Source organism: Lampetra planeri, chromosome 5 (assembly GCF_965212315.1).
Source record: "Lampetra planeri chromosome 5, kcLamPlan1.2.h2, whole genome shotgun sequence".
Taxonomy (NCBI): Eukaryota; Metazoa; Chordata; class Hyperoartia; order Petromyzontiformes; family Petromyzontidae; genus Lampetra; species Lampetra planeri.
Window position 1 is genome coordinate 21,045,710 of NC_136111.1, and position 260,822 is coordinate 21,306,531.

Sequence of the window (260,822 nt, forward strand, 5' to 3'; positions counted from 1 at the left end):
TCGCGCATAAATCGCGGAGGGCGCGCCGGCTGAAATTTCTGAATGAAAAACACAAAAAAAACAATCTCTCCACCCATTTCCTGGAGGAAATTACAAAAGAAAAACACGGAAAGGAAAAAAACCCACGGAAAGTGACTGTGGTTTGCGCCCCCCCACCCCCAACCAACCAAAAGCCAAGCACGCTTCGTTCACGCCGCCCTTCGCGATGTTGTTCAACAATGTTAAGCCGAAGAGCAAATGTCTTCTGCACATGGCGGAAGAATGATGAATGTATATCTATAATAATAATAATTAATCATTGAGCCGAGCCTGCTGATGGGAGGTGGGGGGAGGGGGGTGATGGAAGGGACAACCGAGATACGCGTTGATCAGCTGACACCTCACGCGTACGCCCGTGCGATGCAAACGAACACAACAGCGCAAGGGCAGTGCTGAGAATGTACACTCGAGTACTACCACTGCCACGACTACCGTGCATTGTTTCTGGAATACGCGGGAGTAGAACTATGAAAAGCCAAATGGACTTGGGCGGGATGGGTTTGATTGCCGATGGACGAGCGGGGGAGTGACAGCCAAAACATTCGGGAACGCGTCCTTGAGGACGCCCGCCGTGGATACGGAGCGATGAGATCGTTTCATGGGCACGGAGTGAGATGGACGGTAAGCAGCACTGGACCGCGAGGAAACGGTGACAGCAGCGGTGGCGAGATGTTAACTACCGCGCCTGGTGTACAGGATGTTGTGGTGTTCGATCACGAGCATGACGCCTACTGCTGTGTATTTGGAGTTTGCGGTGTCACTCTCTCCCGGTGGTCGCATGCATTTTTCTTCGGGGTTTTCGGCTTTCCCCTCCACATTTATAAACACGCGTTTAGAGTATTTGGCTACTATACATTTCCACGTGATTAGCCACTTCGTTGAGCTATCATTTGTGGTCAGGTCGTTTCTGGAAATAAAACAAAAAACTAGATAGCTCAGTGGACTTTACCTGGTAAAATACTTTTTTTTACGCAGTCGAGGTCTTCATCCAGCAGTGTATGGGCAAATGCTGGTGATGATGATGCAAATAATAATTATTGGCATGTGAATGATTTAATTCCCCTCTCGGGGGGTGGCGAGGTGGTCACTTTAATATTGTTCATGTGGCCCCTCTCGTGGCCGCTGATGTCACACGGAAATTGTTGCACTGGGGGGGGGGGACTGCGAGGGATGGGCACGGGTACGGGAAGAGGCCCTCATTCACCGCACAGACAATGTCTTTGGTGAAACTGGGTGGACAAACACAACTGACCAAAATAAACGGAACACTTTCGAAAAATGTAAAATAGTCGACTTTTTTTGGCAATGACCCATCTTTAAGGCCACAGTGTTATTGACGAATGTGTCGAGTTTATTTTTACATAGTCAATGGCTGATGATTTTTTTGAAATGCGCGGCTGTGTCATTTGACAGCCGAGCGCATAAGCGGCCCACCTTGCAGCACAAATACAAATACCCCTACATGGCATTGACAGACTGTTGGGACAAGTGCTGTTTGCGAGCACCTATGAAGGTCGGCACGATACACGAGGGGGTGGGTGGCCAGCACCACGCCCGACAGCCTTCATCTCCTTCTTGTCAATGCTTATACACCGCACCAGGTACTCATTTGAGGCCTGAATCGACCTAGGGGAGACCCAGGACCGGCTTAGATATTCACTACTGATGTTGGCAATGAGCGGGAATCGAACTCGGGTTCGTAGCCCAGCGGGCTATAATCGCTGCCCCACCGCCCCCCCCCCATACACAAAGACAAAGATCCCCCCTCTAGCCTTAACAGACTGTAGGGGCAAGTGCTGATAGCGAGCACCTATGAATGCCGGAACGGCACACGAGGGGGTGGGTGGCCAGCACCACGCCCGACCGCCCTTGTCTCCCCAGTGGCGATGTTTACACGCCGGACCAGGTACTCACTCGAGGCTGAGTCGACACACACTCACTCACCACTCACCACACACCACGTACGTACACACGCACGTATGACGCGGGGGAGGGGGGGGGGAGACCTGTGAAGGGACGCGGGGACCTGTGGAGGTCGTGGCCCGCAGGAAATTAGCGGCTTCCTGCGCACGGAGCGGCCCGACAATGAGGCATTTCCTGCGCCGTCCCCGTCGGGGCCACGCGCGCGACCCAAGGAACGCGAATCTCGCACGAGATCATCCCGCGTGATGCTGCTGCTGCTGCTCCAACCCTCTCTAGGAGATGTTAACAAAACCTCGCCTGGTATGCAGGAGGCTGTGGGTTCGATCCCGACTCTGACGCCTGCTGCTCGTATATTTGCAGGAGTTTGCGTGTCTCCCTCCCGTGGTCGCGTGGATTTTTCCTCGTGGACCTCCGGTGTTTTCCCCTCCACGTTTAGAGTATTTAGCTGCCATACATTTCCACCTGATAAGCCAGCTCGTTGAGCTATCATTTGTGACCAGGTCGCGTCTGAAAAAGAGGAACACAGCTCATTGGGCTTTATCTGTTCACATAAAAAGTGTAGCTTCTAGTTTAGCAGCCCCGAACCATCACCAACCAGCTCCCACCAACACCACCACCACCACGTAATCTCAAAACGCCACGAGACAACAAGGAACAGAGACCGGCCCCCACCTCCCCTGGTAGAGAGCCTTATGACAGACTGCGAGGGGAAGTGATGTGAGCGAGGAGCACTTACGAAGGCCGGCACGTGGTCAGCACCACGCCCGCGCTCGCCACCGCTCCCCACAACAAAGGCAATGATCCCCCGTGTAGCCATTACAGACTGTTGGGGCAAGTGCCGTTAACGAGTGCACAGCACACGAGCGGGTGGGTGGCCAGGACCACGCCCGACCCTCTGTATCTCCCGAGTGGCGACGTTGAACACATCGCAACAGGTACTCTGTTAAGGCTGAGTCCACCTAGAGGACGTCCAGGACCAGTTTGAGAAAATCGTCGCTGGTGTTGCCCGTGAGTGTGAATTGAACTCGGGCCGCCGAGTTCTTAACGCAGCGCGGTCACCACTGCGCTACCGCTGCACACACACACGCGCGCACGTGTGTGTGTGTGTGCGTCATCAAGCGATGTGCCATGGCGTGACAGTGCCATCCCCCCCCAACTCCACCACGCGCACCCACGGATTATAAAGCCCCCACCACCACCATCACCACATGAACTGGGGTGGGTGGGTGGGGGGTGCAGTAATTTCACGACGCACCAACAGCATTAAACAACACGTTTAGCGCCATCACGACAAATGTGGCATCGATTTTCCTAATTCCACCCCTCCCCCCCCCGTGGTATTCTCACTGCAGCGGGCCAGTGCGTGTGAAAAAAGGAAGACGAAAAAAAAACGCAACAAAAAGAAGGTCCACTTACAACTGAACACATTCGTCGATAACACAGGGCAATGACGATTCTCTTCCATAGCAGACAGACGCTAATCGTGTGCGTGTGCGTTTTAAGACAGTTTGCAGTGTTGCGGCGGTGTTGTTGTTTTTATATCCACATGTAATCAAGGATGCCAGCGTGGTGAAGTATGCTTACAACAACAGCAAAAACCCAAGACTGATGTCTTGTGGGGGAGGCCTTCATCGGCTGGTGGATGGAGCAAGACGAATTGTAATTCAGCACAGGGTGCACTCCAAATAGTGCTACAATTTGAATATCAAGAGAGAGAGAAAATTAGCCACGTGCACCTGGCCCATTGAGAGGAATCAAGAAGCGGAGGAGTGATGAATGTTGCTCTGATTGTACAGACTGTGCCTCTCGAGTGGAGCCAAGAGATAAATACACCGCTACAAGATTTTCCAAAGATCCTCCGTATAGCCTGTTGGGGCAAGTGCTGTTAGCGAGCACCTCTGAAGGCTGATGAAGGCACACGAAGGGGTGGGTGGCCAGCACCATGCCGGGCCGCCTTTGTCTCCCCAGTGACGATGTTTACTACACACCACACCATGTCCTCATTTGAGGCTGAGTCTACCTAGGGGAATCCCAGGACCGAGAATCGAACTCGGGGCGCCGGGTTTCTAGCGCGGCACACAACCGCTCCCCGTATAAACCATCTAATTCACACACACCTTATCCTGCAGATGACAATAAAAGATGATCCTCAAACTTTTGTTTTTAAAAACGGGGTGTGAATTGGGTGGGGGGGGTCTTATAGTTTGCAGAACGCGGTATATAGTGTACACAGACGTGCACAAAGAAGACAAAGACTCAGCACCTGCCATATAATAGCCCTACAGACTGTTGGGGGCACTTGCTTTCAGTAGCCAACTCATAAGTCCAGCACGGCGCACGAGGGCGAAGATGGGTGTTGCGAGCACCACGTCCCCCCCCCGCCGCCTTTGTCTCCTCGGCGCTGACGTTCAAACGCCGTGCCGGGTGCTCATTTAAGAATGCGTCAATTACGTGATTCCTGACATCGTTACGCGTAGCCCCGAAAATCGAACTCGGTTGGCCAGGTCCGTGGCACTGTGCGCTAACCACACGTGCGCAGACGTGCACGCGTTACCCTACGTAGCACGTGCAGGTCCCCCTCCCCACCCCCACCCCCTTTATTTCTTTCCCTTCTTTTAGTTACTATTTTAAGGCTTTCAAAATTGGTTGCCAATTAAGGCAGCAGCATGTTTTCACTCATTAGCCAATTTGATGTGGCCTGAAATTGGAAGATTGTTTTCTGTTGCACTCGTCGCGTGGAAGCAGAAGGATTGAGCCCAGCTCTTGCCATCGAACTGCAGCAAGCAGTCGACGTCGCGTCTCCGAGACCCCTCTCCCCTTGTCCGCCCGCGCGCCGATGTGTGGCTGGAATTCATCTCGCCGACGGGTGGAGCTGGGCACAACGCCAAGGCTACGCAGGGACACACTCCGAGCGCTCCAACTCGCCGCGCTCCGCTATCAACTCAGTCGCCTTTCGCACAGCGCACGATGCCAGCCAGACGGGAGAGCACACACGTTGCACAGCTGCTGCAATCGCAAAGAAAAAAAAAATGTTGAACTTCTTTCGCACCGTACCTAGCCAACCGTGCTAATCGGAGGTAACAATGCTCAACACAAAAAGCAGTGCTAAAGAAATGAGTTTTCAATCTAGATTTCAAAGTTTATCGCTGCGGTTGCTTCCTAATATCGGGAGGAAGAGCCATTCCAGACGGCCGCAGAAGCGCATCCGAAAGCGCGCGATGCGGTGACCGTCTTTGTTCGATGGCCAGCCAAAAGCCGCTGCCGATGCGAGGGTGAGCGAAGTTCGCGTGATGGTGGTTTATGTTCCTTGACGAGATCAGCGAGGTGATTGTGGTTCAAATTGCGGGGGTTGGAGCAGCGGTGAGCGCACTGCGTTATGAACCCCGGCGACCTCTGAGATCGATTCCCTGTTCACGGCTAACATCGTTGGCGAGTGATCTCTGAACTGGCCGTGGGAGCCCCACCTTCACCAAGCCACACTGACCAGCGTGGTGCGTGTCATTGGTCAAACAACCCACGTGACCGCCTTTCATCCAGCAGTGGATTTATATTCCGATTGTTCAATGTCAATGTGCCATTTTATTGAAGGACAACTGCGTGTTATCTTGGTGTGGTCTGGGACTGATTTATTGTTGTTTTGCTCCCTTGCCCAAGCTTGATGAATCGGACTTGTGTAAGTAATATATTTCTTAGTTATTTACATTTAGTGACTTGCTTACCCCTTTCTCGAGTATGCACTCCTATCGTTTTGTTTGTATCGCTTGCCGTTGTGACTTGCTGACCACTCGGCCACACCGGACATCTGTAAAAAGAGGGATTCATGGCTCATTGGATTCCGCCTCTAGTCGAACTCAAGATTCTGATGCTGGTATCGTGCCATGAGATGAAGACATATCCAATGGGAAAGTAATCAGTGCACCACGATGTGCCAGTGAACGATCCTGGGATAAACTAAAACTAAACAAAATTTTATTTTACCCGGTAAGGCCCACTAAGCTATATAGCTCTTTATTAATAGCCACCTGGCTATCACATATGATAGTCCAGTGAAGTGGCTTGTCACGTGGAAATGTATTGCAGCAAAATACTCGAAGCGCACGTTGATTCTAAATGACGAGGGGGAAAAAAAAAACTGGAGCACCCGGAGAAAAATCCACGCGACCACGGGGAGAAAGACACGCAAACTCAAAATATACAGGCATCAGGGTCGGGAACGAGTTTACAACCTCCTGTATACCAGGCGAGGTAGTCAACATCTCGCCCTGCAGAGAGTGTCCCTCATGGGCCAATCAAATAAACCTCCCAATTCTTAGATCCTGCACGAGTGGCATTCCGCGAAAATGCGTTTTTCAACATCGTGGGGGTTTCTGTTGCGAAATCGTTGGTGATATTGGGCCGAGAGAATCAAACCGCTAAACTTGAGAGCACAGTTTGATCACATGCTGCTGACCACAGTTGTATCAAGGATCTCAGTGGTACAAGCTTGGTGGTCTCACTGGGCGTCCGCTTCTCAGACCACTAATGATTCAATGCACCTTTAATTTACGAATGACCATTCCCCCCCCATAAGTAATTATCTCGTCATTGTGCTATCGGAGTCGAGCTGCGGTGCAGACATTAGCGCACTGCACTCGGAATCCGGCGACTTCAGTTCGATTCCCAACCTCCTGGATAACATCGGTGAATCAATGACGAGCGATTCGTCAACCGGTTCTTGTCACCCCAAACGCCCTCCATGTTCCCGACCAGCATGGCCAAAGTACCGTCAAAGAATCCCCGAGACGAAGGGAATGTAGATCATGTCAACAATTATGTTGCACCAATCGAGGTGCAGGCCGCGCGATGAACCCGGGTTTTGGCCGTGGGGTTTGCCAACATCTGGACTCCAACCTTGGTGGCATCTCAAACGCTCGGGGGTTTCGTCTTTTCGGTCATCATTCCTCCGAGCCATTTGGCTGCCTCTGGCTACCAAAACAAGAATATCTCACAAACACCGCATGGGGCAATAACGACGAGCTCTCGAGCGTGCCATTCATTATTATGTCACTGACCAAAAAAAAGAACCGGGACTCTTTTTGTTTGTATGTCCCGGGGAAGACGATCCAAGGAAGACCTCCCTCTCACCTGCCCCCCAGTCGACACCACTGGTCCCCCCCGCCTCCTCCAGCCCCCATGCACCGCGAGAGAGATAGAATGTCACATTTCCACACCTCTGATCGATGCGGTGTTAAGCCAGGCATTTGTTTCAATATTGTCCACAAGTGTGTATTGTGATATTAAGGAATTGGAATCACGTTGTGTATTAGTGTTTGTGTTAGTAAGACATTGCAATCACGTTGTGTATTAGTGTTTTGTGTTAATAAGGCATTGGAATTACGTTGTGTATTAGTGTGTTTTGTGTTAGTAAGACATTGGAATCACTTTGTGTATTAGTGTGTTTTGTGTTAGTAAGACATTGCAATCACGTTGTGTATTAGTGTGTTTTGTGGTAGTAAAGGCATTTGTTTTTGTCCCGTGCATTGCAACGCTGACGTCCCCCCCCAAATCACCCCTTGCGCACATCCAAAATTTCTCCTGCACGGTATCCACGCCACAGCGCGCCTCCCGTTCCCCTCTCACCCCCCCCCCCACCACCGCTGAAAGATCTGAGAACCCCTTCCTGTGCGTGGGTAGAGGATCATCATCGTCACCGGCGAGCATCTGGAGCTCGAGCCAAGAAGTTGCTCTCCGCCTGCCCGCACCTCGTCTGTTCGACATTAGGTACCGAACGACGGTGGGCCACAGATGTGCTCCTTGGTGCAGACACGCGGCTCGGAGCGCACCGCAAACCTCATGCGAGCGATAGCGTCGCACGCGCGAGAGGAAATCGCCGATCGGCTCACTCGAGGCGCGATCGGCCACAGATGGACAACAGGGAGGCGTGGCCCCCGTGATGGGGCGCGTCTTTTTGCTACCATGAATGGTCTTTGTGGAACGTGAATGGAGGTATCGCATGATGGTATCGGCTCTGGTCGTAGACTGTGGTCGAGTACATGTGTGTACGTATGTTGAACTTCATTCGCACCGCACGTAGCCAGCCGTGCCAATCGTGGGAAAGGCAACTAACTGAACACAAGGTTGTTCTAAAGAAATTCGTTTTTAAATCTAAGATTATTCTAAAGTGCAAAGCTCCAGTGGCTTCCTAATATCGGAAGGAAGAGCGTTCCAGACGGACGCAGAAGGATATCTGAAAGCGCGCCATGCGGTAATCGTCTTTGCGATTGTCTGCTCTATTACGTGTATGTTTGTTGAACTTCTCGGACACCGTACGTAGCCAACTGTGCTCATCGGAGGCGCGGGGAAGGACAACAAACGAAACACAAAAAAGTAGCGCGAGCAGGAACCACAAGGAGCGGGAATGCAGTCTCCACTCGGTGAGCCCAGCGCCAACAATTTCCCAAGCTCTGAGGTCCTCGATATATAAGGACGTCTTCAGGCAATGAACGAGTGTTGCTTCGCCGCCTAGCCTGTAACACCTTGTTCACACCGTGGTCGCTCATACAAGCACTATCCAGGCTGAAACACCTGCTTAGCTTCACAGCTTCGATGAGATCGGGCGCATTCGGTGGAGGGGGGGTGAATTTTATCCCGAGATTTTTTTTTTAAATCGAACATATATATTTTCAAAAACCTACACATTATTTACCGAGTTGCGTAGCCAATAAGACCAATTTGAGCACGCATCCACATCAGACTTAACGGCATTTCGTTAGAGAGAGAGGAAAAATAGGTTAATCAGAGAGAGCGAGCGAGACTCTGGCGTCTTTTGTTGCTGTTGCTGCCGCCACGGCGCGACGAGGCGACGATGGCAACATCAGACCTCTCCCGACGGGCCCACTCCAGGCCACTACGATCTTGGCATCAGCATCTTCAAAAGTCGTGCTGATGACATCCATCATTCACCGCTCAATAGCGTTCGGACCATCTCGTCGCTTGTCATCTCGCCGAGACAACGCGAGGAAGATTGAAGGAGGGGGGGAGCGGCCGAGAAAGGCGGAAGGCCTTTTTTGGGTCGCGAGCCGAAGATGAATAGCCGCTCAGGTCTCTCCCTCCTGCTGGAAGGTGACACTGACGGCTGCTCTGCGCTTCCAGTGTTCAGGGGCCTGCTCAAGGCGCGGCTCCGGCTGGAGCACGCCATGTACCACACACATGTCGGTGATGTGCGCGTCTTCTTCGAACGCTGGTGAGCCGGAAAAGCCCCTCTCTGTCCCAGCGTGGACGGCACCCTCGTGTTCACCTGCTGAAGCGCTCGCTCGTCACCGTGGCGTGCGCGATGACCACCACCACCACCACGTGACTTTTCTTTCGTGTTGTGCGCGCTGCATTTAGCGCCACAGCGCGTGGATTTGTAGCGATTATTTGTTCGCCGGTGACTTTGTGTATTTCATATCGGAATCGCCTCCAGTGCTGTTGCTGCTGGCGGCAATAAAAGTTGTTTAAAAGTCAACGTCTCTGTGTCTATCCGCAGTTGTTCCCGAGGCGTGTCCTCGTTTCGTCTCCGCGCGGACGGCCCCGATCCTCTTCTCCCCGTCGACGCTGTGGGTGAGGAGAGGGAGGGTGGAGGGGAGGGAGATTGGTGGAGTGGAGTGGCAGGGGGGGGGGGAGACGGTGCTTTGCGGGGAGCATCTGCGCGCAATTACTGGGCGGTGGGTGCAGGGAGAAAGGGGGAGGGAGGGGGGTGCAGGATTGGCTCGGGGTGGGTGGGAGGGTGGTGGAGGGGGGATGCCAGAGAGGGAGAGAGAACCTCATTACTCATTAGTGCTCGTTTAAGGGGCCGCGCGGGTCTAGACGACCGAGGTTGCGGGGGCAGCGAAGGAGCACGGGGTGGAAGGGGGGTGCAGGAGGAGCGAGGAGAGCCCCCCCCCTCCTCGAGCGAGCGGCGGGGTTGGAGGCGTGGATGCGTCCCCACCGAATTTGAGATGTGCGCGCGGACACTCGTGGCGACCCACGTGCTGGATGGAGGAGATTTCGGGGGTGGATTCGGCGCTGAGGGGGGATGTGGGGGGCGGCGGCGACTGTGACGCGGAGGGTGACGAGGCTGTGTCCGGCCACCAATGCGGGAACGCACATGCTCGACGGAGCGACACTTTTTGAAATAAAGCGCCGTTGCCGTGACGCAAACCTCTGGTGCTCGTCTGTTTGTGGAGTCGCTCACTTCTCGGGACGACAGAACACATCCTACTCATCGTCTCCGAACTTTATCATTTTTTTGTGGGTCGATTTAGCCGACCTGTTCTCCCGGGTTAGGAATCACGGGAAGGAGGAGAGGTACGTGGCGGGCAGACCTCGTCACCGCGCGTGGGTCTTGGTGGGTGGAGTTGGGGGCTGTTGTTTGTGGGGAGCGGTGGTGTAGCGGTTAGCGCGCTACGCTACGAACCCAGCGACCCGAGTTCGATTTCCGCCGCTCATGGCCAACACCGGTGACGATTATCAGAACTGGTCCTGGGCCTCCCCTAGGTCGACTCAGCCTCAAATGAGTACCTGGTGCGGTGTGTAAACATCGCCACTGGGGAGACAAAGGCGGCCGGGCGTGGTGCTGTTGCCCACCGACCCACTCGTACGCCGTGCCGGCCTTCATATGTGCTCGCTAACAGCACTTGCCCCAGCAGTCTGTTAAGGCTACACGGGAGATCTTTGTCTTTGTAGTTTGACCCTACTTCACCACGCTGGTCAGTGCCGGTTACTGTGGTACTGTGGTACGGTCGCACTCCCCTCTGCTACCTGCCACACAGCCTCATCACCGCCGGTTCCCATGGCAAATCTGTCGTGCATGGCAACGACCCATCCCCAACCACCATCTACACTTAAGCCTGCTCAGCTTTGGACAGCTGATGAGATCGGGTGCATTACGGACGATTTGTTCGAAGGCTGTACAGAAATATGCCTATATAAATGTAAAAAGCCATCTAACGAAGTTCACTAATTTTCTCTGTTAAGATTTGGGTTAAATAACTGCCTTTCAAGGTGAGCGAGTGAGCTAATACCGTGTCAGAGCAATGAGACAGAACCACTGAGATCCGAGGTTCGATCCTGGATTTCAAGCCCCCTGCGATTAAACTTGGGTTCCAAGCATATAGAGTTGATAGATTCAGCCTGGTCACCAATGACTTCATAGGAAAACATTTTACAGAATAATGAAACGTTGGCAAAATTTTAGCTCTGATAATTGAAGCCTTTGGTTTGGCCACCTCAACATCTCTCTGGCAAAGTGCAACACCCATCGTGGGGATTAAGAGGCCAATCGCTCTGCGCATAGACATATTTTCGTCTTGGGAAAAGACGCCAATAGCGCAATTGCAATACAATTCGGAAAAAGTAAAGATATATACCACCTTTGGCACAGTCCATTGAAGGTTAGAGGCCATAAAGGTGGTGATTTTAAATAGATTTGGGTGCTTTGGATTTCTCCCGTCATTTCGTGTGGCTCAATGTTGTCACATCAGAGAATGTACGAATCAACATATTTTGTCCGCTGGCTGATTTATTTTGGTGTCAAACAGAATGCATGTGAAAGGTTTTTTTTGTTCATGGTTACATTCGGGATGATATTTATGGATGGTGAATATTGTGTGGAAGTGCACAACTTAAAAGCAATTACGTTTCATATGTCATGGACAGACAAGTGACATAAATGTTATTCTGGATAGTGCGGTACACAACAAGAATACTTACAAGAACAATGATTGAAAGGCAAGTGATATTTCTTGGACGCATAATGAGAAACAAGAGGCTGAGTGTATTTTCACTGGCACAATTATGGGTACAGTACAAGAAGCCGGGAAAGACAGCGAATAAAGTACATACGTCCCGGGGTAATATCCTTGACAGAGGCTAAATGGAAGGCCATGATCATTGACGTCTTTGAGAAAGGGCATGGCTCACATGGCGAGAGACAAGCATCGCCTCCCATTATAATGGCGTGCCAGTGTGTCTCATCATGAAAAATAAAGTAAATTGTTTGTAAATAAAAAAAAGACTTTTCACTTTCACGGCTAACATCAGTGACACGTGATATCTGAATCAGTCGTGGAGGCGGGAGATGGGGTGGCATTTACCAATCTCCACTCATCAATAAACTCAACAATTGTTTTTATTTTACCAGGTAAGGCCCCACCGTACTATATTATGGCTATTTTTCATAAGCGACCTGTCTATCGCAAATTATAACTCAACAAAATGGCTTATCACGTGGAAATGTACAGCAACCAAATGCTCTAAACGCGTGATTATAATTCTAAATTTGGAGGAGACAACTGGAGGACCCGGAGAAAAATCCACGCGACCACGGGGAGAGAGAAAGAGAGACGCGCAAACTCCAAATATACAGCAGGCAACAGAGTCGGGTTCGAACCCACGACCCTCCTCCAGACCAGGCGAGGGAGTTAAAATCTCGCTTAACCTGAAGAAGCCAAGCCAAACAACCGCCACCACCCTCCACGCCACGTTAACGCTTTCGCCCAGCAACGGATTCATTACAATGAATATCATCGTCATCATCATGAATACCACGAGTTGCGTGTGAGCAGCAAACACATCTGAACGCGGGCGCGCCTCGGCTACGTCGCAAGGAAAGTAAGCCAGCGACAGCGAGAGAGAAAGAGAGAGAGAGGGTGGTGAAGGAGCGCACACCTACGGAGCAGACATAAACACGCGGGCAAGTAGCGCGCACGGGCACCCAGAGGACCGCAGGAATGCGAAGTCTCGGGGCAGACGGGAGGAGGAGGAGGGAAGGACGGCTGCCGAGTGGCCGCGCGGAGTGGGGAGCAAGCGGAGGGGGGTGGTGTGGGGGGGGGTAACAGCTCCGGAGAAAGTGAAAGAGCCGGGGGTCCGTCGAGTTTGGGCCAAACTCACGCTCCATTGCTCGCGCCCCGAATGAAATAGCAGGGACCCCTGGAGATGGCGGGGGGAGGGGACTGGTGATGGTGATGGTGTGCAGTCACGAAGGCCCCCCCCCACCCGTGGCCCCTCCTGGTCCTGTCGTGTACAACGTTCTGAGGATCGTGAGCCGCGGCTGGGTCGCGACGTTCGAGTTCCGTGGCCATCCGCACTGGACATCTGTGACACACAAAAAAATAAGAGCTTCACAGCTCATCGGATTCCTCCAGTCTGAATAAAGATTATGATTCTGATTGAGAGACCGCGCCGGTTAGGCGAAGGCCGCACGCGAAAATGAATTAAAAAAAAACCCACGGAGGAAGCCGCGATTTTTTTTATTTTTTTGATCGCCAACTCCAGATCTGATCTGAATAAAATGCAGACCGAGCGCGAGGGGGACCAGAAGATTCGTTTTACACAGCTTTCGCCCAACCTCAAGTGAACCTTTGTGTTGGCAGCCGAGCGGTTCCTCCCGCGCTCAGCGCAAGGCGTTAACAACTTATGGAAAAACATACATAACATAGCAACTGCTATCGATCTCTCCAGAGATTAGTGTTTGGCTGCGGTGGTCGAATTCCGCAGAGCTCGTCTCTTTTTAGTAGTTCCCGGCGTGGGCTGCAGGGGTCACCACCAGCAAAGCAGACCCCTTTCAACCCCCCCCCACCCAAGATCTTTGTCAGAATCTGAATATGTATTTATATACTCGAGGAATCCGATGAGCTATAAAGCTATTTTTTCACAGATGTCCATTCTGCAACATTGGACTTATGCCGGCGTCCATTTGTTTTGATTAAATTCCCAATCAGCATCGCGATAATTAACGTCAGCCATTCTCTACCTACTGCTGGATTAAGGCTTCTCCAAAACCATGTCCATCCCTCGTGGCCCTGCGATGCCAAATGTTCACCGATGGCGAGTGCTCGCATGCACGCGCACGCACGCGCGATTTATTGGGATTGTAGAAGGCGCCCTTCAACATCGATCTCAGGAGCACGGCGCATGTAAACGGAGCACGGCGCATGTAAACGGAGGGAGAAATAAGCGATGAGTAACCGGGGAGAGAAAGGCTACACAGACGAGATTGAGGAAGTCGGTCAGATGAATCTGAGAGAGGGCGCTTTTCTTGACAGGCGGGTCTTCAACCCGGACTGAAACGTCTGAATCGACTGTAAAGACCGAGCCTCGTCGGGCAGGGAATTCCACATGCACGGCGTGCATACATTTTGAAATGTGCAGTAAGCTTAGTGCTTATTTTAATTACATTACCAACCACCTGTCGTTGAAATGCATTGAGCATAACACTAATTATCAACAGCCTGGATAATTGCGCTGCTGGATGGCCATACTCATATCTCAGGCCGGTGATGTCACAATCACGCAAACGAACCGAACGTTATTGCTCCATCTCTGCGATTTGGTGATCCTTTCACAGCCATTCATCCATCTCCTTCGGCTGCCATTCTGCCTCCAGTCTTGTCCATCGACCATCGTCCCTCGTGAGTGCTGTGTGTCCGCTCGAGACTGCTCACCTTCATCAAAGTTCAGTGCAACTACTCCTGTGAACGTGTTTGTTTTCAACACATAGCCGTGTCTGTATGTCAGCGAGCTACTGCATCTCTCACCTGTCGAAAGCTTAGCGAATAATGCGATTTTTACGTTCAGGCTGCAGGCAAACAAGCGAAATGTGCCGCCGAGGTTTTGTAGGGGAAAAAAAATAAGTGAGAGTAAAGGCGCAGCCCTGCAATCGCTTGCCAACGCCCCTGCTGGCAGAAGGGCTTCGTCGAGAGGGCGCTCTAGAGAACCCGATCTGGAGGCCGTTATCTCGGCTACTCTTCCACGGTGGCCAGAGGTGGGAGTAACACCCCCCCCCCCCACCCACCACCACTCTCTACCCCACCACGCGTAAACCTGCCGCTCGAACAACTGTGGTGCAACCATTCATACTGCTGGGAAAACAGAGGCGGTGGCGCGTGAGACAGTGGAGGCAGAGATGGGGGGGGGGGGGTTAAGACATTTTCCACGCCGGGAGATGGAATCGAACCTGCGACTTTCCGGATTCTAAGTGGAGCGCCGTCAACCTCCTGCACACCAGGCGAGGGAGTTAACACATCACCACCGCGGCATCGTTCCCTTTTGTTTGTACCCGAGATTTTTGCACAGCGTTGGTGTACGATGCTTTTTTTCTGGAAGACTTTGCAGTTTTTTCCTGGATTTTTCTGTTTGCGCATAGTCCCTTTAAGATGTTTTCTTGTTCATTTTTTTTGTTTGTTGCGGTTGCACCCGATTCAAGAGCCGAATGGCTCACAGGGCTACACCAAATAAATGAAAAGTGAAACTGAGTTATTTTTTGTATTGAAACGTCAGTAGCACATTGCAGGATGCAGTAGCAGCAGAGAGAGAGAGAAAGAGAGGGAGCCAATTGTGGCAACTGTTGGGCCAGGTGCACACTTCACATTTACAAGCTGCGCACAGGTCTGCACGAGTGAGGCTATAAGCGTGTCCTTGAAGCTGGAATAATTTGTGAATCTAAAATTAAATCAGCTCGGCTGAAAAAACAAACTCGACAATGTCTGCTTTTGGAAAAAAAACAATAAAAACCAAGACTTTACTGAACGTATGTGTATTAAATAAAATAAAATTTACAAAATACGTAGATGATGTTGAGAGCGCAGGTGTTGCCTACAAAGCAGCAACTTCCGTATGTGAAGGTCGCGCATGATGCACGGAGATTACATTGTAACTAGCCCATAGCCCACGACTTAAAGCTTTCGTGACTGCAGGAATACATATTCTATGGGTTTTTCGCTAAAGTCACCTGAAGACGATTGCTTGTGTTGCGCTCGAAACGTCGTGATGTTTTTATTATTTTTTGTATCTACGTGGCTTTACCGAAAGACCCAATAGAATAGCCTAGAGCCCGTCCGAGGACGGGTATATTGCAATTAATCTGAAACATTCAATCGAAAATAATGACCCGCTCATGATTATTAATGAGGGGGTGTGGGCGGGGTCCACACGAGTGACGTAATTAGCTCATGATTAATGATTAGGGGGGAACTCCATGTGGAGTGACGTCACTCGCTCATGATTATTAGTGAGGGGGGGGGGCTCATGTGGAGTGACGTCACGCGCGGGACACACAGACACATTCTTGGCTTATCATATTAGTGAATAATGCAGCGCAGTCTTAAACTATTACGTCGTCTGGAAATATGAGCAATGCATTAAGAAATAGACACAAAGCATGAGATTTATGTTTTTATAAAAAAAACCTTGTGGTTGTTATTCTTGACGTTTTTACGGGGGAACATTCAATTGATTTTTTTGAATTTAACTTACGCAAACAAAGCAATCTAAAGCGCACAGCGATGTATCAAAATGCTTCTCTCAGATAATTTGCACTTTTCAACGTTAAATTTCATCAACCTTTTTTTACATTCAATCAACTTTTGAGCGCTATGTATCCAGGTTGGCATAAACTGCGCACATCTTCAGTGGAAGCTTAGCGATCGACCCATCAACAGTATTATTTAGACGTGACAAATTAATGGTGCAATGAAATAAAACTATTAAGAGATCGCACGAGCAGAACGGAATTGGCATACACGGAGCCGCGATGCTCACGTTGCAAATAATTGAGGGTCCTCTCAATTGCTTGACAAAGGATCCACGTGGGGGTGCGGTGAGACACGGAGAGATGGAGGGGGGTGGTCTGAGAGGGGGGGGGGGGGTAGCCGGGGGTCGACTGGGAGATCGGGTGGCCTTTAGGGGCGAATTTAAACAGATAAATGCCCGCCGACGCCGCAGTTACCACCACCACGAGCACTCTGCCGACGATTCTGCGACGAGGCGATCTGAGCCAGGGGGACACGGTCACTGCTTGTGCCTGGCGCAAGACAGACATAATCGGGGACGCACGTTCCTAATTCCACTGGCTTTCTCGACGAGGTGGGTAGGGTAATACGCTACGTTCAATAACCAGTGTTAGCAAACAAAAAAAAACAATTATCCAATATTGAATTGAATCGTAACACGTGGATTTTGGCAAGTAGTTGAGTTGCGAGGGGGCGAAAGTGGACCCCGTTTACTCATGGTCACAGAATGGGGGTTCTGAGAGAAATTGGAACGTAAAGATGTCAGAGGATGATCAAACTTAAATCTGACCAAGAGAGGACTACTGCACACGATTATATGTTTCTGTTGTAAGGCTGTGTTTGTGATGTTTATTTAAGCTGTGGCGTTGCGCTACCATCATGACAACCAACATTTTGCGTTCAGTTTAACCATTTTTTTGGTCTACAATTTTCCTTTCCTATAAACTTTATAAGATTGCTTGAGATGGCTGGTGGGATAACAAGGCAAGCAAGAGAGAGAGAGAGAATGAGAGCGAGAGGAGAGAGAGAGAGCAAGCGAGTGAGCGACAGTGAAAGCAAGAGAATGAGAAAAATGTAAAAGTGGAGTGAAAGAACAGAAAACTGACTTGTAACAAAAAAAATGCTGGGAGGTAGGAGCATTTTGAAGAAATGGCTTCCACGTGTGGCTTTCAGCAGAGCCCGGGGCCCTGTAATTTAGCAGACAAGGAGGGCACTCGGGGTCACGCAGCGAGCAGCACAATTATTAATGCGCCAAACGGGCCTCGCCACAATTTTGCCAAACGAGCAGAATGGGAGGCATAATGTTTTCTGACCGCAGGGTGAAAACAAAAAAAAAAGTGGTTAATCTTTACATTGAGGACACAGTCTTAAGCAGACTATGGAGCAGGAGGGTGGGTTTTGAGGGGGGGCGGGGGGGGGTAAAGTCAAATTGCCTCCCCCCCCCTATCTCTGTTGGTCATGATCTCTCTTGTTCTTGGGTTCCGTTTCATTCCAAAGTTGATTTTTTTCCTCTCATTAACCTCCACCTTACCCCTCCCCACCCCCCTCAAGCTGACCCGTCCCTTCGGCCGCCACCAGCCGAGCAACCCCGCTGGTCTCTCCAGTTCAGGGTGTGCGGGAGCCGAGCCGGGCTCGGCTCACGTTGAACGGAGCTCACGCAGAGTCGGATCGGGACCAGAGAGGGCCCCCCCCACCCACCACCCACCCTGTCACCCCCACCTCCCCATCCCTCCACTCCCCTCCCCCATCCTCACCAATCCTGACACATTTACTCAGCTAGTTTGAAGCGAGCAATCATTCACGGCACAAAAGCGCGTATTGATAGCTCATGTCGCGTTGGAGGAGTCCTTTTCTGTTTAAGTCAACACCAAGTGTTATTTGTTCATATATTAAAAAAACACACACACACATATATATGTGTCAGCATTTTATTTTGACCAGTTAAGTTCCGGGCGTGCGGTATTTCTTATTTTAAGTTGAACATGTGGCCATTCTCCCGTAACTTAACTGGTTTTTTTCTTTGCGAGAGAAAGATTATCCGACGCGATGTAAATCAAGCGAACGGCGAGAGCGGCTCTGCATTCATTCATTTTATTTAACGTTTTATAACGGAGTGCAGGTGGTACCTGCCGAATCTTTAACATGTGTTTTGGTTTTAATGTGGAATTGATTTATTTGTAAAACAGGCCGGGAAAAACGCGAGCTTTTCCACTGAAAATCAACAACGGCTGGCGTGAGGACGCACAGGACATCAGGCGACGTGAGGCTGACGTACCAAAAATCACGGCGCCACGTTATATGCACACCATCCTCGGGGTGCCCCTCAGTGCCCGATGAAGCTAGTGCGGGGCCTGTAGCATATGATGTAATAAAGGGGCCAGAAATAATAATAATAATAATAATAAAGAAACACGTAAATATTCAAACGCAAATGTTTTACTCGCGTAGTAAAGTAATTGTATCTTTTTCGTTTGCTATACAGCCAGATAATACCACAAATCGCTAGCCTTAAACACCCAGTCGGTCGTAAAAGTTGAGGGCAGTATAGTACTATAGTAATAGAGCAAGTGCAGAATCACTGAACCGGAATTGATAGCTTGAAGGCGTTTAGCGTGGGGCCCATGAAAGTGCGGGGCCCCTCGCATATGTAGCTATTTGTGCTTCTAGGAATAAACCGGCCAGGTGCCCCTCGATTATGGAAAAGCGATGTTCAGGTTACTGGGATCACACCCTCCTCTCAAATTGTTATTTTTTGTGAAAATGCAATTTGCTGAGACTCGCATTCTACTCCGTCAATATCTACCGGTTACTCACGAGCCCCTGCTGCCACGTGCGTCGATGTCTCTACTATTGCTCCATGCGCATTGTTCAACTCCGTCCAGCCACGGGTCAAATTTTGAGGGAGTCTCTCAAATGTCGCAGCAGCTTCGGTTTTAACAGGCAAAATTAATACAATCAGGAGGCGTGACCTTGAAAAATAACAATCTTGAATTCTGAGTAGCGTCCTCGCTTAACACTCCGCCATTCGGAGGCATCTGGATAGCGCAATGATTTGAGTTCCGCTGGATCGGTTCACGTGGGCTTGAGGTTTCGATTACCACTCGTACACCCAGAGTCATCTCTGATTGGTTATGCCAAGGCATTTACATCTGCCTTAACGGCGCAAGAGAAGGTGAACGTACACACACGTGACATTGTGACGTCATGTAAATGTGGCGTCAATGTCGCATTACAAGCCGTATTTTACCTGTGTTATCTCAATTATATTATATGATGTTTCTAAACCACGGTGCCATTGTGGCAATCAAGATCTTCCTTTTTTTGTAAGTTGATGGTCATCATCGGTCATACTTTGACCACGTGCGCCTTTTGGCGTCATCTGGTCCAACACCATGTGAGACTAGGCTCTAAGGAAAGCTGTCTCGGGTGTGGACCAATCAACTTCAAGGACAGTGCATACATTATCAGAGTTGTGTTTTTTTTGTTTGCATTCCGACCGCAGGTATTGTGGTCAATCCAAACATGACTCCTTGTAAATAAGGTGTCAGTTTTGTTGCCATATAAAAGGGTAAAAAACCAATTATCATATTTTTCTACTGGCAAAGGAGGTTCCAATGGTGACCATTTTATGTATTTATCTCAAAGCGCATTCAAAATGGTTCAAGGTACGAGACAAATTGCCCCAGGTCTCTAAACATAGCAACAACTACAATAACCAAAGAGGAACGTACAATTACGTGCAATTTAATTAAAAAAAATCTACATTTGGTATCTGTCTGTATCCCTTATACACAATGCACACGATAAGAAATCTCGATGGGATTTTTGCTCGGTTTGATAAAGGACCTTGGATTGTAAACGTACATTGCCGAGTTTCACATTGATTAAGAGTGACATCGCAAGTACTAAATCAAGCACTGGGAACAAAGCAATTGTGTTAGAGTTTATGTAATTTCAACTTTATTGCTACTCTAGAAAAACTTCTGAAATACAATACCGTCGATTTTTTCTCTCTCACATTATCGTTCATTTCTTATTTTATTTACACAACACACGACCCTAATAAACTTTGATAGAGGTGTCAACGGGGCCCTATAGGCCACGGTCAAACTGTCAGAGGGCGATTAGCTAAGGTTGAAAAGTCATCAGATGCGTGCACACTTGCACATAGGCACATGCACACACAAAGACAAAGGTCCACCGTATAGCATTAGCGGACTGCTGGGGAAAGTGCAAATGTGCACGCGCGCACGCACAAACACCCTCTGTAAAGTTAGCAGATCTCCGTAACACCACAATGTGGCAATGCATGCATTTTAAATATAAATAAATATACACATTGTTCTTAGAACATTTCTACATGTCTTTTTTTCAAAATGCCAACAAAAAAACTATTGCTTGAGATCATTAATCCTACCCACGTGTGCGTAGCGGTTAGCGCGCCGCAGTACGAACCCGGCGACCCGAGTTCGATTCCCGCTCACGGCCAGTGACGATTATCTGAACCGGTCCTCTGCCTCCCCAAGGTCTGCTCAGCCTCAAACGAGTACCCAGTGCGGTGTGGTGTAAACATCACCAATGGAGAGACAAACGCAACCGTGCGTGGTGTTGGCCACTTAACCTCCTGTGTGCCGTTTTCTGCCTCTATAGGTGCTACTCGCGAACAGCGATTGCCCCAACAGTCTGTTCAGGCTACACACACACACGTGAGGATTTGCTGCCGGCAGTGGCCAGCCGTCGGCGTCCGAGGCCCTGCAGCGGAACCAGAGGCCGTCCCCGTCCCGAGCAATCATCGCTATCGCCTTCATTTGTTTGTACGCGAACCCAGCAGGGTGAAGAGCAAGGGGGGAGACACTTCTCTGCGACGAGACCTGGGATCAAAGTTTTTGACCGCGCAGTGGGACAGGTTTGGGGGTGGTGGTGGTGGTGGTGTGTGCGGGGGTATAGGGGCAGAGTTTATTGTTTAACCAAAGGGACCCCCACCCACATTTTACGTGCCCCCCCCACCCACCCCACCCCCTCCCCCCCCTAACGTCCCGCGTATGAATGAAGGCCGTGTTCGGGCCGAGTGGCACGAGGCTGGACACCGTGGCTCCAGTAAAATGTTTAGCAGCTGTCCAAACAGCGCCCACGCTTGGGTGTGGTGGGGTGGGGTCAGCCGGTGTGAGTGAGGGTACCTTTTTTTTGTCCCTACCCCCCACCACCCCCTCTCTCTTTCTCTCAATGATCTTTAATCATCGAGCCCTCAACCGGTAGGGATCAGCGCTGCGAAGGGGCCGGGCTGAGGGCGGGCAGCAGCTAACGTGGAGTGGCGTACGTGAGAGACCCCCCCCACAGATTACACCTCCCCCCCCCCCCCAACACCACGGCTCATCCGTGTGGCCCAACGCGTCGGCGATTTTGAGATTCGTCGCTTACCAACCGCCGTTTTCACCCCCCAAGTCGCTTAATCCGGCGGAGGGCCTAGACCAGAAGATAAATTGGTGCTCTCAATGTAACCACGTAAGAAACACGGTAATGGCTTTATGTGGCAGCCAGATGCTTTACATCGGCTCAGAGATGCAGATAATTAACACAAAAATTGTGCCCCATTTCGTTTTTTGTACTTACTACCCCCACACACATTGTTTCCAACCCCAAATTATGCGACTGGCTGAACGCATTAAAGAGAAATGCAATTGTGCTTTGCCAAAACCTCCACTTGAAACGTGTTCCAATATTGAAAAAAGCACAGTGGCGTTTGCTGCAGGTTAATACTAATACTGTAATCATAATCCGACAGCTAATTAAAGGGGCAGCCACGAGTTCATCAAGGCAACCAGTTCCTTGCGAATTCCGTCTCGCTCAGAAAGCTGCGTGAATGAGCAGGGTTGACGGTACCGTTCGATATACGGGCGGTGAGAAATCTAGGGGTCAAAGTAGAGCAATCTGGAATGGAAGAGCAAGGCGATGATGAAAAGATATCCGTATATTTTTTTTATTATGAACTAAAAAAAAATGTATTTTACCAGGTAAAGCCCATTGAGCTATGTAGCTAATTTGCAGAAGCGACCTGGCCACAAATGATAGCTCAACGAAATGGTTTATTATCATCACGTGGAAATGTGTCGTAGCCAAACACTCTAAACGCGTGTTGATTCTCATTGTGGAAGGAAAACCCGGAGGATCCGGAGAAAAATTCACGTGACCACGGGCAGAGAGAAACGCAAACTTCAAATATACAGCCGTCAGAGTCGGAATCGATCCCACGACCTCCTGTATATCAGGCGAGGTAGTTAACATCTCGCCACCGTGGCGCCCCCGTGTCCTTCCCGATACGTTGACAGATGCCCTTTTCTCGAGACAGTTTCAATTAATCATCAGTCAAAATGCTGAACGTGAAACGCGATCCGCTCTCTGTGTGGCTGAACTCTGACCACTGCCAAGTGCCTCGGTTTGTAGGGTCTGGTCTATGGGCATGAGATGCACGCCTGGTGACGAGGGAGAAGAGAAAGAGTACAAACTTGTAACCAAGGCCCCAAGCTAAGGGGATCCCCCAAAATCACAACAACGAAACACGTGTTTTTGTTTTGCTTACACGACATTCTCTCTTTCTCCCAAATACAAATTTCCAAAAGCATGCGCTTTGTACATGTTAGAACACTGGGTAGAACATGGGGCCAGTGAAAGTTGCTTTTGATAATGGTGACAGAGAATGAAGAGCAGAGATGGGGAGCCCTCCCAACACCCCCCCCCGGCCTGCCAACGTTATAATGTAACGGGGAGGCCCCCCCCCCCACATGTATTTCAAGAGGCCTCCCGATGAGACGGCTTCGCCGTGCATCCAGACCGCGGGTCTGCAGGCACAGCGGACGCTCCTCTCGCTGACGGAGCGCCTGAAATGTGGCACCTGCCGAGGCAGACAAGCCACGTGACCCCCGTTGCCCGTTCGTGTTCATTTAGCCGGGCCCGAGGGCGACCGTGCGCTCACGACTCGAGGCATCGTGTGATCCTACATGCCGCAGTGCCGAGAGAAGAAGGGGTACGATCGTTGACGTTCCGGTAAATAACGAATCATTTTGGCTTGCACCATAGCAGCCACTGATGTGCATCCACATTCGACCACAAATTCAATACATGATGTACTGCACGTAATAACAATAAATCACTCGATAAATGTGTTAATAGTTGTTATTGCTGCTTGTGCACCACTGCCATCGCAGAGAAACCAATTTATTAATTTATGGTGGATGAAGGCCTCTCCAAGCCGTGTCCGGCAAAGGAGATCGCGTTAACATCCATCACCGCGTGCCCGATCATTGCAAATATCACTCGCTGCATCGATAATAGGTCGAGGCTGAGGATCGAATTCATTTCGCAGGGTTTGCAGTACTGTGCGCAAAGCGTTGAACCTCTCCTCCCCTCCCCCCTAAATATAGCACACACACATATATAAATATATATACCGTATAGATTAACACACATATGTATATGTAAATGCAGCGGTGGTTAGTAATGGATATCGAGGGAGCGAGAGCGCGCGCGTTTTAAGAATGGAAACAGAAAGTGCCATCGTTTCTCGCGTTTCACTCAAACATTCCTCGGTGTTGCTGACCATGTCCAGGACTGGGGGTGGAGGTTGCAGTAGGGGTCACGTAGGTTGCTAAATGGCGGCTAGTGGGGAGGGGGGGGGGTCATGCGTCGTGTGGCGGTGGTGGTGAGGATGCCATGTGAAACTCGTTAGCAAGACGCCCGCCTGCGATGCCTGATGGCCACCAGCCACCCTCGGCTGAATGGCGAGGGAAGAATGAGGCCTTTGCTTTGATATTCAGCTTGCACCAAATCCACAGCCTGCGCTTAATAATACTCACCGCCAGGCCTCTACGATCAGATCAAGGGCGTCACGGTGGCGAGATGTTAACTCACCTAGTACACAGGAGGGCGTAGGTTCGATACCGTCTCTGAAGCCTGTATATTTGGAGTTTGCATGTGTCCCTCTCCCCGTGGTCGCGTGGATTTTTTCTCCGGCTCCTCCGGGTTTTTCCCTCCACATTTAGAATCGATATGCGTTCAGAGTATATGGCTGCCATACATTTCCAGACTATAAGTCACTTCGTTGAGCTATCATTCGGGGTCAGGTCGCTTCTGAAAAAGAGCTATACAACTGAGTGGGCCTAAGTTGGTAAAATAAAAATGTAGTTAGTTAGATCACTCCCGAATGCACCCGGGGCTCGTCGTGATCCTGCGAGCTGAGCAGGCGAGCTGAGCAGGGGTTCAGCCTGGTCAGCACTTGGATTGGGGACGGGCCTGCGGGGAATAGCGGCTGTTGTTGTGTGTAGGTTTGGGGCTGCGAGGTGACCAGCGGATAGCAGTACAGCAGATGGATTATGTAATCCGTCTGCGTTGAGAGTCATCCCCATTGTATTCGTGTTGTTGTTTTTCTTCTTCTTCTTCTTCTGAATGCTATGGTTTCCTTCCTCCGCTACGAGGCCAGACACCCACACATGGCGCTCGCCAAATATCTCGTAACCTCGACGAGGCTTTTCTGAGTAAATAGCTGCCATTATTACGATGCTGATTATCATCATAAGGTACAATTAAAACAGTTTTGGTAAAGCATGCATTCCTTAGATTTCCCCTTTAACCCGTAAACAAGACGTTTTATTTAATTCCACGGTAGTTCTGTGACGAGACTTGTCCCCTTCATAGGAATGAGGAATTTCCAACCGATGGCTCGCGCCCACCAGGAGACGCCAGCAGGTTAGGCACTTTGGCTTGGCCTTCTTTGACTTCGCATAGTCCGAGCGGAGCGAGCATGATTCCGCTGAACGAAATAAAAAATAAATAAAGAACATTCATTCACGTTACTGTGATCAAAACGATCAAACTTTGCTTGATTGCAGTTACCGAATACCATATTCAAAGCTCAGACAACTTGGCTCACACATCTCGCGAACGAGTAGTTAAAAAAGCGACGTGTTTTTTTTCTCTTGCTACGAATTACACTTGCAATTAACAATTGTATTTATGTTATTTTCTAAACAACGTCGTAAACATACTTTTTTTTTGTTTGTTTACCGAATCGCCATCTCCAGTTTAACGATGCCACCGATAGCGCGTCGTTTCATCGGCACATCTCCAAATCCCGCGTGTTTACGAATTGCGGCCAAGATGAACGGCGGACAGACCGCTCCCTTGCTGCTTCCAATACCCCCGGACAAATCTAGATTTGAAGTTTTCGTGACTGCAGGGATCCATACTCTTTGGTTCTTTCGGTAAAGTCACGTAGGAATAAAAATAAATAAATTAAATCACGACGTTTCGGGCACAACACAAGCGTCCGAAACGTCGTGATTTATTTCATTTTATTTTATACCTACGTGACTTTATCGAAAGAACCAAAGAGTATGGATCCCCGGACGAGTTGCGCAATACGCACGACACGCTTAATGCCACGTGGCCTGCGAGCTTCATACCCATTCCGTGGCGCTAATAGACAACGATAGACAGGATGGAGGGGGCGGTTGTTGGGCGTTGGTGGGGGCGGGCGAGGGGGGGGGGCAGACGGGGTGGTGCGGGGAGATGTGTATACACTACGCACACGGGGAGGAAGCTGCACAGATGGAGATAAAATGGAAAAGACAAAGCCAGGAAGCAAGATGAGAGGTACTGCTGGCAGTAAGTCCTCTGGAGCTGTGGGCCACTTGTCTCAGTCATGCTTATTAATCCCAAGCCCCCTAAACCATTGCAATGTGCCGCAGACAACTCCTGCAGCACAGCCATAGCTGTGTCAGCTCCCCACTTGCCCCCCGGTCTGGACAGCTTCCCGATCTGTGCTTCATGTGTTCACTGAGGACCACGCTTACATATACTACATGCATAAAAGGCGATGTGTTTGTGTGTGCGCGCGCTACGTACCCGGTGACCCGAGTTCGATTCCCGCTCACGGCCAACATCGGTGACGAATATCTGAACCCGTCCTGGGCCTCCCCTAGGTTGACTCAGCCTCAATTGAGTACCTCGTGCGATGTGTAGACCTCGCCACGTGATGCTGGCCATGAGTGTAGCTCTTAGTAACCAAGATGGATGAATCAAATGAATGATAAATAAATAAAATGTAACCGTAAACTTTTTGTTGGCTTCTACTTCTTAAGAGAAAAAAAAATCATGCAACTAAATTTCCTGTACGCATTAATTGCACATTACGGTACATTTCCTGACGACGAATTCACATCTCTTGACTTACCCGGACATTGCTGTGAATGTCCAGGGAACTCAGTGAATCACTTGACACCACGGCTGTTTGAAGGTCACGTTAGTCACAAGCACATTTGATGAAAATATATAGACATTTATACATACATATTATAGACATTTAAATATACGTAGACATTTACGCATACAAGACGTTATTCGTTTTTTTTTGTCTAACGGACATTACCGGAGAGACTGACGATGTATCTTGGTTTTATCATTTGCAACCAAAAATTATGGACCGTATCGTAAACCCACCGTGGCCTGCGTTCCTTCAACGGAGTAACATCAACACCACGTGAACTCTCTCTCCGCTGGAGTCCTCTCCCAGTGACCAGCAAACCTCCTCCACCACTGGGCATTGAGCTCCATAGAATGGATTTGCAAAACTACTCAACCGCCTTGACAGTCCTTCACAAAAGTCAAGCTCAAGATGAGTTAATTAGTTTAACCAGCTGAGCATGCAAGCGATCAAGATTTTTGAATAATGCAATAAACCTTATCGTCCACTATTTCGACAACTGAGCTACATCTTCTCGAGTAATTTCTTTTTTTTACAAATCCCACAACTCAGGATGTCAGACCTCACATAGGTAAAATGATTTCAAACAACAACAAACATATATTTTTTTTTTAATGGAAAGCGGAGGAAGAGCTGAGTGAGACAGGGAGGAGCGCTGGGTGTATCCTGATGATAATCGTTGATTAATTCACTTCCAGCTGTCGCAAGATCTGCTCGGAAAAAAAACCAGGAGCCAATGCGAACGAAAACAAAACCGAAGAAAACCCCATTGAGAGCTGGGCAAGCGAAACACGATTCGCGCCCCACAGTCACGACGCAGCTAGCAACACGTCGCAGCATCGCACAGCAAGCAACAATAACAATAACAACAACAACTCGCTCACGAAAGTGCAGCGGCCGCTGTTGTGTGAGCTTCCCCATTCGGCTCTGCTAAATTGAAATCGTTCTGGATTTAATGCGCTTTGGGCGGCGCGCGCACACACACACACACGCGCGCACCCACGCGCACACACGCGCGCACACACGCGCACACACGCACGCGCACACACGTGCTCTGCCGCACTCGGACAGCCTGACCAGATGGTCCGCACAGCACGCGGTCAAATGTGCAACACTTGTTGGAGGTATTTGGAAAACCACAGACGATCGAAGCATCCGTCGACGCCGTCCCCACTCATTGCGGCCTCGTTGAGTTTTCTGTGAATCGTTTCCCTCGCGTTCATGGCTGGCTGAACTCAGGAGGTCAGAGACTCGATGGAGAGTAACTGTTCACGAATTGCTTTAATTGTTACGATTCCATTGACAATGCTTCAGCAACATGTGTGTGTGAGAGATGTATGCATATAAGTAGTGTAGCGGTTAGTGATACGAACCCGGCGACCCGAGTTCGATTTCCACTCACGGCCAACACCAAGTGACGATTATCTGAACCGTTCAATGGGCATCCCCTAGGTCGACTCAGCCTCAAATGAGTACCTGGTGCGGTGTGTAAAAACTTCGCCACTCGGGAAACAGACGTGGCCGAGCGTGGTTGCTGGCCACCCATCCTCATCGTGTGCCGTGCCGGCCTTCATTGGTGCTACTGGCTAACAGCACTTAAGGTAAATCTTGATTTAAGGCTGGTAGATAGGCAGGTCGTGACTGAGAACAATCGATCAATCGATCAACCAACCCCACGACCCACCGGCACGTGCCTGGAGAACGCCGCCACACACCCGCGCAGCGGATTGACGAGCGAGCGAGTGGCTCTCGCACTATGAACGCCACCCTCCGAAACTCATTTCTTTGAAACCGTTTTTGTTGTTGTTGTGTGTTCACTGTCGTCGTCCTTTCACCGCACCTCCGATTTCGCGCGGTTGGCGACGTACGGTGCGAAAGAAGTTCAACGAGCGCACGTGCACATAGCCCCCGTGACGACGGACCCAATTCAGGCCAGGGGTGCCGAGAGAATTGCAGGGGCAATCCGGAGACACCGCAGTGTTCCCGAAGCGAACGAAGCGGTGGTGCCTCGACCCCATGGAGGGCGCAACACGCTCGCCCGGACGAGATGTGAGCCAGGGGAGAGGCCGAGAGGGTGCCCCCGCTGAGACGCGTGGCCAGACGACGATCGGACCCCAGCCCTGGCGTGTGCGTGCGCAGACGCCGTGCCATGCACGGTGGCATGTGGTTCCCAGATGGATACAAATACCCAGGCTGCTGTCACTGATGTTGCTGTTACTGCAGTTACTGCTGCTGCTGCCGCTTTGACTGCTACTGCTTTTGTTGCTGTTGCTGCTGATGTTACTGCTGCTGATGTTGCTGCTGCTGTTACTGTTGCTACTGCTGATACTGCTGCTGCTGCTACTGCTGATGTTACTGCTACTGGTGCTACCGCTGCTGTTACTGCTGCTGATGTTACTGCTACTGGTGCTACTGCTGCCGTTACTGCTGCTACTGCTGATGTTACTGCTACTGCTGCTACTGCTGCTGCTGTTACTGCTGCTGCTACTGCTGTTACTGCTGTTGCTGTTACTGCTGCTACTGTTACTGCTGCTGCTACAATTGCCCAATCGGATCGCGGTTGAGAGGCACGGAAGGCATTGCGTGAGAGCACTTCATTCATTAATTCACTCACTCACTCATTCATTCCTGCATGTTGTTCCTGACCGAGTGAGAGCCCATTGGGATGTTTGATGGATTGCTGCATCTCCTGATCGAGGGAGGGCAACACCGTGGCACGATTGGCGGATTTTCGACCGCTTACACTCCGGGTTCCTTCCACGCAAAGCCGACAGATCTCGATGGAGGTGGGCCCTCCCAATAAAATAAAAACAAAAAGCGTCTTGAGACGCAGTGTGAGCAGGACCTCCTTGAATGTCAGATGACGGCCATGATCACTCCCATCATCATCATCTTCAGCATGACGATGATGATTATCACCATCAGCAATGTCCATCTCCGCGTCGCGCTCACCATCACCGTGTGCTCGTGAGGCTCGCGCGGGCTCCTCATCGCCGGGATTCACCGCCTGCGGCAGACGATGCCATCATCACGCGCATCCTCTAGGGAGGGAGGGAGGGGGACCGATTTGCCACACTAGGGGCAAGGTACACACACGCGCCCAGTTCGCTTTGTTGATTTTTTGTTTATTTCACGAATATAATTTTCACGTCGCTCGCTTGCCGCCGTGGCGTCGTCACCACCCACCTCAGCACCTCTCGCCTCTTCAGCTCTCCCACCTCTCACGTCCACCCCCTCCCTCCCTCCTCCCTCCCTACCACCCTTCCCCCTCCCTCCCTCACTCCCCCCTCCCTCCCTCACTCCCCCCACCCTCCCTCCCTCCCTTATTCTATTGTGTCCGTGCAGAGTTTGTCATCGGCGCGGTTTCCTGGCGTGCACGACCTCGGCTGCGGGAATCTAACTTTAACTCGCTCGTATCTCCCTTCCTGCGTCTCACCGGCCAAGAGGGCAGCTCGGGGCTTGGCGCAGCCTTTCCTGTTTGTGTGATGTGCGCTGCGCACAGTCCCATCGCTCGCTCTCTCTCTGGCCGATCTCACGCACCCCACGGTCACATTGAGAGAAGCCCAGCTTGGATCATTCATTGAGGTCCCCTTGCCTCCTCCCCACCACCACCACCACCGCAGCCACTACCACCGACACCGTCACTTGTTCGAGTAAGGGTTTGAGGACATGCACATACAGCGCGCTTCAAACTCATCAACAACTCAAAACACCGTACATAGCATCGCATCTCAACATTGTGCAGTCTCGCCAAGGGCAGCTGTCCCTACGCGGCACAATGCGTACACAGCACCAACTTGCGCGCGGGGCAATTTCTCTCTCGAACGAAAACATGGGCTCAAGAAAATGTTCAAGCGAACGGATCAGCGCGTCTGTTTGGGGCTCGCGTGACCTGTGCATGTCGAGGTTGGTGGATCACGCAGGGATTGGAGCCGTCACTCTCGTATGAGACACGCACACAGCCAAATCATCGCAAACGCGCCCGATCTCTTGGGATCTGGGAAGCTGGGCAGGCTAGGGCCTAGTTAAGTTCTTGGTTATGAGACTGCTGGGGGATACCAGGTCCTCTAGCTATGGGTGGAGTGGTGGCCAGGATATTCCAGTACAGCAAAGGATTCAAATACTCTATCTGTGCAAAACTGCGGATGTAATCCCATATTAAGTATGGTTGATTTTCTCCGGGCACTCCAAGTTCCTATCGCATGCTAAACACTCACGAATGGAAATGCCCGAACATGCTAGTGCAGTACCCTTCCATCAACACGATAGAAAAATGAATGTTTGTATTGTTATGAATAATGATCATTTGTCAGATTTTCTCAAGAAAATAATTGGACCCTACTTGTTATGTTACAAACTCGATACTGGGATCGTGTTGCATATTTTACGTATTCATGTATTTAAATTCACGCGCATTGCTACTCATGAAACATGTGTTTACATTTTTTTAAAGCATAGAATTTCAAGCTTTGATTTTATGAAAAGCCACAGTACCGCTATTGTGGTCATGTGGCAATGCAAATCAAACTAGGGGCCATATAGCAAAACGACTGTGGTCTGTGCACCTTCATTGGAGGAGGAAGAGCAAAACTACACGAACTCTCTGCTGAAGCCCTCTCGTCGTGGCTATCAAGACCTCGACATTGGCATCGAGCTCTTGAACATATTGCCACCAGATGCAGCAACAGAAAGCGTTTGATATGAATGTCCATTAAAATAATACGATAAAGTATGCGAAACGAAACAAAGTTGCTTGAAAAACCCCTATTATGATTTTGCTGGTGCTGTTTTCTTTGACGATGAAAAAACAAACTCCTCTCAAAGCACGTGTGACAAGTTCAACATCCACAAGACGCATCGATTTACTCCGTAGGTCTCCGCAGGTCGTGCTCGACGGCTCTCCGATGTGCTTGTTCTGCGCGTAATTTTGCCACGATGTCCGACGTATCAGCACTCGTGCTGGGGGCTTCTTCAGCCGGACTGAATCAGCGAGTGGCCCAAGGCCGTGGATGAACTTGGCGCGCTAACACGAGTCTTGACGACTCTTCGCCACTCAGCTCCTTGAATAATGTTCCAGGCACGTGGAGCGAAATGTCGGACACGGTGCCAAACAACACGCGGTAACAACCCGAAACAACATCGGATAGCCGACCAACACCTTAAGTATGATTTTTAAAAATCACAACCTACTCATTTACAACTCTCCGTCATTGTGCTGCTGGATGAGAAGGGCTTCTCATGTCCTTCAGTCATGGGGGTAGATTTGACCATACCGCACCATGCTGGTCATTGCAGGTGAAGGAGGGGCTTGGGTGTTGGCGATGGGCAGGAATCAAACTCAGGTCACCGGTTTCAAAAACGCCACCACGATCAACTCGACATGAAAAATACGCGCGTCGCATGTTCTCCCCTCTTTGTCGCCGCGAACGAGATTGGCCTGGCGACTTCACATTCTGTGCAGGTCGACACCAGCCCGATACGATGTCTGACGTGGGCGCATTACGAGCACATTTCCCACCACCGTGTTGATCAAACGCGCCGGGTTTTTCCCCCATTCAACCCCTCCCCTACCCACCCGCCCGCCCGCCCGCCCGCCACCACCACTCCCTGGTGCATTCTCACATCTGTGCCATCAGGAAAAACATTATTACAACGCCGCCGTCGTCTCCTCCTCCTCAGTCTGTGTGTCGCTTGGCGGCACCGAGCAAGTGACTCAAACGTCGCGCAAAACATCATCGGTGTCACAGGACACTGCGGGCCAAGGCCACGGGACACGCGGTGCATTGCACGAACGTCCACCCCCCCTCCACCATGCGATTATCTGCGTTTTGGGCCGCGTGGCCCACGGTTCGTGGACGTTGTTGGCTCGGCTAGCCCGAGACCACTCGGTGAACTTCTTCATTGCCAGCGTCAGATCGTTCACGTACACATCCTTCGCTTGATTTAAACGCCCTTCAGCGATTATAAGTATAATATACGATGGGGGGGTGCGGGGTGGGGCAGTGTTTTTTTTATATAATAAAAGTTTCTAAACCACGGTGGTGAAATGTCGATTGCAAAAAAAAAATAGCAGCGTAAAATAATAAGCTGGGAATTTTCACGACAAATCACCTCGCTCACGAAGGGCCTCCGTAGAGGGGGCACCCCGACCCCACGCTGAATTTTTTTTGTCAATGAATTTTGCCGCAGCTCGCTCTCCGTCGTTTTAATACTCGCAGTTGTTTTCCTTTAAGCTTGAGAAACTGCTGACATTTCCCCTGCCCTCCTCCCCCCGTCCACACCACAACCTCCCCCCCCCACCACCCCTTCATAGCCTCCAAATATAAAAAAACGGGAGTCCGCTAAGCGCAACGCTTTGAGAACAAAAAAAAACAACAGCCAAGGAGAGCCTCCTATTTCCTGGATACCGGGTTGGTTGATGGCGGTGTTGATTTTTTGTTGTGTGCGCGCGCGCGCGCGCGTGTGCGTGTGTGTGCGTTAACCTTTTTTGTTTCTTGTTGGAAGCTGCTGATCGTGTAGAGAAGGTGGTGGGTCACTGGGGGGGGGGAGCGGGGGTTGGGAGGGGAGGGGACTTCGTTTATGCTCAGAGATTGAAGGGAAACAGGAAACAGGTGCCGCGGCCAGGATAGGAGACGGTGCGACGATAACAACGCCTCGCTTTTGTTGTGCTGGGGCGCTAAAGAGCTCGGCAGCACACCTGTGATGACGGTCCCCTGGGGGGGAGGGGAGGTGGTGGGAGAAACAACACCAATAAAAAATACCGCTCACTCGCTGGCTTTTCATTCAGAAGTAGGATACATCAAATGTCTACGTGTGTATGTTGAACTTCTTTCGCACCGTACGCAGCCAACTGTGCTAAATCACAGGTGCAGGGAAGGGGGGACAACAAACTAAATAAAAAAACATTCCTTTACAATCTGGATGAATTAAAAGTGCATACCTCCAGTGGCTTCCTAATATCGGAAGAGCGTTCCAGACGGCCGCAGCAGCGCATCTCAAAGCGAGAGATGCGGTGGTCGTTGCTGTTCGATGGCCACCCAAAAGCCGCTGCGAAGATGATCGGAGTTCGCGTGACAATTTATGCTCCTTAACAATATCGCTAATGTATTGAAGATTTCAGTAGCTTATAGTTTTTAATAAAGCAAATATCTCACCAATACGCCGCTTGGCTACCCATAGTATCGTCATATCTGGGCGTTTTAACGTCGAAACCTGTGGAGATGAGATGACTGCGATTGGAGGAGCAGCACCGTCTTCTTGGTGAGATGTTTTGTAACCCAAAATATTCCGATATTCGGTCTAAATCCCAACCGCCACAATGCACGATTTTAGCTCACGGGTTCCCTTCCATTGTGAAAGTGTTTCATTTTGACAGCCAATGCTGGTGAAGTATTGTGCTCACAGTGTGCAGATTATAACTGCCTGTGATTGGAGGATATCCATCACGCGTAGCTTATTTTGACTCAAAGCTTTCTCAGTTCATCATAAAATGCCTTTTGTCCGACAAAATCTCAATGGTCAATACATACATAAACTAAACTATTTTATCGACCAGGTAAAGCCCACTGAGCTATCAGCTCTTTTTCAGAGGTGATCTGGTCACTCATTATAGTTCATAGAGGTGGCTTTCATCATCATCATCACACGTAGAAATTTATAGCAGCAACCAAATAATCGAAACGCATGTTGATTTTAAATGTGGATGGGAAAAACCGAAGGAGCCCGGAAAAAAACTCCACGCGACTATTATGGGGAGAGAGAGAGAGCACACGAATTCCAATATCTAACAGCATCGGTCAAGGTCCGGGATCGAACCCACGACCTCCTGCGTACCAGGCGAGGGAGATTAATATTTCCGCATATTCATCATATCGATCATCATGAGGCCTCCTTTGCCAGTACCAAAATATAATAGGGTTTTTCCCCATTTTTTCTGGCGACAAAACTGAAACCTTTTGCAAGAAATCATGCTTACATTAACCACAATACTTGCAGTCAGAATGCAAACAAAAAACAACACTGATAATTTAGGCACAGTTGAAAAACAGAAAAAATGGGAATAAACCCTATTATCATATTTTGATACTGGCAAAGGAGGTCTAATGATGTAGATGCTTACCCCGAGCCCTCATTACTCTGATAGTGCATTTTTTGAACTGTGCGCCTTTTAGCGTCATATGGTCGAACACCGTATGAGACTATGCTCTAAGGAAAGCTGTCTCTACATGATCAGAGTGTTGTTTTTTGTTTGCATTCTGACTGCAAGTATTGTGGTTAATGTGAACATGATTCCTTGCAAAAGGTTTCAGTTTTGTCGCCAAAAACAAACAAAAGGGGGAAACCCCTACTCTTTGGTTCTGTCGGTAAAGTCACGTGGGTAGAAAATGAAATAAATTGAATCACGACGTTTCGGGCGCAACACAAGCGTCCGTCATCAGTCTGACAGATGTGTGGAAACCTTCCCCGTAGAGGCGGTTCAATCTAGATTTGAAGTTTTCGTGGCTGCAGGGATCCATACTCGTTGGTTCTGTCGGTAAAGTCACGTAGGTAGAAAATAAAATAAATTAAATCACGACGTTTCGGATGCTTGTGTTGTGCCCGAAACGTCGTGATCTAATTTATTTTATTTTATTCCTACGTGACTTTACCGAAAGAACCAAAGAGTATGGATCCCTGCAGTCACGAAAACTTCAAATCTACAGGGAAAAACACGATTATCATCATATCGATGTTTTTTCAAGCGAACTCGGCTCACTGGTGGTTGTCACTAGTGTCGGCCACCCACACCAACACACGTGCGCCACCTCTGCTGCAGGGGGTTTGCCTATCGTCCACCTCCACCTGTCCCAGATGCTGACCAGAAAAGTCAAGCGCCACGTGTTTTACATGAGCCACGGGGAGTGGGGGGGGGGCTTTCTCTGAAACCAGAAGACGCGTGGTACGCAACGCGCCTCCCGAGCGTTTAATTTATGAAATAACAGTTTCTAGAGTATTATTATCAAACCATTTTTACAATTCAACCACGGGAGGAGGAGGATGAGGAAAAAAATGCAGCCCAACTGAGGTTCGCGCTTTTCTGTATTTATTTGATCCGTACCCTTGCCTTACGCAGAGCAGCGAATGAGCCAATCAGCTGCGTGTGAGTCTACGGAGCTCGGCGGAATGGATCTGATGACGACGGTGGCTAGGAGATGTTGACTACCTCGCCTGGTATGCAAGAGGCCGTGGGTTCGATCCCGACCCTGACGCCTGTCGTATATTTGCAGTGTGCGTGTCTCTCTCCCCGTGGTCGCGTGGATTTGTCTCCGGGTCCTACCGACACATTTAGAATCAACGTGCGTTTAGAGTACAGTGACTCATCTACTTACGAACGAGTTAGGTTCCAGAGGTCTGTTCGTAAGTCGATTTGTTCGTAAGCCGATCTTTACTCCTGTAGATTCTAAACATGTTGTTACGGCGTGTACACTAAACACTGGGAATGGCTTTAAAAGTGGTATAATCTACTGTAAATGTAGATGCTACTGGTCCTTCATGTGGCATCTATATGATAGACGGACAGGTTTTTTCGTATCTCTGAATGTTCGTAAGTCGAATGTTCGTAAGTAGAGGCGTCCCTGTACTGTATTTGGCTGTTGACCATTTCCACGTGATAAGCCACTTCGTTGAGTTGTCATTTGTGGCCCAGTCGCTTCTGAAGAAGGATCGATATCGCTCAGTGGGCCTTACCTGGTAAAATAAAAAGCTGAGTTTAGTTTAGTAGTGTGTGTGTGTTGCCAGTTTCATCTTCTTTAAATCTTTCATTATAACTCTGGCGCACCGAACTTGCAAGTGTTAGAGCTGGAACAATCGCTCACCGGCGGTGCACACCGTTTAATTACTGTATGTACAGTGAAAGTAGCTCGATATGCGTCTAGTCAATATACTAAGTTTCGGTATAACGAGCTTTGGATTTTTTTACCATTAGTTTACACAGAAATGGAAAGCTAAAAATAAAGTAAAAGAATAAAATAAATCCGCTAAAATTAATACATAAAAAATGCATGCACCCATCTACGGTACTTCACGAACAAGAACATTAATATTTATTTTATTCATGTCAGTTTTTTATTTTAAAATTGTACAATATATAACAAACTATTTTCAATATAAATTGCCTTTGTTTACAATCTGAATGATAATTGATTAAGTATTTATCGGCATGGTAAGTCACGAAGGCTTGGGAACGCATCCTCATAGTACCGATGTTATAAGTTACTCACTATAAGACGTTTCAGTGTACGAATGCCGCTCCAGCAACGCATCTACTGCGTGTATCGAGGTATTGCCGCAGTGCTTTGACGGCGTTGTTGAAGTCCGTGGGGCGCTGCCTTGGCTGTCTTCTTCCCTTTCTTGTCTGGAGTGGAAGATGCCAGCAGCAACCGACTTCGACGCGTCCCACTCCGTTCAGTGAGAATTTACTACTCGTGCCATCGTCAATACGGTGATGGGGCATCAACCAATGAACTCCCAGTCTCTGGGGCAACCAAAACTGTGTGAATGTATTTGTCAACCAAACTGGTACGGGTGCATACTTTTATTTTTAATGCGGTCCATTGCGTGTTTCCGCGTGGTGTCCCACTTGCATGCACGTCGGAGTTTTTTCGCCCCGCATGTAGCCAACCGTGCTAATCAGAGGCGCGGGGGGAAGGACATCATTTGACACGCTTGCAAACCGAGGTGACCAATCTCAAGGGGTCCCATCCACAGGTAAACCAGTATTGCAGACATAAACTGTCACCAATGCACAGAGGGCATGTGTTTCCACCACATTCCCGATGCCAACCAAGGCACCACGTGCCTCTTGATTGGCACGGCCACACAATTAACTTCTGACCGATTCCAATTTGCACGCTTTGTTGAGCGGCCCAATGGCAGGAGTCGAAATCACCCTGGAAGGCGAGGCGAGGAGGTGAAAGGCCTGGGCACATCTGCGGGCCACGATGTCAAACCATCAAACCAGCAAAAAACGATATCTAACATCGGTCCACTTCAGTGGTGCATTTATTGGATCGTATGCACGTATTCAGATAATGCATCACAGCTGTAGCACGGAACGGTTACACTTTATAACACTGCTGCATATAATACTGCATAAGAAGCACAATGTAACTCGATGCATGCCATTAGCGAGTATAGAACATTTCAGTATGTCTTAAGGCAAAATGGTTTTGAAAACCGAGTCGCTGGGCTATTTATTTATTTAAATCGTTGAGACCTCTTGTCAGTTAAGCCCGGGGTTGCAGCGTTTGCGGGAGTTATGGCGAAGCAATACCGGCGACTGATTGATTCAACTTTGTCCAGAAGCAGTATTGAATAGCAGGCTGCCGCAGAAATAAAGAGGAATTAAGAATTGCCGACATTTTTTTTGTTTTTCCGTCCGGGTGACTGAGCGGTGGGGCGAGCGGTTCCTTACGATGGGAAAGGTTGCGACTTCAAAGCCTGTTTGGGGCACCGACTCAGCCCATCATCCCTCTCGGTGGGGGGACGTTAATTAAATAGGTACCACTTTTTGTGGTAGTCACGGATCAAATTGCCCCTGCCATAGGCTCGTGGAATTTCCACCACTGGCACCACTGCACGGCTGCAACGCCTCAATGCAGAAAATCTGACTTAAATTGATGAAAATTCATAGATTTTTTTGTTTTTATTTTGTTACGTCCACAAAAGCATTTGAAATTGAGGCGTTTCAGTTGATTCACAATTCGTTTCTTTTGAGCTAGACCACCATATAGGTCAAATGAACCTTCTGACGGTACCCCAGGTGTCTATAGTTCCCCGGCTCTCGCACGATGTCCGCGATGCAGTAATTTTTAGTCTGTTGATTGTCGGCGATGCAGCAATTAACTCATCTCAACGTATAATTTTTCGACAACGGATTTTTTTATGCTAATGTTTGGCGTTTAGACATCGCAGAGTAGCACTGATTTAGGATTGATTGGTACCCCAGTCGCGGAGTTAAGTACACCGCTGGATTAAAAATAGTGTCCCAAAAATAAAATATTTAATTGCCTCGGCCAGTTTGTATTATTTGGTTAACCCGCTTTACCGCCATAAGGATCAAATGTCATTGCCATGTTTTAAACTATAACCCTCCAACGACCTGACAGAGCCAATCAAATAAAATTGTTCCGTGGGCAAAGATGCCAATGGATTTGAGTTTTTGAGCAAAATCAGAGGAGGAGGAATGTTGAAGAGCAATGACAGTGTTGACAATTTGGGTGGGAGGTTTATAGCATTTTTTAAAAATACCTACACAACCGAACCGAAAAGAACGCAATTACGAATTCATAATGTTGGTCGTGAAAGGCTCGTGATTAAGTTATTCACGTGTTTGTCTAATATTAATATGAAATTGTATACATTTGCAAATAAAGTACACATACGTTCACGTGCGTGGATTGACCAGACCCATGCATATATGTCAACGAAGCCCATTCAGGGCTGTAGCAAACACTTACTCCTACAATAACCATCACATCTATTGAACCAGTCATTATTTATTCTCATTATCGACATGCCATAACATTAAATTCTTTGGTCTTTTCCTGCGACCGCTGGGTAAAAACCAGCTGCAATTAAAAAATTCAGCACACAATAAAAAAAAATACTGTACATGCACGGCCATCAATACAATCTGGGCCAGTATAAAACATTGTAAAATATATATATTTTTTTGGTAAATGCTTTCCGCGATCTTATGTACAAATATATTTCGCAACAACAATAAAGGCCATGAGAAAAATTGCGTTGAAAAATCACTTGCGTTCATTTCATGTTCATAAAAGATCATCTGGGTTTGTTCGATTAAGGATTTTATCATTATTATTATTATTATTCGAACCAATGGTCTGTAGGAGTCCTGCTACAAACACACGCACACACCAGCTGCAGACCTGCCGCATGCAATCTACAGTAGTGCATCGCAGTAGTTTTTCTTCTTGGTAATGACGTCAGTACAACTCTGAACATTTCCACGACACTCGTATGTGTGTATGTATGTTGAACTTCTTTCGCACCGTACATAGCCAACCGTGCTAATTGGAGGTGTGGGGGAAGGACAACAAACTAAACACAAAAAGCAGTTCTGAAGAAATTATTTTTCCATTTAGTATAGCAGTGTAGTGTACAATAGTGTATCGTTGTGTATAGTTGTGTAAAGGGTCGTGTAGTGTTTAGCATAGTGTATAGTGTAGTCTGTAGTGTATAGTGTAGTGTATGTTAGCGTTTAGTGTAGTGTATGTATGTTGAACTTCTTTCATGGCATACGTAGCCAACCGTGCTAATTGGAGGCTAATAGGGACAACCCTCAAACTCCAGTCATTGGTAACCCTGCCACCATGTGTCTCTTCATCACTACCATATTCATGTTTTTTTTCCCACTCACTTGTGTTAAAATAATTACGCGTTCCCGATTATCATATTTTTCAGAAAACTCAGAAATAAATTCAGGCATAGACATGAAATTTCCCATCGATCGTAAAGTATGATGTAACAGGAAATGATGTCACCGTTTGTTGTCCTCCCCCTGCTCTAATTAGCACGGTTGGCTACATACGGTGAAAAAGAAGTTCAACATACATCCCTTCCGTAACTGGTGTCAACAGGGCATTGGGCGACATCACAACACGAAGACACAATAACTTATAAACACAAAGCAAAGGATTCGGAAAGCAGAATAAAAATCCAGAATTGTCCTTAAAAACCAAAATAATCCAAAATATATATTTTTTGGGAAATCCGAAACTCGTCCAGAAATGCTGCGCGTTTATCACGCCTGATTGCCGGTAATTGCGGAGGGAAAAAAGTCTGGCTGGAGGTGGTGGGGGAGGTTGTAATGCCTGTAGTTTGAGAAACGCTACTCGATAATGAATATCCATAGAGCAGACATAAGGAACCTACACAGCCCGCGACCTTCACATTACACGGCCCGTGGCCCTGCCACTTTGAAACAGCCCGCACTGCAAGCATCGTAGCCGCACGTCTCCTCATTTCGTACGGCCAACGTAGATGGGGAGCAACGACTAAAATTTCACATTCACGGTGGTCAAGTCGGACAACCGATTCGGAAGCAGCGGAGTCTATCGGCGTGATGGTCTCCTTCATATTTGTTGAAGGAGACATCACAGACGCACTGATCCGGGTACCACAGAAAATATTTTCCCACGTGACAACAACACTGCATTATCTAATAGGTAGCACGCTCAGCGTAAAGGTGAGCACCTCATTACTTTCCACGTCGTTATTTATTGGACGCGTTTGCCAACGTGTCGCCCCACGTTCGGCCGCTGGCAAGAACAATATTCCTTCCACGCCTGACCCAACAGGTGGAATCCTCGGCATCATAAATATGCCACAAGCTGTGTTGTGGAAATGAGCAATACGATGCCCCCCCCATCCCACCCTTAATAACCCACACACGTCCGCTCCATTGATTTCCATTGTAATTGTCACGTCACTGGAGGAGCAACCCCTCTAAATCACCGACTGCAACGTGGCACGGCTCGGCGTAGGTAGGTCCCTGCCACAGCAGAAATCACCGTTGTTGCTCTTACGACTCGAATAACGGCTGCCCTGTTTACATTTTTCACCGCACGATCCATCCAAAGGACATCAATCAAGGTGAAAGCAGGAGCAACAAAAAAAACCGGGGGGAGAGAAAGTTGAGATTTTAACAAAATTGGAAAGTTGGCAGTCGCATTGAGTTCCGATCTTTGGATTGTGTCGTTAAATCTGTTCCAGGTTTCAGCGTTCGTTTTTTAAAAATACTCTTAAACAAGTTGTGTTTGTCCGCCTAACGATTGAAACAAGATTCATTTATGTAGATCCTGGTAGGGGCATTTATCGCAAAGCGTCTATCAAAACGTGTCTAGAATTACACGGTAAACGAAACTGACGCTAACACCTAGCGGGTGACGAAGCGTGGAAATACAATTTTTTGAAAACACTACTCCATGGACCCAGCACTAGAGTCACTTGACGCCAGAGTAAGAACGTTGGGAGTGAGGAGTGTGGAGGGAGGATGGTGGATGGAGGGAGGAGAGCGGTAGAGTTCGGAGGAAGTGTGCGGAGGGAGCGAGGAAGAGTAGTGGGACACAGCGACACATTCGCAGGAGGGCTGAGAGCGGTGCTCGTGGAAAGTCTAAGCAGATCCATTTTATTTGTTTAATTATTTTCATTTCTTTTGTTCCCAAAATCAATGCGACATTTACATTCGCACATTAACTGTAAACGATTCCCTTTAAACTGTGTTACAAAAAGTAAAACGAGGCCACTGTTGAAATATCTTCCTTACCCCGAGCACCAACGTGTAGACACATCCCGAAGCTGCGCCCTCTTAACACTCCACTCCCTCCGTCGGCATTACGGAGTGGGGGGACGTAGAGACATCGTGGGGGGGAGGGGGGGGGTGCGGTGGGGCGCGTAGGGACGCCTCACTCGTCGCTGTCGGGAGTCACGTCCAGCATTGCGTGGAGCTCCTCGGGGCTGTAGCCCAGCAGGCTCTGCAGGTCGCACACGAAGCGGTAGACGTAGCGCTTGCCCGATGTCTTGTGCACGATGTTCTTGTCGTAGTAGTAGCGCAGGCCCCGACTCAGCTTCTCGTAGTTCATCTTGGGCTTGTTCTTCCGCTTGCCCCAGCGCCGCGCCACCTGCGTTTCACAACAACAACAACAACACGACGGACGCGGTGGTTTAAAAAAGAAAAGTTCACGTGCGAGGGGTGAAGAGGTGGAGGGGGGAGGGGGGGAAGGAGGAGGGGGAGGGAGGACGACAATGTATGTAGGTACGTATATTGAACTTCTTTCACACCGTATTTTGATCTTCTTTCACACAGTATGTAGCCAACCTTTGCTTATGGGAGGTGCGGGAGTTTTGTTAAGGGGTGTTCGATTCCGTTTCTTCGCTGGTGGGTCACACAGCTACCGTATGCGAAACGACGATTTGCATGGTAAGCTGCACTGCTCAAAATGAAATCCAGACCAACAGCCTGGACATTGAATGACTATTTAAAGGGAAGGACACGCGGAAAAAAACGCACCTCCGATTCACGTGGTCGGCTACATACGGTGCGAAAGAAGTTCAACATACATGCAAAAACAAGTTGACCATTTTCATCAATTATCATCGTCTCTGTCATCATCGACCTTAATCGATCCACTGCTGGCTGAGTCCTCCCCTAAGCCGTCGCCATCACCAACATCGTGTCCTGGCCAAGTTCACTTCGATTCGACGCCTCTCACTTGCGTACGCTCTCTAACACACACATCCCCCCACCCCCCCATCCTGTCCCCTCGGTGCGACTCCGAGCGTGCACCGGGGACTGTTGAGCACTCGTAACGGAATAAAGCGTCGCGTGCGACGCGTGGACACGTCGAGCACTGGCCCTTCTTGGCGCTCCCACAGGGATCCTGAAGAAGAGCCACCGCCCGGGAACGTCAGCCTGTGACGCGTCGCACCCGTTTGCTCGTCGGCGTTGAAGACGGGCACGTGCGCCACGCTTGTCGTTTGTTCCCCGACGCGTTCGTCCTTCCCCTACGTCCCTTATCTTGAGCTCAAGAGTAAGGCAACGTTTAAACGTCACAACAACTCGCAATATTTTGCGAGTAAGCGCATTTCACGCTGACAAGCCTCGTTTTGCTCGTGCGCTCCGCTCGCCAGAGGCTCTTGGCGAAATCGTTTGTCGTGCACCCACCCACCCACTCACCCCCACGCCCTCCCTCCTTGTTTGTCAAGCGATGCGCGGTCTCGCGTGTCGCAGGCGCACGTTTCGCTGCGATGGCGTTGACGCAGCGGGGAGCGTGAGTGCTATGGATGCCAAGGCACCCCGGGGTCAGCCGCTTCGTTGAGCCGTCGTTTGTGATAGCCAGGTCGCTTCTGACAAAGAGCTACGTAGCTCAAGAAGGCCTTAACTTGTAAAAAATAAATTACCCATAACACCTGGGGTTTGTCTTAAGGCTTCCTGCCAACCGAGGCGTCAATACTTCACATGGATCTCAATGTGCACCAGGCCCTGGCCACGAGCCTGCACCATCGATGAGTGGTTCATGGACGCTGCTGCTGCTGTTGTTGTTAAGGTGGTGGCAGAGAGATGGGTCACCTTGCGTCATTGTCATGCGCCAGTGTGGTTCACTCGACGTTCCCGTGAAGCTCTCTGCGCTCACGGGATTGTTTCGACAGACAGATTTCAAAATGGGTTCCTCAGTGTCAAATGTAGGTGGGGGGGTGAGGGGTGATTTGCCCCGAGCCCCGCACCCCTATCTTTCGAAGGCCCTGCCTGGATGTTTCAGGTAAAGGCCTTGAGCTGCAAGAAAGTGCAACGTCCAGGAGATTTGAAGCTCTGGGAGGGAACCAAGCCTCCACTCGGAGGGTGCACCAGCGACCCGTTGGCAAGCCTGTCAGTCTGTCTGGTTGGAGACCATCGCAGGCAAAGTGAACGGGCTTCACCGGCACGTGACACCTCCACCAGGTGACCGCGCCCATCCATCCAACTGCCAGGCAAGGGCATTCAATGGGCACCAGCGAGCACGAGGGGGAAAACTTCATGTCATCTTTGGAGTGTTTTTTTCATTTTTTGCCTCTTAAAAAATTCCCCCCTCACCTCGTCTGGATCGGAGAGCTTGAATTCCCAACCGTCGCCCGTCCAGCTGATGAAGGGCTGGCACGACTTGTCCGTCAGGAGCTCCAGGAGAAACTGCCACAGTTGGATCGGTCCACTGCCTGTTCGTCAGCGAGGAGACGCCAACGGAGGAGGGATGCAGAGGGAGGGTGGGGGGCAGGGCGGGAGGGAGGGAGGGGGGAGGGAGGGATGCAGAGGGAGGGAGGGGGGAGGGAGGGATGCAGAGGGAGGGAGGGTTGTAAAATTGAGACAACGTTTGGGAGTCATTCCGTGTTTAACACGACACCAACATTGGCACAAAAAAAAACGAACGTTGGAAGCAGATGTAACAATTTACAGCACATACAAACTTACAAGGGGTCCCGTAAACGAATTATGGCTTTCCTTAGCCAATCTTGCATCATGTGAAAGAGCACCATTCGATTTATGATTCCTCAGCAATGTTTAACATCGGTGACAGCAACTGTTAGGATGGAGTTGGCACGTGGCTGGTATCCACAACTACAGTGAGAGGTATAATGGATGTGGTGTGCTGGGTATAAAAACACTTTTTGTTGTTATTATTATTAACTTAAACCCTTTGTCAGTAACGCATCAGCAGCAGCAGCCATGGTCCATCCACTGCTGGATGGAGGCCTGCCAAAGCTGCAGCCTTAATGTTTATGGCTTTCTTTAGCGTTTAAAAAGTAGGCTCTTGCGAACAATATTATCTGTGAGAAAGGTTCTTTTGGGTTACAGCGCGTAAAAATGTGTCGTTAACCCATCACTACCCGACACAGCCAATTAGTAGGGTTTGCCGCGTGAACAAAACGTGCCAATCAGTGACCGCTTCAGCACACTGGAGTGTTGGAGAGTAAACCCACAGCATTTACAATGAGTATATGACATCGAGCTGGCGACACACAGCATTTTACAATTCGATTTAATGACGTTTTCGCTGGCGATTACGACCAGCGCGTGCTTGACTCAGCTGTGGTATCGCAAGGGTTCGCGCAGAGAGAGGGGAGGTCTGTGGTGACACACGACAATGGTATTTATAATCTATTATCCACGCACACAAAAGCCTTTGACGTCATTTCCGTTTTGGAGGACGACAAAAGGGCGGCTTGCGTGATGCTACGTTTCCTCCGCGCGGGAGTTCTCGTCGTTTTTTTTTTAAACGGAATCGCATCACCGATGCGAAAAGAAGAAAAAACGATTTACGATAAAATGGTCCCACTGCGATCGTTTACGACCGAAAATTGTGGTACATTCTGACGAAAAGCTGCTTTATATGTATACCAAGAGCATGACTCATGCAGGACTGAAATATCAGATGGAATTTATGGGTTGTTATGTAAACGAGAGATTTAAATGTAGTGTTTGTGAAATTCGAACATTTTTCGCGAGTTTTTTTATATCAACGATATGAAATTTTATGAATGACTGTCGTTTGTGTGTGTGTGTGAGACAAAGGCGGCCAGGCATGGTCCTGGCCATACCCCCTCCCCCCTCCCCCCTCCCACCCCACCTCGTATGCAGTGCCGACCTCAGGAGCTCGCTACGCACTTGCCCCAGAATCCTCTTAAAGGCTATATGGGGCAACCTTTGCCTTTGCTTTTTGTCTGTGTATGCGTAGGAGTGTACAATTTAATTCCTGAGCACACTCGACATCGATGGCACGTGGTATTTCAACTCACCCTGGGACACTCCTAGGTCGACTCGGCCTTAAATCTGCATCCATCATGCGCGCCGTGCGAACGTCAGCGTCGGGGAGACAACCATCCCCTGCCCCTCGGCCCCCCCTCCCCCCCACGTGGTCTCAAATCTACAGTGGCGAAGTGGCGTGCGTGACCCGACTGGCCAGCAAGAACGGAGCCGTAGCTCGGACGCAGTCGCCCACGCGGGGCAACGGTGCCACCACCCTCGCTGTGGCACTGTCACAGTCGATGCCCCTCGTGACAGCGCTGGTCATATGCAAGTACCCAGATGGCCCGCCTGCCTGCCCACCTGCCCACCCGCCCGCCCGCACAATCGCACACCCGTGCATCCGGCCCGCACGATCGTGCACCCGTGTATCCAGCCCGCCCACACCAACGCGCACCTATGTATCCAGCCCGCCCACACCAACGCGCACCTGAGTATCCAGCCCGCCCACACCAATGCGCACCTGTGGATCCAGCCCGCCCACACCAACGCGCACCCGTGTATCCAGCCCGCCCACACCAACGCGCACCTGTGTATCCAGCCCGCCCACACTAACGCGCACCTGTGTATCCAGCCCGCCCACACCAACGCGCACCTGTGTATCCAGCCCGCCCACACCAACGCGTACCTGTGTATCCAGCCCGCCCACACCAACGCGCACCTGTGTATCCAGCCCGCCCACACCAACGCGCACCTGTGTATCCAGCCCGCCCAAACCAACGCGCACCTGTGTATCCAGCCCGCCCACACCAACGCGCACCTGTGTATCCAGCCCGCCCACACCAACGCGCACCTGTGTATCCAGCCCGCCCACACCAACGCGCACCTGTGTATCCAGCCCGCCCACACCAACGCGCACCTGTGTATCCAGCCCGCCCACACCAACGCGCACCTGTGTATCCAGCCCGCCCACACCAACGCGCACCTGTGTATCCAGCCCGCCCACACCAACGCGCACCTGTGTATCCAGCCCGCCCACACCAACGCGCACCTGTGTATCCAGCCCGCCCACACCAACGCGCACCTGTGTATCCAGCCCGCCCACACCAACGCGCACCTGTGTATCCAGCCCGCCCACACCAACGCGCACCTGTGTATCCAGCCCGCCCACACCAACGCGCACCTGTGTATCCAGCCCGCCCACACCAACGCGCACCTGTGTATCCAGCCCGCCCACACCAACGCGCACCTGTGTATCCAGCCCGCCCACACCAACGCGCACCTGTGTATCCAGCCCGCCCACACCAACGCGCACCTGTGTATCCAGCCCGCCCACACCAACGCGCACCTGTGTATCCAGCCCGCCCACACCAACGTGCACCTGTGTATCCAGCCCGCCCACACCAACGCGCACCTGTGTATCCAGCCCGCCCACACCAACGCGCACCTGTGTATCCAGCCCGCCCACACCAACGCGCACCTGTGTATCCAGCCCGCCCACACCAACGTGCACCTGTGTATCCAGCCCGCCCACACCAACGCGCACCTGTGTATCCAGCTAAGATAGCGGCAGGAATGACCGGCTTGCCCTCGTTCAGCTCGCTCCTCTCGCTCATGTACTCCTTGAAGGTCCCCTTTGGCCGTTGCGCCGGCAGTGCCAGCGGCATCAGGCACTCGTCCTGCTTCCGTGCCAGCGCTACCAGGAAGTCCTCGGGCTCCCTCGCCGCGGCGACGGCGTTCACGTTGCCGGCATTGCTGCCGTAGGCCCCGACGCGTCGCTCGTGTCCCCCGACCGCTGCGAGGGCCGCGCGGGGGCCCTGCTGCCTGTCCCCCCGCCGGGCGGTGTGCGCAGCCGCTGGGAAGACGGGCCCCCCCCGGTAGTCATCCGCCTCGAAGCTGTTGTACGACGGCACTCGCTGCAGGCCGTCGAACGAGGACGGCCGAGCCCAGGGAGAGGGCGGCTGCGGCGGCTGCGGCGGCATCAGCAGCGCTGCACCCTCGTAGCTGTCGGTGCTGTCGAACGAGTCCTGGGCGAACATCGCTGCGGTGCGGTAGGGAACGGGCGAAACGTGCCATGATCAGGGATGCCCAGAGTTGGCACGAGCTAGCGGGTGGGGGGAGGGGTGGGGCGGGCAAAAGGGCAACTTGCCCCAAGCCTCCACGCCACCCCGACCTCCACAGCAGTTCTGCGAGTGGGTGGTGGAATACGAGGGCCCCACGTTGCTTCTGGCTCGAGGCCTTCCAGGAACCTTTGGGTGGCCCTGGCTCTGATCGATCGTCTCCCACCACCTGGCTGGCTCTGGGTCTTCCGACCTCCCCAAATAGTTTATTTCCTATTCGGTGTCCCACTGCACTGCCCGCCCTCTCATCAGCACTGAGCTTCATTTTTATTGAATCACATCTCTTTTACATGACAGCAGTTGATCAACTATACATGTACCGCTGTTGGCCGATCCCAGTTGATCGAAGCATTTCCCAAAATTTGGGAGACACAAACCAAAGGGCGATTTTCGATTACGCAAACTATAAATTGCCCTGTCAGCAACCGTCAGCGGCTTCTGGGGACCAAGAGTCACAGAATACACGCGCGAGCGTCATTTTTTTCCCCCAACTTGTTATTTACAATTCTCAAAGAGACTAATAATTTTAAATAAACAAAGCATCAATGGGTTTAAAATTAAATTAGTAGGTAAGGTCCACTAAGCTGTATAGCTCTTTTCCAGAAGCGACCTGGCCACAAATGATGGCCCAGTGAAGGGGCTTATCATATGGAAATATTTAGCCGCCAAATACTCTAAATGCGCGTCGATTCTAAATGTGGAGAGAAAAACCGGAGGCACCCGGAGAAAAATCAACGCGACCACAAAGAGAGGGAGAGACATGCAAACTCTAGCTATACAGCAGGCGTCATGGTCGGAATCTAACCCACGACCTCCTGTATACCGGGCGAGGTAGTTAACATCTCCACATGGCAGAACTCACCGTGTCCGTTATGAGACAAGCACAAGCTCTCCGGCGCCAGGACTTCTTGCTTGACCCGCTGGTAGCTGGGCATGAGGCCTGCCGCGCCCACGTGAGCCTCGCTCGCAGCCACGGGCGGCGGCTGGAAGACACCGCCCCCCTCGTATTTGACGCCGAGCAGCTCCTCCGACGTGACGTTGTGCAGCGTCTGCAGTGACTCGGAGATGAAGCCCGCGTCCGCGTAGTCGGAGGGCGGCACGCACTGCGCCGGCTCCGGGTGGTGGCAACCTGGGACACAGCGAGCGGTGGGGGACAGCAGCAGCAGCAGCAGCAGGGCTTCATTTCAGCCGGGACAGTCCAGAAACGGGAATTGCTTTGGCACATAACACCCATGTCGTCTAGATTTGTAAAACACGTTCATGGGATTATGGTAATTTTTACTCTAGTGGTAGTGCCTTGTGCCGACAACAGCAGTGGGGGCAGCAGCAGGGTGCATGGTGGCGAGATGTTAACTACCTCGCCTTGTGTATGTGATTTCGTGGGTTCGGTCCCGAACCCTGACGCCTGCCGTATATTTGGAGTTTGCGTGCTTCTCTCCCCGTGGTCACGTGGATTTTTTCTCCGGGGCCTCCGGGTTTTTCCTCTCCATATTTAGAAATGTGCGTTTAAGAGTATGTGGCTGCTATACATTTACACGTGATGATAAGCCACTTCGTGGAGTTATCTTTTGTGGCCAGGTCGATTCTGAAAAAATTCTATATCGCTCAGTGGGCCTTACATGAAAAAATAAAAAAATAGTTTAGTTGTCATAGTTTTAGTGGCAGCAAGGCTTAATTTTTGCAGGAATAGTCCGGAAACTGGAATTGTTTTGGCACGTTTCACAAAACACGATTATGGGATGATGGGAATTAATACTCTCATGATAGTGCCTGAGGCCGATATTCCCTGCTCAAAGTCAGCCTAGTAGCAGCAGTCCATAAAATACCGAGCAAAAAATTAAGCCCCAACTACGATCTACAACAAGCACGCGCTGTTGTCCGGTCATCTGTAAGACATTGCAGACCATGGTGCTGATGATGGTGCTGATGTTGGTGCTTGATAATATCTAATTAATGCATCGATTGGTGATGGTGGCAATTGCGGTGTTTTTTGTGACGATGGTGCGGGGGGGTGATGAATTTCATGAGGATTACAATTGTGGTGGTGGCGTTTGATAACAAATGATCGGTGATGATGGCAGCAGTGGTGTTGGTGATGATGGTGATGACGGTACAAATAATAACGGAGCTGATGATGATTTTATTTTGTGAGTGACAGCACTGACCGACTGAGTAGTCCACATAGTATGCAGTGTTTGCTACTGCAGAGCTGTCCTCCGTACGGAAATGCCTGCTGTCTTCTTGGCACTCTGGCAGAGGTAGAAAGAAACCACCAGACCCCGAAAACTAAATATTTCACATCATATTTTCACACCGACTTTCTCACACAATCGGCAAATTATTATTATTATTTTCACGACGGAAATGCAAAAATATGAACCATAAAAACGGTCGTGCCAGCATCATTATCAGGCTCAAGAGAAATGCCCACCATGGATCAAGAGCAATGAGAGAAATTACAACGGCTCGGGGAGGCCTTCATCCAGCAGTGGATTGATGACGCTGCTGATGATGGTGAAGGGGAAACAACCCTCAAAGGGCCACTCCACAAGTTTGGTGCTTTGAACGTCAAAGTTGACAGAACTCACGGCGAGGGGGACAGTTGCTGTGGGGAGGGAGGGGGTTGGAGGGGAGAGAGAGCTCACCTCTCAGCAGGAGCTCCAGGTGTTCCCACAGGATGTCTCCCACGTAGTCGGGAGCCAGACGCAGGAAGCGCTCTTTGCCCAACGAGCAGAGGGCTCGGCCGCTCAGGGCCAGCCGAGACACGTCGAGGCCCTCCAGGCTGAACTCCGTCGCGGCCCACAAGAGCCACTGGGACACCTGCCCGGCCGTCCAGACGGTGGGGTCTGTTCGAGAGACGAGAGAGAGGGAGTGGCCGTTTCAGTGAGAAAGCTATCAAATGTACGGATGGTACAATTGTGTGTGTGTGTGTTGAACTTCTTTCACGTCGTCCTTAGCCCACCGTGCTATATCGGAGACGCAGGGGGAGGACACCAAACTAAACAATTGCACCGAGGTCCACTCCATGGAGATTGGGGTTGAGAACAGGGGTTCCCCATGACATTTAGATGATTTGGTTGCTATACATGTCCACATGATAGGCCACTTTGTTGAGCTATAATTTATGGCCAAGTCGCTTCTGAAAAATAAGTTAATGCCTCAGTGGGCTATCCCTGGTAACATAAAAATAGTTTAGTTAAAATTTCATATTTTTTACGGCTTTATTTATTTGAAAAAATATATGCTTTGCACTCCGATCATGTTTGTGTATTGATTGCTGCTGTTGTTGTAACGCCCTGACCCACCCCAGTTAGACATCTCTAAAACAGAGCTTTATAGTTAATCGGATTCCTGTGGTATAAATAAATATTCCGATTAATATCCTGACAGCAGAGGCCATGCCGACCTCGCTAAGCCACTGAGGCCGCTACGCTCGGCCCACCGTGGGCTTTGGTCATTGACTTGGAGTTCACCGACTCACGTCCCTCCACCGCCTCCCAGCGAGTTGATAGCCGTCGTCACAATTTGGGATTGCACTCCAATTGATTTGTTAACCGGCTAATTGGCTGCTCAGCACAGGAGGCGAGCAGCTCGCAAATCAGAGTTCGAATCCCGGGTGAGGGTTTGACCAAACGGCATCATCCCTATAAGGGTCAATAAAATTACGTACCACTTTGCGGGGGGATATCAACAGTGGTTGCCCCTACGGACAGACTCGGACCTCGCCATAGGAATAGAGAATTTCCACCACTGGCAAAGGGCTGTTAGCGATAGATGAGCACCATCGCGACGCGCACCCGAGCATGCAATCATTTTGCTCATTCAAGAAATCTAACTGCACCTTACATTCCAGATGACGTGGCCCACATAATCCTGTTTTCAAAACGAAACCAAAACACCCGCACACAATTTCACCGCGTCGCAACATTCAAGTTGGGAAGACAACCGGCACCGGTGTTGCACCGGTGTGGGAAATCGATTCACTCCACTGTGCCCGGGAACGTCATCTAATCCGATGGAGACGGGGGGGGGGGTGTGCGCACCGGCAGGATGTGTGGGCTCTGTATGTGTGCGCGAGGTGACCAGTGGGGAGAGTTGCATGGTGGGGGGAAAAGAAAAATAATCCTTGCTGCTGCTGCGCGTGATATGCATCGCCAATTTTTAATTGCTCAACCTAACGCGGTGACGTGACGGTACACTCGGTACGTATAGATGTCCTGTGTATCTCTGTGACTGTGTATCTCTGTGACTGTCTATCTCTGTGACTGTGTATCTCTGTGACTGTGTGTCTCTGTGACTGTGTATCTCTGTGACTGTGCGCGTGTGTGCGGGGAGCGGTAGCGTAGCAGTTCAGCAAGCTGTGCTACGAACCAGGCGGTTACAAGTTCGATCTCTGCTCACGGCCAACAATGCCAGTGACGATGATTTGAACTGGTCCTGAGCCTCCTGTAGATCGACTCAGCCTTAAATCAGGACCTGGTGTGGTCTATAATCATCGCTGCTGGGGAGACAAAGGCGGCCGGGCGTGGTGCTGGCCACCCACTCCCTCGTGTGCCGTGCCAGCCTTCAGAGGTGCTCGCTAACAGATTTTGCCCCAACAGTCTGTTTAGGCTATACGGGGGATCTTTGTCTTCGTCTTCGTGCAGGGAGCTGTTGCATAGCGGTTAGCACGCTGCACTTCGAACCTGGTGACATAGGTTCGATTCCCGCTCATGGCCGACACCAGTGACGATTATTTAAACCATGCCTGGGCCTGCCCGAGGTCAACTAGGGTAGGGTGTGTAAACATCGCCACTGGGAAGACAAAGGTGGTTGAGTGTGGTGCTAGCCACTCACCCCCTTGTGTACTGTGCCGGCCTTCATAGGCACAGAATACCAAGCGGCCAGCAATAAACATGATGTGTTGGTGACGAAATATTTAATGGATGAATGTTTACATGTTACACAGAAAGTCCCGTGTAGCCAGTCACCCAGCTAGTTTGCAAATGGACATCCGTGCTGCATCAGCACAGAGCGGGAACAACAACATCAAAGCGATGATGATGAGCATGATGATGATGATGATGATCATGATGATGATCATGATGATGATCATGATGATGATCATGATCATCATCATGATGATGATCATGATGATGATCATGATGATGATCACACACCACCCACCAGCAGTGATCGTGGCCTGGAACAGACCATGTATCTCCCTTGCTCACCCACAATACCTCGCCGATCTAGTCAAAGAGTGGGACGTGGTAAGTTTGTTTTACTGATAAATGTTCCGACGGATATGGCATTGAAACCCCCGGTAAAAAAAAACATTATCTGGCACGTGTTGTAACGGGTACTGCACGATCAGACCGTCTCCGTCCAGTGCTCGTTCGGTTGCCGAACGAATACATTGTAAGGTCACACTTATTAGCAGAGGTGGGACAAAGTCATTGTTATGCAAGTCCAAGTCGAGTCGCAAGTCATCAAATTCATGACTCGAGTCTGACTCGAGTCCAAGTCACATGACTCGAGTCCACATCTCATAGGTGGGACAAAGTCATTGTTATGCAAGTCCAAGTCGAGTCGCAAGTCATCAAATTCATGACTCGAGTCTGACTCGAGTCCAAGTCACATGACTCGAGTCCACACCTCTGCTTATTAGACACGACGTGCTTGCCACAAATGAACCACAATGCCTTGCTGATCTCGTCAAAGAGCATACACCATCACGCGAACTCCGGTCACCCTTGCAACGGCTTTTGGCTAACCACTAACAAAGACGGTCACTGCATCGCCAGCTTTCAGATGCGCTTCTGCGGCCGTCTGGAACGCTCTTCCTTCCGATATTAGGAAGCCACCGGAGCTATGCACTTTTAAATCATCTACATTGAAAACTAATTTCTTTCGAACTGCTTGTTCGTGTGTTTAGTTTGTTATCCATCTCCACGCACCTCTACGTATGGTGGGAAAGGAGTTCTCCGTATGCACACACGTACGCACGCACACACACACGTACCCCTCGGGATGAAGAGGCGTAGGCGCTCCTTGGTGAAGCCGCTGAACGTGTCCCTCAGCGCCTGGGACATCACCGCTTTGCTGCCCGGCGTCAGCAGCGGCACCTCCACGCCATCGAGCTCTGCCCCGCAAGAACAACGACGCACGGAGGGATGTGAAGAGCAAAGGAAAACAACGACGCCTTCACTAACTACTTGCTATTTATAATCTTAGCAGGCAAGGCCCACTGAGCTATGTAGCTCTTCTTCAGAAGCGACTTGGCTATCACAAACGATAGCTCAACTAAGTGGCTCATCACGTGGAAATGTATAGCAGCCGCCATATACTCTAAATGCACATTGATTCTGAGTGTGGAGGGAACAACCGGAGGATGCGGGAAAAAACATCCACGTGACTACGGGGAGAGAGATGCATGCAAACTCTAAAACATACAGACGTCAGGGTCGAGATCGAACCCACGACCTCCTGTATACCAGGCTGCTATGAATTTCAACATGATAAGGGGCCGTCCATAAATGACGTCACGCGATTTTGGACGATTTTCACCCCCCCCTCCCCCTCGTGACACGGTGACACAAAAAGTCAGACCCCCCCGTCAAATATGACGTCACAAAGCTCTGCCCCCCCCGCCCCCCCAAAAAATAAAACATGCTTCAAATATATTTAAACTATTGTCATTGGAGTGCGTATTTAATGTGGCGCTGCACTCTTGATGTTGAAGGAGAAAACATGTATTAAAAAGTATATTTCATTAAGTAGAACGTGTAGTCTATATTTATTTAAAGTTGCGCATTTTGATGTGACGTCACATTTCTCACACACCCCCCCTCGTCACACATCGTCACAAATGTCTGACCCCCCCCCCCCCCCCAGGTGCGTGATGTCATTTATGGACGGCCCCTAAGCCATCTCGTTGAGCTATCGTTTGTGACCAGGTCGCTTCTGAAAAAGACCTCTACATAGCTCAGTGGACCTTGCCTACTGAAATAAAAAAAATAGTTTATCGTTTTTTTTATAGTTTATGTAAAGTATTACATCTTGCAAAGGGACACGTGTAGAATAGTCCTTAAGGGCCCCGAGTAATGACCACGGCTTGATTATGACCTAAAATAATCAAGCATCATCAAGGAGTCATCAAGCGTTTAGAAACATGCATTTAGATTATTTAAATCATTTTTCTGCTCTAAATTCCCATGCGATAAGCCACTTTGTTGAGCTATCATTTGTGGCCACGTTGCTTCTGAAAAATAAGGTAATAGCTCAGTGGCCTTTACCTGGTAAGCTAAAACTAGTTTCGTTTTATTGGTAAATGTTTTAAGTGATTTGTTCACCTCTCCTGTACTTTGCACTCATGTTTTTGTAAAATGTTGCGGAACATTTCGACCCGCTTCTACTGGACATGTGACAAAAAGCGCTTTATAGCTCATCGAATTCCTCCAGTATAATAAATACATATTCTGATTCTGATGAAGACCTTGTAGTGGTACCAACCCATTCAATTACGCAGGAAGACCCCACGTTTCGTGTTGTGGAGCAAGTGCTGTAAGCGAGCACCTGCTAAGTCCGGTGTGGCAGACAAAGGGGGGAATGGTGTGGCCAGCACCTCTCATGGCCACCTTTATCTCCCCGGTGCTGATGGTTTCCCACTGTATCAGGAGGGTGGAATAGGTGGTAGTGGTGGTGGTAGTTTGTGCACCACTGCACTGAAAATCCTGGCAATGCGAGTTGAATTCCTGGCCAGGCACCATGCATTTTATTTTTGCTTGTGTTCAGTTTCTTGTCCTTCCCCCGCACCTCCGATTAGCACGGTTGGCTACGTCCGGTGCGAAAGAAGTTCAACACACATTCACACAGTACATAAACATCAATGTGGGACGTGGTATCTCGAATCTGCGTTTGGTGCCTTTGCCAGGTCTACCAAGGACACACACCACACACACACAGAGTATAAGACCAAGCAATTGCAACAACCGAGTCCAATTACCATTCATTGGCTTGAACAGCCTCGTCCAAAGTCCGCGAGCAGGCACAGGTGCGGTAATGAGTTTCCCACATCGGCGCCCGCCAGCTTGGGTCATTTTGAGAGCAATCGCTACCTGGTTCGGGGTTTCACTTCCTATTTCATTTCATTCGTGTAAACTTCGATTTTTTATTAGATTTTTTAAAGATTTTTTAACGACCTTGTTGTGTTCACGTACGGGCGATGCTGGTCCTGCTACCGTTGGCTTCTTTTAAAGTCTCGAATGTGCTGTTGCGGAGCCCCCCCCCCACCTCCCAGGGTCTCCCTCGCAGCGAGAGACTTCAGCACGACCAAGGCCCCTCCACTTCGGGGGGTTGCCTCGACTCTCGACAATCTCTCTTTCTCTACAGAACTGCCACCCCCCCCACCACCACCAACACTGTCACGTTACGACAACAACGCTACACACGGACCGCTGCGAGCACACGCAAGAGAGTTGACGGCTTTGCGCAGCATTCAGAGTGGTTCGGTTAGGAGATCATTGATGGAAGCGCGCACATTGATTCGTGTTCCGCCTCCACACTTCGCCATGCCTATATTAGCCCGGCAGTCGCATACACGCACACACAGAGAGAGACCCCTAGGGCAGCCTCCCCCCTCGCATCCCCAACGCTCTCCACGTTACCCATTACTCTCCGGTAAAACACGCGCCTCCTCCCCCTCCTGCTCCATCTCTCTCTCTCGGTCTCTCAACACGCGTTCGCCATTCATTAATCGAGCACATCACTGACTGAAACGCGTGTACGCATGGCGTCAGAGACACCCCACGTCGTAAGGTGACGAGGATGATGATGATGGAGGCCAAACATTCGGCCTTTAAACCGAAGCGCAGTCGGCGCTACCAGCGGAACGCGACTCCAGGACACAGTTTAACAATCCCCAACAATCCCCTCTCCCCCTCTCTCTCTCTCTCACACAGACACACACGTCCCAGAGAAGCACAACACAAACACGGAGAAGGAACAGGCCGTTCCAAGAATGCGCAAACGCGGCCGCAAATGTACAGAGAATGGCGAGGGGTGAACGAGCAGGGTGGGGGGGGGTGTGTAAAGCGACTGTAAACCATAGCCCGAGTGAAATAACACTGCGTATCCCAACGTTGGATCGTTCATGATGATGATGACGGTGGTGGGTCGTTTGACCATACTTCACCACGTTGCGCGAAGTGTGTGTGTGTGGGGGGGTGTAACCCATGCTAGGTTCAGCTGGCCTGGATTATACACTCGAACCGGGCTACACACACACGCGCACGCGTTCACGTTCGAACAAACTCCACACAGCGAGTGGCCGAGAGGGCTCCAAAGGCAGTGAACATGGGCAGGTGGGGGGGCGACAGCGACGTTGGCTGGAGGCGCCCTCAACAATCGTACGACAAACACCCGGTAGCTGTACAATGTTTATCCAGAACGAGAGCGAGCGACGAGAGAGGGAGATGGAGAGAGGTATGGGGGGAGGGGGCAGACAAGTTAAAGAGCCGCTCTCTCTTCTCGCGTCGCGGGGATGGCGGGCGCTGAGATTGGTTCTCACCTGACGGCCTCTCGCTCTTGATCACCTTGACTCTGATGTCGCACGGAGCTTTGAGCCACGCCATGGATGTTGCGACCGCAACGGAGGACGTCCTCGCAAATGTTATTGGGGGTAGCGGGGTGGGGTGTGTAGGAGGTGGGGGGAGTTAAGGGGAGTACGGAGAAGCGAGGAGGCGGGAGGGATACGGAACGCGTGTGAGAATGCGTAAGGATGGGTGTGTGTGTGTTGGATGGGTGAGTGGGTGGGTGAGTAGGTGTGTTGGGTGGGTGAGTGTGTTGGATGAGTGTGTGGGTGAGTAAGTGTGTGAGTAAGTGTGTAGGTGGGAGAGTGTGTTGGATGAGTGTGTGGGTGAGTAAGTGTGTGGGTGGGTGAGTGTGTGTGTGTTGGGTGGGTGGCTGAATGAGTGTGTGTGTTGAATGGGTGGGTGAATGTGTGTGTGTGTTGGATGGGTGTGTGGGTGCTTGAGTAAGTGTGTTGGGTGGGTGGCTGAATGAGTGTGTGTGTTGAATGGGTGGGTGAATGTGTGTGTGTGTTGGATGGGTGTGTGGGTGGGTCAGTAAGTGTGTTGGGTGGGTGCGTAAGTGTGTTGGGTGGGCGAGTGTGTTGGATGAGTGTGTGGGTGAGTAAGTGTGTAGGTGGGTGAGTGTGTTGGATGAGTGTGTGGGTGAGTAAGTGTGTGGGTGGGTGAGTGTGTGTGTGTTGGGTGGGTGGCTGAATGAGTGTGTGTGTTGAATGGGTGGGTGAATGTGTGTGTGTGTGTTGGATGGGTGTGTGGGTGGGTGAGTAAGTGTGTTGGGTGGGTGAGTGTGTGTTGGGTGGGTGAGTGTGTTGGATGAGTGTGTGGGTGAGTAGGTGTGTAGGTGGGTGAGTGTGTTGGATGAGTGTGTGGGTAAGTAAGTGTGTGGGTGGGTGAGTGTGTTGGGTGGGTGAGTGTGTGTGTTGGATGAGTGTGTGGGTAAGTGTGTGGGTGGGTGAGTGTGTGTTGGGTGAGTGAGTGTGTGTGTTGGGTGGGTGGCTGAATAAGTGTGTGTGTTGAATGGGTGGGTGAATGTGTGTGTGTGTTGGGTGGGTGAGTGTGTGTTGGGTGGGTGTGTGGGTGGGTGAGTGTGTGTGTTGGGTGGGTGGCTGAATAAGTGAGTGTGTTGAATGGGTGTGTAAGTGTGTTTGGTGGGTGTGTGGGTGAGTGTGTGTGTGTTGGGTGGGTGAGTGAGTGAGTGTGTTTTGTGGGTGGGTAAGTGTGTGTTTGGTGTATGGGTGTGTGTGTGTTGTGTGGATGGGTGAGTGAGTGTGGTGGGTGGGTGTGTGGGTGTGTGTGTGGGTGAGTGTGTTGGATGAGTGTGTGGGTGAGTGTGTTGGATGAGTGGTGTGGGTGAGTGAGTGTGTTGAGTGGGTGAGTGTTGAATGCGTGCGTGGGTGAATGAGTGCGTGGGTGAGTAACTGTGTGGGTAGGTGACTGTGTGTTGAGTGGGTGAGTGAGTGTTGGATGAGTGTGTGGGTGAGTGTGTGGGTGGGTGAGTTTGTGTTGAGTGGGTGAGTGAATGAGTGTTGGATGGGTGTGTGGGTGGGTGATTAAGTGTGTTTTGGGGGCGGTAGTGTAGCGGTTAGCGCGCTGCGCTATGAACCTGGCGACGCGGGTTCGATTCCCGCTCACGGCCAACACCAGTGACGATTAACTGAACCGGTCCTGGGCCTCCCCTAGGTTGACTCAGCCTGAAATGGTTCGGTGTGTAGACATCGCCACTGGGTAGACAAAGGCGGCCGGGCGTGTTGCTGGTCACCCAACCCCCTCGTGTGCCGTGCCGTCCCTCATAGGTGCTCGCTAAAAGCACTTGCCCCAACAGTCTGTCAAGGCTATACGTGGGATCTTTGTTTTTGTGGTGTAAGAAGCTGCGGCGAGGAGTGCCGGACGCCTCGGGACGCGATTTTGGAGGGGCCGCTTAGAGCGCGCGAGGTTCCTTGCTGGGTGTGGGGGGTGGTGAGTACCGTCTGTACTCGCTTAACTTCACCGTCACATCTGCTTAAGACGGGGGCTTCACCCTGCACACACACACAGGGAGAGAGAGATGCGATGAATGAAGCTGTAAGCACCGTCGGCTATATATCATGATCAGCCATGGTCAGTCCACTGCTGGTTTAAGAAGCCCCTACCCGTCACCCATACGTCGCGATCCGGCGTCCTTCTTTGTGACAATCCAAGCTGCAGCAGCAGGACACGCTCATTTCGCGCAATCTCTGTGGTGGACGTAGACTATTCATGGCACGGCGCTGCACTGCCCTGTACGCATTTCCACCGCACACACAACAAAGCACCGGAATTTCGCAAGCCGACGTCTTTGCCAATGCAAAGCCCCGGGGAGCTTGTGTGTTTTTTTTTCATTTTCATGAAATCTCAAAGGCGGCCAAACACAGAACCTTGGGATCCGCCATACGGCACCATGAAAAGTAACAAGCCATCGGGAAGCCACCACCAACACTCCATGCCACACGTGGCCCAAACACTCCATGCCACACGTGGCCCAAACACTCCATGCCACACGTGGCCCAAACACTCCATGCCACACGTGGCCCAAACACTCCATGCCACACGTGGCCCAAACACTCCATGCCACACGTGGCCCAAACACTCCATGCCACACGTGGCCCAAACACTCCATGCCACACGTGGCCCAAACACTCCATGCCACACGTGGCCCAAACACTCCATGCCACACGTGGCCCAAACTCGCGCGGTCGCGTCCGTGTTTGGGAGCGGCAGCGTCGGCGATGCGCGCCACGAACCTGGCCCCGACCCCGAGTTCGTTCCCCGCTCACGGCCACCGCCACCACCACCCACCGGAGAAGATGATCTCCACCGGTCATGGCCCTCCTCCCCTAGCTCGACTCGGCCTCAAACGAGTAGCTGGTGCAGCGGTGTAGAAACATCGCCACTGGGGAGACAAAGGCGGCCGGGCGTGGTGTTGGCCACCCCACCACCCGTGTGCCGTGCCTTCAAAGGGGCTGCTCGCTCACAGCACTTGCCCCAACAGTCTGTTGAGGCGACGTCCGTGCCCGCGTTCACTCAGGACTCCCTCGAAACCCCCCCCTGCCCCCCCCCCCCAGGACGCCTTATGTAACATAACCCAACTGCGTCGCTTTGAGTCGGCAGGCAACTTCGGCGTGGAGTTTCCATCGATGCAACGCACTGTACGCGCGTTGTTGGCTCGTTGTCATATGATTCGTTTTCACGGCGACGTCGTCTCCCCTCGGTCTTGTTTGGATGCTGTTCGATTGCGAGTCGTGTGAGTTGCTCGGAGATGTTCGGGGCACAGCGCGGGTTTTCGATGTCACGGCGAGACAGCGACAACAATGGGGCGAATGACTCAACATCGCCCCACGACCGACCTCCGCCCTGGCATCTCTGCACCCGGCAGTCAACAACAACAGCAAAAGGAACAATCACCACCGCTGTTCGTCGATGGGCAATTCGAGTCTGGTGGGGGTAAAAACTGTGGGTGCTCCTACCTCTTCGTGGAAGAGTAGGCCAAATGTCCTCTCTGGACGGGGCTCGCTAGAGCGCCCCCTAGTGGACGTTTTTCCGCCAGCAGCGGCGCGAGCGAGACATTTCAGGGATGCGCCTTTACAGTCACGGAGGTTTGTCCACAGCCTGCAGACAAACGTTACTCGATGTGTTTACGGTACGTGGTTGTTCGTGGTGCGTGTGTTGTGTGTTTTTTACACGCTTTTTATTTATTTAACTCACTCTGTCTGTTGTTGTCGTCGTTGTATTCTCAAACATTGTAACTACATTTTAACCCACTTCCCAATGTGGTATCGACTGCAAACTTGGTATACTTATGTCATACTGATCATTAAAAAAACATATATTTTAAAACATTATTTTTTATATCTTATGTTTCGGCTTGGGTCTAATTCTCCACGCTCAACTAACGTTGGCTGTAATTACCCATGGTCCCTTACATTATGGCAAGCTTCGGGCCACTTCCTGGAGTCGTGGAGTTCTTCCATTTGTACGGTACCTTTCATTAAAGCGTGTTTTTTTAAAAAGTAAAAAAAAATATTACTTATTTTATTTGGTTCGATATAATCAGGGCTTAATTGCTCGCCGAATATTTCCCTGGTGTGTGTCTATAGTCTATATATTCTAATGCAAGGATGATAACTTAAAATATATTCATTGCTTCCAACGTGTATTTATTAAAATGTTTAAATTAAAATAGAATAATCAAACATAGAACAATTGTTAAGTTAAGTAAATAAAGTTATTATAAACAAACAATTCCAATAAGAAAGCAATAGGGACTTTTCAAATCGCATTGTTTCATGTCTGACCCCCCCCCCCCCTAGGTGCGTGAAGTCATTTATGGACGGCCCCTTAAGCACCACTGCTCTGTCATCTCCCTCGACAACAAAATAAGTGCCGCCTTATGGGAAATTAACAAACGGTCATGATACGTAGAAAGTGACTTCTCCGCCATAGAAATTTGGAATTTCCATCCCCTGTGATCGTTCGAGCAGGGAGACGGACACTCGAGAATTTGAAAACATCACGCGGCACAATCGCGTTGTGACAATGCTGTAGATGCATGTGCGTATTGCATGTACTGTATCGACCGGTCTCTCCACTCAGTTACTGATATAAGTTATGGTGAAGTTATTGAAACGATTTACATCTGAAATTTGGTTAAAATCAGTTTTAAGCAAACAGACTCGACTCCGTTTTGAATGTTTTGAGTCTCATCAGCAGTCAGACGTGGAATACAAATACCGGTGGTTTATCGGATGTTATTTGTAAGGCCCCCTTTTAAACATAATCATCAGCAGCAGCAGCAGCTATGGCCTATCCACTGCTAGATGAAAGCCGTAGTCATCCATCATTGTCCGGCGATGTCACGTACACGTATACATTCTTCATTATAATTCATAGCCGAGTCGAGCCGGCTTGCTTGCTCGGTGAACGAAAGAAAGAAAAAAAACCACGCACAGATTTTGACATCAAACGCCAAGGAAAGCAGATGTTTTTCATATGGCTCCCTTATTATTATTATGGAACCGTTAGAGTTTAATGTCAAAACGCCTTTACAAACCCCGCACGCTGACAGACAGGTGGCCCTCATTTACAATGTGTGACGTGACGTGTTGGGCGTCATTTTTTCACAAGATTATCTTGCACTCCCCTCCACTAATATCCACTTCAAGAGTCTCTTCAATCGGGGGCCATGGCTATAAACGCCGGGGTGTGGTTAAGTGTGGTGGGCTTGAGTGTTCCGGGACACGTCCCTGCTACGTACGATGGGGTGCCGGTGGTACTAACCGTCAACGCAATAGAATCGGTTGTAAGTTTCGAGATTTAATGTCATAATACCATTATACTCGCAAAACCACAGCAGCACCTACAACTTCTCAAGCCAACCGTTACGTGCAGCATGCGCGATTCGCGAAGTCCTTTTTTTACGCAATCGTCGCGCTTATCTGCCAATCCTGGGCCAGCATCGGGCAGCAGTTGCGTTTGAGAAGTGTGGATGCGTGCTGTGGTTTGCCAATTAGCAATTAAATCTCGAACGTAGAAGCCATGCTACTGTGGTGGTGCCGGGTGGTGGTGGCAGTGCTGGTCATGATTATTACCGATGGCCAGGAATAGTGACGGAGCTCATACGTGCCATCTGTGCCATCTGTGAATGGTTTTTCAGTTTAACACGTAGGCTTTCGCGACCAATATTATTCATAATAAAATGTTTTTGGGTTAGATCGCGTTATTTATTGTCTTTTGTAAACGTGACACATTTTTTTACTGTTTGGCCGTGTCGGGTGGTGGAGGGTTACGACACATTTATAAATAACGCGATCGCACCCAAAAACTATTTTTAATGTGTAATGTTTTTTGCTCAATAAAAGCATTTTTTTTTGGGGGGGGGGGGGGGACAACAGCGACGGAGTTGCAGTCAAGTGACGGAACGCGCTCGACATTCCGGAAGTCCACGTCGGAGATGGAGCGAATGAAATCAAATTCGCGCGCAGGCAACTGATCGATGGATACCGTGATTCCCCAGGTTATAAGATGCCCCGGAAAGTAAGACGCGCACCCCCAAACACTTGCGTTTCCGGTGTCAATAAAGTCACGCAACTCAAGGCACACACGCAACGCGTCTACCGGAGTATAACATTATCTTGGCCTCTCGGATCTCACGTGGGTAAAACAAAATAAACTTGGATTATAAGAAGTAACCCGAACCTTTCCTTCAAAATACAAGAAGGGGGGGGGGGGGGGGAGTGCGTCTTATAATCCGGTATGTCGCAGGGCCGTGAGAGATGGCGACGGCTTGGGGGACAGGGAGGTCATCGTGCAGTAGTGGAGAGATCATGGCTGATGATGTTGGTGTAAGCGGTCAGCGCTACGCTGCGCTACGAACCCGGCGACCCGAGTTCGATTCCCGCTCACGGCCAACAGCAGTGACGGTTATCTGAATCGGTCCAGGGCCTTCCCTAGGTCGACTCAGCCTCAAATGAGTACCTGATGCGACGTGTAGTAAACATCGCCACTGGGGAGACAAAGGCGGGCCGGCTTGCAGAGGTGCTGCTCCCTAACAGCACTTGCCCCGACAGTCTGTTCAGGCTATACGGGAGATCTTTCTCTTTGTTTGTCGGGCAGGCAGGGTCGGTACACTACACATCATAAAGCGATTAACGCCCGCTCTGATATCATTAGTCAAAGCATGCACGTGCGTTCGATTATACACAGTCACTTTGGAACAATGCGTGCAAACCCGCAGTATATATTTGAAATGTATGCGTGCAGCGTTGTTAATTACATAACGTTGAGAGTTACTCTTCATTCCAAAGCATTAGGCACAAGTAGGACATCTTAAAATAACGTTCTCATCGTCATCAGCCAAGTTCGATCGACTGCTTGACGAAGGCCTCGTCAAGCAGTCGCTGTAACTTACGGTCCCCGCGCTGCAAACAACACTACACTCGACACAAATAAAGCACAACCATACACACGGTTTCGTGTGTTGAATAGGAATTTAACTGAGGCTGAAATTATTCCAAATTAAAACTAAACTACTCAAACACTTTATTTTTATGTTAGCAGGTAAGGGCCACTTAAGCTTTACAGCACTTTTTTGAGAAACGACCTGGTCACACACGATAGCCCGATTAAGTGGCGTAACACACAGCCAACTACTCTGAAAGGATGTTTCTGATGTAGCAGTAGTAGTAATAAAAAAAGAGAAGCGTCTAAAGTTATTTGTCAATCGTCTGCTTGATAAAGGCCTCCCTACATCCGTTGTCGGCCGTGGAGATTGAATCCCGATAATTCATCACAGAGGAGCGGGCGTGGGGGAGTGCAGGACAGCTTGAGGCATCACTCGGCACTGATGTTAGCCGTGAGCGTGATTCAAACTGAGCCCTCACACCGATGCAACTATTACCGCGCTTACCGTCTCACCCCAGAGAGTTGATGCAGTAATAAGTGTCCGACAATATACCACGGGACATATCGGAGTCTCGAAATACTTTCACAAGGGGTTTCTGAAATTGGGAGCCAAATAAATGATTGACGTCTTGTGGGAAGAAAGCCGGAAAGTTCTTCCACGCATTACAGAGGAGGTGGCAATCAACGCTGCCATGTTCCTGGCCACAGCTGCCAGCCCCACTCCTACAACACCTGGCAAGCTCTGGTGGTGGTGGTCAACCCAATCCGAGTACTAACCGCGCTTAAGCCCTGCTGAGCTTCCCAGATCCAACGACATCCGGCGCATTCAAACAATTCGACAGCGAGTGCCCACGTTCGACTGTGCGGCTGATTTTTACGCCGAGAATATCCAAAAGAGTTTAATGAGCGCACATTATTTATGGCTATAGCCTTAAGACAATCATCATAGGTGCGTTGCAGGTCATTGGCCTTCCGTATCAGTAATCCCGGTGGCATTTATTTTGCGCCCGGCAACCTTGGACTGATTTTGACTTCGCCGTTGTCTCCTCGCCTCTGACCAAATTTACTCGGAATGCGCCCGGTCTGGTCGAACCCCAGGGGGCCGATCTCGATTCGAGCCTCTGGATGGGAGCAGCTTGTCACGGGCTTCGCGCCACCTAAACGTGGTGGCCAACAGAGGAGCGGATGCAGCAGCGTCTGTCGTTGTATTGTAATGCTACGCTAACACTCCCACGGTTAAAGTATAGGCCTAACACAAACTAAATTTTTTATAAAACTCTTTATTTTTACCAGGAAAAAAATACTGAGCTATTCCGCTTTTTTTTTTTATCAGAAGCGACATGACCAAAGATGATAGTTCAACAAAAGTGGCTTATCACGTGGAAACGTATGGCAGCCGCGAAACACTCTAAACACGTGTTCCTAAATGTGCAGGGAAAAAACCGGAGGACCCGGAGAAAAATCCAAGCGACCAACGGGGAAAACACGCAAACTCCAACTATACAGGCGTCATCGTTCGAGATCGAACCCACGATCCTCCCGTATACCAGGCAAGACAGTTAACATCTCGCCACTGTGGCGCCCATATCAATAAACCCCACGACCGACGCGGGGTGGGGTGACCCTCATCCAGCAGTGGATTTAGAGTGCAACGCACGTGCAGCACTACGGTGTCTGGGTGCGCATCGAACTCACGTAAAGTCAACGCCTGGCACACCGAATGGGGCCAGCGCTATTAGCGACCACTTATTGGCAGCCGCGCTGCACACGAGGGGGTTGTTGATATGGACAAAGTCTCGCCCGGCCGCCTTTGTCTCTCTCGGCCTTCACGTCGCGCAAGAAAGGAACACCCGTGTCATGTCGAGACGACAAGTCATCTCGAGCGACCTCAACACTCTCCATTACCAATGCTGCCTTATAAGAAAATAAAACACATATATACACTAGGCGACATTTCGGGCAATTATCCTTTTTTACAGCAGGACTGCTATGTATGTATGTTGCATTTATTTCGCACCGTACGTAGCCAACCGTGTTAATCGGAGGTGCGGGGAAGGACAACAAACTAAACACAAAAAGTAAGAAGTGCTACTCATGAACAAGGGACGTTGCCCGAAACGTTGCTCATTACACAATATATATAAATATATTAGTCGTTCCTTTTAGGGGCAATGTTCCTGACGAATCCCGTCGAGTTTGTTTTCTTCTTTTGTGCCAACGCAGCGTCGTCACGGGACAACGTTTTACCGTGGAATGAAGACCGAGCGGAGCGGCATAGCCTTGAAGGACCCCCGTGTGTTTAACTGTCAGCCAGCAGACCACGAGGGGTTAAAGAAGGGGCTCTTCCGAGTTTAATACGAAGCAGGCGCTCGGCGGTAAGGGTCTCTCGCCCACGCGCCGTTTTAAAAGCAAAGGGGGTGAGCGTTCGGCTGTGATAATGCGACCCAGAGCCACGTGCTAAAGGCTTCCTTGCGGGCATTTAACAGAAGACAGTACTGGAAACGAGGCGAGTTTTTTTTATGTCGCCAGGTTTCGGCTACTTTTTTTATTGTTGAGTTGCCCCGGCAACAACGAAAACATGTGTTTGTCCAGGCGACTTCGTGGGACGAGGATACTTTCATTACGCAGGTGGCGCGATGTTGACTACCTCGCCTGATATGCCGGAGGTCTTGGGTTCGATCCAGATCCTGACCCTGACGCCTGCTGCATATTTGGAGTTTGCGCGTCTCTCTCCCCGTGGTCGCGTGGATTTTTCTCCGGGTGCTCCGGTGTCCCCATCCCCACCCTCCACATTTAGAATCTCGCGTTTGGAGTATTTGGTTGCTATATAAATATATCCACGTGATAAGCCACTTCGTTTAGCTTTCATTTGTGGCCAGGTGGTTTCTGAAAAGTATCTCTATAGCTCAGTGGGCCTTACCTGGTAAAATAACAATAGTTTTGAGTTGAAATATAGAGGAGCGAACTCAGAGTTGTGTTAAGGATCCCGTGTTAGTTTACTACCTTTATTGCTCGGCGAGCGGTCCCGTAACATTTCTGGTAACTTCAGAAAGCCTTGTCCAGCAAACTCTAGCGACTTGCTGAGGTTGGTTCTTTTGGCGATTTTCTGCTGCTTTCAGGAGTTGGCAACGCTGTTTAGCAATCAATTCGACACATTCGTGTTCTAAAGCACTCCCTTAAACGGTTGGGGGGGGGGCATTGTAGAAACATATAATAGGAGATGTTTCGAGTAATGGTCATCCCTCATATCGCATATGTGTGCGTGTGCACCACTGCGAAAACAGGAAGCCTGTGTAGCTATGTACTTTTAAATCTATATTGCAAACTAATGTCTTTAGAACTGCTTTTTTATCTTCCGTTTGTTGTCCGTCCCCCCGCACCCTCCGATTAGCCGCGGTTGGCGACGTACGGCGCGTAAGAAGTTCAACACAGCACGTACAGAGTGACGCGCAACTCAACGCGTGTGTCCGACCGCGGTTTTGCGTGTGTGACGATCTCCATTCGTTCTAGCTCGCACACCACAGTAATCCAATCCGCGAATGTTGTTAAAGACTTCTCAACTACTCTAAGACTGCAGCCCGGGCGGACTGGGAGGGAGAGAGCTGAGGAGTGGAGGTGTTGGGTGTGTTGATAATTATAACGAATTGCTTTAATCGTGGACACATGCGTATCGGGAGCTGCAAATGTGTCGCGAAAAGTCAGTATGTATAACTGCAGGAATCCGATGAGCTATGAAGCTCTGTTTCGCAGGGTTAGCACGTTACAACAAACAATATGAAAGCAAGATAGGAGTTTATAGTACAGGAAATGTACACAAATCAGTGAACACAAAATAAAACTAAACTATTTTTTTTATCTCACCAGCTAAAGACCACTGAGCTATTAGCTTCTTTTTAAGAAGCGACCTGGCCACAAATGATATGGCTCAACGAAGCGGCTTATCACGTGGACATTCAAAGCAGCGAAATAATCGAAACGATCCAAAACGCGTGTTTATAAATGTAGAGGGGGAAAAAAAACCCGGTGCAGCTAATCCCATACCATGTCTCCACCCCCTTCCCCTACCCGATGTGGATGAATATGGGATACGGGAGCTAAGATGTTTTGGGAAGGAGGTAGAGGATAGGAGGGAGGAGGAGGCGCAGGGCTTTTATCGTTTCTGTTTTTCAAACATCGTAATTTAACGAGTGTCGTATCCACAACATCAGCAGAAACAAAGGGTCTGCAAGTCATCTTCTAACATAAGAATACAAGCAAGAGCAGCAGTTTGGCATGTGAGAAGTGGCGTATGGTCTACTAAACATGTAATTGACGTGTACATTTTAGGATGTACGCAAGTTAATGGCATCACTCAAACTAAGTGGGTTTGAGCAGCGACACGCCACCATGCATGCACGTGGAACTTCGTTTGCACCGTACGTAGCCAACTGTTCTCATCTGCGGTGCGAGGGGGATGATGATGATGATGTCAATGATGGCTAATGGGCAAGAATAATGATGGAGCAGCAGCCAGGGAATGGAACGCATCCGATAGTTGGTTCACCGATGAGATGGAGTGATGGGGTTAGCTGGTAGTGTTAAGGTGGATCATCAAAATTGGAGGATGGTGAGGCATGGTGGCGACCGAGAGGAGGCTTTCATCCTGCAGTGGACTGAGCATGGCTGATGAGGATAATGATGATGAATAATGCGTAGCTAAACTAAATCAACACTGATAAGCGGTTAGTAGTAGCTAAGCACAGTAACTGATGTAACTCACACACATGCAGAGACAATCGAATTCTCATCGATACAAACACCAGCAGACCTAATATTCCAAACATATGAGCGGGGGGTGGTGAGTGGGTTAAATGACTGACGTCAATTATAACGATGTTTAAGAACTACGAAATCTGGCATGAACGCAGTCTCGTCTACGATTATGACAAGAAAAATCCAAATACCGATATTTTAGATCTTGCGCTGCCCAACCACCCCGAGGTCCGTGAATGTTTAATTTGGAAGTGTGTTGCGTTTTAAACGCCGCTTGATTACAAACGTGACATCTTTTCGACAGCTCAAATTAGTCTGGCGACTTGCGGCGGCGTTGTAGCGGGAAGCACGCCTCACATTCGCGAATCGCTGACGAGCCGTCGATTTGTGGCCACTCACGCGTCCGTTGCCAACTTAGAGAGCCAGCCCCATCATCATCATCACCCCGATCTCCCACCAGACAATAGCGGTGCTGTGTATAAAATCCGGTACCGAGTTGTTGTTTTCGCGAGGGTAAGGGCCTTTGGCCCCAACAAACATGCACCCTTGTGATTTCCCTATGGCTTACAGAGAGACGTAACTTAAAAAAAAAAACTTTTTTACCAGGTAAGGCTGACTGTGCTATATCGCTATTTTTCAGAAGCAACCTGGCCACATATGATAGCTCGACGAAGTGGCTTACCATGTGGAAATGTATAGCAACCACATACTCTAAGCCCACGTGGAAAGGTAAAAACCAGATGACCCGGAGAAATATTCACGCGACCACGGGGAGAGAGACACGTAAACTCGAAATATACAGCAGCAGACGTCAGGGTTGGGATCGAACCCACGACCTCCTATACACCAAGCGAGGTAGCTAACATCTCGCCACCGTGTTCCAGAGACCGCCCCCCTAATCCCACTGACCCCCCCCCCCGACACACTCCTCGTCTCCGCCCGTCAACTCACTCCCCTGCCCTCCCCCCTTATCCTGGGACCCCATTGAGCACCCGACGCTCCATTCATCACGCAAGGGACCCCGGGGAAGCGATGAGCGCAGAGAGCTTTTAAAAAAAAGTAACGGATCACGTGTGACTGACTGCAGGCCAAATATATATACAGTACGTACGTATTCAAATACGCACACATGTGCAGAGATACGCACAGCCATTCCCACATAATACATATATCGTCAGCCATTGTCTATCCACTCCTGGCTGAAGGTCTCCTACACGCCGCCGTCATCCCTCAAGTTACAGCGCTGCTACCATCCAGATCACTGCTGCACGTGAGACGGATTTCGTCGCTCCATCTCCATGGTGGACGGTATTTTGGAGAAATTCACTCCTTTGGGCGACCATTGCGTCCCGAGTCTCGACCCAATCGGCCATAATCTAGTCGAGGGATTCGTCTGAAATGGACACATGGACACACATTTGGACATGTGCAGTGACTGACTTGGAAACGTAATTTCTTGGAGGCAATTATTTAATTAAACACCGAGCACACTTTGTACACTTTATACAATACACACCCTACACTGTTACACACTCGCTGTCTCTCGCTTATACGCAACTCTACACTGGTTGCTAGCCTACAACACAACGCGAGCCGTCTGACTCTGACGGCGCTGAACTAAGACAGCCAACTGCATTTAGCAGCGCAAATATCAAGCGGAGATGACAGCGGCAATGGCGATGATCTTCAACAGCAACGGCGATGACTACAACAGGGATCCCACTCCACACGACAGCCCTGAGTTCCCGCTCGGGGTCCCTTTTATCCTTCCAGCGTGGCCTCGCTTCACCCCGCCCATGCCCCCTTTCTAGAACCAACTAGCGGGTTCCCGACGTGTCCCTTCCGTAACCTTTACCCGAGATCCCTTTCGGGTCTATCACGTGGCCTGCTGTCAGCCAGGGCTGCTCCAAGCTGCAGATCCCCTTCCCTGCCAGCAGCCAGCGCTATGCTACGTAGTGACCAATTCTATGTCACTACACATGAATGCATGCTGAAGTGCAGTGGTACAGTGGTTGGCACACTGCGCTATAAATCCGACCACCTTAGTTTGATTCCTAACCACGACTAACACCGATGGCGAGTGATATCCAAAAAAGGGAAATAAATTATTGCGCTTCCCTCCTTTTCACGAACCCCCATTTGACCAGAGTAGTGAAGTATGGACAATACAACCCCTCTGGCACTCAGACCTTTCTGGATATATTTCACTCTCATTATAACCTCGTCGCAGCCAACATACAGGGGAAGAGGCAAGAGATGGGTATTATATACGCATGTTGGAAAGAGGGGCGGGGGGGAATTTTAGGATTGTCTCTCAAGGTCACTCCAAGACAAACACAGTTTCCCAAACGCGCCTGTTACTCAACAAGACCCTGTACACCACCACGCGTTCGCAGTTTCATTTCGTTCTTTCTCCCCTCTGGCTTCTTGAATAATGGGGCCACAGGGATGCCCTGAGCCCGCCGACTCTAACATTCTGCAGCCATGGCCAGTCCACCGAAAATCGCTCATCCTCCGTCTTCTGCTTCCCGAGAGCTCAATCTACTTATGCATGTACGTACGTATGTATGCATGTAAGTTGACGAACTGTATGTTGAACTTCTTTCGCACCGTACCGAGCCAACCGTGCTGCACGAGACCTCTGCAGAGGCAGATATATCGTTGTGCAGCAACGGAACTCCACAGTACATGCCCACGTAACTCCTAACAAACATTTTTTTTTCCACTAGGTAAAGCCCACTGAGCTATGAGCAGTTTTTTTTAGAAGCGACCTGGCCACGATTGACGAAGTAACTTATCATGTGGACATCTATAGCAGCCACGAAATCCAAAAACACATTTCTTAATGTGGAGGGGAAAGCCACGGGGAGAACATTCAAACTCCAAATCGGGATCGAACCCACGACCTCCTGCATACCAGGCGAGGGAAGTAACATCTCGCCACGGCGGCGCCCCAAACACTTGTGAGCTCGATACGGCCACATTTGCAGATGTGATTTGTAACTTTGAACCTGAGCCGTGTAACATTGATAGTTCAATGTTTATGTGCAATGAATGGAGGAATGTGTGTTGTTCTCTTGGTGTGGTACTGTTGTTATTGTTTTGCTGCCTTGCCGTAAGCTTGCATTTGGTGTTGACAAATCAGCAGAAATGTATGTATTTGTTATATTTGTGTATAGTGACTCATTTACCTTTTCTCGATCTTGCAATCACATCGTGTTTTTGTATCGTTTGTTGATGTTACTCTCTGACTCCACGCCCCTACTGGACAACTGTAAAATAGAGCTTCATAGCTCATCGGATTCCCACCAGGATAAGTAAAGATTCTGATTATGTTTGCGAGAGTTCCGCGGTTCGAACCCAGCTGCCGCGCTGGTTAATGCTGCTGCAGCAAGTGGAGCAATCATAAAAAAAGAATGCGTGACGTACCGCGTCTGATTCACACACAGTGGACGTTACAGATCCCGTGCCGTTATTTGAATACATAAAAGAACAGATCCCTGTGTTCCAGCGTTACGGTAAAAAAATTGGCCGAATAAAGGAGAATAAATACCCGAAAATTATCGAATTGGAAGAACACCCAGCAATCAGCGCCCCCTATCGTGAAGCCACTGCAGACCATAGTCGTCTGTGAAACAGCTCCTTTGTAATCGCCTTGCGCTATGAGAACGATGTGAATGCTAAACGTGGCAATGCTTCGAATCAATGGGTGTTCATCCGAATGTAGGTATTAACAATAAAGAGCATTTTTTGCCAATTTCATTCCAAATTTTCTATCAGCTCATGCTCATGAGATGAAAATGTGTCTGAGTGGGAAGTCTTACAGAGCAGCCCATCGCATCGTGTTGGAGACCCGCCCGTGGATAAAAATGTCACAGAACTACATCTGAAATCTCCTTCACGTCACCTATTTATCCACACGTTAAGTTGGCTCTGCACGTTTCTACTACTGTACACGCCTCGCTACAAATATATCACTTGCCACTTGATGTTAGACGTGGCCGGGAATCGAACTGAGGTTTAACAGCGCACGAACCAATTGCACCAACACTTTTTTCTTTTAACTAACAGACACGATACAGTCTGTGGGTGAATACATAACAACAACGACCAATAATTCCGCTAAATAAATGAAGATGGATTTGCAGTCGCTGGTCCATGTTCTTTTTAATTCAGATTTATCTCCACGGACACTAATAGCCAGACTCTTTTTTTTTACATTGATACTGGGCCTACCCGGCTTTGCTTTGTTCTTGTCCAAAATAACAACGTGCGAACCAGAATTTGTCAGCTGAATATCGATCAGCTGTTACTTTGCCGGCATAGAGCCGAGTGGCTTTGCCAAAGGGCCTGCTTATTTTTTATTTATTTTGGGGGTGGTGGGGGGGGGGAGAATACGGTCTTTGCCGTGGAAACGCAAAAGAATAAACGTGTCAAACACAGCAATGAAACAAAGCTCCCCCGTATAGCCTTAACCCGACATTTTGGGCAAGTGCTGTGAGCAAGTAACACATATAAAGGCCGTACGGTACGGCACATGAGGAGGAAGTGGTGGTAACATCAACACGGCGCTTGTGTCAGGCTAGGTCCACTTTGAGGACACGTGAAGTCTCGAAAGCTCACTGGCAGGTCATGGAACAGACCCATGTGCCATGCGTTAACAAAATGAGATCACTGGCAGATACATCACCCGTGCTCCTTACTGTGGTAAATTGCTACGGTTTAGCCACCCGGCGCTCCGCTCGTTGTTGTGAGCGTCGCTTCTCCACCCTCCGTTGTTGCATGGGGGCGACTGCCTCCAACCTTCCAGTAGTTTCCTTCACTCGCCTCCTCCACAGAGGCCAATCTCCAATCATTGGCAAGTCCACTCAGCTCCACATCCTTTTGTTGTGCCGCGTCAGTCCATCTGTTATCTAGCCCATGTGATGACAACATTCACACTCAACACATTTGCTAGACTTATTTACGAACACCGTGAGTATTGTTCAAATTCGACATTCAATGGTTTCTTTTCGCACACCGATTAACATAAAATCCGCAACTATATAAACAGGGCTCCATTTTGGGACCTCCATTGTCAGTACCAAAATATGAAAATAGGTTTTCCCCTATTTTCTGGCAACAAAACAGGTGTTAAGATGTTAAAACACCAAACTGAAACCTTTTACAAGGAATCATGTCCGCATTAACCACAATACTTGTGGTCAGAATGTAGACAAAAACATAATCTGATAATATATATGCATTGTCTTTGAAACTGATTGGTCCACACCACAGACAGCTTTCTTTGGAGCCTAGCCTCTAAAGGTGTTAGACCAGAGAGAAAAAAGGGGAAAACCTATTCTCAGGGCTTCATTTCTTACTCGACCTCCACAACACGCCTCTGCAACACTGTATAGCTCTTTTTCAGAAGCGACCTGGCCACAAATGACAGCTCAACGAAGAGAAAATCCGGAGAAAAATCCACGCAAATTCCCAATATACAGCAAGAGTCGGGGTCAGGGTCGAGATCGACCCCACAACTTCCTGTATACCAGGCGATGAAGTTAGCATCTAGCCACCGCGGCGCCCCTATGAGTCAAGCCTTGGGAGCAAACCCAACAATGCGAATTCAACCCCTTCAAAGCTTGGAGAGCTGAATGGAGTTCCAACAAACACTTATTGTGAAAGACCCACGAAGCTCATGGTCCACCCGAAACCGCATCCACTCCACAGACCATGGCAGATGCAGATAGCTGATGCACAAATTGACAATTAAAAACTCTTGAGTGTGCGACTGTGGCCAACCAGAACAGACCGTACAACGTATAGCGAACTTAATTTGGAGCTTTCGTGACTGCAGGAATTACTCTTTGGTTCTTTTGGTAAAGTCACGTATAAAGATAATATAATAAATGAAATACTAGCATACGACGTTTCGATTGCAACACAAGCAATCATCATCAAACGTATAGCGACGCAAATGCCCCGATCCACAAATGCGACGTAGACACCGCAGCGATGATTCAACTCCGCTGCTCCTGCTGACGCGATTGTCTGCTGAGCTTGACCGCCTGAATGTGACACTGTAGTCGCTGCTCTGTATCTACATCAGCAGCCGTACGAATGAACGAATGAGACGAATTAGTAGGTAGCAAATTCAGGCTCGCGAGTATCCGTGGGTGGATTGTGTCGTAGCCATTCGCGACAATATTGGCCGCACACGTGCTCACCACATTCATTGAATTTGACCTGCGCTGTAATTCATTCATAGAACGGGCTCCGGCTCGAGGAGCTATTTCTTTTATTGACTCGGGGGGAGGGAGGTGGGTGGATAGGAAGAATTTGCACGTTAAAAATGCCCCGTGTTGTTTTAGCCTCGCATTTAAATCGGCGCAAGCGCCGCTATACGCGCCCAAAATGCGTTCCTTTCTCCCCCTCCCTTAAACCTTCGCTTAAGGACGCCCACATATACACACACACACGCATTTATACACACGCGTTTATACACACATTCTTACACGCATACACACACACCACAAATGTATACACCCATTCATTCACACATTTACACACAAACAAAGATCCACGTATAGCCGTGTGTTTATGTTGAACTTCTTTCGCACCGTACGTGGCCGACCGTTGGGGCAGGTACTGTCAGCGAGCACCTATGAATACCTGGACGGCGCACGAGGGGATGAGAGGCCAGTACCACGCCCGATCGCCTTTGTATCCCTAGTGGCGACGTTTACGCATCGCACCAGATACTCAATTGAGGCTGAGTCGACCTAGGGGAGGCCCAGGACCGATTCAGATGATCGTCACTGGTGTTGGCCGTGAGCGGGAATCGAACTCGGCTAGCCGGGTTACCTAGCGCTAACCCGCTACACGATCGCTCCCCAGCAAGATACAAACGCACGCACGCACACACACCATCAGCTTCTACCAGTGGGGCTCATCCATCCACGTAACCTCAGATACCCCTCCAGAGGTAGTCTCTGTATTTCCCTCCCTCCCTCTCTCTCTCCCTCCCTCGGGTTCATTGATAAACGAGAGATGAAGGCGGAGGAGGGGGCAGTGACCGGGGCAGATCCACGTCACTCCGCCTTGTCGCGTGCAGGGAGAACCGGGGGATTTCGGTTGTCGGGACTGCGTCGAAGTTGACTGCGCCTTCGAAACGCAGCGGCCGTGTTGCTTCAAGCACAAGGCGCCGTCGTCACCTTCGCGACGAACCGTGCTAGACAGTCGGCGAAATCAATATCATCGCCGAGTCGCCGTCCTCGTTTCCATAGCGCCACACTCCCTCCCATCTCTGGGAAGACAGCGGTTGATGCTGATGCCTCGGCGTACGTCCATTCACCAAGGACGTGGACAGAGAGAGAGAGAGAAGGATAGAGAGGGTGGTGTTCGTACTGAGTTGGGGGTACGCAAAGCTGGAATAACAGGGCCCCTGCTAGTCTAACCCTACCCCATCTATAACCCCCCCCCGTCCACCCCAACCCTCAAGTTCTCTACACCCCCTCGAGAGATGGCGATGCTTTCTTTTGCAGCGTTCAAGCCTCGGAGCGCAGTTTTAGTCTGGTCACGTCCGCCAAACAGACACTATGGAGGAGGAATGAGAGAGAGAGAGGGAAAAAAATGTACTTATGATTTGTTGTGTGTGTGACAGAGTGTGAGCCTTGCGCTCGATCTGTTTCGTCAGTTGTTTTGCTTGGCGTGTCGCGGGGGCTCTTGCCAGACAGACGTCTTGGCCTGGCCACCATTCAGGTCCACATGCACGGAGCCCCCCACTCCCCCACCACCCACCACCTCCGGACGGAATTTTGCTCGAAGGGTGTTAGCGCATGGCGTTAGTGCATAGCACGGCCCTCCAGTACACCACTTAAGGGCGTGCGGAGCAAAGTTAGTTTTTGTTGTAACAAAAAAAAGGAGACAGTGCTTGTTGTAGTAGTAGCACTCCACTCTGCCGCTACCCCTCGTGGTGCCCTCGCCGCTTGCAAAAGCCGAGACGAGGGTGGGAGTGGTGAAGACGTCTCGAGACGCCAAGACGCGAGCCCTGGAATTGACCTTCTCCACGCCACCGCTGGTGAAAGAACCTCCGCTCGAGGGAGCTTTGGAGAGAGAGACTTTTTTTTAATAACTTTTATTGCCGCCAGCAGCAACAGCACTGGAGGCGATTCCGATACGATATACACAGTCACCAGCAAACAAACGAATAAACGCTAGAAATCGCTTTAGAGAGAGAGAGAGATTCCCCCTCCGCTCCACCCGAGGGCAAATGTCGGCCTACTCTTCCGCGCCCACGTCGGTCTGCGGTCATCGCGATGTGAACGGAGACGTCAAATATACTTTGGGGCTTTTTTGTTTGTTTTCATTTCACCAACGTGGCTCAGCACGGGTGCTGGTGGGTGGTGCGCAAGTGAGTGGCGAGGCGCGCGAGGTGCGTAAATGAGTGCGGGGTAGGCGTTGCTACTGGAGGAGCACCTCCACCCACCACGCCCGTCCCCCCACCGGTGGCTGCCGAGCACTGGACTGGATTGACCCCCAGAGGCAAGCGTGGGGTTGACAATGTAGCTCGGAGGAAGATGCCCAGAGGACGAGACACAGTTCCACGGCCTTCCGCAAACACTCTCACTCACACTCGCCCGGGCTTCGAACGCACCCGCCTCTGGCAACGTTGCAAGTGGCTAACATGCCAGATAGACATGTGGTCCATGGGCTTCTCCTAGGTCGACTCAACCTCAAATGAGTAATTATCCAACGGCGGCCGGGCATGGTTCAGGCCACCCACCTCCTCGTGTGCCGTGCCAGCCTTCATAGGTGCTCCCTCACAGCACTTGCCCCCAACAGTTTGGTAAGGCTATATAGGGGGATCTTTGTTTTCTTGTTGTTATTGGGGTGTATTTGCATATACACATGTGTGTATTGAGTGCGTGGCTGAGCGTCTCGGCACCACAAGTGACCGCTCTTCGATCGCTACTGCAACTACCACGGCGACTGCTTCCATGAACTTCGCGGCATTGATTCTTGACCCTCCCGGTTCGAGGACTCGGACACCCACGGTTCCGTTCTCGCCCGCACCGTTTCGAACCACTCAACAATTAGTCTCGCCTCTTCTTCTTCTTCCCTCGCAGCGTTCGAATTTTTAATTCACCTCCCATCGTCTCTCTCCACCCCGGCCCCCCCCCCCCCCAAGTTCGTGTAACTGACCGTTGCTCGACTCCAAATAACGCACGAACTCTTATCTGTAACCACTATAATAAGTGCTGATTGTTGCTGGTCTCTTGGCGGGTTTGGCCTTTGGGCCCTGTGCTCAGCAAACGTGATATTACAAAAAAAAACACTTCCTTGACACGTTTCCACAAACAACGTAGCGGCGTTGATAGTGTATGTGTGTGTTTTAAAAATAAAAAAAATTCGTTACGGTTAGGGGCACACGCGTTACACGAACCTGTGCATACGCCTCGCAATGACTCGCTGCTCACATTTAACCCGTTAACTCCTGCTACATTCAATATTGGGCGGATTGTCCGATGTACAATGGGATGGAGCGCGTCCTCGAGCACCTCCAGTGGTGGAGATGGAACGGCGAGGTGAGTCCATTGCAGGCGCTTGGTGGAGGACTTGTTACAAACATCGCTGGACGGTGATCGTGAGAGGTGGCGGAGGCGGCGCGACGGCGGGAGAGGGAGGAGGCCTTCATCCAGCAGTGGATTGACCATGGCTGCTGGTGAATAACACGTCGTGATAGTCAAGCAGGGGTGTACGCGTGCTAACGACTCCTAGTGGAACGACCGTGGCGTCGCTTTATAATACCAAAGAGGAACGACACGTAGATTATATATAACACGGCTTACAAGCGAGAGAGAGAGACATCAAGATTGCGCGCCAGCCTGTCACGTATCACAACTCCGACGCGTGCCCGCTTCGCGAGGATTCATCCGCGACGCGTTTGGGACGATCGCAAAACGAAAGGCGGAGGAGCTCTCTCGCTGCATCGACACTCGCTATGGTGGTGGCAGCGTAGCCGTACGGCGAAGCGTGGCGTTCCAGACGTCTGCAGTGTGCGTGGGGTGCGGCATGTAAAAACAATGACGGCTGATTCTTCGTGGCAGGCGTTCGCACCGAGACTTCTTCATGAGCGCGCCGGCTCAGCTGGAGAGGTACGGGCAATGTGTCGACACGCGTGTCCGTGTTCACCTAGCCTGGCACAAGCGCCGCGGTGACGTCACTGCCACTTGGCGGCGAGCTGAGGTTGTTATTGTTGTGTGTAGGTACGTGCATGCGTAGGTGTACGTGTCGGTAGGTACGTGCGTGCGTAGGTGTACGTGTGTAGGTAAGTGCGTAAGTGTAAGTGTGTGTGTGTAAGTACGCGCGTAAGTGTACGTGTGTGTAGGTAGGTGCGCACGTAAGTGTACGTGTGCGTAGCTACGTGCGTAAGTGTACGTGTGCGTAGCTACGTGCGTACGTGTAGGTGTTTAGGTGCGTGCGTAAGTGTACGTGTGTGTGTGTAAGTGCGTGCGTAAGTGTACGTGTGCGTAGCTACGTGCGTAAGTGTAGTTGCGTAGGTGCGTGCGTAAGTGTACGTGTGTGTGTGTAAGTACGCGCGTAAGTGTACGTGTGTGTAGGTAGGTGCGTGCGTAAGTGTACGCGTGTGTGTAAGTACGCGCGTAAGTGTACTTGTGTGTGTAGGTACATACGTGCATGTGTGCGTGCGTAGTTGTATTGTGTGTGTGTGTTCCTAGCGACTAATGCTACATCGCACGCACGAACATCCACAATGCGGAGTGTCCCGTGCGAGGGCAGCTGCTGCGTCTTCGAACTGCCGCGAATTCTAAGACTCAGCCACTCAGCCACTCAGCCGTGGAAGCGTGGCTGCTCTCGCTCTCGAAGCAGGCGAGGAGGGGGGCCCGCCAGTGAGTGAGTTGTGCGTGAGTTCGTGAGTGCGTGGGTTGGATACGGCGCGGGCCCCCTGTCGCGCCCTTCGCGTTTAATGATGTTTTCTGTTATTCTTAAGTTCTGTTCTTGCGTTGCTCTGATTGAGGCGAAGAAAGAGAACGAGAGAGAGAGCGAGCAGACTAAAAAAAAATGCACCCAGCACCACTGGTGTCTGCACTTTTAAGGGCTGTTTTTTTGATGGCGCTTAAGCCTCCACCGGCTGTTCGCGAGAGATAGCGACGTACGAACAATATCGATGAATTAGCATTGTTTTGGCGCGTCTTATCTCGCCGCACCAAATATCCTGTTACACGAAGGAAAAAAAAATGTGCGCCCGGCTTCGACCAATAGGAAATGGGCTTCCTCCCGGGCGCGTGACTTCACTTCCCAAAATTAGCTAAATTTCATCCGGTTAAAGTTTTCTGTGTGGAACAATTTCACAGCAATTAAGCCATGTCGGCGTCACGCGGACTCTCCTGGTGAGAGCGAGAGAGAGAGAGAGCGGGGGGGGCTTCTTCACTCTCGGCCGCCCAGGAGTAGGAGCTACCGAGGAGGGGGAATTCACTTTTTTTTGTTTGCGCGTGTGCGCGCGCGCGCGGGGGAGTCATGGACGGGACCATAAAGGTAATCGGCTGCGGGGACGTGAGTGAATAGCGCGCACACGGAGCAGAGGCGCGCGTAAATCGAGAGTGAGCGAGAGTGAGCGAGCGCGCGAGAGAGAGAGAGTGCGAGCGAGGAGGGGAGGAAACGAGAGCGAGTTAAGGGGCGCGCTGCGCTTTTTGCAAGGGGCGCGTTTAGTGCGGCGGTTTGAGCGACTGGCGCTGGCCGCGAACTGCAAAAACTCCCGTGGTGGATTGCAAACGGTAACCGATTTCCTTCTCTTCCTTTTCTTGCGCTGGATTTCCTTTTTCCATCCTGTTTTTTTTCTTCTCTTTCACACCCCCCCCCCCTTGCTCTCCACACGCCACCACCCCTCTTTAAACTGGAGGTGGTTATGAGAAACCCGAGGCTTTCGCAAAGGGGGCACAACAGCTCCCAAGCGCGGTCAGTCCGCTCGTTTCGACTCGTGTTAGAGTTAACGGTGACCGGCAAACAAGCGGGGTTTTTGCCTAGACTCCTGCTTCTATTGCCTGTTTTTATTTAGTTTTTTTAGACGGGTGTAAAAGCCTCTCTAAGTCTGTGCCCATGGGGGTGCACTCAATATCGCTCTCGTTGTACACGTGAGCATCTCTCTATCTATCGCCTTTTTTTTCGTTAGTTCTCCGTGCGTGGATGGGATTACAAACCTTGTCGGGGAGATGTAGCTCGTTCACGGTGACAGTATACATTCTAGACTGTAACGCGACGAGCGACGCTGGGCAGTGATGACTGCGGCGACGTTCCGTGGAAACTGTATCGACGTACGAAAATGATGTATACGCGGTAAGTGGAAATATTTGTTTTATATATATAAACATATATATGTTTCGCGCTGTTTTAATTCACGTTGTAGTATGCGCTATAGTGCAGCGAGCGGTGGTGCAGTGGTTGGCGCGTTGTGCTCTACACTCGGCGACCCGAGTTCGATTGCCTATCTCGCGGAAAGCATTAGCAACGAGTACTACCTAAATCCGGCCCGACCAGCGTGGTGAAGTATGGCCCAAACGATTCCCATTGGTCGACAATACGGCTTGGGGAAGGAAGCCTTCATCCAGCATTTCCAAAGGCGCTGTAAATGATAACAAGTCTAACGACTCTGATGTTATTTCCTGGTTAATACGAGCGCTGTGCTCGCATGTTGATTTGATTCGGCGTACGTGACCGTGTCCTGCACTTTCAAAATCTTCGTTTAGACCGGAGGAGGAATCCGATGATGAGCTACAGAGCTCATCTTTTTCACAGACGTCCAAGCATTACAGCAGCCGCGCCCCTCCACCTCGGAGGAGCCGCTACGTGGCCTGAGCCCGAGGCACGGGAGATGCGACGGTTTTGGATGAGTTAGATTCCCGTTCAAGCCGATGTTCTCTGACCGCAACGGGCTCGGCAGAAGAGGTCGCGAATTCAATCGCAATGCCCCTGACCTCGTGTTCCGCTCGCAGTCAGTTGAGTACACGGCGTTGCGTGTGCCCGTTGGTAAATGTCTTGGAATTCAACCGACTTGATTTTATATATATATGTATAAAAAAAAATTACGTAGTTTTATTTGAGAGAGATGACAAAAAAATACTCCACCCCTGCAGGAATGGGCAAACGCATACCGAGTTAGACCAAAGTTGTGACCGATGTCGATCTTACATTTGTGAAATGTGTTTAAAGAGACGATAGTTAGATACGCAGCGGCGGCAAAGTCCTGCGCGGTTGTAACGTGAAAGTCGAAACGCGCTTGTATATAAACGTGGCATTGTCGCGGGCCATTCAGCCAGCAAGATTAAAGCTCAGCGCGACCGTGTAGTTCGTTCATATTTGCGAGTTTGGCAGTTGTCGAGCGCAATAACGCGATCCGCTAAAGCCGCGTTGCTTTCTTTGCTGCAGCAACAACAACAACAAAATCGACAACAACAACACGCGAACTCTTGAAAGTATTACATCTGCCTCGGGAATATGTCAAAGAGAGAGGCGGCTGTTTTGAATGAGCGGACAAGCGCGTGCGCAGGCGCGAGAGAGAGGGGGGGGGTAGAGTTTGATTGATTAGCGTTTGGTGGTTTCCCATCAGGTGGTTTATCAGCAGCATGCAGCTATTTCCTGCGCGAGTAATCTGATTTCCTGCAAGAAAGTTTCCTCTCGGTCCGCACGCCTCGGAGGAGCGAGGGCGCGCATGGCCAAGGGGCAAGTCACAGTCCTTCCGCTCCGCGGGACCAGAGACTCGAGCCCCTTCAATCTCACACCCCCCCCCCGTTCCCCCCCCCCCCCAGTAAGGACCCCACCCCACCACCCCCCAGTTGACCCCCCCCCCCATCTTCATCTCATCTCTCTCCTGACCCCCCCTCGCCCCAGCCAGCCCCTCCCGTCTCTCGACCCCCCACCTTATACTCATGCCCTTCTCCCCCCCCCCCATTCTCAAACCCCCTCCATCTCCCCCCCCCCTTCATACTCATCTCCCTCCTTACCCTCTCCCCCCTCTCGCTCCAGCCAGCCCCCACCTCTCTCCTGGCCCCCACCACTGGTACCCAATTCACCGCACCACCCCTCCCTTGCTAGGACCCCCTCCCCCCCCATGTCCCATCCCTCAACTAACCCCCCCCTCCCCAACCTCCTCTGCTCCCCCACCTTAACCTCATCCCTCAAAAGACGACCCGTTCCCCCTCTAGCCCGCTTGGCGATGTCACCCACAGGGTGGTGGCCTTTGAAGCGATGTGGCCAAGTTCGACTCTCGGTCTGAGTGCTGCACCCCTTAAGGCCGGAGACTGGCCAGGGGTTGGCCGGTTTGGCGCTGTGCATCGTGGGTGGGGCATTTGCATCTCGTTAATGAGTAGTTAAACGAGAAAATATGATATTTGTGAATTTAATCATCCATTACTTCGTGTGTCAAGATTACATCCGTGTTACTGTATATCTAATCCATTGCGTACGTGTCTCCAGGATATGCCTAACCTGAGTTAAATTGCCAGATTTATTTCGTCTCATCCACACGCTGTGGTCAACCACCACACTGCAGGTGACAGCCCTTTCTCCTTCTTCTCGTTCTGCCGTTTTCCCTCGCACCGCTCCCAGTTTGAAATAAAATCCCTCTCATCATCTTGTCCCCCCCCCTCCCCCCCGATACAGGTTCTTTATGAATTCGCTCAATTCGAGAAACGTATTCACAACGCATCACAACTGTTATCCTCTAACACCGTCAATAATGCTGTTCATTGCCGGTCGCTTGGCGTTTTGGGGCACTTGGCTTTGTGTTTAGAAAACTGTGATTTAAACGACGTCAAAACGTCGCAGTATATATTTAGCAAACGATGTCACCGTCAACACGTTTTTGACCGCCTGTGGAGCTTGAATATACAACGGTCTTAAATATATATATACACAAATAAGACAAAGTTTCCGCGTATAGCCAGCCACGCGGACGGGCCAGGCGCGTGTTGTTAGTGAGCAGCTATTAAGGTCAGAACGGCGCAATAAGGGGCGGTAAGGCTAGCATCACGCCGGGTCGCTTTTGACGAACATAACTTATAGTCATAGACAGTAAATATAGACAATGATATCGACACAAAACAGATACAAATATTCCGCGTATAACCTGTAGGGTAAAGAACTGTTAGCCGGCACCTATGCAGAGCCGGCACGGCACACGAGGGGGTGGGTGGGTGGCCAGCACTAAGCCCTGCCGCCTTTGTATCCAAAGCGGCGGTGTTTACGCACCGAACCAGCTACTGATTTTAGGCTGAATCGACCTAGGGGAGGCCCTTGCAGACAGACACGCACACACGGGGTAAATGGTGTGCGAGTATTAGGCGTTGTAACGTCAGCCCGTGTAACACGGACGCCACGGTGGCGAGATGTTAACCACCACGCCTGGTATACAGGAGGTTGTGGGTTCGATCCCAATCCTGATGCCTGTATATTTGGAGTTTGCGTGTCTCTCTCCCCGTGGTCACGTGCTTTTTTTCTCTCCGTGTCGTCCGGGTTTTCCTCTCCACATTTTACAAACGTGTGTTCATTGTATTGGCGACTAAAAAAAATCAACATCATCCACTTTGTTGAGCTATCAATTGTGGCCAGGACGCTTCTGAAAAAAAAGAGCTATACAGCTCAGTGAGCCTTAGCCGGGTAAAATAAAAAAGTAGTTTAGTTTTTGATATATACATTACTGCGCTTCGATGCGGCAAGCGAATTGCGCGCCTCCCCAAACTCCCCGACTATACCCTTACCACTCGCAATGGAGTGATCGTGACCGAGACACATCTGGGGAAAACAGCGGCATTTTCTTGAACGAACTTGATTCTGCTGATGAGACCAATGAGATCGAAACTGGTCCAGGAGTTTGCCTGGCCTAAGCACACGCTGCTGGATAATATTTGGTCTGGAAAGCCAATGTACTATGAAGAAGAGAAATTGCCCGAAACGTCGCCTAGTGTACATATATATTTATTTTCCCGCCCTTTAAAGGCCAGTGTTATTGACGACTGTGTTAAAAAGGAAAGTTAACCAATAGACAGATTGACTAAAGCAATATTTATTTAGTTGTTTCACTTACCCGTCGTGACTGTACTGAGTTCCGCTCATATTCACGTTTACCAACACTTTCTGACTCAACCAGATGTATAGGACACGTGATGTGCCTCCAACCTCCCACCCCCCCACAAATAGAACCCCCGTGGTTGTGCAATAGCTAAAGCGTTGACAAACACGTGGCGCTGTGCAGCACACGAGGGTCTTGTGCCGCGTACAGGGGACGGCACGATAGCCGTCGCGACACGGACTCGACGCTACGGCGACCCACGCGTCTATGCCAGCCCCGCCGTCTCGCTCCCTGTGGTCTCGCCACGTACGTGGCAATAAGAGGCTGTACTGGTTAGCAGCACGCTGGAATTACGACCCACAGAGGTGGCAGGCTCGACCCCATCGCCCCCCCCCACCCCCCCGGCGCGTTAATTGAAACCATGGGTAAGTTTCTTCAATTCTTCCGTCTCCTCTTGTCTGTCCACTCAGTAGTATAGACACGAGTTTAACCACCAGCAGCAGCAGCAGCACAGTTAGTCGACTGGCATAGTCGCGTGTGTACTGTGGCAAAGTGTCGGCTTCTCCCAACGATGCCAACAGTACCCTGCTGGTCAGCGTGGAAGTGTGGGCCACAAATACCCTCCGGGAAAGAGAGAGAGCCTCTTTAATGCTCCTTCTTGTGGAGAGGCATCTTCCGCCAGCAGTGCCGTGAGCGGAGCAATTGCAGCGCTGCGCCTTCGCCGTTTGATGGCTCTGTCTTGAAATGAGAATGAGTGAAACTCGCGATCACGCAATAACAACGGGGACTGGTTGTGCGTAACGAGGTTCGAGATGAGGCTGACGGTTCATAACTTTAAAAAAAAATGTGGATTGTATTTGATTATTATATTTGCTATGAGAGTGTGTTTTCATTTCCAGATGAGGCCACGTTTTCATTGATTCATTATAACGTGCATGTGTTTGTCCAGTGGGCGATTCATGGTCGCCTTCTGTCGTCTTATGGTGTTCTGCAGTACAGCAGACGTATTGTAAGGCAGCAGCGAGGGAGATATTGACACGAAGCACGGCACGCGTGTTAAAAGTGTATTTGTAGGTGAGGTCATCGAGGATGAAAGTCGGACTGGGGTAGAAAACCCCAAGACATTTGCAGTTATTGCATCGCAATAATGCAATTATGATGCTTTAATCCGCGAAATACAAAACATACACAACGATGGGCTTTAAAGGAGTAGGAGGAGAAGGCGTACTTAATGCGTCCGCATCCCACGGCGATTGTTCGCATGAAAAACGATACACGCATTATGGGACCGTGGGGACTCGGGCAGAATTTTATATATTTTGATACAAAATCAGCAAGTTGGAGAGACTTCCTTTGTATTGAACGAGACGCGTGAAAATATGGAAAAGTATTCAGTCAGTCCGGCATAGGAGAGGGGAAGGTCTCAACCCTGGACTTAAACCGAGGCTGCACGTTGTTGCATGTACGGAACCTCTGTCAATCCACTGCTGATGTGAAGGCTTACCTGCACACCGCACGTGGCTAATGGGAGTTATTTTGACCATACTTCACCACGCTGTGCGGTGCGGGTGGTAGAAGATGGAGGAGCACCGGAACGGGTCACATCGCACTCGCCGCTGATGTTTGTTAGCCGTAGACATGACTCAAACTCAGGTCGCCGGAATTAAAGTTGCAATGTGTCAACCACTGCGCCACCATTGTGTGTGTATATACATAGTGTATTGTGGGGAGCAGTGGCGTAATGGTTAGCGCACTCTACGAAGCCGGCGACCTGAGTTCGAATCTAGCTCTCGGTCAACGGCGGTGGCGAATGTTTGATCCGGTCCTGGGCCTCCCCTAGGTCGACTCGGCCTTAAATGTGTACCTGGTGCGGTTTGTAGGAAACATCAGCGCTGGGGCGACAAACTGTACCGTGCGTGATGTTGACCACTCATCCCTCATCCTCGTCGGAGTACCGGCCTTCATAGGTGCTCCCGCACAGCACTTGCCCCAACAGTCTATTAAAGGCTGTACGGAGAAAGTTTAAATGTGTATATATTTGTGTATATATAGTAGTGTACTATGTCTACACGATAATTTACCGTAGCCATGTCGTTGTTGTTTTTTTTTTATAATTGAACAAAACAACACTAACACCCGTTATCCCGAATCCGAAACCCAGCCCTTCGAATTCCCACTGAATGGTGCGGCGTTGTGCAGCAACAGTAGCAAGTGGTGGGTAACAGCAGCAGCAGCAGCATCGTCGGGACAACGGCAGCTTCTGCATTTTAAGGCCACGGCCGTGAAACAGAGAGAGAGAGAGAAAAAAACCCACACAGACCTTCCTCTAATCACCGAGCTGATCGAAACGCCAAAATAGGCTTCCTTATCTTGCTAGCTGCAGCTTTAAGAGTGCTCGCTCGCTCGAGAGAGAGAGCGAGAGAGAGAGAGACCAGCCAGGCAAGACAACAACCCACGCGTGCAGAAGAACCTCGCAGAGCGAACGGACATTCGCCCCAGAGGGCCACCGTTTCAGAGCGGCGCGTCGCAACCGCCGGACGGGGCCGCTTCAACAGCGGCGGTGGCGTCGGAGGAGGAGGAGGTGGTGGCGGGCAGAGACGGGGAAGGATTTGTGCGGAACTTCGCCACGCATACTCGCAGAGAGCAGCAGCAGCAGCGTTTGGCTCAGTTGCTTCCTATCGACTAACGGGTCCACCCCAATGTAAGTAACTATATAGGTGCTGTGATGGACGCAGAACGTTATGTGCTAAGAGGAGCAGAGGCAATGAGATGTGTCTATCGTTGTCGCGTCTGCGCTGCCTTGCCCATGCGTCTTTGTCCATGGATGTGCGTGTATGTATGCAGCATTTACGTGTGTCTGTTTCTTCGAATCGACGAGGTCGAGTCAGCCTTAAATGAGTGCCCCGGTGCGAGGGTGTAAACATTGGCACTGGGGAGGCGTATGCAGCCTGGCGTGGTGCAGGCCACCCCACGCCTTCGTGTGCCGTGTCGGTCTTAATGGGTGCTCGCTCGTAGCACGTACCCCAACAGTCTGTTCAGGCTATCCTGGGGGATCTTTGTGTGTGTGTGTGCCTCATGTATTACTAATGCGGCGAGGCGTGAGTGCTGACCACAGCATCCCCACGCCGCTCGCGCCTTGACAGGTGCTCGCTAACAGCACTTGCCCCCAATAATCTGTACGGCTATAGGGGAGGGAACGCGGGGGGTGGGGATGGAGGAGGGAGACATTGCGGTTGTCTTTGTAATATTTGAGCGGGGAGGGTGCTGTGGTTTATTCAAACGAGAAGAAAAATGTTGTCGGTAAACCTCGGACGCCCAATGGGGTATACACAAAACAACAACATCTTTGGTTGCGCAATTTGGTGGAGTAAGTGAGAGCGAGTTGGGGTTGCGAAGTTAGGAAGCCACTGGAGCCATTAGGAAGCCGCTGGGAGATATGCACTTTTAAATTTAGATTGAAAACTCATTTATTTATAATTGCTTTTTTGTGTTTAGTGTTGTCGTCCTTCCCCCGCATCTCCGATTAGAACAGTTGGCTACGTAGGCTGCAAACTAGGTTCAACATGCACATGTATATGAGTATGGGTCTCTATGGGTCTCTGTGGTACTATTTGAGCCTCTGAATTTCTGTGGGATCGCTATGGGTCTCTTCCTTCCGATATTAGAAAGCCACTGGAGCTATGGTGCACTTTTAAACCTAGATTGAAAACGAATTTTGCCTACGTACGGTGCGAAAGAAGTTCAACATACGGACACACATACACGTTGGAGGGTGAAACGTTGCGTGGAGGCGGTGGGCTTACGTCTTGGGGTGCAGTCTGGTTGCGTTGCGCGCGTGTGGTTCGTGTGACCGTACATAGTCCACTCTTGTTCTTAATTACCGGGGAACCATCGTTTTGTACCCAGTGCCAGATTATCCTGGTAGCACAAGTGCTATGGGCCCCGCACTTTCAAGGGCCCCGCGCTAAACGCTTTCAAGCTATCAATTCCGGTTCAGTGATTCTGCACTTGCTCTATTACTATAGTACTATACTGCCTTCAACTTTTGTGAACGACCAGGTGTTTAAGTATAGCGATTTGTCGTATTATCTGGCTGTATATAAAATGAAAAAATACAATTACTTGACTATGCAAGTTAAAAATTGTTTTTTTATGTGTTTTTTATTAAGGGCCCCTTTATAGCGTATGCTACAGGCTCCACACTAGCTTACTCCAGCACTGTTTGTACCTCTCAGGGGACTAATGCTGACCTCACCTCTTTGCGTCGCTCTTACGCTGCGTTGTTGTTGTTCTAGATGGCCGAGTTGTGTACGAATGTGACATGTTTCTATTATTTATATATGAAATGCGTATTGCTGTACAGTATGCGTATAACACAATAACACGTTTCTGTCAATCCACTGCTGGATTTAAAACCCCAGACGGCGTGTCGATCCCGCGGAATTCGTTTGGTTAAACTTCACCACGCTGGTTAGAGCCGGCTGGTGAAAGGGGAGAGGAAGTTGGGGTCAGCAAACAAGAACTCGTACGGATATCACCCGCCAATAACATATAACCGTGGCCAGGAATCGAACCTCTCGGCTCAGCGGGTTCTTAAGACCACCACTGCGCCACTGCTCCGCTGAAGATTATTCATGAGTCCGCGGTTAGCCTCTGTCGGTCTCCGAAGAGACGCGATCTCACAGCGAGTTGCTGCGTCGTTAGCGGTGGATGGAGTGGGCCACGCTTTAACACGACTCTGAAAAAGAAAACAGCCACTATTTTTACGATGCCATTAACGTGGCGCGTAACCACCCCCCCCTCCCCCCCGTATTACCCGTAAGAGCGCACACACACACGTGGTGAAAATGCGGCCTGGAGGATTTCACGCGGTCCACCGCCATCCGCACCGCGTCCGGAGCCACGCAAAAGCAAAAAAAAAATTAAAGGTTAACGGGTTGGGCCACCGTCAAGTTACCGCGCAGTGCGCACTGCCCGGGCAGGCACGGGCTGGAGCGGTGGCGAGTCAGTGGCGAGTCTAAACGCGCTGCTGCAAAGCCCCCCCTGAGTTCGATTCTCGGTCGGGGCCAACACGAGCAGGGGGGGAGTGAATGTGTCCAGCGGTACAATCTATCACCCCCCCTCTCTCCCACCACCACCTCCCTATTCACCAATTCGTGGTGAAGTATGGGCAGGCAACCTCCGTGATGGACACGGAGTTCAGGTCGCCTCCTCAATCCAGCAGCGGGTTGGCATTTATTGGTCAATAATAATCGTTACTGCGAAGTTGCGTCCCTTATCACCACACAACCTAAGTAGGTGCGCCCTATCGGCATGGGAGCCCGATGGCAAGCCTAACACCACAATGCTGGTGTCATTTCGAATTTCGCGTAGATACACACACGGGCGTAGACTTATAACGGTCCACGACAGTGCCACGCCAGTGTCTTTGTTGTCGTCGATTTGTGTTCACATCTCTGGCCTTCTCTGTACTCTGAAGAGGGGCCGTTTCCCGAAACGTCGCCCCGTTATGAACTGCTCCGACGGACGTTGTGAGTTGTTCAGTGAAGCCACAGCCAATGGAATTGGCGCTATTTGTCGTGACGTTTCACACCAGGCGAAAGTAGTTGATTGCAAAGTAGAATATTTCATGTTTTAGTCCCTTAATATAAATCGTACTGATCAACAATCACTACGCCGTCCTTTAAAAGAACATCACGTGTGTACATCTCACTGTCTCACAATAAACTCTCATCTTCGTGAAGAAGGCTCTTCGACCGAAAGGTCGAGACTGTATTCTTCCTCCCAGCGACTGAAACCAGATCCCATGTTAATTGCGTTTCTCATCTTGTTACTTAATTTAATTGAAACTAAACGTCGGGCAGCAGTAGATTAATATAAATTATAAAAATCATCATCAGAATAAATAAGAGCAATTATATATCCCAGGAAAGCTGCATTGAATCTCAATACTGTTTTTTTGTCGGGAGAGTACTGCAGTTGGAATGTCTGACCAATTGCAATTAATTAAAAGTGCTTTGGCACGTGCCCTGAAGGCATTCATTATAGACGCAACACAAAGACCTGGTGTGAAATGGCGTGCCACTTCATTCAATATGTATGCTGACTGTTATCAATTCCAAACACACGCGCGTGTGTGTGTACACGTATCTACTGTAATGTGTTGGGGGGACGGGGCGGTCTTTTGTGGCTGCGTTGAGCCACAACGAAAACTTTAATTTGAAACGATTTCTCGCGCGCCCACACTTCTCTCTCTGACACTTCTCGGCCTTCGTGCCCGATGCATCACCAGACAATGCGGCTGTCTCCAGCAGCGTTCTTCGCTACATTTTCATTGGGAGAGATGGGTGGTGGGGGGGCACTTTCGACGATAAGACATCATCAATGTGAGGGGCCGCCACACCATTTGAAACCATTGGGGAATTTGACAGCGGCACGATGATGATGATGGGGGGTGTTTTCACCTTTTGTGTATTGTCGGGGGGACCCGCCCGTCAGGGGCCGCACTAAAGGCCACCACGGGCCGCCAGTGGCCACCTCGGGCCTCGCAATGAAGAGCACGGGGCGAACAAGGCGGCACTTGTCAACCCCGTTTACTTGCGCGCGACACGGCCTGCCTCCGGATACCTCCAGGCCAACCGATACACACAAGAATGGGGCTCAAATTGAAAACAACAAGAATGGGGCCTCTCTTTGTGCGAGTTGGTGATGCACACGTTGTGTTTGGCTGGGGTTGGAGCGATGGTGTTAGCCGGTTGAACCCCGGCGACTCGAGTTCGATTCCCGCTCACGACCAACACCAGTGACGATTTTCTGAACAGGTCCTGGGCCTCCCCGAGGAAGACTCGGTGTGTAAACGTCGCCACTGGGGAGACAAAGGCGGTCGGGCGTGGTGCTGGCCATCCCCCCCACCCCCTTGTGTGTCGTGCCTGCCTTCAAAGGTGCACGCTAACAGCACTTGCCCCAACAGTCTGTTAATGCTATTCGGATGAATCGTTGTCTTTGCAGTGGTTAGCGCCACTGGTTAAAGCACTAAGCGATAAATGCACCCAACCTAAGTTCGATTCCAGGCCACTGCTCTCAGCGTTAGGTGGCGAGTGATAACATCTCAAATGAACCGGCCCTGTCACCCAGCCACTTGTACCCACACCGACCAGTGTGTGGTGAAGTATGGTCAAGGAGGCCTTCATCCAGCAGTGGATTGACATTTCCCTTACGACTGTTGTACGTAGCGAATTCTACAACGTTATTCGGTACGTTCACATGCACCCTCAAGCGTAACCCCTCCACCCTTACCCCAAACGATTCCGTTCATAATGAGGCTTAGCTACACGTACATTAATCTGTCAGCTAATTGAAACATCTTTCAATTATTATGGAATAAGCTTACGGCTGTGAACCGTTTTTTTTTCTTTAGCGTATGCATGCCAAGCGTGTATATAATTGTGTGTATATTAACATAATCTACAAGGTTTGTAACGAATACCATTGAGTCTTCAGGCTGACCATCAAACCCCGGTGTTTACAATCGCTCATTTGATAGCTCGGTGTAAATAATCTTCTTGCAAGGGGGATGGATGGATGGTCGTGGTGGATCTGCTACACCGAGGCTGAAAGCAGCAAAAGCAAGCGGCGCTGTCAAAACGAGAGATCCAAATAAGTAATATTTAAAAATACTTTTAAAAAAACACGCTTTAATGAAATGTACCGTTCTAGTAATGGCAGAACTCCACGACTCCAGGAAGTGGCCCCGAAGTTTGCCATAACGTAAGTGACTGTGGTGATTGATAGCCAACGTGAGTTGAGCGTGGACAATTAGACCAAAGCCGAAACATAACATATATAAAAGAATGTGTAAAAATATGTATTGTTTAATAATATAATATAGTATTGTCATCAGTATGACATAAGTATACCAAGTTTGCAGTCGATACCACATTGGGAAGTAGGTAATAATTGAGTTACAATATTTGAGGATACAACAACAACAGTCAGAGTGAGTTAAATAAAAGCGTATGAATAGATAGTTTAAAATTGGTAAAAAATAATTATGATAGAATATAGTATTGTCATTAGTATGACATAAGTATACCAAGTTTGCGGTCGATACCACATTGGGAAGTGGGTAATAATTGAGTTACAAGATTCGAGGATACGACAACAGCAACAGAGCAAGTTAAATAAAAGCGTGCAATAATAAAAGCGTATAAAATAAAAAAGCGTGTAATAATAATAATAAAAAAACGACAGAAACAGTCCAAAGCCACCAGCCGAGAAGATAGATTCTCGAATCGAATCCATCCCTAATATAGACACACATACACCACGTCTACACAGACAAACACTCGCTTCTATAACCTTAACAGACTATTGGGGGCAAGTGTTTGTTTAGCGAGTAAGCACCACGCCCGGGCGCCTTTGTCTCCCCTCGTGGCGATGTTAACCACGCACCGCGCCTGGGGGGGCAAGGGGGGGGGGGGGTACTCATTTGAGGCTGAGTCGACCTTGGGGAGGCCCGGGACCGTTTCAAATAACCAACGTGAACGGGAATCGAATAGAATGTATGGGTTAGGTCTGTATACAGTACGTGTTTGTGTATGCAGACCTCACCATATAACATCATCGATTCGAGAGACGTGTCGACTCATCTAACGAATGATTATTACTCACAATCGCTTCGCCAATCTACTGCCGGATTAAAGGGCCCTCGATGCTCTTCTGGGTCTATATACAAGTATTATTTATGATATGATAGTGAAATATTCGTAAGCGTGCACGGTCATGTACATTAAACGCCAACTCGCTAACGCAAAACAGATGTCACCGTGAGCGTTTCGCGTTTCGTAGTAAAAGCGTCCGCCGTGTAAATCTTAGCGGTAATGTCACTAATAATAACAACACTACGACTAACTAAGCGGTTGCTTTGCTTTCAAACGAATTACAGCGATCGAGCGCGATTATTATTATTAAAACTGCTACAAAAACGCCCCTTCCCTCTGCCTACATATGCACATCATATATATACACACACACGTATACACAATGTACACGTAAAGACTCACATAAATGTAAAGACACACAAATGCATACACATATATAAAAGACAAATATCCCCCGTGTAGCCTTGACAGACTGTAGGGGCAAGTGCTGTTAGCGAGCAGCACCTATGGAGTGTGGCCAGCACCACGCCCGGCCGCCTTTGTCTCCCCTAGTGGCGACGTTTACTACACCGCCCCAGGTACTCATTTGAGGCTGAGTCGACCTAGAGGAGGGTCCGGGGACCGGTTCAGACGATCGTCACTTGGTGTTGGCCGTGAGCAGGAATCGAACTCGGGTGGCCGGTTGCGTAGCGCTAACCACGACACTACCGCTCCCCACACATACGCATTCATACTCATACAATACACATGCTCACACAATATACATACACACACAATATACATACTCATACAATATGCATACTCACACAATATAGATACTAACAATATACATACTCACATAATATACATACTCACACAATATACATACTAACAATATATATACTCACACAATATACATACTCACACAATATTCATACTCACACAATATACATACACGCGAAGACTCGTGCATATAAATACGCATTGATAAGTACACCCGCATTGATAAGTACACCCGCATTGATAAGTACACCCGCATTGATACTCACATTCGCATACGTCCACGTTAAAGACTCGCACACAGATTCATATTCACGCACATGCGTACGTATCCGTACATAAACATGCACATTACGTATTTATGTTCACCGACAAAAACATAAGCATTCATACTCACACATACTTACACATATACGTGTAGACTTAACAGACTGTTGGGGCAAGTTGTTAGCGAGCATGACCTACGAGGGGGTGGTTGGCAAACACCACGCCCGGCCGCCTTTGTCTCCCCAGTGCCGATGTTTACACACCGCACCAGGGTAGCTGTAACATTGTAATTAATGGCCGAACGGACCTAGGGAAGGCCCAGGACCGGTTCAAGTGTTCACCACTTTTTGTTGTTGCGAAGCGGAGCGCGCTAACCATTGCGCCACCGCTCCCACCCCACGCGCTCGTAAATGAACACACAGCGATTGTGCTACCAACAGCTTCAAACAAAATATTACAAACACAACTATACACCATGCATGCAAACGAGTATATATATCGACATGTACTTGTACAATGGTGCCAATAGCTCTCTGTTAGACTCCGCACTTCTGCTATAAGTACGTTTATTTTGTCACACGGGACGATGCAACTTTTGCTCCACGAACGCTTAAAGATTTACACTCAAAATGTGTACTTTGTAAGTACGTAAGTTTAACTTCTTTCGCACCGTACGTAGCCAACCGTGCTAATCGGAGGTGCGGGGAAAGTACAAACTCAACACACACACAAACAGTTGTACGATGTGAACTTCCATTTCCACCACTATCTTACGTACACTTTTATTTTAATTGATTAAGGCGTTTACATATAAATCTGTGAAAGGGATGTCCGGAGCACGGGTTAAGCGGCACTGCCTTCTACACCCAACGTAGCAGTGACTTGCTGAGTTCGATTCCTGCCCCCCCCCACCCACCACGAACCAGCATGGGGAAGTATGGTCAAACAACCCTCACCACTGAAACGGTGTGGTGATGCCTTCATCCAGCAGTGTATAGAACATGACTGTGTACGGGGAGTGGTGGCGCAGCGGTTGTCGCATTGCGTGGACTCGTCACCGTGGGGGTGACAGCCCATTGCATTTGGAAACGACCAAGGCCTGCGCTTAGGTCCACTCAGCCTAAAATCAGTAGGTAGGTTTATCTGGTGCGACGTGTCAGTATAGGAAGTTGGAGTGGTGGTGGTGGGGGGTTGAGAGAGAAGGGTGGGGAGATAGAGACGGCTGGGGCTTGCGACGTTCTGGCCACACGACCCGTTTGCGTAAAAAAACAAATATAAGGAACTGAGTTTGTAAGTGGTGAGAAATGTGCAAGAGAAGTGACCACTAACACTCATCACATTTTCCATTAACTGCCTTAAACCAGTACATACTATAACACCCAAAAACAACACATTTGTCAATAACTACTGCTTTAAAAATGATTGTTTTTTTTTATCTAACCTATAATAGACGTTCCGTTCAACGGACCTTCTTCGGACCACAGAGACATGGAGAGCGATAATAGGGAACTCAACTATTTACATATTTACAGCAGGTCATTTTAGATCAATGATAAACTACTTTGTTGAGGTATCATTCGTGTCCAGGTCGCTTTTGAACAATAAGTTAATACCTCAGTGGGCTTGATTTGGTATGGTTTATTTTGTATTTGTATGTGTTTGGGTGATTTATTTTGCCTTTCTTGTACTTTGCACTAACTATCATCTTGTTGTACTGTTTGTCGAAGGCGTTCTTACCCGCCCCTGCTGGACATCTCTGAAATAAAAGAGCTTCATAGCTCATCGGATTCCATCTGATTCTTCCAGTATCAATACATATTCTCATTAAACCCCCTTTTATACAAAACACACAAATCAATCACCGTCGGGGTTAGCCACCGATTCTGATTATGTGACCGGCACGTGCAATGAGCCCAGTGGTTTTCTTGTGCCCGTTGCAATTGAACGGCTCAAAAAAAACACATTCAAACCACCACCACCACGTGGCACGGTTGAGCATCTTCGTGCCAGTAGCGCACAATTAAGTGGCTCTCTAACAGCACGAAGGGCCACCCACCCCCCACGTCTACGAGGCATGTACTGACTTAAGCAGCGGGTAACACCGGCGATGTTGAACGAGCACGACGTCGCACAGTGTTGCAGCGTGGGCTTACTCGCCGCACCACAGCACCATGATCCCGCCGGCAATCTCGGTTCGATTTGGGGGGCTGGGCCATGGCTAACATCAGCAGCGGTGAGTTGACCAACCGAGCACCGGACCGGCGATGGTGAAGTATGGTTAAACACCCCCCCCCCATTCCCGCTGCCTCCAAACCCCCCACCACCGAACATGGCGTGGTGGTAGCCCTTATATATATCCAGCGGTGGATTAACGGAGGGCCTCTGGAGTGGTTCGAAAATGGGAATGTTGGGATCACGTGTGAAAGGATGATTAACAACTGCGGCTCTCAGTCTTTCGCGAGATTCACACAAAACTCGTGTGAATGGACACGTTCTGAAGAGGTCTCATTCAAGTCGCGCAGTTGTGTGCCGGACTAGGCGAGTGGTCGTGTAATTGAGCTGTGCGACCGGCTGGTAAAATGGGACGTGCGGATACACACAGGGAAGAGTGCAGAGGGGAGAGGTTGCGCAATTGCTAACTGCATTGCTCATTTACATAAAGTAGTCACCCTACGTGAAGTTATGTTGTTATTTTTAAGTTGCATGCAGCACCCACGGGCCCGTCATACTCTTTGTCGTGACGAGAACCTACAATACAGCAGGTACATCTCCTCTGCAAGACCGCACTATGAGCAGGCTCTCTCAACTGCTATTCTACCCACAGCTCCATCTCTAGCCCCAAAACAGGCACACCGCCTCTGCCACTCTACTCACATCTCCTCTGCTGCTCTACTCAGACGAGAGAGCCCAGCTCGAGAAACTTCCAAGTCCCCCAATGATTTCTCAAATCTACCCCCTCTTTGAACTCTCTTCCCCGACCCCCCCACTCACCTCCCGAGCCCCCGAGAGCAACATGGAACGTTTGGCTAACGTTAGTCCAACGGTTTCCACCACGTGCCAATGCCGAGCCAACGTTGGCATTGTTTAACTGCGTCCTTGCAACATTGGCAGGTGAATCCTCTTCACCCCATTCAAGTTGGACATCTGAACACCTGTGAAAAGAAGTTTTATTGGTCATCGGATTCCTCCAAGATAAATGAATATTCTGATTCTGAAATTCCCCTCTCTGTCCCTGAACTCCATCCACATGGCAGCCTCCTGTTACTCTGCTATATTTGTCCCTCGGGTCTTCACCTCCGCCATACACTGCTCCTGTTTTCGGACGCCATGGTGACGAGATGTTAACTACCTTGTCTGGTGTACAGGAGGTCGTGGGTTCGATCTCGACGCTGACGATGCCTGTTGTATATTTGGAGTTTGCGTGTTTTTCTCCCCCTGGTCGCGTGCATTTTTCTCCGGGTCCTCCGATCTCTCCCTCCACATTTATAAACATGTGTTTCAGAGTATTTGGTTCCCATACATTTACACATGATAAGCCACTTCGTTGAGCTATCATTTGTGCCCAGATCGCTTCTGAAAAAGAGCTACATAGCTCAGTGGGCCTTACCTGGTAAAATAAAAAAAATAGTTTATTGTTTTTATAGTCTAGTTTTTTCCGATCACCCATCACTTTTTGCAGGTGCCATGCTTCCTCATACAGTAGCCGAAGTACATTCAATCCGCGATTGACTGGGTGCGTCACTACGATACATGGGTGCAGAGCGGCGGGTCATTACATATCAGAACCATGAGAGATGGCGACGGCTTGGGTAAGCCTTGATGGCATGTGGCTCGGAACTGTTGGGCCATCTTTGGTCCAACGTTCCATGTTTACTGGGAAGGCTGCTGCTGCAGATGATGATCCTGCTCCTGCTACAGATGATGTTGATGATGATTCTGCTGCTGCTGCTGATAATTTTGTGGCCGCTGATAATCCTGCTTCTGCTGCAGATGAGGATAATTCTGCTGCTGCTACTGATAATAATGTTCCTGCTCCAGCTACTGATGATGATCCTGTTGATGCTACTCGTGACGATATCCTGCTGCTGCTAATGATGATGATGATCCTGCTGCGGCTGCTGCTACTGATGATGATCCTGCTGCTTCTATTACTGATGCTGACGATGCGGCGTGCGATCTGCCCTTCGCAGGAAGCGCTGTCCGTCGTGAGTGACGACCAAGCCCTCTTCGTCGATTCGCCCGCGTACGTGTCCTCGGCGCTCCAGGGCACGGCGGGCGCGCCCGTGGGTGTCCCCTCTTCGCTCCTCAAGGGAGAGATGACCGCCTCGGCTCCCGGTGAATTCACGCAGGGTGGCCGGCTGAGCCCTCTTCCCCAGACCGAGTGGTTGGCGCAGGGCGGGCGCGTGAGCATCAAGCGAGAGTACGAGCACATCAACGGCAGCAGGTGACTGGCGACGTTCGGTGTCCCGTTGTTGTTGCTGTTGTTGATTTGTTGATTTGTTGATTTGTTGTCAATCGCGGGTTGCCGAGCACGGAGGCACGCGCGGCTAAGTAACGTGCAGCACCGTTAAAGTTGGGAGCGATAAGCGTTAGCGCGTTTTTAGATTTATTAAGCAAGATTATTATTATTTCTACTACTGTGCAGTATAGGAACTTAGGGAAAGAGACGAGAGTGGGTGTGCTGGTTTGACCTGCAGTGTGGTGAGTGTGCAAGTGGGTGAGTGAGTGAGTGAGTGGGCGAGTGAATGAGTTGGTGAGCGAGTTAGTTTGTGAGTATGTTAGTGAGAAGGTGGGTGGGTGGGGGAGTAAGTGAGTGAGTAAGTGGGTGAGTGAGTGACTGATTGTGTTGGTGTGACCTGCAGTGTGGTGAGTGGCTGAGTGAGTTAGTGAGTGGGTGAGTGAGTGAGTGGGTAAGTGAGTGAGTGGCTGAGTGAGTGGGTGAGTGTGCGAGTGTGTGAGCGGGTGAGTGAATGTGCTGTTGTGGGTGCCAGAGTATCTGAGTGATGTTCATGGGAACAGTAACCGTGCTAGCAGTAGCAGCGATGGAAGAGTCATAGGGAGGTGACTAACCGACGGTGAGTGATTTGTGTTTTCTTAAAAAGGGGATTTCATCTGAATCAGAGTATTTATTTATGCTGGATGAATCCGATGAGCTATGAAGCTCTTTTTCACAGATGTCCTGTAGAGGTGGGTAAGAACGTGATGACAAACAGTACAACAACATGATGGTAGTGGAAAGTACAATAAAGGTAAACATCACCGAAATAAAACTAAACCCTCCCCATCACACCAGGCAAAGCCCACTGAGGTATTAACTTGTTTTTCAGAAACGACCTGGCCACAAATGATAGCTCAACAAAGTGGACCATCATTTGGACATTTATAGCGCCAAAATAATCTCAATAATCTCAATTGTGGAGGGAAAATGGCATGATGGCCACGATAACTCTCGTGCAGATGATCCAATACTACCCAGCCCGCAGTGCACAGTTGGACATTGTGAAAAAGAGCTTCACAGCTCAGCAGATTCCTCCAGGGTACGTACAAATTCTGATTCTGTTCATTTTTGTCGTTGTTGCTACGAGGGCCTTACCGATGATTTGATAGCTGGTGAAATGCATTAAAGGGTTGGGCCAAACATTGGAGACACAAACCAGAGTAAAACAATTAATGACTAGCTGCAACTCCGCGCTAGGATACGCACAGCTGCGTGCAGATCGAGTCCCGGTCCCAGGTCCAGGCGCTAAAGTCAGACAAATGCAGGAAACGGGAACGCGGTGTTGACATTTTGCTTTGAGGCCAGACAATGCGATTTGCTCGGAGCGGGTTTTTTTGCGCTGCTGTTATTGTGCGTTCGCGCGCGTACCAGCCCGAGTGCGTAAACACGGCCTGGGATTGCTCACGGTCACTCTCGTGACGAGGGGGGGGGTGAAGGCGCTAAACACAATGGTCTGAACTGGAACGCGCTACGTATGTCACTCGGTGCTGCGGTGAAAGTGGGAGATTGTGAGCTTTTCGTATCCGCGTTCAAGCAACAACAGAAAGAGTGAATGTTTACATTCGCAACGTGATTCGGTAATGTACGACCGGGATGTACTGGGTGTTCAAAAGGGGTATTGTCCATTATACTTATTTACAGTTTCTTTGTCAGTCCGCTAGAATGAAAGGCCAGGCATGGGTCGTCTGACCATACTTCACCAAGCTGATCATTGGTCGTTACGTCAAAGGGTTTTCCAGGACAGGTTCAGATATCACTTTACATTGATCTTAGCCGTGGCCGGGAATCTAACTCAGGCAGCCGGGTTCAGAGCGTAATGTGCTAACCACTGCACCACCGCTCCCCCCCAAAATATTTCATTAAGGGTTCATAATTAGACAGCAGAATGATCCAGGTGGGTAACAACGCATTTGGTATTGCGATTATCCGTGCATATGGAAAAACACCACCAGTATTTCCTGAACAAGTGCATATTGTAGTCCTCTTGTCTTAGGCGACCATTGAAATATATTTGAGCAAATGTGACCGACTGACTGCGGCAACGTTGATGCAAACTGTGGACTAGTTTTGTCCTCATTGTGACTCATTAGCACGGCGCAGTCACCATTGGTCACGGTTGCCTATCACTGCACCACTGCTGCTGTCAGCTGGTCGAATGCGCTCAAATTTGTTCTGACGGTGATTGAAGACAAGCGGACTACAATGCACCTCTTCAGGAAAAGCCGATTGTGTTCTTCTTTCTGCTTGCATGACGCACAGAGGCCGTGCCCTCTCGATGCGTGTGTCGCTAGAAATGCGCGGGTCTCTGGGTTATTGCTCCCTGACGATGGGGGCTTTCTCATCGTTTACAGACGTGAATATTTCATCGGCTTGTCATCCTTGCACGCGTCCTCCGCGGTGTCGAGATTTGGAAGAGTCCCAGCCGTTGGCCAACGTCTAGGCTGTGACCAATTAGAATTATTTCTGATCCGTATGACTGAAGATCCACTGAAGCATTTTCAGTGTAGCGACTTATATCCACCTACCTACCTCTTTGTCTGTCTGGTGCCATTCTCCTGACGATGTCCAGGATGGACGTTGTTCACCTTAAATACGTGAGCAATATGCTGACAACGTTTCCAACAGTGCGGTTAAAAACTACCGTCTTGTGATTCTCTCATAATGAATGATACCTTCGAGAGCACCCTTACAATTCGTAAGGGCAACAGCATCGATGCAGTATCGCGTGTTGACTTTATTTTGCCCATTTAAGCACGCGCGTATGTCTGATTGGTGTCGTTGGCATTCGCGGACAATTTGTCAGGCACGTGCGAGAGGCGTTTGACTTTGCTCGTCGCTCGTATTCTTGTCTCCGTTTGTACGTCATGTGTGTGCAAGTTGAACTTCTTTCGGCACTGTAACGTGGCCAACCGTGCTCATCAGAGGTGCGGGGGGAAGGACAACTAAAACTAAACAGATGAGTTTTTCAATCCAGGTGATTTAAAAGTGCACAGTTCCCAGTGGCTTCCGAATATCGGAAGGAAGAGGGTTGAAGTGCATCTGAAAGTGCGAGATGCGGTGGCCGCCTCTGTTGTGTGTTGGCTGCGTACAGCCATATTTGTCCATCCATCGCTGAATGAGGGCCACCCCACGCCATGTGGGTTGTGTGTTGGGGGGGGGGGTGTTTATTTGACCATACTTGACCATGCTGGTCTGTGCAGGTTGGTAAAGGCGAGGAAGTGTAGACGTTGGAGCGGACAAAAAAACTATGGATTTTTCATCACCCTCCTCTGCCCGCAACGTAGCCTCCCAGCAGCCTATTGTCACGCACGGTGGTCACCCATTCGAGCGTTATCCAGGCTCAAATCTGCTGAGCTTATTAAAACTATTATTTATTTTTTTACCAGGTAACGCCCGCCACCAAGAGCTCCTGCATACCAGTCGAGGTAGTTAACATCTCGCCACCGTGGCGCCCTATGAGATGGACCTGACAAGATTGGGTACATTCAAGGTGGCTTGGTCACTAAGGTGGCACAGTCTATATAATAATAAATAAGTGAACGCAATCGGCGTGTTCCCGCTCCGATAGCGACGTGCGTGTGCCAATGTTCGCCGTTTTTTTACACTTCTGTTGAGAAACTATGTGTGAATACAGTGTGCGACTTCTGCTTTTCTCTAACCAACCCACCGTACGTCGCGTGGGCTCAGTTGAATTCTGCTTTCTCGGGACCAGATGAGGGGTTGAACAAAAAAAAATCCACACCCCTTTTTGGAACATGGTGGACGGTGACAAACGTATGGTGGGCGCTAACCCCACCATTTGGCTTTACTGAGCCGTCAATGGAAATTTCACATTCTCGTGACGAGGCCCAGAGTAACTTTCCGAGGAGGGCCCAATGTTTGATTTGCCAAACAAATAAGAAAAACTAGTGCTAGTTTTAGTGACCCGCACTAGATGATGGGTTGAGTTGACCCCCAATTAGGATTAGAACTGTGTTTCAATTTGGAGTTGTGCACTCAGATTGACACTTAGTCAATGAATGCATATTATTGATGATGATTATCATATGATTATACTTATCTGTGAAAGCCTTACTAAGTCTCAAGACTCTTTTGCAGGAGCATTTTATCTTGCAATGTTTGACCAATGCCCTTGCATTGCACGCTGAGGAGGGCTAAGAAACAAGAGTACGCAAATAAAACCCACCACACCTACAAAGGGGATAACATTCATCGGTCCACACGGATGGGTTCACGAACCCCCACCCCCTCCATCTCCACCCCCTTGTTGTACTGCCATCCTTCAGCTGCTCTCACAGCCCAGCGAGTTTCACAAATCTCTGTGTGATCCATCAACCCTGCTCGATGTTCCCGCACGGCGCCCTCTTTGCCAATCCACTGCTGGATGAGGGCCACGGGACTTATTTCATCATTCTTCGCCATGCTGGTCACAGTGTGGGCTGATGATGGTGGGGAGCAGAAACGCTGGAGCGTAGTACAGTACAACAGTAGCTTTTGCCCAATTCCCTCTGCTGGTGTTGTAGACCCACAGCTGCCCCTAACACCCACGTTATGCATGGCAGTCACCCAACCAAGGCCTATCCAGGCTCATTCCTGCTTAGCTCCTGGAAAGATTTGTTCTTCTTGTGAGCACAAGGCACTCAATTGCTACCCGAATGAAAAAATGTATTTAACCATGATAAGCAACGTCATATTGCTCTCGTGACCATGCTGTCCCATTCGCACACTCTCTCTGACACTCTCACTCTCTCTCTCACTCTCTCGCTTTATCTAACTCTCCCTCTCACTCAATCTCTTGCAGGGAGTCGCCGGTTGATTGCAGCGTGACCAAGCGAGCTAAGATGCCTGCGCCGGGCGCGGTGGAGGCGTCGCAGCCGGGGTACGGCGGCTACCTGGACGACAAGGGGCTGCCGCCGCCCAACACAACGGCCAGCGAGCGTCGGGTCATTGTACCGGCCGGTACGGACTATGCAAAGCATGCGTCGCTTTCTCTACATTATAACAATGGCAAGAAAAAAAAACAATCATCACGTTGAATTTGGTCGTGCGCTTTTGTTTGGCTTAAGAATTCTAGATTTGAAGCTTTCGTGACTGCAAGGATTCATACTCTTAGATCTTTTCGGTAAAGTCGCGTAGGTAAATAATAAATAATTAAGTAAATAATAAAATTATTATGAGAAATAATAGAAATAAAATAATAAATCACGACGTTTCGGAGGCAACACAAGCTTCCGTCTTCAGGTGGAACAGTCACAGCACAATTGCTGTATCAAGTAAAGAGAAATCCCAAGAGACCCGACCTTTTATATACCGGCTGAGGGGGGGAGGAGACAGGGAGGGCTTAAGAATGTATATAGCAATAAACAACAGCCACCGTGACGGTGACGTCACCACGGCGCCCGTGCCAGACCAGGTGCGCTTTGAGGCCACGTGAAGTGGTCACAGGACAGACCCAGCAGGTGCGGGTTGGCCGACTGAGTTGACTGGCAGATGCACCAGCTGTGTCCTCCTCCTATGCCAACTTGTGCTGAACCTCACTCTCGTATGTCGAGCGAGTGGGAAGTGCTACCCTCTAATGTGTGCGGAACAGAGGTCACTTGAAGAGGAGGTCTCACAGGTAGCTCTGTGATATCCGCTTCCATCGGCCGTTCTTCCAACACAAATCATTGCGCTGGTCTGCGAGATATATCCTGCGTCATGGCATCTTTTCGTGATGTGACACCGACAATGCAATTGTGGGAAAAAATTTGCATGCTGCCAATAACACAATCGGAATGAAACTGGCTACAACAAACAACTGCAATGTAGGCAAATAATGCCTTGCAGCCTCTGTTTACCACGCAGCGATTCAACACCGTGCAGTTTGTTGATGGTCGCCCCATTAAGTCTCTCTCTTTCTCGCTCTCTCCCTTCTCGTACGACATTCAAATTCCCAACGTGGAGCATGGCATTGTAACGACCGCTTGTCGAGTTTGCTTCTCCGTTGTTTGCCGGCATCACGAGTCGCTCGACGCGTCGCGTTCGTGCCTCGCCTTGCGAGCCGACTGCACAAACCGCACCTCCGATTAGCGCGCTTGGCTACGTACGGTGCGACGGAAGTTAATCATACATACGCACAAATAACGACGGTCACCGTATCGCGCGGCGCTTTAAGGTGCGTTTCTGCGGCCGTCTGGAATGCGAATACTTCCGATATTAGGGAAGCCACTGGAGTTATGCACTTTTAAAACGAAATGTAAAAAACATTTTTTAGAGGTCTCTACGCTAGAGCAGTGCACACGGGTCACACTCAGGTCACACAGAGGTCACACAGAGGTCACACACAGGTCAAACGAACATGAGCCACACGAGTGCCCGGTCACCACTCAGTCTCGTTAAAAGCTACGTCCCATTACCCATTTTGTATTTAGTTTGTAGTCCTTCCCCCCGCACCTTCGATTGGCACAGTTTACTACTTTACAGTGCGAAAGAAATTCAACATACGTACGTGTACAATGACAAAGATCCCCTATATAGCCTTAACAGACTGTTGGGGCAAGTGCTGTTAGCGAGCACCTATGAAGGCTGGCAGGGCAGACGAGGGGGTGGGTGGCCAACGCCACGCCCGGCCGCCTTTGTCTCCCCAGTGGCGATGTTTACACACCTCATCAGGTGCTTATTTGAGGTAGAGTCGACGTAGGGGAGGCCCAGGACCAATTCAAATAATCGTCACCGGTGTTGGCCATGTGCGGGAATCGGAACTCGGGTTGCTGGGTTCATAGCGCAGTGTGTTTTCCGCTGCACCACTGCGTCTCATACACCCCAACACATTCATGTGTTCCACGGTCACCTTCCCCCCCCCCCTTGCCCGCTCGCAGACCCGACCCTGTGGACACCTGAGCACGTGCGCCAGTGGCTCGAGTGGGCTGTGAAGGAGTACGGCCTCCTGGAGGTGGAGCCGGCTCTTTTCCAGGCCGTGGACGGCAAGGAGCTGTGCAAGATGAGCAAGGAGGACCTCATGCGCCTCACGACGGCCTACAACGCCGAAGTGCTGCTGTCGCACTTGAACTACCTCAGGGAAAGTGAGTGGCCTCCTCGCGGCCGGGTAGGCCGGGGCGGGCGGGTGGGTGCGTCGGATCGTTCGTCGCAGAGGGCGGGTGCCGGACGGGTCGATGGCCAGGTCGCTGGTCAGGCCGATGGTGTTGTGTCTGGTCAGGTTGATGGTCAATTCGCTAGCCACATCGATGGTCGGGTTGATGGTCAGTTCGATGGTCAGGTCGTTGGTCAGACTGCCGGCCGACTCGATGGACGTGTCGTGGAGTCCCACAGCCGCCCACTGGAAAATTGCCACGTCGGCGAATTGGCTCCTGACGATTTAATCAGGGCACGCGAGACAACAGTGGAATTCTTCAGAACGAAGAGCACCCTTGGGGTGGAAAGGGCCCCGTGATGGATTTAGACGGGGGGGGGGGGGTCACAGAGAGAGTCTATTCAGTGACGCAACTTCTGTTCACACGTTGGGTCGCGAGCGCCTCTTGATTTCCGTCGCTTGTGTTGCGTCGCTTGTGATCTTTAAGAACGGTGTCGTGGCAAATGACCTGGACGACCCAAATTTGTTGTTATTGCTTTAGAATGTGGCAGTAGATAACCGTCGGGTGATTAATAAAATTAGTTGCACAATCGGTGTGGCCCACACCCGTTACCAAGGTGCCCCTCGATTTAAGGCGACTGCGACACATTCAAACGCGTTCACGGGGGGAGACGCAAATGTCACGGAGCTCGGTGGGGGGGGGGCGAAGGTTTCCACGCGAGAGGACACGGCGGTGGCGCTAGAGCCACGTGCCCGCAGGTCACATGCCACAGGGTCACACGAACAAGAGCCGCACGAGTGCCCGACCACCGTTCAGTCCGGTCACAAAAAGCTACGTCTCAGTCAGCCGCGCGGTGACACGTTAATCCACACGATGCGTTAACCCACACGATACGTTAGCCCACACGATGCGTTAGCACACGCGATGCGTTAGCCCACGCGTACACGTCACCGCACGCGATACGTTCGTTTAAAATGACGAAGGGACCTTCGTTAACCCCCCTGCCTTGTTTGGGACCTCTTTCTCCGGACGCTTTTAACTCTACCTCTGTATTCTCTTCCTGCTTATCGGACGTTTAAAAACAAGAGGTAAGAATACACTGCATGCCCCCCACCATCCGCCGCCACATCAACCGACCGGTGCCCTCTGGCCATCCCGCATCCCCGCGTCCCCGCATGCTCAATAACTGTTGACGAGAGATGTCCTCACTCGCAGCTTCTGGCCGCTAAAATTCGAACGCCGCCACTGCGCTGGCCTCCTCCTGGTGTCTTGGCGCTCCCTCACTCCTTGCCGCGAACGCCCCCATTCATCTCCTCCGCTCGGTGCACGGTCGCCCTAGGAAAAGACCCGGTGGGTTGGTGAGTGGGTGGGTGAGTTAGTGGGTGGGTTGGTGAGTGGGTGGGTGGGTTGGTGAGTGGGTGGGTGGGTAGGTGAGTGGGTGGGTGGGTTGGTGAGTGGGTGGGTGGGTTGGTGAGTGGGTGGGTGGGTTGGTGAGTGGGTGGGTGGGTGTGCGCTGGAGAGAGCAGGGTGGGGAGAGGTTCTTGGGGTGGCGGTGGTGGGGTTGAGGCGGAGGGGAGGGGGAAGGACGAGAGGGCTGGATTTTTTTCCGTCAAAAGTTGAATGATGAATTCCGAAGAGGGAATGAGGTGACCTGGCACGCCTCACTCGAAATCCTCCTCGCCTGCCCCTGCTGCTTGGCTGCAAGTAAACTGGGAGCTGCCCCCCACTCTGTTACAGCGCCACTCCCACACTTGACATGTGACGACGTGGATAGCGCCCTGCAGTCGTCACCGAGGACAACGCAAGCTCGAGGTAGCGGCCACTCGCCCCCCTCCCCCCGAAGTTGCAAAACGAGAGAGACGAGGGGAGAGCGAGCCTAGGCCTGACCCCCACTCCCCAAAGACACAACCCCCCACCCCCACTTTCCTCTCCGTCACACCCCCCTCACACCCCCCACCATGTGCTTGCCTGCCTGCCACCCTTCACCACCCCTTACCACCCGCACGCGCCCCCCCCCCCCCGTTCAACGCCCCTGCATGGCGCCACCTCCCCCTCCTGTGGCTCTGCCTCCCCGCCTGCGTCCGCCCGCCTCTTGACGTTTCCCTCGTGAGCCCTGGTGGAGCTGACGAACGGAACGCGAGAACGTTCCCGGGCGCGATTCACGTGTGGATTATTGTTTTTTTGTTTGTCCGGGTTGGGTCTGCGACGTCGGCCGCAAAACCGTCGGTCTCTCTTTCTCGGAATCTCCGTCACGCACTCCTGCGGGCAGCTTCAGGAGGTTAAACGCGGCCCATCCTGCAAAAAAAAAACGACACTCGGATTACAAAGCGGACGCGAGCCGTACGCGCTAAATGGCCCAGCGTAACTGTCATCCCACGCAACGCGCCCGCGGTCCTGCTTTGCTACCGTTGGGACTGTTGCCACCAATGGTGGTGAAGGTGCCCTCTGTTCAATTTCCCGTGACGGTGTCGCCTGGCTCAAAAAAAGAGATTCTGATTGGCGGAAGAAATGCATTTGTTCGTCGCAGAAGAGTTCTTCCTCCGCGGTGCAACGAATGTTCATTGGTGTGGGGTCGTAACGATGACAAAATGTAATCGATTCTTGCACTCACAGTACGTGCATCGTCAACTCGTGCAAGTAAGAATCGAGTACGTTTCAAGATTCCAAACCTAAATGTAATACCGTCACACGTACCGAGTGCGTGCAGCCCTCTGTCTGTCCCACTGCAAGGGCGAAGGTAAAGGAGGAGAATCCATTCGTGAATTCCGATCGCCGCTCCGATTCGCGACGTTTCATCGAATTGCGGATGGGTTTTATGGTTGGAGCCGCGTTTGATTTGCATGCAGCCTGCACGTTCAAGCGCTTGCAGAAAGCACGGACCCGTCAAACGAAATTGAGCATGCCTGTGTCCCATCGATTGCAGAACAAATTCCAGCCTCTGCAATTTGTAATTGCAATTTCCGACACGACCACACGTTCACTAACTCTGTTAACAAAGTCCTATTGAATGATCGTACGGGCATATTTTTGAAATTTACATTTAACTTTAACTGCCACTGCCTGTGCAGGTAACGCACACTGAACTAATCCCTATCCACCGATTATACTAACTGATCATACTCACTGATTGTATGATTATTATTGACGTTTAGTGCGTTGTGTGTGTTGTCATCTATACAGTACAACGGTTTCATGTGCAGGGAAACCGGCTTCTTTGAAACACAAAAAATTATAATTACGGTATAATCAATAATGTGCGGCCTGGATAATGTTAAAATCCATGGGATTTTTTTCTTCTTTCGCCTGAGGCCTCTATCTCGTGCGGACATCCTCACGAGATGTGCACAGCCCGCATCTGTCGATAACGCCGAAACCGTGCGGCAGTGTGGCAAAAGTAGCCCGGATTGGCATGGCCCCTATGGTTGCAAGGATTGAAATAGGGAAGTCCTGCCCCTGTTCAATTCACCGCCCCTCTTCATGAGCACGGTGCCTGGGGTCTCTCCGGTGCCGTGGCGCGGTGGGGCGCAGTTGCACCGCTTGCGCACTCCTCTATCACCACACACTACCGCTGCAGCGCCGCGATTACCGTCGCGTGGGGCTCGTGCATACACACGGACATCATCGCCATCACGATGGACAATCAAATATTGGAATCGGGGGTGGGGGGGGTGATTGGGGGGGAGGAGGGGATCCTGGGTTCTGGGAGAGGTCCTAGGGGCAGGTGACAGGAGGCGGGGTTGTGGCAAGGCTGGGCGGCATGTCTTCGTACCATTCCTGCCCGTGCTGGGTCCGCACCCCCCCGCTCGCGTGACCAGAAGCACCCACACTACCTGCGCTGCTCGACTTTGCTTGACGGAGATGCGCTCACCCAAACCCGTGTCCTCCGCTGCCTTGGCTCTCGTACACATACGCAACTCGGACACCGAGCACACACACCTAGCACGCACACACGCACCTAGCACACCTAGCACTCCGCTTCCGTGCACACGACACAACACTTAGGGAAGAACGCATTTACAAAGCTGCTCTGACGGGCAATGCTCCAGAGAGCGTTCCCCCGGGCGGCAAAGTAACACGCGAAGCGCGCGTTTAAATTTAGGGATTTTTTTAATTTACTCTGCATTTGTCCCGGCGACTGAGCCCCATGACCATCCAGGGCACGCCGACGTGGCACGAGAGGACGTGGGAGAGGAACGCGAACGGCGCGAGCGAGCGGTCGAGCGGGCGAGCGCGTGTCCGCGTGCCTACCACGAGCGGCTGTTGTGTGTCTCCTACAGGCAGCTCCGCATTCGCCTACCCCAACGCGTCGGCTTACTCGGAGCAGGCGGCGAGACTCGCCACGAAGCCAGGTGAGATGCGGGGGGGCGGGTGGTGGAAGGGGGGGCACAAGATGCAGCACGTGTCGTACACTCCCCCTCCCCACAGATGGGCCATTGCTATTGGTGAATGGCCTATTTTTACACCATGGGCCCTTAACGTGACATCACTGCGTTGTATACAACCTCGCAAGGCACTGCAGTGGAGCATTAACAATGTGTTTAGTTTGGTGTCCCGCACCTCCAGTTAGCGCACGGGTGGGCTACGTACGGTGCGCTTAGAAGGTCAACGTACATACTAACGTAAAACACCGCTGACGCGAGATTTCGGCATTCGCTCATTCGCCCCGTGCACTGTCGGGACGGTTCTGTCCACTCTTGTTCGTGCACGTGTGGGCGAGGTGTAAGAATAGCGCGTTACGGAGCGGTGGCACAATGGGTTAGCGCACTGCAGCTACTGGACATCTGCGAAAAAGAGATTTTTAGCTCATCGGATTCTTCCAGTATGAATACATATTCTGACTCTGTTTGAACCCGGTAGCCCAACTAGTTAGAGATGGGTGGCAAGGTTGTGGTGCAATGGTTACACTCTTTTTTGGTGCCATCTTTAATGAAGTTTGTATGTTTCCCCCCTGTTCTGTATGCGTTTCCTCTGGGTTCTCCGGTTTCATCCCAAAGCTGAAAACACACGTGGTGTAACTGGTATTGACCAAAACATCCCACTGCAAAATTAGTTTTTTACCTGTGATGACTCGATTGGAATTACACACGCGGCAGCAGCAGTGACATCGCTCCCAGCCTCTGCGAAAACCTGGCAGGGCCCTCCTGAAAAGAGTCTTGAGACTCAGTCTTTCCTGGATTACCAAACCTAAACTTCCCCCCCCTATAGCCTTGACCAACATACACTGACCAGCGTGGTGAAGTATGGTTAAACAACCGCCCTCGACTGACACAGCATGGGGAGGCCTTCATCCGGAAGTGAGATTGAAATTATTATACAGCGAGATGTTAACTAGCTCGCCTGGTATACAGGAGGTTGTGGATTAAATCCCAAACCTGACGCCTGCTGTATATATGGAGTTTGCGTGTCTCCGGTTTTTTAGCTCCACATTTAGAATCAACCTGCGTTCAGAGTATTTGTCTGTTTTCAATTTCGAACCGATAAGCCACTTCGTCGGGATATCATTTGTGATAGCCAGGTCGCTTCTGAAAAAAAGAGCTACACTGCTCAGGAGGCCTTACCTGGTCAATTTTTATATATATAGTTTAAGTTTATAGGACGCAGTCATTGGCAGCGCGCGCGGGCATCTGCGCTGGGTAACGCGACTCACCTGTGGAGCTCAGGTGTAATCCCCGTTCGCGAAAAACAAATCCCACACGCGCGTGTGTCTGCGTGTGCGTGCGTGCGTGTGCGTCTGTCGCTCCGTGCGGCACCGCCGCGGTTCGCCAGGCCGGCTGCCCGGACAGGCTCGGAGGCATTGAAGGGAATCACTGACTGCAGCGATTTTCGATGGGGTCGGTGGCTTTAGGGCTTGCGGAAAGAAAATAAATAAATTGGTAAATAAAAATGGTGAGCGTGGGATAGCCGCCGTACCCTGATTTGGAAGTGGGTCCTGGTGGAGGAGATTAGGTAACAAGGTACAGGAACCACTGGGTTGGGGTTCTTTCCGACTTTCCGATCCAGGTGTGCAACAAATGTAAACTATTTTTTTTCTTCATAAACCTGGCTATCACAAACAATAGCTCAATGAAGTGGCTTATTTTCAGTTGAAACTTATTCATAATGAAGTGTTTTGGGTTAGATCGCGTTAAGTATAAATGTGTCATAACCCTCCACCACCCGACACAGCCGGTAAGGTTTGTCACGTAAACAATGCGACAATTAGTTACTACTGAAGCCCACCGGTGTATTAGAGAGTAAATCCACAACATTTACAATTTGAGGAGGACGTTTCGCTGGTAATTACATCCAGCATCATTTTGCTGGATGTAATGTGGATGGGCGACCAACGTGAATACGAGGCTTGTTTTATGCCGCTGGGCTACGAGGCGGGCGTGTGGAGGCAGTACAGAAAGATCCACTGTTGTACTCTACTTCTATTCCCCTTGACGGGGTGGTGAAAAGTGTGGTTCAGTAACCGCCCCAAAACTTGTATGATGCGGGGAGGCGCTCGTCCAGTGGTCGATTGACAGAATGGCTGTTGATGTGCACGCGTACAGCCATGTGTAGGCAGTGCTGGATTCTACGAGTAGCACAAGTAGCTACATGTGCTACGGGCCCCGCTCTTTCATGGGCCCCGCGCTAAATGCTTTAAAGCTATCAATTCCGGTTCTGCACTTTCTCTATTACTGTAGTACTATACTGCCTTCAATCTTTATGAACGACTGGGTGTTTAAGGTTAGCGATTTGTCGTATTATCTGGCTGTATAACAAATGAAAAAATACAATGATTTTACTATGCAATCACGAGACCTCCTTTGCCAGTACCAAAATATAAGAATAGGTTTTCCCCTTTTTTCTGGCAACAAAACTGAAACCTTTTTACAAGGAATCATGTCTGCATTAACCACAATACTTGTGGTCAGAATGCAAACAAAAAACACACACTGATAATATAAGCACCGTCCTTGAAACGGATTGGTCCACACCAGAGACAGCTTTCTTTTGAGTCTCGTCTCAAACGGTGCTAGACCAGAGGATGGCAATAGGCAATAATCTGGTCATTTTTGTCTCTGGTGTGAACCAATCAGTTTCAAGGACAATGCTTATATTATGAGTGTATATTCTTATATCTTTACTGTCCAAGTAAAAAAATTGTGTTTTAATTTGTTATTTATTTAGGGCCCCTTTATAACATATGCTACAGGCCCCGCACTAGCTTATCCCGTCACTGTGTGTAGGTAGGCAGGTCATTGGAAAAGTGAACCCTGTAAATCTGCATTACTCGAGGCCCAGTCCTTGTAAATGCCAGGGTGGTACAATGTTATAGCTATAAGACATTATTCAGTGGAAACAGGTCCACGTGTTGGTGTTGCATTATTGTGGATTCGTGGAGGGCCTGACTTCAGTAAAGCCGGTAAGGCGGCAGCTATCGGCGGCATCTGCCCGAGGGGTGACACAGGGCTGTGGGCGAACGTCGCATCTCCAATGCCACAACCTTGTCTGGAAACAGCCGATGGCTTTGTTCTGGCTCAAACAATGTTGAACCAGGAGTTACGGCAGTCCAGAAAAGCATAACAACAACAAAAACTTCTATAACGGCGGCAAATACCCTTTTAGGATTCTATAAACATTCAATAGTGTTTGTTTTGACCGCAACATGAACGCGCGACTGGCTCTGCGTGAACAAACCGAAAATCTATACGCAGCTGCACTCACTTTCTCTCTCTCTCTCTGACACGCCGGTCCGAATGACCCAGTCGGTCGTGGTCACATTCGTGGGGATTACCCTCAATTACAAAAATTGCCAGATTATTGCCCCCTCCTGAAATGCTCGCCAGGCCTGGCAGACCCCACGTGCTGGGCTTGGCTGCTGGTTCTCTTGGACGTCAACCGCAGCCCCTCTCGCCCCCCCCCCCCCCCGTACCCCCCCCCCTCCGTGCTTGTCAGCGGTTGTGTGGCAAAAGCATAAAGACATCGCTAAGATGGATACTATCGGCTCGGCCCACCTGTCCCCTCTGGCACCATGGCCGTGGCCCGCGCTCGTGTACCCCGATCACTGCCAAGCTTTGAAGGCTTTTGCGACACCGCGCATCGAATGGCCTCCGTAAGGATTTGCCGTTTTGATGCCTGGCGAACTACATGCCAGTGACACAACGACGACGTAAAAATGAGGGTGATGATGGAGCGGACAAAACTGTGCGAATGAGACTGGGAAACAAAACACCCCCCAATAAAAATATAAACTCTTTCCGTCCCATCTTTCACCGCCCCACGCCGACCAACGTGGTGAAGTATAGTCAAACGACCTCCCACGACCGACACGGCATGCGGGAGGCCTTCATCCAGCAGTGGATCCACAAAGGGGCGATGTGTAAAGCCCGACGAGCCGGCTCGCCGTGATCAGTGTCCCTACGACGTGCACCACGTGACGCAGGAGGGTCGTCCGATCAGTCGAACTTAAAGCGCTCCGACTTTAAATACCTGTACTCTTTGGTTCTTTCGGTAAAGTCACGTAGGTGAAAATAAAAATTATTATAAAAATGAAAATAACTAAATTAAATCACGACGTTTCGGGCGCAACACAGTTATTTCATTTTTATTATTATTTTAATTTTCACCTACGTGACTTTACTGAAAGAACCAAAGAGTATGGATCCTTGCAGTCACGAAAACTTCAAATCTAGAATTTAAATACCTGCTTGAGAAGGAAGAGGATTTTTTTTCCCCGGTGTCGTATCCATCGATGAAACCCGCCGAACGCAAGTCGTGCGTCTAAACCGCGGAGGGTTCGTTACGATCCATGAACGAATGCGCGCGTTGCATATCAGCGGCGACTATAAATTCGCTTCGCAGCCGACAACGTTGTGACGCTGAAGATTAAAGAAGCTCTGCTTAGCCTGCTTGTCGGACACACACACGCACACGTGTGGCGGTGTAGCTATCGAGTGTGCAGACGGTGAAATTGCACCGAGGCCCACGGGCAGAATAGCGGGTGGGACAATTGGAAAAGGGCCCCCCGCCCCCCTCCCATATCACCAGGGCACATGCCAGTCACACTACACCGATGGACGTTCACATCTGGCACAGACACTGAAGGCTGACGTCTACGATGGCAGTGCAGCATGCGTGAATGAGTCTTAATTCACCGATGGGTGTCCATACGACGAAATCACCTTGAATGTGACCCATCTCATCACATCTCTGAAGCTAAGTAGGCTTGTGAGCCGGTGAGTAGGTGGGTGGGAGTGTCAGGTGCTGTATATTTGTACGTAGGCTTGGGCGGTTCGCGAGGTGGATATCCAGGCGCCAGTTCTGCAACGGATTTTTGAATCTGTCTGTGCGGAGCTTTTGAGTTTTAGCATCCTCCCCCTCCTCCTCCTCCACGTCCTCCTCGCGCGCGTGGCGGGTGCTTCTCTGGGTTTCCTCCCCGTGCAAAAAGCCGCACTGCTCGTGAATGTATTCGGCCAAAACATCTCCCGGAAAATTCTTTCTCCTAGATGAATAAAGGGCATTCTTCTCCCGAGTATTATTATCGTTGCTGCAATACCAAAGGCAGCTGGGGTTGACACGTGAGTTAGCCACACTCGGCACAGTGGACTCCTCGACTCGTTGCGGTGGCTGAAAATACGACTGTCGTGGACAAATAAACCGAGAGCTTAACAAAAACGTAACATTTGAGCATAATTGCGCGCACCAGAAAAACAACACGAGTTTGTTATTCTTGGCCCCAGCGCGCCGCTAGACGAACCAGGCTGGGTCGTGCAGTGGGAGGGGGGAGGGATGGAGGCATCGGGGGGGGGCGACTGGGAGGTAGGAGAGGGGGGGGATATCGGGGAGGAGGGATAGGGGGCGAATTCTCCACTTTGGCACCAGACTTCCATCGCCAACCAATCCACCTACCTCCACCCACCCACACCACCACCTCCACTCTCTCCCTCTCTTCACCACTCACCCCCAACACCCCCCCCCCCGCCTCCACCACGGTTCCAAAGAGGTGGAATTTTTTCAAAGCCGCTAAATGTGTTGATTGTTAACCGTTCTCCATTTACCCGCGTGGCCCAGTTGACTCGGACCACTATTCATTTCCATTCATTTTGTTTTTGAAATATATGATATCCACAATAAATAATATATTGGCGTTATATGTAATAGCTATGCAATATATAAGATATAATATATATGTTATTTATATATAATGCGGCTCAATCACATCCAGGATAACTTCGAGGTCACGGTGACACGGGCATACGCAGACAAAAAAAAACGAATAGCGTGGCATCTGTTCTCAACGTGGCACCGAGTCTCTGGGCGCACAGTAAGACGCGGCAGAGACAACTTGAGAGCTTATTAAAATCAAAAGCATTTGGATAAACTGAGTATGTAAGCTGCTGGTTTCTTGCGGGGTTTTCTTTTCTCTCCCCCCTCCCAAAAAGCGGGGTTTTGTTTCTCTTGAACGGCCAATTCTGGCCGTGGTGTGTTGTTATATACACGGTTGTTATTATCCTAACCGTGGCCTCATCATAACCCGTCTTCTGTTGGATCGACTCAGTCACGTGGAGCTTATTTCCGAATAAAAATGCATTCAATGAACCCCCCCCCCTCCCCCACAATTCATGTGTCCTAAAAACGATATGTAAAGGGTATGGTGTATACATTTTAACACGCGTAGGTCTTTCACCACCGGTATTATACGACTCGCAATGGATTTTCAGGTCGGATCGGGCGGCCGATTTATTCATCGACTGTGCCGGGTGGAGGAGGGTGTATAACACACATTTTTACTCGCGCGATGTGACCCACAAAGTCATGATGAATCGGTGTATCCATTTTCATTTTGTGCATGGATAGTATCCTGCAGGTTGTTTGGAAGGACGTACAGCATAGTGTTCATTCACTCTGTAAATTTTTACCCAGAGAATACTCTTTATTTCAGCAAACCACATTTGGTTTGAATATTACGCATGGATTGGAAACCCGGTAACTGGCTACGTAGGATACGAAATTTCGCCACACTTCGAGATGTTACTCACCGATTCATAAAATGGTTTCGCCTGTGCTCAAACGAGCTGTCGTCTCTCTTGACCCGGTAGTGTAAATTCCACATTACTATGGAAGGTGGGCTAGGTTATGCCCAGGACAACCCCTGCTGCTGTTGTTTGACCAAAAAAGCAGTATGTATTTTTATTGATACATAGAGTAAAAAACTAAAAAAAAAATGTATCCTAAATAAAATGGCCTTCAGTGTTTCGGCCAATATCTGTATTCCAGACTTTAGTAAACCAGCAGCATTGTTTGAAGCGCGTGAACTCTGAACTGGTTTCAGCCTGCTGGTGCTCATCAACAGAGCCACCGTGTAGCAAAATCTCTGATAGATTGTACAGAGCGAAAGCGATTGCCTTGGGGGTTGCCGAAGTCGAGGAGAAATCCTCGACTATCGCGAAGAGAACGCGGTACTCCTACGCCGCGCAGTGGCTGTAAGCGGAACTGCAGTTCCCACAGCGACGCATCCACCACCACCAGCAGCACCCGCGAGTTAACGAATGGTCTCGATTCACAGTCACGGTACGATGAAATAGAAGCGGCGAATGCGCCCCAGTGGCAACTCGTGACTGCGAGGGGTGATGTGAACCCATTACGTGCGACGTATGCGAATCGTGAAATGTGATTTGATCATCGTAAGCTTAGGAATCTTTATGAATCAGGAATGTGACGCATGGCCACACTTCGAGATGTTACCGATTCATTAAATGGTTTCGCCTGTGCTCAAACGAGCTGTCGTCTCTCTTGACCAGGTAGTGGAAATTCCACATTACTATGGCAAGTGGGCTAGGTTATGCCCAGGACAACCCCTGCTGCTGTTGTTTGACCAAAAAAGCAGTACTTATTTTTATTGATCCGAGGGATGATGGTGGGACAAGCCGACCTCTAACAAGAATGTTAACTCTTAGCCCTATGATTGAGAATCACGCGCTCATTAATAGTGCCGTTAATTTTTTGTCTTATACGGGCCTTCGGGTCTGCGACGATAAACCTCGTGTCAAACGAGAGGCGTGCATTTAAACGTATCCATTGTGCTTGCAAGAGGAGTTGGAGGCATTTGTCAATGCGTTATTTACTTGCACTACACACGCAACATTAACAATGCGGTTGTTGCGTGTAATTGGCGAGAATGCAATGTTGTGCCCGGGTCACAGGCGAGGCACGTAAGTGACCCAGCGGTTGGCGCACTGACCACCGGCCACACTCTCCACGTGTTTTCAATGACTTGTGGACATTCTTTGTTGCCCACGTGCGGTTAACCTCGCCGTGGTGCCGAAGGAGGAAAGGGGAGGGGAGGGCGGGAGCTTGGAGAGCAACACGCGCGCGCGAAACAGACTCGAAAATCGCCTGCTGCTCGTCGTGCAAAGGTTGCAGACATCAGACCTCATCGAGATTCGTATAGCGGCGGCCTTATTCCAAGGCGCTTTGCAGCAAGGAGACTTCAGTTGAAACCGAGGCTTTCGGATGACGCGGCATTTAACGTCGTAGGGAGTGAGAGTCGAATGCAAATCGACTTGACGTTGTATGGTTTTGCGCGACAAGGGCCCTGCACTGTGTAGATGGACTCTTATTGAAATCGAAACCCGTACACAACTGTGATTTACCCTCCTTGCCAGGAGCATATGGTCACGATTCCGATTGTGAACATTCAATTGAGCATTATACGAGGCCACTTTCATGCACTGCGCACCATTGGGTTTGGAATCCCGCAATTCTTTGTCGGCCTTACGCGTTTGCACATGTGTTGAGGAAGTGTGTACTTGCCCGCCCACAAGCATTGCCTGCGAGTTACAGTAATTCCAAACATCTTTTCATCATCAGCAACCATGATCGATTCACTGCTAGATGAAGGCTTCCCCAAGCCGTCGCCATCACTCGCAGTCGCGTGTGGAAGATGTGTCTCTCCATGCATCTCCCACTACCCCACCGTGTCCATATCCAACGCAGGCATTAATGTGAGTGTTTCTATATATAGTGTCGAATGTCTCATGTATCCCTACATGAACCGCGTTGGATGAGTGGCGATATCAGCTTTGTCTTAATAAGTGGGTGTTTGAGGCAGAGGTAATGTCCCTGCTAGGATGGGGTCGGTGAGTTGGACTCTCATCAAAGAAACTCGTAAATGAACGTCTGGCTTTTGAGTACAAGTACGTGTGGTGCATGCTATGAAGTTCAACACGTAGGCTTTCGCGACAAATATGATGCTAGGAACTTCATGGAAGGATCAACTCGGCAACTTCAAAATCTCTAGATCCTACAGATTTTCCATGTACAGTCTACTGGTTTGTTATGTAGATCCTACAGGTTCCACGGAAGGTCCACAGAATGTTCATGCGCAGTTTGCCGAATTTCCGTGTGCAGCTTACGAGAATTGTCATCTACAGATCGTGGGATTGGCGCGTGCAACCCCCGTATTGTTTTTTTGTGTTTAGTGTTTTTTTGTGTTTAATGTTTGTTTTCCTTTTGCGTTTAATTGTTGACCTTTCCCCGCACCTCTGATTAGCACGGTTGGCTACGTACGGTGCGAAAGAAGTTCAACATACTACGTGCTTATATAGTTTATTTGTATTTATTTTTTCTAGCGACTAGCTTACCTTTTCTCAACTCTGCACTCATCTGACTCGAGCGTCCCTACTGGCTACATCTGCGATAAATAGCTTCATAGCTCTTCGGATTCCTCTTTTCGAATAAATGAATGAATAAAAACAACAAAATATTCCGAAATCACGCGAGAGCGCGGGCTCGAGACCGCGCGCCTTTTCCCATTCGACGGGCAAACCTCGCGAAGGCGCGGCAGCTGCACCGCTTGCCGCGTACGGAACGGGCGATGATGGCAATGACGGCGGCTACGGCGGTTAGCGGAGCCGCGGATGTTAAAAACAAAACGCGACGTGTCTTAAGAGTGCGCGTTTCCCATTGTGGGCAGTGCAGCCGTGGTGCTTCAGGGCTCTCGCTCTCCCTCGCTCTCCCTCCCTCGCCCTCCCTCGCCCAATAATGGGGTCGAGGTGAGTGCCCGTCAACAAAGCCTCCATTGCCATGAAAAAGGCAGGTGGTGGCTCGCTAATGTGTTGAAGCGAGATGCTCAGCTTTTATTTTCGGTGTTTTCCCCCTGTTCTTCACCACTCGCTATGAAAGGAGCTAGCAAAACTAATGGGAAGCATCAGCAGCGGCTATCAAGGCCAGAGTGTGACATAGAAATCTGCCGATGCGCATAAATCGTGTTCCTCGTTTGCGCTTACTTTTTACTGAAGTGTATGATCAATAATATTTGGCGGGTTCTATTTAGGACCACTGATACAGATCACCATGGGACCGGACCACTGAGAATGCGTCCGGCTCTCGCAGATCGGGGATGCTCAGCAGGACCCGAATTAATACTCGGATATGCGACCAACCAGGGCTTGCCAGGTGTTGTAGGTTTGGGCCTGCGAGGTGTGGCGAGGAAGTGGCATTGTCGAGTGTCTCAGCCCTTCGTACGGATCGTGGTTGTTTTCCTCTTGATTTCCTCCCACGTGAAGTCAAACTCTCATTCATGGAATTGGTCAAACGTCCCACTGGAGCAAGGTCCTCTTGCTATCGCCTCGAGACTCGGTTGAGGTTTTTGTCCTGGCGAAAAACTGGCGGCGTTCTGCTACTATCATTGTTCAGTGCGAAATTTCGTGTCGGTGGTAAAACATCGTAAGTCAAACTCCAGCGTCTCCCTACTTAGGACAACGAGGAGCAGAGATGACATGTGTCTTCCGTCGTCACTGCTGGCGTCCCGTCATGCAAAGCACGCGTGAGCCAATGCAACGCGTGGCCTGGATAAATGCGCGAACAAACAAAATCACGGTTTTGTTGCCGTTGTTGTATTCACCCCGAAGGAGCGAGTGTGGACATCCTCGCAAGTGCACACGGCACATCTTGCCAACAGCGGCGTAAGCACGCCGCAGGAGCGTCGTAGCGAGCGGTTGTCATGGGACCCTGGTGCAAGGCGTGAAGCGAAGGGAGAGGCGTCGCATCCGTTCACATTTCCCCCCTCTCCATAGCCCACGGTACCTGGGCCCCCCTGTGGCCCGTGGGATCCGGCGTGCAGTCGCACCGCCTGAACACTCGGATGTCGACGCCACTGGCTGGCTGGCAGCGAAGCGACGGCGGTGGGTTCCCGTTGTGAATTTCCGTGCGGTTTACCCGGTGCGTGGGAGGGGGTGGGGAGGCAGTGAGGATAGGGGTCGTGTGTAACAGTGGGTTGGTGAGACAAGCGGGACCCCCCCCCCCCACCACTATCCATTCCCCCCCCACACACCCCTCCCCCCCACCACTTCCCCCACCACCCCCGTCTATTCTCACGTGCCGAGCCACGCCACCTGTGCCCACGGTGTACCAGCGGTGCCGCATCCATTCACGTTTCCGCTCCGCCGTGTCAACACGCTCCGTGTTTGATGCGTGTCCTGTGCAGCGTGCACGCGCGTGTGCGCGCGAGGGTGATGAAAAGGGGGAGGCGACGGGGATGGTCGGCACGCTCTGATGAACTCGCACGCTGGACACGTGGTTAGCGGAAAGGGACATCGTCCGGCAGTGTCGTCGTGTGCGGTTGGGTTGGGGCGGCGGATGCAGGGGCAGGACTGCGGGCGTAGCGGCTCGGCTCATGGAGACGTGCTCACGAGTAGGTGGCTTCTCGTTTGCGACGAAATTCAAAGAACAAAAACAAGCTTGGTTGATTCACGTGTGCACACGCGCGCGCACACGCACACATGCAAACACACACAAATGTAACACAACATGTCAGGAAGAGTCAAATATGCACAGGTACACACCACTGCAACCACACGTAAACACACGTGCACGCATAAGCGCGCGGGCGCACACACACGCACACACACACCACACATATGCGCACACACCACACACACGCACACCCACACACACGCACACACACACCACACACATGCGCACGCACCACACACACGCACACACACACATGCGCACACACCACACACACGCACACACACCACACACATGCGTGTGCGGCCGCGTCAGCTGTGCGGTTTGTGTGTGTGTGCTGCCCCTAGACCCATCTTCATATGACAGCATCAGGCGCACAGCGACTTGGACAGGCGCTCCGACCACCCCAACCACTAAAGGTGAGACAACGTCACAATGCGCCACCACCACCACCAACAGCATCACCAGCAGCCGTGATTTATCCACAGCTGGATAAATCTGTGTCCATATTTGTGGCCTCGCCCATCCCTGAGTTATGCCGCCAAAGTCTCCACCCTCCCCCACACTCCACTCGGTCCCTGTAACCCTGCCTGGTCCGATGGAACAGACCCCAAAACAGAGTTTGATTTTGTGTCTGTATAGATTGTAATATGAACGGTGGCGCAATGGTTTGCGCACTGCGCTACGAACCCGGCGACCCGAGTTCGATTAGTCCTCACGACCAGCATCAGCGACAATTATCTGAATCTAAACTTCCGCTAGGTCCGCTAATATGTTTGTCTATAGTTTTCTGGTTAGATTTTATGTCGCTATTTCATTATACCTGATGATGATTGCTTGTGTTGCAATCGAAACGTCGTATTCTATTATTTAATTTAATTTATTATTTTATCTTTAGACGTGACTTAACCGAAAGAACCAAATAATAATTCCTGCAGTCACGAAAGTTCTAAAATTAAGATTTCCGCTAGGTCGACTCAGCCTTAAAAAATACTGCCCAGAGCAGAGTGTTAACATTGTCACTGGGGAGACAAAGATGACCGGGCGTGGTATTGGCCACCCACTCCCACGTGTTCCCGTGCCGGCCTTCATTGGTGCTCGCAAACAGCACTTTCCCCAACAGTCTGTCAAGGCTATAGGGAGAGCTTTGCCTGTTTTTATATTGTAACGATTCTTGTCGCCTTTGTGTTTCTTCTCTTTGTGCAAAGGGAGCACGCCCAGCGTGCAGAGCCTAAACAAATCCACCGAGGGGCGCACACAACCTGGTACGGCGTTTCGCGTGTCACAATCCACCCGCCTTGCATTCGTGAACGGGGTGGGGTTTGTTATCGTTTGCATTGGTTCAGAGCGCTTTGTGCGTGTGCGGTGGTCGTGGTGGTGGTCGTGGTGCGGGACTTCTCATGAGATTTGCGTCTAATTGTTTTGCGGGGCGCAGTAGTGCAACGGCTAGCGCGATGCGCCACGAACCCGGCCACCCGAGTTCGATTCCCGCTCACGCTCAACACCAGTGACGGATTATCTGAACCGGTCCTGGGCCTTCCCCGAGGTCGACTCGAACTTAAAAATGAGTTCCTGGTGCGGAGTATTAAAACATTCGCCTCTGGGGAGCCAAAGGCGGCCGAGCGTTATGCTGGCCCACCCACCCCCTCGTGCGCCGTGCCGGCCGTCATAGGTGCTCGCCGACAGCACTTGTCACAACGGTCTGTTCAGGGGAATCTTTGTGCCGGTCTTCACGTGCGATTTTCGTCCTCTGTTTTTGTGATTACAGATCCCTACCAGATCCTCGGACCGACGAGCAGTCGCCTCGCTAACCCCGGTGCGTATTCTCCCACCCACTTCGGATGAGCAGAGCCGTAGCCAGACGCTTTATAAAGTCAACTTTTTTTTTTACCAGGTCAGGCCCAATGAGATATATCGCTCTTTTCTTTGTACGCGGCCTGGGTATCACAAATGATAGCTCAACGAAAGTGGCTTATCATCGTGTGGAAATGTATAGCTGCTAAATACTCTTAATGCACGTCGATTTTAAATGTGGAGGAAAAGCCGGAGGACCCGGAGAAAAATCCATGCGACCATGGGGAGAGAAATAATGCAAACTACAAATATGCAGGCATCAGGGTTGGGATCGAACCCACGACCTCTTGTATACCAGGCGAGGTAGTTAACATCTCGCCACCGTGGCGATGCTGCTATATCTCCAGTGGTGCATAATTAATGCAATTAATACAATGTCAAAAACGCTGCGTGGTCTTAAAATGAATTTTATATATATTAGATAATTATTGACGTCTCTGGCAACATAAATAGAGGGGCTGGAGAGATCTAAGAGTGGAAAATAAGAGTTGAAGACCACACTTGTTTACACCATGGGCACCTGATGGCAATTGCATGTAAAACATTATTGTCTGTATCAATGTTGATCTTCTTTTGCAACGTCAACCGTGCTAATTACATTGTGCGGGGGAAGGACAACAAACTAAACACACAAAGCAGTTTTAAAGGAATGAGTTTTCAATCGAGATTTAAAAGTTCCATAGCTCTGCATCGAAACAACGTGTCATCATTGCGCCCCCCCCCCCTTCTTCCACCTCCCCCCACTCACCCCCACTCATCTCCACCCCCCACTCACCCCCACCAGCCCCAACTCACCCCCTCATCCGCCCTAGCCCCACCCACCCCCCGGCACTGGCACCGCCCCACCAATAAGTTTGAGCCACCAGCCGCCACGTTTCCAAAAGCTCTCTCCGTTTCCAAACAACTGGGGGTTCGACATTCGGGTGACGCTCCCCCCTCGGCAGGGGGTGCCAGGGGCAGCCCTTCCTCTGCCCCCCCCCCCCGTCGATCCCCCGTGCCCCCCCCCACCAATGGGAGTTTGGCTACTTCTTGATGGACCGGTTGGTACGATTACTTCGGAAGCCGATTAAGATTCCACTGCTGCTCACGATATGAAATCATGACGTTGGTGAAAATTGCTCACAGTGATGATATGATGATGTTGCTGCCGATGCTGTTGCTACTGATGACGATCATGATTTGATGATGCCGAATGCCGATTTGCGGCGAATGCATGAATCGCCGCTGCCACTGCCGCTGCTAATCACGATGACAATACAATGTGCCGATTGCGATGAACCCGTTGATGGCTAACGCTGACGCCGAATGTTATGATTGGTGATGCCCTATGGTAGCAGCAGCTGACGCCGACCGCCACGCCGACGGCGGCGCGCTCGAACGTTGCCAACAACCAATGCCGTTCTCCTCCTCCTCGCTGCTCCTGATGCGCACAGGGAGCGGCCAGATCCAGCTGTGGCAGTTCCTCCTCGAGCTGCTCTCCGACAGCTCCAACGCCAACTGCATCACGTGGGAGGGCACCAACGGCGAGTTCAAGATGACCGACCCGGACGAGGTGGCGCGCCGCTGGGGCGAGCGCAAGTCCAAGCCCAACATGAACTACGACAAGCTGAGCCGCGCGCTGCGCTACTACTACGACAAGAACATCATGACCAAGGTGCACGGCAAGCGCTACGCCTACAAGTTCGACTTCCACGGCATCGCGCAGGCGCTGCAGCCGCACCCCACCGAGTCGAGCGTCTACAAGTACCCGTCGGAGCTGTCCTACGTGTCGCCGTACCACGCGCACCACCAGCAGAAGATCAACTTCGTGTCGCAGCACCCGCCGCCCTCGATGCCCGCCACCACCTCGAGTTTCTTCGCGGCCGCCGCGCCCTACTGGAGCTCGCCGGCGGCTGCTGGCATGTACCCGGCGCCGCCCGGAGTGGCGCGGCACCCCAGCCCCCACGTGCCCTCGCACCTGGGCACCTATTATTGAGCGTGGTGGTGGTGGTGATGGGGGTGGTGGTGGGGCTGGTGGTGGGGGATTAGGAGGGTCGGGGGTGGTGGCGGTTGCGTGCCATGCCGAGTGGTTGGTAGTGCGTTCCTGTAGTGGTTGTAGTAGTAGTGGTGGTGGTAGTCACCTGTGCCGGACTTGCAATTTTCCTGTGGGTTGGGGGGGGGGAGAAGCAATGTTACAAAGTGTTCCCAAAAAAGTAGTTCCTGTGTGGGGTTAGGCCACAACCCACACGACGTCACCGGGTGGATGGGACAACGTCGCAAGGCACAACTTGCTTGCAACTCCCCCCCCCCCTCGTCATCCATTCGCCCCACTCCTGCAACGTCGGGACGATGCTTGCAAACGAGCACTGATGCGGTGTGAATTTAAGAATGAATAGCTTGACCAGATATTGATGACATTTTGTATTCAGGTCACGTCAAAGTCAAAAGTGTTTTCCGGCTCAACTGACCAATGTTTTTTTCTGCGCGTATTTTGTCTTCATCACCTCTGAGCCAGTGGTGACAATTCCACATTCCAATGACCGGGAGCAGTCCATTGCACATGACGACCACTGGTAGGACTTCCCACGGAGTGGTGGTAGTCGTTTCTAGCGAGCCCACATCTGCGATGGGCTGCCTCGGAATGAAACTCTCCAGCCGAGTCAAGCGTTCCATTCCACTGGGTCAACAGCACAGGATGTATCCCAAGTAGCGTAATTTCAGACGTTTGCTAACGAACACACCCCTCCCTACTGCAGTGTCAACACTGTGTGAGGAAGGGGGGGGGGCACAGTTTGCTTTGCGGAGCTCGCTGTCTCACCCACACTCACCTGTTGCGGGCCAGACGATTTGTGCCACCGTTTCTTCTGGGTACACTTTGTAAAGATGCGGAGAGAAGAGCAACGAGAGACGATGAAGTCTGCACCACCACCGCCACCACCACCACCATCGCAGCAACAATAACAACAACAACCAGACATGTCTGCCTGTCAGCAACAGCAACAACAAAAGCTGAATGACCCAGGCACAGTGAACAAAGATGGACAGCGCGTGACAATACGACGTGTCTCCTTGAGACAGGAGCAATGATTTTTTAAGAGACTTTTTTTTTAAATGGCCGCTGTCGTCTTCAAGCAAGCGCCTGCTTGACCTCCTTGAACTCAAAGAGGTGCACCTCCTCCACTGGATTTGTAATACTGTACCGTAAACGTGAGAAGAATATCCCTTGACGGAGCGCACTCACTCGCCACCAAAGTTCTCAATGTGATGTTGTGTGTCGAAGAAAAAAAAGTAATAATGAAACGCAAAGCAGCATTTGTAAGGAGTTGTATCGGGCACGACGGAAACTTGTCACGTGTGCTGCGTAGTTGCACTGAAATGCGGAAAGGGAAAAAAACAACCCCTCTGTTACCCTTACTTATTTTGTGGACCGCGCATAGAATATCCCAAGGACACAGAACCACTTGCTCTCACAATCCTAATCGTGTACTGTACAATATTATTCGAAGCGCGTCCCGGTGTGGAATTATTTTGTCGTCGTCGTTTTCGTAATTAAAAAAAGAAGCCTCTCTTCCACCACCACTTTGTGAAAACAACGAATGCAAGGCATTGCAAGGTATTGTCCGCCCGTCTCTAGGGCCTGCGAGCACAATCAACGCGTCGCGTATCAATTACTGGAAAGTGCCTTTCTTTTCTCTCGTGTTCCCCATTTTGTGTGTGGGTTAAGACCAGCAGCAAAATACGGCCGTATTCGGGTATTAACAATAGGAATAATGACCTTTTTCTTTTTCAAACATTATCCCGGAAAGAAGAAACCTCACCGAGTCTCAAGACTCTCCTCTTTTTCCCTGTATTCAAGGTGGATCCTGCTGAGGCTCGGGCTGCCCAAGAGGTCCCTTTGAGACCCGTGGGCAGATTGCCACACAGGTTGGGGAGGGTTGGGGGCTGTTATGCACGAGCAACAACAAGAACATTAGGCCAGTTGTTGAGAGGGGCGGTGGGGGCGCTTTTTGGTTGAGTCCTGGCGGCAAATTGCCCTCATTTTGCTCTGATCCCCTCCCCAAGCCCCCGATTTACAAGAATTGGGTGGCGGCGTGTGGGAGTGAAATCGAGCGAAGAGTCCAGGAGAAAACCCGCCACGCATACGACGGGGGTGGGAGATGGGGGTGACACTTTGGAGATGTATAAAATATGTGAGCACAAGGAGGAGATAAACAAGCCACTCGTCAGTCCCACGCCGTCGTTTTTGTTGTTAAAAGCGCTTCAAAGAGCCGAGTCGCGCGACGTTTTTTTTTTATTCTGCTGTAACCGAATTATTCACCGCTGATTGCATTGAACCCCGGTTCGAATCCCCCACCCGCTCCCCTCCGCCCACAATGTCCCCTCAGCAACGCACGTACACGAACGCTGGGCGTTTGTAAAAACGTCACTTTCACACAAAAAAATATTAAAAGAAAAAGGCCAAAAAAAATGTCTTTATACACGTGCCTTGATTTTTTTTATTTGTTATCTGTTTTATTGTTGTGTTTTTAAACAGAGATGACTAATTAAATTATGCATTAAATATTATTTGCTAACTCCGCTACGTGACGAGTTGAACTCGGGCTTATATTTGCTAACACACGATGCGTGCAGATGTTTTTTGTGTGTATCTATGTAACGTATTCCATGCCAGGGTTTCCACCCCCAAACTCCAGTCCTTGACACCCACCGTACCATGCCATTCCACGCACCCCTCCCACCCGCAATGTCCATTTACAAAAAATCTAAATTAAGTAATGACATGCTGCGCGCGCCTGATGATTGGCAAACTAGTACCACGAGCCATAGAGCGTGCTGAATCAAATTAAGATCGACAATGCTGCTGCTGTGTGTGTGCACATCTGTTTGCCCTTGACCTAAGAACGTTGATTCGAGTAGAGGAGAAGTGTCGTGTTCTTGGCTGTGTTCCGTGATGCAGACAGCGCCAGCAATTTGACTCGGCGCTCTCCGCGTCGCGTTCTGAACGTGCGCAGCAATCATCCGGCGCGTGCGGTGTGCAACCCAACAATTGCATTTTGAACGGAATAGGCTGGTGAACTTGGAAGGAAAGGAGGCGTGAGTTTGAAGGAAAACGAGTTTATCATAACCCCCTGTAAAGGACCGAAGACCACAGCAATTTCTGCACAATTATTTGACCAGCCGCATGAAACCCAAACCACAATGACAGATTTAACAAATGTACAGACTGTCGAAAAGAGTTTTTTTTTTTAACCAAACCAAGAGCCGTATTTGTAAAGCGGTGTTTCGCCTGCAGCTGCGTCGTAGGCGGACGTTGACAGCGGCGTCGTGGTGTAAAACTAAATCGTGGTCTTATTTTTATACGTGTGTCAATGTTGGTCGTGAGCCGCGCACGCGGTTAACCCAAGGCAGCCTGCATTAAGCTAATGTGACAATCTTGTATTATACGTGCTAAATGCAATTTAATAAACGACAATAATAATAAAAAAAAACCCAACCTAACAAGCCTCCATACAACGTGTCTGTCTCGAAGTGGCGTGCCCGCTTGATGTTGTGTGCGTGTGGTATGCACAGCGCTCTGAATAGCAATCTTCCACATTGCCCCAGGGGTCGTCTTGTCAGTTTTCACTTTCTCTTCACTTCTCCGGTGGCCTACGGGTGCGCCACGGTGGCTAGGAGATGTGAACTACCTCGCCTGGTATACAGGATGGTCGTGGGTTCGACCCCGACGCTGATGCTTGTGTGTTTGGAGTTTGCAAGTTCTCCGCGTGATCGCTTTGATTTTTTCCGGGGCATCCGATTTTTTCTTTCCGCATTTAGAATGGGATGTGCATTTAGAGTGTTTGGCTACTATAAATGTCCACGTGATAAGCCATTTCGTTGAGCTATCATTCGTGACAGCCTGGTCGCTTCTGAAAAAGAGCCATATAGCTCAGTGGGCCCTACCTTATTCAAACAAGAAATAGTTTACAGTTTTAGTTAAGTATGTTGAACTTATTTCGCTATGGACAGACACCTCACTGCCTCCAGTTCCACCAGTGAGAGTCACTCAAGGCACGCAACGACTCTCGACCACGTTTGCAGATCTATAACATTTATTGTGGATTAAACAGACGCGCCGTGGATCGGGTTTAAGGGACGTCGCGGCATACATTGATGGGAGATTGAGATCACGATGAAATATATAAGGCACAGAAATTACGATCAAATCAAGCGGAATGCGCCCGACTTCCGCCACACATCAGAAGCTAAGCCGTGGTTGCGCCTGGCTAGCGCATGGATGGGTGATCACCGTGCGTAAAAACAGGTGTTATAGGCTGCTTATAGCCGACGTCAGCAAAGACCGGTGCAGCAACATCGATTATTCTACCATACTACGTTCCACGCCTTCACCAACCCGCACTGACCTGCGTAGTGAAGTATGGTCAAATAACCCCCATGGCCCTCAATCCAGCAGTGTCTTGACAAAAGGGCCATACGTGTACAATATACAGCCAAGTGGTGCCGTGGCAGTTTGACTCACAGTAAGAAGGTTGCGAATACATGACTGGTGCTGTACATTCACATCCCTGTCTGGACTCGAGTTAGCCTCTCAGCCCAGCAGGGTCAATGTGTCCAACTATGCAGGAAGATATTATCCCCCCTACCATGGGAATGTGGAATTCCCAGAGCTATATATTGTATGAGCCTAGGTGACGTCAGTCTGGCACGTGTTGCACTGTGGTATCAATAACAGCCATTGACCTTTGGAACCCCGCACTGACCCCTGAGACCTTCATATGGGCCCTGCTTGTTGGGACGTCCATCCAATAAAATGTTTAGTTGTATAGCTTTTTGGACGGAGACCATGGATCCCAGTGAAAACCCACAGACGTTAGTGGATAACGCAACCTCCGCACAGGTATGTCAAAAACAAACCTACCTATTCCTGTACTGCCTCCTATAGTCAGCTCATTGCCCTGCGGTTGCACATCTCACGCACGTGATGACCCCCCCCCCTCTCTTTATCTTTGCCTGACTGACCCAGGTTCACACCTCTTGCGCTGGTGCGCAAGCTCCAGAATGTGCCGTCGGTGGTGGCGGCAATCCAAGGTGGAAAAAAAGTAGCTTAAAATGTTGACACCTTCCTCCCAAAACAATGCAAATTTGTACAATATCTCATATTCACACACATTATCAGAAAATGTATTTCATCATTGGTGCACTGGGCGTCGGTGGGCGTGGAACGCAGCTTTAAGACAGGCTACCAATAATAAGTGTACACATTTTATGAAGATCTTCAATTGTACAGCTGAAATCCGAGCAATTACATGCAAGTGAAGGTGATTAGTTTACTGTAATTTTGCGGGCGGCACGATGCCTTGGCCGTGTGTGCGCGTGCGGATTGTGAAATCGTGGCCCCGTGCGGTACGACAGCTTCGTGGGATCTTCATCCAGCAGTGGATTGATCACGGCCGATGATGACGAGTGCTGTGTGCCTATCCGGGGGGGGGGGGATACGTAGCGTGGGATAAAGGCTCCAGTCGTGGTGTGCACGCCACCGCGCGTGAGATGAAGCATCCACTTTCACGCAACGGCGGCGTGAATTGTTCGAGTGGTCACGCTGTTTACTGGGCTGCATTGAGATTCCAAACCATGAGCCGCGCGCAAAGTGAATAAGCAGCAGGCGCTCTAAAAGCGCTTGGGCTAATGAGCCCAAGAAGATGGCGAAGCGGCAGAATAAATGATGATGTAATAACGTTCGCTCACAAAGGCGCTATTATGTTCGGGCTTGGGACAGATCAATTCACGTTTATTACCCCCTCTCCCTGAATCCGTCCAAACGGCCTTCCTGGGTAAATAAACAACATCATTATAACTTAAAATAAGGGGGTGGAGTGGTGGTGCAGTGGTTAGGGCACTGAGATATGAAGCTGCTAAGCTCAGTTCGATTCACGGGCAACAGCAGGAGCGAGTGATGTCTGAACTGGTCATGGGCCAAAACCTTCCTTTGTCAGTCCACAGCTGGACTAAGGGCTTATTCCACGCGGTGTCGGTTATGGGGGTTGTTTGAGCAGAATTCACCACGATGGTGAGTGTGGACGAGTGAATGTTGTTGGCTGTGGGGGGTCAAAGCCAGTTCAGATATCGCTTGTGACTTATGTTAGCCGTGGATGCGGATTGAAGTCGGGTCACAGTGCTCCAAACCAATCCTTGCCTCCTGTAACTACAATTAGAATGTATATTTGTTTTATCATGAACATGATATAATGGTCGCTCCAATTTGAAATTTAAATGCAAATCGTAATATAAGCCTTGCATTTGTCAATATTTTTTATCGCGATGTTAATCCCACGAAATAATCAAGATCATTGGTCAATTCTGTTCTCCAGGATGGTCGGTTGCCCGGCCGCATGCGTGACGTCGCGACACTTGAAACAATTCAGAGCCACCCGCAAACCCCCACAGTTGAATCATCTTTGGGTAAAAATATAAATTCGAGAGCAAGATCATTTCACCTAAAAGCTACGCGTGATTTAAATCAATCGCACGGAATGGCTCAGCGCAAGAAAACGCGTGCCCTGCACGTGATTTACAAAAGCTGAGACGATCAAAGTTAGGCTAAGCGCAGCGAGCGAAAGCATCGTGGAGAGAGGCCGCGCTTCTCCATGAACGTTTCCCTCTCCGCGGTGACCGCACAGACGAGGAGCCCTCAGGCCACCGCCGAGAGTAGTACGATCTTGAGAACCATGAGGCTGGTCGCAGCCACACGAACATCCACGCCCAACGCACCTGCAAGCAACAGAGAGTTATTTTGATACTCACGATTCAAATACAACCGCAGGGGGGCGGCAGGGGGGGCGGTGCTTTGTCAGCTTGCTATTTTGCAAACGGGTGATTGTGCGGGCCCTAATGAAACGGAAGAATAATCGACTTCAAAAGCGTGGCCAATAGCGTAATGATCTGCGGTACACCATATTCCACTACTTGCTCGTCCAATTAGGCAAATTGGGAGTGTTTGTTTGGAAATGCTGTATCTATCTTTGCCCAACTCAAACAGTGCCAGTGGGGGGCGCGTGGCTCTCTCAGAATTACTCGACGAATATGAAATATACACTTTATACATCAATTAATGTTAGATTGGCTGTACGTGTACAATATTCGTAATCAGTAGCAATCTTACCTGCTTGCTGGAGGCTTCAGCTTTACAACTTGCAACAATGAAGAGTGAATAACTTGGTTCACTGGTGATGGACATTGTATATTTGTGTTTTATCAAACTTAATTAATTTAGAACTTCAGGCTGATGCTGCACTATTCGTAAAACCACTCAGTCCCTGAACTGCAATGTTTCGGCGTTCAAAAAAAACACATAATGGCTTTCATATTTTCATTGTTGTAGGAGCATAGATTTGACTCAATTCAGCTCTCTAGCCCTTCTAGAACACCAATATAATTTATATCAACCACTCACTCAGTCAATCACGATAATCTATATGCATTCGATTGAACAATATACTGCACCCGTGTATCATGAGGCCACAAGTACTGTACAGAACTTTGCCAACACCACTGCTGGATGAGGTCCTCCCCAAACCGTGCGGGTCGTGGGGGTTATTTGAATATACCTCACCATACTGGTCAGTGCCGGTTGGTGAAGGTGGGGAGCGTTGCTCTGGGAGCGCAGAAGTGCAGTACAATAATGGATTTTGCTGCACTTTCCCTCTGTTGTCCGGCGTGTAAACCGTGCAGTCTATGATCGCCTACTGTGCAAAGTGGTCGGGCCCATCCGATTACTATCCAAGCTCAATTCCCCGCTTAGCTTCTGAGATCTGACAAGGTCGGGCGCTCTTGGTCATCGGCCTTGTGGCAAGCAACGTTATGAAAAATGAAAAAACAACCACTTAAACTCTTTGGCAAAAGCTACCCGCTGAGTAGGTGCCGTGTAGGGTAGCGCGATTGATGAGCGAGATAATGCCCACTGGGGTCTCTTGCCATGGGATCTCGCTGAGAATGAGCGAGTGAGCGAGCGAGCGAGCGGCGAGAGTTACCCGCCGAGTTGAGGCCGCTGGGGAGTGACTTGGGCTCGATGTTGTTGATGACCTGCAGGAGCACGCTCCTCTGCTCGGGGCTCAGGGCGCTGCGCTGCTCCTCGGTGGACGATGCGGAGTTGTCGGCTCCGAAAGCGAACAGCTGCTGCAGGGACAGCGCCTGGACGGCAGACGGAACGCGTGGCGTTAGCCCGCAAGCTGCCGCAGCGGCGCTGTCGTCACCGTCGGCCAGGATCAATCCACTGCTGTTTGAAGACCTTCCCCCGAGCCATCGTTATGTATGTACGTTGAACTTCTTTCGCGCCGTACGTAGCCAACCGTGCTAATCGGAGGTACATTGGAAGGATGACAAACTAAACGTAAGAAGCAGTTCTAAAGAAATTATTTTTCAATGTAGATTTAAAAGTGCATAGCTCTCAGTGGCTTCCTCATATCGGAAGGAAGAGCCTTCCAGACGGCCGCAGAAGCGCACGCGATGCAATTACCGTCTCTGTTCGATGGCTCGTCAAAAGCTGCTGCTGCGAGGATGACCGGAGTTCGATCCCAGTCAGCAGATCCAAGGAGGGCGGGAGGGGGGCAATGGGGGGACCGCTGCCCGATATATTTTTTATTTATTCTCAGAGCTAGAATTGATCCAATTTATGTGCAAAACTAAATTCAATGTGTTTGCTTTTTGTTGTTGTTGCGCAGTCGGTGGTGACAGGGAGGAGGCCACAAACCCACTCCACTAGAGGACCCAGTTCTACGGCAGGTGGCTGTGTGAATTGGAGCCCGGGAAATCTCTGTCGGTGCCGGCCGGTCAGCCGGCCGGCTTAGCCCTCTGACCTCTGAGCCACATGGCCGCCTCCACGCTTAATGCAGCCTTACCTTGAAGGCATCAAGGGAGAGAAGGGGCACAGCCGAGGGCTTGATGTAGGGCATGAGGCTGCTATTTAAGTTGGACAGCTCGGCGGGTGTCAAGCCCCCTGAGAAAACAAGACAAACCAGCGTGAGTAATGCAAAGTAGGCTATCTGTTTTTGTTATCTCACACCCCTGCGAATGTCAATAATTAATTATGTCGCTGGACAAGTCGCATTGATTTGTATGCTTGCCAATGAGCCAATTTGCACAGTCAAACAGTTCGATTCGTTGAAGCCGCCCCCAGTAATGTCTGCCACAATTCCAAAAGCAGCCTCCTGGTTCCGAAGTGGACAGGGGAGATCCCTTGCGGCATCGTTGTCATCGTCGTCGTCGTGAGCGCAAGCATCTGCGTCGCGTTGCCATAACGGCAATCCGAAACAGTTAGATCCCACAGCAGTGATGAACAGATGAACCAACTCGGAGGGCTGCCGTCTGGCAACGGCGATATTGAATTGAGGGCACCAGGAAGGTCATCGCGGCAGTGGGTGGTGATCACAAACCGCACCGGGGAAATGCCACGGGCGATGCAGATGCACATCTGATGCATGAGTGGCGACGAAGACGACGACGATGATGATGATGATGAGGTGACGATCCGCGCTGCAACAGCGCAGGCGAACTTCGCACAACGGAACGCGTCACCGCGGAGAGTCACTCGCCGATAGCCACTTCCTCCCGGTGGGATGACAAAGGTTCATTCTGCATCCGTCCCGACGATCGACCTAGCCCTTGTCGATGTTGCCATATCCATACGACAGAAGATTACCGATTTGATAACGCAAATCATTGAATGCATTTTAAATGTGTTGTCTTTTCTCCCACTTTTAGGCGCCATTATCCTATGGGTGCAAGCCTTGTGACGGAACGGAAGACCCATTCAGGTCTCTTGCGAGCGTTCCTGCCAGACAACGATCAACGGAAGCGGACATCACGGAAGTAGTGCAGAGATCGCTTCGCGTTGAGTGACCTCTGGTCCGTAAAGTCAGGAGCAGCACTTTACCGCCCGCTCCGTTGCAGAGAGTAATGTTCCTATAAAACCTTAAGTAAGTTTACTGGAAAAACTGAAGCCCAAACGAAATTAAAAATATATATTGACCATGGCACTCATCACTGCCGTAGTTTCGTTTACTGCTGTAATCACTCGGCCTTGCGGTTAAATGGAGAGATGGCACCGAACCAAACCAGCAAATCTGTTGAATCCTCCACATTTCACGCCGAACATGAAACACACGTAAAAATAAATACATTTTAAACACTGGACTCGATGCACTCATTTGGCCACAACATTGGGAAGTAATTCAAATCCTGCGCAATAGCATCTCGCTTTACACAGCATATAAGAGGTCGCATCAGTAAGCAAGCATCTAATAACGTCAGGATGTGTTCTGTACTCGTATTAATAGTTCAATACATTCGACATTTGTTCACCATTGCACGACTGAAATTTGCATCTGTAAATGTTCAACGCCAACCTACCATCACCGAGGTCTTCATTCACAACAAGATTTTTCATCTTAACATAAATACAGTTAAGCGCTAACCTGGGCCATCGCGGGAAACGTAAAACAAATCTACAAATAAAACAGGCAAAGGGGGTTTGTTTACTCTGGAGTGAAATACGGAATCCATTGACTAATGGCGCTTTCTGATCAATGCGCTCCAATGCGTCGCATCGATCCCAAAGGCTCGATAGGTCGATAGATTAAATTTATGTTTCCTCCCTACGCAATTCTTTTCTCGACGCAGTTGCAACAGGGCAGGGCAGAGGGACCCTGCGTTCCGCGGTGCCGGTAACGGGGTGGTATAAGTAGTAATAATACTACAGGGCGCTTCAAAAATGTTTTACCACTTAGATGGGACTATAGTTTTTAATGCAAAAAGAATGGATAATACACTGTAGCATGATAACAAAAGTATGTTAATAGCTTCAAAAAGGAAAAGAGTCTCCACTTGTTCGCCATCATTGTCAACACATTGCCTGGAATCTTCTCCAGATGGTCTTCAGAAGCACACTTATTTTATTGTTGAAAATTCTCGGAAGTGTGAACATTTTTTTGAAGCACCTTGTATTGATGATGACGCTTCGATTCATCGACAACGAAAATCGATTCGTAGCCTCACGGCGGCGGTGGCTACGCTGCTGCTGCACGTGACTGCCGGAGTCCAGCACTGTGCAGGGGCAGCAGCGAGGGTTGGTGGAGCACCATCGCACGAGCGACAAAATGTTGCGAAACTCCCTTCCTGTGCTCATCGAGGTCCAATACTCTGGGTTCGCCAGCAGAATGCAGTACAGGTACTGCAAAGTGTGGGCTGATGCCATCTGTCCCTTCTGTTCAGGACACGGTGTTGCTCCTTCGCATGTTGGGGGGTTTTCCTTGGGTGCTGCTAATCCCTCTCACGTGTATAGTGAACACTCACTCACTGGCTGAAAACGCCTTAATATATAGAGAACTGCAGAGCAATTGCTTTGGTGCTGTGGTTCCCACTTGGCTATTGTGAAATGCAATTTGCAATGAACGACTAAAACATAAAACTAATCGTTATATATGTTTTACACATCGAATCGTGTGTGGGTAAGAAGACAGCAGATACTTTCCAATGTGTATACTGTATATGTTTAATCTAATGTGTTCACGTGTGTCCTGCAAGCTACTAGAGGCCGCTACATTTACCAAATTTAAGAATTTGTTTTAGAGATTATTTTGATTGGATCGTGACGTTGAATTGTGGAAATGCATCAATTTGTTGGCCGTCATGTGGCAGTCGTGAATTGTCACGCGCCTGCTGTTCTGGGCGCACACTGGCCTCATGTAGGAGGTGAGCAGGTGTGTGGGTGGCACGCATGACCGCTCGATATGTATCAACACGATGAGATGGTCATCGACAGCTCTGGAAAGGGAGAGCAGATTGAGCGCTAATGCCAGCTGCTGATGCTCTTGCGCTGTGCAATGGTATAAATATAATAATACGAATAATGATGATGCTTACGAATAATGATGATGCTTTTGAGCAATTTGTCAATCCACTGCTGAACGAAAAATCACCCCATGCCGTGTCACCTAATGCCGTCCGTGTCAGTCGTGGGGAGCTTACTAAACGTCCCCGGTTCAGGATTTTGTAGTGGGTTGTGGGGTAGCAGGTGGCCCTTTGAGCAAATAGGCCACGCGCTGTGCACATGGGTGGCTAGCGGTTGAGTGGGCGTGGCCATGCTAAAGTGAGCGGGGCTATGTTTAAAGTGGGCGGGGCTATGTTTAAAGTAGGCGGGGCTGTTTAAAGTGGGCGGTCTATGTTTATAGTAGGCGGGGCTATGTTTAAAGTGGGCGGGCTATGTTTAAAGTGGGCGGGGCTATGTTTAAAGTGGGCGGGGCTATGTTTAAAGTGGGCGGGGCTGTGTTTAAAGTAGGCGGGGGCTTACGGGCGGCAGAAGGTCTGCTGACAGTTCACTAACCACACGCGTCCTGGTCGATCCTCATAGAAAATGTGGTGTCCTCATCTCCCCACCTGCTATGTTTCCAACCTCGTGCAGGGTGGACTCGGTCCACGTGCTCACAAGGCCCAGCGCCTCCACCGCCTTCTCCTTGAGCGCTCCAAGCACGACCCTGTCGGGGCAAAGGGCTCCTCCAAGAGACGCCACCACCGTGCTACGGGAACAACGAGTTCACAAAGGGGGGGGGGGGGGCAGTCAGAGGCTTGTAATGCACACGCGTCGCTTTTAGGGCTCGCAACAATAACGAAGATAACAACAATCATCTCCTGGACATCCGTGAAAATGAGCTTTATAGCTCATCGGATACCGCCAGTATAAATATTCCGATTCTGACCATTTACAGCTCTCTTGTTTGATCAACTGCTGGTTCGAGGCCTCCCCATGCCACATCGTTCATGGCAGTGCATCGACCATACTTCACCTTGCCGGTTTGGAATTTCTCCCCTTATCCCAAGCTAGAACAATGGCAATGGTGCAGATTTATTTGGCTCAGTGGATAATGGTAGGGTGGATGAACAGTTAAAGCTTCATATTATAGTATGCTAATGCTCGTGATTGACACAATGACCATTCGTCTTAAGCGTAGAGTGACAACAGCGGGAATGACTGACTGGTTTATGCCCGAAGACTGCACTTTGCAAACTCGTGCCCTAGAGAATAAGGACCTCACCAGGCCCAGGGACTTCATCTTATCCTCTGCGTCGAAGTCTCTCGCTTTCTCTGCATTAAATAAATGGACATATACATGCAACATTCATCCTTTTCCCAGGATGCCTACGTCTTGATTGCATTTAGATTGCCCTCACATCCAAATTGGCGTCGTGACGTTTTGTAATTTGCTGTCGTTCCGTAATGCCTGTTGAGATTTTTATTTCAAGTGGATAGCGCGATAGAATATAAAAAATAAGTCGTGTATTATCGTATTATTGTTGTACCTGCTTACTCAGAAAAAGCCTCACTTAATCTCAAGTCTCTTTTTAGGGGGTTTTTGTCAACTTTGCACATGAGGGGCGATGTTCTGATGTGGAATCCAAATCGGAGTAATTTAGCAGGATTCATGACGATGGTTTTTTTGGGCTATATCGCATAAACATACCTGTCAACGCCTTATCAGTGCCTACTTTATTACACACCAATTCAGACCTTATTGTTCACCCTTATGAATCTCAACGTTCATCCTACAAAGTCCCACCACAAGAGGGAGAAACACCAACACATAGACAACATTTTTTACTCAATATCCCTGTTAAAGAATATGGGTATACCGTGTGGTTTGAGAGGTATGTAAATGTGTTGTTAACCCACCACCACCCCAACACAGCCAATTAGTAAGGTTGGTCAAGTGAACAAAACGGGCGAATTCGCGACTACTTCAGCACGCCGATATGTTGGGAGCGTAAACCCACGACATTTACGATTCGAGTACGACGTTTCGCTGGTGATTACAACCAGCTTCTCATCAGGCGTTTTTCCTGATGAATATGTGGACGGCATATTTATATTCTAGATGTGAAGCTTTCGTGACTGCAAGGATTCATACTCTTAGGTTTTTTAGGTAAAGTCACGTCGGTAAAAATAAAAATAAATAATAAAAATGAAAAAAATGATAATAGAAATAAAATAATAAATCACGACGTTTCAGAGGCAACACAAGTCTCCGTCATCAGGTGGGACCGTCACAGCTAAATTTACTGTATCAAGTGAGGCATATTTATATTCACACGATCTCGCCCGAAAACCTTTATTACGAATAATATTGGTCGCGAAAGCCTACGTTCAAAGTGTCCGTGACTGCAGGAATTACTCTAGGTTTCTTTCGGTAAAGTCACGTAGAAATAAATGTAATTAAATAATAATGGAATACGACATGTCGATTGCAACACAAGCAATCGTCATCAGGTACGAATGAATGAGAAACAAAAACCTAGTAAACTTAGAAATATAATGCAATGCAACACAGAGAGTCGGCTAACATAACAGGGTGTTGACTTATGTTAGCCGACGTATTCTATTATTATGTAATTTAATTTCTTTCTACGTGACTTTATGGAAAGCACCAAAGAGTGAAAGCCTACGTGTTAAATCAGCGGGTACATTTCCAGCATCGCGACGTTTGGTCAATGCCGGTTACATTGTACGTGGGGTTTTTTTTTATCCGTGGGAGGCAACGTGAGAAGCCAGATTAATCCTGTGCATAACAGGGGGAGGAAATACAGAGTCCACATGGAAAGGCACTCGGACCCGGAATCGAACCCACAACTTCTGGCAGTGAGGCACGAGTGTTGCCACTCTGCCAGCAAGCCGCCAATTTATAACTATTGTTAACGTGAATATTTAATGTCACAACATGATCCATATATGTACAAAACACATTTATTTATGAAAAATTACCCCATTTTTATCCTAATTGCGCTATCAGCGTCACGGCGTGAGATGAAGAATCCATTGAGATCTCTCGTAGAACGGCTCCCTGGAAGCAGACGTCACGGAGTTACCTCTGAGATCTCTGTGTGAGTCGTCAGTGACTGGGCTGAGATCATCAACTCACACAATTTGTGCCCAGCATCTCAGTGGTGCCGGCTCTGAGCTCTGACCTCTAACCCACCAGGCCATCTCATCAACGGGGCTTCAATTAAATTTCTATACTCTTTGGTTCTTTCGGTAAAGTCACGTAAGTATAAAATAAAATAAATCACGACGTTTCTGGCGCAACACAAGCGTCCGTCATCAGGTGGGAAAGCACGATCTGCTGCTGAGGCAGACTGTTTTAAAAAGGTTTTCAATGGGTGTAGCCCAAGGGTCATAAAGAAGTTGGGCGGGGATAGTGATGTTAATGTGAGAAATTAGCATGTAAATGTAAGATTGGAGAGCGGCCTCCTCATATATATAAATTTCTATATATATGGAAAAAAAAACTCACCTGAAGACCGCTTTAGGAATCTCCTGGATTTGTGCCTCTGAGAAGCCACACACGAGGTTGCCTTTGCCAGCGAGCTCATCCTCCTTCAAGTTCGCCGGAGGGAACTGCTTCAGGAACTCTTCGACCAATGCCTGCAACGTACAACACCAACGTGCGTGGTCTGTGGGCGTGCAATTCCAGCACTTGGGGATTGCGTTACCGATACACGCTGTGCTCAAGACGGCGGAACAACCGTGTCGTCACTCCTGCAGGCGTTCATTAGAAGCGAAATTATATTTTAAAAGGCTTTTGAACTGGGGGAGGTAATTCCAGAGTAAGTGTGATATGATGACGATGATGGTGATCATTTGTGCGATACTGAATTGTCCCTGAGCACAAGTAACACAACCGAAACGGATTGATCATAAACACTGCCCTATAAAATGACCCTACGTGGATGTCCACGTCCCATAGTGGATGTCCATGTCCCACACAGGCCAGCCATGTGCTATGAAGAAGGGTCAACGACTGAAACGGTGCATATGATATACAGTATATTATTTCTCTTCTTGGTTCTTTTGGTAAAGTCACGTAGAATGGAAGTAATAAAATAATAAAAATAAAACATAAAAAAATTATTCTCACGACTTTTCGGCCACAACGCAAGCAGCCGTCCTCAGGTGAAAACCAGGTCCGCCTCGACGTAACTATATAAATAATATACTTTTGATTTAAAGCTTTTGTGACTGCAGGGATTCATCTTCTTGGTTCTTTCGGTAAAGTCACGTAGAAGGGAAGTAATAAAATAATAAAAATAAAACATAAAATTATTCTCACGACGTTTCCGGCCACAACGCAAGCAGCCGTCCTCAGGTGAAAACCAGGTCCGTCGAGGCGGACCTGGCAGTCACGAAAGCTTTAAATCAAAAGTATATTATTTATATAGTTATGATGAAGACAAGCATTAGTGCATATTGTTTGTTTCATCATGTACTAGGTTTTAACTGGCGTTGTTAAACATCTCACTTAGTCGTGTCTTTACGTTGATCGGTTGACAGCATGTGGCACACATTACACTTCATTTCAGCTCCGCTTTATTTCCACGTCTGAATTATTGACTCCCCAGGGCGTGTGAAATATCGTCTTCTCTTTGCATTATGAGACCTGTTATGAATGAATAATGATGATTATGGATTGATATCCATTTTAGAACAAAAATATATCATGACGACGATGATGATGGCGGTGGTGCTTAGTTAGCTTTGGCAGGAATATAAACCAACATCCCACGCATAATGAAGGATTTGTGATGCACGGCAGCGTAACGCGAATTCCCAGCAGTGAACGCTAGGAGGCAGCACGTGTCCACCTTGTAAGCAAGAGCCGATCCGCATCAAGTAAAACAACCCCAGTGGGAAACACATTGTCCTGCGGAGGGAGCTGGTAGGAACGTTGGGTTGCTCGGTCAATGGCCAGGGTCAACGGCGGCGTGGTGTATTCCGCAAATATGGCCGACTGTGAGGGCGGGCACAATCCGGCGTGAGTAGGTTAAACGTTGAGTTTTATAAGCGCACCACGGGGTGACCAGCCCCTCCCCACACAGCATCACCCCTCCCACCCCCCACCCAGCCCTGCCCTCCCCACCCAGCACCTCCCCTCCCCACCCAGCCCTACCCTCCCCACCCAGCCCCTCCCCACCCTCCCCACCCAGCCCCACCCTCCCCACCCAGCCCCTCCCTGCCCACCCAGCCCCTCCCTGAACGACGGACACAATAATCCCCTGTGGGCTGGTGGAACCAGTGGGTTCCTACCAGTATAAAGACTTTTTTGTGAAACTCTTAGGGCTATGCTCGGGGTCGACAACCTGCGGCTCTGTTCATCCTTTTAAATATCTATCTATCTAGATATTTGTTTCGTCCATCAAGCCTTTTGGGATTTCTGGAACCAATGCTATCCAGCACCATTCGTTTCAACAGTTTAAACAAGGGAAAACTCCCCACTGGTTTCACGTCGTTGGGGAATCTCATCGGCAATCATGGGTGGTGGTGGCGCTGCCGAAGTTCAAGCCCAACGGCCACCCCCCACGCCCCCCCCCAAAAAAAAAACGCCAATGGGCCAGGCAGTAACAATTGTTCACCGCCTGTCGCCCGGCAGTGAACGATGTGCCACCTTGCTCGGCCTCCACTTGGGGAAGCTGGCGAAAGCCGTCACGGTCTCGGTGATGCCGATGCTCAGCGCCGAGAGCTCCGCCGACGTAAAGTTCAGCGCGATGTATCCGAGCGAGGAGAACTGCTCCGACGTCCAGTTCGACAGGAGACCCCATGCCTAGTGGTGGTGGTGGGGGGGGGGGGGTGCGAAATAATCGTGCGTGTTAAAGTCGGGGGTGGGGGGATAATCGTGCGTGTTAAAGTCAGGGGGGAGCGGTAGTGCAGCGGTAAGAGCGCTGCGCTACGAACCCGGCGAACCGAGTTCGATTCCCGCTCACGGCCATCAACACCAAGTGACGATTATCTGAACCAGTCCTGGGCCTCCACTAGGTCGACTCAGCCTCAATATGAGTACCTAGTGCCGTGCTGGCCTTCATGGGTGCTTCGCTAAAAGCACTCGCCCCTCTAGTCTGGTTCAGGCTATACGGGGGATCTTTGTCTTTACGTTAAGGTCACGTTCATGATTCTGGACACGCTCCACCAGGGTCCTTCAAAGTCATCGCTGTGCCGCTGGGTTCACGTGTGTGCACGCAGACTCCCTCATCTGCACCTCTTGCCCTCCTGATCGTCTCTCATCTCTCCCGTTCATCTCTCGTCGAACTTCCTCTGTCCCTCTTTGTTCTCTGCGGTTCCATAACTTGGCAGGCCACTCGCGTGGCCCAAGTCCGGCGCTCTAGCCACCAGTTTAGAAACCTTTCATTTCTGTTGAGACTCAACGAATGGTGATGCGTCTGCTGCGGTGGTGCGCAGGCACGGGCAAATGAAAACCAAAGCTCAACTCATGTGTCGATTAACGCTATCTTATTCTTGGATCTTTCGGTCAAGTCACATAGAAGGGAAAAAATAAAATAATAAACATAAAACATAATACAATTCTCACGACGTTTCGGCGACAACACAAGCAGCCGTCCTGTTCTTCACCTGAGGACGGCTGCTTGTGTTGTGGCCGAAACGTCGTGAGAATTTTATTATGTTTTATTTTTATTATTGTATTATTTCCCTTCTACGCGACTCTACCGAAAGATCCAAGAATATGAATCCCTGCAGTCACGAAAGCTTTAAATCGAAATTTAACGCTATCTTCTCGTTGGTCAACTTTTTTTTTTAATTCCCAGGGCCCCCAAAGCGTAAAGTGTGATCTCCAACTGTAAGTCGGTCAATCATTTCGCCCCCTCCTCCTCTCTCTGCTCTGAGCAAGGTCCACTGCCTGCAACATCAGCCTCCTCTATTATTTTCTGTTCAAGACAAAGATAATGGCGAACGTGGCGATTGATATATCGTTGTGGTCACTATATTCTCAGAAAGAAAAAAAATTGGGGGGGGGGGGGTCTTCTAACCCACTAGGCGTGTGCGTGTCTGTGTGTCTTTGTCCGATCAGATAACAAAGATATGGGGAGCGGTCGTGGGGAGCGATAGTGTAGCGGTTAGCTCTGTGCGTGACCCGGGGTTCGATTCCCGCTCACGGCCACCAGCAGTGACGATTATCTGATAGGATCCTAGGCCGTCTCTAGGTCGACTCGGCCTCAAATGAGTACCTGGGAAGACGAAAACGGCTGGGCGTGGTGCTGGCCACCCACCCCTTCGTGTGCCATGCCGACCTTCATAGGCGCTCGCTCACGGCAACTTTCCGCAACAGTCTGTTAAGGCTACATCGGGGGGATTCTTGTCTAAGTCAACTGGGTCACGCAAGAGCATGTAGGACGGAGGGGGTCATCCTTGGTGCGCCGGGGGTCTTCACCGTGAACGACTTCTTCTTGAGCACTTCCAGCTGATCGCTGTTGAACCCCGTCACAGAGCCCAACACCTCCACTGACTCGATGAAGGTCTGGTTGGTGATGCAGGCCAGAATCTCCGGTTGCCACTGGGAGTTGGCCTCCTGGAGATTCGCGATGGTGTCCGTGCTTGGGCACACTGCGCACAATGCACGGACGCGACCCCGATACGTTACGGCTCGCCGGTTATCACGAAACGTTTACAAGACAAACAACAAAACAGTAGCGCAATGCGATGGCAGATTTTTGAAGTGCAACACCGTTCTTGGACAGAGGCGATATGCCGTGAACATGATGCGGTCACACCGTCGCATCTTTGACTCTTCTCACGCAAAGCCTAATGCAGAAACATGAGTCACAGCTGGTATTAATATGAAAACGACATCACATCACCCAGCATGTGGCTTCACACTGCAACTGTGGTGCTGCGAAGCTGTTATACAATAAGTAGTCACGAATCAACCGGGGTGCATAGGAGACGCAGCAGCTACCGCACCGCCCTATGCACCTAACGACCTGAGTTTGACTCCTGGCCACAGCGAACATCAGTGATGTGCTGAACCGGTCATGAGGTCAACCGGCACTGACCAGCACGGTGAAGTATGTGCAAACAGCCCCCCATGACTAACGTGGTGTGGAGTGGTGGGGGGGGGGCTTCATCTGGCACACTGGTGTAGCTTGCGAGTGTACAGGCGGTGCAACTGCGTCGGGTCCCAAAGGGGCTGGAGGGGCAGGAAATTGTTCAGTGTGGGTGTGGTGGACGGCAGCCCATTTGATTCATTGCACCGGGGCCTTTGCCGTCTAGGATCTGTCAAATATCATTATAATTATCATTATAATGAGCATAAATCGTCAGCCAAGCTGCGGTAATCCTTGCAGCGGCGGCTTTTGGCTAACCATCGAACAAAGAAGGTCACTGCATTGCGCGCTTTCAGATACGCTTCTGCGGCCGTCTGGGAGCATTGCACTTTGAAATCTAAACTGAAAACTCATTTGTTTAGAAGTCTCTTTTGTGTTCACTTTAGTTTGCTGTCCTTCTCCCCCCCGCGCCCGCACCTCTGATTAGCACGGTTGGCTACGTACGGTGCAAAACACGTTCAACATACAAAGACATACATCAACGTACGTACATAATTTCGTGGAACTAATTGTCAGATGAAGTATCATTATTATTTCAGTTCACAATTCCCCAACACCTACGTGCGTGTGTGTGTATTCTCTCGCTGATTCCCATGCTAAGAGAGCGTTTATAATCGTGTAATTGTGGGGGGCGGGGGGGGGTGCACACCTATGCTCCTGCGGCTGCGCAAGGCAAGGCTTGTGGTCGTGGAGTCGTAGTATTTCCTGGCGAGCGCCGTGAGGTCCAGCGTCGAGTTGAAGTCGGGCTGCGTGTCGTTGATGGTCGGCGGATTCGCCAGGACGCTCTGCAGGGCCTCTGCTACTGCCGCCTGTGCCACCCCCCAGTTCGCCGATTATAGCGGTCGCTCCGCCACACGTTTTACTATCATCATCATCATCGCTGTTGTCATCATCGTCATCATCTTAATAACGGTTCTTTAGTCGTCAATGCTCAAAAGCTAAGCTAACCTGGACAGGGCCTATAATGGGTATACATTGAAAAAAATGTACCTCCAAAACTGAAAAACTAAAAGAAACAAACACATTTTCAGGTCATTTAGCAATCAGAGCCACTGATTATGATTGCGTCGAGCGAGTTGGCGTGCAATGTATCAAACTCATGCATTGCGAGTGAGGACATCATTCGGTCACATTTATTGCCAAACAGCAACCAAAGGTTCATAATAAACATTGTTTCAGACCATGAACCCAATCCAGGACACCCTGCCGTATAAATTACACATTCACACCAACAGCGCTACGGGGTGGGCTCCAATTCATCAAAGCTGTGGAGAAAAACAATTTAGCATTGAAAAGGGAAAGCAATTATATGTATACTCATGCGCGCGCTCGCGCAATCAAAAACCTCGCGGGGGTGTGCCGCATTCGCTTGACGGCAAATGATGAAATTTCTTTGCGATATTTCCGCAGCATTCGCGCGTGCGCGCCCGTCAAACTCGCGACCCCGGACGCGGCGTCGGCCTCGAATGCGCGCGGATTGTCGCTCGCGCATTCCGCTCGCGAGTCACCGTGCTGTTGATGGAGGTGATGTTTTCCGCGCTCAATGTGGCCAGCAGAACTCCGAGCTTGATAATAGTATCCTCGGACCAGTTCGATGGAGCCCTTGGAATGGAATGGGGAAGAAATATATAAATATGTGTTACCGGAAAGATTAAACCATCAGCACGAGGATGAACGAGAAAGCTACAGCGGCAGAGTTGGAGAAAAGCGTCACAGCCAGGAGAACATTTGCGTCACAATGTTTGCGGGGAATTCAAGGCCGGCCTACGAAACGCCAATTTAGCCGAGCTTATGATTCTAGTTTGTCATTTGTCTGTTGTCTGTAAGGAAGAATGTTGATGATTCAATCAAAGGTGGCAATGGTGTGATCAGTTCATGAAAAAAACCTCAACATTCTCAACATACTCATCAACAACGCTGAGGCCTCAATAGGCAAAGTATATAATAGGCGACGTTTTGGGCAACAGCCCTTCTTCATAGAGGTAGAGTGTTACTTTCGTATAATTGCCAAAAAAAATGTCACCCATTAATTAGTTTCTGTTTTTTAATAAAATTTGCCAATGTCTCTCGAAAGGCCATTCGCATGAGTAAAGGTGCAAGTGCAAATGTGCAAGTGCAAATAATCCACCGTTCCAATACAGAGTGCAGAATAGCGCTTTGGTGATTCTTCAACATCGTCAGCGTTTATCACAAGCGTACCGTTATTTCACTAAGTCGAGGGGGGGGGGGGGGGTGAAACCTCACGAACAATTTACAAGAAATGAAAAATCTCCCCAAAGCCAACATTTGAATTCAACCAAACAGTGAAAGGGCTCTCTGTTGATGGCTGTGGTCCACAAGCACAAATAATTCAATAGATACATAGAGAGATAAATAAATAGGCTGCTTGCCACATTGATTCTGAGCAGTGGTCCACTATTAGGGCTGCTGAACAGCAGGTAGAGCAGTCCTCAAGAAAGGCGAATTTCCATACCATCAGCCTATGATGCATTCTGCTGCTACCATATTCTCTGGATTTAGGAGATGCTCCAAAAAGGAAAAGTCACCCCCCCCCCCCACACTCGTGCCCAGCCTCAGTAAAGTTATACAAATCTGAAGCCTTAACAGACTGTTGGGGCAAGTACTGTTAGTTAGCACCTATGTTAGTGAGCACCTATGAAGGCCGGGTGGGTTACCAACACCACACCCGGCCGCCTTTGTCTCCCGAGTGGCAATGCTTTTACACACCGCACCAGGTACTCATGTGAGGCTGAGTCGACCTAGGGGAGGCACAGGACCCGTTCAGATAATATAATCGTCACCGATGCTGGTGACTGTGGGCGGGAATCGAACCCGGGTTGCTGGCTTTGTAGCTCAGCCTGCTAACTGTTAGGCTACTGCTTCCCACACACACACACACAGCAATGACATGAATCTATTCTAGATTTGAAGCTTTCGTGACTGCAAGGAATCATATTCTTAGGTATTTTATTTTTATTAATTTTGATGTTTTACCTACGTGACTTTACCGAAAAAACCTAAGAATATGACATGAATCTATTGTATAGCATTATTGGTGTTGGCCGTGAGCGGGAATCGAACCCGGAACACTGGGTTAATAGCTCAGCGCACTAACCGCTACACTACCGCTCCTCACACACACACACACAATCCGACCGTATTAATGGACGCATCCTCAAACTGTAGATGTGAAAATTCAAAGGGGGAAAAATGTGTCTTATAAATGCGGAGAATATGGTTGACAATGACGGATGGGGTGAGGTTAATGAAGGATGTGGTGGGTTTTTTAAAGCATTTGAATGCACTCTTTCCTAGGTGTGGGGAGTTGGGAAGGTAAGAGGAAAGAATACATGATCCACGCTATTAAAAATGATATCAATGACAACGAAAACCACAAATGATTACAATGTATATTACAAAAAATGTTACATTCTTGAGATGAAGAAATTCGTCCACAATTCACGTAACCTTTTCCCTCCATCAGTTTCCATTTCCCAAATAATCATGGCAGACAATGTACTCCATTGGGCAAGTGTGAATTATAATATCTTGATCTCTTGATAAACGCAGCGAGCACAACGAAGGTGATGAGTGATGAGTTAATGATGACGTCACCCTGCTGCTGCTCTATTTAAGACCGGGAGCAGAGCAGAGCCTCACCATTCTGGCGAATTGCCCGATGATGCTGGATGCAATTACCAGCGAAACGTCGTGCTACTCAAAAATTGTAAATGTTGTGGGTTCACGCTTCAACACACCGGTGGGCTAAAGCAGTGAACTATTTGTCTTTTGTCAACGTGACACTTTTTTTTGCTAATTGGCCATGTCGGGTGGTGAAGGGTTACGACACATTTATAAATAACGCGATCTAAACCCAAAAAAACGTTGATTATGGACAACGAAGGTGGCCGATGGACGTGGCGACTGGAGCTTCGGGACGTGCTTTATACTTTGTGTTAGGCGCTATATCTCGCGATAGGTTTCAGGTTTTTGTTTCAGCAGTCGAGTCCTCTCGAGTCAAGGATTTAGGCTCATTTGCAAGAGTGACCCAAGTCATCAAAACGACCAAAGCAATGAAATCAACTAAAGCACAGCAACGAAAGCAAAGATAAATCAGTGCAAAAACAATTGCACAGACAATTAGTTAAGGTTAAATGAAATACAAATGTCCCGCACTGAAAGTTGGCTTGGACAGAAAACTTGAAAAAGAAAAGTTCAAAGCACAAACGAAGAGTCGGAAAGATCACAGCAGATGTCGAATGATTATAATGAATATAATGATTATAATCACCCGACAATAATACCAGCTTGCAATGATTATTTCAACACAATAATAGGTGCTGTAGCGTCAACAGCATAAACTTGTGACTCGAGGGCGAAGGGTGAAGGGGCAGGTCGGATATTGAAGCGGCAGCGTTCCCGGCCATTCGGGATCCACGGAGAGAGGAAAAGGAGAGAAAGCACGTGGCGTGACTGGGTGGCTGGGTGGGGCTGTGGGTACGCAGCACAAACAGACTGCGACAGGATCACCGATCATGCAGATATCAGCCAATGATAGCGTCACACGACGCGATACTGACCAATGGAGATGACCCGATCCACGGATGTAGAAACGTGCATCTAAATAATTTTGCTGCTATAAATTTCCACCTGGAGCTATTATTTGTGGCCAGGTTGCTTCGGAAAAATAAGTTCATATCTCAGTGGGCTTTTCCTATGTAGGATGGGGATGGTTGAGTTTTATTCGTGTGTTTGCAGGTGATGTGTTTGACCTTAATTGTACTTTGGAGCCGTCCATAAATGACGTCACAAAAAGTCAGACCCCCCTCAAATATGACGTCACAAATCTCTGCCCCCCTCCCAAAAAATAAAATATACTTCAAATCACTTTAAACTATTGTCATTGTAGTGCGTATTTAATATGGCGCTGCACTCTGATGTTGTAGGAAAAACATTTATGAAAACGTCTATTTAATTAAGCAGAACGTGTTGTCTATATTTATTTAAAGTTGCGTATTGGATGTGACGTCACATTTCTCAAACCCCCCCTCCTCCTCGTCACACATCGTCACAAATCTCTGATCCCCCCCCCCCCGTGCGTGACGTCATTTATGGACTGCCCCTTTGCACTCCTATCGTGTATGTTGTATTGTTTGTTGTAGTAACGTTCTTGCCCACCCCAACTGGACATCTGTGTCAAAAAGCTTTATAGCTCCTCGGATTCCTCCTGCAGTATAAATACATATTCCGATTGCCACTAAATAGAAACAGCGATTTAACCCGCAAATACGATCCAATTTTTAGCCGGCTTACTGGATCGACTGGCGGGGCAGCATCGATACCATTTTCACCTCGGTTCACCATTCACAAATGCCCACATACGGCCAACGGCACGCCTACACACACGTGGCGGGGGGGGGGGGCGGATCTCTCCCGATGGGTGACAATTTCGTCCAAGGTGACCTCGTTTGATTTCTCCTTCTACAGCGCCGGTGGCAATCCCACCGACGAGCAGTCGTTTGGTTTGTTTTGTTTTACCCGAAGGCCTGCCGCAGCTTGACGGCCACGGCGTCCTTCTGGGTGCCGTTGAGCTGCAGGCAGAGCTTGAACTGCTCGACGGACAACGCGAATGCCTCGTCGGGCGTGGCCAGGATGTCGCTTGCGGGCAGCATGCACACCAGCTGGCCCATCAACTCCACCTCCTCCAATGTGGGCGCCAAGCTCGAGTTCTGCGAGAGGAGAGGTGGTTGCGTTTGAACAACGAAAGGCAAAGATTTACCACCACCACCACCACCAACCCCGTTTCGCCTGTAACATACTCTCGGGGGTAAGCGCTTGCTTAGCGAGTAGCAGCAGCGTCTATGAAGTAGGGTTGAGCGATTTGGGGAAAATATGTAATTGCGAATTTTCTGACAGATATTGCGATTTGATTTGCGATTACGTTTTTTTAAAAAGTCAAGCTTCATTTCAATATTCACTGTGTAATAGATTTAAAACGTGTGATGGAGCATTACCACATGATACCATCAAAACATGAACTGCTCTATATATTATAATGCAAGGATGATAACCTAAAATATATGAATTGCTTCCAACATGCATTATTAAAAAAAAAGGTTATTGAAATTGAACAATCAACATAGAACAATTGTTAAGTTAAATAAAGAAAGTTATAATTATAACAACAAAAAAAAACAATTCCAATAAGAAAGTAATAGGACTTTTCAAATCGGAAAAAATTGCAGCCTTTGCGATTTGCTATTTGCATTGTTTCAAATTGCGATTTCGATTTGAAATCGATTCATCGTCCAGCCCTACTATGCAGTCCCGGAACGTCGCACACGAAGGGGTGGTGTGGCCAGGACACGCCCGGCCGCCTTTGTCTCCCCAGTGGCGATCTTTGCACACCGCACTGGGTACTCGTTTGAGGCTGAGTCGACCTAGGGGAAGCCCAGGACCGGTTCAGATAATATAATCGTCACCGGTGCGGGTGACTGTAGGCGGGAAACGAACCCGGGTTGCTGGGTTTGTAGCGCAGCCTGCTATCCGCTAGGCTACTGATTCCCACACACACAACAATGACATTAAGCTATTGTATAGCATTATTGACACACACACACTGATACGTATCCATTATATAGCATTTCAGATGAACAACCACCCATGCACAATGACAAAGATCTCACGTATAGCATTACTGACTGGCACGTACACAATGACAAGGCGCTAACGCGCAGCATCATTGACACACACCCACACACAGTGATAAAGAACTGTCATATAGTATAACTTACACACACATACACACGTAAGGATAACGATCTGTTATGTGGTGTTACTGACACACACTCAACGACAACGCTCAATCATTCAGCATGACTGACTCACTCTATGATAAAGATCTATTATATGGCGTTACTAAAACACACACAAATACCCAATGACAATGATCTATTCCACGGCATTCCTGACTCGCACATGCAATAATAGAGATCTATAGGGGTCACCTTAATGACACTATCACACACGCACACAAAAAAGACGGTATTCCATTAAGCTTCACTGACTCACACACACATGCATCGACAACGATCTTACAGAGATCGTAACAGGACTTGCACACAACACACGCACACACAAAGAGACCCCCCCAATACAGCCTTAATTATTGACAAAGACAACATATTCCCTTTGTAGGCTTTCGCAAACCGTTGGGGCGAGTGCACCTATTAGGGATTCTATTAAAACAGGAAAGTGGTTTGGCATGCACCACTCGGCCATCTTTGTATTCCCAGCGGTGACACATCTAAACTAACCTAATATTTTTTATACATTTTACCAGGTAAGGCCCGCTGGGCTATATAGCTATTTTTCAGAAGCGACCTGGCCACAAATGATAGCTCAACGAAGTTGCTTATCACGTGGAAATGTATAGCAGCCAACTCAAAACGTGTGTTTTTTAATGTGGGGGAAAAAACCCGGAGGACCTGAATAAAAATCCACACGACCATGGGAATAACATGCAAATTCCGAAAATACAGCAGGTGTCAGGGTCGGAATCGAACCCACGACCTCCTGTATACCAGGCGAGGTAGTTAACATCTCGCCACCGGCTTAAATAAAGCCGAGACAATCTCGAGAATGCCACCCTGTACATTCGCCGAAAGTTCAATTACATCGCATAACAAGAATAAACAGCTACAGAAGAATTGCTCTGGCTTGCAGGACATAAACACATCGGCCCACACTTCGGCCCGGAGGCCTTATTAGCAACTTCATGAAGTCACAAACAGTTTGAAAGCTTTTTCTCTGAAATGTCCTGGAAGTTCGCCAGCATAGGGCACACACACACACACATCAAGCCACCGTAGGCTCTTGGCTTCTGACGGAGCTCCCGTACGTGGCGACGCTTGTTACTGGTGCTATCCAGGCGCGATATTTATGGACCTGGAAACCTTTATTACGCGTCAGTGTTTAACAAAATGCACCTTTTTAACGGGGGGGGGGGGGGGGGGAGGGACTCGTGGGGAAGCTGTACAACAACGTCGAGTGCCAATTGTTTTAATGCTTTCATCCATCTCTCTTTAATGGTGAGATGGGCTAAAGGTTACCCGTTGAAAGCAATTTGCCCGTTGTGCCGCTGTTAACACGAGGCACTGCATTTGTAGTCGTATTTATTTAGACCGCCGGCTCCGGTATTACATCGGCAAATAAGACTCTCAAATGGTGGCAGTGTTTCAAGGAACTAACCCCAATGCCCCCGGAGCATTTTCACAATTTCGACGGATGTCAAAGGCCTGAGGGCAGAGGAGCAGCACGTTTACAACTTGAAGGTTCTCGGGTTCAAATCCAGGTAAGGTTCAAGTAATCCTTTCACTGAACCAGGGGTCGCTAAATGAATGGATGCCGATTGGTTTTTCGATGGACAAATGCGAAATTCCCACCATTGGGGTCAGGGTCCGGCCACTCTGATGAACACCGCTCGCCCTGCAAGAGTGGACGAGTCTCGACCATGCATCGGTGCACCAATTAACATCGATGATTGCGCTCAAGATAACGCGCACCGAATTGCCCGTAAGAATTCGATTACGTTCGATATCATGTGCGTTATTGTTTTGCGTTAACGACTGTTGGGGAAAAGCTAACTTCCGGGCTTGTTCAGGACGCGCCCTGGGAATTAACGATGGCTGATGGGGGGCGAGACTGGTGGTAGAATGGCATCCAAAGCGGGTGGGGGGCGGTGACTGAATGGACGACCGCTGCCGAGACAGAGTGACGAGATCATCTCGTGTGTGGGAGCGAGACGGATCGTGGCGTCCAGTGTGATTACAAGGGACGGGGAGGGCTTTCATCCAGCACTGACTAGGCAAATGGATATTTTTATATTACCAGGTAAGGGCCACTGTGCTATATAGCTCTTTTTTGGAAGCGACATGGCCACAAATGATGCGGCTTATAACGTGAAATTGTAAGCAGCCAAATACTCTAAAACGCACGTTGACTCTATATGCGGAGGGAAAAAAACCGGAGGACCCGGAGAAAAATCCACGTGACCACAGGGAGAAAATCCACGTGACCACGCAAACTCTTAATCAAACTCACGACCTCCTTTATACCGCGCATGGGAGATAACACCTCCTAGTCACAATGGCAACCTACATACCCAGCAGGTTTTGGCGAGGGAGATGATGTCTTCTCTGAGCGGGGTCCTCTTCGCCAGGATGTGGACGTCAGCCCTGCCCAGCTGCTGCGTCAGGTTCCCGCACAAGGCCATCGGAATTTTCTTCAGTTCTCCAAATCTGCAATAGCAACATTCAATCATTGGACATCTTAATCGCCAACAATGATCAATTTACTGCTGGATGAATGCCAAGCTGCAAATCCACATCTTGCTGTGCTGCAGCATGGCGATCCATCCTCGTGTCTGCTATTGACAGATTCAGCCATTCCATGGGAATGTGGAATTTCCTCCACTGGCTCAGGAATATAAACAGTAGAGTGCTGCGCCAGGCTTCTTTGTACATATTTAAGAATTCATCCCTCTTGCCTCCCGAACCTCCTCCCACTGATTCAGTGAATCCTCGCGATTCAAGTGTGCAACAATTCACGATCTCCTTAACACTGCGCTGCATATGTAGCACCTCTAGCGGCTGAGAGGGATGCCACACACTCATTGCGTGCAACACATACGGTATAATAGTTGAAAATCATGGATTCTTCGATGCGTCGTTCCAGCCCAATGGCGCTGTGGTAATTGCACCGCCATATGGACCCGGCGACCTAAGTTGTACTCCATGCGATGGCAATCATCAGTGGCGAACAATCAGTGAACCGAACCTAAAAAAAAACCTTTACCAATCAGTTTAACCGTTGGCTTTCACAACCAATATCATCCATAATAAAGTTTTTTTTTGGGTCAGATTGTATAGATATTCTTTGGGTCTCTCGGTAAAGTCACGTAGAACAAAAAAAAATTATTTTGTTAATTTGAATATTAATTCCCGCAGTCACGAAAGCTTCAAGCCAAGATTTAGATCGTGTAAATATAAACGTGCCCCATTCACTGATCCACACTGAGCAGCACTCTGAGGTATGGACAAACAACCGCCGTGACTGACAGCGTGAGCGGCTTCAAATTCAGTAATTTTTGCCTATAAACACCTGGCAGTGAACCGAGCATTGGTTCAAGCAAGCCCCACTCAGATGATGAGACACTTGAGTATCGAAACCGATCCAGAGTTTGCTGGTTTTTGGACCAATGCTGCTGAAATTATGCACTCTCAGAAGGACGTATGGCTGATGGAATGTGTAAAACAAATACCGTGATATGTTTTACATGAAAAGGAAGAGACATGGGGATTGGAGTTATTGTGTTATTATTCAGCAGTTTGGATTATTGGCTACGTGTGATAACATTCAAAGACCACTCATGCACTTCTGTCAAAGTGTCATGTGACCTAAAAGATTGAATTCCACTACGTGCAAACTACATACCGTACACAATAGAGAAACGAACGGTGGTGAAGAGGTGGGTACTACAGTGCCGGATTCTCCAAGTAGCACAAGTAGCTACATATGTAGCTACTACACATGTGTAGTAGCTACATATGTAGCTACGGGCCCCGCACTTTCAAGGGCCCCTCGCTACATGCTTTTAAGCTATCAATTCCGGTTCGGTGATTCTGCACTTGCTCTATTACTATAGTACTATACTGCCTTCAACTTTTATGAACGACTGGGTGTTTAAGATTAGCAATTTGTCGTATTATCTGGCTTTTTTAGAAAATGAAAAGATACAATTACTTTACTATGCAAGGTAAACATGTATGTGTTTAATATTACGTGTGTTTTTTTTAATTTAGGGCCCCTTAATAGCATGTGCTACAGGCCCCGCACTAGCTTAATCTGGCACTGGGTACATACGGTAGCTGTAGGAGGAGGTTGGGAGCAATTTGGCTCAGCTCCTCGGACGAGATGTTGGAAAAGAAGTTGCTCCTTGTTGTGTTCAACCACGAGAAAACTCTCTGTGCCAGGCATTTGAGCTGCAGAGAAATGCCACACCTATTGGTTAGCCAGTGAAAGATCACACTACCACCACCACTACCACCAAAGACAAAGATCCCCCGTATAGGCTTTACACATGCTATTGGGGCAAGTGTTGTTAGCGAGCACCAATGAAGGCCGACACGGCACACGAGGGGGTGGGTGACCAGCACCACGTCCGATCGCCTTTGTCTCGCCAGTGGCGATATTTTTACACACTGCACCAGGTACTGATTTGAAGCTGAGTCGACCTAGGGGAGGCCCAGGACCGGTTCAGATAATCGCCAGATGTGTTGGCCGTGATCGGGCATCGAAAGCGGGTCGCTGGGTTCCTAACGCAGAACACTAACCACTGCGCCACCTCCCCCCACACATAAGATCCCCCGTATAGCCTTAACAGACTGTAGGGCAAGTGCTGTTAGCGAGCACCTATGAAGGCCAGCATGGCACACGAGGGGGTGGGTGGCCAACACCACGCCCGGCGCCTTTGTCTCCCCAGTGGCAATGTTTACACATCGCACCAAGTACTCATTTGAGGCTAAGTCGACCTAGGGGAGGCCCAGGACCAGTTCAGATAATCGTCACTGGTGTTGGCCGTGAGCGGGAATCGAACCCGGGTCGCCAGGTTCGTAGCGCAGCGCGCTAACCGCTACACTACCGCTCCCCCCACACATAGACACAGACACACACACTTTCATTTGGTTCCTCCAATAGCCTGCCCAATAAGCCATTTCAATATTTCATAAATTGATGAATGCTGGTGTCAGAAAATGTATTGGCTGACCTGTGCCCTGGACATCAGGTCTCGCCTGCCGGCCAGGATCCCGGAGCAGTGCAGCAGCGTGCTGTTATCCAGCTGCTTCAGCATGCCGCACGTGAGCCCAGAGGATGCCGATGCCATGGTCCTGCACGCCGCGCCACAAAGCCATATATCGCTGCTTAGACTCACTTGGTGGACTGTGCGGCGCGAGGTGTGGAGGGGTGGGGGGGCATATGGTGGCCGCAAATGCCACCTGAAGCCCCGGGAATGAGGAAGAGCCCACTGGGTTTCACTGTGGTTCCTTCCATGCTGTTCCAGGTGACCCCCACTAAAATTGAACTACGGTAAAAATTTCGATTTAAAGCTTTCGTGACTGCAGAGATTCATCTTCTTGGTTCTTTCGGTAAAGTCACGTAGAAGGGAAATAATAAAATAATAAAAATAAAACATAATAAAATAATTCTCACGACGTTTTGGCCACAACGCAAGAGGACGGCTGCTTGCGTTGTGGCCGAAACGTCGTGAGAATTATTTTGTTATGTTTTATTTTTATTATTTTACGGTACAAAATTTTTTACCAGGTAAGGCCCACTGGGCTATTCAGCTCTCTTTCAGAAGGGACCTGGCCACAAGTGATAGCTCAACGAAGTGGCTCACGTGGAAATGTATTGCAGCTATATATTCTAAACGCATGTTGACTCTAAATGTAGAGGGGAAAAACCGGAGGACCCGAACAAAAATCCACGCAACCACGGGGAAAACATGCAAAGTCCAAATATACAAGCGTCAGAGTTGGGATCGAACCCACGTCCACCTGTATATCTGACGAGCTAGGTAACATCTTGCCACCCTGGCACCAACAATTATATCCGGGCAGGTGTTGGCTTAGCAGAAGGTTGTCGACTTTAAATCTTAGTTGGGTGTTCACTTAGCCCATCACCATCATCATCCTGCTGGGATTGATCAAATGAGTACCACTTCGTGGTGAAGTCAACATTGGTTGATCCATGGATACACCCACTCCCACCAGAGGAATGTGGGATTTTCACCACTGGCTTAGGGCTGTAAACAGAAGATGAACACTGCCGCAATGCTCATTTGAGCAGAGAATCACCGAAGACATCCGTGTACCCCTATTAGACAATTTATAGAAGGGGTCTGGAATGTGGTTGGTCGTTGGGTCGGAGTGGAAGTTGTGCTGTTTGCGTAACTATCTGCTTCGATTTAAAGCTTTCGTGACTGCAGGGATTCATCGTCTTGGTTCTTTCGGTAAAGTCAGGTAGATGGGAGATAATAAAATAAAATAAATATTTTAAAAATGTTATCTCCCTTCTACGCGACTTTACCGAAAGAACCAAGAAGATAACTATCTGCTCTCTGCTCTACGAGTTTCCATACCGACTTAAGCCCAGGGCTGAACTTCCGACTGAATATATATATTTTTGTGAGCCGTTGGTAGAATGAACAGGCTGCTGCACGTGGCGAGCAGCCACAGCCATAGCGAGAGATTAACCTAATGTGGTGTGCCGAGCGTGAAACAGTATCTTCCTGGTCACCGAACCAGGCACACGTGGTTGAAATGAAGCCCTGCTCTAAGCCTATTGCAAAATCTTGACTTAAAGCTTTCGTGACCGCAGGAATTCATATTCTTGGGTCTTTCGGTAAAGTCACGTCGATAGGTGTCAATGAAAATTATTTTTTGTTATTTTCTTTGAGCCTATCTACGTGACTTTACCGAAAGACCCAAGAATATAATAATACCTATTGCAAAAGGGAGTCAATTTCAGACCAATGACAACTACAATTTTCTTGCTGCTGTGCCCTGTTAACATTGCATAATTGTCAAGGAATTATTGTAAAACAAATATTTCATGGTGTAATTAACAGATTTAATTACTCATCAAAAAAATTAACAATGCAATGTCCCACTTTGCCACTACAGATTACACTTTAGTGCTTTCTTATTCTTGTGCCCAATTAATTAAACCATTCTAAATTACAGCCGATGAAAAACCAATTGAAAATGTGATTTTAATTCAACAAGTTTTAATTGAAAACACATTCACCAGTGTCCTTCATTTAACCAAGCGAGAGCCCGCAGACAACCATCGACTTTGCAAAAGGGAATAAAGAAAGCCCATTACGTACTTAGAGAGAGCTTTAACTGCGGGTTTGGGCCAATGTTTCACGGACATAAACAAACGTGGCTGCCAGGTGCGGAGCCAATCTCAGTGTTGCTCAAAAGCCAGTCGAGAAAGAGATAAGGTTGGGGGGCCTTTTTGAGTTGTCTCTTAAAGAGTCGGTGTAGATTGGTGTTCTTCCTTGTGAAGGCCCGCGGGTCACTTGCGGCCCCTGGTGGTCTTTATTGCGCCCCCAACAATACACAAACGTGAAAACACCCCCCCCCCGCCCTCATCGTCGTGCTGTCAAACCCCAATGGTTGCGAAAGTGTGGCGGCCCTGACACAGATGTCTTATCGGCGAAAGTGGCCTCCCTCTGAAAATTGGTGATGAATCTACACACTGGTGTAGATACAATGCTCGATGGCGTTCGAGACGATTTGGACTGCCACGGAGATGCGTTGCCTAGCAGTGGCGATCCTGGTCCTTGGTGTAGAGATGAGGAGGAGGAGGTTGTGAGTCACGCTGCTGCTGCTGCTGCGGAGACTTCTACCGTGAGCCGTAGTGTGCAGGGTGACGGGAGAGCTGAGAGAGGTACTGTGGACGACCGAAAGTCGAGGTATGGCAGCAGAGGCAGGAGATGTTGTAGCTCAGCCCTGCTGCTGATGGGAAGCCAACTTATGACAACAGTGGTGATAAAAAATGTCCCAGATAATAACCTGCCCTATAGTATTAATATTTTAAAGATGTATTTTAATCCTCTGCTGGATGAAGGCCTCCCCATGCTGTCTCAACCCATGGGGGTGATTTGACCATTTTTAGCCCCGCTGGACGGTGCTGGTTGGAGGGGTAAGCCCAGGCCTGGTTGTAATATCACTCACCACTGATGTTAGCCGTGCCTGGATATCAAACTCAGCTGTAATTAAACAGCAAGTGCGCTCACTGCTGTGCCACCGCTCCCCGCTGTACAATCTTAAATGGCAATGTGCAGATAACCAACAAAGGTGCCCTTACTTGATGTCTGCGGAGGAAATGGACTGTCCATCCTTTAGTAGTTTCTTCAAGAGGAAAAGAGCCTGTCAAAAATAGGAAATAAAACATTGCACAGTCACGCCCAATGGGTTCAGGTCGATTGAAACACCCGTCAGAGGCCGATTACTGCTCACGGTTAAAACCACGAAAAAACGAAGCCGAGGAATGGGGCGTTGAGTTGCGTCGGCGTGATGCAGATTACAGTACCTGGCCCTTGTTCCACAACTTGTTTTCGAACGTTTTATTGGTGATGTCGGCAATGTTTCTCAGCCTGACGAGAGAGATTGCACTCACGAGGGACCCCTTCAGGTAATCCAAGGCTCTGGAGATATTGACTTCTTCAATGATCTGGGAATTGCAAAAGAGGTTTGTTTTGTTGTTGTTGTTGTAACAAACATCGAGACGTTTTGTTTTTCTAATGAGACGCGCACACAGTGCTTACATTTAACCGTGACCATCGCCTACAAACAAATCACCGGGGTTGTGCCAGATCTCGTCAGATCTTTGTCACATCTCAGAAGCTAAGCAGGGCTGAGAATGGACATTGCTTGGATAGGCGATCAAGAGGCACAAGCGGGTTGTTATAGGGTGCTGCGGGGTTACGCGTTGCTCAGCCGAGACTAGCGCAGTAAAAGCCAGCATTATACAGTACTTCTATGCTCCCACATCCAAGTTTACCCACCGAAGTACAGTTAAATGACCCCCACGACTCGCATGGCGTGGAGGGAAGCCCTCATCCAGCAGTGGATGGAGAATAAGGAGACTTTAATTTATACGCAGCGCTGTCAAGCAGGGAAGATATCAGGTGGCCCCCATCACAGCGATACAATTCGCTACTCCTGACACGGTTATCTGGCTTGACCACCTCAATGTTTAATTTTCGTTGTTGCTCTGCATCTACATGAGCCATATACGACAAGAAGAAGAAGAATAAGAAGCCCACAGTGCACTACATTGAACTTCTGGGAGTCAATTACATTTGTCACGGTCAAATAATGATGATGATGATAATTATAATAATAGCGAAAATAATAATTTCAGCATGCAATGTCGCCGCACGGTATCCGCCTGCTCTCGCAGAGAGAGGAGGGAATGACTCGGTAGGCGCGAGGAGCTACCACAGGCGAGCGGGGAGGAGCGGGCAGCCACGCGGTGAGCCGGCGCCAACAATTGTCCAAGCTCTGCGGTCCTGTGTGTTCAGGTGTTTCCGGCCGATTAACGAGTGCTGCCGTGTTGGAGGGCACCCGAGCACCCGGAGAAAAACCCACATGCTCGTGAAGGGGAACACGCTCTAATCCGGTGCGCACCAAAGAGTTGCTGCCCATGTTTACTACACCCGCCGCTGTCACTTGCCAAAGCTGTGTGGAAAAAAAACCTGTCTCCGATCAACCATAGGACCACAACGCATCGTCTTGCCTTGCACTACTCTCTATTGTGAATGATATTGTGCGAAAAAAAAACACCATTTCAAGATATTATTGCTAATTTTGTAATGAAAACATCTCGAAAAGTTAATCTCCGATGTTTAATTTCTCTCCGTGTATATGTACACGGTCTATCCTTGCGTTATAAATATATGTATTCAAGAATATATCTTGGTTAAAAAATGTAATCATACACACAACAAGAAGCATGGTAAAATATGTATTTTTCGTAGGCCCTTTATTTTTCGTAAGCCCTAGGCACAGTGCCTACTGTGGCTTATTGGATAATGCGGCCCTGGTTCCTCGGTTAACGTTTTTAACCCGTTTCACGAAAACTACTGTTAACCACAATAACTGTTAATCGAACACAGGAATTACATGGATCTGCAAGAGAACTGTTTTCCACTGCCAATACAGAAAACCTCACGTAAACTTAAAGCCAGTCGAGGTCCAAACGGCTCACAATGGGGTTTTCGCTTAATTGGCTGAGGGCATGCGCTCAGCCAAACTTAACCAACGCTCGGATAGGCATCACGTAAACATACTCTTTGGTTCTTTCGGTAAAGTCACGTAGATAAAAAACACAATAGATCACGACGTTTCGATCGCAACAACAAGTGACCGTCTTCAACGACAAGACTGTCGCTACGTGACTTTACCGAAAGAACCAAAGAGTATGGATTCCTGCAGTCACGAAAGCTTCAAGTTAAGATTAATCACGGAAACATGCCGTGAGTCAAAATGTTTAACGCGAGTCGAAACCACGGGAGTCATCTACGGCAGGCGAAACGTTAACCGCAACTTACAACAACAAAAAACCCCGTTAACCGATGTCGCTGTTAACCGAGGCACGATTGTACTGCAATTCTCCTGGCCTAGCCCAATGCGTGTGTGCCGTGATCCATCAACTCTCGCTGCTGCTGCTGCTGCCTCTACAACCGCGCTGGATTACAGGCAGCCACGTGCATCAGCAGCAGCACCATATCCACTACCCGCCGCCTGGCTTCAGGTATATCGTGCCGGCTGGCAATGAGACGACGTTCACGTCAGGGCCGTGTTGCAGCTCGAAGGCAATAACCGCTCACGTGCAATTTTTGAGATTCGTAATTCAGCGAGTCGTAATGGGAAGTCAAACACACGATTGCAAATGAAAAATGGTGATTTGCAAACTATTAGCCAGTATTTCTTATCGGAGGTGGGGGGGGGGGGTGTGTCACCGCTATAAATACTGGAAAGAACAACCATCCGTCATGAGGGAGTTGCTGGCAACCCACCCGCTCGTGTGCCGTGCCGGCCTTCATCGGTGTGACTCGCTAACAGCACTTGCTCTAACAGCCCGTTAAGGCTACACGGGGGACCTGTCTCTTTGTTGTGTACGTGTGTACTTTTTTAATGCATAGTATATGTGTGTGTACGTATGTATGTGTGTGTGAATGGACACACTTTGTACGTGTGTGTGTGTGTGTACGCGCACGCATACACGACTCTGCCTCAAATGAGTACCTGCTGCGATGTGCAAACATCGCTACTGGGGATACAAAGGCGGCCGGGCGTGGTGATGACCACCCACCTTTCGTGTGCCGTGCTGGCCTTCATAGGTGCTACTCACTAACTGCACTTGCCCCAACAGTCTGCTCAGGCTACACAAGGGGATCTTTGTCTTTTATTTGTTATGCGCATTTATGCATATACGCGCCCATATGCCACTCGTGGTCTCTTGGTAGGAAATCTGTGTACCCGGTCAGAAATGTTTAACTGGAGTGTGCCACTGGTTGCATACAAATTCAGACATTTCAGGTAGGTGTCGGGAATGAAGTGGGTTGGGATGACTCTAACGGGTGGACCATCACCATGGTGACCTCTCACCTTGCTGACGATGGCCTTCTGTTGGGAAGGCCTCATGCGCTCTGCTTGCAGGGAGAACTCCTCCGACACGTTGAGGAGCTCCTTAGTGGGTATCTGCCTCAGAGTGTTTGCGTCGATTCCTGCCACCAGGGAGCCCAACCGCCGCAGATCCACGGCCGACGAGATCTGAAAAGAAGTCAACAATTACTTGGCGCCGCGGTGGCGAGATGTTAACTACCTTGCCTGGTATACAGAAGGTCGGGCTTGGATTCGTTCCGACCCCTGATGCCTGCTGTATATTTGGAGTTTGCGGTGTCTCTCTCCCCGTGGTCATGTGGATTTTTCTCCAGATCCTCTGGTTTTTCCCTCCACATGTAGAAACGTGTTTAGACTTTAGGGCATTTGGCTGACATAAAATGTCCACGTGATAAGCCACTTCGTTGAGCTATCATTTGTAACCAGGTCGCTTCTGAAAAGGAGCTACATAGCTCAGTGGGCCTTACCTGTTAAAATACAAATAGTTTAATTTCACATTTGGACGCTTTATAAATTCAAATTATTATTTATTAGGTCTATTAATATAAAAGTTGGCGCACACAGTGAGCGTTAACAAAAGTTAGGAGGAAAAAACTGCGTGGAATATAATGCTGTGATCATGGCAGGCGCTAGCGATAGCAGAATTATTACACTTTAAACAAATTCCTCTTCATTTATTAAAACATAAATTACCGAGCGCGAGCGTAGCATGAATATACAATAATTACACGGAGACACAGACCTATTTATCACGGTTAAGTTCACCTCTTTGAAATTTATTTTGTTATTTTCCATTTTTCATGCACTAGTCAATTTAAGTTTTGGCAACACCATATTGGGCCATTGTAATGCTGGATATGAAAGTCTCGCCCCATTGTGCCGGTCTTGAGCATTGTTTGACCATTCTTCATCATGCCGGTAAGTGCAGATTTGTGAAGGGGAGGCCCCAAGAGACTGGTTCTGATGTCACTCACCTCTGGTATTTGCCGTGGCCTGGAATCGAATTCAGGTCGGTGGGTTCAGAGCCAAATGCACTTACCATTCCGTGAGCACTCCAGCTCTTTGTCAATTCCGATTCCGCCAATACACAATTACAGGGCTTCCCAAACTGCAGTCCTCACGACCCAACACGCCACGTCTTTCCGTGTTTACCAATTGAATCCCCGTTACAATTGTTTTCGCGCGTCACGTGGGAGGTGCGTAACAATCATTGGGCGCATGCAGTGTTGAATCGAGTCGATTTGCATCTGAAGGTTTGAGGAATAAATTGGTCAAAACGCAGAGAGAGGGAGGAGCGTGATAGTGGGGCCGCCAAGACCGCGGTCTGGGGAAAAACCCCTGCACTCCGAACCGACGCGACACCTCGAACCTCGACCGCAGAGAGAGCGCAGTGCGTCGCGTCTTGCCGGTGCAAAAGGAAGCTCACGTTTTTGCCAGAGGCGAGGTACTTGGTCACCAGCAGCTTGGCCTTCCCCCTGGACCACGCGCCCATGCTTCCCAGCTCGCTGATGGCGTCTCGCACGACGGTGTTGCCCATGTCCAGGAGGCGCGTCACCGACACCAACTGCACGGCCTTGCCCAGCTTGGTGATGGCGACGGCGTCAAGCCTGGCGTCCGTGCCGTACATCTTGGCGACCATCTGGTACAACTGGGAGAGTGGGAATCAGAATATGTATTGATACCGGAGGAGGAATCCGATGAGCTATGAAGCTCTTTTTCACAGATGTCCAGTCGAGGTGGGTAAGAACGTTACAACAACAAACAGTACAAAAGCATGATGGTAGTGCAGAGTACAAGAAATGTAAACAAATCACACAAACTCATGCAAATGAAACTAAACCATCCCCATCCAAACTAGATTCGAAGCTTTCGTGACTGCAGGAATTGCTCTTTGGTTCTTTCGGTAAAGTCACGTAGAAAATAAAATACCCACATGCAGAGAGATACACACACAAAGACACACCGAGACTGGTTTATAGCAAGAGAATCGCAAGTTTGAGAAAGCAAATCTACTAAAATTAAGAATTGTAATGCAATGCAACACAGAGAGTCGGCTAACACACAGTTAACGCATAGCCTGGTTGATTCACGTTCTTCCAAAGATTGCTAAATTAGAAGTTAAGTGTGAAACAAACAAGCAAGGAGAAATTTAGAGAGAGAAGTGGGAAGTTTGAAAACAAATTTAGCAAAATTAGGGAGTGTAATGTAATGCAAGGCAGAGAGTCGGCTAACACACAGTTAACGCATAGCCTGGTTGATTAACGTTCTACCAAAGATTGCTAAATTAGAAGTAAAGTGTGAGTTGTGAGTAGTAAAGTGTGAGTTATGAGTAAACCCTCCCCCGTAGAGGTGGTTCAAACTAGATTCGAAGCTTTCGTGACTGCATGAATTACTCTTTGGTTCTTTCGGCGAAGGCACGTAGACAATAAAATACCCACTTCCCACTTCTCTTTCGAAATTTCTCCTTGCTTGTCTGTTCCGCACTTAACTTCTAATTTAGCAATCTTTGGAAGAACGTTAATCAACCAGGCTATGCGTTAACTGTGTGCTAACACCGACCCTCTGTGTTGCATTGCATTACACGTCTTAATTTTAGTAAATTTTCTTTCTAATACTTGCGATTATCTTGCTTTAAACCAGTCTCGGTGTGTCTTTGTGTGTGTATCTCTCTGCATGTGGGTATTTTATTTTCTACGTGACTTTACCGAAAGAACCAAAGAGTCATCCCCATCCAAGAAGACAAAACCCACCGAGGTATAAACTTATTTTTCAAAAGCGACTCGGCCACAAATGATAGCTCAAAAAAGTGGCTCATCATTTGGACATTTATAGCAGCTAAATAATTTAAATAGTTTCAGCACATGTTTCTAAATGTGGAGGGACAAAACGGAGGACCCGGAGAAAAAAATCCACGCAACCACTGGGCGAGAGAGAGACACGCAAACTCGAAATATACAGGCATCAGGGTCGGGATCGAACCCACAACCTCGTGTACACCATGCGATGAAGATAACATCTCACCACTGTGGAGCCCCTTAAATAAGTAAATAAAGTAAATAATTTCAAATTGCACCATCAATTCCCAAGCTTCGGAAAGGCAGTAAAACAACAGCAAAACAGTGCCAGACCACACCAAGAGATGGGATGTTCGTCTGCGGACGCCGCCGCAGCATTTCCAAAACTTGCTGGCGGTGGCCCCGTTAAGGGTGTTTGCAAAAAGGGCTTCAAATTGCGCTGTAATTATTTGTTGTTGTTGTAGTAAATAACACGCTCGGCAGGGCTGTCCCTAAATAGTTAATGGCACACAAGCAAGGTACAGGGAGGCCAGCAAACATGGCCTCGGGAATGACTGTGCCTCTGGGAAGGGTTGCAAGAAGCCCCGATAGACGTGGACGTAATTGACAGGATCAGCTAAAAAAGTTCCGAAACCTGGCACACCTCTGGTAACCTTGATATACAGCAAATGTAAACACATTCACGGGCGCTTATCCAAGGGAAATGCAACTCAGAAAACAAGCATCTCTCGTGTGTGTAGATATCTACCTATGTTGTGTGTTCCGAGCTGACGCGAGTTTTAAGGATCATTAATGACCAAAAAAAGCATTTAAATTTGCAGTCAGGCGTGGTCTATTGACCACACTGCAGTGATCTTGTATTGCATGGGAGTGACACTTGAAATGCTTAAAAATATATGTTTAACGGAGATTCAAGCACTTGTCAGACAGACCAAAACACACAGTCCAGGTACATATCTATGAGATAGGAGATTGTTGCTTTTTGAGCTGCGTATTCCTTGACTTAGAAATTATACCAGGCGGCTGTCGGTGGCTATGCACATGGCCTGCAATCCAGCAATGTGGAGGCAAGGGTTGGTAGATCACCGCACAAATTTGTGGAACTTCCTCCGTACAGGTTACGGTAGTACAGCAAGTGGAACAATTTCTATTTGGATCTCATCTCTCCGAGGAGATTGTTCATTACCCCCCTCGTACACGTGGGCTTTTCTCCAGGGACTCTGCTTTCCTCCCACTGACAAATGGAGATGATAAAACATCCAAATATAGGACCACAGAACTTGGGGCATTTATGGGCACCATGCAATAACTGAGCAACGTTACAAATTCTGCATTCACCACACGTGCTTGTGTTAAAACATGCAAATGAACGTACTCTGATCATTATCATATGTTTTCAAGTATTGGCCTATTTCATTGCGAGAAAGGGTAAAACCTTATTCTTATTTTTTCATACTTTGATACTGGCGAAAAAAGGTCCCGTAGATATTCTCCGGCGGTTTTTGAGACGCCATTTTACATCAACGACATTGCGTTCAAAGTAAAAAAAAAATCTATGATCGTTCTCTTTAGATTTTAGCCCCAAATATAATCCATATCTATATCCAATCCACGAATGAATATGGGAGGCGATCGGGCAAGATTTTGCGGCACCTTGTCTCGTTGGGTCGCGCACTGCAGCAGATTCTCGAGCAGCAGGTCGGTCACATTGTTGTTCTTAGCCCACATGACGTTGGTGCCGCTGAAGAAGCACGTCAGCTGGCCCAGCCTGCGGGTTGAACGCGTGGCAGAGCAAGAAGGCGTCAAGGTGCGATGACGACGAGCATCGTCGACAATTCAAAGCGCTTACATGTATCGTTGAGATTGAAACAAAACAAAAAACAGGAGGTGGCCAGGCGACTCAGGGGATCAGAGCGTTGAGCCGGCACGGTCGATACCCTTGGTTGCAGTAGCTCTCTCGCTACATTTCCTCCTCAGCAGTCCGCCTGCTGTATTGTTTCACCTGAAGACGATGGCTTAAGTTGCTATCGAAACGTCGTGATTAATTCGTTATTTTTCTATCTACGTGACTTTACCGAAAGAACCAAAGAGTATGAATTCCTGCAGTCACGAAAGCTGCAAATCAAGACCATAAAGCTATTTTTCACGCAGGTCCAGTCGGGGCTAGTCAGAACATTACAACCACAAATAAACCACGATAGGAGTGCAAACTACAGGAAAGGTAAGCAAATCACAAAAAGTACGAATAAATCTGTAATGACAATAGTGCCTGCATGCGGTGTGAGTGGACTAGTGGCCACGGGAGGTAATGACAGGGGAGTCAGCCTGCAGAGCGAATGGACTAGTGGCCACGGGAGGTAATGACAGGGGAGTCGGCCTACAGTGCGGATGCACTAGTGGCCACGGGAGGTAATGACAGGGGAGTCAGTTGTGAGTGCGAAGGGACTGGTGGCGACGGGAATGATCGAGAAGGGAGCGTGGTCAGGTGACGGAAGAGGACAGCGGAGTCTGCCGGTGGAGCAAGCGTCCAGAGTCAGCGAGAAGGTTCAGGAAGGGGGGGCGTGGCCTCGTGCGTGGGAAACTCGGGGCTGTTGCAGTGGGGATCTTCGCCTGATGTCAAGTGAACATGTCTTCAATAAAGTTCCATCTCAAGAGAAGTGTGTCAAGTCGTCATTACAAATCTAAACTTTTTATTTTACCAGATAAAGCTCACGGAGCTATTTGCTAGCTCAACAAGCGGCTTATCACGTGAACATTTTATAGCAGCCAAATAATCCAAATAATCTAAACGCCTGAATCCACAACCCGAGTTCGATTTCCGACCACGGCTAATGCCGGGTTGGGAGTCACATCCGAATGGACCCTTGGCCACCCCGTTTCCCCTTCATGAAGCGCGCACCGACCGTCATGGTGAAGAATGGCAAAAAATGTAAACAACCCCACAAACATCTAGCAGTGGATCGACAGAGGAATGTTAATAATTGTATTATAATTGTTATTATTACCGTGACTATTGATCATACCAGATACAATATATCGTAGTCATGAATGCAGCCATGTGTGTAGAATACTAAACGATGGACTCTTTAGGGGGAATCGCACAGAATAGATACAAGGTGGAGGTCACAGTATCTGATGTGCAGTGCAGGAGACTAATGAAGGTTGATTACATCTTTGATGGTCTCAGGTGGCCCCCAGCGTAAGACAACCTTAGATATCAACTGTTGTTGAACCCTAATCATAATGTTGTACAAATTAGTTTTCAATTAGTCAGGGCACGGCTATCATCAGTGGTGACTAATGTCAGAACTGGCGCTGGAAACCCAACCTTCACCAACCGGTGCAGACAAACCAGCGCATTGAAGTATGGTCAAACAACTCCCCTGACCCACACGGCATGGGGAGGGGCCTTCATTAAACTATGCCCACAAACATATTTCAGTTATGGTCGCCTAAACTTAAAGCGAGTTAATTTGTTAAATTGTGCATTTTTCCTTTATTAAACTGTCTAATAAGAATGAAGACGTTTTTTTTATTAGTCACGAAACCTTTATCTCAAAAATGAAGAGTTTAGTCACATTACCATGTCAATTATTTTGCCAATGTGCAACGCTGGTAAATAAAAAAATATATACTTTAAAATGTCAAACGTCTCACTGCATATCACAACCTTCATTCCCAGTAAAGCCCCAAAGAGTTAAAAGCCTGAAGAAATATTTCATTTTATGATGGCATCATTCAAATTTCATTTTGTCATCAAATATTCATAGCTACCCATAGCGCATGCAGATCTCGCTGCTTGGACGGGCCACGCTTCTCACCTCTGTAGAAAAGCTCTCGGCACCCATCTGTCCCTGCAGCTGTCAAGTTTGTCCAGCAAGATCCTGGCCAACAACGGTTGTAGGTCCGTCAAGTTGCCGAGAATCTCCACACCCAAGTTGTTTGCAAGGAATTCACAGATCTGGGGTGGGTGGGTGGGGGATGTTCAACAGATGTGTCACGATGTGCTGCAGTCGGATGCCTTTGGTAAAACAACTTTAATACGCATTAACAACACCTTGCACTTGATTACTGTATGCTCCACGTAATAAGACATGCTGGGATGTTTTTGTCCTGTGTTTAACAGCAAATGTTGGTGGTCTGTCTCATGTCCGGTAGTTGTGTGAGTGTGACCCGATCTGTATAACTTTATTGACACATTTAGAGTGTGTCTTCCTTTTTGAAGAATCTTATAATCCGGATGTAACGGTATCTAAAGTGCCGCATTTTATTGTATGTAAAAATGCATTTGTTAAACACTGCAAATCACAGTCCTATTAGGTCAGCAATATATAATCATGCCAATTTTTTTTTATGCTCATAAACATAACTTTTCATCAGGGTAAATGAAGAAGGGTGGCTGTGAGACACAATGACCTGCAAACGTACAGGAAAACATCGAGAGCCATTCGTAACGAACCATTTCACACATTTCACACATCTACATGTTTCCAGGATTGCATATCCAACAATCTCCATTATAATATCTATTAAGAATTAATACCCGTGTTAATTACATGCTGTTTGGCAACCAACGATGCGTTTTCAATGTTTACTATCCTTAAATTATTCAATCAACAACATGCTTTCATTGGACAAGGTGAAATTGCATCGAGCAAGAACACTGTGTGAAGCTTGTTTTAAATATTCGCTTGTGAGAATGTTAGGGTGTAAATTATAAATGAAGAGATGTATATCTGAAAAAGCTGCAACCGTGACAAATTCTTTAGTTTTCATTTCACGGCGATTGCCGTGAGTGCTGAGTAAAGCTCGCTTTATTAAAAACTCAGTTGCTGAGCACAGACCCAAAAGTCTTGTCTTGTCTTCAGCCATCTGCGATCCGAGGGTTGGCCGCGCCATGGGCAATCCTACGCCGCTGACTTCTGTCTTCTGCTACCCTCATTGTCTGTTCCAGCGTGAACCTCGTCCGTGCTTTGTTGTTATCTATCCATGCCACTCTTGGCCTTCCGTACGCATGGGAACCAGGTATTGTGCCTTCCATAATCTGCTTTTCTAAAACAAGTTAAAAACATTTCTCATGACGCGACAATAGAAGGCGAGCTTTCTTGATTTCATCACAAGTTTTCTTTCAACATCAGCTTTCTCTAGAACCCATTCACTTGCTTTCTCTTAAGCCCACGATACGTGTAGTAATATCCGCCTGAGTCCTTTCATTCGAAAGGCGTTTATTCGTTTTTCTTGATTGTCCAACTTTCACAACCATAAGTAGCAACTGGCCACCACAAAGGCGTGCAAAAGTCTGATCTTCGTTCCAATGGGGATGCTGTGACTCTTCCAACACTTCATCGGGGATCACCCCATTGCCTGACCCTTACTCAGTTTAGCTCGAATTTCCTTTGCAACACTTCGCATCTTCAGTGATAACTGATCCAAGATATGGAAAGGTATCAACTTGCTCCAGCTGGATGCCTTGTATCCAGATGTTGCAGGCTGCTTCATTACTGCCGATCACTTTGGTCTTGTCCACATTGACGAGGAGGTTAAACTTTTGACGAACCCGATCTAAGCGATCTGTCAATTCCTGCGGCTCCACCTCGGAACCGGCAAGCAAGATGACGTCATCGGCATACCGAAGATTTGTGACTCGTCGCCCTCCGATCTGGATTACTCCAAAGAAGCCATCAAGTTGTCTCTCTCATTACCGTTTCAACCAGAATGTGAAATAATTATGGAGAAAGGTCATAACCCTGTCTGACTCCCTTTCTGACACGGACCCATTCTGACAGTGTCTCCGACACGTTGACTCTTGCAAGTTGTGTATGATTAAGTTTTTGCCAGGAAGTCAATCAGATGTAGTGAGAATCCCATGTCCATCGTGGCCCACCAGAACTTACCAAACGCTTTCTTGAAGTCCACATAGCCCACATATATAATGGCTGAGGATGTTCTTTTGCCTTGTGCATGGGGATTCTGAGATTAGGTGACTTGATCACCTGCCCCTCTCCCTTGCAGGAATCCAGCTTGCTCGTCTGAAATCTCGCATTCTGTTTTAGAAGCGGTTCCGTTCCAGGATGCTGTTTAGAATCACCCATCTTCGGAAGTGGCATAAATGTAGAAGTATGTCCAATCCTTTGGCCATTCACCATTTCCCCCAGATTGCCACACATATTCTGTGGATCCTGTCAAGAACCGTCTGCCCTCCTTCTTTGAACGATTCCACAGGGACTTGCTATCTGACGAACGGCTCGGGCAGCTTCTGAACGAAGGGGAATTGGCTCGCGCTCCTGGTAATCTCGTTCCAGGCTCCCCCCTTTCCCGCTCCCACTGTTATCATCATATAGGTCTTCACAATACTCTCGACACTGCTCGGCAATTTGTGAAGCTTCCGTGAGATGTTCCCCCCAGTCGCATTTTGGATGCATTGCAGTCGAGGTTGCAACTTCACCGCGATTGACCTTGGCTGCCCGGAAAAAAAAGTTTCCTTTTCGGTTTGTTGCTTCCAGTTCCTCACACGGATCCAACATTCGACAAGCAAACAGAAACTGATAAGCCCTCTTGATAAGAGAGCAGATGCAAACCCTAAGATGTGCCTTGCACTTGAGCGAGGTTAACAGACAGTCGGGAAGAGAGGCAATGGCAGCGAGGTTTCCAACGCCGAGAAGCGCAAAGGAAACGAGTCGGAGAAGCGCGGCGATCCACATGAGAGTGGTGACGCAATGCATCGTGAACGAGAGGACACAATCGCATCTGGTTCTTCTTCTCTCTCCCACCTAATGTGGCAACATGTCCAGCAGATGAATGCCAATGTCACGTTCCGCTAGCCACGAGAGGGATTCAGGAGGGAGTTGTCACATCCGTCTGGGCTTCAACCCCAGACGGATGTGACAAGAGGGCGACACAACCTCGGCTGAACAATCCATTTATGTGCAGTCCTTGGCATTAGTAGCGGGACGTACGTATGTTGAACTTCTTTCGCACTGTATGTAGCCAAGCGTGCTAATGGGAGGTGCGGGGGAAGGACAACAAACTAAACACAAAATTAGGTTTCAATCTAGATTTAAAAGTGCATAGCTCCAGTGGCGTCCTAATATCGGAAGAACGAGCGCGTTCCAGACGGCCGCAGAAGCGCATTTGAAAGCACACGATGCGGTGACTGTCATTGTTCGATGGTTGAGCCATAAGCCGCTGATGCGAGGATGATCAGAGTTCGCGTGATGATGGTGTATGCTACTTGACGAGATCAGCCAGGTCATTTTAGTTCAATTGTGGCAAGCACTTCGTGTGTGTAATGAGTGCGACCCTCATAATCATGGATTCGCTCGCCATCCGGAAGCCGACGCAGCTCGGAACAGAGAGGAACCGAGGGGCACCCACCGCACAGAGAGACATCACAGCAGTGCCGTAACGCTTGCCAAAGCGAAACATCCCGTAAGCAATTAAAATGGCTTAACAGAAAGCCGGCAGCCTGCCGCTTCAATCGCCCTCTCTGTACAGCAGTGGCAGCAGAAGCAGAAGTCGTAATCGGTCAGAGGTAGCCTCCTGATTTTTGGTTGTTTGTGTTGCTTTGGGGGCAATTTCTTAAATTACGATTTAAAGCTTTCTTGACTGCAGCGATTCAAATTCTTGGATCTTTCGGTAAAGTCACGTAGAAGGGAAATAATATTTATTTTATTTTATTAGATATTTTTTTCCCTTCTACGGGACTTTACCGAAAGAACCAAGAAGGGCAATTTCTTAGTCTGTTTGTTCATTATTGGTTTTGTTTGGTAGTCGTAGGGTTTTCATTTGCTTGGTGTACTGGCTGTACATGGGAATTGATTCTCATAATTACTGTACAGCATTATGGGATGCTATTAACATGAATGATACTATATACAATGTAAGCATTATTATTATGAGAGGTGCAGCGGAGAACTCAGAATGCGCTCACCTGCTCTGGAACGATCTCCCTGAGATCGGAGGACGTCACCTGCGCCATGAAGCGTCTCATGCACAGGAGAATCGTGGTGTTGAGCCAGGGCTCGGGCTGAGCTGCACGGGCCACCACGTGTCCCATGACAGAACAAGGGAGACAGCGAAAGACGGAGGGCAATTACAGAATACTGACGTCGCTACCTCGAGTACCAAGGGTGGTCCAGATGTGTCGTGACACCACCAAATTAATTGACCCCGAACATGTGTGTTTGTCCTTTGCATGTTTCATGATCTATTTAAAATAAAAGATTACGTGAAAACAAAATTTAGTTTTAGATAATTCAATGGGCGTCACAAGACATCTGAAGCACCCTGTAGAATAGGAGCTGGATACATAGACCCCCATATATGTAGAGACAAAGTGTGCTCATATTAGAAGATGCTTTTTGCGTTCCAGCCACCAGTGTAATGTTAAGATGTGTTGCTTATATCGGAACTGTGCTTAAATAAGGCGTGATTAGATCCAGCTTCGTTAGTCAATGGTTTTGAATTATGCGCACGACGTCAATCAAGCGCACTTATTAAGCCGCACACGGAAACCGATATGTGTTGATTATACCTGCAAGCAGGCTCCTTCCGAATGGAAGTGTCACAACACTCCAATGCAGGACTCTCCGGGGCCTCAGTCAGACTGTGCTCACTCACGAGGCTGACGCGCTAGGCAGCCACATTACCTGACTTGTCCCGCGGTCCACTCCCTTGGCTTCCGCCCCGAGTTGCCGTCCGAAACCACGAGAAGATCGCTTCACGCATCTCCGGCTTCACGTGGTCGTAGTGGTGGCTAAGGAATGCCATTCTGCAATCAAGAGCGCAGCGCGAAAGCGTCGTTAGAAACGGGGCGTTCTTCTCTGTTCGAGGAACAAGGAACGGAACAGCAGGAAAACACTGCAAGCAGGTCTCAATAAGGACAGAAACCACAACCAGCGCCAAGGTCACGTGTGCATTTGTACCGGGTCAGAATTTAAAAAAAAATTCACAATGATTGGGGTGAGGGCTGAGGTTTGAGTAAGCCTTAAGGTTACTCTTTTAATATCGGACTGAAAATAAACGTATATACTGCAGAAACAATTCAGACAGCTAGAGAGAGAGAGAGACGATGTTTTGTTTATATCTGTAAGCACTCTTTTTCTTGTTTAATGTCTACGGCAATGAGAAACATTCCATTGCTTGTGTACGAGGCTATTCAACGTAAATGCGCGTTCAACAGTGTTCAACGCCCTTCATTTGAAACCGGACACCCAGCCACCTGGCATCTTTTGAGTTTTTTACACGCCATTGAATGATTGCTGCTTTAGCAGACGAACGTTAGAACACTAACATGAACCTTCGGTGGCAACGCCTCAGCTTGTGCATTAAATGGCATCCGTCCACGAGCCACTCAGCGGGTCGCCCTGCGACCACGGCGCGTTAGCCGATGCCGAGCAAACCCCGTGGGTGTGCGAGGAGGCTTTCATCTCAACCGACTCGGAAAATATTCCCGCACCCACAGGCGCCAACGGGCGTCCAGTGGCTATCTCGCTGCAGCCGTGGCTACCGGCAGTCGCGTGCCACCTACGAATATTCGGCGAGAGGTTAAGGGGCCGTCCATAAATTACGTCACGCGATTTTGGACTATTCTTGACCCCCCCCCCTCTCGTCACACGGCGTCACGAAAAGTCAGACCCCTCCCCCTCAAATATCACGTCACAAAGCTCCCCCTCCCCCCCAAAACCATATTTCCATTTTGAAAATAAAACATGCTTCAAATCGCTTTAAACTATTGTCATTGTAGTGCGTATTTAATGTGGCGCTGCACTCTCATGTTGTAGGAGTGTTGTTATAACAATTATTGAAAGTTGTGCATTTTGATGTGACGTCACATTTCTCACCCCCCCCCCTCGTCACACATCGTCACAAAAATCTGATCCCCCCCCCCCTAGGTGCGTAACGTCATTTATGGATGGCCCCTTAGGACACCCGCTCACATGGTATCCAGCACCGTGGCGTTGTCAGCGGGGGCGGGCAATTTGCGCAGCGATGACGGCAAGATGTCCTTCAACGTCGCGGCGCCTTCGGCGAGGATGCGATCAGCCTCCTGCGCGTTGGGCGCGCGTAGAGCTCGGGCGAGCTGGCACCCGCAACACGCGACGCACGCACAAAACGTCAACAAACAACAACAACAACAGCAGCCGCCATTCGTCGCTAGGTGGCGGCCACGGCGCCTGTGCCAGGCCAGGTGCACTTTCGAGGTCACGTGAAGTGTCGAAGACTCGCTGAAAAGGAGGTCGCGGGACAGACCCAGGTGGTTTCCCATGAGTTGACTGACTGAGATGACTGGTAGATGTACCAGCTGTGCCTGACCCCCCCCCCCCCCCTACTGTGCCAACTTGCTGCGTTTTAGCCGCTCGGCGTTCCCTATGCACAAAGAACAGCACGAGCACGCGCGCATTCATCGTAGTCCGTTGGCTCGGTTGACACAAAGTTCGACAGAGTTAAGCTAAACGCACGGAAGATGTGGTGTGTTTCCTAATGCGCATTGCCTGGTGCCTTGCTACTTTCATGCAGTGTTTTTCCTTCATGGGCAGGATTCACATTGTGATGATGAAAAATGGTAAATGCCATGCGCTTGTCGATTTGTGCTCATTATGGTAAAGAGTGTGAAGATAAGTTTTCAAGACAATTAGGATGAAAAGCAAGATTTGCCAACATTTTAATCAGTCCCCTGTGACATTTTCAAACTTTTAATTCTTTAAAAAAAATCTATTGAACATTGTTCATTCTGAAATGATTAGCTCAATTGTGATGAGACGATATTTCCGTTCACAGATTTCGAATCAATCCCCGTAATTAATAATTTAATCATATATTTTCCATCCATAATTAAACTGTGTTCTCAAGAACAGAAAATTGATGTCCTAGCCTGGTTCACCAATGACAGTACACACAAAACCCCACCGTAATATTAAACTGGGTTTTGTACCTAATCTGTCCATGATATTCACTCAAGAACGAACTCTACATTGAATATTCTTCCCAGTTGCATCCGAGTGGTCGAATTGCTGATGTACTTCATTCGTTGTTTTATTTGGCGTTTTGTACTTATACTTTTCCCATTAAAAACATTGCACAGTGTTCTCAATTCACAATTCACGTGCAAGTAACACAACTTGGCTTTCTCCAAGTATGCTCATTAATTCTTAATTCTCTTTTTGTACCTGCTGCCACCCATAATATAAGTGATCGCTACACCTCTAAATGTCACCCTTCCAATATCGCCGATCATTACGTAAAATCGCCGTCACACGTAGGGTCACAATTACACAATCTTTGGCAAAGCTGGGCGTTGAATCTTTTTTGAAGTTTTACAAATCCCCTTGGCAACCCACGCTGCATATTCACTGCGATGTGACTCTGTCCTCTGGAGGCCATCCAGAAATAAAAACCCGCATCCTGCCTAGAGGGTATGAGTACAGCCACGGTGCGGGCCACAGAGGTTTACAGTTATGGTTTGAAAATATTTCCACAACGTGTGCGTTATTATTATGTATACACACACCGTTTTTTTATCGTGGCCAACAACTTAATCGACCGTATCAATGATTTTGGACATTTTCATTACTGTGGTAGCCTCGTGCGAAGTTTCTGCCAACGCCTATCTACGGAAAAGTTGTGCAATTCACCTTTTTTAAAATTAGAAATCATAAAGTTAAAACTTTTGAAATTGTACCATTATCGGTGCAGACGTATATCTGGTAACTCTGCTGGGGTGATGCAATTTATAAAAGATGAGATGATTACTGCATTCCCTCGTTATTCACGAACTTGCGATCCGCGATTTTGGTGATCCGCGAATCACATCTGGAACTCGACACGACTCCATCAGAGAGAAACAGGGAGAAATAAAGTGATGAGAGAGAAAGTGATGAAAGAGAGGAGAGAGAGAGAGAGAACTTATAGAAGCTTTTGAAGAATCTGCAGATGCTGCGCGTACGATATTTGCCGGTCAACATCATTATCAGCGAGATTTGCTATTAACGATCATCTCCCTTGTCGCGAATAACAAGGGAATCACGTCCATTACAATCTTCAGTCTTCTCATCCTCTTTGCACATCCCATTTGCTTTCCATGGTGTGTGTATTCATTGCAATGATCCAATGACAATGCGCATTGTAATACTTGTAGGCGGTACGTGTTTTGAAACTTATAATGATGTTAGCATTTGAAACAACATTCGTTGAAAAATATATATGTGAAGAAAAACAACACGGAGCAAAAAGAACAAAAAAGCACGTCAAATATACAAATTGTTAACATTACATCTTTTTATCACATTATGTCCAAAACATTGTGAATACTCGTACGTAAACAAAAACACTTACGATGTTGTCATCATCTTTCTTGCTCAGAGGTTTTCCCGGAGTCAAAGGCATATCCAGCATTGCTGCTGGTGGACTCCCCCCGTTGGGATTGCCGCCCTGTGAAGACTGACCCTGCTGCCCTGGTTTGTTCAATGCTTGGGTTTGCTGTCCCTGGTTTTGCTGCCCCTGATTTTGCTGCCCCTGATTTTGCTGCCCCTGATTTTGCTGCCCCTGGGTTTGCTGCCCCTGATTTTGCTGCCCCTGATTTTGCTGCCCCTGGGTTTGCTGCCCCTGATTTTGCTGCCCCTGATTTTGACGTCCTTGATTCGGTTGGCCCTGAGTTGGTGGCTCCTGCGTCGTATTGCTGTGATCCGTTACCACTCTTTTTGTTTTACTCTCACTTGGCTGGTTTTGGTTTGGATTTCCGTTGCTCCGTTGCTCCTCATTGAGCTGTACTGCGGTGGTCTGATTCATATGTGGATGTTGCTGATTTGGTATCAATGGTACCTGACTTGTTTGCTCAGGAATATTTCCCTTCTTGGACAGCCCATTGTTTGCTGTCTCTTTAGTGCCCTGATCCTGTCCATCTGTGGATGAAAAACATGAAAAAATTCGATTTCATATAACAGTATTTACATCGTGATTTTTTATGCTACATGTCTTGAAACACTTGTACAGTATAAATATATCGTGCAAATGTTCAGAGATACACTTGCCATTGTGATGCTCTCATTGAATTAATTTTTTTACAATCCACCGCTGGATGAAGGCAGCCACTGAACTCGCCACAAAGTGGTACTCATTTTATCTACGCAGGAGACATTTGACCTACCTAGGCCCAGGTGTGTCTATTCGCATTTGTGTGAGTGCGTTTGAGCGTGGTGCGCGTCTGTTTAGTAGATGCGCAACAACAACAACAAACAACATCCTCACAGGGCTTGTGCCAGGCTAGGTGCACAAAGTAGATGCGCACATACACACACAATTGTAATGTCGCCCTCCACAGGGAGGGTAGTGCAATGGTGTGTGTGTGTGGCTTATGCATGTGTGTGTGGGGAGCGGTGGCGTAGCGGTTAGCGCACTGCACAATCAACCCGGCGGTCCCGAGTTCGATTCACGCTCACGGCCAACACCAGTGACGATTATCTGAATCGGTTCTGGACATCCCCTAGGTCGACTCAGCCTCAAAATGAGTACCCGGTGCGATGTGTCAACATCATCACTAAGGAGACAAAGGCGGCCGGGCGTGGTGCTGGCCACCTACCCCCTCGTGTGCCGTGCCGGCCTTCATCGGTGCTACTCGCTAACAGCACTTGCCCCCAGCAGTCTGTCAAGGCTACACAGGATATCTTTGTCTTTGTTGTTGTTGTTGTGTGCGCCCAGGGAGCCCGTCGCTATGGTGACGTACTCGCACGTACCTTGGGATCACCATGGCAACCGTGCGAGCGTCCAGGTGAGATTCTTCACCTGGCCGCTCTATTAGCGGTAACGAGAACCCATGGCGAGGTGCACGGCGCTCTTCACATTATGCACGGGGTCAGTGCAGGCTGGCCGGTCAACGTATTTGTACAGGCACCTGTACATCTAATGAGTTGCGCCAGCAAGATACAACGCCGGGGTTTTTTTTTCCCGTGATGTCTGTTTCGTTGGTTGTTTTTTATTTGCTCAGAATTAGCATTTGCTTTATTGTTGCGCGTTTTTTTCCCCCCTTTTATTCCTTTGCTTTTGTTGTTTTGGCGACCCGGGTCATCCTCGCAATTGAGATTCTTAGTCCTGATCGCTTGCATTCACACCCACCTCGTTACACAAATACGTTGAGGAAATTTCAGATAGGGGGAAAATTCGTAAAAAATAAGCATCTTAGGAAAGGAAATACATCGCAAAAAGCATTAATTCTTCATTATATTAAACGTATCAAAACAGAAATGCAATAATTATTTCTTTAAAAAAATAGAATTGACATACGATGACTAATTTTTTGGGTGTTGGGGTCTCCATGGACGGGACAATCAACCAACTTGCTGTGCTGCCATCTGACCACCTTGGGGCCCAGTGAGCACTCGCGAGGTCCACAAATCTCGGGACGACCCACCAACCCTTGCCTCATTTAACGTTTCCAACCACTCTGAAACCATTTCCTTGTCCGCGTGCGAACGCGTGCGTGCGTGCGTGTAGATCGGAGCGTGTGTCCAGCGAAACGCTCCGGATCCGCTAACATTTCCTTTGCCCCAAACGCGTGCGTGCGTGCGTGCGGCCAAGTTCCCCAAAACCCAGGCCCAAATTCGTGGGGACAGTGCTCGAGAAAAGGCCGACGGGTCTGTTGATATTTTCCGATATACTGCAGGTGCTTTCTGTTCCCTCTGAGAGAGAGAGAAACAAAAACGCGAAGCTGCCGTTTAGCACACGTCCGTGACTTCAGCTGGCGAGAAATTTGAAAGGAAATGTCAGTTGGAATTGTTTTTTAAAGTCCCGTATTTTTGGTTGATGTGACGTGTGAATGAATGCTATTTTGGCCATTGTAACAATTCAATAATAGTAGGAGAATTTACTGAAACGCACGAGCAAAGTGGACAACGACGATTGTGCACATGAAGCACTGCAATTTTACCAACTTCGCCTGGTTCTTCACCGATTCTCAAAAAAACAATGCCCCTATAATAATGAATACATTAATTAACGTCCGTCATGTTGCGCACCTTGTATGCGATGGAAGGCAGGGGGAGAAGGTGTTCAAGCAAGTCGCCTTGTGAATGTTGTGTACCCACATTAGACACCACTGCAACCAATCGACCAAAATAAACCAAATTTGTTTCGTTTTATAGCCAAATCATCGCACAGGCAGCCACGGATGAAGAATCTTGTTCAACGGCCAATTTGTAAAAAAGATAAAAAAAAAACTAAAACTATTGATCGACGCAGTAATGAGCTGCCAGTGCAATTAGCGGTGGCTGAAGGGTGCAGGGAGCAAACCTCCCCTCCGTCCCTCCGTCCCTCCCTCCCTCCCACTTGGACCGTGTGCTCGCTCATTACCGACCGTCACGAATAAGCCACCCGCATCAAAAACTAAAATTGCATTCTTAAAAAATTACTGCCTTAGAACGTAAAAAAACAGAACAAGCAGCATTGTCTTTCCCGTGCTTCTCCCTGCCAACGTGTTGGGTTTTCTGTTTAACCGCAATGCCATTACACAAATGGAGCACGCCAAACACGCTCACACAAACAGGGAACACCCAACATGCCAACGCGTTCACACATGCGATTCCTAAGGGGGGGAAACGCGTGTAACGGTTAGCGCGCTGCGCTCTGAAAGCGGCAACCCGAGTTCGATTGCCGCTAACAGCCAACGCCAGTGACGATCGTCTGAACCGGCCCCCTAGGTCGACTCAGCCTCAAAAGAGTACTTGGTGCGGTATGTAAACGCCGCCACTGGGTGAGACAAAGGCGGCCGCGTGTGGTGTTGCCCACCCACCACCCCCTCGCGTGCCGCGCCCCAACAGTATGTTAAGCCGATATGAGATATTCGTCTTTGGTAAAATTGTAGGTGGGTTTTCGCATTGGTATAAGGAAGCCATTGGTTCTACATTAAAACGCTTTACAGTGAGAGAAAAAAGTATTTAATCCCCTGCTGATTTTGTACGTTTGCCCACTGACAAAGAAATGATCAGTCTATAATTTTAATGGTAGGGTTATTTGAACAGTGAGAGGCAGAATAACAACAACAAAATCCAGAAAAACGCATGTCAAAAATGTTATAAATTGATTTGCATTTTAATGAGGGAAATAAGTATTTGACCCCCTCTCAATCAGAAATATTTCTGGCTCCCAGGTGTCTTTTATACAGGTAACGAGCTGAGATTAGGAGCACACTCTTAAAGGGAGTGCTCCTAATCTAAGCTTTGTTACCTGTATAAAAGACACCTATTCACAGAAGCAATCAATCAGATGACAAACTCTCCACCATGGCCAAGACCAAAGAACTCTCCAAGGATGTCAGGGACAAGATTGTAGAGCTACACAAGGCTGGAATGGGCTACAAGACCATCGCCAAGCACCTTAGTGAGAATGTGACAACAGTTGGTGCGATTATTCGCAAATGGAAGAAACACAAAATAACTGTCAATCTCCCTCGGCATGGGGCTCCATGCAAGATCTCACCTCGTGGAGTTGCAATGATCATGAGAACGGTGAGGAATCAGCCCAGAACTACACGGGAGGATCTTGTCAATGATCTCAAGGCAGCTGGGACCATAGTCACCAAGAAAACAGTTCGTAACACACTACGCCGTGAAGGACTTAAATCCTGCAGCGCCCGCAAGGTCCCCCTGCTCAAGAAAGCACATATACATGCCCGTCTGAAGTTTGCCAATGAATATCTGAATGATTCAGAGGACAACTGGGTGAAAGTGTTGTGGTCAAATGAGACCAAAATGGAGCTCTTTTGCATCAACTCAACACGCCGTGTTTGGAGGAGGAGGAATGCTGCCTATGACCCCAAGAACACCATCCCCACCGTCAAACATGGAGGTGGAAACATTATGCTTTGGGGGTGTTTTTCTGCTCAGGGGACAGAGCAACTTCACCGCATCAAAGGGACGATGGACGGGGCCATGTACCGCCAAATCTTGGGTGAGAACCTCCTTCCCTCAGCCAGGGCATTGAAAATGGGTCGTGGATGGGTATTCCAGCATGACAATGACCCAAAACACACGGCCAAGGCAACAAAGGAGTGGCTCAAGAAGAAGCACATTAAGGTCCTGGAGTGGCCTAGTCTCCAGATCTTAATCCCATAGAAAATTTGTGGAAGGAGCTGAATGTTTGAGTTGCCAAACGTCAGCCTCGAAACCTTAATGACTTGGAGAAGATCTGCAAAGAGGAGTGGGACAAAATCCCTCCTGAGATGTGTGCAAACCTGGTGGCCAACTACAAGAAACGTCTGACCTCTGTGATTGCCAACAAAGGTTTTGCCACCAAGTACTAAGTCATGTTTTGCAGAGGGGTCAAATGCTTATTTCCCTCATTAAAATGCAAATCAATTTATAACATTTTTGACATGCGTTTTTCTGGATGTTGTTGTTGTTATTCTGTCTCTCACTGTTCAAATAAACCTACCGTTAAAATTATAAACTGATCATTTATTTGTCAGTGGGCAAACGTACAAAATCAGCAGGGGATCAAATACTTGTTTCCCTCACTGTACATCCATGCTGGTGTGGTAATGCCTGCGCTCTATCGCACCGCACCACCAATACACCTTCCATGCAAAAGCAGATACCGTCCGCTCAGGCTATTACGGGGGATCTTTGTATTTGTGTTTTGTTGTTGTTGTTGTTGTTATCCTCCTTACGTGAGCGCGCGAGGAGGATGGCGAGGATGAAGACGAAGAGAGGGAGCGTGCAGTTTGCTCCGAGTAGACGCATTGTGGCTCGTTTGATGTCACGCGCACCTGCGGACACACGCGTGCGCGTTGCGCGTGATATCCTTCTTGAAGAGGGCACACACACGCAACGTTTACGAGACACTGCGTTGGCGATGCAGCGCTTACATCCAAAAGGCTCTTCAAGTCTAATGCAACAATTTCAACCCACGCGCTGTGCAAATTAATTGTTATTCTTGGTTCTTTCGGTAAAGTCACGGAGAAGGGAAATAATAAAATAATAAAAATGAAACAATTCTCACGACGTTTCGGCCACAACGCAAGCAGCTGTCCTCAGGTGAAGAACAGGGCTGTCGGGAAGACAGCGTCCTAATGAACACTGCTAAGCTTGGCAGCGGCTACTTGCGTTGTGACCGAAACGTCGTGAGAATTTTATCTTATTATGTTTAATTTTTATTATTTTATTATTTCCCTTCTACGTGACTTTACCGAAAGAATCAAGAATATGAATCCATACAGTCACGAAAGCTTTAAATCGAAAATTAATTGTTGTTATAAATCATCATCACGACGAGTTTTAATTCACAGCAGGTAAATGTGCAATCCAGGCGACTGCTCGTCTCATGCGACTGCTTGGTGGAAGGGTCTCCAACAGATGGAGCTCTAGAGAGCCTCTGTAGAGGGTCAACTCTCTTCAAAAGACGTCTTGGAAGTGAGTTTATATATGTGTTTATATATATATTACAGAGGAAGCGTATAAACATTCGGGACAGAATTCAGACCAAATACCCGAGGAGGAATTCAAAACAATATCAGTTGGAAATATTAAGTAGTGGCGTGGCTGCACACAGGAAAACTATAAACACATTTTGTTTATTTTACTAGGCAAGCCCCACTAAGATATATAGCTATTTTCAAAACGACCTGGCCTCAACAAATGATAGCTGAACGAGGTGGCTTATCATGTGAAAATGTAGAGCAGTCAAATACTCTAAACGCGTGATGTTCATTCTAAATGTGGAGGGGAAAAAGCGGACGACACGGAGGAAAATACACGCGACCACGGGGAGCGAGAGAGACACGCAAACTCCAAATGTACAACAGGCATCAATGTGACCCCACGCAAGTGGTGAATTGTGCCGTGCTGTGCAAAAATTAATGCAGTGCATTTAATAAAGGGGAGAAGATTTGGATGGAGTAAGAAAAGCAAAGAGGGCGCAAAAAAAGTGGCGGAAAAAATGGTGCGAGCCGTTATTAGAATATGTAACTCGTGAATGTATGTTGCATTTCTTTCGCACCGTACGTAGCCAAGGGGAGGGGACGACAAAACTAAAACACAAAAAAAAATCTATTCTAACCAAATGAGTTTTTCAACCTAGCGTGACAAGAGGAGAGAATGTAGGTCGTAAGTCTGGTGTAAGAGGTGAGGACACACGCACGAATATGCAGCTCACCTTGCTTCAAGCGCAGCAGTGGGGAAGGTGAGTGGGTACCAGTCTGGCCTCTGCTCTCTCTTTATATATGGTGGCCAGGTAGAGGTGACGTCGCCAGTGTCGTGCGTGAGAGCGGTGTCAGGGAGTGGGTTGTGAAAAGGCACCGATGACTGCAGTTCTCATTGAGTCAGAGCGCAGCAGTCCATCGTAAACGGGGTGCCGGCGTGTACCCTTTCTCCCCGAGGCTTTTCTCATTGTACGCGAGTTGCGAAATCAGAAATTAAAAACCGCACCGATTAAATCTACAATGGGATCGTGTATATTCCCCAGAAAAGGGGCTGGGTTTCGTCCTGAATTTCATCGTCGTCATCATCGTCGTCAACAGTCAAGTGATCTCGTTGTCAAGGTCATCACGTGCCGAGGTCAACGATCAAGACTATGAACTAAACGGTGGCATCTCTAATTTGTCGCGTCGTCGGTCTATTAAAAAACACAAAATTAGCTCGCCAAACACCGTTTCCTCTATTTCGTAACAATAGAAAAATCTCCGGCGAGTTGTTCAGCAGCTCACGCGAAATTGCCGCCGTTCTCTCGCTAGGATTAGCAGCAGGGATCCAGTGGCACTTTCTTACGCACGGAATATTTCGATGAATTACTTAAAGAGAACAGCTGAACAAAGCCTGCACTTTAGCAGCTTACGTGTGCAAGCAGCTACCTGTACACGCACGTTTCAACACCTATTGCTGTAATTAAAGAAAATATTTAATGCGACAGCCCCCCCGTCCCCCCATGATATATGGCACTTGGCATACTAAGTATGGAAATTCACACATCTCATACTTGCATCGGCGCCTGTGGAAGGTGGACAGAATGCTTTCAGAATGAGAAATTGGGGGGAGGGGGGAAAGTCGCAGCAATATAAATGAAGGCAAATTTTCAATGTTCAACTTTAATCTGTGCTAAATATATTAAACCCATTGTTTTATGCATTACAAAACATTGTTATAATCTTTAGCATTGTAATTGTTTGTTTTCTGATAGGCTTCCACCTTTTCCCAATCAGAAAATAATTGCTCCATGTCACACATTTATGAAACAGTAATGCTATTTTATAGAAAGTACTGGGCATCTGGAAAAATCACTGGACATTTCAAAGAGCTTCATAGTTCATGGGATTTCTCCAGGATAAATATAGATGCTGGTTATATAAGCCCTGCTGGGACTATACGGCACTAATCATTGCTAATCATTGCTGTAAACTCTTTACCTGTATGTTTAACTTTAATGCTTGTGGAGTGACTGGGAATGTCACTGTGTGGTGCCGGGCCTGCGAGGCCACGGCGGGATGTCTGCGGTTGTGTGTACACCCCGGACACGGGGTGTAGTACCAGCCCTAGTGGGGGCTTGGGTGAGCACTGGTTAAGCGTGGTGGCACCACGCACAGCGTGCGGTGCGGGTTCCCGTTGAGAGAGCGAGAGTGTCAGCCAGCTAGGGGTTACGTTGGGGGCATGATACTCTGGCTGACCTGGGGACACGTGACAGAACGATACTGGAGGGGGCCAATGGGTGGTCACGTGGTCCGGGAAGAGCTCTCGAGTGCCTTCGGGCAAAGGCGAGAGAGACCGAGAAGGTGGGCGGGGCGTGAGCCAGCCCCAGCCTGGCCCGATATAAAGGGCGCCCTGAGAGGGGCTCGGGGTTTTTACTGTTGGAGAGGCAGGAAATCCACGTCGAGCTTGAAGCCTCCAGCCACGTGGTCCAGACCGGGATTGTGGAACCGTGTCTATTTCCGCCGTAGCGTGGTTCGTTGGGTGGTCACCCCCCCCCCCCATGAGTATGTTGTGTTAATAGCCTGGAGTGTCTTGTGTTAATAGCCTGGAGTATGTTGTGCTAAGAGTTTAATAAAAACGTGTTGCTCCCAAGACAACGTCTGCAACTCAGTTGGACTCACTTCGCTTGTATTACAATACTATCGAATAGGTACTTCATATTTCCTACCTTCGATGGGACATCCCTCCGATTTGTATTAGGTTCCGTGCAAAGAGGGTTATCAATGGTGTGATATGGGTATTGTCCAAAAATTCAAGTAGATCTCATGAAGCTTACTCAATATGTGAGCGTGTTGACCAATTAACAACTCTAACGATGACATAGTGATTCCATACGTATTGAATTTTGGGGTGGAGCAGTGATTAGAAAACTGCTATGAACACAGAAACAAAAGTTCAAATCCCAGCCACGGCTGACCTGAGTGGTGAGCTATATGAGAACATGTACTGGCCAACCTAACTTCGCCAACCCACACTGACCAATGTGGTGAAGTGTAATCAAATAAATCCCATGGCCAACATGGGGAAAGGGAGGCCTTAATCCACAATTGGACTTGAAAAGGCCTGAAAATTACAAACCATTGTTGAACCTCACCTGTTCGCTGATCCGATACGAGAGCAAGGGATGCTGTTGACAGTGATCTCATAAAGGTGGCTCAAGAGAAGGTCGTCTAATTCGGTTTCGAATCCGTCAAGACAGTTGACACTGAATCAACAAATGTCAGGTTGCACTGGAGCCATATCTCAGCCATGTCATGCAGTGTATACACTTGATATAAAATGGCAGGTTTCAGGTTACACAAACAGGCTGCCATAACTTAATTAAACACGTCTATTGCACACACAATTTTTATTTATAAAAGCTAACAGTGCTAAATCTTGACAGTAATGTTTATTTCGGTGTTGTTTTTTGGTCTTCCTTCGCCATACAAGCATTGCAAAACAATGAAAATACCTGATTCTGGAACACACCTGCGCCCATGAATAAACAGAAACGTGACGGTGTGTTTTGAGGGGGATGGCTGGGAAATAAATCAACAAGGCGTGGGCAGTTGGGGCCAAATAGATAATGCAATTATTGCACAAGCAGAAACTCCTAGAGCCAGACTATTGATTGGTACACAGTGTACGTCAGCAAGGTACATGTTGCATTCCCCAATAGCATACGGTCACACATCGCATGTGGCCAGATAACGGATTTACGTGACCCTCTTGGTTTTAAAGCCATATATACTTCTTCCGTGAATAACTGGACATTCCAATACAAAACCACACCCAATGATGCACCGGATTGCATTTAACGTAACATTGAATACGCAGCGTTGTTTTCTACATCAAAACCTTGGCGAGAATACACAGGACTCGCACTGGAAGCTTTTATTTCAGGTTTGGTATTGAAAAAAACACAGTACAAAAATGTTAATGTACCCATTGGAATTTAATACAAAATGCTAATGTTCCAGATACATTTAACAACGGATTATTTCTTCTAAATTATAACAATATTATACACACTCTTTATAATTATCATACATAGCTGCACTACTGTTAGTGTTGCTGATGAATATGGAAGTTTCATTCGACATTTTCGGGTTGCCATTTGGAACATTAATTTTTTTCTCCAACACGTTTATAATTTTTCCGCTCCTAAGCATTAACAAAATATTTGGATTCATGCAAATATGCTGCGATTCACTTTTTGGGAAATTATAACTCATCAGCACTTACATAACTGCCAGCATATTAATGCCTAGTTGGTAAATACTGTCAGGATTGAAATATCAGGGTGACTGCTTTAACTGCACGTCAACCCTGACATTTAAAACGTGGACTAAACATCACTCTTTGGATCATTAAGAAAGCAGTTTTTTGATGAACCACAAGAAATCTAAAAACAAAAAGTACTGAAGATATTTTCAACATTCATGGCATGTGTAAAACGGTCCTTTGTCCAGAGGCTTGGGAGAGGGTACAGTATATGTAAACACCGTAGCAAGCCTTGCAGGACTCTGGTGAATGAACGTAGCCCAGACGACGGGCTACCTCTGCAGTCTTATTCAAACGACAGCGGCATATTTACCATAAAAGATGGCAATTCTGTACCTTCGAAAACAAATAAGAAAATCACACTTTAGTAGATCGAGCAAATTTCCTGAGATATGGCTTTAGATAAAATCCAAATGTTTTTGCTCAGAACTGTGGTGTGCAAATGTTATTGGTTATTCGAAGTCTGTTCAAGCTACAAAGCCAGTAAGTTGTCTTGGTCTAGTCCATATTTGGTAATGCCATACTGTATATTGAGCATAGTAACTAAGTCAGTTGAGTCAACATCAGGATCCATAACTTTAGTCAGTCCAATTTAGCATTAGAGTTAATCCCAGTGCTTATTTTGCCCACTTTTCACAACATAACATTTAATCTAAAGCACTCTATATACAAAACACAATCCTGAATGTTTTTACATTAGCAACGGAATATTACTCAAGTCAAAAGGTGGCATGTAAACAGTAATATATGTGGAAGAAAACCAAGACGACTGCCAATTTTGGTTTCCACTCAAATTAACCATGTGCAGTATTCCCAAAAATATATTTTAAAAATCAATATATTTAAGTCATGTATTTTTTGCATTAATGCATTTCCATGCATACCATCAATAGATAATATACACTGCAGAAAAAGCAGCATGTGTAATACATCTTCTTTCAAATACCAAATGAGATTCTAGGGAATAAATATAAAAACAAAACATCTAAATGTTCCTATTGATAATCACTGTTGTCACCACAACATGCTTAGGACTATACCAATGTCATTTCACTTTCCTGTGAATCTATCATACAGAGTATATAATATGAAATTTATTTTGCCGTTGTAGAAACTGCAAATAATGGCAACTGCTTGTCCAATAAACATGAAAATAAAACCTTTCGTTTCAACCCAGTCCATGAATCAATAACCGAGAACATTGCAAAACTATTAACCATATTAAAAACTTATTTTATTAAAAAACAATACGAACATGGTAAGACAGTGGAGAGGCAGAGGCCCTGCAGCTGCCAGAAGGGAGAAGTAATGCGTGTGTGTGTTCTTCCCACTTTCAAGACTTTCAATTTTACCAGGTTTGTCTCCAGGTTAAATTTCTCTCCTCCGGCCGCTCTCATTGACATAATTTATCTGCCCCCCCCCCCACTCTATATAATGCCTCGAGACAGAGTTGTTGTTTCTCTGTGTGTCTGTATTTGTCTCAATCAAATTTAGCAATCTATGGAAGAACGCAATCAACCAGGTAATGTGTTAACTGTTGGGTTAGCCGACTCTGTTGCATTGCATTACATTTCTCTAAGTTTGCTAGATTTGTTTTCTCATTCATTCGTACCTGATGACGGTTGCTTGTGTTGCAATCGAAACGTCGTATTCTATTATTTATTTTATTTTTACGTGACTTTACCGAAAAAAACAATGAGTAGTTCCTGCAGTAACGAAAGCTTCTAATCAAGTTTCAATATGATGTGAGAATCAACAATAAGGAGAAATGCAACAGCAACAAAAACTGTGCACAGATGCATAGACTTTATTTGTTTTTCATCAGATTTATTTAAAAAGAAAAAAAATGTATCCGCCGTATAAAGGTCTTAAACCCCCATCTCTGATCAGCTGCGGGTGCATGAACTTTACAGTACTCACAAACACGACTCCAATTTCTCCCCAATAAACCCCCCCCCCCCCACATCTCTGAAAGGACAAAAAAAAGGACAAATTGAAAACTTAACAAAAAACGCAAGTGCATTGTATAACTAGGTAAAATAAAACATGGATTTACAAGTATAAAACCCTATGCATATATATCTTCTGTACATGGGAAAACTACATGTAACATTAGCTGGCAATAATAATCTTCAAAATAATGTGTCATACATGTTGTTTCTCTCATAAGCAAACGTAAGGTGCACCAAGGCCAGCTCAATACTGAAAATAAAAATACTAGTTCGTAAACACTTTGACCAAGTGCTTCGCATGTGCGGGTCTCATTTGAGTGAATTACATGGGGAGAGGGGGAACTTCTGAGCGGCGCTGTTTCTCCGTGGTTGAAAAGGTTTCTTGTTTTTCCCAGTGGGAGAGCTCAGGTTCCATGGCCTGATCGATGGTGCTCTGAGGGGGTTCGTCAGAGAAGACCAGTTAGCCGTACACAGCTTCCTTCACGACATTTGGCCGAGCAAAATAAAACCACGCTTCGCTCTAAACGTGACAATGTCAATAACGTGCAAACAAATAAACTTAACGGTGGCGTCCATGACAATGAAGCTTGCACAGCGGATATGAACAACAGTTGAGTAAAAACCCTCTCGATAAGACTAAAAATAATTAACCAATGCTATATTATGGAAGTTTATTTACACATAATTATGTCAAACAAATTAAATAGTATTTAATACATATTTACTGTACGTACGGCAGTCCACTAACTGCAGTGAACTCATATCTATCTTCAAAACTGCATGATTGATGTTATAATTTGCTGCACATTTGAAGATGCAATATACCATCATTTTGTTTAGGCATTAACTAAAAATCACAGCTTTTATTTTCCATGTTAATTCATAAAATGAATATGACCATGTGAAAAATAACTCACGGCTTGTCTGGAGACAAGAGGCAAAGAATATCTTTCGGAGGACACGCGGTTGCCTCTTGACTTCCACTTGCTGCAAATAAATTGAAGACAAACTGCAGTGCATGTTTTGATACAACATAATAAGGTTAAAGACACCAAGCAATAGCACAGAACTTACCATTGGGCACAGCGGGAGGAGATGTGATGACGCTCAGATCAACATCCGCATTGGTAAATGTCATGTCACCCATCGTGTCTGCAAAACAATGGGCGTTATATACACACACAAGTCTGCACGTGTGAAGATTGTCCTCGCAGTTGAAGGCGAGGTGTCAAGAACAAGTCCATACTGACAAATCACATGTAAGGAAGATAAGAACAGAGGGATAACGTGCTTACGATCTGGGGTACTGAAGGCTCTCCAGCTCGCTCCTTGGGTCACTCGAGGCTCGCAAGCTTTCTGCTGTGTATTGTGGTTTAGCTCCGATCCTGAAAAATAAACATACTACATACTTAGAATCCCTAAGAGGTTTTTTTGGGGTTAGATCGCATAAATAAACACGTGTCGCTAAAACCGCCACCACCTGACACAGCCAATAAGTAAGGTTTGTCACGTAAACAAAACGTGTCAATTCGCTACTAGTTCAGCACACCGGTGTGTTGGAGAGTAAACCCACAACATTTATAATTCAAGTACAACGTTTCGCCAGTCATTACAACCAGCCTCTCATCGGGTGACGCAGCCATGCTTAGAAGTTTTAGATTAATGCAAAGATTTAACAACAAAAACAGAGCCCGAGGCATTTACAGCAGGTGAAGGGGACATGGGTGGTGCGCCTCGTGATAGCGTTTTCCACATGCGTTGAATGTCTCGTGAAGTCCTTGCCAGGTTTGGAGTTCGACGGGGGCGGAGTGACGTTAATACTCTGGTTGTGGGTTTTTCTTTGCGCCGCCACCAGTTTCCTGGCCGAGTTCACGATGGCGACGGTGCTCAACGACTGATGCCTGCTGGACGAATCACAGGGGTGGGGGGGGGGAAGCTGAATAACCCACTCACAAACAGGAGCGCAAATTATTTATAGTCAACCCAGCAGCAATTAATACATCTCCTTCTTTAGCCCCAACTTATTTGTTACAAGGCAAACACAAGACACGATAGTAAATCATGTGGGGGCAAGCGGTGCATTGGATTTAGCCAGGGCGTGAGCATGAGTGCCCTACGCAGTGGGGGGGGGGTTCAAATCCCAGACCAGGTGACGTTGTATTTGTTTTTTCTTATCTTACATCTGAAATTATCGAGTTGGTTGGATAAAGGTACTCTTGATGTTTTCGTAATACTGGATACTATAGGGGAATAAATGTTGGTGAAAAGTACCCAGGGGGGCTTAGAGGTTCCTTCGGTCTTTTTCCACATGGGTTAAGTGTGACTGAGTTGGGATCAGTGGGAACCAGGGTTGTGAAACTTGTTGTAATAGTTTTTGTGTAAGGAGAATGATCACACAGGGGAATTCAATCAACCAAGTGGAAAAGAGACTCGCAGAGCGCACGGCTTGCATGGAGATGAGTGGACCTCACAGCGACCAGCATCATCTAGGAGGGGGGTGGCACAGGTGAAGCATGTGCAAGGGCCAGACACCCAAGGTGCTGTGGCAATTGCCTGGGGAGGCCGTAGGGGTGCTGTGTGGACAACCCCAAAGAGTTCAACCCTAAAGAGTACAACCGAGAGCTGGGAGGGCACTTGCAAAGGACAATACCCAAAGCCCATCAAGTTAATGCCTAAAACTGGTTGGCACTTGTGGGTAAAAACACACGTACGCAACAGCCTGCAATTTAAAACACGCAGCGTTGCCTGCAACATCTGGGGGCTTCCGCACTCAGCACAACACAGCTCCCCGACAGCTTTAAGCATCGGAAAATTGGGTCTGGACTTGGTCTAAGCGGAGGACTGCCATCTCATGTAGGAGGGGAAGATGTGGAGCAGGGCTGGGTGTGAGAGTCTGCCCCGTGACCTCCTGCCGGCGGGCATTCGACACTTCACGTGACCTCAACGTGCACATAGCCTGGTACAAGCGCCGTGGTGACGTCACCGTCACTTAGTGCTGAATGGCGGTTGATGTATGTATGGGCACCGGTAGTGTCGTGTTAGCGCACTGCGCTATGAACCCGGTATCCTGAGTTAGATTCCTGCCCATTACCAACAACAGTGACGAATTTTCTGAACCGGTCCTGGTGCTGGTGGCCACCCACACCTCGTGTGCCGTGCCAGCCTTCATAGGTGCTCGCTAACAGCATTTGCTCCAACAGTCTGTTGCAGTCTATATGGGGGATCTTTGTCTTTTGTGAAATTGGTGGTGGGTTTTCCCATTGGTGTAAGGAAGCCATTGGTTCAACATTAAAACGCTTTACACCACTGTCGTGTGGTTATGCCTGTGGTCTATCACACCGCACCACCGATAAACCTTCGATACAAAGCAGATGCCGTTACATCGTAACACTAATTTTTTGTACACATTTTACATTTTTTACAAGAGTAGTCGCATTGGTACAGACCTGGTTTTGTTGGCAAGAGGTGTGTAGTTGATACCGTTGGGCTCATGCGGCTTGCTTGATTCACCTCCTAACGGGCTTGGATTTGACGTATTGGCAGCACCATCTTTGCTTACGTGCAGTGAATGACAGTCCTACAACAACAGGTTTGATTTATCACCCATTAAAGATGGCATTTGTTGCAATATCTAAGGAAGTTATTTTGAACATCAGGAAACCGGAAAACAAATTTGGCATTATTTCACATTGTACCAAGCAAAATGTATTACTTTTGCACAACGGCCTGTATTCAACAAAGAACAACTTTCGTGTGCAGACAATGAAATGAAGGTGCTGTGTTCTTGAAGGAGGACACGTACTGGTGGAGCAGGGGCAGCAGTGGGAGAGTGGACCCTGGGGCTGGCAGGGCTGGAGGGGCCAGCAGGGCCATTGGGAGGCAACGGAAGATCCCCACTCAGTCTCTCCCTTTCCCTCTCCTCTTGCTCCTCATACTTTTTGAGATCGTACTCCACTTCAGCCGCCAGCCGCTTGTCAGCTGCCAGGACATCCTTCACCTCATCACGGTAATCCTTCATCACCTCCTAAAAGAACACCGTGTTATACTTCATAGCGCGGACACGCAGGCAGGCTATACATAAAAAAGCATCTTCTTGCAAATAATTTAAAATCTGTAAATGTAATTGTAATGTTTAGTCATATGCATGCATGACAATTAAACGGTTAAAAGATGACAACATATGGGTATAACAATGCATTGATATTAAGCAAACGATACATGCATAAAATCACAAGTGCAAAATTAAATATTTTTTAATTTGCATGTTTAAATGTAATGTTAAGTGTCACCCCTGCAGCCACCATTCACAGTGGAGGAGTAAAAAAATAAAAACAGATTCTCAAAACTAATTGTCACCCCGATTTGCAGCGATTTATCAAAAGTGTACACCAAACACTGGGACACAGTTCCATTACGATGAGAGGTACATTGACAACACTGAGATTCAGGTGACGGTGTGGGAAACCGACCCGGAGATACTGCATAAGGTCCTTGAGCACTGGCAATCTCTTCGTCTCCATCTGCTTCTTCAGCATGATCACGATTGGAATGATGTTCTCGACGAAGTTTTTCTTTTGCACCTTGGGAATACACACACAGATGCAACTTTTAAATAAAGGCAAAGGCACCTTCCATAACACTCCCAATCATTTTAAACCTCAGTGTTTTTTTTTAAAGTGGAGTGGAGCGGTAGTGCAGTCGTTTGGCCCACTGCTATCAACCCAGCAGCCCGAGTTCTATTATTCTCCTTGACTAACAGCAATATCGGAATCCATACTAAAAACTCTATCGTTTTTGATACAACAATCTAGCACTTACTCACACATTGCGTCACAAAACTGTACAACATATTTTTGGTTCTAACGGAAGATTCACGTCCTTTTATTTTCATTATGCCACAACAGATGTTCCATTAAAAAGTTACACGATGTGGCCACGTGTCCCGTTCGACTGAAAAATGTACCATCAAGCAGCGGGTTCTACCTGCGAGATGAGCTTCTTCTGGGCAACCTGCATGACGGCATTGGCCATTGCCATCTCTCTGTCTTCGGGCAGCTCTTCGTCCGCTGGCCGTGCGCGAGACACCACCAGTTTAATCTCCTTGCAGCAGAGGACGGAAAAAATGTCCGATAGGAGGTCGGCTGCCTCCATATCCAGCGCCAGCATGCCATCCACAAAGCTCCCTGAAAGGGCAGGGACGAAGGCACAACACGTACACACATTATTGCCCTCATCAACCAACACAGCTTCGGTGTACAAAAGATGCCTCTGGTCACTCGGGCCGGTGACATAAAGCGGAGTAGAACATGATTACTCGGTGTCTACGAAGATAAATAACACTGCTCATGTCAGACATGCGCATTTGTGAACTCTCTTAAAACTTTCTAGTTTCCTCAAGGCCCCAAGAGTACAGGGCAATTTTCAACAATAGCGTAAATACGCATCCATTTTCTCGCTGCTCTCCAGTACCAGTGCCAATGTCAGCCGACTACATCTTTTTTATTTGTTATAAGGCAGGGTAAATAACAAACCTAGTGTATTTGGTTTATTCTTGTTTGTGTACCACTAGAAATGCAAGTCCATCAATATTCTGTTTATAAGTAAACGGGCAATATGTTCCAGACCTTTCCAATAAAACGATAGACTTTGTACGAAAATGATCTCCAAATTAACAATGCCGCAATGCACGTGATTTACTCGGATATTTCAAACGCAGTGCAATCCACATAACGTGCATGCAAGAATGTTTATCTTTGGCAATGTAGAATTTGTTACGGACTACCCCCCTCCACCCCCCCTTTTGAGAAATGAGCATGTTACACATGTTAGTGTTGCTTCACTCGCAATTGTGACCTTGCCAACTGCAAGTGTCCAAACAAACATGAGCCCAACATCACACTTGCATGAATGGCTGCAGGTGTACTACTTTTAAGTGGCAACACAATACAGTTCACCACTTAATGTCGCCCCCCACATCCATGTAAATGTTAAATTGCACGATACAATATCCAAACCATCAGCCGAAAATTGTACACAACAATAACAATGAAAATGTAGCCAGCATTAACATTATCACTTTGTATGCCTCATTGCCCAAAGCAGGGATATTAATCCATAATACAGGTTTTTTGGGTTAGATCGCACAAATATGTCGTTAAACTCACCACCACCACCCAACAGCCAATTAGCAAGGTTTGTCACATAAACAGAACATGCTAATTCGTTACTGGTACAGCACACCGGTGTGTTGGAGAACAAAGCCACAGCACGAGTTTAACGACACATTTATATATTTAAGTGATCAAATTAAAAAAAGCTGTATTATGGATATTGGTCGCTAAACCCTACGTGTTAAACAGGGATATGCATGCTTAAAAATCACTTTCTTCAATGCCTAGATATGCCTGCTGTGTTTCTATATGCAATATAAAATCAGTCCAACATAGCACATTTAGGAAAACCCCATTGCTAAAACAATTCTAAATACACAATTACCGTGCCACATAACATACACCAAATCTAGTTAAGCTGGCAAGGGTGCACTGAATTGATCATTTATGCAATTTCCTTCACTTTGAAAAAAATAAAAACATGCTAAATTGAGTACATTTACCTTATAAAAATGTTACTTTAAACAGTGTGTTATTGTAGCTAGTCAGAAAGATGGGATCAAAATCATAAAAATGCACATGGGGAAAAAAAACACGTGACTTTCTTGAAGTAATGAGGATGCCACTCACGACCCCACACACACACCGAGGATGTTCTGAGCGAGCTTGGTGCTCAGATTGAAGCGCTGCTCGTCCGTCAAGTGCTCCAGCAATAGGCGATAGATGGTCATCCTCTTGCTCTTGTTGTGCGAGCCTTTCAGTGAGAACAGGTGCTTCTCCCTGTTACGAAAAAAAGGTGCGTATGCTTTCACAGCAAATTATCAGAAGTTTATACAAGCTCAACAGAGTAGATGAGCATTTGAATCTCTCTTGCAAATACATTAAATTAAACCACTGTAAAAAATTCACAATTGTGATTATTCATAACACTGTAATGACGTGAAATTATTTGAACTTTATTCCACCTCTTAAACAAATAAGCGTTTTAGCTCTGCAATTAATATTTAGAATTTTCTAGCCACATTAGCATCAAAATACAACAACTTTAACCTGATTTTACCAAAACTGGTCAACCGTTATACATCACAACCACACAGCGGTGTCACATTTGACATTTTGAGAAAAATGAATACGATGTGACTCGTGATAACTGAGAAAGTGGACTTAAAACAATTGGCACGTTAAGCTGCGGTGCAGTAATTAAACAATACACAAGATTGTTTTCTAACAGTACAATAGAGTTAAAACATGGCTATATATTGCCCCGTGTACATTACAGCATCACAATAAGAATTAAGAGTTAAAAAGCACCATTACCTTGAAAATCAGTGGCAGCTTCCCACTCAACCTTAACATTAATTTTCCCTTTAACACTATCTCAATTTTTTTACTTCATATCGTCTCAAGGTCAATTGAAAGAATGGGGCAATTCACTTTTTTACAATATTATCTTCAAATTATATATTTAAAAAATCTATTTCATAGTGCATAAAGCAGTGATTACACAATTAAGGCAAGCCACGGAGGATTTTAATTACATTAGGCATGTTTATCTTCATCTATAAAGATGAACCAATGTGCATTGCACAGATTAAGGGTGTTACCGTTCTGTCTGGCTGAATTGGTATTTCTCGTGCTTCTCATAGCAGTTGAAGTGGAAGATGCACTCGATAAAATGTTGGAAAATTATTCCAGGATGTTTCTTCAGCAGCAAATGGATCAGACAAAACTCTGCAAAGCTAAACAAAAGAGAGTTGCGTGTGAAGTGCCTTTCAAAACACCTTGCAACAACGAAAGTCCATCGGGAATCTCTCCGCTGCCAGGCATTCCATTTCACAAACGGTGAATCAGGTAAACCAAAATGCTGGCCTTGTTTATCAACAGTACCACTGCATTTTACTCTTAGCTATAATAAAACTCTTTATTTTTTAATCGAACCACATCAACAATTCAACATTAAATTAGTGTATTCAAATCAAGAAAGAAGTGCATTAGCCAACCTAATATTTATGTTAACACACACCTGCTGCATTGAGAATAAATTATACACGCGGTTTAGTTTTTGTTCTGTGCATTTAGAATCTAAACCAAAGAAATATAAAAATCAATGATGTAAACTCTTTGCTATTTTGCTGGTATGTTGAGTTGATGAATTCCACATTGATTGGAATTACAAATTATAGCGGTTACAACATTATATAGTACTCACCAAGCCACACGCTTTATAGTATCAGACACAGGCGCCCAGGTTTAATCCAAACATATTAAACATTAATGTATTCTGGGGCTGCTCTGCACACAACACAATTACTTTATTTCCCCAAGCAATGACATCCTCATTAGTAAAGCAAGCGGGTTTTCTCGGCCAACACTCTTCCACTGGCTTTCACTGGCTTTCACTATATACCTTGACCGCGAATGGTTCGTACACTATTATTTAACGCTCTGTAGTAAAATGTCATCGAGACATTTGGTGACTTGCTAATATCCAACACTGTTAATCACCAAGGCAGATCGCTGTAAAAATGTTCAATATTTAAACAGTTAGACCTTATGCTTGATTTCACCACTGTACCAAGCTAAAGCTTTACATTAATGAAATTGTATTGAAAATACAATTCAATAATTTATACAATATACACTAATAAATGCTGGTTAAACCTTCTCCATGAACTGAAAATTTTATTATAATTTTAGTTTTATTTAAAAAAAACATTAGATCACTGTTAGATTTAAAATCAGGTCGTCATCGTATTGATTAGTATTTGGTCAAAAGTTTAAATATTTATTTTGTCACTGGTTGGGTATGCATATTTCCCCCTCGTACAATACATCTTCAATGATGCATTCCATAATACCTCTGGATTCCAGGATCACTATCCACGAGCACGCTGGCAAATCGGTGGAAAAGAAACCCTCTCCACTTCACGTAATCCTCCTGGGCACACAAGGACAAAGCAGTGCACGAATGAACAATAAATTTGACATGCAAAATCTGACGTGCATAGTTTCTCGTGTACTATGTGCTGTACAAAGGATCTGGCATTAAATGGTACGTGTCTTAGCAACTGCTTGCTTTGTCAGACATGAACTAGGATGCTTATCAAAAACAGCTTAAAATGAAAAGCACTTCAGACAAATTGGACAAAATCAACCCAATGATCCAATTTGCATGCCGATTTTTTTTCAAATACATGTTGTTCTCCATAAGGGTTATAATTCCACATGTAAAAACAGAACTCTAAAAGCAAATAAATGTACTTTGTAAGCACTTTTTCTCACGAAAAAACAAGTACAACTCAGACTAACAGCCAAACTGAATAATTAAAAAGGAGCCTGCGTAGCCCGAGCCAATAATGTACATTAAACTCTAATTTACAATCGGCGACTATATACTGTTCTTTATTTACATAGCACCTATCATCATTTTCCTCTTTCACTCATTAATTATTTAAGACAACAGTTAGCAACGGGCTTCGTCAGTGCGTTTACACTGGAAGCAGTTGTTAACGACAGGCGTTTGACGACAGATTGTATAAGACAATAAAAGATGACAGATAACATTAAATGTGCCTTTAAAGGTTTGGGGAGGGGGGGGGTCAGCACCTGCAACAGGTTGGTTAAAAGGATGAGCGTTTGTCGGCGGATGAAAGGCTCCTTGTCCCGTAAACTCGCCGAGATCTTGGAGATGTAGCGGTCTACCAGCGTGGTGTAGCGGATGCACAGGTCGCACATGATGATGATTACGTTGTTACGGATGGATATCTCTGATGATATCTCCAGCTCTCGGGCCAGGGCTGGGATACACTTTTTGGCCAAGTCTTCATTCTGCAAACACAATTTCCCTAAATGCGCATACAGCAAAAGTGTATATATAGACATTAATGATCTCTTCAACGATGGTAAGTAGAGGATTTACATTCAAGCGGAGCCAGAGCAAACATATCTGCTGCCTCTTTCAAGGTCAAAATCTGTAAAAACACATCTAGCAACTGGATTGTAACCTCATCAAAGAGGCTAGGATTTGTGTAATTATTGACAAGTTTTACATCTATATTTTGTGGTACACAAACTAATTTTGCATGGCTGTGGAGCATTATTAGTTATAATAAATATAACCATAACTCCTATTCTGCGTACCCACATATAAATAAATATATATATTTTAGTCCATCAGCCTATTGGTTTTCGAAGACCAATATTCTGTAAAGTCACGTGACTTTAACGAAAGAACCAAAGAGTAATTCCTGCAGTCACGAAAGCTTCGAATCTAGTAATTGTTAAAGTAATCAGACTGGGCTGACTTGTCAAACAAATGCTGCTGGATTATCATATGTGAATGGCAAAAGGACACCCTTATTAAGCATATATATTTTGGTGGTCTCCTTAATGTTTTACGTAAGGTTTTTAAATAAATATTCACTAGCTATGTGCTACACAATTATAAATTACATAACAATAAGTACGCTGCTCATTATCGCTATTGAGCATACTTTGCCTATTAAATCTCCTTCACAACACACATGGATTACATGAACAAAGGAAATCAACAACATAATTTCACAAGAACAGCTTGTTCTAAAAGAAGCTATGATTTTGTTCAGTGAATATAATTTTCCTTCAGGTACGGTACATACAACCTTTGTATCGTAATCCAGGTGACAGAGAAGTTTAAGAAATTCCAGTTTAAATGGAACGGTGTGCGAAAACAAATTGTTAGCAGTCAAACAGGCCGCTGTAACAAGTAATCACCAAATATTGTTGCCTAAACTTCATATATAACCAGCATCAGACAATATACATATCAAGATTAGAATAATATGGTTCATCAAGCACCGCAAAAATGCTGGTCTATTCGAAAGGATCAGAGTTTTCCCTCACCCAGAGTGATGAAGGCATGCGCTCGTACAACGGTAGGCATGCTGGAGCCGTAGAAGTGTGCTAGTGGCTGAGATAATAGAATTGGCTGGCTGCTTGGGACGGCCGTTTCCTCGGACTCCCCTGCTGTCTCTCCTGTAACATCACACAAGGATTCACCGTTGTCACGACCTACGCAGCGGACGCTTTTGCACAACACGTTTAATCACCTCTGGCAAATGTTTTCAAAATAGGATGGTGCGGATTTATTTGGAACCTTGTTCAAGGTTCGGGGAGGCCAGGAGAGACTGCACAAGGAGGAAGATGCGCTTGTTGATGTTGCTTGGGGACAGTTGGGCCACTTCACCGAGTGTGAACACATAGCGGATCTGTGAAGGGCACAACACCATTACCGTCAATCACAGTCACAAATCTAAGCCAGCAGTGCTTGTCCTAGGAATTGCCATTTTTATGTCGACTGCACTAGTGCAACCAATTGTTAGGCCAATCAAGTAAACCCAATGCCATATTAAAAAGGTATTGAATGATAAAAGCAAATGATCACTAATGCCCACTCTTCAGCTTCTAACATTTTACACAAGTTTAAACAAAAAGAAAAATGTTCCATTAAATGATGAACATGACAAATCGTCAATTATCAGAACTAATTTTATTATGAATTTAAACTATTTTAATAAGTGTGCGTATTGTGTAATCAAAAGGGCCAGAAAATTTAGTTATGAATGAGTTACTTCCATCTATAAACAAAGCCCAATTTTATTGGTTGGTTAACAGCATATTTGGCATCGATCTAGAGGCAAAACTGGAATAAAAGCAATTGTGATTTTTGTTAAATACATGTACACATCGGTAGACCAGGTGTAAACGTCCACTTTACTACCATCATTGGATTTTCTTTCCTGTCCCGTCATAAATCACATCAGAGAAAGATGTTTTTTAACACGAGGTGCAAACCATATGGGGTGAATTTAATAGGTTACATCTGTGCCTCAAACTGCTTTTTTCACAAAATAAATCATAGGGTTGTTGTTGTTGTTTTTCCCACTGACCTCCAGATCGACCTTAAGATCCAATATAGTACAGTAACTTTCAAGTACACCTCAATAACACCGGCAAAGTGTGCTATTTTGCGAGAAAGCACTGTAAAAAAACGTTGATAGCACATCATTTATTTATGTTTATTACCAAAGGGCAAAGACTACAAGGGTAACTTAGTATCACATGAACACAAAAAGTGAGAGCACCCCACAGGACACATGCAAGCATGCTACCCCTTTTACCAAAACAAGGTATAGTTTTTATTCCAAGAATGTAATAAAAACTAAACAAAAACAGCAGATAGTATGCAATTCCCATTTGTCAGTGTAAAACGAAAATTAAGGGTCTAATAAATGAGGGAAGTTATATATTTTGGGAAAGCAGTGGTATGTACAGTGGTTAGCGCACTGGACTATGATCTCAGTAACCCGAGTTCAACTCCCAGTTACGGCTCTATCATCAGGGGCAACCTGTAATGATCATTGTGAAGATATAACAGCCCAATTGACCAAGAAGTGTGGGCAGGCCTTCATCCAGTAGTGGATTGACAAAGGGCTGTATATTGTTATTTACTGTTATTACATTATATTTTGATGTCAGCTATATGAATTATCTTTAATTTCATTATCCAATGACAAAAACATTGCTACCCAGACCTTGCATTATGCTTGCATGTACATATGAATGTGCATGTACAATTGCAATATTTGAAAGCCTTTGCAATTTGCCTTATGAGTCTTCAGAATCTCTACATGTAGTCCAATTTCTTTCCAACATACACAATAGGCCCAAGATAAATGCAGTTATATATGCACCGTGCACTAGTTTCAATGAGATTTGAGCACGCAGTTATATCATCATGTCTTACAGTGGGCAGTAAGTTATGTTTGTACTTGAAACCTGACATTTGGTAAGATGGGATTATCGACTGACTGTCAGTCCTCACCAGCTTGTCTTCGTGCATGCCAACCCTCCCGGTCTCAGTGAGCACTACTCTGGAAATGTAAGCATCACAGGCTTCGATGAGCTGCTTGCACCACTTGCTGACCTGTTTCTACACACGTACAAGGTAAAAGCAACGCTGTCACAACAATCTTGAAACCAAGACAAAAAATTTGCAGCAAATTCTGGAAATGTAATAACTAGATTTGCTCTATTTTCTAGTCCTTTGCCAACTTGAGACACCCTCTAATTGTGCATTGTTGGATGTGCTAAACTGCACTTAAAAATACGAGTACAAGTCCCACCATGATTATCAATATTATAATGGAACAGCTGTTCTATACAAATGCCATTGTGTACCATAGCGCTCTCCGGAGATTCCTGTTGAGCTCTACAAAGGTGGTCCAAGGTGGAGACAGAGGCAGTGATCACCTCTAGTGGGCAATCAAATGATCGTAACCTTTCCAGGAGGTTTTCTGCAGCAGAAAAACAATATAAAAAAATACATCACCCATAGGTGGCTCATTTTGCAAGCGTATTTCACACAACTGTCAGAATGAAATTTTTACAATTGCAAATTGTACTACTCATACAAAATTTAGTTTTGGAGGTTAATATTTCATGGAAAAGAACATACACTGCAAACCCGAGTTGTGAAACCAATACCACTTTACCTATGAGCTGATGGCACCCGTCATTAGAAAAATTCTTCGCCATGGTACCAATCACTGCCAGAATGTGACACATGGTACTGGGCATTATATTAGAATTCCTGAAAGGCAAATGTGAAGAGCTCAGGCAAAAGGAGTACATTTACATTCATATTAATTCATACAGAAGGGAAGAGACCACCACAGATCGTGTATTCAGAAAGCAATGACAAAAAGGCACACACCTGTGTACTTGGTCCCAGCATGCTAATATTTTAGTGCAGTTAATCTTGGGGCAGTGACCGGCTACCTTTGACAAGAGTAGCCAGGCAGCAGGGGCATGCTCTGACTGCACATGGGAGAGTAGTGCATTAATTAATGATGCACTGAAGGGATTCTTGGCAGCCAGCATATGGCAAGCTTTCCCGAGGTACGAGCTGTGGTGAGATACACGGACATGATGGTCAAACATTAAAATTGGCATAAAATAGTTATATTCAAAATCTGGTCTCAAAAGGGAAAAATAAATCACCACATTCCATCCTACATACTTTATAAGCTACTTTTTTACATGTATTCTATTTACAAGCACCTATTTTATTTACAAGCTACTTTTTAAAGGCTAATGAACCCAAAACACACAGGTTCTAGCAGTAATTAATATATTCCTGACATTACTCCGAAAGTACATTTCTTCTCTAGATAAAAATGCAATTCACCTCAATTCCTGATGCTCTGGAATGACCAATATTTCAAGAATGTCCCACGCGCGTTTGTGGGAGGGGTCGTGGTTGCTCGAGCCTCCGGTGCCCGTCTGCTTCTCTTTCACGTTCTTAAGAATGACCTCATCGAGATACTCCAGCACTTTCTCCTGAACAGACGTCTCCCGGTCTATGACAGCTGGCAGTAGACCCTTGAGCCAGGCGCGAAGTAGCGTTCCATTCTCCGGGTGGCTCTGTTCAAAGCCACAAAGAAATTACGATGGTAAAGTAGTTATTGTGGAACATTAGAATACATGAGCAATATAGCAATTGTAAAAAAAAAATCATCACCTTTATAAACTTTCCTCTATGCACAGCATATTCAAAGTTGAAAGCTTTCCATTAGTGTTGCTAACATATGTCCTTAGTTTTGACTGTCCAACAAAAGCATAATAAGTAAACTTTTAGAATTGGCATAACAAATAAGTTACTCAATAGCACGGCATTCTTGTGATTCATTAATAGGATGGTTGTTTCATGGTTATCCCGTGGGTTTAAATATGACGCCTAGAGCACACACCTTCAGGAGATTAGTCAGTGAAAGCAGTGATTGCTTTCTGACAGAGAGTGCAGGATCATGACATCGCTCCACCAGGCAGGCCAGGTCCACATCCGTCAACGGCAAGATGCCGTGTTGCAACATCCCCTCCAGCACCTAGCAAGTGTGGAAAGATATTTAAAATTCGTTTGTAAACCTACCCCTCTATTGTTGGTGGCATCGCAAACTTAGACAAACAAAACAAGCAACCAATGCATTTCTGTAACAGAATTCCATTTTGAGAAAGTACTCTTTCATAACAGAGGTTACAATTCCAGTAATGGATTTACAATATGATACTGCTACTTATTGAATATTAACTTGAACAGATTATTACAACGGTGATTATTATTTATCACAAGAACAAGTAATCTGTAATATTCACGTTGTGCAACACCTGTAATGCTGATTTCCTGACACCGGGTTTTTCATCTCCCGTTCGTTCCTTCAGCATGGACAAAACTTCTTGACCTACAGTATAGCACAATACAATATAGTAAGATTTACAAAGCATTATTGAGCAACTACATCAAATACTGTATACAAGGACATGCACATTATGAAATCACTGGACATAAGGGCGAGCTATTCATTTTGAAGGTGAAATTGGAGGTAATGGACAGGGAAATCCAGGGAGAAATATACTTTGGGTGCATAAAGGTAGAAATAAAGACACTAGGATTGATGAAGATGGACAGTCAGAAGAAAATAAAAGCCTTAATCCAACGGAGAGGAACAGTCTGCTGAAAGCCAGGAGGGATCTGAAGACAACAGAGGGGTGATTGAAAATAACAGGAATTAACTCTCATTGAAAGAAAGTGAACTGGAAATGTTGACAGGACTTGGTTGCTGCAGGAGGGCAATGGGAGGAGAAAGAAGTGACATGAGGTAAAGGAGGTAGGCAGAAGTTGGTCTAAACAGAGGACATTGGTAATGGCAAACTTAAAATTGAGCCAGTATTGGAATGGGAGCAAGTGGAGGGTTCTGAGATTTGCAGTGATGAAGTATAATATACAGGTGAAGTCAAAAACAGGTCTTCTGGATAATTTCCAGTTTGTAGGGGGAGAAAATTTGGGATTTAATACAGATCATGAAAAGGGCAGACGCAAACATAAGAATGGAGGTGGTTTGAGTATGGAGGAATAATTTATTAGGTAGTGGCCTTTAACAATAATTGGTGAAATCAAGCCGTGAGAAAATGGACCTCAGGTGTGGAATTATAAAGGAGCAAGGTTATGGGAGATGGGAGTATATGGCAATATAAAGGAACCACATAATGTAATATATTGCTCAAATTGCTATTTGCATAAAAAATTAGACATGCAGTAACAGTAAAAAATATAAAGGTGAGCTTTACCATATGGAAGTGTCTCATTGCCCAGGTCTGTGATTTCAATCGTTTTTAAAGCTCCCAATGTACGTGCTGTTGAGCATGATAAAAACATGAAAAAATATGTAACATAACATTCCAACAATACCGTATCTTAAATGTATTTAAAAAATAATTTGTATAAAAACAAGAAACTCTAAAGACTTATTTTGAATGTACAATTGGTCAACAGTTATTATTATTATGTGTATACATGTAGCAATGTGTTTTTTTATGCTTAACACTTACTCTTGCTGCTCCTTTGCTCAACACATATAGATGTGTTAGTCAAACTTGCTATGCCAAGAGAGTTGTTGGTTTCGTTGAAGCCCGCAGCACACGTAGTTGTGTATAAGGTCAGTCGATGGGGTCCTCAAGACAAAGTCAAATCAACAAGAACCAAACATTTTTCAGATGTATACACAGTCCAAGATGGGTACATTTAAAAAAATCGGTTATTTGAATATCCCTGAGAGAAATTAAATAAGTTTTGGCCAACTGGCCTTCTTCCGGCAATGCAGGTTTTAAGTCTTAAGGTGCAAGAGACGTCAGCTTGAGTGTAAATTATGGACTCATTGAGGTGTAATGATTCAGACTTTGAATGCATTCCAGAAGTGAACGTTGAGATTGTCTTCCTGAATTGAAATTTTCAGTTTGCAAAAAGAGATCAGGGGATCTAAGAGTTGGTGGCTTAAACATGTTGTTGTGAATTATTTATTGATTTACACTTTTCTCGCAAGGAAAGTCTCACCTAGCCACAATAGTCTTTTTAAGATGAGCCGTGCATAGTTTTTTGCAGTACAGGTGATATTGCCATGTGTAATCCCAATTGAGTCATTTGTAGGTCATTTTCCAGATTTGGGATGTTTGGTCAACACCAGTTACATTATGGTTGTTATAGTTATGGTAATAAACCAGAGGAAACTCATGCTGAACATACAAACTCCACAGAGGATGGCCCTGGTTGGTAATGAAACCAAGAACCTTTTTTCCGTAAGGCAGAAGGTACTGAGCTAGTCGACAGCCTAATAGGACTGTGAATAGGCCCTTTGAAAAAAAAAAGAACTGTACAATGTTTATCATGCATTCCTGCATGTGTCAATGGGGCCATTATGGATGTCAGCTGTGTCAAAATGAGTCTCCCCTCTGCCTCGGTGGGAGTATTAACAATACTCCAAAGGGTCATGTCAAACAGGGGCTTTCCATGAATATAATATTCAGATCCTGGGAAAAAAACTTGTATATCAAAGGCAATCTGCATATTTACTTCTGAAATGGAATCTCGTCATGTGCTGTTAACTCATTGCGCCTCAGCAAGTCCATTATTTACAATCTGACACTCACCCCACCTCCACCTACGCTCTACAAAAATGTATACTGAATATTCTATAAACCTCAATACTTCCTAATTTAGGCAGTCAGTTGGCCGACACAATCACTTTCCTCTCAGTGACAATATTTTATCAACCAATCTATATTTTCTGCATTATTTATCAAAAGTAGTAACTTATCTGCAACATGTATGGCATTCGGAAAAGTTTTCATAAACAATCTAATTCTGAAACATTATTATTAAAGGTCACCAATTTATGAAGAGCAGAAACAGACACCCTTTACAGCTGGGAAAAAAAAATATTTCACAAATTGTGGTAAGACCAATGGCGGAGCCAGGATTTTCAGGACGGGGGGGCTACCCCTTCAGCAATGAAAAATGATAGAGGAGTTGTTAGTAAGGACTTGTCCCTTGCTTTTTATTCGACGCGTGTGCAGCGATGGCGCAGCCATCGATCGAGGGTCGAATTCGAACCGTGTGATCGGCATCGCGCTCGCTGGAGGTGAATGCCTTCAGGGAAGTCGTGTGCTGTATATGCAACTGCGCACAATTCTGCGAGTCACTTATAACGGCTTTGCCGTTACTTATTGCCAATTATGAACTCAGACTATTGTCCTATCATCTCAGAGTCCCTGGCACGTAATATGCTACAGTGGCGGCAGTGGGGGTTGCAAAATGCCGATTTATTACTAATAAACCCCAATGATCTGATCGAAATTAGAGATTTCGATCGGATCATTGGGGGGGGGGGCATGTGCCACCCCACCCCCCCCACTGGCACTGTCAGTAGGTAAGACAATATTGCGACTTTGGAATTTAATTTGGCTACGAATGGACGAGCAAGGTATTTAGTAGATTCTTTTCATGACAATTCACTAATGAAATATTTTTGTGAATGACATTTCACAACTAAAAGTTATATATTTGATTCAGTATTTCAACAGAAATAAACAATGCCAATCTCAAGCCTTGTACTTTTGACTATCATAGGATGCAGTACACTCTCAACAATGCTCACCTCCCTGCACGATCTCGTGCACACACTCCAGAGCGGCGCTGCCATGCTGATTCAGGCTCTTGGCTAGGGCAGACAGGGCCTTGGCACGCACAGTGGACATGCGGTCGCAGCAGCGACGCACCACAGTGCTATGCACCAGGAACTTGTGTGAAAAAAACCTGAGGCGCCCAGTAGACACGGTACTGTCCGCCTCTCGCTCTGGGCAATCCAGAAGCTCCAAAATGACATCCAGTGCAAACACGCGGTAGCCCACCTGCACAAGGCGAACAGCAGATATGCTATTTTTCACAACATCTGTTCAGGTATGCCATTTACAAATGCACATAACTGGATTAATTAGTAAGCTCCTAGGGTATTCTTCGCATGTCCTGCCACCACAGTGATATGTTTATCCTGTATAGGGCACTTGATATAGCCCGATCTATAGCCCTAGTAAGGTCAGAGGGTAATAAGCTACTAATGAACAACATTTTGTCGAAGTGTTTGTTTTAATATCCACATTTCCAACTTGCAAAAATACTTGTAATACTCTGGAACATTATTCCTACTTTTAGCTGCTCACATTCTGAAAATAACCATTATTAGACTGTCAAGTTTTAATAACTCTTCATTTACAACAGTCAAATGAAGCATGATTATTACAATTTGAACATGGTCACGAAATTACATTGCTGACACCGTGAAAGCTAAATGTATCCTTTCAGTTATCACCTTGGCATTCTGCGAGTATTTGTAGAGCCACTCAATGAATTCCGCATAAGCTGAGTTGCTCATGCAGTCCAATAGCTTGCACACCGCTTGTGCTGCATGACCCCGGTAATCTGCTTTGTCTGGGACCTGACAGCAGATAACAGCAGCACCATGTATGATGTGAAAAAGTTACAATAAGCATATTTTCTTTTACAATTAAAATATAAGAGGTACAATACCTTAACACAAATGTGCTGTAGAAGGATCCGGAGGAGTGGAATACACTTTTCACCATCTTCTTTGACCAAATGACTGCAAACACATACATGTACATCGTTGTTCATTTTGAACACACAATTTTATGAGTTTATCATAGAAATGCAAGAAATGTCTGAGAAAGGGTTATTACTCTAAAGACTCAAGTACAATGTAATGATCGCTGATAAGCAATGCATTTTGTAATGAGTGCAATTCTATTATTGGTATCCATACCACACAAACTTTAGCGTTTGGTTTCTCAAGTTGACTGCATACTGTGGAATAAAAGCCAGCACCAGATTTGCACGTGCTTCTCCGCCCACCATGAGGATGTGGTTTAACAGTCGATGAAAAACATTTCGTAAAACCTAAGGAAACACCAAAGTAATTCAAAGACTGGATGGTCAAACAATTTGTGGAATTAACAGATAGTCCACTAAAATACATATTTAGATACTGCAATTCAAACAAGATGTGTCAGTACACATTGGTATCGCAAGTGTACCTCATCTTTGGAGCCATGGGAGGTAGTGCAGAGTACTTTCAGGTTGCAATACGCGAGCTCTGCAAGTGAGTGGGCCTGGCTTGTGCTTCTAAAAATAAGAGAATAAATTTTTTAACAAAAACTGTATCATTGGATTAAACATAAAATAAATACGTGATCCATAAAATTGGAGATAACACTTACACATTTAGTGAGAAGTCAATTTTCTGAGAGTGGCTGTTTTGTTTGGTTAGCTCCACAAGGACCTGCGGCACAAAACTATTCATCATCACTTCTACACTTGAAAGTTATCAAAAGCCTTGAACGAGAGAATCAATATGTCAACAGCACAAACATGGTGTATTGTAACTGTAAAAAAAACAATGTCAAAAATATCCATTTGGCACATTCAACCTTATTGTAATTATCATTAATTTAAGTATGCTTGTGCGACTAATAAAACAAATGTGGATTCAAATAATATATGCACTGCTGCTATACATGCCGTAAATGGTCAGTTTAAATATTCACTACGAAATCGACGCACGTACATTGCACGACAAAAACTCTTTAGAGAGGAAAAAAGCTCCAATCAATCACATTCATATTGAATCCACGTGCATACAAACCCCAAGGGGCTGCTCGACGGGTCGGTTACATGGGCGGGCGAGCACGCACCTGAATGCAATGTCTGATGCACTGCGGGTTCTCTTTAAGCGAGAACACGGAGAGCAGGCAATGCAGGGTTTTCAGCAGCAAGCACGCCACATCATGCAGCCGCTCAACATTCTGTCCTGTGAGTGCCACTTCCTCGGCCTCCTCATCATCGTCCTCATTCTCCAACGCATCGTGCACCTATAGCGATCAATCTTTAGTTGGCATGTAATGGTTAACCCTCACCCCCAGTCATTCATAGAATAATCAAGATTTGGAGTGGTTATTCCATTTAAGAACTGCCTCGTTTGCATTGTTTTTTGCCTCTTTTGTACAGCTTTGTTTGCTCCATTATAACAAATCTAATATCATGAAGATCATCTCCTAAATGCTATTCCAAACCACCAGTGGGCTGAAATAAAAACCACTTTTTTTTTTACAAAACTCAATAAAATAAAGTTGTCTCCGCAAATGGAAAAGGCAAATTCAATTTATAAATGCTGTCAAAGCTGCATGAAATGGTGATAATATATTATAATATGCACTAAATAATGAAAGTCAAAATTTGGATGTGCTTCAATGTTGATTAAAACCTATGAACTGGAAAGTAAATAACCTTGCATTTATTCTTTGCCAATTTAATTTCAATTATTTCAAAATTTTGATAAGTATGTCGGGAAAATAGATAATTACAAAACTACCCGAATAAATCCATTCAATACGTTTGTACTAAGCCAATGTATGCACTGATTTCCCCTGATAAAGTAGGCAAATTTAATAAAACATCCACAAAACTTTTTGTTATATCAAATTCGTTCATTTTTCATTCTTCTGAAATATTCACGATGTCTTCGTTGAAGACAAACTGTAAAATGCATTGCCCTTACCCATTTACTGTGCAGCAAAGCATGTTGTAAACACTAGCATAAAACAAATCAATAAACAATAAACGTAAGCATGTTTCAGTTGACAGGCACAGCGGGTGCCAGGCATGTAAACTCTTACCTCCTCCTCCAAGCGTGGCTGCTTGGCCTTGCGCCCTCTCCCTGTGGCTGCTTGACTGCCCTTGAGTGGTGCACTTTTTAGTTTCCGTTTACCATGTGATGTCTGTGGGAGGACTTTTTGAGCCACAGCCACACATTTGTCAAAAAGCACCGGATGAAAGACCTTGTGTGCTATGCTGCCTGTGAACACAAACCAATACGGGAGATGCTATCATTTCAAATACAAAGCGTAAAATCTACAGCCTCAAATGTTTTAACGCTGCACTAGCAAATATGCTTTAAGAAAAAATTCAGCAGGTAGTACCAATTGTATTTCATCAACAATCAATTGTAGAACTGCCCTTAATAAAGTCTAAATAAAATAAAGTCGTACATTTTACATACGAAAATTCAGTAACATGCCAACCACAATGCTAACAACCCCAGTGGGATTTACCAGGGATCTCCAGCAGGAGAAAGTAAAGACATGCAGCCTTCATAGCGAGTATGCGCTGCTGGAACGAAGAGGTCTGCTTCTGGCCACTGTTTACAAAGTGATGAAGTATGGCGATCAGGTTTTGATGAGAAATACGCTTCTCATAAAGGAAGCTCCAAATACTCTGAAAAAAAGAAAATAACCAGAGGTCACATAAGTATACTGTATACTCCAATCAGTAAACATACAAGAGATTATACAACAAAAATTGTACTGATCATTTGTGTCTTTCCTACTAAAAGTATTCCTATCATTGACACAGGCAGGTATACTGCAGCAGGGGGGAAACCGTATAACCAAATTATTACAATCATAATATAATTACAATGTAAAAATATATATACGATTTTAAAATGCTTGTCAAGCCACTGCTGGATATAGGCCTCCCCATGCCTGCCACAGAGGGTTGTTTGACCACACTTTACAACACTGGTCAGTGCGGTTTGGCGAGGGGGTTAGGACCAGTTCATAGCAATCCGACACTGATGTTAGGCGTGGCTAGAAATCAAACTAACATTGCCAAGTTCAAAGATTAGCTTGTAAACAACTGCCACTCGACCACCACAAAGTAATAAAACAAACTTATTCACAGAAACATGGATCCCTTATTTAAATCAACTGCTGGAATCGGGCCTTCTGACACCACATAGGTGGTGAGGGATATTTTACCATGTTGGTCAGTGCAGATTTAAGTTCGCGAGACCAAATGTGAGAGCAGCAGAGAAGTACAATTCCATAATGGATTTAGCTGCACTGCCCACTACCCCCAACCACGTAGCCCCAGTCTACAACACTCATCATTATACATTGTCGCCCATCCAAGCACTATCCGTTTTGCTTCAGTTATCCAATCGTATGGGCACCTATTCCGAGTAATCTGGTCGTAAGTTCACAGGAACATCACTATCAATAAATCTGACAATTTAAAACAACTTTGTACTTGGTATTAAGCATTTGTTATTACCTCAGCACCCTCCTGTGCATGTGCCACATTCTCCAAGCGCAGATGCAACTGGTCAAATGCATCAACACCCCTGGCCAAAACCTCCTCTTCCAGCCAGCCCTCCAGTGGCACTGTATCCGTGAAGTCTTGCTCCCATACTTCGTCTGCCCATTCTGGAAGTTGCCAAGAATAAAAAGAACAAAAATTCATTGCATTGATTTTTACTGTGAATTGCCAAGAGGCACAGCCAACATAAAACTCAAAAGCGATATAAGACGATAACGCACAGGCTAAGAATGTGGGATAAGGGTAGGTTATGGTCAGTGAGAAAAAAAGCTGGTTGGATATTCATGATTAGTTATTGGTAGGGCCAGCATTTGGTAGACTTGTGTGCTGCATATACTGTACAAACCGCTTGAGGCATTTTCAGTTATTGGACGCTTTTCGTTTCTGTTTAAAAGATCTTCATGGTTGCATCATCACCCTCAAGTGTGTGAATGACCGCGAGTACCATATAGTATCGTCACTAAACACGTTAACCCAAACTTGGCAGAATTCAAGGCAACTCGAGGAGACAACACAGGCGTGTGCAATTGTAGCCCCCAAAACGGTGTGCATTTTCATATTCTTAGTGTGCATTGCATGGACACAGCAATGCCAATACTAAGTAAAGTTGGGAGAGGGGAGTCGGAGCCCAAGAGGCATAGCAGAGGCATAGCAGAGACATGAGCTACAACGAGAAACATGAAGACAGACAGGAATAGAAATGGATACACAAGACACATGGCGATACACAAAGCGAAACTAAAATAAATATCCTAAGACAGGTAAATGTCAACAACGGTAATAGCAATTACAGCAGCACTGTTAGACGGCATAACGATTTAATTGTGATTGCAATTAATTAGGAATAACACAATTACAATTGTAATTTACATCATCCGCCGTGATGTCGTCGGCACGCACCTCCAATTAGCACGGTTGGCCACGTACGGTGCGAAAGAAGTTCAACATACATAACCAGGGTGCTTGTGGTAAGGCAATGTGCACAGCGACACGGATATCGACAGACAAAAATGTGACGGGCACAAAAGACAAGACAAGCGATACACGTGCAAAGAAACGCACACAGAGACAGCAAGAGAAGCACAAAGACAGACACGAGAGGCAAGTGAGAAAGACCCCCCCCCTACCCACCCCTCCAGGAACATCCTTCGCGAACACCCCAACAATGAACCGAAGTTCAATGAACCCAGCTGGCCAGTTAAACAATTCCCTTCGTGTCGCGAGTCACTCAGAGCGAGGCAATTTAAGGCGCAATAACAAATCCGTTGGCCGGAGGCCTAATTTGAGGCCTAGTCGGATCCCCATTGACCGCCAATGTATCCTTGCGCTCGCCTAAATAAAACCAGCTCCCGCCAAACCGGAGCGCCGAACGCTTGTGGGCCCGCGGCATCGTCCCCCCGCCGCCGCCCTGCCCCTCACCGCTGCTGACGCTCTCCACCTTCAGCGCCTGGAAGGCGTTGAGGAGGGCGCCGAGTGCCATGCTCTCTCCACCGCTGTAGTTTTGATGTTTTGTTTCTTTCTTCCTTCCCCGTGAGCCGCAGATTCCGAATCCCCCGCCAAGGCCGAGCCGGGGTGCGCAGTGCGCATGCGCGAGTGACGCGACGCGCGCGTGAATTCAAACGTTGGGGAAGGGGTGGGGGGGTGCAACGCTCGCGCACGCGACGACAACAACACACGCGGGTGGGGGGTCTGGGGGGTGTGGCGCGTGCTCGCCCCCCCCCTAGCAGCTCATTGGCCCCACGGTCAGCCACTCGCGTTGGGGGCTTCGCTCCTGTTTAAATTCAAACCGTTGGGGTTGTTCTTTGATGGCGTTATTGGAGCCTGAGCCCAATGATGGAGAACACAAACAAGTGGTGGTTGGCCCGTTGAGCCGGGGTGGTTTGGAGCCAGTTATTTCTCAACATTTTTTGAGTTATACCCCCACTTGGCTGACCCAACGTGGTTCTGAAAAATGTGTGAATAGTGAACGTCAATATAATTTGGTTATTTCGGTAAAGTCACGTAGATAGAGAGAAAACATGATAAAAAATAAAGTGAATAAAAATATCACGACGTTTCGATCGCACCACAAGCGGTCGTCATCAGGAAAAGGGGTTATCCTCTAAAGGCAAACTGTTTATAAAGGTTTGGAGATGGGCGTAGCCCAATCGTATCAGCAGCACCATCAGCATGGGCGGGACAGCAATTCCAATGCAGCAACAATGCCAATGCAGCAGCAATGCCAATGCAGTAGCAATGCAATTTCAACCGAGAGGAAGGTTATATACTCGGCAATCATTGGAAAGATGTCATCAACCACTTTGGGTCATGACTTGACTTGTGTTGTCTTGTCAATCAACCTCCACCGTCAGCAGTGTGGAGTGGTGTGTGGTAATTTATTGCTGCTGATACACTTGGGCTACGCCCATCTCCAAACCTTTATAAACAATCTGGATTTGAAGCTTTATAAACAGTTTGCCTTTAGAGAATATCCCCTTTTCCTGATGACGACCGCTTGTGTTGCGATCGAAACGTCGTGATATTTGTATTCACTTTCTTTTCATGATGTTTTATTTTCATCTACGTGACTTTACCGAAAGAACCAAAGAATATGAATTCCTGCAGTCACGAAAGTTTTAAGTCAAAAAGTGAACGTCAACATTTTAACCAATTGTGAGATATCCCTGAACTAGCTAAATAACTGCAAACGAATAAAAAAATCTATATCATAATAAAACTATATTATGGATAATCTACGATATAATTTCACACATTTATAAATCACCTCATGTACCCCCTGGAACATTGCCACGTACCCCCAGGGGTCTGGGTATCCCCGGCTTAGAACCATTGGTTTAGATTATTTGGCTACTATACATTTTCACAGGGTAAGCCACTTCGTTGAGCTATTTGTGGTCAGGTCGCTTCTATAAAATAAGCTAATAGCTCAGTGGGCCTTACCTGGCATTATTTAAAAAAAACATAGTTTAGTTTTATTTGTAGATTTTAAGTAAGATGTTTTTCCCTTTCTTTTCCTTTTTACTCCTGCCATGTTTTTGTATTCTTTGTTGTCGTAACGTTCTGACCTGCTCCAACTAGACATCTGTGAAAAATAACTTTATAGCTCATCAGATTCCTCCAGTATAAATAAATATTCTGTTTAGGAATTGGTGCCTTTAGCAAAATTCACGAGGCTGAGAACTTTTGCACTCGCAGTGCACGTTTTTGTGTGTTGTTAAAACTTTATTTTCTGGCCTGCACTAATTTATCTCTTATCATGGATTTTCTTATCATTTACATTGCTTGAATTACTGCGAAGTGAAACGCCTATGTTCTGCTGGAACATGCTGGGTGCTGTTGGTAGATTAGCAGAGTCCCTAGCAAGGCTAGTATATAAGAGGAATACTTAACCTACCTACTCAATATGATGACTTTTCCTCAATCATGGATAAATACAGAGATATAACTAATTTACCACACAACTGCTCATATCTCCCGAATTTCATAGATAATAAGATACATTTCTATCCACTGGTAACAACTTTTTTTGTGAAGTTGTTTGTGACGGGATGATACCATCAAATCACTACATTTGAATTGGAACAGTTTCTAAGTGGAATACAGATCAAACATAAAAGGTTACCAAACCGTCCAAACGTAGTACTGTGTTAACACTTCACCAAGGGCTGCACAAAGAATCACATAAAGTACAACGTGTATGGTGAAACAAAATTACAATACTTTACTGCAATGTATTATAACCTCAGAGTTTTCACCGATATTTTAGCCACAGTCCACCATTTTTTTGTAAACATGGCCCAAAAAATATATATATCTACATTTAAAAATTGATCCCATATAAGCATGCTTTACGTTTATGTTGCGAAAGAGGTGATCCCCAGTGGGCGCTTACTTGGTTAAATAAAGGTCAATGAATTGCTTTGACATACGGTGTGCTCGTGCACTAAACGGCGTGCCTTCTTTCCTCGGCGTACCATACCTCAATCGTGAAACCGAACACAATGCCGCATTGCTGCACACTTCAAACACTGGCATGCATACCATTTTTGTCAATTATTTCTTTTTTTACACGGACATACCAAAAGGTTGCTTTTCAAGTATGTTGCTTTCTTATGTCAAAAGAGGTATGTTATTTTTTTTAGGATGATGTTATCTTGATTTGACAATACACTGTACTGTCAAAGCTCAATCAATATGGCTTGCACTGGGAATGTGATTGTACCTGCTGATAGAGATGACTTTGGGTCTTCCAAAGACATACCGTATATATTTTTTTACCACTTACAATGCAGACCAACCAATTTTTTAACGTAGGAAAAAAACCCAAATCATATTATTATTATGCGATTAAAAAACCCATTCTGTTCGAGATTACAGTACTTTGATTTGCACATCATGATGTAAATATTCAAGCCTATATTATTACAAAAATGCTAAATTGATACAAACTATGCTTTGAGTAATTACTTTACCATTATACGCTTTTGTTCTTTCGGTAAAGTCACGTAGGCATAAAGTAAATAAATCACGACGTTTCGGGCGCAACACAAGCGTCCGTCATCAGGTGGGAAAGCATGGTCTGCTGCTGAGGCAGACTGTTTTAAAAAGGTTTGAAATGGGTGTAGCCCAAGGGCCATAAAGAAGTGGCCGGGGCTAGTGATGCTAATGTGAGAATTTAGAATGAAACTGTAAGATAGGAGAGCGGCCTCCTCGACGAGGGCATGGAAGTGGCTATGTTAATGTGAGAGATTAGCATGTTAATGTGAAATTGAAGAGTGGTGCAATCCAAAGCGGCCTCCTAGACAAGGGCACGGAAGTGGCCTGATTTTTTTCTGAGACCCTGCTTCCTTTCACGGGCAAGTCCACCTCAGCTGTACTTAACGCAGCTCGCGTGGTTTCTCTAATCAGGGACATCTCACTGTCTCCAGATGATTTGCTTGTCAGTTTTGATGTAGTCTCTCTGTTCACCAATGTACCTGCATCTGACACCATTGTAATCATTGAAAACTTGGTCCAACAAGGACTAAATCCAGATGTACCAACTTTGGTAAGGCACTGCCTTACCAACACATACTTCACGTGGAATGGTACATTCTACAAACAAAATGAGGGTACCCCAATGTGTTCTCCCTTATCGCCAGTGGTAGCGAATGTTTCATGGAGAAATTTGAGACAGATGGCATCCAGACATCCACCCTACGTCCTTCCTTGTGGAAGAGATACTTGGATGACACGTTCGTATCTGGCCACATGGCCTGCCAGCACTGAAACAATTTCTCAACCACATCAATTCCATACACCGTCTATCAAATTGACCATGGAAGTGGAAAAGAATGGCAAGCTACCATTCCTGGATGTTTTGATCGAGAAGAGACCTGATGGCTCGTTGGGACAATCGGTCTACAGGAAAGCCACGCACACGGATGCCTATCTCAAGCCTGACTCCCACCACCATCCAGCCCAGAAAAATTCACTCATCAAAATACTACACCATAGGACCCGTTTCATCTCTGACCAGCACCACCTAGCCAGTGAGTTGGAGCACGTACACCAAGCCCTCAGGATGAACGGATACTTGGACCGTACAAACAGCAAAGCTGTCTCCCCAGCCATGCAGAGACAACCTTCTGAGGATCCAACCAAAATCATCACTTTACCGTACATAGCAGGGGTTAACAAAAAGATTTCCAAATTCTTAAACAAACACAAGATCCAGGTACGATTCAACACAGTACACAAAATCCGTGATTTAATCCCATCTGTAAAGGATGTGATTCCTGACATGCAATACCCTGGTGTCTACAAACTGAGTTGTGGTTGCGGCAGCAGTTACATTGGGGAAACGAAACGACATGTCTCGGACCGGGTTCGTGAACACAAGGCAGATCTGAAAGATGGTAGGACCAATACCTCTGCCATTGCCGATCATTGTTTTAACGCTGTGGGCTCACACGAAATAGATTTTTCCAAGACTGAGGTACTCAGAAACCTACCGACTACCGACAGAGATTTGTTCATGAAGCCATCCAGATATATAAACACAGACACAACTTCAACCGAGAGGATGGGTACAAACTCAGCAATCATTGGAAGGACATTATTAACCAGGTAAAGTCTTAACTGACTATGATGTTTCCATCCTACCTACCTATGTCAGCTGTTATTTCCGACTCTGTGTGTCTCTCTCTCTATGCCTCTCTCTTAGATCTCTCATGCTCACATATCCTTTGTATTGCACTCTCATGCCTTTGGATTGCACTCTCATACTCACATGCCCTTTGGATTGCACCCTTTGGGTTGCATTCATGCCTTTGGATTGCACCGCTCTTCGATTTTACATTAACATGCTAATCTCTCACATTAACATAGCCACTTCCGTGCTCTCGTCGAGGAGGCCGTTCTCCTATCTTACATTTTCATGCTCATTTCTCACATTAACATCACTAGCCCTGGCCACTTATTTATGACCCTTGGGCTACACCCATTTCAAACCTTTTAAAACAGTCTGCCTCAGCAGCAGACCATGCTTTCCCACCTGATGACGGACGCTTGTGTTGCGCCCGAAACGTCGTGATTTATATCATTTTATACCTACGTGACTTTACTGAAAGAACCAAAGAGTATGGATTCCTGCAGTCACGAAAGCTTCAAATCAAGATTTTACCATTATAGTTTTTGTACATCTCGTTCGATGTAAACATTGCTGCCATCAAAAATCTTAATTTGGCTCATCAAGAAGTAAAGTGGTTAATGATGGATGTGCATCATAAATCAGAATTTAATGCTTGAAAACACTTGAGCTCACAATCTCATTTTAATATAATCCAGTTGAGGGTTAATAATGCATTACAGTGTTTATAAAAAAATATATATATATCATTTCAACTTCTAAAATGCGTAGACTTTCGCTTGTTCTCAAATAGAGAATGATGCCAGAGATCCGAGAAACCACGTAGAAGTGGGAAAGTCAGCCAGGCTGTTAGTCGGTTCCAAATTTCCCCCAAGTTCTGTGGTCCTCTAGATATTCAGGTATTATCAACCAACGAATGAGTATTTATACTTGTGAGAGGAAACCAGAGTGCCTGGAGAATGCCCATGTGTGTAAGGGGGTAAAACTCTGTCCCATATAGATGGGAACAGATGGAGATTAGTCCACACAGGCTGTACTGCGATCCCTTGGCAAGCCACGATATGGCAACCTCCATGTCCACAGGAAGCGAGTTTTGTATGTATGTTGATCTATTATCGCACCGTACGTAACCAACGGTGCTAATCCGAGGTGCGGGGAAGGACAACAAACTTAACACAAAAAAAAGTTTCATGACATGTGTGTGATCCACCATCCCTCACCTCCACAGTGCCGAATTACGTGCGTGTGACACCACTGCCCGGGAAATTAGTATGTAGATTAGAATCACACGTGCCTAATTAAATGGACAATCCACAGACATAATTAAATGATATTCCATGTGGGTCCACACATAAATGATAGAATATGCCACCATAATTGGCAGCTGAATATGCACCAAACATTTCAAAGCGTCTCTCCCTGCTCATTCTATGGTGATGAGCGTCAAGCGAAACACCTGCTAATTGGCTCTGATTCAGCAGTGACAACGTGAACTAGTCCTGAATAACTGAAAAACTCTGACGCCTGCAGTCTTGAAGATAGTCACCGCAAATGCGGTTATCCTTAACTCTCCACGAGTGAATTATGGGCAATTAAACAGCCGATTACGGAGGGTACCACTGGCATTTTCTGTATCATGCACGTTTAACCGCTTGCCACGACTGCCATTGTGAACTAATAATCCGCTATTGACTAATGACATCGCTTCAACATAGATCTGGCTTATTCCAAAAGGTCCTACTTTTGGTTGCAATGGCATCGTCGTTGTTTTTTAATCACTTACCACTAGGGGGCAGCGATCAACAATTCAGTATCTCAATCAAGCCATTGGATGTGTATTATTTATATGGCGATGTTTGCATGTAAGTGGACATAATAGGATATGCTGATGTGTGTCGCTGTTGTTAGCATTTTACAGCTGCTGATTTTTTTGTAGCAGAGTATTGTGTCCTTACATGACTGTTATTTAACTGACATTCAACGAAATGTGTTTATTTAGAGATAAGCATGAAAAATAAATCAACGCCTAGCTTAGTACTGAAGCATCTTAATATTTGCTGCTCACCCTCACTTGACACTAAAACTACGTAAAAGTCAAAGATTAGCTACCTTAGAATTTGTTGAAAGACACGGTGCCTATGTTCACTGTAAATGTAGGACATGCCATTTGAAGATACTGGCATTGACCATAACAATGTAAAAGATGATGTTTGAATGGGGATACATTTGGACTTGACTGCAAATTTAAGTTCAATTCTCAGTTGGCTTGTGAAACTGAGTGTTTTCCTAACTAAATTTGACTTCCTTAAACATGGTCTCTGAATTCAGTTTAACACCCAAATAAATGCTCACTCTCAACTTCTAGGTGCATTTATTGATTAAATACTCACTTTGTAGAACATGTTCAATTACTGCATAAGATTTCTGCTGAATGTGTTATTCCCGCCTCCACAAGCAAGTCATGTTCCTTGATACTAATTCGTTGTGATATCCCTCACTGTCAGTTACTAATGCTTGCCAATGTTGATTGGCAAAACGAAGACATCAGTCGACAAAAAAATATGATATTCCAAATAAGATGCTGAAATTTACCCATTCGAAAAATATCAGCGAAGGAATGATTTAAATACTCATTCGTGTTTCATATGAAGAAAAAAAAATCTGCTGTTTGAAGCATTGATTGTATTTTAAATCCAGGATAGTGAAGTTTCATACGTGCCTGCCATGGATTATTAAATAAAGCACAATTACTTTGATATTAGTTCAAACGCTGATGGTGCTGGATTTAATCTCCAGCGACACGTCGTACAAAATTGTCAACATTTTGCTTGCTTTTCAAAGTATTTTTATTTCTGAAAAACCCAATCAATTGGCATATTTTCCCATGTGACAACTTTATTAAATTAGCTCTGTCAAGTAGTGCAGGGTTACAGTTGAAAATATGACATTACATACCGATTTGATCTAACCCAAAAGAAACTAATTATGAATCTAATTTGTCGTGAAAGCCTGCGTATAGAATGATCCCACTTAAAAAGTATTTGAACCCAATTTTTCTCGAAACATTTCAAATTTGCAGAAGTATGTTTAATGAGAACTAAGGCATTCAGAATATGTTCAATATGCCACGTGAAATGCTAAGGTATATAAAGTCAAACTTCTAGAATACCATATTCCATTAGTACTGACCAATGTCTTCATGAGTTCATTACAAATTGGAGCAGGATCTGTGAGTCTGAGTGTTACCATCCTGGTCCCATTCCCACCGCTGACAGAATTGGCGAATTTCATCAATTTAATTAGCTTATAGCTACAATTAGGGTTCTATCACCCACTCCTTAAAAAAGAATTAGTGGTTTATTGCTCCTCACAAAATTTTCAATCATTGTGAATTAATTTAATGAAAAAAATATATTTATGCATATGGCAGCAATTAGCAATCAACACAGTAGTGTGGTGCATATTGCTTGCTGCATAAAAAAGCCACATGAATATATTTAGTGCAATTCTATTGGGAAAAATGCTATAAAATAAACCACAAATTCAAGTTGTATAATAAGACATTCTAATAAAATGCAATTACATTTCCTTTGACCAAGCAAAAGAAGACAATTGAGATTCTGTTTTTGATCATCAAGAGAGACCTGAGAAATTATTTTCACATTGGGGCAATTTATATTGCAGATACACTTTTAGATTTATCATTTAAACTATGTCACTGGCACACAATAGCCTTCTCGTGCTAATGGAATTGAGGTACCTCTGTTGCCTGTTTAAAATAAGTGTTGTGTGTGGCTATTTCCCAGATGGGCATCTTATATAATGCGAGGGCACATGCAGCACATAACCTTCGTAAATGTAAGCAAAACTGCGTGAATTATACGTTTGGGTTTCATGTAAAAGGAGCTCAGTTGCACGCACACTGACCTCTGGGTTCTACTGGGTTACCCTGGCATCAATGAGTTCTCTGATTCTATAGAGCCGGACAGCCAATCAGATATATGGAATTTATGCACAAGGAAAGGCAAGTTTATATCCACAGAACCTCCGCCACATATCAGCTAATTGACTTCATCTCTCGTGGGGCGTATGTTCAAAATGTACGGTCACTATTTGCTGCATAAATCTTACATTGCTTACGTTGAATAAAAAATAAAGTATAATACTTTACCGCCTTTTGTAAATCCACCGTTAGATGAAGGCATCCCTACATTGTGTCGGTAATGGGTGGGGGGGGTGTTATTGACCATACTTCACGCTGCTCAGTGTGGGTTGGTGAGGTAGAACGACCAGTTCAGATATCATTCCCTACTGATCTTCTTAGGTTTTTTCGGTAAAGTTACTTTCTACGTGACTTTACCGAAAAAACCTAAGAAGATGATTCCTTGCAGTCACAAAAGCTTCAAATCTAGGATTCCCTACTGATGTTATCTATGGCCACAAGTACACCCAGGTGTCAGAGTGCAGTGCACTCACCACTGATGCCACCGTTTCAACCCACACCAAATATTATACTGATTTTTTTTGTTACCACGCTAAGCTATTGTTGGTGGGCAGAGTGCCTGCAGTGGACACATTTCAAAGCCCAAATAAAACCCCGTAGTGACAGCCAGTGACTCATGATGTGTACGCACCAATGGCGGCTCGTGACATTGCCACAAGGTGGGGCTGTTGTGAGTGACCTGAAAAGATGGTGTTCTGATTATAAAAAAAAACTCGTCATGTTATTGGCCTTTCGGTGAAAGTGAGATAATTGTCTTATCTACCAACGGTAGGCATTTGTAAACAATACGAAACACAACAACAAAGCACTTAAATGCTGTCCCCATGACTCTCAGTCCACACTAAACAACGCCTTTGACACTGCCAAAAGCCGTAGACCTGCTATATTTGCACAGTGCAACCGAGCGTTGTTGACATCGTCTCATTACAGCCAAGGGCCTCAAACGGCGTGGCTGAAAGGCGAAGCTAATCGCAACGACTTGAAGGGATATCTTTCACTAGGACGCCTTCGAAGCCGCCCCGAGACCTCCCCGAGGCACAAATCAGATTGTGTTACAGCGGTTTCTAATAAGAACTTAAAATGTTATCTTCAGTAGGCAATTTATTAATTCAACAAAACGCCCCTAGTGGACGAACCGCGCCTGGTACGCACACTGTGCTGAAAGGAACATCATAGAAGATCAGTGGGATGCAAGTAGGGCTTAAATTTGAGCAGGATACAAACCATTTGATTAAACTTTGAATCATCATTGCAGTTCTGGATAAAACTTAATTTCCTCACATTTGTGGTAACATTTGAACGCTGCTGCAGGGATTAGCATTGAGATTACACAAAATTCACAGAATTCCAGCCTCATTGTCCAACATTGAGTACGTGCACAGTGATAGATTTATGTGCTCTGGGATGTCTATATTCCCAACGGCAGGTATGGCTCATAATGACAATGTGAATACAGCAAAATTGATTTGCTCTTCAATTAGCTCTGTTGGGACTGCTTGATTTTGAAAGTGCACAAATCCCGTAGTGGATTGCCATATCCACCCCCCCACACCTGGAGTCCTGTGACGTTGGCATTCATGCCATTACACCTGCTGTCATCTGTTACTTAGAGGCTTTTCCATTGGCGGGGCACCGTTGGGAATTCCGCGTCCTTTCATGCTGTCATGCTCACCGAATCTGATTGCTGCTCACTGCTCCAGGCGCGGCCAAGCTAACGGTGTAGAAGTTGATATCTGTATTACAAACATCGTGAAAGGTAACATTAGGACCGCGGAGCCAAGCTGTCGTGTGACCCCGTTAAAGCATATCAGTGTTCAGTGACGCATCCAACTCGCCACTACATGATACGGATGGATACGTCGTGTCGTTGTGCAGAAAGAGAGCCGTTGTGTTTAAAGGCTAGTTTTTTTGTTTCATATCCCCAAAATACTTTTAACATCGTTTTTTTCTACAATCCTGATGTGAGGTGATTTAAGTAATAATGTAGTTTCTTTTTACGAGCTTCAGAGATGATTTTTTTAAATTCGTCACAATGTTACGTATGTTTTAGTTTTTCTGTGTTTTCGCAGTTCTCACGATTTACAATATATTCAGTGCAATACTCCCACCAAGGTGTCGATTTACTCATTGACTTGGTGAACTTGCAATGAACGCAAATGTCCCGTGGCACTGAGATGTTTGAAGCTTTATACCCTTGTGAAGCAAAAATTACTGACGCTCAGGACACACCATTGCAATGGCCGACATTAAGGCATTTCATAACTGACAGTCTGGTAAACACACACACACACAGCTGATTAGTCCAACTGCTTGGCTATTTTGGGAAATGTGTAATTGTGCAGACAAGCAGCACAGACTGCCAGAAACATTGACGCATTGACATGGGAAAAAACATATCCAGTTCTGTGTATATCATATTCCGTTATAATATCGGGTAAAAAAAAATGCTGGTTTCATCATTTCACTAATATAGCCTAAAACAGTAATTAGAAGATTAAATCATCCCCCATTGGGTATTTTTCGTAAGTATTGTATGTACTAATGATGAAAATCATCACAATTTACAGCCCTTTATGATTCCACTGAGAGGCAAACGCTTCCCAATATGTTGTCAGTCGTCGTGGTTGTTTCGCCATACTTCACCAGGCTGAATAGTGAGGAAAGAAGAGGTAGAAACGAGTCCAGGACCGGCTCAGATGGCACATGCCACCGATAGCATTAAAACACATACACAAAAAATAAATGTCGTGTTCAAAAGCTCTTTTTCAGACCACCAGCTCAAAATAACTGAATGTGTTTTCAGACCTGCAAACATGTTTCTGTTGTGCATGAGTTTTCTCATCATTCACATATTTGAATCATTCACACTGATGTTAGCCGTCGCAGAGAATCGAACTCAGGTCGTCTGGTTCATTGCGCAGTGCGCTAACAACACTTCCACCCCTCTAGCTTTGCATGGAAATGAAAAATATTGCAAAAAAAATTCATACGCAAGCGGCTATGTGTTGTGACAATACAAGCAAGCCATGTTGTTGTGGGCCATTGATCCTTTTTCACATGTCCTCTCCATGTTTGCCGATTAGATAAGCCTTACCATATCGCATTATTGAATACAACAAACTCTGACAGCTTATCGCGCAGTCCATTATAGCTGACAGTATCAAGGTTTTTTCAAGTTTCATAAAAATATTGCTTCTCGTAATCAATATCAAAGTTTTCTTGTTTCCATTTGGAATTTAATTAGGTCATTTGCAATGATATACAATATACGAACATCCAAACGGTGGTTGACACGTTAGGCTAGAGCTACTGCAACATCCAGCACTTTCTACTGTATTGCTGAACAATAACAAAGAATCTTGATGACAAAAATGATACCACCATCAGAGGTGATTCTCACAAGCGCACTACTCCCATTCCATTTGCTACACTGCCCAACATTTTTTTGGAAGTTGGTTAATTATTTCAGTGTTCTTAAAAAAAGTAACGTCATATTTAAGCAGTTTAACATCAAAGGTGTCTTTTAGACCTTTTGCAACGCAGTTTGATTTAAGCTCTCTTGAAACGGGCTCAGGAAACCGCTAAAAAGAAAAGTAAAACTCACTCAACGTTTAAAGGCTCAGGATCCAATAAGATGACAAATGCGCTGCCAGCTACTGACTGTTAGGGAAAAATAACCAAACATATAGATACTCTAATTTGCAATATTCTACTTTTTTCTGAATAATGAGACATCACCTATTGTAGATTGTGAATCCAAGTATAGATGCACTCCATGAGCAGCATTATTGTACCTTGTGCTGCTTTAAATCAGAACATGAATTTCAAGCAGATTCATAATTTATAAGCAGATAATCAATCCAGTGTTTTAATAGAATAATTGATAAGATTGATTGCGCAACACAGCTGCACTACAGAAATGCATTTGTATCACTTTAGGACTGGTGAGCAGGCCATCAATTATAATTCATTTGCAGGCTTCAGCTTTTCTAGAGAGTAATACAAAAGAACATTACGTAAAGAATATGCTATTAGGGTTTGGAAAACATTCCACTTGTTTCCCGTCATTATTAATCCTCGCGGCAGTTTTTTTTAAGGCACTGACGAGTCTATAAAACACGGAGGGAAAACCACATTTCTCAAATAGCATAGTCACAGCACAGGTGTCAAATTTCCCACGACTAGAATGCATAATCGAGTATTTACATTTTTTTTTATCAGAACTAGTGATTACAATCACCACATGTTGAGCAGATTATGTCTTAACGGCTGCTGATTTATACAGCATGGGTAACGCTTAATCAATTGGTCGGTAGTTTAAGTATCTTCCAAGTCTGACCAATTTTCCCTGAAGTATTGTATCTCTGCCTCAAATTCCAGCTTAAGGGGTCGTCTTAAAACCTTAATGCTTTAATTGTATCCTTGCGGTGACCTTTAAAAGTATGGTCCCCTGATATTTGTCTTATTATAATGAGAAAAGGGTTGGATTCTCCATTGTATCATGTGCATTAACTCTACAACCTTCAAATATTGTTGCCGACAACTTTTGCTTGCATACAATCGTATTTTTAGACTTGTGAGCTCACTGAATTTGAAGGTCCATTTCTTAAACTGCCGACAGACAACCGCTTGTCGCCAAATGTAACGCTTGTAGCGTTTAACTGTTCTCTATCACCCACAGTTTTCGCGAACAGACACGCGCAGTTGCCGTTTCATTTGTAGCAAGTCCTGTCAAATGCTTTGTGCTTCTGTGAGCATTCTGCCACTTGAAGGTGACACGAGACCACCTTTGTATGAGTGACGCTAAAGTCTGGGACACACAGCATGTGGAAATTTGCTCACAGATTTGTGCAGGTTGCTGATCCCGCGAAACTTAATTTAACGTAACTGGTTTTCATGCAGAGGGCATACAACTGAACATTTCTTATTGCTGAACAATTCTGAGCTGCATTAAGATACATTAGAACGCTTTCTGCATTTGGGAGAAAAGTCGTCCATTTACATATGGAAAGAACAAAAGTTAGTTATTTTAATTGATGAGCGCTTTGTGAATAGGGTCAACCGTCCGCCGGGTTTTTCCCGACGTCGGCTGAGTCTTCAAAGCTTATGTGATAAATAGTTGTGCTTCGCTCCTCGCGTGTTAAAAAAAATACCTGGCTACCAGCCGCGCTGACAAACTCCCCTCCTCCCTGCCCACGGTGACTCGATGGGCCGGATAGTGGAAAACGCCTTGCGGCAGGCAGGCTGGCCACCTGCTTGAGATAACGCCTGATGTCCTGATCTAATTATTAAGCCTTGAAGTAATATACGGGAGCGCGCGCGTTTATGGGAATATCCTGCCACGCATGATGTACACACCTCGACGTGGAAACAAGGTTGGGGCAATGACGATGATAGATGGTTGTTCATTTCTATGAAAATGAGCTGTTTGTATTTTGTATTTTAGTCGAGTGCGCAGGTAAAATCGCGATGTAAACCGTGCATAATAAACACCCGTAACCTTGTCCATCAAATGTATTTCTGGGACGTCATTTTAAATGTTACACGTAAACATAAGAACGTGTACACACACTTGCTGTTCTGTGCTGCAGTGTCTGCCACGGAAAGTGTAGCCAAGGTGAGTTAACAAAGATCCTCAACTTTAAACAAGGATCACTTTGGAAACGGCCGTAAGATATTCCATTAAATTTAGATGCAAATGATAATTTACGAAAAACATTAATAAAAAAAATCACGTGCGATGGCATGACACCAGTGCAATTGTGTTTTTTATTATGTTTTGAGATATTCAATATCCAAATTATAACTCTTCAACGTGACTGCATGCTTCTTAACCTTATGGTAGTCGATAAAGTGCATTAAAAAAACACTGTAAAAAAAGGATGTTTGCGTACGTGCCCTAAAATATGTTAACATTCATCCAATTGGCAGGTACGGCGTTTATTGGCACGGGAGTGTGCAGTGTTGCCACGGTTACACGCGTAAAGCTTCTTATCATGATCATCAGCTCATTATAGGCCTGAGGCCACCTGAGGGCCACACCGAGCCCTGCCCCCCAGCCTCTCCCCCCTCCCTCCCCCCACCCTCGTGTTCTCTTTCAAGGATTCTCTCTCAAGGTCGCTTAAAAAAAACTTAGATTTCTTAATTTCATCTCAACAGTATCTTCACGCTTTCAAGGTGTCATGCCCTGCTCCATTCACAGCAACGTCTTGATAAATACTGTGACCTTGATAACTCTGACATTTTCAAAACATGACCAGAATATAAAGTCTTTCCGTTCTGATGTGTTGCGCAATCAATCATTTAATGTTAGGTTGAAAAAGTGTGGACTATAATTACATTCGTTTTCTAGCCATTACAGAGCACTCTGCAATTGAAGCTCTGCACATTTTGAAAAGTTGATTGAGATGCCATGTGCCTGGTGTTCTACAGTGGTCAAGTATCCTTCAAGGTTCCATCTTAGAAGTAAACATTCCACGACAATCTTGGGCAGTTCAGAGGCGTTATTGAAGTAATTTTACTTTGAATAAATCAAATGAAGTATAATTACATATTTTGCTTCTGTGTAGTCATTGACAATTGTCCTGAGGTCATCATACTTTCTCTGACCAAGAATATGGCTTTTGTCTGGATATGCAGAGCTCAAACCAAGATTCTCAGTGGCACTGGTTTAAATACTGGCTCAATATTTTGACATATCCATTCATCTTCTTGGTTCTTTCGGTAAAGTCACGTAAAATGGAAATAATAAAATAATAAAATAAGACCAGGTCTGTCGGGGAGACAGCGTCTGAACGCTGTCTCCCCGACAGACCTGGTCTTCACCTGAGGACAGCTGCTTGCGTTGTGGCCGAAACGTCGTGAGAATTATTTGATAATGTTTTATTTTATCATTTTATTATTTCCATTCTACGTGACTTTACCAAAAGAACCAAGAACATGAATCCCTGCTGTCACGAAAGCTTTAAATCGAAATATAACCATTCATCTCCTGGTTATGTTGGCCACATTAATTCCAACGTAATATTGAAATGATAACGCACCTTTACATTTATGTATGTATGTTAAACTTCTGTCGCACCGTACTTAGCCAACCGTGCTAGTCGGAGGTGACTCTGACGTAAAAAAAAAATTTTAAACATACCGTTATTCTGTCCCTCACCACCACAGGCTATTCATGCCCCTGTTCAATTTTAACTACACCAGTGATGAAACTAATGAATTCCACATTTCTATTTGGTCCACATTGTGCATCGTTTTTTGCTCTTGTAGATATCGAATGAGCCATTATACACGCCGGTGCATTTACCTACGTATGGTTGATATTGGGATCTTCCCCCGCTCCTCGCTGCCTCAACACGGCTACCTAAAGAAGAACATGTCAGCTTCTTCCAACACTTTACCATTTTAATACTTATCTCTCACCGCAGTTCCACCCAGGCCATCATAACCTTAGTTTTGTCCTCATGGAATTCCAAAACCAATAGTGTTACCCGACAGTGAGTGGTGCGAGCAGCATCTGTGGATTTATTCACATTCCCAGGCAATTTCATAGGGGCAGGGATATCACATTTGCCGAGTTTGTTGCCATTTTGTGAAACACGTAGAGACATGGGGCACAAAAGGGAATGTTGGATTAACAAAATGTGGCCACAATATTTTTCCACCGGGTAATTGCTGTTGCGGTAAGAATGGGTTGTTTAAAACATGCAAATTGGGCACGTAAAGCAGGGTGTCTGGTTGCGGCATGAATAAAGACGTAACCGAATTTCAATTTGTATGATGCACGTGGACATTTAGTTCACGCATTAGATGCAATTTCAAATTGTACACCGTCAGTAAATCACACGTAGTAATTCACAGGTATGAAACTCCCTTGCAGAGACGATGAAATATTTTATTTTTCAGCTGTGCAGTCTGCACAGTGAAAACGACGATTGTTTTTTTTTACGTTGCTTATAATGAATTGGGGCATTTTATAAATTCAATGGAAAAATAACTAAACATTTTTGTCAACGACCTTTGAACCCGAAATTAGCCATGAACAAATCAGAGACTTGGATGGGTGCTTTTAACTGATATGAAGCTGTAGTTGGCAATGCAGTTTGCTGAGGCACACACATTGAGATATATACTATTCCTTTTACTACATATTAAATGTATTTCGATTTTCGTTATTGGAATTAAATCCTGAAAAATATGTATTTACAATGGTGACCAATATGGCTATCGTATGTTATTTTACTCTCTCCATACGTTGATTTATTTGCAAACAGAGAAATAACACTTACACGTGCCAATATATTGCCATTGAGTTGTTGAAATACATTTTTAAATGAGATTAAAATTATATTTTCGTATATTTGATATTCACGCTATTGTTATTGTGCAAGACTATCATGAAGGTGATATGTTTCATGTAAATATCCTGCAGAGATTTCATTGTAGAGGAAGATGCCGTTATGTCTAAATCCCATTTGAGTAATTTGTAGGTGATTGTTATTCATTTGGACCATGCTACCAGCACACAATAGCCTCCTCTATGAGAATGAGGTCATGGGACCTTTAATGTCTAGCAGACTGCGTAGTATTGTAAGGTTCATAGATATTGTGATATAAATGGGGTGGCTTGTCGGATTCGAACCGCAAATATCAATGTCAAGCCGTGAATGTGCTACCCCTCGGCCATGTCACCGCCCCAGGTGTGTATTTTGGCATGCAATCTTAGTTCTACATCTATTTACAAGCACGGACAATTACATCAATCACTTGCATCCCACAGCCAATCCACTGCTGGATGAAGACCTCCACATGCCATGCCCCTCATGTTGGTTGTTTGACCATTCTCATGTTCAGTGCAGATGAGTGAAGGGTGGGGGGTCTGAGACCGGATCGGGTCCTCACTGATGCGAGCCATGCACAGCAATGGACCCTCAGGTCGCCGAGTTGCCGGCGCAGCGCTGTAACCACGGCACCACCCATCCGCCCACACGCTATATATTTTAGAAGATTATCATAAATATCATCAGCAATTCTCACTACAATCCTCACTGAAGGCCTCCCATTGTTAGCCCCCATTGCATCTGGTCGTGCAGAGCCATAATCCATCTTACTTCTACGTGTGCCCTGATTTCATTGCTTCATTTCCCCTCTAGTCATCTCCTCCTGTGTATTCCTTCTCTCGGCTGCCATTCTGTCACTGGCTTTTCCCCATCATTTGTCATCTCAACAAGCACACAGTTCTCCCTGCAAGGGCTACTTGCGTTTCCTAATAGTGAGTGTGATGCTTTGGATTTGTGGATGTGTTCTCACCCATTCTCGTGTTTCTCCTCGCGAGTGTGCACACAGACAAAAAAAACCCATTTATGCATTCAGCTTCCCACCTCCGACAGTGTCCTTAATCCATATTGAGATATTTCAGATTCAAACATTAATTATCGACAGCGGATGTACAAAATGAAACATTTCCATAGATCAAACGTTGACTGTCATTCCTCTGAAATTACGTTTTTAAAATGTACACACGTACGCACAGAGTAAACGTGACAACGTCGGCTCAACGTTCGGCGTTTACATAGCATACAGAATGTTCACGAACTGTGTGTAACGTGTGCTACAATAAGCTAACAACGAACGGTGGCCTAAACAGAAGAGCCGGGACGCATATGAGCCCTATAAATTGCACACTCTTCCATGGGGTGGTGGAGGGAAAGCAACCTCACTCCACTAATTCACGCAGAGACCCTCGCTGGCTTTATGTGCAATAAATGGGGCTAAGCATGCTGACTCTGCACCCCTATCGCGTGCCATATATTTGTGTATACACAGAGCTCTCCCTTGCAGATAACGGGCACATTATTAGATTTCTGTCTGCTTGAGATAAGGCAGTGTGAGGGGGAAAATTCGCTGGAGGTTATTGCCAATCGTTGGCGCGCCTGTATACGCACCATACTGAAACCCTAACAAGCACGTGTGCGTGCATAATTTACTGTCAAAGCGACAACAATAATTATAATGCCAGTCAGTTGTGTGTGTGTTCGTGTATGTGTGTGGTCGCAGGCGAAAGGAAACCGAAATGAGAGGACTTAAAATCACGAATTTACCATACAGCAGACAAGCCCTTTGCATCAATACGAGTATTTGTTTAGAACAGTGGTTCAATATGGGACATCAAAGAAACGTTAATGCGTTTTATTGAGGCATTTGAAGAGTTCATGTAATGGTGCAATCTCCTCAGCGATAAACATCGATTATGAAGGGGCACGAAAGGTGCACACAATTCTGCTTGCAAGAATCAATTATTTGCAATGTATGCAAATAATGGGATTATGTTAAGTTCATGATAATCGTGTGAACGTTGCTCTTAAACGAGACAGAAACAAACAAGGAACAACCCACTCAACATGCCAATGCTTGGGTCAACGTTGACAAGTGGTTGCCAGTGTCTGGCTGTCGTTGGCCCAACATTCCATGTTTGCTGGGAATACAAATGGGTGGGTCAAAATGAGACAAATATTGATTTCCGAATAAAAATTGTGACTGAATTGCTCGGGAGATAAATAATTCCATGCCAATCACTCACATCATCCCATGTTGACGTTCGTCTATATGAATACCACTGAGCTTAAACGTAAACTTTTATTCAGCATATACAGTGACACTATTGATGACTACATAATGGTGCATTATGAACGCCTCTACAGATTAGAATAATTATCTTTACTCTACGCATATGTTAATGTTTCAAATCCAGTCGACAATGCAGTATTTGAAAATAAAAATGTGCCATGTCAGTGGGAGTTTGTTTAACCACACTTCACCACGATCAGTGGTGCACCTTTGCGAATGAAGGTATCACTCGTGGCAGTGAATCAACTCAGACCATCGGGCTCAGAGTACTCTACAGTCTGCTAACCACTGCGCCACAACTCCATGCTTATATGCATTCAGCACTGAATGATGTGTTCAAATGCGATCTTTAAAAATAATAACAATTAAAATATGAAAAATGTATATACATACGATACACATCGCCCTTCCTGAGGTAGTATATGGTCGGGCAACGGCCATGCAAAAATAACTCAATAAACCCGGTAAGCCAGATATTAAAAAGGAAAGAACATATTAATGTCACAAGCTCATTTAATTCCACTCGACCCACTTGCTGATCCTGGTTGACCCCTCTCGTATTGCGGTGTCACGGAGGGCAAACAATAGGGCGGCATTACGCTTTAAATTCTCATTACACCTGTGCGATCATGTAAAGCTGGCGCAGGAAACACATTGGACGACGCTGCGTGCGCGTGTGCGTGACATATTTACCCTCGCAGCATCGCCAAGAGACACCCTACTCTACGTGTGTGCGCTCGCGAGCACTTCTTAGGATTCCGTGTATTAATTTGACAGTGATTTCCTCCGCTGTAGGACATCTCCGCGCGCACGATGCCCAGGGGACAATTCCCCCCCCACCACCCCCTGAGATAAAGATCCCCCGTGTAGCCTTAATAGATTGTTGGGGCAAGTGCTGTTAGCGAGCAGCACCTATGAACGGCACACGAGGGGCCAGCACTACGCCTGGCCGCCTTTGTCTCCCCAGTGGCGATGTTTACTACACACCGCACCAGGTACTCATTGGAGGCCGAGTCGACCTAGGGGAGGCCCAGGATCGGTTCGGATTATCGTCACTTGGTGTTGGTGGCCGTGAACGAGGATCGAACTCGGGTCGCCGGGTTCGTATCGCAGCGCGGTAACCGCTGCACCACCGCTCCAACCCCTCACCACCACTGCCACACACACACACAAAGATGGCTCTTGACACGGGCTATGATGGCCACGCTTGATGACAACACGCTGCAACTCTATCCCTCGATTTAAGGCACGAAACAGGAGGACTTCTCCACAAATTTGGCTGTCGCCTGATGAAGCTAGCTGCAATTACTGGCGAAACGTCGTACTCAGATTGTAAATGTTCTGGCTTTGCTCTCCACCACACCGGTGTGCTGTACTAGTGACGAATTGGCCACGTTCTGTTAACATGACAACACTTACTAGTTGGCTGTGTCGGGTGGTGGCCCGTTTAACGACACATTTATATATTTACGCGAGGTAACCAAAAAACCCCTTTGTATTATGGATGATATTGGTCGTGAAAGCCTACGTGTTAAACTGACGGTGCACCTGTCAGATGCATACCGTGTCAACCTATGCGGTTTACACGTGTTCTTGGGCAGGGAAATTGAGTTTTTAGGTCCATACGGCGGATTCAATACTGGAATTTTTTCAAATCTATTTGTTTGTGTTTATCCCTTGTGATGGGACATTATAGGATGAACGTTAAAATATACAAGGGAACGGGGTGAGCAATAAGGTCTGAATTTGCATGTATTAAAAGTAGGCACTGATAAGGGGTTGACGGGTATGCAGATATTACTATATCTGCAACATTGTGGGACATTTTTTTTTGCTGTTTATGCACTAACCTTCATTCATTTGAATAGCAGGCATTGCACAAATAACATTTGGATTAAAATCACAATGTATAAATCAATGAAAATAAATTTAGCAATAAAATACATAATAATTATAAGATTGTATACAGCCCTTAGTCAATTCACTGAAGGCCCTCCGTAGCTCAGGCGGTTTTGGTCACTGAGGGGTTTTGACCATACTTCACACTCGTGTGCACCGATGAAATTATCACTACCAGACTCCCCTTGCAGTGGTAAACGCCGGCCGGAGGTGTCAAAAATATGAACGTTGCTCTACCCGTTTTGGACAGGGGCCAAACACAGGCTTCAGACGTCTCCGGCCAGCGTTTCCTCACTGCAGAGGCATCTTGCAGGGCTATTTTCATCATGGTTTTCTCCGCCACGTCTTAAAGTGTTTTCTCATGGTGTGCACTGGTTGGTGACAGGGAGGCCCATGGACTAGCTCAGATACCACTGGCCACTCATTATAATTAGCCTAGGGTGAGAATTTAACTTGGATCTCGGATCTCTAGGTTGAGACTTAGCAAAGATATATATGGCAGAAAAATTGCTTGATAAGTCTGCGGTATATATGTGTAGCGGCGTGAATGGGCTATGTACACTTGCCTGTAGGGGTAGACGCAGTCCAGCAGGGGCATATGTAGTGGCGTAAAAGGGGTCACAATGGCGTTAGCTCCGACTGCCGTCACGAGAGTGGAAATGCACGTCGGGAGTCTCTCTCTCTGCCACCAGAATAGTGTTGACATGGAAGCGGGCCATAGGGGGATTAGTTATGGTGAGGGTTGGAGAAAGAGCAAGTGAAAACGTGATACTCTGTGTGAACCCGAGAGGGCACGTGACCAGGTCAGGGTAGCGAGGGGGCCCGAAAGGGGGCTCGGGGGACACGTGATGAGAGCCGAGAAGCTTCTGGAGAGATCTAGAAGGGGGCGAGGCCACGCTCAGCGGCATAAAGCCGGGGTCCTTGAGAGCGATCGAGGCTCTCTGGGGGAAGTCGGCGTGTCCTACGGTCTTTGGCCCTTGCTCTTCGGTCTTCGCTCTGGGTCGTCGGTCGTATACTAGACGGGATGGTCGCCAGTACGTTACTGACCGACCTTGTTATGTAGTTGCCCTGTTGGGGTCTAGTTAACTTGTGAAATGTTCCGTAGCGGTCCCTGTTGGGCTGAGTAAATAAACGTGTTGCCTCCAAGTTCAAGTGTATGCCTCCATGAAGAGCACTACATATATATTTAAATGACAACAGTATGAAACTTTAAGAGCGTTTTAAATAAAATACACTCTGGGTTTGTTTATTCTATGGAGAGGAGAGTAGGCCCGATGTAAAATGTAAATGTTTAAACCATTCCGTTTCAATGCACACGCAGTTCCTGGTGACACGACTCGTTAAATGCCACCTCCACCCGACACAGCCAATAATTAGTAAGGTTTGTCACGTATACTTGTATTAAGCTCGTTAAACGCCCTCACACCTCGGATACGACCTCGGCCTCTGGCCGATAAATGCATCAACGTTCAAGGAATGGGCACAGATTATTCTGAATAAAATGCTTCACTGACTGTGATTACTCAGAGGATGAGAGAATGTCCAGCTTTACCTGCATGATTAATTCCATAAAACGTGAATGCAAAATGGATGGAACTTACCTTTCATTAAAAGCGAAAGCTGCTCCCTTGCTACACATCACGTGCATGTTTGTCCCACCCGGTGTTGTGATGCGTTGATTCCAGAAGCAAGAATTTTTTTAGGACTAAATTATTTGGTGATGCTGCTGCGTTATTCAGTGGTGTACAAGCACCATGAACAACAAACTCAGCACGGTTGGCTACGTACGGTGCAAACGAAGTTCAACATAATACATGCATAATAGAGTTTTTTTGGGTTAGATCACATGAATATTTAAATGTTTCGTTAAACCCGCCACCACCCGACACAGCCAGCTAGTTAAGGTTGTCACGTCAACAGAACGTGGCCAATTCGTCACTAGTACAGCACGCCGGTGTGTTGGAGAGCCAAGCCACAACATTGACAATCCGAGTACGACGTTTCGCCAGTAATTACAACTAGCTTCATCAGGCGACAGCCAGATTTGTGGAGAAGTCCACCTGTTTCGTTCCTTATATAGAGGCGTAGATGTGGTGACCACGCTTCTGCGCTCTTGCGCAAAGTGGGGTGGGGGGGGGGAATAATGAGTCAACGTACATTATGCATTCGCATTATGCGAGCCCATTGATCTTGTCCTTCCTGTCTATTGTGTGGATTAAAATAGCCGTACCAACGGTAATCCCTATTGAAGTATGGTGGCCTGTATAGGCATGCATTTAAACAATGTATTATTTGTGTGTGCTGTACTAGTGATGAGTTGGCATGTTCTGTTTACGTGACAACCCTTACTAGTTGGCTGTGTCGGGTGGTGGCGGGTTTAACGACACATTTATATATTTATGCGATTAAACCCAAAAAAACTCTATTTTGGGTGATATTGGTCGCAAAAGTATATGGGTAAAACATACAACAACGCAGCATTAAATAAATAAATATAATTGGTGACGTTTCGGGCAATGGTCCTTAAAAAAATGTAACATAGAGACCAAAGAGAAAGTTAACAAGAGTATTATTAATTCTACCTCTGACCTGTGTTTGTGCTATGGAGGTCCATTGCCCGAAACGTCGCGATTATATAACTACATGTATTATTTAAGGCAGTTTCGTTGAGAAGTGTGTTGAGAATTTTCGTTTTGTCGGCCGTATTATAACTGCAACTCTTTGAGGGCATCTCTCACCACATCCTAGCCACTTTGCCGACTCCCGTCCGTGTTTAAACTTCTTGTGCCACTCAAACTCTTACGTGAGAGAGAGAGACTTTGACTTTTAAACAAGCAGCGCGCCCAACACGAAAGAAAAGTCACGTGGTGGTGGTGGTGGTCATCGCGCACGCCACGGTGACGAGCGAGCGACTTAGAAGGTGAACACGAGGGTGCCGCCCACGCTGGTACAGAGGACTTTTCCGGCTCCCCAGCGTTCGAAGAAGACGTGCACATCACCGACATGTGTGTGGTATGCGTGAGAGAGAGATTGAGACAGACATTCAGTTCCACAACGGCACTTTTATACGAACTAACGATAGCTATCTTTATTTCACCAGGTAAGGTCCACTGAGCAATATAGCTATTTTTCAGAAGCGACCAGGCCACGAATGATAGTTCAACGAAGCGGCCTTAGGGGCCGTCCATAAACGACGTCACGCGATATTGGACGATTTTTGAGCCCCCCCCTTCATCACACGGCGTCACAAAAAGTCAGACCCCCCCTCAAATATAATGTCACAAAGCTCTACCCCCCCCCAAACCATATTTCCATTTTGAAAATAAAACATGCTTCAAATAGCTTTAAACTATTGTCATTGTAGTGAGTTTTTAATGTGCCGCTGCACTTTGATGTTGTGGGAGAAAACATGTATTAGAAAGTATATTTAATTAAGTAGAACGTGTTGTCTATATTTATTTAAAATTGCGCATTTTGATGTGACGTCAAATTTCTCAACCCCCCCCTCGTCACACATCGTCACAAATGTCTGACCCCCCCTCCAGGTGCGTGACGTCATTTATGGACGGACCCAAGATAGAATACGACCTTTCGATTGTAACACAAGCGACCATCATCAGGTACAAATGAATAAGAAAACAAACCTCGTAAACTTGGAACTACAATGCAAAACAACACAGAGAGTCGGTCAACAAAACAGTCAACACCCCACCTGGTTGATTACGTTCTTCCAAAGATTGCTAAATTTTAGAGAGACTCACACAGAGACAAACAGAGAGAGACACACACATAGGCACAAAGAAAGACAACGTGAAAGACAACGTGTCTTTCTTTGTGCCTATGTGTGTGTCTCTCTCTGTTTGTCTCTGTGTGAGTGTCTCTCTGCTTGTGTGTCTGTGTGTCTCCGTGTCTATGTTTTGTCTCTCTCTCAAATTTAGCAATCTTTGGAAGCACGTAATCAACCAGGTCGGGTGTTGACTGTTTTGTTGGCCGACTATCTGTGTTGTATTGCATTATATTTCCAAGTTTATTATGTTTGTTTTCTCATTCATTTGTACTTGATGATGGTTGTTTGTGCTGCAATCGAAACGTCGTATTCTTTTATTATTTTATATAATTTCGTTCTACGTGACTTTACCAAAATAACCAAAGAGTAATTCCTGCAGTCACGAAAGCTTCGAATCTAGTTTAGTTTCCAAGGTGTTATCATTGCCAAACTTTTTCGCGATTTTTTTTTTATGAACTAGGTATTGAAGCGCATGTTACCCGGAAACAAGTCTAGTAATTATTTAATGTAATAGCTGGGGGAATATGCTTACCTGGAATTGCATGGTAATAGTGACTGAGGTTTCTTGTTTTATTCTGTTCTCTGGATTATAACCGCTACGGTGGTGAGATGTCATCTCCCTTGCCTGGTATGCGGGAGGATGTGGATTCGATCCCGACCCTGACGCCGGTTTTTCCCTCCACATTTAGAATCAAAGTGCGTTTAGTGTATGGCTGCTAAAAATGTCCACATGATAAGCCACTTCGTTGAGTTATCGTTTGTGGCCATATCACTTCGTATGAAGAGCTATATAGGTCAGTCGGCCTTACCCGGTAAAATACAAATTGCGAGCTTAAATAGGTTGCCACATGCAGAAGAGACTGGCCTCTCTTTCTGGCACTTGAGAATGTGTGGATTTCTCAAAAGACGATCAAGAAAGTAAAACGCGTCTAAAAAAACATGTCTTCCCGGTGTTAAAAAGGTGATTAAAATCTGGTCTCGCACAAAGCCATCGAGTTTTAAGGTGCACTCCCAACTTTTGCTTTAAAACACTGGGTGAAAAAGTGTCTTATAATCTGGAGAATATGGCGGTGACACCCTGGAATCCTGAGGCATAGCCCACACAATGTGCATGCTATCTCAGTTTCAAAATGATTTCTTTTTACACCCGATGAAATTTAATTCTGAATTGAAAACGTTCTCTTTTTCAATCACCGAGAGCGCATATGAACTACACTTGTGCGGTTAATGAGCTTAATCTTTAAGAGTGAAGTAATGCTGCTGGTACTCTGACATTACAGCACTGCATAGCTTTATCTTGATATTCTTATCTTTCTTAGGTTTTTTTAGATGTCATGTCAGAATCTTACAGAATTATTGTCGAGTAAAAAATTTACATTACAGAAAGTGGGCATTTTTTTGCATTTCAATTCGGTGGAAATCAAAAAGGTTGGATGTTTTTTTTTGTCTGCTATCGGAGACATACCGCCAATGGAAATTGCTACATGATCATTCTAATTCCACATAAAACCGCTGGATGATTGAAATGTAAAACATTTTCAAAATCTATAATGTACCTGCTACAGATAAATGTGTAATTGTAATATCATTTGTTTGTATCTTTGATAGACTTTTTTTTGCCTGAAAATGTTAGCACATTTTATGAAAGTACTGTACTGTATATATAATTCTAGTTACATTGTCTTAATGTCTGTGCTTATCACTGGACGTTTCAAATTTGAATATTTTTCATCTCCAAAGCTCATTTTTGGAGGCATTGGATGAGATACTGGAAATTGGGGACAATCTGAAAATAATATCCATTACATTCAAAGATATTCGGCTCAGCTTTCAATGCATCTTCTGTAGCGATTCTTGAAATAAAAGAAGCAATATTTGTTATAAATCTTGGCCGTAGCAATAAACGCATCTGAGAAGAGCCGTCTTGTAGGCAAATAAGCGAAACAAAAATGGATAAAAACTGTAACTTGGCATTTACAACGGGGTTTCACAGCCATAGAGCCAATGGCAGTCAAAAAACTACTTTTCGCTGGTTTAAATAATATGACAAATAGCTCACGATATGAAAAAAAACATAATTGTTTGCGTTCGTCCCTGCATATTTCCACATTAACAGCTCAATGAATGTTACCCAATTCTTGGTGAATTACGAATAATAATTTGCTCAATATTAACTCCTCCCTCGATGTTTCAATAAAGGGAATTGAAACCCCCAGGCATTGAATATCACATTCGCCCCAAAGCATATTGTTTTAATTTTATATCGTTAATGAGACAAACCAAATGAACCATAACTATCATTATATCGCAATTGCAAGCACTGTGCGTAGATTACAAATTAGATGAATCTGTAAATGTTCACTTACAGCCAGCCTTACGTGTCCGCCATGCCTCAAAGTGCGGTGGCACAATGCGAATTAAACTCATCGGCACCAAAAAGAAAGTCATTTGATTACTCGGGCATATATATATGATCATTTATCTGCATTTGCCCCCCAAAAGGCCCACGATATATACTTGCTCAAGATCTTTTGTGCCAAAGCCACCCTTCTCTTTAATTGCCCCATCCATAACGCGCGAGAGCAGTGCCTCTCATGGCATCGACTGCTGTGAACGATGTGGCGACTCTAGGGCAGTTTTTTGTAAGTCTGGCAAAGCAAAAAAACGGAGCCCATTTACAGCAGCAAAAAACAACAACAACCGAGTCCAAAGGCAACAACAACAACCGAGCCCATATACAACAACAATAAAAACAAACAATCGAGCCCATATGCAACAACAACACCAACCGAGCCCATATACAACAACAACAACAAAACAACCGATCCCATATATAACAATAACAACAAACAACCGAGCTCATATATAACAACATATTCTTGGTTCTTTCGGCAAAGTCACGTAGAAGGAGAATAATAAAATAATAAAAATAATACATTATAAAATAAAAATATTTAGTTTTATTTGTATTATTTTATTATTTTCCTTCTATGTGACTTTCCCGAAAGAACCAAGAATATGAATCCCTGCAGTTACGAAAGCTTTAAATCGAAATAACAACATAACAACAAAAAACTGATCCTAAATACTACAAAACAACCGAGCCCAAATATAACAACAACAACAACAAGAAAACCGAGCCCATATAGAACAATAACAACAATAACAACAAGCAATCAAGCTCAAATACAACAACAATAACTCCCAACGATGATCAAGTCCGTGCATAACAAACAAAAAATGCGGTAACGTTAAACAAATGTTTTAAATGTGTGCACACAGCGCGATATTTTAGAACGGTTTTACATTTATTCATTAAGTCTATACCTCATCTTATTGCGAGATAAAAATGACGACCATATGTTGACACATGCTGCTGAATATGCCTGTTGAGGCAACAGCTGTTTTTTTTCCTTCAGATATTAAATGTTAACCGTCAACATTTTTTCAGTACCTTTTCACTGTCGAAATGTTTTCTGATCCTTATCCTTTTGAGTTTGTGATTCGTGGTGCAGCCGTGTGCCTTGATGAAAGGTCGCGTTATATATTTAGACTCGTACCATTCTTTGCTCACCTGATCTCATAACAACGTGGCACGGCAACTGCATGGCACAATTCATGGAAAAGGTCTCGAAAATCCACGACAGCAAATATCTCCATGTCTCGTCACGAATTTTGGTGATTGAGTGTAGCAGGTTTCTCTTCTGGATGTATACAATGTTACGCGTCGATATCAGATACGAGTTTTCTTTGTTACTGGTTAAGTGTAATTTACTTAACGTCGTATATTCTCGGTAATGATTTGTGGGAAATTCTATCCTTTGCAGATTGCCAAATTATTTGCTGATACTGGTGGTGGCACATTAGTACAAAATAATAAAAAAATAACACTATCGTCAATAATGCTGCCTTAACACCAAAAAATATACAAAATAGATGGTTTTTCAGCCAATGGCCCTTTTTCTGACGAAAATAAATCTGAGAGTGAATGCAAATGTTCTTGGTCGATTATATCTTACATTTCTTTCGTGCGGGTAAGAGGCATTTGGCCACTGTGCAGATTGTCACAGAGCAAAGCAGCTTCATCAAGTAGGTTCTAGAACCAACAATCTCCACGTAAAAGTGATTGTGTCGAATATAATTACATGCTGGGGTGTTGAGATCCTATGAATAAAATAAAAGATACAATATGTAAACATTTGAACACCACTCATGTGTGATATTGGAACACTTTTTTCCGGGATATTATTATACGTGCATGGTAAGTTACAACATTATTTCAAATAAAGAGCTGATTTTTTTTTAGGTATTGTGCGGCAATTCCGACCACGCGTTACGGTAGAGTTTATTTTCAGAACAGTGTTGTATTCACAAATCGTAAAAAAAAACTGGCCTGTATTTCACAGTGCAATCAAGTGCTCCCTTTCATAGCCTGCAATCGATTGCGAGACAAAACCCCGTATCATTTGGTTTGCGCCAATCATAAGCCAGCACCAGGAGACACCGGCGGGTCTCCTTGTGCACACTTTCTCCTCGACCGCCCACGTGTGTAACATTTGTTAGAACAAGCCATCAGCACCGTGTCTCAACACGGCCAAATTACCTGCCGCCTACGAGTAATAAATCCGATACCCCCCGCATCTCCCTCCCTCCACCCGCGCGCCCACCAGCACCGCTTATAAACACATCTCCCACGAATGCTTGGCTGTGCGCGCACTGCTGAATATTTCCGAATAATTCCGCAGGCGAGATGGTAATTAAATACGATGGCATAATTTTAATGTAGCGTGGGTGAAAAGCAAAGGGAAATAACACGAAGGGTAGCGAACTTGATTTGGAGCTTTCGTGACTGCAGGAATGACTCTTTCGCTACGTGGTCCCCAGCTGAAGAAGGACGCTTGTGTTGCGCCCGAAACGTCGTGATTTAATTTATTTTAATTTTCTACCTACGTGACTTTACCGAAAAAACAACAAAGAGTATGAATCCTTGCAGTCACGAAAACTTCAAATCTAAAATAAAATAATAGCATACGACGTTTCGATTGCAACACATGCAATCATCATCAGCTACAAATGAAATAGAAAACAAACCTAGTAAACTTAGAAATATCATGCAATGCAACGAAGGGTAACATTGGCAAAGTGTTCAAAAGAGGCTCATAAGTATACGAACCGCTGAAATGGTGTCGATATTTCACAAATAAAATATCATGGAATCATTGATTTTTTCTATTTATATAAGCGAATGAAATTTGAAATTGTATTCATATAAATGTAACACTGCCATATATTAGTACTAGATTTGAAGCTTTCGTGACTGCAAGGATTCATACTCTTTGTTTTTTTAGTAAAGTCACGTAGGAAATAATGGAATAAATGAAAACAACTAAATTTAATAATTCCACAGCTCGCCCACACACTCACCATGCCCCCCCCCCTCCCTCCACTCCCCGCGACTATATAATTCCTCGTCACAGCCATCTCTGAGACACACTTAAGCGGTTATGCTTTCGCTACGTTGTCCCCACCTGAAGAAGGACGCTTCTGTTGCGCCCGAAACGTCGTGATTTATATTAGTTGTTTTCATTTATTTTATTTTACTTTTTACCTACGTGACTTTACCGAAAAAAAACAAAGAGCATATATTAGTAGACATGCAGATTGTTTTTTTTTTCGTAAAAAATGAAGTCGCTTAGGGCATCCAAGTATGGAGAGGGAGAAAATAGCTTCAACATGAATATCTAGAGCCGCGTACAAACTGTCTAAATTTACCTTCTGTTATTGCATCACTGCATCGTTGTTGAACTTAAAAAAAAAACGTTTAAATATGTTTTTATACAACCTCAGATTACCGTACGCAAACACAATGGCGGCTGTCGTTTCCCCCCCTTGCATTTGAAACTACTTTAATTAAGCAAAGCTACGAAACACGAATTTATCAAAAAACATGCATATCTGTTGGATATTATGTATGCGGCTGACAAGGCCAATTGACATGTATTAAACATTCCGTGTATTGCGTGATTTGTTTGGTGAAACATTGTGCGCTTAATTTCAAATTAAGGCTACCCACACGAACACGTGCTGAGCGGTGTCACATTGATGCTTGTACACACGTGCGTTTCCCCCCACAGGGTAGAGACTTTGGTCAACGTTCATGGTTTTTTTAGATTGCTTCCCCCCCCCACACAAATGCCAAGGCCAAAGGCAAAAAGAGGCTGTGTCAGTCGATGAACATTTCTCACAAGTGTATTTTTTCTACTTGCTAAATCTTCACACTATGGACTCTTTCGCCATATGGTCAATATTAAACCCATGCAGAGATACGTTTCAAATTGTCAGAATTCTGGGCGATTATGCTATACGCTCATTAATGACTGACAGGAAATTTTATAATATAAATTTTGAAGCTATCAAACCAATTGTTTATGCGTTTTTATTTGATTGATATGGTTTGTTGAGAGCTGATTTTGTCGAAATTTTCTAAATTATGTCAAGGATGTATAATAAATTATGTATGTGTAGGGCTGTTACGGGAGGGCTGTGGGTGCATACGATCCAACGGGTAACAAACACAGTGGGCGGAGTTACGGGAGTACACGGGGGGGGGTGCCCGCAACGACGTCCGCATCAGGCAGCCTGGGGGGTTGTGATCCTGACGGGGGGTATAAAGGGGGAGGACAGAGAGAGCTCGGGGCTCAGTCTGGGAACGAAGGAGGAAGAAGGAAGATCTTCTAGTTAGAAGCCCTGGACTCCCCTCGACGCCGCCCTTGTAAGGGCTGCGGAGGATCGAGCCAGAGGCGTGGTTCCGTGAACCAGGGTCAGTACCCTGGGACTCCGGAGACCGTAGCCCGACTCACCAGTGTCGGGCCAGTTAGCCTCCCCTAGCCCGTTAGTGGAGGACTTGGGAGTAGGTCAGGACTAGCTAGGGTGTATCCCCAGTTATCCTGGTGAGGGGGCCGCTACCCCCTCTAGTGCTGTCCTGTACCGACAAGCTTGAATAAACATACGTGTGCCTCAACCTGGGTGTCCAGCGTACTTACCGGTACTTCATCTGGTGTCAGAAGAACTACGGACATGGAAACACGCCAGACAGCTCGAGCCAGAGTACCGGAGGAGGACACTGCTGAAGTCATTGAGCCCGAGACGGCTCACCAAGACATGGCGCAGCCGGGGGCCGACGCGTTCCTACCGGGGCATCGGCATGAGGAGGGGCCGCAGCCAGACGCGCTACGGCTGGCTCACGAGAGACTGGCGGAGCTACTGTACGCCGCTGCCGCCACGCTGGAAAACATCACGCGGCTGGGGGCTGGTGGTCCACCACGGGGCGAGGGGAGTCGTCGACCTGAGCGCCTTCCCGCCATTTTTGAAGACTCCAACTTTGAATTTCCCGCCATCGTTACGGCAGCTGCAGAGGGCGTGGCCGGGCTCAACCTTGGGTCCGACACCGCTCTCGCTGGGACAGCTGCGTCATCACCAGCGGAGGGAGCGTCATCACATCGGCGACAGGCGATTCCATCTGCCATTCGCGCCGACGCACAGCTGAGTCCCGGGAATAACAGCCTGCAGACTTCCAAGGCGAACGCTGCGCTGCAACAACGGCTGCCTCCGCTGAAAGAATTTGTTGGTGCAGAGGGCGACTGGGGCGGCTTCCAGCGACGCTTCATCGCCCACCAAGAGATGGCAAGGTGGTCCGACGATGAAGCCCTCTGCGCGCTGCCGGCGCTCCTCGACGCAGACGCGCTCGCCGCCCTCACATCGGCGCCGAAAGAGAAGCGGTCTACTCTGCCGAAGGCGCTACAACTGCTGGCCGGGGTCTATGGACCTTCAGCAGAATGCAGAGAGCAGTTCTACGAGCGCAAGCGGGGTGAAAAGGAGTCGCCCCTGGCATACAGGACGAGCCTCCTAGCGCTGGCTAAGACGGCTTTTCCCCGTATGGACGACAACGGCGTGGACGCGATGGTCACGGAGAAAATACTCCTCCTGGCAGACGACCTGGACATCGCTGTCGTCGCACAGGAGGACGCTGAGATGACCTCTCTTCAGGCGGCGCGCCTCCTTCACGCCAACCTTCTGTCCCTGCGGCGGAAAGCCAGCAGGGCATCGGCAGGGCGTGCGGTGGCTGCAGCCACCCTTCCGACGGAGGAGCTCTTCGCCGTCGACCATCGACGGCAACAGGCGCAAGAAGTACGGTCGGCCCGGGACGGGTCAAGCCGTTTCAACCGCCCATCGTCTCCACCGGGGCTCCCGCGGTGTTTCAACTGCGGCGTCCGGGGCCACGTCGCCTCGGGGTGCCGCTCTCCGCGACAGCGCGGGACGACGCCTCGACGGGACGCCGGCCCTCCTCTTCCCAAGCTCCAGCAACATGATCCGGCGAGTCGCGGCACCACACATGCTTGGCCAAAGCACCCACCCGTTGCACACTCTCGCACCACAACAAACGGGGGGCCGATGTCGCGTTGCAAGGGGCCAACGCGGATCACTGCGGGGACTCAAATCGAGCCCAAACAGTGGTCCGTGTTGGCCCATCGCGTGGTAGCCGCGTCGTCAGGGTCGTCGGCCGTGGTCGGACACATTGACGTGGTAGAAGTACGCATCTTGGTCGATACAGGGGCATCGGCGACAATCATTTCGGAATTAATTTACAATATTCTGCCCGTACAAAGCCGGCCTTTAATGCCGGTTAACGTCCCATTCTATGCCGCTAACGGGGGCTCTCTCGGCATCATGGGACAGATTCGAGCGCAAATTTCTATTGGGGACATCAAATTGTCGGGGCCGATTTTCGTTTCCTCCTCGCTGGCGGTTCCGTGCCTGCTGGGGACGGATTTCTTAGGCAAAATGCTCATTCGTATTTTGATCGACCAAGGATGCATTGAGCTTCCGTCGGGGCGGCGCATGGCGTTCCTGCCATCCCCTGCGGCGGCTCCGACGGCGTTCGCGACGGTACCGGCGTTCGTTGTTAAGACTGTTCGTGTGCCGCCGGGAGCTCAAATGCTAGTGCCTCTGAAACTTCGTAAGCCCTTCGCTAAGGGCATAGGGGATCAGGGTGTTTTGCTGGGACCGTCTAGGGCCGGGGTTTATGGACCTCATTTGATTCCGGCCCAGACCGTTGTAAGAGGGGACGGGGACCCTTTCATCGCGGTCCTCAATGTGGGATCGCAGACGGTGGTGGTTCCTCAAGGGACGGTGCTCGCGCATGCGACGCCGATGCCCTGCGAGGTACCTGTCGCGAACCACGTTGGCTCTGCTTCCCGGATGCTCCCACATTCGGACAGCGATGAAGGGTGGCTCGACGCGCTTTGTGCGGAATCGACGGACCTGACAAATTCAGAGCGCCAACAGCTTAGAAGGCTACTGAGGGAATTTTCCGACGTTTTCAGTCGTGATAAATATGATTTGGGTTGCACTCACCTGCTGCGTCACCATATTGACACGGGTGACAGCGCGCCAATTCGCCAAAATCCGTTTCGGTTAAGTCCCGCCGAAAAGGACCATGTCAAATCGGCTGTTGATGACATGTTAGCCGCCGACATCATTTCTCCCTCCACCAGCCCGTGGGGAGCGCCGATCGTCCTGGTTAAAAAGCAGGACGGCTCGTTGCGGTTTTGCGTGGATTTTCGGCGCCTTAATAAAATTTCGGTTGCCGACGCATACCCGCTCCCACGGATGGACGAATCGCTGGACGCTTTGGCGGGAGCGCGATTCTTCTCCACACTAGATTTACTTTCGGGATTCTGGCAGCTTCCTCTGGACGATGATTCTAAGCCTAAAACTGCTTTCCGTACACCGCACGGCCTGTTCCAATTCAACCGGTTGCCGATGGGCTTACACTCAGCGCCGGCAACTTTCCAGCGATTGATGGAATTGGTTTTGGCTGGGTTGCAATGGGAGTCGTGCCTGATTTATTTGGATGACGTTATTGTCTTTGGTAAAACTTTTGACGAACATCTCCAGAGGTTGCGGGCGGTTTTCCTAAAGATGCGGGCTGCTAATTTGAAATTTAAGCCCCAGAAATGCCATTTGTTACGCGAGTCGGTGCGTTATTTGGGGCACATCGTAGGGCGCTCGGGTATTGCTACCGATCCCGCCAAAACGCAGTGTGTCATCTCCTGGCCGACTCCAACCACGGTGGGAGAGGTCAGGAGTTTTATTGGCTTCGCATCATATTACCGACGCTTCGTCGCTAATTTTGCAACGATTGCAAAACCCCTACACGCGTTAACATCTAAAGGGGTCCGGTTCCACTGGGGTCAGGATGAGGAAGCTGCTTTCTGCTCCCTTCGGGACGCGCTGGTGAAGGCTCCTCCCTTGATTTACCCAGATTTTTCGAGGCCGTTTTTGCTCGACACCGACGCGAGCAACACGGGTATTGGAGGCGTGCTTTCCCAGGTGGTTGACGGCGTGGAACGGGTGGTCGCGTACGGCAGTCGGGTGTTGTCTCCAACGGAGCAAAGATATTGTGTCACCCGTAGGGAACTGTTGGCAATTGTCTATTTCATCCAACAGTATCGCCCATATCTGTACGGTCGGCATTTCACCGTCCGCACAGATCATGCGGCACTGCAGTACGCCCTGAAGGTTCAACAGCCATCGGGACAATTGTCCCGATGGCTGGAGGTCCTCCAGGATTTCAGTTTTGAAACCACTTATTGTAAGGGCGTTCGCCACACCAACGCTGACGCTCTGTCACGGATGCCAACCGCCTCCGAATGCGCATGCCTCCTGGGGTCGGGGCGTTGCAAGCCAGTAGGGGACATGATGGTTCCGGTCCTGGCGGCGGCCGCCGACGATGAAACGGTAGTCCCCATTGATATCGCCGTACAGGGGAGAGATTCCCTGCTTGGATTGCCCGTTGATGAATGGGGGCGCCTCCAGTTGGAGGATGCCTCCCTCCTCGCGTTGCGTCGTCGCGCCGGGGAGAGGGGGCGTGTGACGGGTCATGCCGACGCATGGGAAACCCATGCGGGCTTGCTTATGCATTGGGACGGGAAATCCCAGCGTCACCGGCTGGTGGTCCCTTCTGGCCTACGGGGTAAGGTGGTGTGGGCTGCTCATGAGCGCCTCCTCCACCTAGGTACCCAGAAAACACTCGCCTTGCTCCAGCTGAATTATTTTTGGCCGGGCATGACTAGGGATGTCGCTGATCTGTTGGCGGCATGCCCTCAGTGTGCGCAGCGCAAACCACCAGCACGGGAGTCGAACCCGCCCTTGCAGTCCATCCAGGTCTCCAGAATAAATGAACTGGTCGCACTGGACATTCTGGGGCCATTCCCCGCCACCCCCAGGGGAAATAAATATTTGCTTACTGGGGTCGAATATTTTACGCGCTGGCCTATGGCCTGGCCCCTGGCGAATCAGTCGGCAGCAGCCATCGTCGACGCCTTTGTCCAAGGTTATGTCATGGACAAAGGTGCCCCGGAGCGGTTGTTGACCGACCAGGGTAGAAATTTTTCCGGGAAACTCCTAAAACAAGTCTGTGATCTCCTAGGAACGAAAAAAATTCGAACCTCTCCTTATCACCCGCAAACGGACGGGATGGTCGAGCGTCTGCATCGCACCATCTCGTCTATGTTGTCGCAGCAAGTCTCAGACTCACAGACTGATTGGGACTTACAAATTCAAGGGGTTCTAGCGGCATACAGATTGGCTCCCCATGCTGCGACGGGATTTTCACCATTCTTTCTTATGTATGGCCGCGAACCCGACCCACCTGTTCCGGCACAGCTGCAGATCCCCGCGCCGCTGGGTAAAATTAAATTGGATGAACACGTTAAATTTAACCTTGACAAACTGACTGAGGCGCGGGATGCTGCGAGGCTAAATTCTGACAGGCGTCAAAAGGCGAACGAGCGCCTCAGGCGGGCTCGCGCGCACGTGCTGCAGTGGAAGCCGGGGGACAGGGCATGGCTGCACTGTCCCCAGGTACCACTCGCGACCTCCTCTAAACTCGTGCGCCCGTGGCGGGGCCCCGTCGAGGTTGTCGAGGTTTTGAGGCCTCAGTGCGTTCGAATCAAATGGGGCAGGCGCCGGTGGTTTGTACACCCCTCTAGGCTAAAACCGTTTGTTGCGGTGCGAGGGCCCACTCCACACGCGCGGGGCCAAGCATGTGGGGGGTCGACCGACTCGGAGGGTCCGTCGCTGCTCTCGCCTGATGTGTTGCCGGCTGTCCCACCCACAGGTGCACCGGGAATGACGGGCTCACGCCCTAGAACCCACACGGGTGATGCCGACAGTCGCGCGACTGCAATCGCGACCTCACCTCGAATGGGACAGCCGCCACCGGATGGTCCGCCGTCCGGGGTTGCCCCGTGTGACGGGCCTGCGGCAAGGACGCGCGCTAAAATGCGCAGACTCTTATAATATACAGAAGGAAAATTTTTTTTTTTATTTATTTTCCTTCACGTGTCATGGTTACTGTATGCTGCGTCGGTGGTGTGCTCCTTGCACACTGTGTGTGTTGTGTTGTGTGGGCGCGGTGTGTGTGTGTGGGTGCGTTGTGTGTCGTGGGTGTGCTGTGTGTGCTGGGGGGAGTTCCTGGCTAGTTGTATATACGTGCTTTTACGGATTTCGTATTTATGCGGGAGGGGGGGGTGCGTCGGACATTCCCTTTGGGGGTAGGGTTGTTGTTCTTGTTGTTGTTCTTCAATTTGCATTTTGTTGGAAAAAAATGAGGCACACACGGGGTCGAGGGGTAAATGTTCCTTTATTTGGAATTGTTGCAGCCGGGACGGCTGCGAGCTGTAATGGGGGGGGTGATGTAGGGCTGTTACGGGAGGGCTGTGGGTGCATACGATCCAACGGGTAACAAACACAGTGGGCGGAGTTACGGGAGTACACGGGGGGGGGGGTGCCCGCAACGACGTCCGCATCAGGCAGCCTGGGGGGTTGTGATCCTGACGGGGGGTATAAAGGGGGAGGACAGAGAGAGCTCGGGGCTCAGTCTGGGAACGAAGGAGGAAGAAGGAAGATCTTCTAGTTAGAAGCCCTGGACTCCCCTCGACGCCGCCCTTGTAAGGGCTGCGGAGGATCGAGCCAGAGGCGTGGTTCCGTGAACCAGGGTCAGTACCCTGGGACTCCGGAGACCGTAGCCCGACTCACCAGTGTCGGGCCAGTTAGCCTCCCCTAGCCCGTTAGTGGAGGACTTGGGAGTAGGTCAGGACTAGCTAGGGTGTATCCCCAGTTATCCGGGTGAGGGGGCCGCTACCCCCTCTAGTGCTGTCCTGTACCGACAAGCTTGAATAAACATACGTGTGCCTCAACCTGGGTGTCCAGCGTACTTACCGGTACTTCATATGTATATTATTACATGTTCTTGTGTGTATGTAAACTCAACTTTTTATTGTATCAGGTAAGACGCAACCTGGCCACAAATGATGGCTCAACGAAGTGACTTAATCATCAATTTCTAGCAACCAAATACTCTAAACGCATAATTCTAAATGTAGAGGAGAAAACCTGACGAACCTGGAGAAAAATCCATGCGAACACGGGGAGAGAGACACACAAACGCCAAATATACAGCAGCAGGCGTCAGGGTCGGGATCGAACACACGACCTCCTGCATACCGGGGGCGAGAGAGTAAACATCTTGCCACCGCGGCAACCCAATAGCAATTGGTGCAGCGACGGAGAAAATGTCAGGATTGCCCCCTCACCCACCCGGAGATGTTTCTAGATCCACTCGTGCACTGGCTAATGTTGACAACTTGTACCTTGTAACTAAACATATGCAAATCTCGAATTAAAGCTTTCGTGACTGCAGGAATTCATATTCTTGGGTCTTTCGGTAAAGTCACGTAGATAGGTTCAAATAAAATAACAAAAACTACGACGTTTCGATCGCAACACAAGCGGTCGTCTTCAGGAAAAGGGGGGGGGGGGATAGAAACGTCGTAGTTTTTTGTCATTTTCTTTGAACCTATTTACGTGACTTTACCGAAAGACCCAAGAATATAAACACATGCAATACATTAACGTGCACTTGCCTTTATTAGAGCCGAGGTGTCACTTTTACAAAGTGTTAATATTATACAAAGCGGTCATGTATATATTCATTACCGATGTCTAATGATCCTCCGACTTTTTTTCCCAACGGGTGATTGAATATCTTACATGGGAGCGTGTTCAATTAAAGATGTAATGAGCACATTGACATTGGCGGGAAACATTCAGAGGCTTTGAAACAAAATATTTTCCACATTATCTCCACCTTTTATTTTAGCGGCGTATCTAGAAATTGATCAACCTCTATAAGTGTACACATCGCCAGGCATGATCAATCCACCGCTGGATGAAGGCCTCCTCAAGCTAGCACCACCTCTCCCGATCTTGCAATGCAACGGTCTATCCAGCATCTGCACATGTACTGATGTCATCCTTCCATCTCCTTGGTGGTTAAATATACAGGTGCCTTGATATAATAGTTCACAGTGATATACGCAGTCATGTGTAGTTTCTAGTTTGTGGAAACACTGCATGCGTAAGGTGTGCACTCTCCATGTCCAGTTTCGTTTGTTGCGCTCTTCAATGTCTTAAAATGGATGTGGGTATTTTATGGGTGGACAAGAGGAAGGGAATTTTCTGGAAATCGCAAGGTCTCCAGCCAATAACAATAACGGGCAGTGATCATCTTGGTCATCATCATCATCCTTCGCAGTGATCGTCAATCCACCAAGACTGCTATGGCCACCAAGAGCAAGATGAGCTCCATAATCGAGTTCTTTTTAGTTAGATCGCGTAAATATATAAATGTGTCGTTAAACCCGCCACCACCCGACACAGCCAACTAGTAAGGGTTGTCACGTAAACAGAACGTGGCCAATTCGTCACGAGTACAGCACACTGGTGTTTTGGAGAGCTAAGCCACAACATCAACAATCTGAGTACGACGTTTCGCCAGTAATTACAACTAGCTTCATCAGGCGACAGCCAGACAAATTTGGCTGTCGCCTGACGAAGCTCGTAACGAATTGGCATGTTCTGTTTACATGACAAACCTTACTAGTTGGCTGTGTTGGGTGGTGGCGGGTTTAACGACACATTTAAATATTTACGCGTTCTAACCCAAAAAAACTCCATTATGGATATTGGTCGCGAAAGCCTGCGTGTTAAAGCAAGTTGAGCCGTTTCCATACGCGTCTGAACATCGTGAATATAGATAGCCATTATGGCTGCCTTTCAAAGAGCAAACACGGGGACAAAAATGTCTCACAGCGTCAGCTTAACGGCCAATGCAGATACAACGTTCATCGTCTCATAACTCCTCGCTCCAATTATTGGGTTATCATAATTCTTATTTTTGTCCGTTGTCGATTCACTGGTAGATGTGTAGTGGGTTCAACTGAGTCGCAGACGTAGTCTTTGGAGGCAGCGCTTTTTTTTAGTTCCAACACACAGGGTAACTTCCCCTGAACAGAATAACAACATAGGGTGGTGACCACCCGGCTAACTACACTAGTTACCACGTAACTGTTACTACGGACCTGGGACCAACAGCATCTGCCCGGGTCCACGTGATGGAAGAATCGTAGAACGGAGATCATAGAGGAAGGGTTTCTTCCCCGGGACGAACAACAAACCTGGTCCCTCTCGGGAACCGGCTTATATTCTCTGTGGCGTGGCAGGCTCCGCCCTTGGCCACGCCCACCTTCCAGAACCATCGAGAAGGACCTGGGTCCCAATCACGTGACCCCCCCCCCCGAGCCCCCTCTTGGGGCCCCTCTGTCAACTTAACTGGTCACGTGTCCTCCCGGGTCAACCAGAGTGCCATGGCTTCACACGACCACACCGTGTTCTGTAAGGTTGGCACTGCACTTCCAGCATGGTGCCATCCAGGGATGTCACTACAGATGTCTAAAGGTCTCATCATCCTGTATCAGTCATGGGAGAGGAGTGGGTTGAGGGGCGGGGACTTGACTCTATATAACCACGCTGGTCAGCATGGGTTGGTGAAGCGGGAGGCCCAGGACCGGTTCAGATATCACCCCCCCGCACTGATGCTAGCAATGGCGTTGGGTTCACAGCAGGGTGCGTGTGTAGTGTAATAGCGCCGGCTGCTGACCAGCAAGCGGCAACTGCAGTGTACAAACAGTACACACGCCGGTGAGCACATACACGGGTGTGTCGGTTGGGCGGAGGAACCGGGGAAAGGGTCATGGAGGACCCCATCTGGAGGCCCCTGGAACCTGCTAGTGGGTTCCAGAATGGAGGCGCGGCCAGGGCGGAGCCGGTTCGTGCTGGTAGCATAAAAGGAGCTGAGAGCGGGAGCTCGAGGCTGCCGGTGTTGGGAATTGGATCGTCTCGTCATTGCCATCTTCGCTAGACATTGTGCTGCTGGATGGCCTGTTAGCTGTTTCCGTCAGTGCCGTATATGTTAGATGGCTAGTGTTGTGTCATAGGCTAGCGACTACAGAGTGTGTGCAGGCGAGATCGTGAGTGTTAAAAAATAGAAGATGCCTCTACAAACCTCGTCTCAGAAGTCACTGCACTACACGTATATCAACCACTGCCGCCCCCAGCACTCCAATAGGGATAGCTAAATTGAGCGTGCAAAGTGAACGGGGAGGCGTGGACTCTTGCGAATAGCAATCTCCGTGAGCACGGCGTCTGTGGGGCCATTCTCAGTGAGCAAAATTAGACCGGGGAGATAAACCAGCACCGTTTGAAAAGTGTGTGTGCATGTACTGTGCGTTTAACTTATTTCACACCGCGTGTGCGCAAAGCCACGCAAACGCGTCCACGGGCCACGGAGGGTTTCAAGAAATGAGGAAAACGCTCACTGGAGACCCAACTGTTAGCCTTGATTTATTGAGTAAAAATACGGTGGACGGGCAGCTACGTAAAGTAATAATAAAAAAAAACACAACCAAAAATACCCATTCCAAGTTTCCCGTGACCGACCGCTCGCTCGTCTTGTTTCTCCTCCGTTCAAGACTCGCCAAAGGAGGGGGGGGGGGCGATGCAAGAACGAAATGAGCAGTGAATTCACGCAGTGTGGCCTAGTTTTTCGAAGTGAAAAAAAAAGAACCTGCTACACACTACATAGATATAGAGAGGACGCGGTCCAAACAAAAAAAAACACAACCAACGCATTGCCTCGAACTGGAACTCTTCACACCGAAGGCAACCAGCGGGGCCAGATTGCGTCCCTTCACACAGCAAACACGCACGGATATTCACGCGAGCCGGGTTTTTTTTTCTCATCATGTTACGGGGGAAACGCAAACCGGGGGATTCAGTGTTCACGATATAGACTTATATATATAAACTTCCGGTAATATATTTATATAGGTCCAGCGATAACACAGGGGGGTGGGGGGGGGGTCGTATTATCCGTAAACCAATAATGTAATTTGCACAGAAAACAGGATAATATTAAATACCGCGCGCATTACCCCCGAACAAAGCTCGGACCCCCCCCCCTCTCTCTCTCTCTCTCTCCAAAGAAATGTTTTGATCATTTTTGATCAACTGTTTCCGTCCGTCGGTCCAATGTGAATACGTTTTGTAATATTACGCGATACAAGTACTGTACACACCTACAGCGCACACAGGGTAACGTGGCAAAACGTGCACGGCAAGGCAATGCACAATACGTCGCAAGCGGTGTCTGCCTAAGGGTGCCCCCACGCACCACGCTAAAAAAAAACAAACACAGACATTGTTTTAGGGAAGCCAACAATATTTGCACAAACTATAGAAATTGTATTCTTTTTTCTTGTTTGTTCCGCTTATAAACATTAGGGGTATACAGCTGTAATTGTTATCCAAGCTGTGCATAGCTCAGAAATGTATGCAAATTATAAATTACTAAAACAAATCAAGGACACACGGCTGATAAATTTTGTGTTCCAAAGAATATGTTTTTAGGTAAAATGTCATGGGTTTGTAAACCGTATTTAAATGCTGTGCATATACACATTATATATTGTGCATGTGTATATTGTCTAAACTGTATATATTGTTTCAATGTACACACATATGTATGTAACACGGTGTATGCATCATGCGTAATTGTGTTTGTATGCGTGTTGGGAAACTGTGTATGTTTTTCAGGTGATTTCTTTGCCTTTCCCGTTCTCTGCACTCCTATCGTGTTTTGTTTTGCATTGTTTGTTGTTGCAACGTTTTTACCCGCCCCGACTGGACACCTGTGAGAAAAAGAGCTTTGCAGCTTATCGGATTCCTCCTGCAGCATAAATAAATATCGTGATTCTGCGTGTTACTAGGTCATGTGGCAGCCGGCATCAATTTCAACTGGGATCAACAAAGCAAGATCCCAAATATGCGACGCACGCCGCTATTATGCTCACTTTCAGTTCTATTAACAATGCGTTGTACTATTTTTTTTTTTCTAAAAACCTTCTACTCGCATTGTGGAATAACCATCGTGAAATAGAAGCGCCACACCCAGCGAAGCGTTATGCAATGCCCACTCCTTCACGGGAACACCAAACAATCGCACACACAAGGAGAGTGCGTTGCACAAATGGCGGTGCTTATGATTCCATTAGCACAATGTGGTGTTTGTGTTTTCGCCCATCATTTTACAAGTGTACAAGTTACATTCACGAACGTATCACTGCCGCGTGTATATTGCAAATTAAATCGCTACAGTACTAGACGAGTGTGTTAGGAGTTTTCATTTTTTTCATTTAAAGTTTCCAAACTCTTCAGGCCGCTTTGCATTAATGTGTAATCTGATATATTCCATTTCCTCCATCATCCTTGCTTCATATTCACACATCGTTGCTTTTATCATTTTTCAAGACACGGGATGTATCATTTTTAAAGAAGTCTTACCAACTCACCACGATGATACCAAATTGCCAAAATGACCTCCAAATTTTGAAATGTTCACCAGTTCAACACAGACCGCGATACCACTTGTGACATGTGGTCTGCCAGCAGGGCACTGAGCCTTATCATCATTACGGAATTATTTTTAGAGAAACAGCAGTGAATTTGCATAAAACTAATGACGAATAAAAACACGAGGTGAAGAAATGCGCACTACCCAACAACGTGTCCGCAAGTTATCGTCCGTTATTAAAGGGTTATAACTAGACAGCAGTTTTAGCCCGACGAGTGGCAGCCCGAGGAATGGAATTGTCTGAGAGGACGTCCACTGAATGAGATGAATGCAGTTCAAGTGCGGGCACGATGCGGACTAATACATCGCAGGATCGTCAGGTGGGGCGGGTGGCTTGGGCAAGCAGTTGCTGACGATGACGACTTTACCAGCCGATTCAAATCACGCACCTCCGATTAGCACGGGTTGGCTACGTACGGTGCAAAAGAAGTCCAACATACATATATACCACTAAAAAACAAAAGTATTTTATTTTATTTGACCAGGTAAGGCCCACTGAGCTATATCGCTCTTTTTCAGAAGCAATCTGGCCACAAATGATAGCACAACGACGTGGCTTGTCATCATGTGGGAATTTAAAGTAGCCAAATATTCGAAACGGATGTTGATTCTAAATGT

General features: G+C 47.5%; 4 protein-coding genes across 15 annotated transcripts; 1 reads left to right on the forward strand and 3 right to left on the reverse strand.

Moving 5' to 3' along the window:
* Nucleotides 1–37,527: 37,527 nt before the first annotated feature.
* Nucleotides 37,528–57,604, reverse strand: LOC144719130 (protein C-ets-1-like). Its single transcript, XM_078594986.1, has 8 exons — nucleotides 57,455–57,604; nucleotides 53,909–54,028; nucleotides 50,550–50,750; nucleotides 50,070–50,153; nucleotides 48,767–49,033; nucleotides 47,331–47,825; nucleotides 44,141–44,259; nucleotides 37,528–42,191 (listed from the first exon to the last, which is right to left on the reverse strand). Exons 1-8 carry the CDS (start codon nucleotides 57,516–57,518, stop codon nucleotides 41,976–41,978), a joined length of 1,566 nt encoding a protein of 521 aa, XP_078451112.1. The 5' UTR covers nucleotides 57,519–57,604; the 3' UTR covers nucleotides 37,528–41,975.
* Nucleotides 57,605–79,064: 21,460 nt separating this feature from the next.
* On the forward strand, nucleotides 79,065–126,058 carry LOC144719131 (Friend leukemia integration 1 transcription factor-like). Of its 9 annotated transcripts, none has more exons than XM_078594988.1 (9): nucleotides 79,065–79,282; nucleotides 99,086–99,339; nucleotides 104,195–104,352; nucleotides 106,251–106,454; nucleotides 110,741–110,812; nucleotides 122,534–122,605; nucleotides 123,395–123,451; nucleotides 123,955–124,002; nucleotides 125,375–126,058. In XM_078594988.1, exons 1-9 carry the CDS (start codon nucleotides 79,211–79,213, stop codon nucleotides 126,013–126,015), a joined length of 1,578 nt encoding a protein of 525 aa, XP_078451114.1. In that variant the 5' UTR covers nucleotides 79,065–79,210; the 3' UTR covers nucleotides 126,016–126,058. The 9 variants fall into 9 exon arrangements, with proteins under 9 accessions (XP_078451114.1, XP_078451115.1, XP_078451116.1 ...); XM_078594989.1 differs by having other exon boundaries at nucleotides 125,378–126,058; XM_078594990.1 differs by lacking the exon at nucleotides 79,065–79,282 and adding an exon at nucleotides 80,481–80,681.
* Nucleotides 126,059–130,093: 4,035 nt separating this feature from the next.
* Nucleotides 130,094–186,188, reverse strand: LOC144719133 (otoancorin-like). Its single transcript, XM_078594997.1, has 25 exons — nucleotides 186,148–186,188; nucleotides 184,664–184,762; nucleotides 179,341–179,906; nucleotides 176,946–177,088; nucleotides 175,656–175,777; nucleotides 174,938–175,038; nucleotides 170,829–170,968; nucleotides 168,661–168,775; nucleotides 165,639–165,860; nucleotides 164,198–164,362; nucleotides 161,115–161,255; nucleotides 160,890–160,951; nucleotides 157,780–157,900; nucleotides 156,876–156,994; nucleotides 155,116–155,251; nucleotides 151,491–151,681; nucleotides 147,461–147,554; nucleotides 146,602–146,761; nucleotides 145,280–145,452; nucleotides 143,504–143,659; nucleotides 141,356–141,486; nucleotides 138,450–138,589; nucleotides 134,915–135,012; nucleotides 134,048–134,207; nucleotides 130,094–132,788 (listed from the first exon to the last, which is right to left on the reverse strand). The coding sequence occupies exons 2-25, from the start codon at nucleotides 184,734–184,736 to the stop codon at nucleotides 132,709–132,711; spliced, it is 3,609 nt and encodes a 1,202-aa protein (XP_078451123.1). The 5' UTR covers nucleotides 184,737–184,762; nucleotides 186,148–186,188; the 3' UTR covers nucleotides 130,094–132,708.
* A 3,183-nt stretch (nucleotides 186,189–189,371) lies between these two features.
* NCAPD3 (non-SMC condensin II complex subunit D3) lies at nucleotides 189,372–216,473 on the reverse strand. 4 transcript variants are annotated; one of them, XM_078595000.1, is made up of 36 exons: nucleotides 216,302–216,473; nucleotides 214,838–214,989; nucleotides 213,835–213,997; nucleotides 213,400–213,578; nucleotides 212,419–212,595; nucleotides 211,945–212,006; nucleotides 211,762–211,849; nucleotides 211,491–211,624; nucleotides 211,238–211,310; nucleotides 211,020–211,145; nucleotides 210,309–210,561; nucleotides 208,207–208,329; nucleotides 207,946–208,011; nucleotides 206,986–207,059; nucleotides 206,571–206,705; nucleotides 206,009–206,244; nucleotides 205,535–205,726; nucleotides 205,314–205,411; nucleotides 205,000–205,115; nucleotides 204,644–204,751; nucleotides 202,916–203,027; nucleotides 202,663–202,794; nucleotides 201,388–201,626; nucleotides 200,640–200,719; nucleotides 199,386–199,520; nucleotides 198,428–198,561; nucleotides 196,655–196,854; nucleotides 196,141–196,251; nucleotides 195,474–195,695; nucleotides 195,118–195,248; nucleotides 193,454–193,572; nucleotides 192,967–193,056; nucleotides 192,746–192,823; nucleotides 192,589–192,658; nucleotides 191,998–192,104; nucleotides 189,372–190,055 (listed from the first exon to the last, which is right to left on the reverse strand). In XM_078595000.1, the coding sequence occupies exons 1-36, from the start codon at nucleotides 216,360–216,362 to the stop codon at nucleotides 190,006–190,008; spliced, it is 4,626 nt and encodes a 1,541-aa protein (XP_078451126.1). In that variant the 5' UTR covers nucleotides 216,363–216,473; the 3' UTR covers nucleotides 189,372–190,005. The 4 variants fall into 4 exon arrangements, with proteins under 4 accessions (XP_078451126.1, XP_078451125.1, XP_078451128.1 ...); XM_078594999.1 differs by having other exon boundaries at nucleotides 193,454–193,575; XM_078595002.1 differs by having other exon boundaries at nucleotides 189,372–191,687; nucleotides 193,454–193,575.
* Between the last annotated feature and the right edge of the window lie 44,349 nt (nucleotides 216,474–260,822).

Bases quoted from the DNA above. Each gene is read 5' to 3' on its own strand.
- LOC144719130 (XM_078594986.1), bottom strand. From the start codon at position 57,518: ATGGCGTGGCTCAAAGCTCCGTGCGACATCAGAGTCAAGGTGATCAAG. The intron at 50,751-53,908 runs GTACGTGTGTGT...TCTCTCGAACAG, and splicing joins ACGCCTCTTCATCCCGAGGG to ACCCCACCGTCTGGACGGCC. The intron at 42,192-44,140 runs GTGAGGGGGGAA...TGTGAAACGCAG, and splicing joins AGCTCTCCGATCCAGACGAG to GTGGCGCGGCGCTGGGGCAA.
- LOC144719131 (XM_078594988.1), top strand. From the start codon at position 79,211: ATGACGGCTGATTCTTCGTGGCAGGCGTTCGCACCGAGACTTCTTCAT. The intron at 104,353-106,250 runs GTACGGACTATG...GCCCGCTCGCAG, and splicing joins TCGGGTCATTGTACCGGCCG to ACCCGACCCTGTGGACACCT. The intron at 122,606-123,394 runs GTGAGACAACGT...CTTTGTGCAAAG, and splicing joins GACCACCCCAACCACTAAAG to GGAGCACGCCCAGCGTGCAG.
- LOC144719133 (XM_078594997.1), bottom strand. From the start codon at position 184,736: ATGCGTCTACTCGGAGCAAACTGCACGCTCCCTCTCTTCGTCTTCATC. The intron at 175,778-176,945 runs GTGAGCGGGTGT...TCTTGATTGCAG, and splicing joins GCCACGGTGCTGGATACCAT to AATGGCATTCCTTAGCCACC. The intron at 143,660-145,279 runs GTGAAGACCCCC...CACCACCACTAG, and splicing joins TCAAGAAGAAGTCGTTCACG to GCATGGGGTCTCCTGTCGAA.
- NCAPD3 (XM_078594999.1), bottom strand. From the start codon at position 216,362: ATGGCACTCGGCGCCCTCCTCAACGCCTTCCAGGCGCTGAAGGTGGAG. The intron at 211,146-211,237 runs GTATTGTACCTC...ATCTGCTGTCAG, and splicing joins TACAGCACATTTGTGTTAAG to GTCCCAGACAAAGCAGATTA. The intron at 195,696-196,140 runs GTCGGTTTCCCA...GTGTTCTTTTAG, and splicing joins ACCTTATGCAGTATCTCCGG to GAGGTGATGAAGGATTACCG.